The following is a 273,907-nucleotide window of genomic DNA, read 5'->3' on the forward strand; positions in this document are numbered from 1 at the left end:
CGAGGTGTCTCCCCCCACACACACACATTACTGATGAAGTGCTGATGAAGTTGCATGTAATTACCACTTTCCCCTGTGCTGACTCAGCTATTCAAGTACATCTTCAGACTCAGATATATCGCTGCACTCCTACAAGGGAACCTACATAAATGGCTTTCTTTAAATATGCATTTGCTACCAACAGAACACAGTTTTCCTGTTACCATTTGTATGCCACCCTTGTCCTGATTTCTACCTCACACTACTAAGCTCACCCTCCTAGGCTCCTAACATGATATTATTTGTATCAGTAAAAATTGAACCTAGAATCTGGCTGAGATAAGGTCTCAAAGCTCTTATGAGCAACTTCTAACCCTGAAGTGGATTTCAGCCACAAATAAAAAGAGCTGTGTTCCATCTATTGTAAAAAATATGTTTATTTCAGTCACTATTGTCACAGCCTTAAGCAGAAAAGCACTAGATGAAGACCATGGTCATTTTTAACTGCGCTGTTAGCATGCAAGGTTCAACTCTGATTCCTCTCACCTTCCTCTTGCACCAACAAGTGCTTCCCAGTTCTTTTTCTGTTTAAAAGGCAGATTGTTTTGATCTTGAGTAATACCACTAATAATTTAAAGCTACAAAAGAAGTAGAAAAACTAGGAGATGAAAGCAGGGAGAGTGAGAAAGAGGCAAGACTCTACAAATAGACTTCTCATAGATCATACATAAAAAGGCATTAAGGTTTCAGAAAGGTCAGCAGCTGTATAAATGCCCTAACATAAATAGAGGCTATATTTATTTCCAAACAAAGCACATAATCAAAAATGCCTCATACCCAGCAACATCATTACAATAGCAGAAAACTCAGCAGCCTCTAAATAATAAGCCCAGAATTTTATTGCATTCAAGAGCACCAGAGCAGCCTGTACTGTCATTACACACAGGTAGCGTCTCTCATAGCTCTCAATTTCAGACCACTTTAAACACAATATTTTGTTTAGAACACATCAGAGTTGAGTGACACTTCAAGACCAAGTTTCCTTTCTGTAGTTTTTAATCATTTCAGAATACCTTAGCTCATCTTCACTAGGCACCATTCAGACCCTTTTTTTCTGCAGATGAGGAAGAACAAAGCCACCACAGCTGCGCATCATGAGGCCTCTTCTTCCTGGCAAGAACTTTCACCAGGATACTGAGGACCACTTCTGCAAGGAGCAAGTTCATAGCTCCATCCACTGCTGTCACCAGCTCACTAAGCCATACTTAAAAAGCCAAACTTAAAACCTTTACTCCAATTCCTCACTGCAAACAAGTTCAAACAGCTTTCCTATCTCTGAAATGACCAAGTAGGCTCTTTCTAATAATTAACTCTCTCCCTGACCATCACTAGAGCCTCTAGACACCTGAAAGACCAATGAGCAGAGAAAAGAGGAAAGGGGCCAGCTCACAAGATCTGTGTTGGTAGCTACATAGGCCCTGCAGAAATGCTCTAACCACACAAAGCTTTCCCCCCCAATCTAGATTCAGTTCCTTGAAACCACATGGGATGAGATTTAATACCATTCAAACTGAGCCATGTACCATGGGACGGGGTCATTGGGAAGTTCAGGCAACAGTTGTGCTTTACTCTGTTGTTCTCATCAGATATTTCTGTAAAACACTACAGAAATAACCCAGGCACCCCTCCTCAGGGGTCTCACTCACCAGCACCAGCCTTCTCTGTGCCAGGCCAGGGGCCACGCTGGGGACACTCAGGGGAAGAGCTCGCTCCATTTGAACAGGACTTCTTCCAAAAAATTCAAAATAAGCCTTGAGAAAACTGCTTTCTACTCCAGGAAAACAGAAGAGCTTGACCTTAACTGCTGCTTAATTTTTGTATTATGCTCCCATCATTCATTGCTATTGACAAGTCAGCTGCAATTAATATACATGATTGCATAAACCAAGACACTCCACAAAATAATAATTAGTAGATTAGCATACAGCTATAGCTTTGTACTCTCAGAAACCCTTTACAAGTGTTAACTAATTAGTGTTTCTTAAACTTCTTTCACCTGGCTCTCACCTGGCTCCTTTCCACTTTCCTTCCTCTTCTCCTGAGCTTTTGCTTGCTTTCAGGGAAACTTCTTTGCCTCTCCCAGCTGTAAAATGTGTATTCTGCCCTTTCATACCACACCTTCCTGCCCTGCTTGCTCCCTCACCTTCTCTTTTCTTCTTTTCACCCTCAGCCATTCTTGTTCCAATTAAAAAATAATAAATTAAAAAAAAAAAAAAAAAAAAAAAAAAAAAAGCAGCTGGAAGAGGCCTAAATACCTCAATGAACAGTGAGATATGGCAAAAGAGATATTTGCACCCTTATGACAAGGTGAGCAACAGAGAGGGAAGGAAATACAAATGGCAGAAAATAGGATAAGGCACGTTAGCCTTAAAGTGAGGACAGCAGAGAGCTATGGGAATTAAAGAATTAGGAGAAGAGAAGAAAAGAGCTGTGCCCTTAATGTTTGCCTTTTCTTATCACAGAGGTGTCAGGTGTGGTGAGCTCTCTTGTTGCACAGTGCCCACAGAGACTACAGAACTTGTAGCAAAGTCCAAAAACTGACAAACATTTAAAATGCAATCAAATTTAATAGTTCATGTTTCATTCCCTATCAATTTCCAGATATTTACAGAATTGAGAGACGTGGTTAAAAATCACCTTTTGTTCAAGAAAGAAAGAAAAAATCTAAAACAAGTACCAACAATTAAAAAAATAATAATAAAATAAAATGCTACATTTATTTCGCATTCAGTATGAGTTAAAAAAAAAAAAAAAAAAAAAGAAAAAGAAAAAAGAAATTTCAAGGAAACATAAGAACCAATTAATCTGAAAGTAACACATACACAAAATCAGAGAAAATCAGAGGTTTATAAATTGCTTATGAATAAGTTTTAAAACAACCATTTGAAAATTTATAAGAACTAGAAAAGTGAAGTTCTCAAAAAGCCTTTCAAGTAAAATGACAAGGAACCTCTGCTGCACCAGCTCAAGTTCAGTAACCTGACGGAAGTGACTGTATAACAGACTAGAGGAATCCACAGAGAAATAAAGCTCTGCTGGTGATACCAGACCCCCAGTGTCTCTGAGGAGGTCCAGAAGGAAGTGGGTCACTCCTAGCTTCCCCCTTAATTATGCTGCAGCAGCTCCATGCATCCAGGTGTGCTGTGGTCACATACGAGGGCCAGCATGGATTGTATTTCTTCCCTTGATACATAACTTGGCTTTTTCAAGAAAAGATTCAGGGCTCCTGTGAGGTGTTGAAGGCAGAGCAGAAATCTAAGTGGGAATTTCCTTGTGCTCTTACTACACGCTCTTGCTACTCAGGGCCTGATTGTCGGGTTTGAGGTAAGGCATCTTCCCCAACAATGAGACTGACAGGACCCATTTTGTTTTTAACTTTCGTCCATGAGATGCAGAAGGATTTGGTTTCCTGTGATCATCTGGGAATCTGGCATTGGAAACCTTGTATTTTCCCAGGGACCTACGACATCAGCTGATGGCATCCCCCTCCTCTGCTCTCATCCTGTGGCAAACAGCAGCTGTAACTATTGGCCCTTCCTATGAGGCTGTGTATGTGTTATGTCTGGGAGAACACCTCGGAGTTTGTGGAGAAGATGTTCTGCAGATGCAGACAGAATAGGAAAAACAAACGCTGGCTGCCCAGAGAAAATCAGCAGCTTTCTGGTATTGGAGAAGCCCTTCTGAGGCACTCCTGCTCTTCTGCGCAGGTCTTCTGCTGGAATACATCTCTGTAGGAGCCCAAGGTACAGGTGAGGGCCACACCACAGGGCAGCATCTGCCTTGTTCACATGGGGTGAGGCTGACTGGAAACCAGTGCATAGGATGGTCAGGCTAGGAATGACTTCTGTTGGGAAACAAAAAAAGTATTGTGGTGAAGCTGGCTCAATAAATTATGTGCAGTGGAGTTAATGCAGGTGTGCTTTCTTGGCCAGGGCTTTACGTGGAGCAGGCAGGGGACTCAAGTAGCGACTCTGAGGCAGGGAAATTTGAGATTAGTGGTTCTGCCTTCAGCAGAAAACTGATTATTTGGAATTAATGTTAATAAATCTAGCTTTCTTTTCCTATACTTACTCCCCCTCTGCCACCCCTTCCACAAAGACTCCCTGCATGCCGCTGGCCGATTACGGTAGCCAACACAAAACGAAACCTCTCTCCTTTTCTGTGTGTCACGTACATCCAACGATACAAAACCCCTGTGTCTTTTGCCACGGCTGACATGCCAGTCAGTGCTAGCAATCTTCACTTGGCAAGAATTTCCATGTGAAAGGAATATTCTGAAGAAAGCCTGTGGGCCAGAGCCAAGGTAAAAGCTCCTCACTCCTCCCGCAAATGCTGCTTTTCCAGTGTGAAAGCGCGAGGCTCTGCCCCACAGCCGCTGTTCCCATGGATTTGCCCCAGGTTGAAGCTTGTCATCTTCACAGCAGGGACAGGACCAGGGTTTTGCAGTGGGATGCGGAGCGCCAACAGCACAAACATTGTTTCTTTGAGACAAAAGAAAAAAAAAAGGGCTGAAACTTCAGGCAATCATTCCTCTCCAGTGCCAACAGTCCTCAAACATGTCACTGTGGTGTGTAAGGATCCTTCAAGGGGGCAGAAATGCCAGGTAGCCAAGGGCGGCTCAGTCTAGCAGGGAAAGTTGTAATTGCAGGCAGTGGCTGGGAGCTAAATCCAGGTGATTTAAAATAAGAAGCAAGGTACATGCTTTAAACAGTTACCCACTGCAATGAACCACCAAAGGATGAAGCTGGGCTCCTTGCTTGCTTTGTTTTGCTTTAACTCCTCAGACCAAGGGTAGACGCCCCTCTCTGTGTCAGTCATTGAGCCTGAAAGGAAAGCAGGCCTGAGGGGACTGAGTGAGTTGCCAACATCCTCACACCACAAAAGAACACATAAAGCCAGGGTTTCAGCAAAAATATTGGAAATGACTGGTATTGGTGCCGCTACACTTGTGCCATCAGCAGGATTTGGGACCTTGCCACCTCGTCCTGACCCATGCCACGGACAGCGGGGAGGCTGGGGTGTGCTGGGCCAAGGGCTCTGTGGCAGGGACAGGTGGAGGAGATGCTTCACGGAAGATCCGGTCTGAAGAACATTACTGTGATTTTTCCCACAGCCCCACACTTGCTTTGTGCCACGGCTGGGCCAGGCAACGCAGCCGGCGGCAGCTTTAGGAGCGCTTGTCCTTACACGGGGATTTAAAACGCCCATTTCCATTCCCTGCCCTTATTTAGGGAACACAATTCGGTTTCATCCGTAACTACCGGCGGCAGAGGCCGTAATTGCATTGCGGCCCAGGTTTATCGGTCCGTGTGTTAATTGCAATTAATCCCCCACACGCACCGAGGATCCGGGGCCTGCTCCCCGGCCCGGCCGCGGGCCAACACCGCCGCTCGGCGCCCGAAGCCGGCACTGCTCCGCCTCGCCTCGCTTCGCCGCCGGCGGGGGAGGGGGGGGGGCAGGCGTTTTGGGGGAAAAGCTGGGGGGTGAGGGCTCTCTGAGGGCCACTGCCTGGCCTGGTGTGGAAGAGAGCTGCTGCTGGGCGGTGGGACGGGGCGCTGGGGTAGGGGGAGCCGCTGACTGAACGTGGGAGAGACCATGGATGGCATCTAGGGAGAGGAAGAGGGACTGCCATGCTGCGTGTGCTGAGGGATCCCTGCTCCGTGGGCTTGTTCTGACTTCCAAACTAGGCTCACGTAGGGTCGTGGCCTCTGTCCTCAGGGACTCTGACAGACACAAGGCAGCCACAGAGTAATACACACACCCCACATGGGTGCAAGGCACCCGCACATGAGGGCAAGCATCACCGCTGCCTTCCCCAGTCCATGCCATGGACCTCTCCTGTCAGCAACCAGCCCAGCGTGCTGCCACCTTCCCTCCCTTGCTCTGTGGGTGACCCCAGATGCTCCTCACCCTTTCGGTTCCCCTGCACCCTTAAAGCAGCCAGGGGAAGCCCACAGGGGCTCCTCATCTCCTACCCTGTCCCCACAGTGCTGAGCTCAGCTGCTTTCAGATTTGGGGGAAAAAAAAAAAAAAAAAAAAAAAAAGAACTCTGGTAATAATAAAGAATTCAGAAAGCCTTCAAATTCAAAAATAAATAAGTAAAGGGAAGGAGGGAGGGAGAAGTGTGTGCTCCTTTTGATTAATTCCCTTTCTTCCCACCCCAAAGGCCGTGCGGTAAATAACGTGAAGCATGGCCCCGACAGACACAAACCTTGACTGTCTGTTTACAGACGGCATGAGTGCCAATATTCCAGTGGGACCGTGCAAAACGAATCTGTCAGTGAATCAGAGCACATGTTACGGGGTGTGAAGGTACATGCTTCACATTAAAAACAAATCCTTCAGAATGTGCAGACTACCCTAAATCTACATCTGCCACACTAGTTATTTCTACTACATTCTTAGAATTCATCCTGAATTTTATTTTCCACATCTTGGAAGTGTTAGATCTGCAAAACCATATTACAACTGCAGCTGTTGTGAAGTTTGGGTCCAAGTAAGTCTGTAGCTGAAGGCAGGCCAGGATTCTGCTATTTACCTCTGAATATTTTTCCAACCATCTTTTGGAAGCTGCCCTCTTTGAGAAAACCATCACTTCTGCCCACCGTACCACAACCGCTGACACCTGCCTCAGGCTGATCGCAAAGTGCGACTTCTTTGTGCCTGACTCTTTCCAGCTCCGCCATCTTTTCCTACTCTTCTCCTTCCAGCCCCTCAATATCAACCCGCTGCACTGCTGCTGCTCCTGCTTCCCTTACTTTGGCCACAGGAGCCACATTTAATGCCACTGAAACCACAGCCATAAGAGTGAGCTTCAAGGAGCAGAAAGCAGCCTAATACTGCCAGGCAAATGGCTAAATTATTTTTTTTTATATCATTTTGTGACCCATCACCAACTACAGACAAAGGAAGCAGGCTGGAGGAGTGTTTACACTGCACAGCAATTTACAGTGTAAATTCTGAGTCAGGTCTTTGATGACACCAGAATTCATTCATATGCATTACAAAGCAAATGCAACGTAAGAGAAACATGTCCAATTATATGAGATGTTTTAGTATCAGCTAATAACCCTATGTACTAATTTTTCTTCATAACGAGTTACAGCTACATTATACACAGCCACTCACACTGGTTTGAGGTTTCATTTTCAAACCTCATTTTTCAAGCATGAGGTTTTTATGAGAGTTTTCCTCACAACAACCACGCACCTTCTATCACCATAATAGGACTGCTACAATTTTGCATCTATAATCCAAAACCAAATTCAAACCTTTTTTTCCTCTAATCTGCACAAATACGAAAGCAGGTTGGACCACAGCAAAAGTACTGTGCTGTTGATAGCTACAGAAGAAGCCAGTTTTGTCCCCATCTGATCCCACTTTTGCTTGCAGGTGGAGAAGAAGGAACATTTCTTCTCTGCTGCTACATGCCAGTGGAGAGAAGAACTACCACCTTCCTCTGGCTAGACTCTGCTGACTGAACGGGGATAAAACATCATAGATCAGAGCTCCTGCTGTAGTTCAGCAATCGTAAATCACAGCCCTTCCTACAGTGCTTGGTCTGAAAAAATCTGTTTCCTCAGAAAACAGCTCAGCACTTCCCCAACAAGGACCAAGAGAGGCAGCCAAAACTGCCAGCACTCACCAGTTTTCAGCTGCATGAGGCAGAGTGCTCCACATCCTGGCCTGAAACAATACCTAAAAGACGACAAGAAATAAAAATAATAATAATAATAAAAAGACATCTCCCCCAACATAAACACACTACTGAAAGGATTCACTGCTTGTATGTCAAAGCCCACTGACACTTTTGGGACAGCTGTGGCAGCTCAGGAAAGCCCCCTGGATTACAGCTCTGTCCACACACACAGCCAAAGACACTCCAGTGCCCTTGAGGATTTAGGATGTGGTCATACAGGAAAGATGCACTGTACGCTCACAAACTTCTCTCTACTCAATATTCAAAGCGGTGGTTTGGGGGTTGACAGACTCCTCCTCAAAGCAGCTTCACTGCAGCAAAAGATCTTGCAGGATCCTGGCAAGCATTACGAGAGTGCACCCAGCTGCCCAGCGTGCATCCAGAAAACATTTGTAGCTCCCGTCCTGCTGGAGGAAAGGAGCAGAGAGCTCAGTTGCCACCAAGCCCACCCGACCTGACATGCAGAGGCAGCAGTGCTGTCAGAGATGCATCAGCAGCCCTGAGAAAAAGGTCGGGCAAAGAGCAGTGTGACTGACTGCTCAGGGGTAGGAGCGAAATTGGAAGAGGAAAGTGACTAGATCAATGCCTCTTCTCTTAGTTGAGAAGAAAAAGGGTCACTTCTCATCGTACATTAACTATCAGAACAAATGCTTTCAGGCACAACATTTGAAGTAGCAAACAAGGCAGCAGTCACCAGTGTTACTGTGAAAGCCATCTCATTTCCTCTTCTACTCACCTACCCACCTCAGGTTTTGTGATACACCTCCAGATTTACAAGCAAACAAACAAACAACAACAACAAAAATGAGCTTGCAGTATCCAGTTCTACCCTCTTTGCTGAGGACATTGCCTGGTGTGTATTCAGCAGCTGAGATACTGCACAGAGCATAGAAGCTAGAGAATAGGAAAGTGGACAATATGCAAGTCAGTAAGAAAACCAAAGACAAATATAGCAGCAAGCAGCGTATACAGAAGTAAAAGAAATCAAGAAAACAAGAATTCAAAATTAAAATATATTAAATACCATATATTAGGGAGCACACAGTTCACATGGTAACTTGTACCAGTAGAGATCAAACTACACCGTGTAAAAAACAGTTACAAATAGAAGTCCAACCTAGCAGCCCTTCACATTTTGGGATCTGAAACTCTACCTTTCTGGCCCAATTTTACTTTTGTTCAAAAACAGAAGCACTGAAAAAAGCATCTCTCTACAGACAGTAGTACATGCAGTGCTCACCTTTGTACCTGGCAAGTCCACCTAACCTAGTTAGGATTTGCAAGATTAAAAATAGACATCGAAGACTGAAGCACAGCAGGTGACTTCAGCAACCACTGCCTCTCGCACAAAAGAATACTCCTTATAGGTGAGGGGATTTTTTTTTTTTTTTCCCAGACACATCCATGATGGACATCCAAGCCATTTTCTTGCTGGGTTGAACTATGGCCCATGGTGCAACAGAGATCCTTCCACGCTACCGATGATGACCCAAGCACCCAGTGCTCATCAGCAGGAGGGGGAGAGTCATGTTCCCTTTGTAAGGAATGCAAATTTAGCTCACAGAAGCAGATTTTTTTCTTCTTCTTCAGACAAGCTACCTTACTGGGCATGGGAAAAGGCGAACAGCCTCTCAGGACTACTGTTTCCCTCTGACATACTAAAAGTGTTAGGGTTTTGTCAACAAGGGAACATGTTACTAGCTTGTGGTGACACTGGGAGCAGAAGCGACCTGTAAGTGAAGCAGAGAACTCAGGATTTCAAGATGAAAGGGTTAATGCATCCTTCTTTTGTAGCTAAAGCTTTCTCTTGTATTGAGGAGAAAATATATATAGTATGGGGAGAAAACTTGGAAATGTATCCAGCATGAAAGTTAAAGGAAGGAGAATTAGAGAACTATGGAAGTAAAACTAAATTTCTAAGCCATGTATTTTTAGGCTAAAAAGGGAAAACCCTAGCTTTGAATGCTTTAGTTACTGTAAGCAGACAGGAGAATATAAGCAGTCTAATCCTCTGGCCTTCCATAAGGTGCATGAGACCAAGGGACATGACAAGCGCTTTCAGAAACAGTGCTGATTTAGGGTGCTCTGTGCCTTAGACACATGTTGCTGTCCCAAAACACTACCTATAGGTAACTGCACCATCTCCATGCGCCTGCAACATGGCACTTGCTAATTAAACCTTCAGGTGTGCAGCTTGTTCCTGCTGTTCGGGAGGCAGGAAATCACTATGTATTTCTTCGTGCATCTCCACAGTCATGCAGGAATAGGCACGTAACAAAAAGGCTGAGGACACTTCTGCTTAGCAAACTTTCTACTTGTGGAATCACACCCAAAAAGCATTCCAGGATAACCAGACACACTCACCTCTGCCTAGGGCTGGTGGGGTATGGGTCAGTGGGCTTTTCAAAGGAGCTACAATGCCGTCTCTTCTGTCACAGGAGCACCAAAAGGAGTCTTTTCCAAACCAGTTTCTCCCTTTGGAGCCTTTGTTTACTGCCAGTGTTTCCCATCACAGGGTTTAAAAAATTACATAGTTGATGCAGCTAAGAACAATGTGACTGCCAACATTTGTCAGCTAGAACTGAGCACATCCAACTTTCTCTCCCTTTGAATCAAAGCCCTGTTACATATGTAAAAGCACAAACACGTCCGCGTTCCCAGTGCAAAACCGCTTGTGCTTGCTTTTCCCTAGTGCAAAAACCTCCATCTGTGCTTCAATTCAAGTGTTTTAATGGAATATTTTTATGAACTGCTTTGTTGTAACTGCTCAGTGCACTAGTGACAGACACCGCTTGTGTGCACAAGTCCCCGTTTACCATCCGGCTGCAAACTGGTGGCAGGCTGGGCTGAAGCGAGCGGTGAGCACGGCGTGCTGGCTTCCAGCTGCAAAACCTGACAGAAAACCCTGGTTTGGGCCAAGAGCATGGAAGCCCAACTAGTACTAAATCCCTGGCAGAATACTTTGCCTTTAGGTCCAGGGAAAGCAGTAGCTGAAGGCAGCTGTAAACAGCCTTTTCTGGTTATTACGTTATTCTGGTTATCACGTTACCTGTGAAGTCAAGTGCCCCACAGCCACAGTGGGTACCTACCAGGTTGTGTCACGGGCTCAGCAGCACCCCCAGTATTCATGGCGTGGAGTCAGGGCTGCGGGAGGTGAGGGCAACCCAGCATGAGGAGCCAGCCCAGGCATATTTAAGGCAGAGGCAGCTGCCGGGGCTGGAGGTGGCCCAGGGGGTGCCACAGGAAAGGTGGAAGGAGACCTTGTAGGTGCTCCGTGAGGAAGGGGGGCACAGCTGAGGGACCATGGCGCATGGGTGAACCACACCAGGGCAGGGACACCCTGAGGGACTGAGGGTGACATACGGCCAAAGCAAGGGATGTGGAGACGAGGAAGAGGGCAGACAAGGTGTTTGACTGCACTGACCCTGGGGAAGACAGAGCAGGAAAGGGGCTTCCTTACCTATTTTTTTAATTTCTTTCTTCTCAACACCCAAGTCAGTGATTAGAACTCTGTGTTAACTGGCAGTAAATTCAGTTCCGTAAAAACTTCCTCAAGTTGAGACATTTTTGCCCACAACCCCAAACTACACTTGCCCTTACCTTAAAAGATTCCCAGCTTATTTTCTCCTATTTCACGTGCATCTTTTACAGAGGTGCAAAACTAACAGATGCATCACTGTACAATGTCAGGTGCTGAGCGGGCAGGTTTGCACCGTGTTCCCATTTCAGGTTCCTTTACATTACCTTTGTAGTCAGTGCATGAGGTGAAACAGGCAAAATCAGTCTTCACAGACCCTACAGCTGCAACAAAGGGTGCACACACAGCACAGCCCTTGATGAAACCGGAGCTGACGAGGATCCATGCAACTACCAGTAAGGGGGACTGGGAGACCTCATAGTTCGGTCACCATCAACCTGTCCCAGCCGTGACAACATGTGCCACAGACAAGCATTTAAAGTGTTTGCATGTCATGATCTGAAGTTTCTAATTAAGAAAAAAAAAAAAAAGGGCTATTCAGCTGAGCTTTTCAGATGCATGTCACCTAGCAAGTAATTGAAGACAAAGTGTTTTCAAAGTGTTTTCTCATAATAAGCCTCCATAAGGAAAACACCAGAGTAAAATCCTAAAGTTCAACTCAATGCATCACACTAATCTGCAGAATGGGATTTTCTCACCACTAATCTTGTTAGAGCTATGGCACTGTGCAAATACATCTAAACCCCTAATTACTGAAAAGATATTAAAAGGATCAATTTATTTCAATAAAAAACGCAAAATTTGAAAAGAATTCATTAACACTCAGAATCTGGCCATGCAATAAGTAATACTAATGAACTGAGAAAAGGGAATAGATGAACAAGAACTGACATGATGTCTTATGCTTATTGCTGTTAGAGAAGAACTGACAATTACTGCATTTGAAATCTAATTCTGGTGAGGGAAATGCTAGAAAGTGAAAGAAAGATGTGTTAAAAGTACATACGCACACACATGCACATTTTAAAAATGAAATACGATGAAAACTAATTTAATTTAGCCCTAAGAAGGCTGTAATACCATTTTCAACACGATAAGCTGTGTTTATATTCGCAAACAGTGCTGTGCAACAGGAGCATGAAACAGCTGTTGCTGAGGTGCCGCCAGCACACAAATTACATGTATATTTGGGGGGCTTGCTGCCAGCTAGCTCCAGGCTGGTCCTGTGGACTGAATGCCTTGCAGTGAGCAGCACAGCTTAGGGGCAGTGCTGGAGCATGTCTCTACACTAGTTTCATCCAAAAGGGATCCGAATACATGCTCCAGGAGTGCTCTGTAACATGAATGAAAACACAGTGATTGTCTGTGTGGCTGCAGTCATGAGATTTGCTTCCAAAGCAGCCACATGACTTGAACTAAAACACTTCCTCCATTGGAGGCAATCAGAGCACCACAGACAGTTTGCTCTAGGACAAGAACTGTGAGGGGCAGCAGAAATTTAAACACACCACTCACCCACATTAGTCAGACGAGAGCGGGACAACAAGGGGTAGCTGAAATAGCCTTCTAGGTACCAACGGGCTGCAATAGCTGTCAAGACAGTTTGTAAGAACATGTTTTTCCATACCCATTCAGCAGTTTGCAAAGAGAAAGATCAAACATTTGGCCTGTTATTTTGGAATTACTTCTATGGCTATATTAATGGCTCTTGCAGTTAGCCAGGCTGCTTAAATTAAGCTTGTGATATTTTTTTATAGACTTCCAGTGCAAACTGAATCAAATTCCACCAATATCCATATGTTCACCATTCCTTAATTACAACCGGCATTTCACAGAAGGAATTCGTGGTGCCTCGGTTGCGATACAAAGAGCAGATTCACAACCTGATGGGATCTGCACTTAGCCACAGGACACGCTTCTCCACAGGAGATTAAAGCTTTCTGTACAACAGGATAAGACCTGGTCACATCCTATTATCTTTGAGGAATAACTTGAGAAAGAGGAAGGAGCTAGAAATGCCAACATGCAAAAGATGGCTGTCATAAATAGGCCAATGATCTATTATTATTTTTACCCCAGAAGCACCTCCCTCCCCCTTTTTCTGTAGCTGAACGGATGTACAGCATCTACAGCAACTCCTCAAACAAGTCACAACACTTCTGAAGACCAAAACTGCCTGTCCCGAGGGCTGAGACACTGCGATCTGACCAGATACGAGAGGTAAAGAAAACAAGTGGGAAAAGTGTAGAAGACATATTAAAAGAGAAAATACACACATTGATCACTCTTCTCCAATACTTAACTACATGGGAAGAAGCATCTCCTCATTGTTCTCTATCTGCTGCATGCGAGGTTTTCTCAGTTCCTCAGGTCTTACATCAGAGGAGGGGAGAGTTATTATTCCCTGCCGCCCATGGGTTTATCACCTTCCCCTTTCTGCCATCACCTCTCCCAGCTGAGGAGCCCCCTCTACTCACTCATTCCTCGCATGAAAGCTGCTCCTGCCCAGTTTTAAAGATGTAACTGCACTTTTTTTTTTTTCCTTTTTGAGTTTCTCAGACAATCCACTAGGCTTGCAGCAGACGGAGAAAGCTCTGAGATAAAAGATGAGCTTTTCTTTTGTTTTGTTAAATCACGGTTAAGTTATTCAAAATCACCATTTCCTTTCTCTTGCTAGTCTCATGTGGGAAAACACTGGCAGGGCACCAAACCCTCGTTTAGATGAGAAGCTTGGGTTTTTACTGGTTTTAAAGTGAGTGATTTACTGCTGCACATACACCACGATGTTATTCCCTCACAAGCACACTCTCGCAGTGCAGAGAGCAGGCGGCTATGCACGAATTACATGTCCCTTGCTCTTTCCACCAGATGCCTGCCTCTCCCGGAGCAGAGGCCAACCAGACCAAAGTGCAGGATCGCGGGATCCGTCTTCAGGCTGTACTCCAGCCTCCCTTCTCTTTTGAAACAACATAAACCTGCCTGGCAAGCTCAGCAACTGCCTACATGAAAAACAACTACAGCTGCTTTAACTGATGACACTGGACTTCTGGATGCTTCTCACTGTAATTGTACAACTGAAGCCAATGCAGCTTGAACCATCACCTCTCCACACAAATAAGAGTTTTCCACACCAAAAACTCCACTTTGCTCAAATCCATGTCTCTAAAGAGACATTCACAGGACAATTATTGTTGGCAACAATCCCAATAAATTTTGTATTTTCATTCTCTCCCTAAATTTATCACAGGAGGTTGGAAGTTTCTTCTCATTCTGCTCTGCAAAATGCGGTGGGCTGGGCTTGTCTAACTTGTCTGCTCAAATATAATTTCCAGCATATTGGATCTGTTTTCTTAGCATGTTCAGTAAGGACTGAGAAATCTGAAAAAACAAAACAAAATAAAAAAAAACAAAAACAAAAACAAAAACAAAAACAGAAGGAGCACTGAACACAGCACAGCACAGAGGGCTACAGACTATCGCTGACTGTGGGCCATCTTCTTCCCCTTGAATCTGAGAGGTGATTAAGATTTGCAGTCACAGGCAATATTACGAAACTGCAGCTGTGCTGCCTTTGGGATCACAGGCACTTGAGGAAGGCAGTCTGAAAAATAACAATAAAAACAAAATAAAACCAGCGGAGCAGATACCAGACAAGGCAACCGAAATCTTGCAGGGAATCCTTCTATTGGCCATAATGCTTCCCTCTGTAACCCTAGAACAACAGGTTTCCTGAGTATCACAGCTTGGCATCGCTGATGGCCTGCTAACTTCAAAACATCCTTAAGATCCTTATCAAGGGCTAAAGAATTGCCTTCAAGCCTTCCCTTTGATCAAGGCAAGGGAGCCACAGGAAATGTTGGGCAACTAAATCACCCCCAAAGGGAAGGGATAAAATAGGCATTGCGTTCAGGGAAGAAGCCCCTCTGCTTTCGCCACAGCGAGCCGTAGGTGGCTGTGCCTGCATCGCTGCACGGATTTAAGTATAGTAACTCCGGGCAAACAAGGAATCTGCCACCAGATGTCACCAAAATGCTATTATGCCTGCTGAGAGGAGCTCGACTAAATCACACCTCTGGATTTGCCGGAGCTGGGTCAGGGATGATCACAGCACTGTTTAACCCTACACTTGGTTACAAGAGGTCATTCCTCCCTAGTACTAACAGCTGAGAACGAGTAAGAAAAAGAGGATTCTTTGCAATTGACTGGCAACACTGCCCAAAACAGGTTTACTTAGGTAACACATGCTAATTAACCTTTGCAGAGAGAGCCTTTAACTTATGTCCGTCCGTAGGATATCCATATGTTCTGGGTTGCAGAGTTCATCAGACTCAATGCTAGAGCCTGGCACTTCAGAATTAAATTTGTTTTGAGAAAATACTTGTTTACAGCAGCTCCTGTTGATTTCAAGCTGTGTGAGAAACAATACATTTAACTTGGGATTTCTGCTTGGTTTTCTGAAAAAGAAACTTCCAAGCTGCAGTAAGTCACTAAAAAAATCTTTTCAATACTGAAGTATATAGCATGAGCTGAAGTCCTGTGACATTTGTTCCCTCTTTACTGAAGGCTTATGTTTCTCTTTTTAGAGAGCTTGACTGCCTTGCAGAATTCACCCTTCTCAAACACGGGATAAGGCACCAACTATCAAGATAGATAAGGGACTGCAAGAAACAGCAAGCGATGCAAAAAAGCATCAGAAGGGTCTCGTGACACAGAAACATGGAAAATTTGTATCCAGAATGAAGACAATTAGAATAGAATAAAATAAAGTAAAAGCAGAATAAAGAAATACTAAAGCTCCTCACCTGGAATGCTTTATTTAGCTACTCAGGCCACTCGTACTCCTGCAGTACTCAAAACTGAATTTCAAATATGAGCATGCATTAGAGGAAATAACTAACAAGAACATGGCATTACTTCCCCATCTGTAGATTCCACTCTAATAAATATAGCTGACTTTTTAAACCCGATTTGTCAAAAGTGTGTGCAATTTGTCCAAAATAATTGGGAAGCAGAGAAAAATACGTATTTCAAGCAAGCATTCTTCTCCTCTCGTTCTTCATACATAACAGTCAAACCTGTCTGCCTCAGTTCAGTTTGACAAGATCAAGAAATCAGTCACAAGCTAAAAAAAGTTGCAGCAGGTGATGCCTGAAGACTGGTACAAGTAAATACTGCAGTTCCCAGCGATGTCATGCTGGCAAGGCAACTGCATTTGCCCATCATATGTAATGTTAGACCTCCGCATCTAATAAAATATACAGACAGGGTAAGCCTATAGCACCCTGCAATCATATCATTTTGCTGCTGCAATCTTCTTTCACTTTTTCTTCAAATTAAAATTTAAATTTACATTAAAATTTCTTCTGCCACCAGTTAGAGCAGCACATCACTTGGTAGGATACACATTTTACCTACTACTCCATCACCATCTTTAGATCTGTTGGTCTCGCTAAACAATTATATAATTTGTACGAAATCAGTTATCAACTATAGACCACAAAACTCAGCACTTGATTTTATTAAGTGTTCCAACTGCCGAAAAAGTCACTGAAAAGGTTACTAATAAAGTCAAATTCATATTATTTGAAAAGCATTAAATCCATGCCTACGAGGTGTACTAAATCAAGATAGGTTCCTACAGCCTGTTCTGAAAAAAACACAACAGATAATCTGGTCAAACAACTCAGCAGCTGATTCTCCTTGAAACATCTGCTTCCCCTCACTGCCTATAGCAGGGCTGTACTTGAACTTCTGGTCTTTTTATGGCCAGGTTGTATGGGGCTTTGGGCAACCTGGTTTAGTGGGAAGTGTCCCTGCCCATGGTATTTAGATGACCGACAGAAGTCAAAACTTGTTTGATACTCTGTGTAAGGTCTCCTTGTGTTTTACCTTTCTTCTTTCTGTATAAGGAGAGTAAACACAGCCAAACCTATACAGCATAACCTGCAGTCAGGTCTGCATAATCACAGAGGTTCTGCTCATACACAGGTTTAATAAGCAAGCTTCCTACTTTAGAGACAAAAATATTAGATCAGTCAGGTGTGGCTGATTACAACAGACAGCTATGATTTCCACTGTTGAACAATTATATAATCTAGCAAGTTTTGCATGCTTTGTTGCAAGTCAGTGTTTTGCCTACTATCACATCACTGTTCAGAGACAGATCTAGAAAATGTAAATTCAGCAGCATTTCAGCTTAAGTCATAGTGATAGACGTAAGAAAATGTTACAAAAATATTTCTTAAGCCTTGACTAAATAGTGATACACGGGAAAACTGATTAATACAATTTTCAAAAAGCTTCATTTATGTTTTTCTGATTCTTCTAAATGCAATTAAAATGGTCACTGGCTCCCAAAGGCAGCCCAGCTGTAAAAGTTACTTCTTCACTGAACAACAGCATCTAGAGCATGAGACAAAATCACCTAGATAAATATTTCAAGTACGTTTTTTCAGCTGCACTTCATTTACACAAGTCCTAACTTTTTCCTTTAAGTCCAGGTTAAAGTAAAAGTAGCTGCTCAAATCTACCCTGCAGTTAGTGGTATTCTATGCTTAAAAAGAATTCAGAACTCTCACTAAGGACACGAATGTAAATAATAATCAGAACAGAAAAGTACCTGAGACATCCTGCTGTGCAGCAGCACAACCATGACCTGAGAAGCCTCCTGGGGCATGAAACAAGCATGCTTCTACGCACACAAAACCTGAAAGAGCAAATGCAGCATCTGCCCTATGACCTGAGGTGGTGAGGCTGAGAAGGGCAGACACTGAACTGGTCTAAGCATTTTAGGGCAGCAACCTGGCATAACCGCTGCTGTCTAGTTGTCACTTATGTGGGTTCTTAGCAGCCTGATCAACACCAGAAGAGCAGCAACAGCACCAAGAGGTCTCACCAGTGAATTACACAGCACCTACTCCACTCCATAACACAACACGAATTTCTAGACAGTGGTCACATTACAGTGACAGCATAACAAAAATTTTTTGCATCCTTTGGGTAGGAGAACTGAAAGAGTAAGAAAAATTTCATTAGCAACCTTTAGTAAAAAGCTGATTGAGCACAATTCTCCTCACATTCATTACTTCAAAGTAACCAAGAATGAACATTTTGAATGTAAGAATCAACTAAGGCTGGTGTTTGATCACTTGTTCAATTCCAGAGAAGTTCAGGGTGGCACCACAAAAGGAAATTCTCATCTCTGTTCCTTGTGCTGCCACTAGCACTCATGTGGCCAGCCTTGTTACGGAGCTGATCAGCTGGAAGAGTTTCTGAGGATGTTAGTGTTCCCTGGGATCAGTCCCCACTCCCTCTTGTTCAGTTAGCACTGTCATTAATGCTGATACAAGGATCCGAGGACACAGCTGAACAGAGGAAGGGGACAGCTCACACCACATCAACTTGCAGGAATAATGAATACTACACCCTTAATTATGATCGTATTTAACACAACTACATTAAGTAGTGGTTACAGTGCCAGTTACAAATGGTACTTCTGCAAAAGGCAAAACGTTGTTGAATCACGGATCTGCATGCTAAATGTTGAAAAAGTGCCCAGTTAAGCCCTTAGGCAGGCTTCTGTCCTCATCTTAAAAGGAATGTAATTCTTAATACACGAGGCAACTGCTTCTTCTGATATTTTAAATGTAGGTTGTTGTTTATTTATTATTAATTAGTAGCTAAAGAAGTCATACCACAACCGTGTATAGAGAATGCACATTCCAACAGAGTATTTGAACCTTTACTTAGAAATCATTTTAGTTTTTGTTTGTTTGTTTGCTGAAGAGAGTTTTAGATTCAGACTGTTTGTAAAAATCAGTTTGGGGTACTTCTTGGTATATCATGTACCTGAACCTTCTTGTTTCCCTCCTCATCCACAAAGAATTTTACCATTTGTCTTGATGTGTTTGTCAGAAAAACAAAGAACTCTTCCCATGTTACGGGGAACATTTCCCTTTTCACTACTTGTACTGGTGAAGCTACAAAATTAAAACACAATTCCCAAACAATCCAAGCAAAATGTTAGAGAAAGATGTTTTATCTGGTATCAACATTAATAACTTATAATAATAATAATTAAAAAAAAAAAAAGAATGTAAAAAGCAGTCAAGTTCCACAATGCTAATTATTAATGCTAGGAAGTGGTATTTGGATTATTTATTTATTTTATATCACCTCTTGTTGTAAATTCCCACTGTTAACAGGTTGACTTCTAGTCAAGGTAATAAAGCATCCAGGAGTAGACAAAGCTCCTATTTTGAGAAAATATACAAAAATCACTATTATTATATTAGAATCTCTGTTGTATGTATATACAAAATAATTACCTCAGCATTTGGTTCAGACAGTGCTGTTTTAAGTCACGGAATCAACTATTTGATCCAAGAGAGTCAGTGCTAGAAATGGATTCCTAGAAAACCATCTCCAAGTTGGAATTGTAAAGTACGAGAAAGGAAAGCTATTAACCTAAACAGAACAGAATTAAACAATGCTAACTTCCCTGCATCGTCCTATTAAATTACTACTACTGGTTAGTGAAGAAACCACATTCAGAACATAAAAGGCAGCAATGTTCATTCACATTATTTTCCCTGTTCCCTTCAAAAACTTCCAAAAGAGCAGATGGTTTTCTCAGGACTTTCAGAAGTCCATTTAGACATTCACCAGGTCCAATTTCAAAAAGCCAGCAGCAATGATTTTCTGTTACAACTCAGGAGGAGTTTAAACTTGTTTCCTGAGAAGAAGCAACCTACAACTTGTGAGCTCCAGGTCATCCAGTTCATTATACACCGTAGCCTTCCCATATTCAAATGTAACCCATGTTCTGTAAGCAAGAATAACCTAAGTAATTTCATTCCTAACTTTAGTGAGTAGTAATCTAAAGTAATCTCAAGTAATATTTTGAAAAGTTTGTTGGCTGTTGGAAAGGTGCCCGAAAGCAGCACCTGTATAAGTACTTCAGACTCTTTATCTCTGTTTGTCATCTGGCAAATCTGACTCAAGAAAGAGACAACATCGCATGGCTGCAATCATTTCAATATTCAACCATGCACAACAAGTGCTGTACGCTTCCCCCCCTTCCCACCAGTCCCTCAGTTGTGGAAGAGCTGCTCAGAATCTATGAGGTTCAAACACAGCCAGTTCTTTCCCATCATACAGCTCCTGCAGTTGGTTTGACTCATATTTTATGGAGGGTTTTTCAATCTGCACTCCAGGCTCCAGAGCATTCTGTCCAATGATTTTAAGATTTACAATTTTTATTTTCCAGGTATTTCCCCGGATCGGACAGCTAATGAGTCCAAAAATTTGTTCAAAGATGCCCAAACAAACGTTGCCTCTATGTACCGTACCAGCCACCGCTACTAGTACTAAGCCATGCCGAGACATGACACATTTCAGTCCATCAGAATTCAGATTGGGGTTGAACAGAAGATATTCTTCTTTCACTAATGAGAGCAGACGAAGGCTCACCATTTCTGCACCAACATATTCTTCCATGTTTTTTTCTAACGTGTTGTAACAGAACTTCAGTTTGGCATCCTCCCAGAAATGCTGTGGTCCCCATTTTTCTTCAGATTTAACTCCCAAAGGATGTTGAGAATTCAGGAGTTCAAAGAACCACTGGCAGAATTCTTCTCCTAGATAATGAACATCATCTTGTGGTGACTTCGACCTCTTTTCATGACTCTGCAATCAAGAACATTTTTTCTTAGAATATTTAGTCTTAACATGTGAGTTCATCAGTTAGAATAGCCTAAAATTCATTTAATTCTTCTTTTAAACATTCTTTGTCTCCTTCAAATGTTCTGAGATGGAAAGGAAGAAAAAAAATGCAGTAAAATCTCATTGTATTTTAAAGATCATAATTACCTAACAACTAGAGAATCGGGGTAGGTTCTCTGAAATTCAGTTAGAACAGTCCTTCAGTTTTGTCTTGGTCTGCAATTTATAATCTAAGAAGGAAATCCTGGTTCTCCCCCTTTGGCAGGGGAAGTATTTTTAAAAAATTTCTGTGAGACCCGAGTTCTCACACCACGAGGAAAATCTTCTGCGTAAAAAGTACACTGGCCTTCATGTTTCCAAAAGAAGTTACAGAAAAAGAAGGATACAGAGCCATGCTTAAAAGTTAATCTCATATTAAAGGATACCAATTCAATATAAAGTGCCTATAAATTAGGAAATACACCTTTTTTTTTTTTTCCCTCTTTTATCTTGCCTTCGGTCTCTTCTTTTTTCCTACCTTTTAAGCTTGCAAATTGTGGTGTTCTCTGCACCTTCCTACAGCTGATAAGAACAAAAAGTACTTACATGGAAATCACCTTTTGAATCAGCCACCTAACACCTGAAACTGACAGAATACTTCTGATTCGTGGGGTATTTCAACCATGACGGCACAATACGCTAAGAAAATATGCAATCGATACATTCCAGAACTTTCTCACCAGATCATGTGCCTGAATTTAGCATTTACTGTATGGCAGTAAAATTACCGAAATCATCCAAAAGATGACATTTGTAGCCTTCAGCATATACAAGAAGACCGGAACTCAACCAAGAGTGATAGGTAAAAAAATTTTAAAGCCAAATGCATGGCAAGTATCATAAACAAGTATCAGTTAGCAACCAATGATCATGTTAATCATCAATGATCATGTCAATGATCATCCATATAAAAGAGGGTTGCAAATCAATCCAAGAGTTATATCAATAAATATGCACTGCATTATGTATTTTTTAAACACTATTATGGATCAAGCTAAAAAAAGTCTACTCCTTGCAGTCCTTCCTGGTATTTCTACAGCCCCATGTAGAGGAACAGCAAAAATTAGGCATAAACTGTCAGGAAACTAATCGCTTTGCAATTAAATATTTAAGAAAGGTTTTTAAGTCAGTTATAAAAACATATTTGGTTGAGAAGACACTTCTCTCCAAAGGAAGCGTCACTGTAACAAAGGCAGGAATCAGGTGCTCAAGTACAGTCTTGTTGGTCCATTTAATTCCTACATATAAGTAGTTCACCTATCCTCTGTTTTTTGCTTCTTTGTTTGTTTACAATAGCAATCATTTTTTACTTAAGAAAAATCACTCGAACTTTCCAGTGTAAAGACACATGCCCTCCAATTGTAAGGTGAAAAGATTTTTGAACAAAAACTAAATGTACAGTTGTTCTGATCAAAACCTGTTCCTAGAATTAAGTATGAAAAGTTTGGAGACTTCTCTACAGAAATTCTGTAGTTGTTAAAAAGCAAACTTTAATTCCTAATTCTGTTATGTAGCTTCCTGCTACCTGTGTCTTCAAAATGGTGAAGACCACATGAATTAAGAGAAAACAAAGACAAAGTAAGATGTATATGATAGGTAAAGCAGCTGAATTTAAACAATTATTTAATTTAATTTTAATTTAGTAAATTAAAAAGAATTTAAAACAGTTGTCTTTAAGTACTTACTTAGGAGAATTTAATTTGCTTATCTTCAATCACAAAACTTCACCATTGGTGAGTAATTGGAAAGTGCTCTTGCAAGAGCATTTTTTTTCCAAACATGCCCACAAAATATTGTTTTAAAAGCAATTCTCAGCTAAAACATAATTTTAATCAGTTAATCCCTGAGAGAGAGAGAGAGCTGCATTAAATTATCAGCAGCTACAGAGCTCCAGCAGTCCAGCTGGTGGGGCTGTTGCCCATTATGTCTCTGGTATACAATAGCTGAAAGAGCAAGGCTATTTAGAACTTCATGGTAAAGATCCAGGAATAATAGAACGCTCAGAGTTCATTACACCACAGCAATCTTGCTGCATGTCATTATTTTGAGCCTCAAAATAACCTGTAATAGCCCAAACATACTTAGTTTCACAACATTAAGTGTTACTAAGATCAAGTAAAAAATGACATGGAACTGGCGCTCCTACGGGCTTCACATTTCAATGACATGAAAATCCTCAAAAATTTATTCTGCGCCCTATTAACTGCAAGACATCAGGAGCAGAGCTTACAGACAGAGCTGTTTTGATTGCACTGTCTCTAGAAACAGACCAAGGGCCCTTCCAAAAAAGGCGTTTTCTCTCTGTTCCGTCCCCCACAGCATTTTAGACCCCACTGACAGACCTTTCACCCAACAATCTACTCTAGTGTCTCTTTGCTCCGCACTGGGATGTGCCCCGCTGATAGTACTGCCAATACCTGGTGTGACTGGGTGAAGACTGAAAACCCTACGCCCATCGTCAAATTTCTGACAACATCCACCACACTGAAAACTAGTAAGGGACTATGTAGGGCTTCCGTACCATTTCCATTGTTCTCAGTTGTCCTCAAATCCACAGAATTACCTGTCAATACTCCCTATTCCAGTACAATTTAAAAATTAGAAGTGTGAAGACTTTACATCGAGTTCAAATTTACGCTTTGCAAGATGGAGCAGAGGACTCTGCTCTGCAAGCTATGCACTTGCACAGACACCATTAAATAGTGTAATTAAACAAAAATAAACAAGAAAAAAGATTCAGCATCTTCATAAAACACATGTGAAGAGCCTCCTTCTGGACACAGGTTAGAACATTTACACTAGTTATTCTGCAAAAGCCAAGCTGAGCATCCACAGGTCTTTCAGAAAGTAGCACTCACCTCTGCATGTGTTTGTCTCTCCCCTGACTCTGAGCCGTTTGATGGGAGCTTCCCATCCCAGTACTGCTTTACATAAGCAATGAGTTGATGTTTCTCAGAGGAAGGAGGCACTGCAATTCCCTGTACTGCCAAATACTTAAAAATTGTTTCTCGATAGACTTTTCTTCGTTTCAAAAGTTCTTCTACACTTTGGCTGTAAACCAAAATGGCACTAATGGCTTCTGCAAGTGAAGAAAACAAAGTTAACAGTTACTTTTCTCACCAATAAACTACAAACCTCTGCTATTTCTTATGCTCCTGACCAGCACTCCTAACAAAACACAACCCTAAGTGAAATGCAATTGGTTATAAATTCATTTGCAAACTGAAATGTGAAATAACTAGATATAAATCACATTAGACACAGTAAATAAACACCTGAAGCCTTGCAAACATGTTTAAGAACAAGTGGTGTTTTTACTGAAGAGCTAGCTACCTTATAATCTCTATTACCAGAATCAAGGATTGTTTGGAACCCCATGTTATCTGAGTTTGATGAAAAGGATGCAGTTTTTTCTTCCAAATGAAATTATGAATATTCCTCAAGTATGTTGAGATTTTCAAGCTCTGTAGAAACTCCAAGTGCCTCCAGAAGTATAAGGATTCTTGCACACAATGCATTTCACCCATAATTCCACAGACACAACTAGTCCTCCTTCCAAATTTAGTTGATCTGATTGTAACATGAAATTATTTCGGCCTTCCAGCTGCCATGCAGCAACTTCACTAGTGGAAGCTAAGTTTAATTTCATTCTCCATTTGAAGAGCTCTGGAATATTTTACATTAAGCCATCTACCTGTCTTCGTGAAGGCAGGACTACACAAAGAAAGAAGAAACAGACAAATCTTTTGTTGCTCTGCTGCATATGGAATTTGAATCTTAATTTCTGCATCAAATGGGTAGTTCGGTGATCCGGCCAGAAAACATTGCTATTTTGAAGAATGTGCCAGTACTCAAATGTTCCCTGAGAACAGAAATTTGTCAGAAATGCAGAAAGGTAACCTCTGATTACTCACACACTAAACAACAATTCCAGTACCATAAGTTCACAGTTTTTTAGATAAGGCAGCATTGTTTGTGAAAAGGAGGTTCCCTCTGGGCTCCAGAGGATTGATGGAAATGAAATCCAATCTCTTCTACCTCTATACTAGTCATATTTCTAATCCCAGGTTCATAAGAAACATCATACTCAGTAACACAATGACAGAGCACTGCAATGGGACTTTCAGAAATATCCAGCTGTGATATTCCATAGCAAAGTTAGGAAGACAAGCTGAAATTCAATTTTAAGGCAGTTGTGGCAACCAGTTCTCACCAAAACTGAGGTGAGACAATTATCATCACATATATTAAAACTGCATAAATGTGAAAAGGCCATGAGCTTAAGTACGAAATTATTTCGACTTTTATTTTACCCTATAACCACTACAAAAGTAGATAAAACGTGAGAAAAAAAAAAAAAAATGCAGGCATATGAACTTTTGAAAAAAACATGCCCGACAAATCGTACTGGTTTGAGTTATACTGAGAAATAAACACACGCAAGGTTTTTGGGCGAGCTCGTTACAGGGCAACGCACTGCGCAGCCCTCAGCCGAGCACACAGAGGTTTCACTTTCACGAATGAGACCTGAACACCAGGCTCCGAGGCGCACCCAGACCAGGCGGGGCCGGGCCCGAAGCGGCCGGCCGGAGAGGGGCTGGGGGCTGAGGGCCGCCACCCGCCGGCGCCCAGCTGCCCCCACACACACCGCCCCCGGCCCGGGGAGGGGCTGCGGCACCTTGGCGGCTCTCCGGGTGGACCAGGCGGTTGGTGATGGTGTCCGTCAGCGCCAGCAGCTCCTCGGTGCCGAGCAGCTCGAGCAGCTGGCGGCACCCGGCCTGCTCCCGCTCGCTCAGCCCCGCCGCGGCCATGGCTCGGCCCGGCCCGTACCAGGCCTAGCCGCCGCCGCCGCCCGGCTCGGGCCCTTAGCGACGGCGGGCCATAGCGACGGCCGCTTCCGGTACAGCGCCCCACGCGGTCCCCCGGCCTCAAGGCGCCGGGGGGAAACGACGGCTGGCACTTGAGTTCCGCCCGGCGGCACCCGTTAACTCTTTCCTGCCCAAATAGCACCGTGTCGACGGCAATGAAACAAAATCTAGTAACAGCCGGTACGCTAACAGACGCAGCAAGGAATTTATATACATGGTATATACGTTCCCATTTCGATAAACATTTCGCCTGCAATGTGCATACGCCACTGGATTTGAGAACCCTTGCCCTTATGCCAAACTTTGCGCTTTTTTTTTTTTTTTTTTTTTTTTTTGGCAAGGACCTTGTCAAGATTAGACAACATAGAGAATTAAAGGAAGCTTGCAGTCAAGGTTACAAAGAAGTCACCATTTTGCGGAGGGCAGTCATAATCTGAGATCAAAACCCACAAGGAATTTACGGGACAGTGAATAATAAACAAGCCAGCGTTTGCAGAGGACAGTTCTGAACTTTTCTGAAGATGAAGAAAAAGTGATTAGGCTGCCTTTATCTTTGGACTACAGCATTCAATGAAGGAGACAACAGAGCAACAGAAAGGCGTGCATCACACCAGAAGTTACCATCCCCATTAGCAGCAGCGTTACCAGACGCAAACAAGCTCACGAACAGCAGCAGCTGAGGCTCAGCTCTCCACACTCACAGCGAGCAGCCTTCCCAAGAGGCACTTGGTGCACGTAGCACAGAGTTGCTGAAGGATTTTAAGCATTTGATGATGGAGAAAAACAGACAACTAGAAGCAGAGATCTTTGCACTGGCACAACAGCTGACGGGGAAACCCTCCCCAGCAGCATTCTGAAGCCGCTGTCCACCAAGAGAGAATGTTCTCCCCTCAACACCATAAAAAAATAAAATAATAATAAAATAAAATGAACACTGGTCCACAGCTTTCTTTGACCACCACCAATTTCCCTTGCAAGCTTTAATATATTCCTTCCATGCTTTACTACTTCTATCTGTCATGCCAACCTTACACTATTCTCTACATGCACATGAACACACGCTAAGTGGGTGACCCCTCTCCCACCAGGTCTGAAACTTCAAAAACCACCCCTCCTTCCCTGAGCTCATAGGCCAATTACTCAACAGGCTACCATTTGCCTATGCATTCTGATTGATTCCCTCTGTCAGAGTACATCATGCAGACAATGCACAATGCCAGTAAATTACTTATATGCATTAGTTAAATCCTGTTCCTAATGAACTTGGTGACTAAATAAACAAACCTTTTTGAAGGTAATCAGGCCCAGTCAATTACAAGAAGTGGGTTACCTACTGTCTTATAAGGTTCAACCACTGATTGAAGCTTTTTCTGCAGCAACATGCATTTCAGACTGATGACCAAAACCACCTCATCCTCTCCCTCACACAGACACGCTTCTCTCTTCAGCAACTACCGGTTCTAAAGAACTTGTAATACTGTGACTTCTTGAAGACTTTTAAATAAATAGTGACTTAGAGGTTCCAATCTTCCTAGAACCAATAGTCTATTTTAATTTCCTTGGTCATCTTTGATATTGCTGGATATTCTTGAATAGACTTAAGTCTATTAAAATCTCAATACCTGCACACTTGGAACATTGAGACTTGGCAGCTTCAAAGAAGTGATAAGCAATTACACACACATTACACAACAACTTCAAAACATTGCAGCAGTATTTCCAGAGTGATTCCCCAAAGGACAAGATCAATTTCTATCAACAACAAAGACAATGTTTTATTGAACAAACCTATGTACAGTACAAAAAAGTTTTTAAAATGAAACACTACTGTTGATTTATTGCAGTTTGATGGCTCAGTTTTAATTTGTACTCTTATATAAAATGCAAAGTAAAATAATTTAACATTCAACAAGGAAGCACAAATTTCCTTTCTTGCTGAACCTGTAACAGCTTTTACAAATTAACAGAGTCCCAAAATGCATATGCTGCATTTAATCAGAAAGGTGTTATACAGTACCAAATAAATTAAGAAAATAGTAACACTACCACCCTCTTTGAGTCTTTTGTCCATACCACTGGTGTTAAACAACAGAAGAAATGAGTACAGCTGAACCTTCAATGTGATATTAAAAATCACAAAGTTTAATGTTATAAATTATCCAAACTATACAATTTATATAGTTTCAATGAATATGGCTAAATAACCAAAGTACCAGTGACCTTTCCCCCACAGATATGACCACTTTCAATTTTTATTTTTTCCATGAAAGGTGCCTACAAAGCGGCAACTCTTTGAAAATTTGAACTGGCATGATCTCTGCAGTGAACTAATCATGTTAGAATAGACAATCTTAAAAGGAAAGTTTAAATCCAAGTTAAAGCCACCTGAAGGCACATTATTAAAACATAATTATCAGCAATGAAATGCACAAACTTTGATCCAGCAAAGCTCCCATGTTCATGTGTAACTTCAGGTGACTTTACGGAATTTGCATGCTTACATTACACACGTACTTCAGTGTTCATTGAATCAAAGTGACATAACCTGATGAATTATTTCCCATTATATCACAATGCTTAATGCCTGGGGCAAAACCTTTCAATTCTGGACTTGGAACCTTTTTTCAGCCCTAAAAGTTGCAGGCTTAGTAATAGGATACTCAACATCCTAAAGAATGCTAAGAAAGCATGTAGAATTATCCCACACACATTTAAAATATCTTTCTGCTCCTAATTAAAGTTGCTTTATATCAAAAGTATCTGAGAATACCAACAGGTATTCAAGAACAGTTTAAAGAAAATACAGTGTTTTTTGAAGTGAAATCATTACTGAAAATAAAAGTGTTACAACCCATTTCCTACTTCAAATCAATTTAACATATTTCTTTTGATAGGTGTTAGGTGACCTAATACTCACCTATGTTAGAACTCAGTTTTCAGATCTCTCAAGTGTGTATTCTGAACACGTGCTATAAACAAATGGTGGTGTCCAAGAAAAGCATTTTTGAACAAAAATGAGTTTAATACAGGTACAAAAAATTATGGTCACAGTTTATGCATGTACATAGATGCATTTATCTATACACTTTAAACCAAAAGAAAAAAACACAAGTCTTAATCATGTTTTTAAAGCATCTTCAAATACATGGAGCTCCAGGAAAAGGTAAAAAGCACCAAAGATTAAAAGGTACACTTAAAAGACTTTACACAAACATTTGTCATACCTTATTCAATGAGTTCTCAGATTTTTAAAGCCATAATACTTTATAATTGTCTTATTTTTTTTCCAAATATACCTAAGCAAATTTAACTGATTAGCAATGTTAAGCAAAGAAAGGGGAACCTAGGAACATTCAAGATGGTAATTGGGTCCTTAAAAACTTATTGGTAATTTGAAGCAAGAAAAATGTGAAAGTGCATTTGGTTGAGACGGTCCCCCTTACATTGAAAAATTTTTAATGTATTTATATATGTAAATATTTATATATAGTGTGTATGTAATACATATGAATGATGCATTTAAATCACTTTTCTGCAACTGCGAAAAAAATTCTTTGGTGCCTCAAATGTCATAAAGATCTCCCAAAGTGGGCCAGCCATTGGTATTAATGTAATGTACACATACCTGTGATCATAATTTTATAACCTTTTATGTTAATCCAACTCAAAATTAAGGCAAAAAATTTCTAGAATTTAGAAAAAGTGTGATTTTGAATTTGCATTTTTATGTCTCAGGAGAGGAAAGGGAAGCAGAATTAATGCAAATATCTGCAATTTCACAGAGAATTATTAGCAGAGGCATTACTGAACTATTAAGTTCCAGAACTATTTAACAGCCTATTTTACGACGAAACCCTTAGGTTTACAAATATGAGCCATTGCTACAATGAACAGATCCTGTTTACGCCTTGATTTTTTTTTAGTTTTATTTTGAATTTTTGTGTATCTGTTGATTTAATCAAGTTGATCATCCTACTACGCCATCCATACATTGAGACGAACTAGTCAGTAAGCATACCAGCTGAGCAGGAACAGTTGGTCTTCGCTGTCCTACATTTCTGTGATGACTCCATCTGTACATACCATTTTTCATCATCGGACTTTGTGGCTATAATCACATGAAAATTTTCTCCTAATGACACATAACAGGATCTCAAACTTTTTATGGTGGCAAGGCAGAATAAGACAGTTATTAGAGGATAAATTACTACAGTAATTAAACAATGTGCATGTTTGCCACAACTCTTGGGCATGAAAATCAAAAACTACAACAGCATCTTTTTGGTTTCCAACCATCCTGTCTGTCTCTTCTATAGATCTCATTGAAAGACTCAAATTTGTTATCTTCACAACATCTTTCTGATCGTTTTTATGAACAGTCAGTTGTTGGATAAAGTGCTTAACATTGAAGTAAGTCCTTCACTAACTTCTGGGAAAGCTTATCTTTTCAAGAGATGCTGCCAGATAGGGTTGTACTATGTCTTAAGGCTCAGTTGATAGGTTTTCTCCCTCCCTTTAGACATTAAATAATGTGTTACAGCACTGAGCTGTGACCAGCCAACATTATGTAATACCACGCATGTGGAAACAGGCTCTTCCAGGTCTATGCTAACTTGACATGCATGCTCTGATTTTGTCTGTCTTCATTACCTCCCCTTTATTATAAAATAAGCCTTCTGAAGTTCCTTTCAATCATACCAACAGCTGAAAGGACCTCTGCATTTGTATAAAATCAATTTAACTCTGTCCCGTAGTGCACATCTACCCCCCTGCACATTATGCATTTTTGTCTGCTTCTGGTAATATCCACACAACTTTTGCAGGTACTGCTTGTATTAGTCTTCCTGCACCTAAAACCAATGTTTTACAGGACATTCAATGTGTACTGTAACCATAGCCCTGGAAAGGGGCTTCTCTGGCATGCATCTGATTTCCACTGTGCAGGACTCACTAAGTAACACATCAATGCACTTTCTCCTTGCATGCTCTGTACTTCAAGATTTTTTTGTTTTGTTATTTATTGTTGTTGGTTTTGATATGAGAGCTTTCCATCCATCTTAGATTTCTTTCTACATTCCTCCTTTGGATTCTGAGTACAAGTTTATTTAATAAAGTTCCACTGATTTTAGCATATGATGGAATCACATACTCATACTCTGAAAAAAAACAGCGTTTGGTTTCCATATAAATTTCTTATAGGTTTCATCATAAAGTGACACCATCTTGAAAGATTTCTTCCAAGCTGTGTGGATGGACTGCCTTTAATCACACTTTTTTTTTTTTTTTTTTTTTTTTAACTACAGCAGCTTAAAGAACCAGCTGTTTTGGTTTCCATAAGGCAATTAATACCTCTGCTTTCTCTGCCTGCTCAGCTGTATGCATTGTTTTCTTTACACCTTTGTGCTAGAAAGACTGTGCCGCGAAGCTCCAATTATGCATTTGAAATTGATGTGGCTTTTTGGATAACTGGTACTTTGGGGATTCCGTAGCAACCTTTCTGGACTCAAAAACTGCAGAGCTCCTATTATTCCTCTGTGAGTTCTGTCTAGAAAATGTGCTTTGTCTTTATCAAGGTCAGGTTTTTCTTTAGTAATTTGAGACTGCTTTATGATTTAAGGCCAACTGGGAAACAAACTGCTGCTTCTCTATGTAGTGTTCTTACACCACTCCTTGTTTGATACATTTTCCCACAATGTGAATCAGGCACCTGTGAAATAAAATGCATAGGTTAGTCTTCATTTGATTCCCCATATAAATCCTTCTTCCTTATGGAACATGGCTCACATGTTCCAACATGTAGTTTCTAACACACAAAGACAGACATGCTGAAATACTCCTGTTTTATAAGATTTTTTTCCCCTTAGAGCCGCCCACCAATTTTCACCACCTCTTGCTTATTCTCAACAGCATGTCTACTTTGAACTTACAAGTTGGTGTAATATTGTGTTCCAATTCTTAGGTACCTATTGATTTCAGTGATGTTCCCCTCTTTAAACTGTAGCATACTGCAATTGCTCAGAAGTTTTGTCAGAAGTCCTATCAGTTTGTCTGTTTTCAAGGACCACTACCTGGTCAGTATTTGCCTCCAAACAAACCAACCAACCCACCCATCCACCCAGAAGGACTGTAAGACTTACTTTCATCATCTGAATCGAATCCAAAGAGCGTCTGACACTTCTTTTGTGCAAGGTGAGCCTCAAGTGCTTCTGAATTACAGTAGATGGTCAAGCAGTTGCCACATCTAAATCTTTCTGTTGATTTGCTACAAAATTTGTCTTGTTCAGAGTGAGCATCTACTTTATCAGTCAAAATTTTTCTACGTTTTGGCATACTAATGTATCGTTCATCAAGGTAACTTGGAGGCAAGGGTCTAACATATGGTTTTGTTAAGATGACACCATATGAAGTATTCTCTGTCGTCTGATTTGGTTTAGAAGGTAATTGTGAGGCAGCAGCATTATTCTGTGGTATATCGTGACAGTTCTGTAAAACAGGTAACACCAACCCATTCTCTGTCCTTGTTTCATCCGACACTCTGTCCAAAGGTGTTTCTGATGACTTCGATGATGTCTGATCTGGGTCGCTATGCCCATTGACTAGTTGGTCACTGACAGCATTACAGTTCTCCGGATTTGGCTGTAACACAGGTGTCTTTTGGTCTATCGAAACTGTAGCACTCCCCTCAGATGAACTTTCATTTCCATTCTGAATTACATTGTTTGCTTTTTTCTCTACACTTTGAATGTACGTCTTTGGTTCTGTCGAATCCTTCCTTGACTTCCAAGTTGGAATTGGTAAATCTACAGTTTCTTTTTCATTAGTGGATTCGTCATCATCTTGGTAACTACAAAGTTCTGAAGGGTCATCTGAAGAATCTTTTTCACTTGCATCTTCTGAGCATTCTGGACTTTTATTTAAATAATGCTGAGCCTCATGTTCATACAGCAAAGGGAGCTCCTCAAACAGCTCACAGCACTCTGCGAAGTTACACTGAGCTTTAAAAACATTATGACTTTTTGTATGCTCTGCAAGCTCAGTTGACAGCTTAAATCTCTGATTACAATTAAAGTGTAAACAAAAGTAAACATTTGGATACACATGTCTCTTCAGGTGGTCTATAAAATGTTGGGAATCTGCAAATTTTCTCTGACAGAACCGACATTTTCCTTTATTCCATTTCATTATATGTTGCTGCACCTTCAAATCAGTTGGATGAGCTTTTCTTGCGTGTTTATTGAGGAATCTTATCTTTTTAAACACTCTAGCACAACCATTAGCAGGGCACTTAAAGCTTCCTTCTTGATCCATAGCATCAATGTCTTTTTGAGGACAGAAAGCTCCATTCACTTTATGTAGAATAGGTGACTCTTTACTGGAGCTCTCATCATCTTCAGGCAAACTTTCTGTACTTAAAGCATCAGGAATATTATTAAAGCAGCTGTCACAACTACTGTTTTCAGTAACATCATCCTGGTCACTTAGATGGTTTTCTACTGCATCAAATACTTGTTCAGCATTCTCCTCTTCTGCAACTGCACTTGGAGCTACTGCCATCTCCGGTTCCTCTTCTTTAGAACCACCAGAACTCCCATTTTCAAGAGAGAGAGAAACATCAGAACATTCTAGTTCGTTTAAAACAGGGGCCTGCTGATCAGCCTCAAGAACTGCAGCAAGATGTTGCCTTTCTATCTTTCTGACATGATTCTTTAAGTGCTTCAGCATGAGTCCCTTTTGCCTGAACTTTCTGGTGCAAAGTACACAGGAAAAACTGCCCTTTTTTTGGTGAGCTTGTGCATGTCTCACAATGTGATCGCCAAGGAACTCCTTGTTGCATATCACACAGCGGTGGCTTGGTACAGTATTATCCAACATTTTAGATGCCTCAAGAGCTTCATGGTTCTTTTTGGCATTACCTTTGGAGTGGGCTTCAGAGAGGTCTTCAGAGTCAAGCTCCCCATTGCTTACATCTGCTGGACAAACCTGCTCCTCACTCAGAGCCCTGTACTCCGTTAGCTTCTCTACATTTGCAGTAGAGTTTTCCAGTGTACTTTCACTTAAGCCAACAAAGGCTTTATCCCCCAATAATGCTAAACAATTCTGCTTGATCATCAAGAAATTCCAAAACTCAGGATCAAAAAACAAACCTTTTTTCAAAATTGGAAGCAATTCAAAACGTACACGGTTTTGAACAGAACTAGTGCATTCATTGTATTCTTCATCTGCACATTTATATAAATGTTCAACAGTGTAGTAAGATTCCAAGGTGCGTTCAAGAAAAAAGATCGAAAGCGCACAGATCCTGAGGATCTCCAAGTCATTTGGCAAAAAGTGAGCAATTGCTTTGTAAATAAGACTTTTCATACTGGGATCTTCACGGAGGTCCAACTGCAGGGCGCATCCACATATCTCAACGCAAATCTGAAGCCCATCCTCACCAACCTGCAGAAAGGAAATCATAGTATGCAGTACTGTATATAGTTCCTTTCCTTACAGGATTACAGAAGTCTACAGCTTGAAAGTCAAAAAAAATCTAAGGGTGGGAGGGGGGGCTGACAAGCTAGTATAAACAGTGCCCCAACATCAATATCCCATGTATTTATATTTGTCTACTTACAAAATACTTAGGAGTTCAGAAAGCATGATACTTGTAAACATTATTTGAAGTCACGTGCATTTTAAAACAATGCTTAAACAATGAAGGACAGTATCTTCTTATCTGCACATTAACTAGGTTGTTTCACACTACAATTCTACAGTTACTCTCCATTCTGTCCCTGCTTTAATTTACTTAACTTGCATTGGAGAAAAATAAAAGCCACAAAATATTGCTCTTGATATTCAACAATTACCACCAAGAAAACCATAACAACCCATGGCCAAGCATTTTAACAAGCCTCAATTTTCAGAATTGACGAGCTCCATTTCCCTCTCTTGAAATTACATTTTTAAGTTCTTGAACTTACATTTGGGAGGGATGTTCAGAAACATGCTGCCCAACATATGGCAGATTAAAGAACGAAGAGTTTCAGGGAAGCGTACGAATAATTAGAATCTACCTACATTTAAATGTGTGTTATAGTGGGTTATTAAATAGAATTTTATCACTGAGATGCAAATACAAATAAGATGCAACTCTTCCTAAAGCTACTATATCAAGTTATTCATGTTACCAGGAACATTTTAGAATACATATACTGAGATTAAAACCTTGAACAACAGCAGATCAGAACTGCAGAACAGCACCCTTAACAAAATAATTTCTGATTAGTTTACCCAAATATTTAGGGTGCAGAATAGGGAAAAGCTCTGTTCAACCAGGCCAATAATAAAAAGCAACATTTGCTTGCAATCAGCCAGCACTCCTGAACGCAACGGATCACATGTTACATTATCCACAGTTGCTCATGAAGTAAGACTAACACGTTACATTGAAATATAGCACATTGGTTTGGAGCAAACTGTCATCTTAGACTAGCTCTTCCTTTAGGTTACATTAAGCACTTTTTCACATCTGGTTACAACTGGTGGAAAGATTCAGAACTTTTAACAAGAGTGAGAAGCAGATGGAAAACACAGATATTAAAAAATTCCTAGTTCCATAAGGAGCCTGGCTTAAAACAAACAGACAAGAAATCTTTCGCATTTACTCATTTCTTAGCCGTTTCCCCACTTGTTTCCCTGCAGAATGACATTGCTCAAATTTTCTGCAGCTAGAAGAAAAAACTTACTCAACAAGAATTCAGTCAAATAAGTCATAGAAATGCACTACAGTTCAAGGACAACCATAATATCAACACATATTCTAGAACCTGAAAAAGCTTTTTAATTTTATGTCTTTCCCTGCTCCCTTGACTTTCTACAAGAAGTGGCCATTACACAATAAAAACATCATTTCTCTTCACTTTTATTAGTAACAAAAAGATGGAAGGGAAGAGGTAAAAAAAAAAAAAAAAAAAAAAAAAAGAAAACAGAACAAAACTTACTTCATCCTTAATGACTTTCATGAAAGGAAAAATTACTCTGACATTTGTAGCAATTCTTAAAAGCTGGTAGCACTGGTCGACAAATACTTGTTTTGAGGGGTTAGATTTAAGCTGTAGTTTACTCCAAATGAAGATCAGGTCCCTATAAGTACAGAACAAAATATTTTGATTAAGCTGAGTTTTAAAGAACTCGATCACTAAGCATGTACAAAGAACAATGCATATTCTGCAACTAAACTCATATTTGAGGGCTTGTAAGCGATCTAATTAACAAAATAATTGTACACAACGTGCACAATGGAAAATGCAACTTAATCACTTCGTTAAAGCATTCAGGGTATCTTCTATCACTGAGCCTATTAAATATGCAACAACATATTAATGTACTCTGTTTAGTATCAGAGAACTGCATAATAAAATCAGACACTACACCACACAGCTCTTCACACCACCGGCAGCAAACATGAGGCTGAAGAGCAAGCTCTAGACATACTCCAAATCTGTTTTGGGATTAAGTAACTTTAACAGTGAGGAATCCTTCTGGAAAAGACGTGCTAGATGTGGAATACAGGAGCATTGTAAAAACCTAGTCTCCAGTATGGTCTGCTGACAGAAAGTATTTTTATCCAGTTATACATACTACAACATAATTTTATTTTCTGACTACTGTCATCATCGAACTTTCTAGCCCACAGCAGTTATATCAAAGTATCAGGCTCTACTGCTTTTCATACATCTGTATCACTCAAGTTTTCAAACTGACATAAGGGAATGTAAGAATAGATTGCTAGACTCCTGCAGCAGAGCTTGTACACAGACAATGTGTTTAGTCTATAAAATACTGCTGATTGAAATCTACTGTCTGTAGAAAGCTTTACGCTCTTGAATTCAGAGACCTTAGCAGGCAACAGATCTAATCTTTAGTTATTTTCCACCCCATCAAAGATTTTACACAGGAGTCAATGAGGTTAAGACCAGGCAAAAATCCCATTATAACATGACAATGAAAACCAGAGACTAACTAACTTTCATCTTCTGAAGGAAGACAATTGTTTTCCTTCCACCAACCTCCTCCCTCAGGAAAAGCAAATAGATACTGACAAAATACTTGGCTGATATTCAAGAGCCCCTAGTCTGTGCCAGATATAAATCTTACACACTTTGTGAAATTAAGCTTGTCCTAGTGCGGTCAACGCCTGCACGAAGAGAAGTGACAGAACTGACTATGACAGAACACCAACCTCACTTTTATATTTAGGACAGCTCCATATTCTGCTTGAAATTTTAAGTGCTAATTGAGCCAGACATGAAATCTCAATGGTTTTCTTCCATTCAGAACCCAAGAAAACTGAATTTGGAAGAAAGATCATGCTTAAACAGCATAAACACTGCAAAACAAGTTCTACCGACAAAAATAGTCCTACAGGCTTGCTAAGGATACAAACTGCTCACCTCTTCCTTTACCAGGCTGATAATCTATCTTCTTGATATCTCTTTGCAAGTTTTCCACATAAGTTTTAAAAGAGTTAGAGGCTTTGTGGACCAAACCTTTCATAAAAATTCAGTTAAAGTCACAACTTACAGAACAAAAAGAAAGAAAAGAACACTTTTGTTAAGGATGCTCTTTAGTAATGCAACTCAAACTCACTGCTTATTAACATTAAACTGAATAGCAGATGCTGCTCATCTTTCCTCTGCTTTGTCTCATACCATTTTAGACAAGCCATCTCAACACTAATCCTGGGGAAAACTCAAAGTTACTTTTATGATAGATTAGTGGTTTAAGTGTCATGCAATTTGCTCAGACAATGTGAGGGCTGGCACAAAAAAAGAGCTGAAAAAGGAATGGAGCAAACCGAAAGAAGGAGCAGCTCCATGGGTGAACATTTGTCATTACATCAGTTCAACTAGACCCTGATGTCAAATATTTTAGGTCTATTCCTCCACATAGACATGAAGTCGCCTTCTCAGGCACATTTCTGACTTTCATATTTATTGTTATGTAAAGCATTCCTAAACTGCTGATTGGACTCCATTTCTATGTCTGACCACACTACAAATGATATTCAAGATTGACTCAGATAGTTTGATAGCCATTTCCTTGAGCATTGAGTATATACTTTACTGAAACGTACATGCTGAATGCTGTTACCCAAATCACTAAAACTACCTAAAGGCCAAAGACCGATTGAACGTGTCCAAAGGAATTCCTTGACTTAATGAACAGTAATCGCTTGAAAACAGCCAAAACATCATTTAAAGACTGCCTGACAGAGAAGGCAAGCCTTTCTGCTACGGCTATTCCATTACAATTCTGTCTTCCTGGGGAGAGATCATTTCTTGATACTACATAGTCTTCAATCATGTCATTATGGACTTATTTCTGACCAGTAACTTTGTACACAAATATTTCTAACAAGACCAAGTACAACTTTTTTTTTTGTTAGCAGTTTATCTATCAGCAGGCTTTCACTTCAGAAAAATAATTCAGATCATCTGAATCTGGAAAACTGTAGCGTTTTATGACAGATCTGCTTGAAGTCCATCTTCCTCAGAAATCGTAAAATGGTTTCAGCTTTAAGACCTAATTCATACAGGCTTCTTCACAGAAATACCTGCCATTTACAGCTTTCTAATCTATTTTGGTTATCTTATCTTTGCTAGTAGTGGCTGCTGCTGGAACTCTAAGATCATCAGTTCCAAACAAGGCAACGTGACTTATGCTGTGCTGAAGACATAAAAATCTTCTCTGGGGAAAACACGTTATGGGTTAACTTCACTCCTACTTTTTACAAAACTTGAACAATGGTACAGTCATATTTAATTGCTACACAAGCTTTGTCCTGGCTTACATTACCTATTAAAGATCATCCATACTTCTCTTGTAGGCTATATAATCAATACGGCTCAACATATGTATAGAACTCAAGTGCTATACTAGCTACTTAGACATAACTGCTCTAAACTCTTTTAAAGATCAACAAGTTTTTACTTTGAAGATTAAAATAGTATAAGATATGGAAATTCTTTTCTCGATAAACAGGTACCAAACAGTACTTCAGTCTCTTCTGGTTAGCAATTTCACTGTTGACACCTGCTTTACCGGAACATAAGGGCAGACATCTTGTTTCAAAATGGCTGGAAATCAACTGGGCACGAACAAGGTTAACATGTATCTTATTACAACAGACGGTGAAAAGCAAGTCTAATACCAATATTTACAGTGCATTTCTTAAAAGACTGTACCCCTGAAACTGAAAACATTAACTGTAACTAACTAACACTAAATATAACTAATAGGTTACATTCACAAATTTCCTAACAAGCATCAACTCCAGAGATGTAGCATTTGGGAAGGAATCAGCAACATTGGATTACATTATAACACTTGTCAGTTGGCTCAGAAAAGCTACGTATCTGTTTTGGTTCAACTTGGTCTCATGGGGATAGTAATGGCCACCTTTTCTTTTTTGGAACAACTCAGTGAAAAATGCCACAGAATAACTAGGTTTTGCAAATAAATCATGTTAAAATTTAGATTGCTATAATTGAGATTTCTGAAGGTTGATTCAATGCAATCAACTACTTGTCCAATAGTTAACGTAAATGTTATTTCATTAATAAAACTTTGTTTCAGCATGTCTGATCTTCATTACTTTCTCTAGAAAAAGAGAGATGTCTCACTACAGTTTCCTTAAATCTGTAAACAGTGAAATACTTGAATAGATTCTAGACTCCATGTTAAAGCTAGCTATACAGATCAATCATTTGATCTCAGTTGATTGAAAAACTTCAGATCTTTGCTAAGCCTTTCTGCTTCAACTACATAATCAGAGAAATTAATCATACTTTAATCAAGATATGCAGACGTTACTTCAGGTTAAGAAATTATACAGGCTAAATGTAAGCATTACCTTCCACAGACATTTTTCAGTTCTGGCAATGATGAAATTTGTTTTGACACCTCTTCAGAACATGCTTAGTAGCCACAAAAGTGTCCAACTATCAAGCTGATTCAGTGTATACAAAGACATTGTTAAACCTTTTTATTCTTAATCCTTTCCCAGAAGACTCTGAATTACTTCATAAACAGAGTCACAGTATTAAAGTTTGCATAATTTTGGAAATATATGTTCTTTTTAGACACATTTGTGACATAATAAAGTTTGGTTATTATAAGCAGCGTGATCTAACTAGGTGGACAAGGAAATAACTGCATTGCAAGAGCCTACACATTACATACTGTTACACTTTGCTAATAATAAATGCCATATTTACAGGTATTTATTCACAGCCTAGTGTATCTAAAGGCTCACTCTTCCGTTACTTGGAAGCAGTTAACTAGGGTTAGGTACTATGTAGAACACCACTGTACAGGACTGTGCGAAAAGGCAACAGGCAAAACAGATGTACTAGGAACGTTTACAAGTCATGTATAATCTGTTTTTTAAACTTAAACTACATCTCAAAGTCAGATGAATTTCATTTTGGCATTAAGCATTTCTTATCTGCTAAGCTGCTTCACCATAAATAAAGTATTTACCATATACAATACATGTCCCCATTTTGGAGCTGTGGGACTAGGAACGATTCACATAGTTGTAAGGCTAAGGTAGTCTTCCCTTCTTTTTCAGTGTTGCAGATGATCTCAATTCCACTCTTGCAATCAGTCCTCAACAAGTGCTATACAATTAAAATAAAATCAATTTAGATAAATTTGCTAATACAAATAAAAAACCTATCAGACCTCACTATATTAAAGAAACCACTGCAAACTTCAGAAACTTATTATTTCTTTAGAACAGCTTTTGTGTAGGTCTGCAAATAGAGACTTAGGAAAGATTTAAAGCTCTTTTAGATCCTGAGAATAATTAGTCAGAATAATTGCCTGAGTAATTAAAAGACTACACAAAAGCCTTTTTTTGAATTACAATACTTCATTCTTATAACAAAGTTAGGAAAAGTATTTTTTCCAGTAAGTGCTATCAGTGGTAAAAGTAGGACCACATTTAGACAGAGGGTGTCATTTTACATACTGTGGCAACATTAAAGATATTTTAAAACTGACAAAACTATCATCTATAAAACACTGGACCAACATCAAGTAGGCTCAAGTGGTTTTGATCCAATAGTAGTCAACTGCAAAGTAACAGTCAGTAAACTCAAGTTACAAAATTTTAATGACTTAAGTTACTTTGGGAATATATCTGTAAGTAAACCTGACCAAAATAATTTCATTCAGGTCAACAAGATTTGTAGGCACTTACATTTATCTTTTCAGAGCTTAAGCCCGCACTAAATTAAGCAATACCAATGTAGTTGCCTGATTTTATGACGACGTTTGCTTCTACAAAAATAAAGAGTTCAATATGCTCCTCTCAACAATTTGTACACAACAAGTACCACTTCATTAAAAAAATGTATACTGACAATACCTCCTGGAATAGCTGATCTTCTAATGGTGACATATAAAGACAGGTGAAAAGAGCTTGATGGAAATACAGATCTTTACTGATATCTGGATGATTTATGCAAGATTTGATAAGAGCCATTGCCTCAGGGATGCGTTCACAGGCAATAAGGTATCTGGCACGTAGTTCAAAGAACAGTGGATTTTCAGAGCTTAAATATTTGTTAACTGTACAGAAAAGAAAGATTTAAAGGCAATTAGAATATGAAGTCCAAACACCAAATATATTTAAATTTAATGTTGTTTTAAACAGTGCTATGTCAACAAATAATATAAAAAGGCTCTGCTAAAGAAGCTATCAAATATTTAAGTAAATGCCATCATCAAGAATCCGTCCTTTTACTCTGAAATCATTTTTCTTATAACAGTAGTTTATGTCAGTAATTTGTTTGTTTGTTGATCAACACAAGGTGCTGCAAAGGATTAGTGAAAATACATACAACTCAGAAGCAAATACGAACATTTCCAAGAAAAAAAAAATCCTTCCTTTCTCAGCACTGGAATCTAGATGATTGTCTGAACTACAGGACCTACATCACTTCCAATACTGTAACTATAAATATTTAAAACAACTCAGGATATTCTTACACATTAAAATGGAAGAGCTTGGAGTGGGGAAAAAGTTACCTGCAATTCACAAGCTGTTGCTTTAAATATCTTTGAACACTTCTGTTTTTGCTTGGAGAAGTGGAATATATATACTGTTCCTTCCTCTAAAAATAATGCTGGGCATTTCCCCCCCACACACACACACCTAAATGCCTAGATACCCTTAAATATTAGCCTAGCTTGCTGGAAGTTCATTTTTTCCTATCTAAAAGCTAAGTATTTAAATGAAATAATTTCAGCTGAAAGAAACAGTCAATACTACACATATTAGCCATTCAAAAATAATGAAATATGTCACCTTCTAGATGACATATATTACAGATGACAAATACAGATTTTCAAAGATTACACAGATTCTAGCATCTTTTATCATTACAAGCTGAAGTGTCACTTGAATCTACAAAATTCTATAATGCTGCTTTTATTTTGAGAACTGTTTGTATCTTTTCAAGTAAACGCACTTTGAGGTCTTAATAGTGCATTAATGTTTACGTAATATCTTGGACACTATGGCCCAACATGCCTCTTGTATTCTCCACAACTCCTGTGAGATAGAGGAGTATTCCAAAAAGACAATTTTAGTGCATAGCTTGTAGTACTACAAGCTATGTAATACTACTGTTTTCCTGAAATCAAGCATTACTTGTGTGACAAGCTTTCATTTAAACTTTAAGTTCCCATTTGAAAGTCATTCTTTATGTTCAGAAACAGCATTTTCTCTGCCATCTGTATTTCATGAAAGCAAGTGAACATTTCAAGTGCGTTACTGAAAGTGATACAAGGTTTTAGATGAGATTCATTAGTAGATGTATCTTAAGTTCTAACTTAATTGAAGATTTAATTCCCACTACCCATTAGCACTTTGGGGTACAAGCATAGTAAAGGTGAAGATGGAAAAGAAAAGACTGTGTCTAACAATGGTCACTGAACTGCAGCAAACAGTAATCATATAGAATAATCCTTAAGGCCATGTAAACGCCTCTCCTTACATTTGAGTTAATATACTTCAGGTAATAAATCCCATCGTCAGTTCGTTAAGCAAATAGTACACAACAGATTATTGAACAACAATGTCAAAAATCTCAGGCCAAAAAGAGTTACCTGTTATTCTCTCCTAATTTCAAGAAAATGTTGTATGCGTGTATACTGACTATAGCATTGTCTTCCTTCCAACAAGGAAAGATTGTAGTCCACAATACTGCTTCTGGTACGTTCCCACTTGGTGCTGTAAATTCTTAGCTCAGTATGCCCCTGTTTTTAAACAGGCTGTGAGTTCCAGCTTAACAACATGCAGGGCTCTGCTCCCTCCCTGTCATGGAATGCCCTCTTTTTCCAAGAAGGCATTTACAAGGCTTCTCAGTCTCCAAAGCAGAAGACAACCACTAACTATAGTAGCATTTACACAAGTCTGCAATATATTAGAAACAGCCCGGGGACAATGTCTATTCTTGTTCAGGCAGCATATGCAGTGCTTTGCTTTGGAGAGATAGATGCCAACCATCAGTTTCAAAAATAATTAACCATTTTCAACTGAATGTTCCCCTGTCTACAATATTCTTTTGGACATTCACATTAGGCTGCCCTACTCTTCATCACCTGCTTATTGCATCTATGCTGCAAAAAATTCCAATCCATATATAAAACCCTGCTATTTTTCCTTAAAACCCCAGACTACCTTCCTTTCCAACCATCTCAATAAGCACTGCAACATCCCAAAGTACTCTACAATTCAAGTAAGGACAGGCACAACAAAGTTTGTCTTGGCCTAACCTTTTGTGTAACTGATGAATCCAGGACAAGATTATGTTGTTCACATAGTACATATTTATTCATCTATCTGACTTCCATGAGTAATGGTTGATGACTCAGCAATAATAACCAGTTTTCCCTCATTTGAAAGAGTGATCCCTGAGGGATCTCTATGGCCAAATTTCAAAAACATACACCAAATATTGCCAGCCTATAAAGCAGCACAGAATGTTTGCTTTAAGATTTCATAAGAATCAGATTTTAGATGAAGTGAAGCAAAAAAAGAAAACACTTCCAAAAGGTGTTATCTAAAATACAGTGTTTGTGATCACAGATGAGATGTGTGGAGGGGAGTTAATCAGCAGATTTGAAGCGTAAGAAAACACAGGCAGAGGGGAAGGAGATGTAGCCTGCCATTAAAGGAAACAAACTGATCAGCTAATGACAACAGGCAGTCTCATTCTCCTCTGCCAGGTAATACTGAAGAAGAGTTCTTGAACTGTTACTCATCATAATCAAATGGCTTCATGCTGACCAAGGAAATCAATAAGGAAAAGGATTAACTAAATCTTTGCTGGAAAGATCGAGACTGAACAAAACATTTCAAATTCCTCCTGAGTCATACATGCTTCCATTCTTTCCTTACATGTTCAACTATATATTATTCATCTTACTGGATTACAACTCTCTCTTCCATTTGACACCTAGCTCCAGATGATAACTACCAAAACTCCCAGTTAAGTCATGCAATGCAGAATAAAACGAGGATAATGTTTGTTTTCATTTTGTTTCTGTATGTATGTGCCTAGAAGTTTATCAGATACGTAATAAAAATCAAAGGTAAACTGATGTTTAACTTCTTCACATGAGAGACAAGCAACAATCAAAGACTGCCCACTGCATCAGATTAATTTGCTATCAAACCACTTCTCGTGGTTCTTCCTCTTCCGTTTATAACAATGTGCTCATTCCATAAAGTCATCAATCTGAATCATTCACTGCACCATAGTAACTGGAGAAGAACTAGTATTTTTATCACTAGCAAATGGAAACAATTCTCAAGAGGTCCTCCATTAACATTGCTAGCAAATACAGAAGAGGCTAGAGGCGACTTCACTGTAGATTGGATATGCCATTTTTACCCTTGCAAACATTCATTAACTGCCAAGTTACATTTGTCTGCATGCATGGTTTGAAAAAAATAATCCTTCTTTAAAACCCAACTCGAGTATATATACTAACATAAACACAAAGTAGCTAAACAGATGTAGCTGCTTAATTAGGCTTAGTTCTAAACAGAGCCAAGAAAAGCCCCAAACCCAAGTATATAAATTTAAAAGAAAAAATTGAATTAGTCATAGTACCATGAGAAAAAAACTATGTATCAGGACCTCTCTGATCACGATACGTTAGTAGCCTAACTGAAGTCAACTTTCTCTATGTGCTCTTCCTGGGTTAGAACACATGGATGTTGTAAACACATTTTAGAAGTGAATGCTCAGTAGCTTCTTTTATCTGAGTAACTTGATCCCTGTATTATAAAAGTAGACTGAAGCTAGCACAGAGATCTAGTTTTCTTTCAAAAGAAGGACTGAAAAAAAATGTGTTCAATACCAGCTGACAACACTTGATCCCAATATCAAAAAGGCCTAACAGCACATTTTCCAGCACTCTAAAAATAACAATTACAAGGTAAATTAAGTACCTAATTCCTGTGATACAGGCTTTGCTTTCAGAATTGCTTGTAATACTGGATCCTCCCAAGGTCCACCATCTCGAATGATTCGAGTCACTAGTTCCAAGTTCATATTTCTGTATCTATTTAGAAGGTTCTGACATTCCTACAAGTAAAAAAGAAAAAACACAGTTAGAAAGATGAAAATAAGTGTTGCGTAAAAATATATTTAGACCACCCAAGATGATATTAAACTAGAAAACCCATTCATGTTCAAGTATTTCCTTAGTCAACAATTGAACCTATGAAGTCTTGACTGCCTACATAAAGTCCTAAAGCAACAACTCTTTCTGTAACACAGAACTGTGGAAGCCAGAATATTTTCAACTGGCACTCAGCAAGGCTCTTCCATTTGCATAACAATGGCAGCACAACTCTGTGGGAAAAGTCTTCACCTGATGCTAGTCTGCACAGATTCAGGCATGTTGACACTAGAATTGTGATGCAGCGATGAAGTCTAAACTCTTCCAAGCTTAAGGGAAAAATTGAACTAAGCCATATGAATCACCATCCCTCAAGCAATCATTTCAATCCGAATTTCTATCTAACAGAAATCACGGTTGCCTACAACAATATGTAATGTTTTTAGCCACCCAGGATTTTCATACATGCTGAGTTCCATACCTCCCTTCCCCAATTTTTACTTGCTGGTCAAAGTATCAACATAAGAATTCTACTGTCGATTAACAGTCACAAGAAAAAAGTATCTAATTTTGAAATTGAACTAAAATGATATCTTAGCTTTCTTGTGGGTTGTTTATAAAGTGAGCTGAGATGACTAACAACACAATTGAAAAATAGCTTCTATCCATACACAATTAACTTCTTCACATGTTCTTTTTCTGTAAAATCTTTTGTTTTCAATTCCTCAATGTCTCCTTTCATATTCAGATGAATATGTTCAATGGTAGAGAACAGTTAAATAAATGAAACAATAGTTTTCACTACCAGTTTGATTATACAACAGATTCAGATGTTCTTTATCAAGAAAATTATGTAAAGATGCATTTTAATATATTCATCGTTTAAAAGTCAAGGCAATTGGGAATTGTAATACAAAAGCACACAGAATAAATTGCTATGCATCACACTTGGTAAAATTCTTTCTTGTTCATAGACTTTTTTTGAAAAGCACTTACCAAAGGACTACTGAAACACCCCACTACTCTTCTGCAAGAGACCATACCCATTCATGGGGCTGCTAAGCCACTCCTTGACCCTATTCTTCCACTAATTCTCAGTAAGAATATAATTGCTGCTGTTTAGATAATTAAGGTAAGCGGTGCTGACTTTGCAGCAGGGATAACAGAGGTGTCAATGTAAAAATCACAGGATAGCTATTCTTCAAACTGCGGTTTCATGGTCAGTCTAAACAGAAGAAGCAGCCTTGTTTTTCACCCTTTGTTTCCACATCAAGTTTATTCTCTCATGGTTGGCAGAAGTGCGTTTTTTCACATACACTGAACTCAATTCTCAAAACTGGCCCTGGTCCAAAAAAAAAAAAAAAGACAAAAAACATGAAAACTCTAGCCTTATCTGGTGGAAAAAAAGGATCTATGTTAAATCTGGTAACATTTCTCTTATACGGTACTATACGGACATACCAAAAAATTGTCCCAGCCTAGCCAAGAGTATAATAGTTTTAAACAATGCCAGTTCATGCTGACCTGAAGAGTTCAATGAAATATTCAATTCCAAATTTACTGTTTAAAACCACAGAGGTAAACTTGACCTTTCATGTCATGAGGCGGTAAAAAAAAAAAAAAAAAAAAAAAAAAACCACCACACACCACACTGGATGGCAGATGACCTTAAGCTCCAATTAGGCACAAACAAGCGAAGCTTCTTTCTTCTATATAGGAAAACCATATATTATGTCTTAAATCAAAAAATGGTTTTAAAAAGAAAAAGATTTACGTTTTACCTAGTCCAGAAAAATTCCAATAGAAATACTGATGATTAATATAAGAATAAATGGCTTTCCCTTAAAAATATCCTTTTTATAAATTTGTTGGTATAATTGCAAGTAAAGCAACTAATCTCTTATTATAATGGCATATTTCCTCTAGGTTACACATCCACAAAAAAGCTTGTCTTCACATGTACTAAAATAGTATTATCAAAGGTTTATATGAAAGTAGGCAACACTACCTGGATTGAACCTAATATATCTTTCAAAGGATCTTCATAGAACTCATCCTTTCCAAAGAACAGCAGCAATTCAAAAAAACTCCTAAAAAACAGAAGTAGTGACAAGTCAACCACACTAAAACGTTCATTCAAGAAATGAAACTACTGTAAATCTACTGCTCTAAAACAAAATAGCATTTTCATAAGTTTTGGGTCCTTGCCAGCACTGAACAGTTAATGTAAAAGGCTAATGTAAAGGCTAATACCTAGACACTCTAAACACTTCTACTCAGTTCTATAATTTAACATTGGTCTTATACTCTGTGCTGGACTTTAGCAGTTAGACTTCCCCCACGCCCTGAAACACATTTTTCACCAATCATTGGGTCACAAGTAACTCATCTATAGCTGTTAATATGGTATCTAACAAATCCAAATTAGCAATAAAACAGAGAGTACTTCAGAACAAGTTAAAATCCCCACGGCTACACCGTTTTCATAAGTTCAGGTCATAGAGACTTACATACAGTACCTGCCTGTACTTCTCTCTCAAGGACTGTAACATCCGCCATGCTGCTGGACCCCACTCACCATTAAAAAAAAAAACAGTTATCTTCCACCAAAACATTTATCAGACATGTAGCAATTTTGAGGAAGGAAGAAAATAGCTATACAATTACTGAAGACTGCACATTACACAACGCATACTGACTTTATGTAAGTGCGGATTCCCAGCAATTCATATTTTCAAGTATGATGAGCAACTTGTACTAACGCATTTTATTCGTTTTCAACCTGCCTTATTTTAACACCCACTGAAATCTCTCTAAAGAGATGCAGGTTTAGCGGTGCTATTAATTTCATATTTCCAAACAAAAGCCTTTAAAGATTACTTCCAGAAGTAGCTTTTGTGCAAATGTGTAAACGGAACTACATTCACCTCCTGCTTGGCATTCAAATGAGTTGATTAAACTTTGATTTTACCACAAAGTTTCAGGCAAAACAGATCCCAGTGTAGTAATGCAAATTGTCAAGTGTTACCTCAAAAGAGGTGGCAGATAAAAGAGAAGGCAGGACTGGCCCTTGGAAAAGCAGACTAGATTCCAACTGACTCAGATGTTAACATTGCCTTTCATGTTTTCCATCGTATTAAAATAATGTTCTAGCTTTTTTTTTTTTTTTCCATTTATTTTTTTCATTGCAGTGACTGAGAAAAACAATCCCCTGATAGCAGAATCGGAGAGGTTGGTAAAAATTAACCTTTCAGAGCTCAAGACAATTTTAAGTTTTCACTTACAGAAGCGTACTTCTAGATGCCACTTGCAATTCAGTCAGTGGCTAGGCGGTTGCATCTTACTAATCAGCAGACAGCTCCAGCACACCTGCTACTGCTCTGCCTTAAGATTCTGAGAGATTATTTATATTAGGAAAAATAACTATTAAGTATTGTATTAACATAATCTGCAACTGCTGGCTGCATAAGTCATGAAGTATGACTTATTTGGCAGTATCTGAGTGACTCTGACAGGTTAAGATGAAAATTCAAAGTTGAATGGAAACAGTGTGGAAAGCACAATGGTGTGCATCCAGTATGTTTTAAAGGACAGAATAGCAAAGGCTTTTGGTCTCATAACATAAGAACACATGGATCATTTTCTTTAGGAAAAAAGATGAAGTAGAAGACAATAACTGTGGGAAGTTCCAGCACTCTTCCACTTGCTGTTCTTTGACTCAAGATCTTACTGACAGCAATTTCTTTCCTGACTATCACGTTTAGTCCTTTGTTGCAACATCTCTTAAAATAAAAGGCAGGTTTTCACAAACTTCTGGACAAGGTACTATTCTGCATAACAATTAAATTCATTGTAATTATCTCCAAATTTAAAGTCACTCTCATATCCTCATTACATTTAAAATTAAACCGAAGTATCCCTACAAAACAAAGTATTTCATTTTCAATAAAGCAGATACAGAATAATGTAAAGAGCAGTTACAAAACATTTTTCCTCTAATTTTCAGAAATATTGTTGATTAAAAAACTAAAATATTCACATAAACAATTTTCTAAAATTTTCTTTAGAAGTCCAAAAATTTCAAAACTTTACTATGGGAATTGTTACGGAACTAATGCAAGAGTATCATAAAATTAAGTTTCCTTTAGATTATGCTGCAGTAAGCTTTCTCTTAGACAATTCCTAGCTAGAAAATTTAAGATATACATTCATCAAGTTCCATGACAGGATCTTTCTACAGATTAGGTCTTTGAATCTTAACTGAAATATGTAATAAAAAAATCAGTACCAAATAAGTACTTCATCCAGAAACACACTATCTCATCTTCATGTCAGTAACAAAAAATTGCAGCCTATTGACTCTCAGTAAAGGTTATGCTTGAGTCATGTCATAATCTGGAGAGCAGCCACACTGGAACTTAATAACTGGCTAAGACAAAGCCGTTTATAGCAACTTATATAATCATCAGTTTTTATTTGTTTTCATTTACTTAAAGACAGTAAGATCCTGACTAAAAAAAATGTAACTAACCGTGATCAAGCATGAACCACAGTTTTCTTCTGGATAAACACACCTGCTTCACAATCTTTTGAGACTAATCAACGAAGCTATTGAAGCATTTTCATTTCCTAGTCACCAATGTACGTTCCATTAAAATTACTATAGCCAATTCCAGCTTGGCCTTGCTATCTTAAAACTGTCTGCAATATTGCACACCCACATTTATATCCATCTGTCCACAGTAACGGTGCTTCTGACTTTCCCTGACATCGCTTCTTCAGTGTTACCAGCACTGTCTAAGAACACTGACAGCATTGATAGAAAACGCTATTAACGTGGTACAGATGCTGTCTCAATTGTGATGATGAGCATGGCTAGTACATACAGGAAACGCAACAGTCACTGCTGTAAATACTTCATCACCTAATTACCCAGGAAGCCTTACTCAAGTGTGACAACATGAGCAGATTTTTGTTGTCTAAGAACTAGGACTTAATACACATGAAATTTTCGAAAGATTTGAGGAAGGTTTCCTAGGTAACTTGGACTGCTAAGTCCTAGAATGCCTTTATGATATCGCCAATCAAGCTGATTCAAAAGAAAAAAAAATCTCATTCAGTAATTCTAGAACAGGAAGAAATGTCAGCAAATAAACTCAGCTTCAAAAACCAAGACAGACAAGGCCATTAAGAAGTCAGCAATCAGTTCAGTTCTAAGTTAGCAGGAATGGTGACCATCCTAAATACAAGAAACATCTGAATTTCTAATTCCCACCCCACATCCGCACTACTCTGATAATTGGAAGTGTTTACAGGTGCTGTTTGACCTTCGTGAAATGATTTTTTTCTGAAAACTAGTGAAATAGAGAGGTCACCATCTTTTCATTTATTTGCTAGTTGTTAGCAAAAGATACATAAGCATTCCAGTTTTAAAAATCATTATCTTCTGATTCCATAATAGTCTCGTGTCAAATAGCATCCCTCTCCCTTTCCCCAGTAAGTCTCATTGGTAAAGTTTCACCAACATTTAAAGATAGCAGATATTTGGACAAGCATACCCTATAAAACTTTAATTATTACTAATAGCTCTAGAAGAATAGAAAGAGTTCCTCCAGACAAAGTAAAGCCTATGAGAACATTAACCTCCAAAGACTTGATGAAGCATGATGAGAAATGTCCAAATGAACTCTGAACTGGGACACTAGGCTGTATTTGAAAACAGTACTCAACAAGAAAGCTGGACAGATACATCTGCTTTACTCTAACTGAACTAGCAATAAAGCTAAGCTTTTGGGTTTTTATCTCCATCTGTTGATGACAAAGATCAAGTACGCTGTGACTTGGCTAACTAACTCAAAGATTTTGTTGTCTTCTTCTGTTGAACACTAAAGTTTCTGAAATATTAAAAGTAGGTTCTTACAGCAGAAAAAATTGGACTTCACTATGTATTGATCATCACCCTGACACTTTCAGCCTTCATGTGGGAAAACCACCACAAGAAAATCAGGACTATACACTCTGCAGTTCTCCGTCAAATTGAATATACAGTTAACTAACCAAAAGTCATAACAAGTCATTTCCATATGCATTTTCATGACTTGAGAGTAAAAAAAATCAATTTTAAAATGCATTAATTTCTTAACCCATGTAAGAAATTTATCTCAGCAAACACTTAGCTTATTACATCACTGGAGTAGAACAATAAATACTTTTGGTAACATATTTACAGTTGTGTGCTGCCAAAGGTTGGTCTTCAAACACTCCAAAAATTGTTTTTCCTATGATAGCCATCTGTAAGGTGATCACTTAACTTCTTTCTTCAGATAATTAATTTCATCAGAAAACCCTTATGACACAATACTGGAATATGCAGCTTCAATACTTAATTACATAAAATGACTAAACTAAATTAGTTTTCATATCCACAGTTAGCTGTTCTTTTCTGACCAAATGTGACTTGGTTCCACACAGCTAAGTAAACTGGCAAAACTGCTCTTAAAAAAGCTCTGAGGACCTCTGAAAACCTATCGCTATTATAGAAGTGCAACACTGACATTCCACATTTTATGGGAAATAATAATAAAAAAATAAGATGTACTTACAAAGCTAGGCTACTCAATACATATTGTACGTGCTCACATTCAGCTGGAAATGATACACAGGCAGACGTGAAACAACAGAGCGCCGTTTGAAGCACCTGAAGCTGAGGCAAAGGAACCTGCCATCTTCCAGCATAGTCTTCAACAACCTAATGACAAAGCATTGAAACCTATATTACAAACCAAAAACATCCTCTTAAATTAGAAAAAAAGTTAATACTGTACCTCCTTTGTTTCCCCTCCTTCCTCAGAAACAGGGTTTCATCACCCCAAAAAGTCTCATTCCACAAAAACGGAACACCAACCATTTTCTGTGCCAGATTTTAAAAAATAGAAACTTTATGACTTACATTATAAAAGATGTACCATAAAGAATCTTCAACTGAGTCCTTTCAGAGGGTAAGTCCAGGAAATACTTTATTCTAATATAGTATCACAGTAGTTATTACATTCTGCATTTAAACTTAAGTTTTTATTTTGCAACAGAATACCAATTAGAGTGTCTGTAACAATACCCAGACAGCCTTTTCTAAACAAACTTTCAGAGAGGAAAATGACTAGCCTGCACTCTTCTAGTCTTCATGTCAGCAGAAAAGGGTACAGTCACTCCTTCCTATTTGAAAAAATAACTAAGTTTGGCCTTTTTTATGTACATGACAGAACTTAAAGCAAATTGTGCCCTGATCAACAGTTATGGAACTGTACCGCTATTTATAAAGCAACACGAAGGTGAAAAATAAGTGTTTTAATAAAGACGCTGATTAAATCCTTGCCTGGTCATCTAGTCAATTTTACTTGTATTATTAAGTGCAAGAATACCCATGTTTCTGGGCTGCTCCATGAGTACAGCACTGAGTCGAGCTCAGCACCAAAACATCCATGGGTAAAAGCACGCACCAACTCTGCAGCAGACTGGTCATTACACTGCTGTCCCACAGCAATAAGGAGGCCAAGGGCTTTGGGTCTTGTCCACTCTTTTAACCAACAGCCAAGATGCAGGTCACAGGCAGCACCCGGCAAAGACTGACAGGGCCAGTTTCCTTCATGCTTTGGCATGTTGCTCATTTATTGTTCTCTCGTTTTTCTCCATCGCAATGGCACAGCTTCAGTAGAAGCAGAAGAGAGAGACCGAGCTGGGCGCTAGGGCTTGGGGCACTCCACTCCTGCTGAGGAAACTTCACTGAGATCTCCTACACCCTTAGGATGTGAGAAGCTGAGGGAACACAACGCCATCAATCATGTTACAAAGAAAAAGCTAAAGCACACACAAGGAACCAGTGAGTGATTCAAGGAATAAATTGAAACAAAAATTAGATATATTTTCCTTCAGGATTTCTTTTCGACTTCAAGTCTGTGAATCCCTCTCAGATTTGTCCTGTTGCCTATCAGCTAAATAAAGGATTTAAAAGTCAATTTGAACAGCCAATATTTTTAGCTCCAAAGCTAAAAAGCTAAAAGCTTTAGCTAAGTTAAGTTCGGGCTCTGCAACACAAACAGGCCAGTGTCCCATTCCTGACAGATTGGTTAGAGCTGTTCTAACGCAAAGCAGCTATTTGTAATGGGACCGGTAATCTTTTATCATCACAAAAAACAACCAAGGCTGATTACTGTTTTGAAAATGTATTCTTTCTGCCAAATTTATTGCAATAATTTCTGTTTGAAAATCAGTTAGTTTAATGCAGCAAATATCTAGGTCAATTGGATGAGAATTAGCAGACTCATGAATAAATCCTCTTCCTCTTCAAGGAAGAACAAGCACTTAATAAAATTACACTGACACCGTCTATTGTGAGCTCTCTAATATTTCTAACAAGGTGCCTTGAACAGGGAACTACAGAAGTCTTCGGAAAAACAAAGCAGCACAGAACAGCTTTGGGTGGCTTTAGCAAGTAGAGGAAGTTTCCATTCCCACTGTGGTATTCTACAACAGTTAGGCTTGACAGCTACAGTACTGATATGGTCGTAAATAATTTCAACCAGTGAGACAACAACATTTTCTTATGATACTAATTTTTTCTTGGTAGCATAAGGTGCTAACTGTAAATAACTGTAGAAAGGATTTATGACAGCAGGTTATGAAATTCCACACAGACAAGCACGCAATGATACTTGAGGAAAAAAAAAAAAAACAAACAGCCAAAACATTTAATATGATGGCCTTCAAATTAGCAATTACTACCCTGGAGCAAGACTGTTATTATACTAGATGTTTTCATGAAAACGTCAACTCAATGTGCATCGCAGTGCTCAAGAATGCAAACTAAACATGAGGAGAGGAGTTAAGGCAGCAAAGCAGAGCGCTACCTACTCAAAACCACAGCACATCCCCACACGTTTCAAGTCACACACTATTCTGGTACCTACCCATTCGGATTTTAAAAGACAACACAGTAGGACTAGAACAGATGTGAAGGGAGGCAACAAATGCTATGTAGCAAAATAAATTTCACTTAAGGAGCAATGAGGTTGGTAAACAGGAACAAAAAGAATTACAAGAGGTAGTTTTTCACACTGAAATCGAGCTATGGATCTCTTCAGTGAAGGGATACTGCGGATGATAGACCCCATGAGCTGAAAAAGATATCCTCTGAAAGGTACTAACTACATAAATAGAAGGCTCTATCTGATGCTTATGAAAGCATATAGAGAGATCAAAGTTACTGTATTTGCTCATTTCATTCCTTAATTAGACATATATGAACTTCTGGTAAGATTCTGGTACTAATGTCAGGGTTACTGCTTCTGCAGATAATCAGAGCTCAGAACAAATGCAACAGAAAGTCATGCTGAGAACCATGTTTGACACAGCAGTCTCCGACAGGCATGGTCCTACCTTACAAAAGCCTGTGCAGTCTTATTAGTTGCCTGTGCTGCACCAACAGACTCCCCTGATCCCAAAGCAAGCTAGCTCAGGGGCTAGCTCACCAGCAAACAGCCTGCTCTCCCCAAAGCCATCGGTCACTGGCATTGGCTTTGTTAACTGGCTGACCACCCGACCATGAAGTACCACAGGTAGCATAGAGAAGGACCTAGTCAAGAGCAACACTGCATTGGAGTAGGCAATTAGCCTGCAACTCAAATATATCCACAGAAATTCACAGACACACACCCCCCCCCAGACACACCTGAAACTGGTGAGGAGTAACATAGACCTGTTGGAATGGGCCCAGAGGATGGCCACAAGGATGCTCAGAGAGCTGGAGCACCTCTCCCGTGGGACAGGCTGCGGGAGTTGGGGTTGTTCATGCTGGAGAAAAGAAGGCTCTGGGGGAGACGTTATGGGGGCCTTCCATTACCTAATGATGGCTACAGGAAAGCTGGGAAAGGACTCTTTGTCAAGGAGTGTAGGGACAAGGAGGAATGGCTTTATACTGAAAGAGGGTAGGTTCAGATTAGACACTAGGAAGAAATTCTTCACTCAGAGGGCAGTGAGACACTGGCACAGGCTGCCCAGAGAAGTCATGGATGCTCCATTCCCTGGAGGTGTTCAAGGCCAGGTTGGATGGAGCTTTGGGCAACCTGGTGTAGTGGGAGGTGTCCCTGCCCATGGCAGGGGGTTGGAACTGGGTGGTCTTCATGGTCCCTTCCAACCCAAACCATTCTGTGGTTCTGTGAATATGAATGGCACACTTATTTTCGGAGTATGGATACCTGAAAACATGCAATCTGTCAGTCCCAGGAAAAAAAGTTACATACATCTAAAATTAGTCAAATTCTTAAGACTTAAAACTATCATCAATAAAACAGTGAAAGGAAGTGCTAAACTATGCATGAAATAAATTCCAAGCCACCCTGCATACGCATTCTATTTGTAAGGGAAAAAAAAGTTTGTTTAGCAATTCCATACATATGTCAATGTCTGCTTTTAAGCACCCTCATGCAATAGCTTTTTCTTTAACAGGAACACCTTTTTTTTGGTGCCATGCTTTGAAATGAGACTGTAACCCAAATAAGTCAAGGTTTAAAACAAACAACCAAGAGAATTCCCCAAATGAAAACAAAATCCTTAACTTTATCACTTCTGATATTCTTAAAGGAAAACAAAACTCTAAGGGACATGCATATGGTCACCCTTATCTTGAGAAGCTGTATCATTAACACCTCAGAAAAATCCAATAACTACACTGAATGCTAAATGCCTAAGTATTTCAAGTTCATGCTCATGAGCACATTTTTAACAAGAAAAATAATTCTGATTTAATGAAGCCAGCCAAGCAAGAAGCACATAACACTGCCAGAAGAGTGGCATGTTCTTTGTCCAATATACAGTGCAGGAAGACAGAAGAAGGTAGTTGGTTTGTTTTTCATGAATTTCTGCAGCAATTCCCTTCCTGAGCTCTGTTTGGGTGCAATTTTTCTTATACCCTTGTGTATAAGCGACTAAGCGCATAGCGATTGGAATATGCCCCAAACACGTAAAGAAATTAAAATGTTATGAGTAACTGTGTTATTTGAAAATCTGTAAGACATGTGAAGCAAAGGTTTTTTGCAACTCTAGGCCTGAGGTTGCTACAACTTTTCCTGTCCCTCTCCGCAACAACAAAAAGAAATGGCGAAGTTTTGTCATGATTATCATTTTAAATGAAGTTACTTGTTTTTTTCTTTCCTGTGAGATGTAACAGTGAAGGATGTCACCGTGGGACTAAAGCCACAACAGTTCTGTGAGTACTGCTGTTTACAGTTATCAAGAAAGCTAGCTGGCACAAAAAATGAAGTAACAAATATGGTGCTTGGTACAGAAAAAAGATAAAATCAACCAAAAAGGATTTAAAGTGTCAAAGAAAAAATAATATTAAAAAAAAAGCTTGTTTAAATATGACTTTCCTGAAAATTAAAGACCATCATTAAAAGCAATAGCTAACACTGGCTGACTACCCCAGAAGTACCAGCGCAGCTCAGATATAAAAGTTCAGTTCTAGAAGAGTACAAGTAAATTGCGAGTAATGCCAGATGTATTCTACATGGAGTATACTACCTGGAATCATCAGAAAAAAAAATAAACAAACCTTTTACTTTTTTTAATCTTATTGAGTCAATGGCCATAATTTTGGTACATTTTGACATACAGTCAAGCTAACTGTATCCTTACAGAAAGGGATTTATCGGCCAAATAGGAGTAGGAAAGATCTTAAAAACTTTCAGGCTGCATAAAACATTATTTAATCGATACATCACACAAAACCATTCTGAATCACTAACTAAAAGATGGATTTAAGTAATGGCTTTACTGCAATTCACATGTGAGTATTACATAAGGAGTAACCAAACATAACCATACTTCTGGCAAAAGAAAAAAGATCACCCAGCAACAGTATGACACATTCTATAAAGGCAAGTTTCTGCCAAGGCTCTACCCTCAAAGCTAAATGCACCCGCAGCCACTGAAAGCTCATGGATTTGGCGCAGCTTGCTTTAAGTATGAACACTACCTAAGGCAGCGTTCCACATATCCCTTACATTTAGCTAACCAAAGAGCAAGCTTCCATCCATATTTACAATCTGTCATTTGAACAGCAGTGAAATTATACGTTAATCCTAGAAAACTAGATTTGACTCCCTGTAGCACAGAGTTAATGTACATGTTTAAGATTTCAATATAAATACTTCTTTCAGTCATGAAACAAGAAGGTGTAATATTTCTCCTCACCTTTCAATTAGTCCCTCCTAGAGTGAAAATCAACCAGTTTGTGGAATTGTTTTGATTACACACATAGACAGTTGACATGCAAACTGACGCATCAACACACAAGTTCAGATCACAAGTGATATTAGCAGGACACAACTTAAGGTGAGTTTCAAGTTAAAAACACAACGATTTATTCTCATCTGAACAACTGCCATCTAAAACAGGCCTTTCCTAATTTCTGTGCTACCTTTTGTTTATCTCTATGCTACCTAATTAAAATAAATCTGCCTTTTATTACTTGAAGAAATTTGAGCAAGAAACCATCTGTAATCTGCCAGATTATGCTGCAGCAGCATCATTCAAAAGACATGCTTCTTTTTAGGTGTACAAACCTGCAACTTCTACATTACAAGAATCTTGGTATATTTTTCATACAAAACTGGCAAGCTTATTTTTCATACAAAAGCTAACCTTTGAGAGAAGGTGTTATAAACTGGAAAAGAAGCAGTACAAAGAAGCTGCTGACTGAGTTATAACAAGTTCCAGAGAACTGGAGGAGAAAAACATTACCATGATGCTGAAAAGTATACAGGCACAAAGGAATGAAAACAAAATAATGCTAAAATCCCAGAAACCTATCCTTTTTCTAAAAACTGAAAGAAGGGGTTAATATTTACAGCACTGGAGGTGATTTCTCAAGATAAAGCAGACAGGAGGTTGAGGAGACTACGAAGAGGGAATCAGTATGTGAATAAGAAAAGACTTCATGATGTTAGTGGGAAGGCCACTAAGCAGCACTAAGGACTGCCTCCTTCAGCGTACAAATAAATCAATCTGCAAATAAAGAGGCTCTAAGTCAACTGCTCCTGTCCTGAATTCTCCCTAAAAGTTGACTGATGACAACCAGGTATGCTACAAGTGGCTTATCAGGTTTCTTATCAAGTGAGAAAGGAAACAGTGCCATCACCACCATTCTTTGCAGACATGTCATCATTAACAGAACTGAAGCTTACATCTGGCATTCAACTTCTGGGTAGATGGTGCTTACCACTTGTAGTTTGTAAGGATTTCTTTTTCATCCTGCATCTCAAGCAGCACAATACTAAGCAGCTACCTGGAAGCCTACATGTGTTCAACAAATTGAACACATTTATTTTTTTCCCCAGCCAAAAGGAGAAAGACAGTAAAAAAAAAGAACACACAAACTTTCAAATTTGTGTTTCAAATCAATATGGTATTCTTGGATGCTTTTTAAATTTAGTTATTACAGACTGCATAATTTGCTCTTTAATTTAATTAGCAATATCACACATTATGAAAACTAAAAATGTCTGTCAAATAAGACAAATGTGACTTGAAATGGTGCTCTCAAAACTTGACCCACTAACTATAAAGGTTTTTTTTAATTCAAAAAGCTACAGAAAAAAAAAACTAGAACACCACACCTCATTGCAAGAGGAAACAACTGGCTCAAATTTTTCCTTTTCAAAGAAAAAAAAGGTTCAAACAAATTTAAGAGATCACTTGCCATTACTAGCACTCCGCTCGGCAAGACTTCTTCGAAACAGTGTATTGATATCAAATGTATCCCAAAAACCAACAGTCCAAAATTAATGATGGTTGAAGTCTGGCAAAACCTGAAGCCTTTTCTGTATAAAATACAAGAGCAATTTAACAACTATTGTCTTGAAGATCAAAGTAAGTATCAAGCACAAATACCATCAAATTTAAGCACATGGCAACAAGTGTGGAAGTGTATTACTCCCAAAGTTGGAAGTACATTCAAAGATGTGTCTGTTTTACTACCTTTGTCCACACAACGTAATGAAGACACCAAAACAGACATAGACTGTGGTATCGATATAGATGGTGGTTAAGCCATATACCACTTATTTCGTTTCTTTCTGTGTGTGTGTGTGTACTAAAATAAATCCAGGAACCACCATCTTCTCTACTGTCTACTTATTACGTTTTACTTCTTAGCTTCTGAACTTAAAAACCCAAGAATTTCTATTCTAGCTGTGACTCAAGATAGCACCAATTCACGTAAGCAAACCAGGCAACCTTTATTTCAGGAGGTCAGCGCGTACTGGAAAGCAGTAAGCTGATTCCCCAGTTAAAGAAGATCAAGTAGCATTTAGCCCTCGCAGCATTACTTTACACCAGAATCACCTTGTGTTTGAGTCGGTACTGAACAACACGAAATCAACACCTGGTACAGTTATGCAGCCATGTGGACAACTACAGAAATGCTGGGTGTAAGTTGTAACATTTTGATACATCTTGATGTTATGAGAAAAGTCTCTGTAGAGAATAATCTAGTTGAAGAAGCTACAGCCACCTTAAGTGCAACAAAACAAGCTATGTTCCCTTCCCATCTGGCTCTTAAGGTTTGTTCTCAAGTCAAATTCATCCTTCTAACTATAGAAGCACTCCCTCCACCCTCACAGCAAATGAAACTGCCTACACTACTTCATCTGCCCCTCTTTATTTCTTTTCCCTCATGCAGGAAGCTCCCAGGGGCTCGGGTCACAGAGGCAGGGCAGGAGTCCCTAAAAAATCTGAACAGAATTACAAATTCTGCATGTGACAGAACCAGTTGAGCTCAGGAAACTCTTGCAAATGTCTGGACTAAGGGGCTTCTCCTTAAGGTGCCACCTGTCAAATTTCTATCGAACTAGTCACAGAGGCCTCATTCCTTTGCTTCCCAAAGCCGGGAACACTAACCTTGTTTTTCCAAACCACTGTTTCAATACACAGTGAACTTTACAAACATGAAGAAATGCCAAATCACCAATTTTTAGAAGGAAACACAGATGCATCAACTGGGCACTTATCTTCCAATTATCTCTCTTCATTCCCAGCCACAGGAATCTTGATTTTGTCTCCCCCATGTTATCAACCTCAAGTAACCGAAGAAAACATTTTGTTCCATTTGCCTTGGAAGGGTCAGGGTGTAATGGCACTGTGCAGCCATGCCCACCTACAACACAGAAACAGACCCCCAGAAAACAGACATGGCTCTAGAGTCACCACATTCTGACTTGTTCTTGTATCGCTGAACTGCGATGAGGAGCACATTTTGGAAAATGCCTTGATAATCCAGAGTCACCTTTGGCAACTCTTACTTCATCAACTATCTGAAAGCGAAGTTCAGCTGCAATACTCCAGGCCTCCAGAGCACTCAACTGGCTGTTCACAGACTTTTTTCACCTTTTTAACAGACTCCTGAAACAAAAGGCATGCACATTAACGCTTATCAAGGTCTAGGTCCATCTCTCACTCTAAGATCACTCAAAAGGTCTTTGCTTCCACCTTCATTAAATGACACCTTGTTTCGCTTTTGCTGCAGCTCCAAGAAGCGTGGATGCAGGCATGTTTAAGACAGCAATGTAACTACAGGTAATGGAACTATATACATGTAACTACTGGCTACTAACACCAACAGTTAACATGAACAATAAAAATGTTTCTTTCAGGTAGTGTGAGCACATGTATTATTGCGAAGTAACTCTCTATAACTGTTGCTCAACTTTTGACACAAAACAAAAGGAACACACTACCCAAACTGGGACGTGTATTAGCGCCAAAGAAACATTAAGACAAGCAAAATTGTGTTATCAGTGTGGAGTGGAATGAGGTGGAGAGGCTTGATCTGTACAATAGTCAGAATATCTGATTTCAGAAGACCCATATAGGAAAGTACAAAGTAACATGCTCCAACATACTATAGAGGCAGAGAGAAAAAACTAAGAGACATACCTGGAAAAATGAAAGCCACACCTAATCAAATAACATGATTTAAATGAGAAATCATCCTTTATAAGAAATGTTAAAAGGGAGAGGTGACCTAAACTTGACACACATTTCCAATACTTTCTCAAAAAGTAAACACAAACACATTCCATCACTTCCTGAGTACACTGAGGGCCTAAAGCCCTCTGTACATCCAGGTGTGGATAGACACAAATATCCCACTGCCAACCTCAGAGTAAATGAGCTCACATAGAGGACTCAGAACTTCACTGGGTATAAAACCATGAGAAGTTACAAGCAGATAGAGGCTTCTTATGCTAGCACACTAGTTGAGACCCTGCATTTACATAGTTAATTCACTAGAGGAATATATTCTTACAAAACATGCTTGAACAAAACATGGAAGACCGTATTTTGAGTGAGCACATGACTGCTGATCACCAGGCCAAATTCCAACACGAAAACACCCTGACGACAAAGTATTAGTGTATTATCTCACTTCCAACAGGATTATTTCAACTACGTGTTGTTTAGAATAAATTTAAAACAAAAGAAAGAGATGCCTTTATAAACTCTGAGCATTGGCTGCCTGAAGCAAAACAAAGTAGGGGAGAGGGCCTGGCGCTCTTGCTATACAGAAGAAACTGCAGAAGTCAAGGTCAAGTGACTTGGATACTCTACCATCAATAACTGTGCTACAACCATTTCATAGAGAAATTTAACCCCGGGTCTTGTCCTCTTCCCCACTAATTCCTAGTTTTGTCCATGACATGGGATTGGCATTATATATGAAACTACCACCCTGCCTCCACTTCCTTGTCAGCATGAGTTCAACATGCAGCAAGTATGGCTTGAAAAATCTAAGATAGAATTTGTAATCTTGACAGAAGCCTGTGTACCCTTCCGACCTGCCAACTTCATGAAATGCAGTTGTGACTTACAGAACCACCGCGTGATTCTGTGATTTACCCCATACTTCCAAAAACCTCTGCTGCTCTTTTTACTGGCCTTACAGATGTCAAAATGGATGTGTTGAGCCCGTACAGAATGGATATTATTGTCTGTTCAAAAATTTGTTTAAGAGGACTGAGATGAAACCAAAAAGCAACCTGGAGACTCACTGAGCAGCACACTGAGAGTTCCAGATGCCAACCGCAATAAGCAAATTGTTAATTAAGTGTTCCACTGCGGGTTAAGAACAGAAAACAGTAACGGAGAAGCCCCTTTATTGAAATGGAAGAGCACAGGCGCAGCGCTAAGCGGCCGAGGAGTTGAGGCAACGAGGCGCTTCCATCCGACATCGCCCAGGCCGTGTGCTTCGGCGAAGGGCAGGCACCGCGGCCGGGACACCCCGGGTGCCACCCCGTGTGCAGCCAGCACCCTGCCGGCGGCACCGGCCGGGAGCACAACCTGTTGGCGCCCCCCCCCCTCAGGCCCCTCCCGCACCCCAGGGCCCAGCACCCCCTCCCCCCCCCCACCCCCCTCACCCCGGGGCTGGGCCGTGCGGGCTCCCCCCCGGCCCCGGGAGCCCCCCAAAGCGAGCGCTGCCGCCCACCTGGCAGAAGCGGCGGCAGTAGGCCTGGCTGCCCAGCGGCGGCGGCGGGCCGGGCGGCGCCAGGGCCTCCAGCTCCTCGCTGAGGCGCTCCGCCTCCTGGTCGCTCTCGTCTTCCGCCATGCTGCCCCCGCCGCCCTGCGCGTACCCAGCGGCCCCCTCCCTGCCCCGCCGGAAGGGCCGCCCTCCCCGCCGCGCAGCTCACGTCCGGCCGCGCCCGCCTCCTCGCCCCGCCTCCTCGCTCCCGGCTCGCTATTGGGCCGGCCGGCCGCCCGTCTCCCCACCGCCCCGCCGCCGCCAGCCAATCGGCGCCGGCCTCCCTGCTCGCCCCGCCCTCCCCGGCGGCGGTTGCTAGGCGGGTTGCTAGGGCCCGCCTACCGCGGCCGCCAGCCTGGGTAGGGCCGGCTGCCTGCGCGGCGGCGGGCAGGCCGCGGCGGTAACGGCCGCTAACGGCGGGTAACGGACGGGCCGGGGGCGGGCGGCGGGGGGCGGGCGAGGTCCCCGCTCAGGGGGAGCGGGGAGGCAGGGGCCGGGCGCGGGGCGGGGCGGGGGCGCTGGGTGTGCGGTTACGGGGTGTATACACAGAGACCCGTGTGTGTGCGGTGTGGGCGCGGCGCTGAGGAGGCGCCCCCGTTCCCCAGGGGGTGCCCGGGGTGCAGCCCCCGCAGCCGCAGCAGCGCCTCGCCGCCCGCGCGAGTGGGGCCGGGGGAGCGGGGTCCGCGGCTCCCCGCGGGGCTCCTGCTGCTGCCGGGAGCCTCGGTGCGGTTCCCAGTGCACCGGGGAGTAGGTGGGGAATAGGCCGGCTGGGTGCACGCCTTCCCCCCCGCGCAGGAACCCAGTCATACCTGAGAATCCACGCCAAGCCTTGAGATCTGGAAAAAAATATCCCGCTTTTTACTATTTGAGCTATTCGTAGAACTGCCGTTCTTAATTTGGATGTAGCGTAACTGCAGGCACCCGGTTTCGGAGATCATTCGTTCTGACATGTCAAACTCCTGAGTGGCAGCGTTATTTTGGGGTAAGGCTTGTTGAAACTTTGATTTCAGGAAACTAGGTTGTCTGTGAAAGTTGCGTGGATAGATCCAAAAGAATGTAAAAACTTATCTTAAACATTCACATTCATTATGCAGTGTCATTGAAGGCTGATGGTCCTGGAAAGTTGCAAATTACTTTAAAAAAAATGATTAAGAAAATACCGAAGAGCAAGGTCTTTGGCTCCCATTTACTAAAGGTTGTCATCTCTTAGTGGAGCGATGCGTGTCCTTGTTGTCTTGAGGACTGAATTCTCTGTTTGTTTACCCTTTTCCCAGAGCAAGCGAATGGCCTTCTGAACAGCAAAAACTATTCAATCCTTAAAGATGGACAAGCTCAACTTGTTAGTCAACAAGTTAGTCGGCAAATTCGGTCTTTTAAAGGTGGATTTTTAAAATGTTGCAACAGCAGCATGTGTGTAACAAAGTAAATGCAGAGAGTAGCACATCTAGAGGTATTCAGATGCTCATTCCTTCTTGTAATCAACACAGATAATACTAAGTTCCTTGAAGTCATTCATACCCATAAATAAATGTTGGCCATCGTGTTATGTTTCCTCAGAATATTTGCCATGGAATTCTTAAGAAACCCTTTTTTTTTTTTTAGTAGAAAGTAGGTAGAAAATTAAGTCAATTATTATTTTGCTTAAAAAAAAATCAAACCTGAACAGAGCTTTACTTTGAAAAAAGATTTAAATTATCCTGGATGAGATTTATACCAGCTCCTACGTTTTCCAACAACAAAGAAAAGAAATAGGTCCTGGTTGATTTTAGTACATTAGTCTAGGTTACTGCTTGCTTAGATAATAACATAATTTAAAGTGATGTTCAAAACAGTCCAGCTGTCTCGTCTATGCATCAGTTACCTTTCATAGAGAAGTTGTTGTCTTCTTTGGAAAAAAATGGTTTTCCTTTGGAATTGAAATGTGCATATTCAAGTTTCTGTTCACAGTAGGCTGCTTTTGTTGCAGTTTCTTTGCAATCTCTGGTTGCAGTGACAAGAAGATTCACTTTTGACTCTTAAGTTAGGCCTCTAAGTTAGTCTTTGAGTCTTAGTTAGGGGTTGAGGCAGAGGCAAAATTGAAGGGTACTCCCAAGTGAGTGCCATCAAAGCTTAGGTCTTTTTACTGGTCTTTGTAAGGGACAGAGTGGACTTCTTGCCTGATACTTGGACACCTGAGTTTTTTTTAACAGAAGTAACATAGATTTTCAGGAAGTCAATGGAAAAATAGTGAGTCAGCATAACTAGTAAACTGTTAAATTTGTTTAAACATTGAGAAAGCACCATTTTTCTCAAAAAATAACGGATAAAACCACCTTGATGAAAAAAACATTAAATTTGTGTGACTTTTATTGAGGAACAAATTAAGTTTAAGGATTCCATTGAGCTCTGTCCCTGTAGAAACTAAAAAATATTTTACACTGACCCCTGACAAACTTCCCTTTCCAAAGTTATTTGGAGACCTGTAGAACTGTTCAATGATAGTTTCACAAATGGTTTACATGTAATTGGCTTTTAGATGGCAACGAGCACTATGCTGGATATTGACTAGACTGCACTTAATACTATTTGATTGAAATCATCAGCATGCTTTAACAGCGTTTTATGTTATTCTTTTCAGCTTTTTGGGTAGAGCTCACTGCAGGCAGCAATGGAACGGTTTGGAGTGAAGTCCGCTCCATCACGTAACCGCTCGAAGACTGCTCTCTATGTAACTCCTCAGGATCGCGTAACCGAATTTGGCAGCGAGCTTCATGAGGATGGAGGAAAACTCTTCTGTACTTCCTGCAATGTGGTTCTGAATCACGTTCGCAAGTCTGCAATCAACGACCACCTCAAGTCAAAAACGCATACAAAGCGGAAGGCAGAGTTTGAGGAACAGAACATCAGGAAGAAGCAAAGGACTCTGACGGCATCCCTTCAGTGCAACAGTACTGCCCAAACAGAGAAAACCAGCGTCATCCAGGACTTTGTGAAAATGTGCCTGGAAGCAAATATTCCGCTCGAGAAGGCCGATCATCCTTCTGTGCGAGCCTTCCTGTCTCGCTACGTCAAGAATGGTAGCTCGATACCTAAGTCAGACCAGCTAAGGAAAGCATACCTGCCTGACGGGTATGACAATGAGAACCAACTCATCAACACCGAAGATCGTTGAGAAGAAGACTGTTTTCATCATCGTTGTGAAGTTTTACATATTGATGGTGTGGTTTATTTTTATATTCATGCATATATACAGTGTTACATATTGATTTTACAAGCTATTTTGTATTATTGTAGAAATGACAATCTATTTGTGAACTGAGCGGTATGCCGCAGGCTGTTGCTAACCCTGCAGTAGGCTTCAGAGCTACGCTGACGTAGAACTCGTGTTGAACGTGGGGAAGGTGCCTGGCATACGTCCTGTCTACGCTCAGCCCAGCTGTAACTGACGCTGAGAAAAAGGCACTTGGATGGAGGACCTCACTTACCTAAACCATGCATCTTAGCATGCAAGGAGGAAGACGCAGTAGGAATTGTTAATCATGTCAGTGGATTGCTTTGTCCAGTATCCTGTCCGTGAGTGACCAAGAAGTGCTGCGCATTTGAAATGCAAGAAGCTCTAAGAATGTTTAGTTAAATATAACTGGTCTTTCAGGGGAGGATTACTGCAAATTCCTAATCAAGTTGGCTTATAATCTAAACCAGGAAATGTTTTTCTTCTAGAATATTCTTACCCTATTTGATGGAACTGTGGATGCGTTCATTATCTAGCTTACATAGCTGTTCTTGTGTACTGACCTTTGAACTCCACTATTCTCATAAAGCCAGGAGTTTTGAAGGTTTACCATGCCTGCTCTTTTAAATCAGTGTTTCCTTTTCTCTGTTCAACACGTTCCCTTCGGTTCCAGTGCCAATCTTTGGAAGTTGAATGGACAAACCAGTAACAGAGTGGTTTACAGTGCAGCTGCTGTCAAATGAATCTTACACTGGACCAAGATCTTAGTAGAGGGGAAAAATGCCTTTTTCTTACCAGCAGGACAAAAGATGCCGAATCTAAATTGGGTGTGGGAGAGGCACTAAATAGAGGAGTTGAGTGAGCTTTTTAGGGTGCACAGGAGAAGAGGCTCCTCCAGCTCTCCGTGAAGGTACTCTACTTCTTTGGCCTTGACCTCAAAAAAAGGAGGTAAAAATTATTAAAATAGTTTTCAGAATAGTTACCACAAAGGAAGGCTATCCAATAGCTGTACAAGCAAATAGGAATGCATATATACTTTGAAGCTATACTGGAATTGTACACCTGGACTATATTTCTTACTCTGTGCCAAGATCACAGCTATTGAACTGGCAAAAAGTACAGTTGTAAATTGAAAATTTTCAATAATACTCTTTCCCAAATCTAGTAAGCTATTACTAAGCTATTCCAAGTGATTATGCCAAATAGTCCACTCCACATAAGTATGCTATGAAGTTTTTGAATGGAAGGAGGGAGCATTGTGCAAAGTGTTGGATTATGACCAACTTCTGCCTGTCCTAGATTTTCTTTAAATGCTCTGGATTCAGGGAGGTGCCAAGCATCTTCTAAGTAGCATAGAAATCCTCCACTCAGTGGGTATAGCGGTGTAAGCATGCTTCTAACTCCCTCAAGCGGAGCCAGTAGTACTGGTCAGCTTCCTTTCCCTGGTAGAGTTTCACAGCATCTGTTTTTCATTATTTCTTTTATTCAGGATATTTACAGCAACACTAAGTATTTGCTAAAAGAGACAAAATGACCTGCTCATTTTGTTTCCGTGCTGTTTCTAGAGGAGAGTCTCCTTTGCTGGATTAAAAGAAACTTATAATACTTAGTAACAGCTGGGTTTTATGCAATTAGCTCCTGAAGGAATGCAGATGGTGTTAGGTTATAGCCAGGTCTCCTGCTTTGTGAAGAGTTTGAACAAATGGACAAAAGTAAAAAGCAGAAGGCTGCCTATCCACATGTACCACCACGCAGGTATTCAGTACCCCAGTGCACCTTTTGTCCCTGTTGAAAGTAGTGGGACTTGATGTGGTCACAGAAATCCTGTCAGTGATACTGGTTGCTGGTTTAGAACTTCCGGCAAATAACAGTAGTGATTTTTTTTTTTTTCTCTAATCCTAGGTATTAAAATATGCCTTCCCAAATATCATTTGCTATTGCACAAGCTTGAGTTTTGCTTAAGATCATGAACTGCCTTGGGCTAGAACTGTTATAAATTTTCTTAAGCCAAGTGAAAGGTACACTGCCAATAGCCTTTTCTGTCCTGACAATAATTTAACGTGTTCTTTTACAGCTGCTGTCTCATTACAGTGAAACAATATCCTTGCTTTAATTTTTTTTTCACCTTACGAATGCCATCTTAGAATTGAAGCAAACAAGAAACAAAGAAGTGTAGAGAAAACAGGCTTCCACTAAACAAAAGTGTTGAGAGAATGGTGTGATTAAAAGATACAGATTTGAGCTAGTTAGCTCAGTCTTTGTGAACATGGGACTTTCCAGGCTACACCCCATAACCATGTCAGGCAGAATTGAACGTATGTTTTTCCTTGGACCCGCAAACTGACAGATATTTTGAAAAACCTAATGATAACATTACCTATACTCCTCCCATTACATTAAAAATAAAGAAATAAATTGAAAATAAAAGGTAGTGGTATCGACAGCTTTTGATAAAAAAAAATAGTCAGTCATCCTCAATAAGGCAAAGTAGTATTTGACCACCTAGTTTATCAAAAGCTTATTCCCAACTTACAAAGTAGTCTGTAAATTTAGGTTCTGCATACAGAATACAATTGTGTAAGTATTTTGAGAAATTACTCTAGCTTCAATGTATTTTTAATGCAGAATTACTGGAGAGGATATGAGCCTGGTAAGGAACCTTATCAGTGTAGCCATAGGCTACCAACTTATAAGAGCTTGGAAATAAATCAGCAGGATTTTGAATGGAACTAAATGAATTGCAATGCACAGCAGTTTGTAGGACAGTGCTGTCTTACTAGTGGAATATTTACGTTAAAAAAAATTGTGAAGCCTCGTGAAAGTCAAGATTACCAGATTATATGCAATATATAACGAGGTAAAACAATTGAAAATAATTTAGTTCTAGGTAAGCTAGAAAGAATAATAAGTGAGTTTATATTCATGGACATAGCCCGAATCGTGAACAAGACAGTTACAGTTGTTTTCTTTTAAAGTAAAAATGGTTCCACTCAGTCTTGGAACTGAGTCCTGCAAATAGTCAAGTTCATACCATAATTTTGCTGCTGTGGCCGTGGTTGGATAAAGCATAACCTTGATTTAATTAGTATTGATCTTAGGGAAGACTTACAGCCGAGGTTTTCTGGTATGTCTAAAACTAAGTAATAACAAATTCCTACCACAGAGGCTGTGGTTACGTTGATTAACAATCTCTATGGGGTTTTGCTTTTTTCTGCAAGAACATTGTGTTATTTTTCCATTTATTTCATATAAAGAATACTCTCAAAAGTAAAGGGAGGATGTTAGCAGCTTCTACTTTTTGTCATATGCGCATTTGAAAGGGACAGGCTATAAGGGATACTTTTTTTTTTCCAGGTGATTTTATTAATATATTTGAAACTAAGCGTAATTTAAAAAACAACAACAAAAAAACCCTACTCTGATCATGTACTTCCATTATTTTAGCCAACTCACAGCTAAAATGTCTCTGAAGTGCTTTTCTCAGAACAATACTTTCAAAGAGTAAAATACCAGACAAAAGGAACATTCTCTGTTTTGTGACTACTTATGTGTATGCACCATGTTAGTTTCAGCATGCATGTTCTTGAAAAAAACAAAAACAAACGTGAGTTCTAGTATTTTGAAACACTTGAAGCCTGTAATTTGGCAGGTCCTTAGAGGAGGTGACACATTGGACATAATGAAAGGGAAAGCTGTTGTTCAATTGAGAGAGAAACTTGGTTCTACAAAGTATGGGATATTCTCATGATAGAAGGACTATTTTTAGTCAGAGCCCCTTTTAACAATTCTGTTGAACTGTTGAACTGAACAGTGAAATGCTCCCTGCTAGGTTTTGCAGCATAATGAGCTGGTTTTCAGGAGGGGAAAAAAAAAAAAAAAAAAAAAAAAAAAAAAAGCTGGAAGTTTGACAAGGATTAACTCTATTTATATTTGCATATAAAGAGAGGCAAGACTCACTGTTACTGTGTTCGCATTGTACTCACTGCTAATTTTTTGTGTAATTTGAGTGCTTGTTGTCTTTGTACAATTTTAAGGTTGTGTCTAACTTTCAAAATAAATTTTTTTTAACAAAGCTTCTCATTGTAATAATGCTATTAGAGTTTAGTCTCTTCTGGGCTAGTGAAGATGCTGTATTTTTGTTTTGATGTTAAAGGATGTTTTGCTTCTGGTAAGTGGCCGCAGAACTGGTTTTACTGAAACAAGTGATGAACCTGTGATCAGGTACTAGAGTGGGGCTGAAACTATCTGGGTTCAGTCTCCTGCAGTGCCACCGGGCTTCCTGTTAGAGCAGAAAGACCAGAGAAAGTGATTTAAGTTTTTATATTAAAATACTATTGGAGGAGAAATACTTTACTTTGTAAAGTTTTCATTTGGTAATGGAAAAATGGTCCTTTTTTAAAAATAAAGGAATTCCTTTTTCATAGAATTTATGCATGATCTCTTATTTCAACAAGAAAGCAGATAAAGAAACTGTGGCAGTTCAAATATAACAGTAATGCAAGGCAGTGGAAATGGTTGGTGACATTGCAAGGGAAAGATGCGCCCATGCCATTGTTCTAGCTTTTACTCTGTTTTGATTCAGGTTGACTGTTGATGCATCTATACAATCACACTGAAGTATGTTTCAGGACTGAATGTACAGAATCCCTGTTGCCAGTCATGTATGTGACTTTTTCTTGTGACAGAAATTCCCTAATCACACCTCCGGTGGCAAGTGAATGCTGAGTGCAATAATTGCTATGCATTTTGAAATTACAGTAAGCGATCTGTAGGTATAGCATCCTGAAGCTGCCTAATGCTTCAGATCTTTTCAGTAAGGGCTTCTGCAACATGGAAGAATCAGGTCCTTCCAAACTATCTGCAAAAACGTCAGCATTTGATCTCTGACTCCCTTACAGACTTAAAAAAAGCAAAAACTTCAGCCTGTCAAACTAATCAAGTGGGGGGTTGATTATTTTCAAGTTTCTTTTCCTGAATTCTTGATTGGCATGAAATCTCATGATAGATCAGTGAGAAACTTTTGCAGCCTCTTGGTTCATGAGTTTATTAATCATTAATTTCCCACTCTCAATCATGTTCAGATGTCAGCCCCTTTAGATCAGGCTACTTTTTCTTGCCCTTATACCACATGGAAAAGCACAAGAGAAGTAAACATACCCTTTCGTAAAGTTTTCTTGCATGGGTAATTCCTCTCTGAAAGAAGGTTACATACAGTTGCTGAATCAATGCATCAGTAACAATGTGTGTGGAAGCTGCTGCAGAATCAGCTGAGATTAGCAAACTCATTAGAGGTTAGCAAACTCATTTAGAGTTTGCTAACGCAGCCTTGCTAAATTCTTACAATGACAGTTTACTTTCCTAAGTGAATCACATGGTTTAACCCATATCCAAGATGCAGTAGGACTACATAAACGATAATTAACAGTAGAAATGTGGCCTGAAAGTAATTAGGTTGGGCATTTGTCATTTACATAGGCTGGACAGCAGAGACTAGAGGATAGACCGTCTATGGAAGTTCTGCTTAAGTCAGGTAAGGATTTTCTTCTGCCCATCCTGCAACTTCTCACTGACTACAAGGGGTTTGGAATTTATGGGTCTTCCAGTGGTAAGGACACTACTTTCGTATTCAAAAGCAGGGGGTAGCACATCTCACAAGCACAAGGTGCAGACTCAGATGGGATAGAGAGCTTCTGCAGCTGTCACTCAGGCTTGTGAGAGGGCAGCCTCAAGACCAATCCTAAGTGTTACAGATCAAGTACAATATAGAATTGTATTAAGTACAAAATAGAAAATTTAGTATAAAATAGAAGTTATAAACGATTACCAAATACCCATTGTGGTCTCTTCTACCTTTGAGATGAGCTTTTGAGTGTCCCAACTCCATGCTCACTTTCAGTTTCAGAGAACAGAAAAAAAAATAAAGATTTAGTCTTGCAAAATAACATCCATCTTGTTAGAAGATCTCAGCTAGAGCTGGAGGAGGCCATAAGGAAGACTACTGGTTTCAGCTGGTCTATAAAGCCTGTCATCAGCTGAGCCAAATGACCCAAGCAATTTAAATTCCTTATTTAGATGTATATCGGTACTTGCTCTGTGTCTTCTCCAGCTCAGTACTGCACAGGTAGGGACAGGATGTAAGATCAGAGGGCTAATTAAGTGCAGTGAAGCAACCAGTACTTTTGTATTATCATGTGCTCCATGCACTAAAATAACAGCACACATTCATTAGGCAGTTCCTACCATCACTCAGTGGATACTTGATCTGATCTTTCCCTTCCATAAGAACCACTATATTCCTGAGGAAAATAAGGAATTTTTTTTTTCAGTTAACCAATAAATATCTTACAGCAATGCAGGGGAGAAAGTATCATTCAGCATTTCTGTTCAAAGCTGGAGAAAAAAAATAATTGGGACCTTTAGAGGCTGTTAGGGTTTCTTTATATACTGCTTGCCTCAAGAGTTTTTTTTTTTTTTTTTTTTTTTTTTAATCTGTCCTTCAGTGTACAAAATAGCTCCCATATTCAGTATTAGATTTCACTACAGTAAATATTTCAGTAAATGATACCTCCTTACATTAATTCTTTTATAATTAGCCTTAAATTGCTTCCTCTCTCCCCTTATTTCTGAAACCTGTCATTACCATAAAATGCATCCAATAGCTGGAATATCCGCGCTTACCCTTATTGAGGCATTTTACATACAACAAAACCTTAAGCAGTTTCTTAACCTTCACTTTATTGAACAAAGAGCTGACACCCCTTGCCAAAAGCCAACAGGCCCTTGCTCAGCCTGCACTGTAGAACCTGACCCAAGATACAGACATGCCAATTTATTGAAACCTAGCTCATCTGCTTAAACTGAAATTGCTCAGGAAGAGCAGGGAGATGCAGAAAGCCTCACTGTGATAAAGGGAGAAGCTGGTAAAGAAAAGAAGTAACCGATCCCTCATTTAGCAGTGAGTTGCAGTAATACGAGATTGGAACAGGCTGCAGAGACATGTACTGCGAGCTGCATATCATTAGCAACAAACAAGTAGCTGGATGGAAAAAGTTTGCTGAGAGACTAAATTATTTCATTTCTTGAAGATACTAAAGCTTCTTCATATAGTGTTATGAAGGTAATTTTCAGCAGACTTACTGGAGACCACTATCTAAATGCCATGTAGGTGATCAGAGGCCAATGCCTTACTACCTGGAAAAAGGGAAAAACAAACCAAGAACACAAACTGTCTTGTCAGAAGGAAAACTGAGGTATTTTCCCCCGTTTATGTACAGTAAAGAAGAAACAGACACGACCAAGTGGACTGAATCAGGTGAAGAAAGTTTCTATTAACAGCAATCCTCAGACGTTAAGACTGTCCAAACTTGACTCTGTATTCTTGGAAACCCTTCTGACAAAAGTGTTCAGCACACACACACAACTGTGCCAATTGTTGCATTTGTATTGCACTGAAATATCTTCCTTCTTGAAAGATGTGTTATCTGCTAGGATTCAGCTGAGGTCTGATTTGCATATAGCAAAGTTACCACACAGTGGAAGTCAGTGCCATCTAGTGACATTTTTTTCATCCATCTTCAAACAATCACATCTTGAATTAAACACATAAGCTCCTCCCTCTCCTTGTTACAGCGTCAGATTAGGACTGTCCTTCCTTTCTTTTGTAAATAGTTACCTTATATTTTTATATCTATGGTATAGTTTTTTATATTTTTATGTTTAAGTTATATTTGCTTAGTGAAGTGTTTTATATACAGCAAAATCTCTGAAATGTGCTTAAAGCAGAACTTGGTACTGTAGTGCCTCAAATTAAGGGACTATTTTAAAAATTAGAATATAAATTACTTTTTAAATATATGTTTTAAAAATATTATTTCTAACTTATTGCCATTTAAAAAAAAAAAAAAAAAAAAGCTTCCAGGAATGTCTCAAGGAGGTAAGAAAGTCTTAACAAGAAATATGATAAAAATCAAGTTCTTTGACATCTTTAGGCAGAATCTCAATAACAACACCAACCAAACAAAAAATAAAAACTACTCTTCAACAGAAAGGAAATAAAAAATAATGCAATGTAAGCAGTGATAATAGAAGTCACGTTTGCCAAAATATTTTCAAGAAAAGGGCTCCAAAAATACAGATGAGTGCCTAAGATATTTACTATTAATAATACAAAGTGACAAATTCTCATAAATCACCTACATATGGTACAGGAAACACGTGCTCCTTCCTGCAGTTGAGACCATCTTCACCTCTCCTGCAAGGTTTGGGCAATTCTCCCAGACACATGGTCTGATTTTTGGGTGGTCCCCCAGACCATGTGTCTTTGGAGACCAAGGAGTAGGACTCAAAGGTCCTTCTGGGTGTCCCTTCCAACATGGGATATTCTACAGGAGCGCGCATCTTACATTTCTAAACACTGACATTACAAAGAAGCAATTATGCATATCGAGATCTAATCTCAAAACACCCTAGAGAACAGACAAAGCCTTGCCTTTTTGAAAAACGAGTCAGTAGCAAAAGTCTCAGCCCAAGCCGGTTACCAATTTTCCCTTCACATTACCCTCCCACTTTCTGCAGGCAGTTGAGGAAGCCCCTCAAACGTTTAATAGCATAAATAGGGATCAAACCACAAGCATGAGTTACCTAAAGCTAGGGTTAAAACTCCAAAAAGATTACAAGGGTCAAAAAAACCCAAAACATTAGAAATGCCCTAGGGCTATTTATCAAGATAAGTATCTGAACCATAGTAATGAATCCCCTTCCCTGTCCCTCAAGGTCTTTCCTGGTTCTCATCAAAACAGAAGAAACAAACTTGAAATTTAAGCATTATTTGCCTATTTTTGAGTGATTATTTTACATGATTGTTTTGCTCCCTGATTAAACTTTAATCTTTCTAATGAGAAAGCAAAAATTAGATATCAACTACTGATATGAAATTCCTGGCAAAAATTTGCCCTAACTCAGCATTAAGACAACCAGAAATTACACTGACAGAAACACATCCCTTAATGACCAGTTCTGCTGTCCAAGCTGGCTATGGATTCAGCCACTAGATGTCTTTGCTATTCAGAACTGTGATCTGCGTTACTAGTATTTTTCTCTTCAGTGGACTCCTGCTGTGTGGGTGGAGTTACACTCCATTTTTTTTTTCGTAAAGATTTTTCAGTTACACCTGCTTGCAATATTTGTAAGGCTATTTCCTCACAGCCATCAGTATGATTCTCATGAACATCATGGACCGGACCAGGCACTTATAAACACTATGTTCTAACAAACATCTATGTTAACATGGGATTTTAAAACTGCAGTATTTTCTTCCCTGGTTTCTATTTGTGGTTGTATTTGCATTATAAGCAGAAGTGGTTCTCGCTTTGGCAGCACATACACTAAAACTGGAATGATACAGAGAAGATTGGCATGGCCCCTGCACAAGGATGACATACAAATTCATGAAGCATTCCAATTGCTGTATGTGACATTCCTGTTCAACCTTTGTTTGCTTCTAACTTTATGAAGAACCTCCGCATTAGGTAATTTTAGAAGTTTTGAGAAGTTTCAGGTGTTTTATAAATATTTAGAGAGAAAAGTGTGGAGTGCTGAAAAAGAGCACACAAAATCCAAACCCTCATTACTTGGCTTTAACATCATGAGCATGCTAAGGCTTGGAAATAGTTGACTCAATCTCTCATAGTGTAGGCTATCATAAATTTATATAAATTAAAACCATTCAGACATCTGGTTCTGACATCTAACAGCTCGGCTTCCTCATTTGATAATCTTTTATCAAACTAAGACTGAATTAGAGTAATACACAAAGACTGAACTAGTTTAATATACTACCATGCATACTCTACTTCTGGTATATTGTTGCTTGCAAAATCGAAGTCTCAAGTGCAGAGCATCTTTTAAAACTAAAAATCACTGGCTCTATTTGTTTCGCCCTTCTCTGGCTCTGCATACAGTCTAAGATGCTTTGCCTTGAATTGCAGATTGCTTCTGATATGTTGTTAAATGATCAAGCAGTTCACATTTCAGCCACAAAAAAAAAACCCTACCGCCTAACCCATCAGATTTTTGCATACTATATTGCTTCCCCACCCCTTTCTTCTGCACTGTCTTGACAGAAGAGCTAGAAAAGGGAATCAGCTCAAACCTAACAGGATGCAAGGGGGCCATCTGAACTGCATTTTTTAAACCTACAGGAACCTCTCATCTACCATGCCCAGAGAATGAAGTCTCCAGTCACGCTGATAAAAAGTATCTTACCCTATATCCTTCTAGTAATGCTGGCTCAAAGCAACTATCAAGTTTACGGTAAGATGAGGTCTTATAATTTAACGTATTTGTAGTTACTAAACATTGAGGGGAAAAAAACAGAAACCAAAGCAATGCTTAACGTACCTTGGAGATGATCTCTGTCTTATTTTTTTTGCTATGTCTGAGACGTCTAATGTAATTAGAGATGATTATGACAGCAATTGAAATATTATGTACCTGGATAGACCAGAACTCTTGTATTTGAGGACTGAATGCATCTTGTTTCATGACCAGAGGCTCTGCTTGCAAGAGGGGCCACGGCATTCAAGCATTTACTTGAAATCCAGGATTTCAACTAGCTCCAAACCAGATGCAGTTCGCAGTCAAATTGTCCTTACCAGATAAGTAAGAATACCTTTGGTTGTTTAGCTTAGCTCAGTCTTAATTTTGATCCTGTTTTCAAATTCAAACCTTCATAGTTTTTAAATGGAAAGGTTCTCCTAATTCAGACTGATGTGAGGACTACACTGGGCCCAATTTATTCCCAGTTTTATTTTTATTGCAGAGGTTATATTGGTTCAAGTTCTTCCATGCTATTCTCATACAGGAGACATAAATGATACTATTGAAAGAAAGGGAGCCATATACATATGATAATAGCTACTGGCATGGACGCACTCAGATGCTCTTGGTACATTTCAGGTGTATCAAACAATACAGTTATCAAAATAACATCTGTTATAAGGCACCATTAAAATTGCATAAACAAATTGAACAAGCTATGTGAAGCTTAGTTGACATGCATGACTGACTGTGCAAACCTATAGCATCAAATAGCATTTTTATGAATAAAATACATCATAAATACTTGCAGGAAAGGTTAAATGAACATCTGGAGCATCTGCCTAGGAAGGAAAACCCAAATATTTGGCTTTAAAGACACAAATTACTAGGTCAGTTAGACGCAGCTGTTTCTTAAATCAGAGTGTGGTCTGAGCTCAGGGACACTACTGAATTGCTTTACAGTTCATTTCCAAGTGGCTAAACTAACATCCTTCTGAAGGTGGTGCATCCAGTGCTTAACATCTCCTTTCTACTTCAATCGAAGCCTTCTCGCCTTGTAAAAGTTAACTACTGTTTCTATTCACTTCAATATGCCCGCCTGTGCTATCAGCTCCTCACAGTCACCTCTCTGCATTGTCCAGTTCAGTTTATTAACATAATGGGTGAACTCCCATATTCATCTGCCAGGATCCTAGGTAGAGTTTTTAAAACAGAATACTATTTGTATTATGCTGCTTACTGCATGAATCTTGTTTACATACGATCTACTCCACAAGGTTTTACTCTCTGATCTACATCAAAATGATTTGAGGTCCTCTGAGAGCAATACTAATTCCTTCTGCAGTTTTACATTACTACAAATATCAGAATTGTATTTATAGGAGAATTACAGAAGAAAAACAAAACCAAACCGAAACAAAAAAAACTTTGCAAGCCAATTTCTCTCTATAAATACATATATACACATTTAAATCAATGTTCTGTATTTACATTTTAGCCACAGGTTTCCATTTTTTTTTTTTTTTTTTTTTTTACTTTTATTGCTTTTAAAAAGTAAACTGAAAGTTAAAGACAAGTTATTTAAGCTTCGCTTGTTGCAAATCTACCTAAAGTTTCCTGAACTCCTTACAGAAACCAAGTTGACAGTGGCAGATTTCATATACCAAGTTAATGCCAAGCCAATCTTTGTTATATTAGGGAAGGAGAACTAAACAAATTTTGATAATTTACAAACAGATGGACCTTCCCTTCCTCCCACACCCAATAATTTTAGTTCAGATAAACACTGTCTCTTTTGAAAGACGACAACATAGGTTGTTCCCACCCAGTTTCACTGAAAGTGGTGGTTGTAGCCTAGACAGCATACATGAAGTCAACGCAGCATTTTATAATGACAGAAACAAAACCCAGAAAGTCCCCTGTCATCCCAAGCAGCCCCAGCCAATAACTATGTATGTGCACGTGTCCACTACTGGTAGACAGTTCCGCAAACACCACCTTCGCTATTGGCCTGCTGTGCAGCACAGTCTGCACATCCTAACATTCAGCTAAGTCAAAGTTCTACATCCCCAAGTTCCAGTCATTAAAATATAACAGTGTGTTTTCTGCACTTACATAGCTTTCATCAAGGAATTGTTATTTAAAGAAATAAAATAAAATATTACATAGCTGTATTTTTAAGTCATGGGGCAAAATAACTGAAAAGGATCAAAATGAAATTTCTGTTAGCTAAATAACATTCTTAGTCATTTTACATATGTCACAATTTATTTTTATTTTTTTTTAAATATTTTTAAATCATTCTTTGGAAAGCTTTCTCTGAAACTGGGGGAAATCTGACAAAGACCTATAGCCAGGAGTCACTTACAAAGTCTTCTGTATTGTTTCTCTCCCTTAGTACATCTTTTCTCAATTCAAGGAGGGAGTATATTTTTCCATGATTCCTCCTCACACCCTATTTCCTATTTGGTTAAATTCTAAAGGAATTTTGCTAGAAGTAATGAAGAACTTCATATTAAACCTGAAAAACCCTACAAATCAATGCACTTTCTGCTATAATTTTTTGCTATAATCTGATCGGAATTAGAATCTTCCCAGAGAGTTAGACTTGAGCTATAACTGTTGCTAGTGCTTCACTGTGGTCACAGATAGACCCAAAAGTCGGATTTGAGCCTAAATATAGCCATTTATTTCTCATGAATGATTGACATTTTATACTTCAGCCACTATCTGCCTTCGGAAATCATGCGTATGACATTTTATCTCACCCCTTAGTCCTCTTCAAAACAGCAGAGAAAAACAAAACAAAACAAAAAAAAAAAAAAAAAAAACAAACAAAAAAGATAAATCCTTTAAAACTAAATGTCTCTGAAATTCCAATCAGTAAGTCTTAGTTTACTGGAGTTCTTAGATGACAAGCTGAGAATGACACCTTTTAGAATACAAAGATTAGAAAGCTCAATTTTTAGCTATATTTTTCTTCTAATGGGCTGACTTAGATAAGTAGAAAGCTGTCTCCCATAATCTTTGCTCAATAGATCATGTCATGACTATGCTATTCTCTAGAGCATAAGGATAATGAGGAAAAAAATAAAAATGATTTTAATAAAAAAAAAATAATGCCACAAGTATTTCATTATTATACATGCTTTCTCCTGAAATTCTTATCCTAGCAGTACACTGTACAGATTTTCCTTACCTGTAAAATTAATCCTAGGTTCAGTAGAGCTTGGCTTGCCACAGCCTATCCAGGAACATGCTCAAGTGACCTAAAATAAAATTTGCTTTTGGTTAAATTGAATCTCACCACGTACTGTAAATTTGAAGGTGATATATAAATCTTTCATGTTACAGGTTCTTTTATCCTCTTGAAAACTGCCCATTCAAATATTTACTATGAACACCCATATACATACATACATATATTTATAAAACACTGAAACCTTCAGGCTTGATAAAAAGCCTTGTAGTTGGTTTCAGGTCTCTACTCATAACAGCATTCTATGAAAGCATAATTCAATACATTTTGCAATGTGCTTGCACATGTACAATATAATTAGCAGATAATGTCTCTAACATTGACTACTCAGCAACCACAGCAGGACAGAAAAACACTGTAAGGGGAAAAGTATTCCTAGCCATGTTTGTGCTTATTCACTAAATAAGATTTATTGAGTGTTTCCGTCAAATGACAATCAATAAACAGAATGCAAAAGGTTCTTTCTACTTATCAGCTATTGATTTTTTTTTATTCCATTTTAAGAAATATACATCTCTTCTTGCCTCAGAGATTACGGTTTATATTATTATTTAAATCCCAAATCTTCACTGAGACCTAACGCTGCTGAATGTTCCTTCCAGCAATCTGTGGAAGATAATTTAAAATTTGTCTTAAATATTTTACTCAGCAAAAAGGTCCAAAATATTTCGGTTTTACAAGTATTTTTTTTTTCCACTGTTTGTTATTCACACGAAGTTTATTTGCTACATGGGATTTGTTTTGGGAGATGAGAAAGTTTAACAAGAGATTATGGGGTGTGTTCTTTCTGAATTCCCACACTTGGTTGTTAAAGACACTATATTATAAAATAATAATTCTAGCTGACAATTTCCTAAAGCCTAAATAAATACTTCTTAATTCTTATTCATTAAAAAGTCACAGAACATAAAAAAAGAAAAAAGAAAAAAGAAAAAAGCAATTACAATTGGTTTTCGTGTTCCTATCATTGTTTTGTCATTGGAAGAAAAGAAAAAAATTACTTGAAGGCAACCTAAAGCCCAATCATTTTACACCTCTAAAAGAAAGGTCTTTTTGTAGGTCCTGAGGATGCTGTACAAATATGTACTGAAAAGCAATCAGTAGCTTGTATAGCTCCTATTTAGCAAGTTCAAAAAGATCCTACTTAACTGACAGAAGAAAAAAAAAAAAAAAAAAAAAGCAAAACCGTTACCAAAAAAAAACCACAACAAAACAACAACAAAAAAAACCCACTAAATCAAATAACTGTGTTTACCTACCATCCACAGGCTGCTTGTAAGGGATTCACAAACAATAACTAAAAAATTAAATAAATTTTGAGTAAATTAAATCTCTTCTCCAAAGCGTACAGCTATACTGAGAAGGGGATAAAAAGTACAAACTAGAGGAAATGCAAGACCAAGTATGGTCTTGCATGGGGGAATGGGCTTAAGTTGAGCCAGGGGAGTTTTAGGTTAGATGTTAGGAAGAGCTTCTTCACTGAAAGGGTTGTGAGGCATTGGAACAGGCTGCCCAGGGAAGTGGTGGAGTCACCATCCCTGGAAGTCTTCAAAAGACGTTTAGATGTAGAGCTTAGGGAAATGGTTTAGTGGGGACTGTTAGTGTAAGGTCAGAGGTTGGACTCGATGATCTTGAGGTCTCTTCCAACCTAAACATTCTGTGATTCTGTGATTCTGTGAAGTAAAACCCTGAAAGAATAGGAGGCTTTATTTACTGGGGTTAATTGACAGAAGGCTGCCAAACTCTTTCACCTGCATCAGCAGATGGAAATGAAGGCTAAAAATCTACAGGTGTGTACAGAGCAATATCATGTAATGAGCCTCTTCTGGTCAGTAAGATGGGAGGACTCTTGCCTAGAAATCATGGGCAGGCAGAAATACTACCTCAGTCAGTGACAAGTACAATTGAAGATCTCCCGCATTGTTTTCCCCAAGCTCAGTGACATGCTACTCAAGTGGCCTTGCGAAGAAAGCAAGAGAATTGGACTCAGATCCACTAGGTGGCAGGAAATTTTGCTTCAGAAACATAATTTTAGCAAACGTAGTTATGTTGTAGTTACACTAGCATGGTGAATAATCACGACCAGCTGATGAAGGAATAAAATTGTGGCAAATGTTGGTACAGATATTTGGGAAAACTGGAATGCTTTAGAGCAATAGGTAACATCCATAAGACATATTGCTTTCCAGTTACCCACAAAACTAATGTTCATCTGAGTTCATGGGATAAAGTACCCTGTTGTAAGTGAATGCAAAGAATTTGCTAAATGCTGACCAACAGCAGCAAAGTGCTAGCTATCCTACTGTGAACGCTATTAATACATTTCTGCTCAAAACTCGCTATTATTGAATGCTCTAAAATTTATTTCTGGTGTGGAATAGTCTGAGATTTTTAGCAAAAGGGCTCGCAAAGTAGAGGTCATCTGATCAAAGATTTTTAATATGACCTTCCCAAGTTCTTAAATATACCACCCAGGTATTCACAAGAATTGCTGCACCACTTGTATAAAAATCCTTTCTGGCATTGCAGATGAGAGTCTTCCTGAGCCATTTGACATCACAGTTAGATGCCACCTTGGGGCCCAGAGGCTCCGTCCCTTGAAACAGCACTGGCTGCTGACAGACAGATCCTTCCCTTCTCCACACTGCTGTTTCCTCCCATACGCCTTTCTCCTACCTACGAAACTTTTCTTAAAAATCTTTACTGTTTTTTCCACTCCCCTCTACCAATTAGAAGATACAGACACACCTACTATTTCTTGCTCTAGAGTTGCTAGCAACCACTCTCTTCAGTGCACAAGCACTCTGATGATACGGAGCTGTTGGATATCACATAGTTTTTATTACTTCTACTTATCCAAAGAAATCAAGCACTACAAGAAACATAAATCTTTAATAAAAGCTCCAGACTTTCAATACTAAGACCCAGAGTAAAGGTGACATACCAGAGTTTGAACACCGAGTTTAACAAACCTTTACAAAAGTGAAGAAACAGAGAGAGGATATATTTATAATTATTTTCATTATTTCAATTATGACATATCACTACCAAAAAAACAAACAAACAAACAAACAAAAGCTTTACTTTTGCAAATTATCAAGAACTGTGAAGTAAACAATAACCTGAAATAAATCTAAAATAACAGAAAAGATCTTTGAGAAGGATGACAGGAAAACCTTCTCGGTATATGTTACATTTTTTCTCTCCAAACTTAGATTTCAGAGTTGGCTGAGATATAGACTGATATTTATATTGGACGAAGAAAGTGGATTTTAACAATCTTCCTAAAAATGAAGGAACCAAGAAGTCTTGATTTATCTGCAATGAGCATCCCATACAGAGATAAGATCTGAAAGTGGACAAGAGAAGTCTTGCATACTGAGAGAGAAAAGAAACTGATCAGTGTCATGGAGAGCATATAACAGACCCCACCACCACTGTGATTTTTCTCATATTTTTCTTCTTTTATAGGATTTGATGCCAGTGACTGTCCAGTAGAAATTCAAGTTCAAAGAAACTCTGAATACGTAACTAATATTGGTAACTCCTTGATCATATACTGTCCAGTCCATTACTGCAAGGAAAGACCCTTCATCCAGTGGTGCAAGATAGAGGCGCATAAATGCGTGCCACTGGATAACAGCAAAGCAGAATGGAATTCCACTGTGTTTATTCTGAAGTTTTTCGCCATTCACCAGAATGATAGCGGGATGTATCGCTGTCAAGCAGTAACAGGCAACTTCTTCAGCGAGAGCAACGAAATAAAGGTTATTGTTGAAGGTGAGGCCCCTGCGTTACTAAAGAGCCCTTTTAAACAAATGGATTCCATGTACAGGAAAGTTCACTCATGCTGCACAATGGCTTCTCCGAACAAGTTTGTCTGGTGTCGTAGGAATAGCACAAGATCAGTTGTGCTGGTACTTACCACATTCTTCATGCTTCTATCCTGCTTCTCTGTGCTGGGGAAAGAACAAAATAAAGAAATAAAAGGAGGATCTGGAAGAGAAAAGCAAAGCTGCTGACACCTAATGGCCATTAGTGAACTACTTGATTATTTAAAAATATTAATTGGAGCAAAGAAGACTGGTTATGTTTTATAAGGACTAGACAGTATACAAATGGTCATGTATTCATAGTTGGCAATGCCACACAACAGCAAAGAGGACATAGAAAGTCAAGCCTCTTGCTTAGAATAATCTTGCAACAGAGTAATAAAGTATAGTTTTGTACCCAAGAAGTTCAAGAGCAGGAAAGATCACAATACCTTTAAATGCTCTTAAGGATTTAAGTGCAAGCCAGACATTCCTATGAATTTAAACAGTTGGGATGCCAAGTCTAGATTATGGCGAGCCACGTATGCCCTCCTCAACATTGCTTTGCAGCTATAAAGTGGTCTGTGCAGCTACGGTGTCCTATTGACCCCAGGTAGCTGAGTTATGAAATTGTTCTGTTGCTAGTTCCTCTCCTGGTAAGTTAATGGACTTTAATACCTTGTTTATTGACACAGGAAATGCTGTAGCAAAGGGAGCAATGTCAAAATTTATGGTTGTAATGTGATAGCAGACACAGTATTTCCCCAAATAACATGATACAGGCTTTCCTTGGATGTGAGAAGAGCAGAAGACATCCTTGAGTGACTACAGAATGCTATATTCACAAATACCATTCCATGAATAAGTGATGTAATCAAGCATTTGCAAAATATTTCTTCTCTTGTTCTATTTATTTGAATGCCAGAGGTCTGAAACACAGAACTGCTCTGTCAGCTGTGGGAGACCAGCACTTCATTCTTCTTCTCCCAAAATACTGCGCCCTTTGCTGGATTTTGTTCCCTCTTCCACCATCAAGCTAAAGGAGAGGTTTGTTGAGACTTCAGTGTGTGGTGCAGAGTACACAACTGCAGAGCAAAATATCAAGTTGCTGATTCATTTCCCTGTCTTTTTTTTTATTTTTTTTTTCAGAAAAGTCTGAGAACATTATCACAACTTCATCAGAAAGTAAGTTCTGATTCTTATTTCCTTTTTAAGAGGAGGGAAAAAATTTGTGTTGCTATAAATTTCCTAAGTAGGTTGTTTTACATAGGACAAATCAAAACTCATTGCTGAAGAACCATTGCTTTCTTCCTGCTTGAACAAAATACAGTCTCTCAAGTGTCACAGTTTTCAAGCCCACAACTGTCCAGCAGATAGCAGTGACAAAGACAATTAAATTACCTCCTGCTGTGGTAATCTATACTTCCAACATGCTCTTTAAATACCCCAGTGACACATGTGGTTTACACTTACAGAACATTAGGAATCACAGTACACCACCACTTTAACATACCCTGAAGTATGTTTTTTTACTCACAGTTGGTTATTGTTACCAGTACAACTACTGTGAACAGCAACTCAAGCCCATATAGGGTTCATTTGCTCTGTCTGTTCTGTGATGCTCTTTCTGCATTTCCTGCATCAGAAGGCAGCAAACCTCAAAACTGTGCATCAAGAATCCTTATTTGTAAGAAAGTTCAGTAACATAAATTAGGCATATGACTATCAATACCTTTCTCACACAGTTTTCATTCCCTTGAATAGGATACAAGGACAGTTCCTACATTCTAATGCATTTCCCCTGATAAAGTGATTTATTTGCTGAATGATGCCATGGGTGTATACTATAACAGCATTAATTTCCAGGCTTGATCATCACATATTTTCATCACAGCTGATACAAACTTGTCAAAAAGCTTCTTATTTTTGTTCTTGCTGTTGTTTACAGTGCAAAGACTACAGAAAAGAAGACAGACCATAACGTTAAAATATATTGGAAGTTTAGAGCAGTGCTTTAATTCTGATCCTTTGTTTCTGCCAGCCTTGTGCCATGCATCATTTTTCAATGACACTTTCCATGCACTTTTCCTTCCAGTACCTTCATGCTTGGTAATATACCAACGAAGATGGTTATCCTGTGAACTGATTGCTGTTCCAAACTACAGAATGCTTTAGTTATATTAAGAAGCCAGTTGCATCAGAAAGAAGCAATGCTGAAAAAAAAAAAAAAGTTAAATATTATTCTATTATTTTATGCTAATACATGTTAATGCAATTTTAGATACCACTAGTATATCAGAAGAGTCCCAAGAACCTGGAAAAAACAAGATATTGCACATTATTTATTCTTCAGTATCCGTGGGTCTATGTTGTCCATTCATCTTCATATGCATGTTTTCATGTCTCAGAAGGCATCATGGTGAGGAATTTTACCATATAATTTTTTTTAGTGTGTATTTTATCACACTTTTTTTCACAGTTTAAAGTTCCATTCAAAGCTCTACTGTAATCCCCTAGTAATTACCCCATTTAATTTCTGAGATGTCTTTGTCAAGTGCACCAGTTAGGGTACTGAATTTTTTTAAAAATAATTTGTCCTAAGTATTGTTCCCTTCCAGAGAGACCAGGACTGGAAATAAAGTGAGAACAAATCAAATACTCAGACTTCATAATAATTGGAATTCTTTTTACTATTTTTTGAACACCAACTTAGAAATAAATAGGACTGTTAGCCATATAAATGCAATCAAGTTCTACCCAGTTACTTTTCTATATTTCTACTTTTCTTTCTGAAGTATGAACTTGTTACAGTATTAATCTCTCCTGTTTTATGGGAACTCTTACACAGCTTCCATGCTCTAAATCAAGAGTAGATTTTGGAGTTCCCCATGTCTTAAATTAAGTAATTATTTGCCTATTATAATCCGATGGATTATTTTATTTTAGGAAAATGAAATTATTTCCTCTTCCAAAAAATTTAGCATGTTTTCTTATAAGGTGGCTTGGTGATTTTTCCATGCTTTTTCACTGAATAGAGAGAAAACTAGCCGGAAGTACACTGGAAATTTCACTATTCCTCTTCAGAGAAGCTCTGAGGAGCACAGAAATGCATTCTAAAAACATATTGTTTTATTTTGATTTGTTTTTATCAGAACAGCAATTCCTAAATCCAGTTTGGAAATAGATTTTTATTCTTTGAGGTGCACTCAATAAGGGAAGGACTGCTTTACTAGTTAATACTCTTTCCATGAGCAGAAAGGCATCATCTCAATGCTTATTTATTGAAACATCCTTTTTTTTTTTTCTTCTTCTTAGCAAAGCAAAAGAGAACTCCATTGACACCGCAGAGACTAGAGAGCCTGGTATGTTTAAATTTTGCCATTACTGAAACCTGAAACTGCATAATCATATACTGAGAACAAATTTTTGTGTACTATAAAATGTGGAGTAGGATGAGGGACAGATTTAGTGACCCTCTTGGTGCCTGTACAGAATGACTTCCCTGGTGTGAGATATCCCCTTGGTTGAGCTGAAGAAAGGAATTGAGAGTTGTATCCACAAAAGTACTTTAAGCATCTAAACTCCTGTTAAAATGTATTAATTTGTAGGCCTGTTCCAGTAAGAATTTAGGTACATCTGTTGATGTACCTCTGTTGACCTGGTTTTGAATGTCTGCATAAGACAAATGATGCACAGAGTAAGGAAAATGATTGAAAAGAATTTCCTGTGTTGCTAACATCAACTCACTCAGCTCTTGTAATCAGTTCTAGAGAAATTAAATGGGCAGAAGGCAGAACATGAAAGATGCCACAGGAGCTGACAGCTATCAGTCACAAGGGAAGTATTGGCAGGGATTGAAGGCCACCAAACAGATTGCAGAGCTCCCAAAGGGAGAGATGGGAGAAAGGAAATTAAAAGCAGTAGATTCTAAGTGGTTAGAAAAATCGATGTCAAAGAGGATTTCTTTAGAGAGAGATGAATTTATGGAGGAATTTGCAGATTTTGGGAGAAGAAGAAAGATTTATTTGGAGAGTAACAAGACAAAGAGGATAAGAGGCAAGAGATCAGGAAATGGGAGAATGGGTGTAATCAGGATAAGATAGTTTGGGATTTGGAGGTGAAAGTAAATAAGATTTAATAGGACTGTAAGGAAAAGCCTGAATGAGTGGTACAGAAGTGCTCTCACAAGGATAAGCCAGTTTTTCCTTAAGTTGAAATCAGGCAAGGAAAGACATGACTGAATTTGGGAAGGGAAATGGAGAAAGGCTAGAGATACATGTGGTTTATAACTTATTTCAAAGATCAGCAGAAAATCCAATGATCAGATGAGTCCAATGCACCTGAGTTCAAAAGCAGTTTTAAAGGGACACAAAAAAAGAGAGTAAAATTTATATGCCCCCTTTTTAGCAGGAGCACAAGCAATAACCAGATACGCACAGAGCTATACCCTGTTCTGCTTTTCACAGGTCAGAAGTCCAGCAGCTGTTCCATCCCACACTGCTGGGACAACTCAAGCTTCAGATGAAAGCTCTTTGCTTTACTGCTCTATGGCTAGCCCACAGCAGCTCTTGTATGCCAACACAATTTATGACAATGATGTTCCTCGCTGGAATGCTAAGAGGACAGCACCTAATGCACCTAATGATCCTTCCATCCCAGCTTCACCTGAAAGCCCAGATGTCCTCATATATGCTACACTAAATCATTCTGCTTCTGCAGAAAAATGCCAGAGAAGGGAACTGCCTGTAGAAAATGAATTTACAGAATATGCCTCCATTAATGTAAATAAATAAATATAACAAGGACTTCTCCAGACTACCATTTTGCATGCTGTCTTAGATCTAGCTTCCCTCCAGGATGCTGTTCCTTTATCTCCCAGGAAAACTTCCTTTTTGTTTAGAAGAACCCGTTACATACCGGAATTCAAAATACAGTCCATGCTGTGTGAATGGGTGGGTATTTCCATTGTGAATTTGTCTCTTAAAGGGGAGAATAAAAAGAAACAGTCAGCTTTTTCATTCTTCCTTTGTTCAGGACTCTGCTTCTAGTTTGACCTTGATTTGGTTGTGGTTTGAATATAGACAAAGGAGAAGAGGAGGTTTTTCCTAGGATATAAACATGTAAAATGAATCCATGAGGAGGACAATACTGAGACAGATTAATTCCTCCCAGGTAAATGCTAAGCATGTGTGTGGGACATTTTTTTTTTTCCTGAGTTTCTAAGATAATCATCCCAAGGCTTCTGTTTTTCATTCCAGTTTGGCTCCTTGAAAAATTCTCTGAATACCATGAATGTCTAATCTTCATATTAACCAAAATCTTGTTAACACTCATTTGCTTGTTTCTCATGGGGAACAGGAGGAGGAAAAGGTTGTTTTCCTTTTACAAAGAAGTCAGAAGATGTGTGACAAAATGTCAAAATACAGTGTTCTCTTTTTTTTGCTATTGGTGCGATGATTGGTTAGTTAAGTTAATGCATATTGCTTTTGTCCATGATGAATCAAAGGAAATAAATGATGAGCAGCAACCGACCACAGCCAAAATCAAAAACTTCTGTTCACTAGTAGCTGTGTGCAACTGTGTCACACTTAGCTTGCTACCCAGCACTGGCAGAAGAATATCATTATATTTCATACTCAGGTTCATGGGAAAGAAGATAAATGCCAAAGCACCATTTGCAGTTTGAGAAGAATGCTCACACCCTTCTTTTGCAGCACTGTGCAGCTAGAGCTTGGATACCACACATCTGCTCCTGCAAAATAATGCTCTGAAAAATTACTCTTAGCAATGTTTGCACCAAGAGGTTTACAGAAGCAAATGGGCAGTCTTCAAACTGGTTAAAAATTTAGACCACAGTTGAAAAGGAAGGATATACCAGTCCTCAGGGTGCACATAACACACCAGATAATTTATGCTAAACTTAGTAGGAAAAAGTCAGGCTCCTCTGTCTTCATAATTTACCTTGGTACAGTTCCAGCTAACACCAAAGCTGTTATCAGATACATATTAACCCTGGTATATGGATAATTTAGATGGTTTATTATGCTTATGGCTCACTTGTACTTCATCCCCCTTCATCTCCTCCAAACCCAATCATCCATCTGTGTGGAGAAAAATCAATGGATTTCTGCACTGGTAATTAGTTCAGGCCACAAGGTATGTTGACCTTTTTTTTTTTTTTTTTTTTTTTTAATATGTAACTTATCAATCCAATAAATCACTGATAAACCTCATTAAAAAAAAAAAAAAAAAAAAGAGTGTGGAAAAATATCTCCTAGAAAAATTCATTAGCTTACATATGAAAGAGACAGTTAATTGCATTTATTGCACAGCTGATAGAGGCAACAATATTTTTTATAGATTTCAGAATACAAAGAAACTGTCTCTCTGAAAGAGCTTCTACCTCAGTGGTCTTAAACTGAAAAACAAGGACAGTCATTCAGTGAAGAGAAAGCCTCAGCAAAAGGCATCAAACTTCTCTAATTTCTTTCTATGACCTGGACACTGGCCTTGCAGGCAGAAAGGGAAAAGGCCATCCTTTCAGGAACAAGTACAAGTGAAACCATATGTTTCTCACGGATGTTTTGCAGTATAAATACTCCGCTCATACCATAGTACATAGAGAGAAGAGTCCAAAGTCCCTCTGAGAGATGAAGGGGTGCTGGGTTACAGGCAGGTTATCTGTGTGACTTCCCAGCCAGCTCTGAGGTGCATTCACCCACGCACACACAGCTTTCCCTCTGTCACCCCAGCCAGCCAAAAGCATCAGCAGCTCTGCTCAGAGCAGCCCTAGGATGATGCCCTGGTGACCAAGAGCTACAATGAGACTGAGTGCATGCATGAGAAGTACTGCACAACCCCCAGCTGCAATGCTAGTGAGATCTGAATGTGACACGTTTTACCTTTAGAGCAAGGCATGGCTTAAGAAGAGGTCCCCAGAGAGTCAGGTTTGATTTGGGAGATGAGATTTTTGTAGATAAACAGGAAGCACCTTACCACCTTACCATAAAATGTGCTAGCGTAGAAAAGCAAAGCACAGGAGTCTGTGGTAGGTTCTTTTTTTTTTTTTTTTTAAGCAAATACATCGAGAGTCTGTCTTTTGAAGGAGGGAAGCAAGAGGTGTTGACTGAAACCATCTAACATTTCAGTCACGAATTTCTGTGTATACTTTCAGTCAAGAATTTTCATGTTCATCTTAATAATCTAGTGTACCTCTCAGAAACACAATGGTTACATTTGAGACATGACACCTAACAACAGTTGTGCTAAGGGTCAGTGGATGGCCTTCGAATTTTCTGGAGTAGCATCCTACTGACAGGGCAGGACGCCAGCGGAAGCAGTGCCGTCTCACAACTTGTTGCATGTGCTCAGTGTGTGACTGAAAGAAGCCAATACCAGTGTTAAATCATCCACATGACCACTATAACCCATTGAAGAAAGCAAACAGGCATGGGATGCATTCTGTGGGGGACGTACAGCACCTGTGCAGCCTCACGAAGATGTAGCCCAAGGGCATCCAGCCTACACCACATAATTTTCTACTTCTTGACTTCCTTTTTCTATTTTTGCACCAAATACACGGTGCAGGTATAGTCACACAGGAAGCCCAAAGAACACAAAGCTGTGCTGCTCTGTTACACCCACACACAAACATGGAAGGAAAATAGCAAAGTCTGCGGAGCTGAAGGACTGTAAGTGCATGTTACTGCTCTTCATCATGATCCAGTGCCCTTTTCCTGCAGGGGAGGAACATGCAGCTGCACTGCCTGGTTACTCTCTCCCGAGCAAGGCTGCACAGTACATAAGTCTCTTACAAGCATACATGGAACAAATGGGTTCTTAGACTGTAAAACACACCAACCCTTCTAGTTTCATTTTCTCCAGTTATTCCCTCAAAGACTCTTGCTTCTAAGAAAAACAAAACAAAACATATATATATATATAACAGTGTCAGGTTTATTCATTTCCCTACTCTTGGGCCCCAAAGATCTATGGATCTATGAGATGGGACTGCTTCTGGCAAACAACAAACTTTGCCATACTGCTAGATCAAGCGACAGTTTGCCAAGCCTTGCTTCTCCAATTACCTGTTTTGAAATATTTCTCCCCCACACCTCCACAATATTCTGCCCCCCATTTTGTATAATAAGGTGCACAAGCAGTGAGGAGTGTGCAGAAGGAAGTGGTACAGCTAAAACTACTTGAAAGATGAAGTTTGCATCTCTGCATAAAAGGCATAATCTTGCATCTGGGATCTTCCCAAAATCCACCGCTAACATTCCCTGGGTCTCCCTATAATCTGTGTCTTAAGGGGAAACAGGGCACACAAACACAGGGCTGAGCCCTGGCACCAGGCCACACCACCAGGCTGGGTGCACAACCAGGCTGAGGGGAGAGGCAAACCTCCATTTCCACGCCTGGCCTGTTCCCCAGCCTGCTCCCTGCAGTGGGTTCCCCATTCCGCAGCCTCCACAGATCTGTTTCCCTACTCTGTTTCAGATCAACAAACACCAGCCCAGGCAAATGGGAACCACAGACAGTGGCCAGGGATGAGAGACAGGAGCAGATCTCGGTGGAAAACAGAGCAGGAAAAGCATACCTGAAGGGGTGCACAGAAAAGGATCGCTAAGGAGAACCACCAGCACCTAGTGGACAGCAGAGTTTTCTGCTGAGCTTGAGATGTAAACAACTGCATGTCCCTCAGTAGAGGCAAGGACTTGTGAGGTTAAGAACCCTCATTTTTGAGTGAGTTTTAAGTGGTGACTAGTATTCTTCAAAAACAAACAAACAAAACAAAACAAACAAACAAACAAAACCCTACACCGGAGGCAGGCCTGCTCATGTGATCAGTTCCTGATCACCTAATGAAAAGGAAATGCCTAGGAATCAAGTAAGCCCAAAGGCTGGATGGTTTCCATCCACACAGGCCAGTGGTAAGTCATCTGTGTGAATCAACTGCACTCATACCCTTTCAGTTTCACACAAGTGATCTTACTATGCCCTTGAAGTTCCAAACCACTGTAATTTACTACCTACCCCGAAACCCAACTTCAAAGTCCTATTCTGCTTTCTCCCTTCCTAATGTGCACACACATCTGCAGGGATCCACAAATAGAATACTGCTGCCATAGTTACTGTAACATAGAAAAAGAAATGGAAAATCAATATTGGAAACATCATTAAGAGACTGACCTTTTAACTGTTATGAATCTTGGCCTGTGAGACAGAGGACTTCATGTTATAATGAACCTGTATAGTTAATTATACACGTTTTGTGTCATTAATTTTAGTCTTTGTGTTGAGAGGAGACTTGCTTGGTCAACTGTCCAAGTTCGGAGTATACATGTAGAATATGCTTGGCATGAGATGTCAGCCAGCTGAGAACCTGAGACTGATCATTTTGCATCAACTCAAGAGTAGCACTTTGCTGCCTCAAGCTAGTGCTGTGGCAGCTAGGTTTTCATCAAGTGACCTTTATTCACAGACTCTCTTTTAAGATGAGATTTCCTAGATGAGCCAATTCATATGCATTACTTACTACATGTCTCTGTGCGTAGTGTTTCTGGGACTCCACTCAACACCAGTGCTGTGCCATTTTCTGCAGCTCAGACACCACCACCGCTGAGACAAAAGCCTTCCCTCTGATAGTGAATCACATGCTCAGCTTTCACTCTGCACCTTTGGAAGTGGGAAAAGTAGTCAGAGGCAGGCATGTTCAACAAATACATTACAAAAAGGAACTTCATAATACTGTGGTTAGAAACTGACAGTAACTAACAAATAAACTCTCCCGTATATCCCAGCAAGAAACTGTGGTTGAATGCCCTAAGACCCAACACTTCCTAAAAATCAAGCTGCCTTGGCTAATACAGCCCTCTTAAACAACCTATCTATCTATCTTTCCATCTGAAACTGTGGCTAATGACATCTTCTGTAGACTACTTGACCCCCCCAGGTTGGGGCAGTATAGGTAGGAAGGCACGCGTACTGCCTATGTAGCATTTCTACACATAACCAGATGCACCAACATATATCTGGTGACTGAGACCTGCAACCGTGACCACATTTCTTCAGGTCTCAGCACCGTTCACTTTCTGTTCATGGAGAACCAGACCTCTACCTAACACAAAAGGACTCACCATGACCAGAAGCTATGGAGCTACTTCGCCTGGCACTAGATGGTGAATAGATGTTTAAGTTTTACAGACAACTATTCTTCAAATAGGGCCCAAGATAATCCATAAAGTCACTACTCAGATTTCTGGATGCAGCCTCAGAGGTTTAATGGATTACGTTAGCTTTTTCTCAGGTAACCTATTCTACAACAATTTCTACCTTGGTAAGAGAGATCTGCCTGTCAACTTCATGTGTACTGAGAAATTCACCTACTTTCTACTATTTCTGGATTATGGGAAGGATGGTGAAGCAGAGGTGGCTTCTGCTATTTTTTTTTCTCCTTTTTCAAGCTGCTAATACCCAGAAATATATTACTTAAAGTTCATATTAGGGATTTAGCCTCACTTTGCTGTATTTTCACAAATTCTGCAGAGGCCCAGAATCTTTTGGAAATGTCATCTCATCTAGATTTAATAAAATAAAAATAAAAAATAAATTACTCTCTTTGTCTATGCCCTAATCACTGACAGCTGTGGTTTTCTGGAAGCAGTAACTTCAGTAGACCCCTATTTTCTCAAGAAATTTGCATTTAAAAGATAACTACAGCAGCAGCCTCTAACACAGTACGAGAGTAAGAGGCAAAAGCACACCTTACATAATTTGTGGTTACAGAATCACGATGAGCTCCCCAGCCAGGGACCTCACGGTTGCACACAGTGGTTGGTTATCTCTCTCAGGGGCTGAAAAACCCAGTGATCTACTGGCTTCCTCTTCTCTGCCTGTCTGGCAACAGGCTTTAAGTGGTCTCACATGTAAGCATGTGATGGGAAGCAACATGTACTTTGATTTTATACACCTACTTTTCTTGACGAAACAAAGGTTGAGTAAAAACAGCTCTCAGTGCCCACACAAGGCTCTCATGTTCCAGGGTGGTGTTTCTTCTTTCTTGTAAGAGCTTCAGAGCTCTAATCCCATGAAAGAGAAACAAAAGACAAGACAGAGACAAGACAAAACTGTGAAAGTAATTGGCTGATCTTAAATTAAGGGATAGGGTGCCAAAAAGCAAATTCAGAATGGAAGCGAACAAAAGCAGAGCAAAAACTCAACCCTGAAATCCTGGGGACATCACATTCCTTTGCAAAAATCTTGAAGTGGTGCAGCCCTTGCTGAAGTGCAGATTTCCATGCTGAAGTGCAGATTTCCACTGTGCTGTACAAGCTGAGAAATTCACAGGGAGAGATTTTAACTGGTTCAGGCGGCTTCATTTTTTCTTCTTTTGAAGAGTTTTGCAGCATTGGTCTGTTGGCAAGAGGATACCCGGTATCAGAATTAGCACTTCAGCATCTTTCACTAGCAGAGAAGGCCCTGGGAACTTTTTTCCTAGTAAGAAAGAGAAGAAACATAGGTCAACCCTGAAGTAGCCTTTGGAACACACTTCCCAACATGCTGTACAAAAAATGCACCCATTTCTTATAAAGGAAATGTGTTAACTGCTTGGAAGTCAGACAGTTTCTGGCTCAGTTCCAATAATGAAACAGAACTGCCTTCTTGAGAGCCATACGCTCCCATGTTTGGCTCTAATACGGTACGTGTACTCTTGACAAAGCCACGTAGAGCTATACTTAAGATCACAGATCTCACTTGGATAGGGCCCTCTGGCCACCCCACGGGTCCAGCCTGCAGTTCATTGGGAGTGAACTTTATAAGTACACGCTGGGTACTTATCAGCCCTCTGCCTTTCCTGTCTAGAAAATTAAAGAAATGACTTTTGCAGAGTGAAAGAAAAGAGAAAGCTGGTTGGGAAGGACAACATAACCTGACGCAAGATCACAATACTGAAAGCCGTTACCTGCGAGAAGAGGTCAACCCCTAGCTCCCCACACCTTCCTTTCAGGTAGTTGTAGAGAGCAATGAGGTCTCCCCTGAGCCTCCTCTTCTCCAGACTAAACAACCCCAGTTCCCTCAGCCGCTCCTCATAGGACTTATGGTCCAGGCCCTTCACCAGCTGGAAGGGCCTCAATTTCCAGCGCCTTAATTTCTATTCCAGCATTTTATAATGACTACAAGTAGAAGCTTTTCCTATCATTTAGCCTAGACATCCTTCCATGAACCTAGAACCATTACTTCCTACTCTGTCTCAAGTGGAAATGGAGAATATTTTCTCCCACCCTTTTTACAGGTGTGCATTTGTATATTTGAAGACATCACATCTCACACTAGACTGAATGACCTCAAATCTTTCAACAGACCCACCAACAGTCTCGCTTTTGTTCTCTCTGCTCTCTCTAATTGGTTGACATCTTTCTTGAGGCACAATGATTGAAAAAGCAGAGTCAACACCCTGGAGGATTCTATTTTTCTAAATCAGCAACACCGTTTTCAAATAATTCCTTATTTGAGAAAATAATAATAGTAATAATAATAATAATAATAGCAAGAACAACAACAACAATAAAGTTGTGCCCTGTGCTAGATAAAAGATTGTGAGTTCATTGATTTGGAAACAGCATTCTTGCTCCAGAAAACAGACAGGTTAGCAAGCTTTGACCATAGCATTAAAAAGTCAGTTATAAGGTCATAGTATTAAGGGAAGTATGGGCTCTTTACACATATAAAAATTAATTTTCAAATTATACACATTGATTTTGGCAGAAGTCGTGACAATCCTGAGCCTCGACATGCCTGCTAATACCTACTGCAGAGACTGGAAAGAGGAGCCAGCACCATACTTTCTTCCTTCCCCTGCAGATGTGACATAATATCTTTTTACCTTGGAAAACAGATAAACGCATTCTGATTAGGCCAAATATTTAACTGAGCTCTTTCAGTGGTGAGTCTGCATGCAAATATAGCAGCGATAAGAAAAGGAGTAACAGCTTTAAACTAAAAGAGGGTAGATTTAGATTAGACATTAGGAAGCAATTCTTTACTCTGAGAGCGGTGAGGCCCTAGAACAGGTTGTGCAATCCACATTTTCCCCACCTCCTGGAGGATTCACTAACCACCTCTGGCTTGAGCACCTAGGTGCTGACCCCACTCAGGGGCTGATGCCCTGGCCCCAGGAAGGCACCTGATGCCCGGGGCAGCCAGGACCTGCCCTACCAGCCAGGGAGCCCCCTGCCCCCTACCCCTGAGTCAGGCAGGGGAAATCATCTGCTTTTCCGCACCTCTGCTGCGAGGTATGTGGTGATTTTCCTGGGGAAGAGGGCAGGTGGGAGAGGAAGAGGATATAAGTAATAAAGACACATCAATCTCCTGTTTTTACTTTATCTCATTACCACAAAGGGTAAGGTGGAAAGTACCAGACTTTTAAAACACAATATTGTTTTTCATTTTCTATATGGATGGAAATTTTGGATGAATGAGTCAAAGCACTCTACTTCCTCTAGGAACTGTTCTTACAGTGCAGTAACAAAAATCCTGATAACCTGACAAGGCTTGCAACCTTCCCTGAAGACTGGAGTTGGTCTGGATTTCTTTCTGTATATAAAGCATCTGGAGAGTAGGCAGCACTCAGTGGCACAGTGCCACTGCTTGGGCACCAGACTAACCTAATAGTTGTTTCCAATCAGTTAAGTGAGGGTAAAGACTCACCAAAAATAAAATAATAATAATAATGATAAAAATAAAAAATTGGAAGCTTAGTTGTTTGGCAACTTCCAAAAGTGAGATGTTGAAGTACTTTTCAGTCTAGATGAGGCTGGAATCAGCAAAATCAGCAAGAAAAACCTGTGCTACCCAGCCATGTTCTGGAAAAGAGAGCTCAGACCCGAGGATGCAGGAGCGTTGTGTCCACTTGGCTAAGAGAGGGCAGAATGCTTGTCGTGCCTCGCTTCTCTTTCCCCCAGAGCATACTGCATCCTGCCTCTCTCTCTCTCTTTTTTTTTTTTTTTAATGTTAGTTGCTCGGCAGAAGACAGGTTTTGCTAACCACTAGATGGCAGAAAGCAGCAGGGATTGAGCACGGGCACAGCTGTGTCCAGCAGGACCCCCAGCTACGTCAGGCCACTGTGTCCCTGCTGCCAGCCAAAGCTGGCTCCTAAATTTAGGAGCTCTGTGCTCCTAAATTCAACAGGTGCTGCGCTACACCCAGCAAACCTCAAATTAATTTCCTCTTTTTTTTTTTTTTTTCTTCTTTTTTTTTTTTTGGGGTGTGGGGTGGGGAGAGAGATTTTGGGGGTTCTTTGGTTTTCCCTTGTATTCTCACAGTGCTCAAAGAAGATGTGCCACCTATTTTGAGATGGCAATGAAGTGTGGCATGGTGGCTGTGTGTGAGCAGTCTGATCTTTTTAGGAGAGAGCAGGTGCTTTTCTGCAGTTCTTTGGAAAACAGGACAGTGTGCCACCAGACAAAAGTGGCTTTCATTGATTAAGAACGAGACAAAACTTATGTTCCTTAAATTATATCCTCAATTTCTCACCCTCTTGTGCCTCATTCTCCTAAAATGCTATATGTCTAAAGAGAAAATCCCACAAAAATGTTAAAATTTCAGAGTTAGGCACGTTTACTCCACACATTTTTTAACAGTATTTGAATTTTGGCTGAGGATAACACTAATTTTCTCAACCAAAGAACACCAAGTGCAGCGAGTGATGACAAATCCATTTTAAAATACGGATTCAATTTCAAGTCTTTTCTCAAAGTCTATGCTTTTTAAACACCCTGGTGTTATTGAAAAACCTTGACATCTAAAAATTTATGTTCCAAACAGAAAAAGAGCAAGACTTTTATCAATACCCCCACCATCTCCTTCCTGTCTTTACCCAGAGGAGCCCGCTACAAAGATGAAAGTTGTTCCATCTCTGCCCTGAGCCCTGCCTGTGCCTGGCTACATGAAGCCAAGGAAAGAAGTTGCACATCTTTCATTTTGGTGACTGAACGCCAGAGCTCCCAGTCCCTACCCTGTTAACAGGCTGCCTTAACTGCAGGGCTTTCTTCTTCTTCTACAAATTAACTGCTAAAGTAATGGTCTTTCTTTGGATTTTCTTACAAGAATGCGTAAGGAATACTGACTACACTTCTGTCCAGGGCATTCTCTGCTCCCTTCTAGCTTCATATCTGACAAACGCAAGGTTTCAAAACATGTTCATTTTTCCTCTGTTTCTTTTTCCTTAAGAAAGTAACTAACTAAAACAAAATAAAACCTTATCTGTCACACAGGACAAAATCAAACATCTCCAAACAGACCTTATCATCTTCCCACTGGACCCAGACTCTCATGTGCGATTCATCCCACCTGTTGCAGACACCTGAAGTAGAATAGTGCATCTGTGTTAACTATCAACAGGCCCCCTTAAGACTCATGGAAGGAAAATGAATCATATAACAATTCATACATGTTACCGTTAAGTGGGCACTGAATCACACCATAAATGTCTGATTCATGCCCCAACTATGAAGAAAGCCTTCTCACCCACAGTGGGACCCAGCGACTTGGCTATGTTCACCAAGGAGAACACAACCTCCTTCATCCTGCTGTTCTATGCCTATTTTCCATCAACCACAAGCCTCCTTTCCAACTGTAGTGAAGTGCTCCACCTGGATAATCTCAGGCAAGATTAAGAAGGATATCTGCTCACCTGATCTATATGTTGGGTCTGAGTTTGATGCACTGAGTCTAGATCCAGAACTGAAGATCTTCAATTAATGTTAATTTATGGACGTCCTGTTACAACAACAGATAAAAAACTGAGCAGGAAGCAAAGGTACCATGAGCTGCTGCATAAAGTACTTGTCTCAGCCTGTCAGAAACAAAGGAGTGAAAGAAACTGCTCTATAGCACTGTTCCAAAGAGTTCAGAGGCAGCAGCAAGTGCGACAGACAACACGAGGAAGGTGCCAATATGAGAGCTGGAGCACATCCCTCCATAACATAGAACAGAGTCACCTTCTCCCCCCTGAACATGAAGGTGGCAGCAAAGAGAAGTCAAAGATTTGTATGAGACAAAAGCTCCAGTCCAGCCCTTAGGCTTCTGTTTCTCTGATCCTTGTAGCATCTACATCAAGATCACAGGCTTTTAGGTAAACAGGGAAAAGTAGGATGTATCTGACATAATAGTTTTCATACCAGGTAATAACAAATACAAAGGTTAGTGGTGGTGAGAGTTTTGATCCCAGCTTTCTGTCACACAGAAAAATAGTTTGGTTACAGCTGTTCCCCAAGATACTCTGGCATAAACAATTCCTAAGAACTCATAGAAGAAGAATTCACAAAGACGAATGGGAAGGAAGAAAATTAATAATAAAAGAAAATAATATTTTTTATAGTTTTGTGTTAGCCTAAACACAGAACATGCCAGAGTAGCTGGAGCTAGTGGAACAGACATACCATATTAGCTGTAGCAACTGCAGTTAACCCCTTCCCATCATGGAAAAGGACAATTCCTATATAATATGTGGAGGCAGGGAAAATTCCCTGGCATGATTTACTGCTAGAGGAGCTCTATTAAAATCACTGAAAGATAACCACTAGAAACACACAGCAAGTATCAATGTAGAGAGTGAAAGAAAACCATGGACTAAATCCTGATCTATGACTTCTCCCCGACTTCCTTACCCATAAACAGAGCTCCTGGAAAAGCCATCAGAGCAATGTCCTTGAAGTCAGGGGATCAGTAGGCCAGTCACTTAACCCTCTTTTACAAATTACAGAAGTGGAGGTGAAAGATGCAATAAAGGAGGCAAAAAGTAAAAGATTTACTCAAGGTCCACCAAGTAGATCAGCACGAGCACATGTAAGAGGAGCAGAGCCTATGGTTTGTAGTGGGCCCTTGGGATCAGCAGCAGGACTGCAAAGTGAGAGAAGCCTCCCTGCAATTACTAGTCGGATCCTGTAAAATGCCTTACCCAAAGGACTGTCCCAGCGAGGCATGCAACGTACATCTTTCTATAATCAGAAAACACACTTATTGCATTTAACTATCACTTATCTCCCAAAGAATAAAAAAATAAACATACCCTATGAAAGGGCCCCAGAAAACTGTAATTTGCCCATATACAAAGGAGGAAGATTATAAATTTAAGCCTGAAAATTTTAACATGATGTCTAAAATTAATCTCCCTAGCATTCTCTTAGTTCTTTTTCCATACATAAACGTCCTTTAGATAGCTAGCTCTTCGTCCAGAATGACGGCTCTATTACCAGCTTATATATCTTTTATTAATAGTTGCACAGGATTGGATTATCTTTAAATTTCTGATCTTACTTTCTTTGTTTTTTCATTCTTAAATGCTAGACATACTTTCTAGCAGGTTAGTCTGTAACTTCAATGCAGTTAAACTCTGTTGAAAAACTGTATATTATGACAGGCTATGTTTTGACAAAGCTCCTATTTTTGAAGTAGGACACAAATTCCTACTGGTAATCCCACCGCTGCTTGCACACTGCTACTAGAACAACACTTCCATGTTGTTGAAACCATTTGATGCCTTAGAGCAAACTGCACATGGAGAGAGGACACCATGCCCCTCAACCATTTTTCTTTCCTATAGAGCTTCAGCCACTGGTGATGGCAACCAAGACATCTGCATTCCTGAAGGAAAATGACTGTGGCCAGTGAGAAAGCTTCATTTAGAGGTGAGTTTTGCAATGAGCCATGATAAACATACTCAGCCCCCACTTACACATACAAGACTGGGACTGCAGAGGCTGAGGCCTGCTGCCCATCAGGCCAAGGCAGCAGGGCTCTGTGTGGCCTCCTCCAGCCAACGCGGCCAACAGTGGGCAGGGCTCACAGGAAGACTCGAGACCTCTCATTAGGTTATCTGATCCAGCATACACCTCTGGTGCAACTTTAGATTTCCTACAGGGTTACTCAGGAGCCACAAACCTACGGCAACAGCTACAGCTGCCTAAATTAACAACGCGGAGTAGACAGGGAGTCAGACCCATGTCATGTGTCATAGGAGCACTACGGTGTTTGTAGGTCTTCCAAGACAAACAGATCTGAATAATGAAGTCCTGGTTTTCCTTCTAGGAGTGGTCACTGCACTGTGGCCCTTCCCAGAGAGGAAAAGTTAGGATGAGAAATAAACATTTTTTTTTTTTCTGGGACTGTCCAGAACTCGTAAAGGTCTTTGGGAAAACAAGCAGACACTATGCAGATGTTCAGGTACAAAAATAGAGGCTTTAATGTACCTCCTCTCAAAACCAAAATATTTTTCTCTTGTCAGCCCATCTTTGTTTTCCCTAAATCTGCCACAGATGTGTATTTACTGTTTTATCAGCCATGTGGCTGATAAAAGAGCTATATTCAGGGCATCACGCACACAGAGCAATGCCCTACAATTCTTACACATGCAATGTGTCACCTCAAAGTAATTGCTTTACTACTTTGAAATGACAGGCTTGGACTCTGTCAACAGCCATGGGCAGAGGAGAGGGGTGCAGAAGAGCAGCTGGCACTGTCACCTGCATGGGACAACTGAGTGCCACTGATATCTCCACTGCTGGGCCACAGCGAGGTGTCACCCTGTGCCTGTGATTGAATGCCGGGGCTTGGTCTGATAACAGTCTGACAAAGCCAACCCAGCCTCTTGGGGCGGGAGAAGAGTCTGGAAAACCTCTAGAAGTATGAAAACTATTTTTGTCTGAACAAGCGGAAAAAGTGTTTCACAGTGTTGTCCCAAAGGCTGTGTGCTCTGGAGTAGCCCAGAGGTGAAGGGGTGCTCAGGAGCAGCAGCAGGGGATAAGAAGACACAGGCCTTTGAAGCACTCATAGCACTGAAGATCACTGAAACGACATCTCGAACAACCAGAAAGTATGAGTGTTATCTATTTTTGTCACTGAACAAGGGAGAGTCCCTTGGGTAAAACATAGACTAAGACTTTCGCTCACACGCCCAAGGAGGCCAGAGACGGATGATGTGTTACCATCTGGTCTGGTTCTAACATTTCTTAACTTCCATCCACATAATGGCATAATGCTGTTTTTCCTATTATTCATCCTGTTATCTGGCCAGCCTCCTTCTTTTGGGATCTCCTTTCCGCTTTTTAATTTCAAGAGCAAATAGTGCTCTCACTGGCAATCTCTCAGCTCTTTCCTTTCTCCATGCAATTATCTTCAAACCCTCAGCACACAGTGGGAATTCACACACCCTTTTCCTATGCAGTGCTCACTGCCCTTCCACCAGGGTGGTCCTCAGTGCCCATTCCTGTTAGTTTCCACAGTCCTCTCTAATCTGTTCAGAACAGACACTGTCTTCAATGGACAAACACCCTCTGTCATGTTGCCGACTGAGAAAAACTTCCCATCAGCACTCTGAGGGCAGTGTGCCTTCCCTTCAGCTCCCCAAAATGTATTTTCAGCCTCACTCAGTATTTTGTGGTGCCACCAAATTCTGGCCTAAGCAAATCCCAGGAAACTCAACAAGTAGCAGCCAAATGCAAATGCAATTACTCAGTAACCAACACCTGGGTTTGGACATTTCAAGCACAGCTTTCAGGAAGTCCCCCTTCCATTTAATATGTCAAAGTAAATCGAAACAAACTGTTTTTTTTCTGGACTAATAATTCATCAAATAAAAGTTCATAGAGGCTTGCAGGACAGTTCAGAAAATGCTAATGCATTGGTTTAATTTGGCTTTAATGAGGCTTTTCTATCTCAATGAGGAGAACTGCAGCTCAGTTCTCGAACACAGTTGGTCACTGTTACCACGGACGTGACCTCTATGGGACAGATTGCCTCTTATCCGGTCAACATGGAGTTCTGTGCAGGGCAGCCCAAGTACACATTCCCTTCCCAAAAAAAGACATTCTTTGTGGTCCTTTAAGGCTGAGCATATTAACAGTTTTATCTGAGCATCCCATGAATAGTATTTTAACACCATAACACTTCAACACCAAGTATTTTTGCATAACTAAAAACTGGACTGAAGACATAACCAAGAATTGACACTCATCTTGTTTGAGCTTCCTACGTTTGAACTTCAGCCTCTGGATGGAAGACTTTCTACTACAGTGTTTGCTGCAATAAACATCCAGGATGTTTATCATCTGTGTGTTCCTCCAAGGGGTTATAGCAAAAGTCATCCAAAACCATTTATCTCAGACAAATTCAAGAATCCGGTCTCATAGGGCTAGTTCAGTACCTCTGAAGCCCAGCCTAAAGCATACTGGACACCCATTCAGCAACACTACAATATAGTATCAATCAATGCCTGCCACCCCTCTTTGTATGAGCTGAACAATAAATCCAGGTAACTGAAGACCACAACATGGAAAATATGTGACTGTTTTATGCCAGTAATTACTGTTTGCTTTACAGAGAAAAAAAAAAAATCTTGCCCCACCTTAAAATAACTAACTAAATAAATTAAAGAAACAAAACTAAAACAACAGAAATCTCACTGAAATGAAATAGGAAAAAAAAAAAAAAAAAGGCGGTTTAATACCTTACAACCACAAGCTCTACACAATATGAACCATCAGAAAGACTAAAGAATGAATCCTCACATCCTCACTGTAGGCCTTTATTTCCTGAACTAAGATGTTGTGTGTGATGTACATGTTCTCACTTGCACGGGAGCTAGAGATGCCTCCGCAGCTTGAATTACAGAGTAAGACAGCACCTTTCAGCAAGAGAAGAAACAGTCTGTGCTTCTTTCTCTGTGTTGTGGCTGATTAGACAGGGAATATAGCAAATACTGAGCTAAACTGAGGACCCTGGAACTCTCTTGCCAGAGCAAAGATACTGGGGTTTGCTTTGCCACAGGTAGATCTCTCTCCAACAAATATCCTGTTTTACCTGCTTGCAGGCAGACCCTATGGAGGGTACCACATACTCCAAACATGGGCCAGTCCCACTGTTCAGTGGTCTGTACTCCTGGAAGCTGCTGGTTTGCCAGCTCAGTAAAAAGAAGTAAAGCTACTTCTTGTCTAAATAAATATCTGATGACAATGCACAGTGCCAGTAAAAGAGCTACCACCTATATCTACAGGGTTGTACCTGTCTCCAACTTTGGCAAAACACTGGGATTCATGTATCTGTCATCTTCTTAGGATCTATTTCAATGCAGGCTCTCTCTGGGGTTTCCTGTAATCCATCCGTTTGACAGACTTTCCTGGAATATCAGTTTGATAGGCTGTTATTTTTACTGGAGGAGAACTGAATGCCACTGTCCAGATTAGATGCTGAGCAACTCTGAGAATACCGATGTTGAATAACTTCCTGGACAAAACAATAATAATTATTTTAAAATGTGGTTTGGTTTGCAGAAGCATAAAACCTGGGAACTGACTATATCATCAACTATTGTGAAGTAAGAACTTCCTGCAGACTGGCAAGGAAGGACTTGAAGCTTGCAATGTGACCTTGAAGAAGCCAGTAATAGTGTTTCATTTAAACAGTTAACATAAAACTAACATGAGGTGTTATTATTAACAGTTAATATTATTGACTATTTTACTATTATTAACCATTATTATTACCCCATATTCTATACCAACACGTAATAAAGAACAGCATGCTTCATTCCATGCTAGCTCTCTTAAAAAAAAAAAGCCAGGATGGCACCCACTGAGGTGAATGACCATCTAGCCTCTTCTGCCAGCAGAAGGTTGCTACCACATACCCAACCCTCCCTTTTCTGTTTCTCTCACTCCTCATGGGCCGTAATGATGTTAAAAGACTTCTGGAAAGTCTAATACGTCAGCCTGCCTCTGTGCAAGAGCTTTGTGTGAGGACAGGTAAGGGATTAATGATCATCAGGGCTCCCCAGCATCCCAGGGTGCATTTACAGTGGCAGAAGTTGCAGTGCACGCACTGCATCCCCGCTGCTCCAGGGCTTTGGAATAGCTGCACTTATGTAATCAAAGTAAGAACGTCACACTATACTCGATCTCTGATAACATTTCAGTCTTTCCAATAATCATTTGTTTTTCTATAATTTCTTATTTTCCAGAATTAACCTCAGTGATTACTGGCGCAAAATGTTTCCTTATCTTCACAGCCTTTGAATTACTCTTAGTTCAAAAATAAAATGACAAAACATACTTGTATATCAGACGCACACAAAAACACTGGAAAAAATAACATGGAAAGTTACAGCTTATCAAATTAATCATAGCTTCTCAGATCTGAAGGTGGAATACTTTAAGATATTGACAGTGGAAAGAATAAATGGTGGCATGTTTGTTTTTTTTTTTCTGTCATGGGAGTGAGTCACTCAGATAAAACTCAACTATTAAATATCAGGATGTACAGTCTGTAGTAGTTTCCTTTATAATTATCTTTTCATCAAGTTCACAGTAGCAAGTTCTAGAAAAATAGGACTCTCAGACTTTTGAACCTTTTAATTGTAAAACTATTTTTCACCCAATCCCCTGCCCCCCTCCCAGTCTACATCTGGGTGAGCTGATAACAAAATCAATGATGCTTATTAGACTAATCCCACACCCTCACAGCATCTGTCCACTGATGAAAATAGACATCATGAGGCCTTCCTCTGACCCACATCTCTATACTTTTCAAAGCACTTCAAAACATACCTTTCTATTCACAATCACAGCTGTATGAAATCTGCCCATAAAGATCCCTGAGCCTCCCAGCAGTACTGGCAAAATACTGCCAAAATGCATTTCACTGGGAGCCAGAAAGTGCTGGTGTTTCAACTGCACCATATCTAATCTTTGAGTATGGCAGGGTACAGGGGCAATGGCAAATTCACAGCCAAAAGGGCAAACAAATATGAGATGGAAAAGAAAAAGACATACACACAAAATTAAAAAGAATTAGCCTGTGGGTAGTAAGCAAAGTTATGACACAAGAACAGAGGAGGTACAAGATAAGCAGGGGAAGACAGAGAAAACCTTTGACAATTTTTGAACCTGCACCATTAAAGTCACTACATACTCCCATCCACACCAACAGCTGTGGCCCTCCTTCCTCTTCTCTCCTAACTTTTTCTTGTGAGCTAAAACTCACAGCTGCACATTTTGTTCCTCCCTGGCAATTTTCAGACACTCAGGCAGTGAAGGTTACAATATAAAAAAAAGCAATTCATTGACCAACTTGCCCCCATCTATTCCACCTCTCACACTCCCTTCCGCAATGTCCTGCTTGTAGTAATTAAGTGGTAGCCACCAGAACCACTTAGGGAAAACAACGGATGGGAGTCAACCAGACAGTTTAGGAAAAGTTTTGGTACAAGAAAAGAACAGTTCATTCCTAACCCTTCCTTCCTAAGCCTGGTCATTATGTCAACAGCATTTCTCACAGGGAGCAAGGCAAGCTGTGGTCTGATGGGTCTTCACCTCTTCCTGCTTGGGAAGGAAAAAAGACATGCAGTGAAGAAAGTAATCTGAACTTTCTCAGGATGTGGAGCTAAAGCTCAAAGGTTGCTGGCGGCTTGCTCTCTGGATGTTATGAAATGTAAAGAAAACATGTACTCAAAATTAGGATTCAGTGAGTAGTTTGAATTCCTACTCCCATAGGACAAACCAGAATTTTTTTCAAGTTAGGGCTTGGAGACTTCATTCGTAGTGCTTTTTCTCTTCTGCGCTACACTGCTTCAGTCATACATAACACAAGATGAAAAAGAAGAGACTGCTCTGCACACTAATACCTAAAGATTTTTCCCAACCTAAATCCACCAGGTTTACACACCTGGGTCATGCCACCTCCTCTTCCTTTATAGGGAGACTAACAGTACTTTTGGTATGGCATCTTTTACATCCAAATCCTCTCCTACCAGGGGAAACAGAGGACTGAGGATTTCCCTAATGGTGGTGGGGAAAAATGAAAATCTCTGGTAATTAGAAAAATCACATGTTCCCCACAGAAGACAAGATAGCCTGGGCAATCTTGACCTGCACACACAGAGACCTGCTGTACAGCACAGCAGTAGTTGCACCCCAGTAGCTACTTATTGCGGGTCCTTTAAGATGGTCTCTTGCTAGATAGATGTCTTCCACTAGGTGTAAATATTTTGCTTCTGAGAGAAGAAGTGAAAATTCTCCTGATGTGACTTTTGGTGGTTTGGGTTTTCCATTTTTACCATTTGAGCAGCCTGTGTCTTTAGTAAGGGGGCGATTGGTTCAAGTTAGCAGTTGGGAAGGAGGAGACAAGTCTTCTTTTTCTTGAAAGTAACTAGATCTGTTCTGGAAATGAAAGCTCCAGCCTGGAAACTATTATGTAGAAAGAGTCCCAGCCAAGAGCCTGGGACCTGCCACCCCAGAAGAAAGCACCAAAAGGAACCGAGAGCAGATGAGGAGCAGAAGGATGAACTCTCATGTGCTAGAGGGTACTGTGCCATCTTTGCTGAAATGCAGAAAAACACCAAGTTGTCTGAAGTCAATCATGGAAGCAAGGACCTACCTACAAGGACACTGTGAGGTGGCAGCAGATAATTCTGTTCTGTCATGTCAGTTTTCTCTGAAAGTCTATCAACAAAATATCAGAATTAATTATCATTAAATCAGCATTTAATTATCATTAAATCATCTAGGTTGGAAAACACCTTCAAGATCACCATGTCCAACTGTCAGCCTGATCTGCTGAGTGCCATCACTAAACCATGTACCTTGCCACATCCACACGTCTCTTAAACACTTCCAGAGATGAGAACTCCACTGCTTCCCTGGGCAGCCTGTTCCAGTTCTTCACAAACCCCTCCATGAAGAAATTCTGCCTAATGTCCAATCTAAGCCACCCTGGTACAACTTGAGACTGTTTCAGCTCTCCTGCAAATAGGTGAGTTCATACATGCAACAAAATCAGAGGAGGCCCTGTGCCTCCATAGGGAGAGGCTCTCCTACAGCACCTGGAAGCACAGCAGGCCTCAGACCTGCCCTCTCGTCAAATCCCACAAAGAAGCAACCCTGTAGTCTTCTCTTCACAAAGCTAAACTCTTCCCTGTAATCCTCATAAATCCTGTAATCAAGCCTGCTACTCCCCGTGGTTTCTCTTTGCCCAGTGCTTTCAGCACCCCCATCAAGCAGGTCAGGCTCCATACCTCTTCTCTGCCTGAGGCAACTGGCTCCACCATTGCCTGTCTCTCAGCGCCTTGAAGAGGTTCTCAGCTCATCCTTTGAGACCATGCCACTTCCTACAAGCAAAGACAAACTGTGGCAACTCCATTTCCAAATAGTTACAGGTTTGGAAATGCCACTGAAAAGGAAGATTAATAGAAAATCCACCCCCTTACCTGAAGTCTCAGCACAGTTTATTTGGTTTGTTGTATGTCCTAATCACTGTCATCACTTACCTCCAGCCAGAGCAGCAAATTAGAGCCTGCAGATGGAGAATTTTACATTACTTAGTGTTGTTTGCAAGCTGTCTGTTCCTTACCATGAAACATTTTCATCATAATTTATGTAAGTAGAATAAAACATTATGGAACACCTACCAAACCTTGAAATACCTCCCAAAAAATATTCATTAATATCACTGGAGGCTCCCCCCATCATTTCAGTGGGAAAGGAAAAAACACAATTGTTTATATTTACACTATTTTTGGAAGCAAGCTTTTGACAGCAAAGATGGTGAAACACTATTTTATTTCTTGACTTATTTATAGTATGACAAGATGAATATAAATTCCTTGTTTTGAAAATAAATACTTTGATACATACCATATATGTGCATGCCAGCAGGCAAGAATGATTTGTAACCATCTAAATCATGTGTCAACTTCAGACAGACAGACTAAGATAGAGCTGTATTTTGGGACATGGCTGTATCAACAACCCCACTTCTCCTGAAGGCCTGTTCAGGGGCATTTCCTCCATGGGAAACAACCCCACACTAAGTGTTTTCTCAGAAGGGCATAAATTCCACTCAATTCTAAATACAGCCCAAAACTCTCTCCCAAAGGTTTCAGCAGGAATGACTAACAACTGCATATTGGTACCACCAGGAGCACATATGAATAATAACCACATGAAAGCTGTATCTGCCAAAATCCATTCTGTAATGGAGTAGATTTTACACATGGTTAAAACAGCCTCACTATACATAGTACAAACAAATGAAGCAAGGGCATTAAACTAAGTCTACTTTCACTGTCCCAAGAGTGGTGTAAATCCATTCAGCAGAGGTTTTATAGTTTGTTGAATAATTTGTCATAACATCCGCATAATACAAGGTAGGACAATAGCAATTAAATTCATGCTTACTGTTTACCGCTTAAAAAAATAAATAAATAAAAAAGAGGGAGAGAGAAAAAAAAAAGAAAGAAAAAAAGACGCAGTTTCTAGGAATATCTCCTTTCTTATACTAAAATACCAAGCTTTCAGGTAATACAGAAAAGACCGAGGAAGAGAGACCTTTTACAGCAGAAACTTCACTTTTTGAAAACAACAGGAAAATATCCCAAGGAGAGTGCTTCCAGGACACCAGAAGTCTGCTCTAATCAGTGGGGTCAGCTGCCTGTACCATATGAAATTTCCACTTCTAATCTTCTGCAGTGATCCTGCATTCAGCATGACAATTTTTCTGGATGCTGGGGTGCCCATGTTGTTTTCTGTGTTTAGTTGTACCCCTTGACTCTTTAGATTACATAGATTAACATGGAACACTACGTCAGAAGGGAGAAAGAAAATAACTATTTTAGCTAGCCAAGGCACAGTTCCCATTCCTGTGGGAATAGTGGGATTTTTTTCCATAGATGGGAGGACTTTCTGCACAGTGTTGTTTACATGCCAAAAAAAAAAAAAAAAAAAAAAAAAAAAAAAAAAAAAAGCTTAACAATGCTTTTGTACTGACTTTTAGACACCATGCTTAGCAAAGAGTTTTATCTTGCCCAAATTCAGCATTAGATTCAATTTTTTTACCCAAATTTGGCCTGCACAGCACTAGCAGAAATGCGTATGAAAACTCTGAGAGCCCAGACCTCACGTGAAGCAGAACAGCTAAGGCCAGTGGTGCACTCAAGAAAATAAACTCTTCACAGCTCGAAAAATGCTTCATAGTAAACAACACTGGGAGGCTATGGCAAAAAGCTCACCCTCGGGTTTTCAGCAAGGCTGTGCTGAGTAACTCCTAGGGTTTCATAATGCCTTTGCTCCCTGTCTGGTTCAAGGGGACAGGAGGAGAGGGTCTGCCCCTCTGCATCCCTCACTCTTGATAGACTGCCAACCAGCTCCCACAAGCATTCAATGAACTCGGGTCACTACTCCTCCCAGCACTGGGATTTCTGCCTGTCCAGTGAAAAAAACTGTTCAGGAGGAAGCCAGCCCATGCAAGAACATTTCCCAGCTTCTTGGGAGTGATTTTCAATTTCTTCTCTTAAAAACTGCAGCTAGGCAGCCCAGCTACAACACGGCTGGTCAGCATGGGAGAAGGGAGGGAAGGAGAAGCTCACCGTGGAAGAGCTCTGGCCAACAGCATGCATGCTCTATCTGTGATAACATTCCAGCAAATTCAATCTCAGATTCCAATAAATACTGCACAGTTCAGGGAGAAAATATTTCCGAATGGTTCATCTGAGATCCTACCATCACTCCAGATCAAAAAAGATTAATTCACCTTCATTTAGCTTTAAATTCAGTTCTGCCAGAAAACACTTAATGTATCTCTCCTCACATCTCCCTGTACATAGAGAAATACTGGTCTGAGGAAGCATTAAGAACACATGTTCAGGGGCACATCAGAGACTCCAAGATTAATGCTCAAATACTCTTTGGAGAGCAAAGGAAATTTTTCTGTTAAATTTGAAAACTTAAAAAAATATATTTATACAGAAAACTTTCAGAAAAGTAAGTTTCCCTTTACACTCCTTTCCTTTCTTTTAAAGTTTGGTGCGGGAGGAGTCAGGTTCTGCTACCTGAGCCCTGTGCTAAACTGAGTTTTTGTGTAAAAATAAACAGGAATCACTTCACCTCCTATTCAACTATAGTGAGCTACAGCCATGGGGTAAGAGCAAGTAGGAACAATGTTGCTAGGCAAGACTGACATGTGTTTCCCACTGATCTGAAGCAAATCAGACGGGTAGAGCATTGTGTTTACCTGGAGGTGAAAGGGCAGCACCTGCTGCAGCAGACACACCTGTGCATTTGCACCCAGAGAAGTCAGTGGGACAACGGGAAAGCACATGCAAGCACATGCAAGCACCTCCTTGACTCCAGACATGTGATTTGGAGGCTGAGCAAGACCTGTGAGCTCCCTCTAATCTCCTCCAGTGCAACCACTCTCACTCAGATTCCTTCTGAGCTCATGGCTGCCAAGGAAACACGTCACATTTCTCTAACCCCCAGGCAATTCCCATGGCTATGCCCTCGGAGATGTCCAAAAAGATATTTTCTATGTATCCATCAAAGCCTTGCACATTTTCCTAGCATTGCTCTCAGGGTCACGAGGAATGCTGGCTGGTGGGTTCATCAAGGAAACAAGCTGTACGAAAACAATTTTGTACTTACCTTTTATCTTCTTATCCCAGGTTGTTCTGCCAACAAGGAAGGCAGAACTGTGCCAGTGACTGCCACCTCTATGTAAACAATCAGCAGAAATCCCCAGCTGCTTAATGTAAATCGAGCTTAACACTAGCAGAACAGAGAGTTCATACTTCCCTTTTTCTCCACCATGAAATGCAGAGCACGCTGCTCTGCAGGGCCCACAGTTGCACGTTTTCTCTTTCTACGTGTCTCAAAGCCCAAATTCAGGCAGCTAAGGAGGATAGGATATGCGAACGGGTGACCTAAGCGCTGGACAATGCATGCCCAGAGTGCCAGGAAGGATCTGGTCTCTGTGGAGCTCTGGCTGCTGGCTGACAGACAGACAGACAGTCACTTCCATTTTCCCCTGGTCTATGTGATGGTGTCCAGGCTTTTTTCCTCTCCTAGGGAGGCTGACTTCGTGTTTGGAAAGATGGACAAGAATTGGCGCAGCTTTCACCACATGGCTACTGAGACCCCAGGAGAGGGCAACAGCTTCACACAGGACTGCTGCAAATAGTTGGCTATCAGAGAGAGAATGGGATGAGTTGAATGGAGAGATAAACAGAAGATAACATTCATTGGGCAAAATCACTTAAAAAGAACAAAAGAGAGATAAGTAAGGAACAGCTGGGAGCAAGGAAGCCTGAACAAAGGGAAGCACACAATCAGAATGAAAGGAAGTGAAATCAGAAATGCTTTAGGTGAAAAAGCATTTTAGTGGGTGAAATCAAACAGTAATCCTTCACTCTCTCATGGCATGTTTAGCTACTGAAATATGACACTAACTACTTCACTAGAGGTTTGTTAACCTGTCACTGTCAGAACAGGCAACCTGCCTGAGAAATGTCTACCTACCAAGTGATCAGCTTAACACCCCCTTCTAGGTCAGCTGTGGGAAATATCTGACTTCCTTCTTTTGTTAGCCTATGGCACTCAGCTATGTTGTTTTCTGGAAATTAATTACCAAGCTGAAATTAGTAAGGACGTCCAACTCCTTAGTTTATTTAAGGAAACCCTGATTAGCAAAGCCACAGCTCTAACCCTATTCTTTATTGCCCCATTCTGCCCCTCCAGGGGACCACGTTTCCTCCCACAGGCAGGGCATGTTACTGGTCTCCAACCATAGCGCTGAAAGCCTGTAATTCCTCTCTCTTTCGAGCCACCTTTACATTCACATGGCACAAGGAGCCTCATCTGCGGAAAAGATACCGATTCATTATGCACGTGGAAGCTGCAGATCATCTCTCTTGCTTCAGCATGAGGACCTCAGCATTTGGGGGTGCTGACTAAAAACCTCACAGCCTGCTTGTTTTCCTACGGAGGCACAACAGACAGCCTAGGGCTCCGTCCAGTCCGATTGTGTGAAAACAAAGCTGCTGGACGTCAGGAAGGACGCTCACCACTGAAGCACTAGTGCTGATGAGCTTCCCAGCATGCTAGAAAACCAGCGAAGTGAGTTTCCTCTGGCACACCTGACAATCTGTGCACCATTAGCTGGTTGCCTATACAGAAAGACATTTTGGAGACTGTTGGTTTTCATCTGGATGTCATGAGATTAGGGCCTGGGAAATAGACATGTCCTATTCAGAATGAAAAACAGCACAAGGTCCCTGAGAGAGGACAGCATGTGACACCCATGTGCAGAAAGTGAATGCTGCTCACTACACACGATCTCAGAAAAATCACATTTATGTTCTTTCAGCTTAAAAGCTCTTTAACCCTTTCTGAGTGATAAACATCAACATGCACATTCTCGCCCAGTGTCAACTCTGCTGCTAACTTCAGCCCATCTTAAGAAAAAAAATACAGTCAAAAAAAAAAAAAAAAAAGGTACAGCCTTGTAACTTCTATAATTATCCCACACTTCCTTCCCTGACATCTTGTTATGCAGCAGACTAAGAACAGTTTCTGCCACACTCACAAAGGAAAAGGCATTTTAGTTACCACATGGGATGACAGAACAGGGAAAAAGTTCCCTGGAAGTATCCAGGAATATTTCTTCAGATTGGGAAACTGGAACTATGTTGTACAGAAGCAAAATTCCTGTATCAGTGAAAGATGACATAAGGATACAGGTAAAAGCCCAAGCATGCATTCACCAGTTCAGAAGCAGCTGGAGCAGCTGGCTTGATGTCAAGGTGAGTGGTCAGTGCCGCAAGACGAGGAGAAAACAGCTGAGGCAAGAATGAAAGACATCCTGATATTGCCATCAAAAGTGGTAATTCCATTTTGCAAACTCCATCTCTGCTAGAAGCCTAGCCCTGCCTGCTGGCTTTTCACTCTTTCCATCATTACAGCTGTGCACAGAAATTGTTCTGTCTAGCAGAGAACTCACCTTCCTGCCCCGTCTGTCAGCACAATCCAAGACTTAGAATAATAGCATCCTTGGGCATGCCCAGGACAAAAGAACACAAAGAGAGGACACATCTGTAGGAACTAAATTCATTATGACCTCAGAAGAAAAGCAAACATCTTGATAGGTTCTGAGGAGCAGGCAGCCAGACAAAAAAAGCAATTGTCAGACAACCTTGGCATTTCCTGAGGAAAGTTGTTATTCTGCGTTTGTTAACCTTCTATAAAGTTACAGATGACCGGTCCAGTTTCCTGAAGGTGATTTAACCCTGCTAATGAATATCAGCCCCCTCCTGAACTCCCCCAGCCCTGGCTTCTTGATTCCTACCCCACTCTGCTAGCACAACGCACCTCAAGCGGTGGGGCCAAGCAACACCCGGCCAGCTCTGCCAGCAACTCCCAGGCCATAACGAGCAGCCCTTCTGCTGGTCTGCATAGGAAAAACAGCTCTTCTCCCTGGGAAACACAGTTTGCCCTGCACTGTGCTCCAGGAAGTGGTGCTGCCAGCTGTCTCCCTTCCCTTTGCTGTCCAGCCTTGGAGAGCCAAGAGGAGAAACTACCAACTCCCACCTCTCCAGATGAGATATGTCAGCAGTGAGACTCATACTTCTGGCCAGCCTCTACTAGGAAGTTCTTCAGAACTCATCTGTAGCAAAAGAAAAATCTAAGTGGCAGTTCATGTTGTGCTCTCAAAATCTCTGGAAATCACCCATTCCACCATCTGCTGGAGCTCAGGCAGACTGTAAGTTGCTGTCTTTCACTGGTATTGCAAGACCCACGACCTAGTCCAATGAACTCATTTAGGGAAACAGGAGTGTTGCTACACGCTTTTAACTATAACCAAGTTTCTCACTACATTTTTTTTTTTAAAGCAAACAAAAACCACTGCTTCACAATTCACTCCCAAAAGGTTGTATGTCTTTAAGAACGCAGAAGGCCACTGCTGCCTTTTCCAGAGAAATTATTCACGTACTTAGAGCTTGTGCATGATGCTTCTGTCATTCTACACTGCTTGATTTACAAAAGCCCACACATGCTGTGAGTGCTACTTACAAATAAAAGGAATCATGTGGTCTTACTTTACAAGTCACTTTATTTGGCTTCTTTTCAGCAAAGGCACATACACAAAGCAGGACAGTCAATACATAAGTAAAGGGTACAACGTCACATATAGAACAAATAAGCAACAAACATGAGACACCACTAAAAATACACATTTGATTAACCAAAGAAATTTTCAAATCTGAAGCAAACTGCAGGTGCTGTGGTTAAAAATACTTATGTAAATTCATCTCAAAACTTATTTCACTTGAATTTTTTTTCTGGAAAAAAAAAAAAAACCACCTTAAAACTCCCCTGCTTTCTGTACAGAAAAGAAGGAAAGTGCAAATTGAGACTACAAAAAAGCCCAACTTGGAAGGGTTTCTGGTATCTCAAATCTACAAGCAGACAAATACAAACCAGTTGGTGTTTGGAGTGGATCAGATATTTTTTGCTAGGAAAAAAAAATGAAATAAATAAATAACCCATATTGCACCTGCACAGAAAATATCACCCCTCACACTCTCAATAATACACGTGGACATGAGCATGCACAAAGTTTTGCCTCTCGAAAGGCAGCCACTCTGGATGGCAGTACTCTGACTGGACTAGTTCAGAACAAAAATTCTGTTCTGAATGAATTGGCCACAAGTCTCACAGCTGTCAAACCTTCTCTGCTGATTTTTTAAATAGGCCGTTTATGCAGTTGGCTAAGACTACCGCCACGTGCCTCCAGAGCTTCCTTCCAACCTCAGGTATTTCACGCATCTGGGAGAAGGCAGAAACCAAAACACCACATGCTTCATGAGATAGAGTACGTCAGGTGCACAAGCAAAGGGTTATCAAACCCAAAAGACTGGCAGTGATACAAATATATTGGCAAATATTAAGACGGAACAAAGACCGAGCAACACCTTAAACATCAGCATTTGGAGTATAACAGAATTTACTGAAGGAACCCTGCAGTCCCCCTGTCTATCTGTTCTGTCAGTAAAATGGGCCACAAAGTTGGCATGCCCGGAGGTAGGCTTGTTTTTAGCAAGGTTCACGCCGTGACATAGGCACAGGGGTCCAGTGAGGACTCAGGAGGGAGTGGGCATGCTTAGGCATTGGCCTCCTACAAAAAAGATGAGCTGAAATGCAGTGCCCGGGAGCCTGCCCTCACACAACCATGTGCTGCAGCAGAGTGAGCAGGTGGGACAGGCAACCAGTTAAGTAAACCTGGAAATGATCATACCAGCAGACATGGGTAGGCATTTAAGTGGAAAGAAAGACCAAAAAGTAAATAGAAAAAAATGGAGAGAAGGGTTCTAGTCTTACCTGGGGCAGCTTGTATAAGTAACACAAAGTCTTTATCTTCTACCAAAATCATGGCAAAGTAGTAAATTCAGCTTCTGTAAAACTTCCCACTGATACCATTACATTCTCAGTAATGATGCAGGGGAGTTATCTCAGGGTGTAACATCCCAAATGACAAAGTCAAAGTATGGGAAAAATTATTTAGACCAGCAGAATAATTTGTTTGTGCTTAAAAGAAAAGTCAAAAAAAGTCAAATAAAAATAAATTACTTAAAACACTTTCTCAGCTGTATTTGCTACTGCTTCTAATCTGTCACTGGCCCTGGACCCTATTGACCTTTTACCAACAATCTTTGGCAGATTTGACACAGGTTGAGCCATCTCTAGAGACAACTCAGAAACACAGTTGTTGCACATTAACTGAGGAAAAGGAGTTGCATCAGCTGGATAAGAAAGAAGAAAAGGTGATGTCAGGAAGGAAATGAATGAGGATCTGCACCAAGTGAAACTGCAGACAGCTATTAGCAAAAATACCCCCCAACCCACCCCCATCTCTCTACTGAGATCAGTTAAGTGCTGGAAGAGGATCCCCGGAGAGCTCACAGAGCCTCCATCCCTGGACATCTTCAAACTTCCATGGGAAGAAGGCAAATATGTTTGGAGACTGGAGGTACCAAGATTGGTACAAGCATAGCAGATGTAGCCTGGCTGCAGATGGGTGGACTACGCGTTCCCTCTAGTCCTGCTTCTTGTGATTAACGGATAACAAGCATTGTGCTAGTCTTTCAGTGATAAACATGCCATCTAGACAGTGCAGTGCTCTGGTCCTGATGTATTTTCCTTTTATCACTGCTACTTTCTAGCCACGGAAGTCACTGCTTTTAATGTTGACTTCAGGCTGCCAGGCCACAATGGTCAGGTAAGATGAATGGAAATCCTCTAGTATCCTAGAAAACAAAGGAAAAAAGGAAAACGGATGAATTGTGACCATAGTGTTGCTGACCCAAGTCTTGATGAGCAGTGTGGCTGCTGATGAGTACACTCTGGGAAAAGGCAGAGAGGAACAGTCCAAACTGCCCTCCAGAGAACTCCCATAGGACCTTCCCTGCTACATTGTGAGTTACCCATCTTCTTAAAACATCATGAGAAAGGCTTCAATCTCTGCTCCCCTTTGCTTCTTCTGTTTTCTACAAGTGGTACCTTACCCTCAGAGAGGAGGGTCACATGCCTGTCACACACAGGGTCATTACATCAAGCAATCCATGACCAAATTTCTTAAGGAAGAAATTCTTCACTCAGAGGGTGGTGAGGCCCTGGCACAGGCTGCCCAGGGAAGCTGTGGATGCCCCATCCATGTGGATGCTGGTGCGACCCCAGGTGCAGCCAGAGCCATCACTGGCACAGCTCTTTGCCAGCTTGCCCTGCACTAATAGCATCTGTGCTCCTGTCCTCCCCAGCGTGCCCCAGATGGGTGCTCTCAGGCACCCATCTTAGGTCCCCTCCTTGTTATGCCCCAGGGAGGAATACTCTTAAAATTCACAACCAGGTTCACCTGGGGAGCAGTCAGGCACCCCACCTCAGCAGCAGCTGCCAAGAGACTTTACTGGCACAGAGTGAAGCTCAGCAGTGGAAAAAGGGTTTATAAACCAGTCTAGATTATTTATATTACACAAGGTATCAATGTGCAGGTGCATTTTAGTTAATGACTGATGGAGGAAATCATGCAGTTACTATGGTCCAACGATGACAGCAATCTTTTCATATTTAAAAAAGTAATGAAAAAGAGAGGAGCAGAAAACATAATGCCAGTGGAAAATTTGCATCAAAGCCTGGTGATTTTGATCACCAAAGTTTTAAAACCAGTCAGAGAACAACAGAACGATTTGGGTCAAGAGGGACCTTAAGGATTATCTAAGCCTAGCTTAGAGTACCCTATTATTCTTATTCTGAAGCAGAATAAGCAGAAGGCTTCAGAACAAGTATGCCGTGACGTTCATCTGCTTGCCTCATCTGGAAATTTAATAACATACCTTGAAAGTAAGTGGACAACAGTCATGTCCCTTTTTGAATGGACAAAATTGGCAGCTGAGTGAAAGGCTTATTGCATGTTTAAAGAGAAGAACAGAAATAAAAAGGTATTTCCAAACAAGTCATGGGGAATACAGAATGAGAAATTTCCAGGATTAGTGTTAATCTATTTGCATATAATACGAATAATTTACTGAAAATAAGAAAGAAAAAAAGTAAAACATCCTCCATTTCCTACAAATAAAATTCCAAAGAAATAGGCTGCATTATTACAGTGTTCTTTGTTTCCATTAAACCATGACTACCAACACCCATTCAAATGATATTTCAAATTTTGCAAACTGTTGATCTGAAGACAAGATTATGTGAATTTTAAACAAACTACATACCTACGTAACCACAGAATTTTAATTATGGCTAATGCACAATGCAAAATTCAGGATATTACAGTGTGATCAGGAACATATCAAACACTAGCTTTGTTTATAAACGGTGAAAAGCAAGCCAACTTTCCTAGTTTTGGAAACTACTACATCCACAAATAGGAATGTTTGTTGAATATATAGTTTGGTATTTCAGAATTTAATGGTGATGTTTGAAATCCAATTTATAATGTTATTTTCTGTGTCTTTGAAAAAAATCCTTCTTGCATAGCATGACCAGGAATTAGGAGACAACTATTAAATCTATGCAGTATGACAAATGCTTCGAAAAAAATATCAGTGGAAGAGACTTCCAAAATTAGTTAGTGTTTCTTGTACTGGATTTATGTCTGCCTATGTACCATTTGCACTCATTTCAGTGACAAGTAATTTATCCAGAAGGGGTCCATATACAGGACAACATAGCAACCTGCTTAAAATTTGACAGCTAACAAGTTTAGTTCAAGTATGAAAAATATAACCCCTGGCATCCTTGCTCTTTGTGTAGAAGAGTAATAAAAGCTTCCATCTCCTTGTCTAACAACACTGTCTACAACTAAGGTATTTTTTCATAACTGAGCAGATAAATAATATCTACGAAGGAATGAACAAGAAATAGAAGCAGCCAGACAACTTCATACCCGCAATAGGAATGCAATTTACCATCCTTTCAGCTATTGGTCTTTTTTTCCGGTTATACACAAAGTACTATTGTTCAAATAAAAGAGGGCAGACTGGGAAAGTCTTTTATTGTGTTAGTCACAAACAGTCAAGGCCTCCCTGTCTGCTGAGGAAGGGCTTTGTTTTTAGTAGCACATACTTAAGCTGCTAAACAGAATAACACCTGAGAGGTTTCCTATGCCAGTACGTTCATCTTGTCGGTGGTGAGCAGGATTAGTTTAATCCTTCTGGACAAAAAAAGCCACACCGCAGTGCAAACAGCCCTAATGAGGCAGGGCCACCTCTCACGGTGGTGCAGGACCTCAAACCCAAAATGCTGCCAAGAGGGTTGGCAGCACCTCTGAGCAAAGCAATGCAACCCCAGATGCTCATGCAGGAGCCACTGAAGGCCCTGCTGGCACATCTGCAACTACATCAGGAGCTGCTCTGCCTGTCATGCCAATGCTTCGCAAGGGTGTTTGCACCTTCCTGACACAGAGAGGTACCCCTGTGCCTGCCCCAGCCAGTGCTGCCTTCTCCCTGCCTGTTTATCTCCAAAATGGAAAGCAGGATGGTGAGTATAGCTCTCCAGCAAAGGGGACATGCACAGAGCACAAGCTCTGCCCACCGTTAGCCATGAAAACAGGTAATATTAACATATGGAAAGCTCTCAAAGAGCGCCCATACCCTACTCTGTGTGTGATGAAGACTGGAAGGTACTGCTACCAGGCACGGCTTTGTAAACAGAGCAAACTTAAGCGACTTACTAAGGAACAGAAGTTGTCTGCAAGCAGAAGCAGTCTGCAAGTGTGTCATGAAACCCAGAAAGAATCTTTTGCTTCCCTCGTGTTGTGAAATATTTGTATCTGTGGGATGCCAGATGGGCAGTCAAACCCTGATGGCATCAAAATTCCCCCACTGCTAAAGTGTTCGCATAGGTCCTTTTTGTTTTTCTTTTTACACTGTTTAGGTCTTCTGGGCTACAATATTTTCTTATGCTGCTTTTTTTTTTTAGGGTGGGAGTTGTTTGTTTTAGTGTCAAGTAGGGTAAAGGAATGAGGTTATTGTAAGCAAAACAACTTTCAATTACACCATGGCATGTTTTTGCTATTTTGGGGGATTTCAAAATAGAACGACTAGAATCTCTCGCTCACAATAAAGCCACATTGCAGCAGGAACCAAGGTGGTTCTGGGAGGAGCCTCCCCCACAGGAACACTGTGCCTGACAGAGACCCATTCCCCTGGGAGCAGCATGATGTGCCCCACTGGCTCCGGACACAGGGGGCCTCTGAAAGGCTGACATTTAGCTGTCACTTCAGGAAAACTATTTTGAAAAGTCTCATAATACTGACCCATTATGGTGTTGTTCTCAACTCTTCCCCTACTATTAAGAAAAACAGATGCTTGCTGTGTGTCAAAGCACGCCCACTGAAGAAACAAGCACTTATACAGACCAAATAAGAACTTGTGTAATTTATAAGTCAAAAGTGATAAACACAGCCTTCCTCAAAATGAATAACCACTAGAGGATTCTTCTGAAATAGTACTTACTTTCACTGTAAACAAGAACAAGGCAATGGAAAGCTTGTTCAGGTGCTTGTTCCTGTAAAGTTTCCTGAATAACTGGAATCTACCACATGTGACTTCCATATTTTCTAGCCTTTCAGGACATCTTGTGCCCCCCAAATTTATTTTTTTTCTGTTTCCTATATATTCCAGCTGATCAGCAGAAGTGTTATCTGCAGCTTAAGAGAGCTGGATCTCTATTATTTGCAGCAACTTCAGGAATTAAAAAAAAATAATAATCAAGGAGCCTTAAATTCCTGTTCAGAGTAGTAAGTGATATCTAGCTGGAAATGCAGAGATTTTTATTGTTTTATAGCACTCTTGTTACAATCCAGGTATACCAAGGTTCAGCTCCTTGTCAGCTCCAAAGCTCGTTGTCTGTATTCTGACAAACATTTTAAAACAAGGATTTTAATGCTTAATAAAATAAGTAATTTAATGGAAAAGTTCCACATGAAGGAAAACTTGAATGTTCTGATTTTCCAACTGGACAAACATATTGCCATGTTGGAGTTTTCTAGAGAACAGATTTTTTTATCAGTCTTTTCTTCTCTGACTTTTCAAGATTTTGTCTTCCAGATTCACTTAATCTGATTGTCCTCCTTAGGTCACATCATATCTATTCAATAACAAGCTCCAAGAAATTGTCATGGGAATCATAGGATCATTTAGGTTGGAAAAGACGTTGAAGATCATCAAGTCCAACCAAGAAGAAACAGTCCCTTTTTTTTTTTGTCATGCTATTGTAAGTTTTAAACACAAATATACTATTTGACCGTTTTTAAAGCTTTGCACATAGCAAAACATGCATAAGCCACCCAAGGTAGATAATTTTTTTCTTACTTGGATACCGATGAAAAAAAAAAAAAAAAGAAAAAGAAAAAAAAAAAGAAAAATAAAAAGAAAAAAAAAAAAGATGCTGGCCTCTATATCCATTTGTGAAATGGACTTTCCTTCCAGAAAACCACAAGCCTTCAGAGAACACTTTGCATGGAATTTAATCCCCCTGCAGGCTGTAAAGCTCTTCAAATGGCCAGATTGAAACATGAGCGTCCTTCAAGTCTTAGAAAAATGAGCGGATGCTGAGGAAACCATATAGGTTGAGACATGTATGTGGTAGGTGAGCCACAGAAATCTGTTGCGACTAAGAGCCTTTATTTTGCTTGGGTATAAGCAGCTGGCTTGTTAACTGGACTGCTTGACGTTGGCATGCTTTACAGTGAAGCACTATTAGCTGAACCAATTAGGAAAAGGTGCAACTTTTTCCAGAAAGTATCACCGACAAACTCCTAGCATAGCTGTAGTTACATCTGCAGAAAGGTGATTCACCGCAGCCTGCTCATCACTCTTAATCAAGTGACAACACAGCCAGGTTTGCCTCTGTGCTTGGCAGAGGGTGAAGATGCAAGCTTTCCAATGTTTTTGCATCCCATTTTGCTCCCAAATAAATGACTTTTTGCCAAACTTGAAAGGCTTTGTCAAGAGCCAACCCAATACTCAGGCTGTTTTTGTAGAGAACTAAAACATGTATATGATCTGTAACTGTTACTTATGGCAAATGCCCAAGGAAGGAGCCTCAGCTCTTCATCCTATTCTCAAGTGTCTGCCACAGGGAGAAGGGAGAAAACAAAAATGAAAGCAAAGCAGAAAACAACAACCCTATTCTTAGCAGCAGAGGAGGAGAAACTTTGACAGAGAAGGCTCCCCAGCCACACAGATTTAAAAAAAATAAAATAAAATTGTATTTTAATTAAAAAAAAAAAAATGGACAAAACTGGAAATGCTTTGTTTTCTGTCTAGTGCAGAATGAAATAAGTATTGAAACCCCAGACAATGGCCTCAGAGAGACATCGGCATCCTCCAGTGAGTGCTATCAGCTCTCTGCTAGGCTGCTTTTAAAAGTGCGTGCAGAAGTATGTGCATGTAGGCACTGCTTCTTGTTCTAACAGAATCTGAGCACAGCAGAGGATAAAACAAGACACGAGCTTTCTCCAAGATGTTACTCTCTTCTGGGGGAATCTTTACGCTTTAGAGAACATGAACAGATTTCACGGATGATCAAGGAAAAAAAAACAAGTCACTGCAAAAACAGACTAGGATCAAAAGTTTACTGTTGACAGCGGAGTTAAGGATATGGAAGGGACTTCCTCATTACTGTGTGGCAGCTAGGAGTGGTAACACTGAATACAGTGCAGTACATTAAAAGAACAGACACCCAAAGACTACAAAGCCTACTATATAAGTCACATCTCAGCATTACCAAAACCCATGGTAAATGGGAAGGAACACTAACAACTGAAGTTCCTAAAATCTTGCTGTTGTTCATAAACACTAGTACAACAAACTTACATCCATTGCTAAGTTCTGTTCACCTAATTTTCCCCTTCTGCCCCAGGTATTAACAATCTCATTAATGCTGACTTGTTGGCTACAGGGGCTGTAGGCTGAGAGAATCCACTTCTCTAATGGCTCAGAGCTTGGAGCCAGCAGTGTGTTGGGTCTGTCTGAGCTGGAGTCACCTTTTCCCTGCAGCAGCCCGCACAGTGCTGTACTCTGCACTCGTAACTGGAACAGCACTGATATCACTCCAGTGTTGTGTCTATTGCTGCATAGTGCTGGCATAGCATCAGGACTCCTTCCAAACCCCCAAGAGCCAGCAGGTTGGGGGTAGGCAAGTGATGGGGAGGGGACATTGCCAGGGCAGCTGACCTAAACCAACCAAAGGGATATTCCGTAACACCTGATGTCACACTCAGCAATAAAAGGGGGGGCTCTCTTGGGGGAGGGGGCTGTTCCTCCTGAACAACCACTACGTGTTTTGAGGCCCTGCTTCCCAGGACGCGGCCGAACACCGCTCATTGATGGGAAGTAGAGAATATTTTTTTTTTCCTCTCTCTCTGTGAGAGACTGTATAGCAGTCTCCATGTCCGGTCACTCTCTGATCCACTCCAGAGGGTGATCATGGACCTCTCCTAGGCCACCCCTGCCTCAGGGTCTCTCCTGCTTTGTATAAGCTCAATGGTGTTTGGAAGAGGGTTTCCTAAGAACAGAACCAAATTACAGAACCAACTCCTTGTTCTTTAACTTCCAGTTCGGTCTGAAAATTCAAATGGAATTTCCTCTTCTGAATTCTTTATAAGACTGATGCAGAGCTCAAACACCTTCTACTATGAAGTAGTAGTATTTGGTTACATTTAGGGTCTAAAAAGCATTAATTTCTCTTTCTTCTCAATGAAGAGTTTTGTGTCCCTGGCAGAAGCAGCTCTACTGGGTTCCCCTCTCTTAATAGTAAGTGCCATAGGTCTAGACATGTCTGATGTTCTGGAAATACCTCTTTAAATTATCACATCATCATGAAGTGTCTGAAGATTCAGAAATGAACTGAGTCAATGTGGCTGGCTTCTGACAGTGTTTCTAAACATCATGGTAGAATTTAAAGCCAGGTACATAATTCTTATCCTGTCATGAAAAAACAAAATTAGCAATGACCATCAAATCTGGAACTTAAGTCTTCTCCTCCTTTCTGTTATTTTTCCCTTTCCGTTTTGTTCATAGCAAAACAAAGAGAGCTGAGCTGGTCCATTATCGGGTCACCACACATACAAGGACATTGCACTGCCTGCAGTTTCTCCTTCATTCAGCATTAGGAACCAGGCTCACATGACAAGTTTGAGCTAACTTCTCCATCGCATCACATTGTGTCTTAAAATGCATACACATGCTGTGACCAGAAGAAAGCCCTTCCTTGAATTTTCTCACCAGTGTACCAGTTCTCATACGAAAAACTCTATGAGCAGACCTACACTTAATCCTTTGTTGTCCTTCCATGAAAATAAGAAAGACCAGCAAATTACTTCTGCTGAGACTTCCACAAGACGGCACAGCAAGGCAGTGTATCCTGCTCTGCTTGCATCCTGCCCTCCTGACTTGTAGTCTTGCATTGTCCCTTAGCAGTAGCAGTGGGAAAACAGCTCTTGAAATTGCATGCAACTGAGGCAACTTCTAATAACCATTAAAACATGAATTTTGGCAATATGACAGCCCAGACTCCTTAATGGTATCTCAGCAGTTTCCATCTTCTCTGTTGACAAGACCTTATTATGGTTCTATGGCTCAAAACATAGGCTGCGACTCACCGCCATACGTCCTCTTGCATATCCTCTTCCTCCAGCTCAGAGTGATCAGAATCAGGACCAAGATGACTAGTAAAATACCCAGAGCAATCATCAGACCCAGGAATGAGAATCCCTCCTCTATTAAGGACAAAAAAAAAAAAAAAAAAAAAAAAAAAAGCAAACAAAGATAAATTTATCTATGAAAAATAGCAAAGAGAGCCAAGAGAAGTATCTGTTTAATGACAACTGTTCCTAATCAAGAGTTTGTGAAAGTTATTGCTAAGCTACATAAAAGCAGGAATTGCTTAGGAGACAGTGTGTATATCTTCAAAAATAAACATACTTGCCCACTGCTTTCTGGAAAATGCTTTGTAAAGAAAAGATGTTCATCCCCAGCACATAGAATTGTTATTCCCACCCTCATACGATAATTGTGATACATACACAAGCAGAATTTTATACGCCCTAACACTTTCTGAAGAGCTTTTTGTTCACCCAGAATCTGCGTTTTAGGTTATAAAATAAAAGCTATTCCTATTATTGTTAAGCACATAAAACTGTTGCAAAGACTAAATGAACTTTCAAAAAAGAAGATAGTGTGTGTTTTGATTCATGCAAATAGCTATAAACAACATTTGATTGTAAATGTCCCTCTCTAGTTGGGCATTAGCCGCTTGATATGACTGCCATTAATCAAAATAATAACGTGAATGTTCTGTTCAATGCTCACTGATATTAGTGAGAAAGCTTACCAAACTGAAATCTAATCGAATTGAGCCAAAGCTATTAAGTCTTTTAACACAGCTAGGTTGAACTAGAAATGCAATTAATTTGAATTTCTCCCTCTCTAAAATATAAAAAGATTGCTAAAAGAACAAGCTGTTCCTGGACTCTTCATTCTCCTAGTAAAGAATAACAGGAATCTCAATTTTCTGCTTTTAGAGATACACACTTACCTTTTTAAAAGGCCAAACCAAAACAATATTGCATTTGAGACAGGATGGAAAGATTTATTACAATTCTGCAATTAGCGTCACTCAGAATTAAGGACTAATTTGCTGTTGAAGTTCGAGAGGGATTTTACAAGTCAGATTTCATTCTTTTTCATATAACAATAATTTCACAAGCATGTAATATGGGAAATAACCCTCAAACCCAATCTGCTTTTCTTGTTTTTCTAATTTATGAAGTAGCAAAGTGATCTTCCTTTTAAGGTTCTGATTTGTTTAAGTGGATTTTAAACCACCTGTGCCAACACTCCTGTGTGAACTGAGGTTGGTACTTCAGCTTTTCATATTTCTATTTCTCATCCATAGGACTGGGGCTGAAAGCTTTTCAGCAGAACAGAACACTGGAATAAGAAATAAAGTAGCGCTACCAGATATTCAGAAGTTAAATAACCTGTATTTAAGATTTCCCCATAATACCAATTTAAGTGTCTTCAGCTGATCACCTTCCTATCTCCCCTAAAATATCGTTCCTCCCTGACCATTAGTTCAATACACGTGTCTCTTGTCAAAAATGTCAGAGAAACTAAAGCATATTGCACAGGTTAAATGAATACAATACCAAAGCATGAAATAAGTTTATCTGAAACATTTGCTTAACTGTTTTTAACAGAGAGCTTATTATTCATTTCAAAACTTCCACTTCAGTAATTATTAAGCCACCCACAGCATTTTTACTTCATAAAAATGTTTTTCACCTCATACATACATCTATACCTATCTAGATATCTTTGGACTGTCAAAGAGACCAGGAAGGCTTGCCTGAAAAGTGACATTCAGCTTGCTACAGAGTCCATGGTGCCTCTAAACCCTGTACCTCCCTGGCTGACTAGTGTTTATTATTATTATTTTATTTTTTTTTGTGTGTGGGGGGTTTTTTTTGTGTTTTTTTTTTTTTTTTTTCCCCTGTTGGAGGAGGTGACAGTATATCCTCATCTCAAAGACAACAATAAACGCAGAGCAGGGTTTCTTTCCTCCTTACTTGGCACACATACATCTCACTCCCTCTCTTTCCCAGCAGATTCCTATCCAAACATGTTATTGCAAAACATAGAGGCCAAGGGAATGCTTACAAGGACTTGATATCATTCACCTACCATTTTTGATTTTTATGGGCAATTCCATTTCTTCATTCTTGTTGCTTACTCTGCAGGTCAAGTCCTGCTTACTGATGCTCTGAGAGTCAGAGATCTCCAGTTTACTGGTGATGGACATTAACCCGTTGGTGTGCCTGACCTTCTCCTGTGTAGGGGTGTAATTGAACAGGTTGTTCCAGCTGATGGTGGGCTCTGGGAATCCAACAGCATTACAGATGGCTATCAAATGACCTTTGGAAATGTTATAGTGGACAGACACACTGAGACCTTCCAAGACACAAAAGAGACAATCCATCACCACAAAAAGCATTGGTCAGAAGCAGTAACAGCAGGTTAAACATCATCAGTCAGAGAGAAGCTCACTGGATTCTTACACAGCCCCATGGCACAGGAATGCAGAGAAAGCTCATTGGGCCAAGTCCCCCTTGAGATTTAATGTTTCTTCCCTTATACTGAAGTGATATACCCCAAAGGTTTCCCTCTATCCAAAATCCCAGGTTTTACAGTGGTTTTCTAAATTAAAACTATTATTTTGTCCATTCTTTTCTCCTATCTGCTAATCCCTGGTCAATGTTAGGGATTGGCAGGGTAGCTCACAGTGCTGGGGTGGTACCTGACACCAAAAGGACACTGCAGTGGGCAACATCGGCCCTACCATGTTCCATCTGGGACTTGGCTTCCAGTTTGGCTTACAAAGATCTCACTCCTCCCTTTTTAGCTGCTACTAACAAATACGGACAGCCCAGAGCAGGCACCACAACAGGCTTGAATATGACCCCAAGAAATCTTGCTAACGGCAATAAAGCTCTATTTCTATAGCATGTCCTACTGAGGGTTGCTCCTACCACTGCAGTTTGAGTCCACTTGAAGAAACCCCTCCCTTTCCACTAGAGACATACCGCTGCAGAGAACCTCACCAAAGACACTCAGGCAGGTCCGTCCCGATATGGAGCCATAAGGAAAGACGTTGAAGAGGCAAATGTAACACCCAGTATCATCCAGGCTCGCAGCCCAGAAAGTGATGCTTGTGTCATTGAGTACCAGACTTGTGAAATTCATCCGGTCTTGGTAGGGATCATGGATCTTTAATCCTAGCATGGTGCTGTACGTAGCTATATTAGTGTATTTTTTTTCAGAGTCCTTCTGCCAGGTCACTTGCAGAACATCACTGGGCTCTGTCAGGGTACACCTGAGAGTCGCAGCGTCGCCCTCATTCACCTTCATGTGTTCAGTCTGAGTAATCACTGCAGCAACATGAAACAGTTTGCAAAATGGGCAAATATCACACTTATTTAGAAGCCTGACAGTATTCTGAGCCCTGGCATACCCACGGACTTAACAATTCAACCAACTAAGCACTATTTCTATGTTCTTCTCCCACCAAGGATTATCCTGAATCGTCCTAGAAATCAATGGCATTCTGCTGATTCGTATCGGTTGAGGATCTGGCTTCTTCTAAACTATTTACAAGAAAAAGACATCCTATGTCTGTACCCAACCCTGCAGACTTCCACCTCAGTTTTATTATATCAGCTCGTGGTTTCCCATTCTAAGCAGAGATGTAGACAATTTTGCTTCCTAAAAGATAGAGGAAGATTGAACACAGGGGAAGTGCATGCAAATCCATTCTTAAGAGTACTGAAAGGCAAAATAGGCTAAAGAAAATGTCTGGACTATATAGCTTCAGAGTTTGTGGTGCATTTGAGAGGGATGGAGAGAAAAAGATAGATTTGTTCCAGATAAGAAGTTGTGAACTCCAGCAAACAAAAGTGTCCAGCGTCATAGATACAGGATGTTGCATGTCCTCCCCATCTCCAAATGCTGCTCCAGGAGATCTGGTGTCACATCTGCCTGCTGCTCCAGGAGATCTGGTGTCACATCTGCCAGCCCCAGCTATCTAATATATGTCAAATGGCACCAGCAATCTGAATTTTACCAATTTTTGCCCCTTAGTCTAACTGGTGAAGGCTTGGGAATCAGAAATCATCTCACCAACCATTTGTAAGCAGATTTAAGGAAATTGAACTTACCATTTGGCTCTCCAAGCACAACACAAAATAGACTCAGAAACAGGGCTTGGAAAGTCATTTTGGAAGGGAGCATCTGCTTCACCTGAAGGAAGATGAGAAGAGATGCATGGTTTAATAACAGATCATCTTCTGGTTATATCGTGACTCCGAAGTGTGAACGCTAATGATTGTTTTGCCATTTAAGTAAAACAAACTGATCTGGGTAGGTGACAAGTAGTACAATTAGACAACAGAGATACAGCTGAGGTCAAGGTGTGAACGTTGCATGATGAAAGCTAGAAAGGCATTAACTTTCTGGATTGTTCTTCAAATAATAATGTTCATTAAACATTTACATACAGAATTGCAAACTGCAGTTTATTATTTCATAGAGCTTGTGTATCTGGTTTTGCTGAATGGATGAACTGGTGCACGTGAAACAAAGGGTTATTACACTCTTTATTAGACATGCTTTTGAAAGCCTGGCGCTTTCAGCTCAGAGACCCACAGACATGAGCAGATATAAGCTTTTACAAAATTGCACTGTGATTGCAGAAAGATCTACACAAACACTAGTGGAAGAAGGTGAACAGAAAAAAAGAGCCAGCATCTGCCTTCAGACATTCCCGGCAATGATTTTCCTCCACATTCACACACAGCCTGCATTGTGTGCCCAGTGGCTTCCACCAGGAGCATAACATTGGTGTACAGCACAGCTCATGAGATCAAGGGATAAATTGGAAACATCTCGACACAAAAAAAACATGAATTGGGGAACCTTTGGGGCATACATACCTAATACATACAAACATTTCCAGGGAGGCAAAGGGGGCAAAACTGAGATTGAATTGCTGCTTTCAACTTACTTCATCACTTAATATTATCACAATGCCACCAAATTGTTGAGCTGCCTGGAATTGTAGCTGCTGTCATATTTAAGTGGAAGCATTATTTCATCAAATAATAGTAACAACAATATTTGTAACACGTATCATGTACACCTTCTTGCCTATGACTATAAAACTAGCTGATGCTTTCTGGGAGCATCTTCTACCAAGAACACAAGCAAACCCCTACTTCTGTAAAATTTTCACAACGTGGAAAAAGCCAGAAAACAGAAACTGTAAAGCATTTTCTGTTATCATCTGCCTTAAAAAAAAAAAAAAAAAAAGGAAAAAAAAAAAAAGAAGCTAATGAATTAATAAGTGAATGAGGAGAGAAAATTCTGTTTAAAAAACAACTTCCCAACAAACTCACACATACAACATGTACGCTCTCTAGCCTGCCTTTACATGTCAGGCTCACCGTGCTAAAGTAACTAACTCCTGGTAAAACTCCACAGACACCAAGTGTGAATACAGACCAAAATCTCGTGCATAAAATCAAGATCTCAGCAACAAGCTCAATGCATCAGCAATAAGCTCAATGAATAACAAATTGATCGTGGCTCTGCCATGTTCAGACAGCATTCCTAAAAACATGCAAAAAGTAGGAGCAAGCACAGCAAGCCAGAGGAAAGTTTCACGTTACAAAAGTGCTTATAGACCACAGAAAGAAGTGCTACACCCGCTTGAAAGCACACCTTTCATAGCAATCACGTCTCGTTGCTTTTATTTCCCATGGTAAGACCATAACCTGGTAGGACAGTAATATCATTGCTCCCATCCAGTGTAGCTACAAGATCTCCTTGTCACGAGCAAACAGTAGGTCGTGGAGCTACTCTGATCACCCAAAAAAGTCCCATGGGGTCCCAGGCCCACCCTAGTCTCCTGGTGGGAAGGGTGTAAGGTGATAGGGCAACCCTTTGCCGCACCCTGCTCTCCACCGCCGCACCCCAGAGGTCTCCCGAGCCCCAGCGCCGCGCTGCCCCCCGCCGTCCTGCCTCCAACCCGGGCCTCGGCAGAGGCTGAGCCCCCAACCCTCAGCCAGCAGGACCTGGGCAGGACCCGACCGCCGCCCCCCGCCAACGAAAGCCCAGGGTACTCACGCTCCGCGCCCTCGGGCCCCGACTGTGTCCGCGACAAAGAGTCAGCGGTCGCGACACTCACAGAGCCCCGCTGTAGAACGGGGAAGAGCAGGGCGGGGCGGCGCCCCCACCAAAAGACTCATAACGAGGGCGGGCAGCGCGCTCCGGACCCAGCGGGGGCTTCCCCCTCATCTGGGGCCGCTGCTGGCTGTGACGGGAGCAAGCTGGACGAACAGCAGAACAGCGCCAAACAATGAGCATTAGGTAATAACACATCCGTTAACATTAATATAAATAGCATTATTTATTAATTTAATATTTATTGTTATTATGATTGCATTAAAGGCTTTCATTTTGCAACGAAATGCTAAAAGTAGAATCCAGCAGCAGGGACACAACGGATCAATAATAATTTGTAAGAACGGCCAAGAGCAGTGATGTTCTCCATCCAGATATTAGGAAATTAGCAAAAAAAATAAATCCATGCCCACCAAAATATCTTGACGGAGATGCCCATGGAGTGGTCAGGAGCCCACATAAAATGGAAACCACTTCTTTAAGACAGATATGTATGGTCAGGCACTGGCTCTTCCAGCTGGACACAACTGTTCTTGGAGACAGCAACTCCACCACCATGCTTGGTCCAGAGTAGCCCTTCCTCTGACAACTAACAAACCAAAGCCCAAACTCTGTGACTGTCTTTTTTGATTATCTTCTTCCATCTCCTAAGACCAATGAGTAGGTCTTGAGTTCGTCAGATTGCCGTCCACCAGTCTTCCCTTTTTTGTTTTGGGTCAAGAATGGGTGCCCTCCAAAGTAAGTCTGGTCTCCAGCAGCTGTTCTACTGTCCTACTGCTTGTTGCTTGAGACTGATGTACCTATAATCCTCAGACATGTTTTCCTTTTTTTTTTTTTTTTTTTGAGGAAAACAAATATCTCCTGTATTTACCTGCCTTCATAGATGTTGAGGGGATTTTGGAGGGAACTTTAGAGACCTGCAGACTATACAGCTTAAAATAAGTTTATCCAGAAGTGCACTGTGCCATCAAAGCAACAAAAGCAGGGAAGTCCCAGGGACATCTTCCTGCACTTAGTTCATGATAATAAAGGGGACATTCAAGGGACTTGAATAGTATTTTTTTTATTAGCTTACCCAGTAACCCTTGTCTTTTGAGGTGGAAAGGTTCTATATTTATCTAAATTTTCCATCAATAGGCTGGGGGAACTGAGAGAAGAAAGAAGGAAACAATGAAAGGGTCTTATTCTTTGGAAAAGAGGGAGGAAGCCAGAGCTGAGCAAAGAGAGGATAGTTCTGAAGCAATAAGTGAAGACTGGAGGTAACCTCAGGACAGAGGCAAACAGAAAGTACTCCAGGCAGACCAGAATTTTCAGAAAATAAAACCTTTTTATATTCTTTATAGAAGTAAAAGGCACAAAAGTCCCTTTTAGCCCCATTCTCCACCCCCATTTCAATTGCTTCTTTTATCAAGCTCCCAGCTCAGCTCAACAATTTCTGCCCAATTCCACAGAGTTCTTTGTACATGGTGGTGGCTGGGCTGACACTGACTGTCTGGTATGCCAAAGCCTTTGAATTCAGTGTGAACAAAAGTGAGTAGAAAGCTCTTGTCTCACATTCTGGAGAGTTCTTTGTGCCCCTCCTTTTATTTTTTTTCACCTGCAATGCTACCTGTGTGCTAGTGAAAGAGGAAATCTGAAATCCCTTCTATCAAATATGTTCTATTCTTTAGTCTTCCCTTTGCCTTCTGGGTAGGTGTTCTCTGCTGTGAATGCATTTAATGGTTCTTCTTGTGATTTCTGGACTAATGATCTCTTCTAAGCAGAACCATTTGAGCCAGTAATCAGTGAAACTTTTACAGGCTGGAAGAAAAGGATGGGGTACAGCTGATGCACATTGCTGGTATTTAACAGGAGGGGAAATTAGTGAGTTAGAGTAAGACTAGAGGCAGTGCCAAAGACATCAGTAAATGACAAGAGCACTAATTTTTGCTGGACATATCAGCTGCTGGGGACCTGCATCAAGACCATGAGACTGCTGACTGAATGCCCCTCTTGGTCTACTCACATCCATTAATATAACCCCCTTCATCATCAGATCCAAATAACACTATTAAAAGTCACAAATGCTCAGACACTTAGACATGGAGGTCCTGCCTGGTTTGGAGCACCTGCTGCCTACCATCATGTCCCCAGTTGCTATGTCCCCCACAAGACCCTCTCTGTTCTCCAGCAACAGAGCTAGGAGGGCACCTTTCCTAAGTGGCTCCCTGAGCACCTGCACCAAGAAGTTATCATCTAGGTGCTTTATGAACCTCCTGGACTTGTTTGTGTCAGTCATGTGGTAATCCCAGTTGATGTCTAGCAAATTCAAGTCCCCCATAAGGACAAGGGCAGTTGATCTCGAGGCATCTCTTAGATCCGCAAAGAATAATTCATTGGTGTTGTCATCCTGGCCAGGTGGTGTGTAATAGACTCCCATAACAACATCCCCTTTATTTGTTTGTCCCTTAAGATGGGCTTTCATCTACATTGTTGTTTTGACTGTCATGTTCTAGAGCTTCATACCAGTTATATAAGGGTAGCTGGAAAGGTGAGGTGGGCTGGGAGACGGCTCACCTACCATCCCGAGCAGAAACCTGTTTCCATTCCCCCCTTGGCGTATGTCCCCTCCTACTGCCTGGTGGGATGGGGGAACCTTTGTCTTTTGTGCAGGGGCTGCTTGATGGGATAGGGGAACCTTTGTTTCTTGTGTGTTGGCTCATGAGTCTGTCTCAGGGTGGGTAGAGTATGCTTCCACCAGTCAGTTTTCCTCTCTGACTCCCTGATGCTCCTCAGCCTACTCACGTCCACCCAAAACTCTGCCACCAGGCTGAGCACAACCTGGGCACACCTCCCACAGACATACCCACCACTGCTGCTGTTGGACACCGACAGAAGACTCGGGCACATCCTGCAGCCCAAGGCCTGGATGGCTGCGTGTTTCCCTGAGACCTCTGTCTGGGTAGCAACATCACTAGCTCTGGCTGGAGAGGCTGCAAGCGATGTGGTGGCCATGGCTTTCTGAGCAGGTTACAAGCACCATAGGGAAAGACCATTGGAAAGGAGCAGTGAGGCGCCCTGACCTATGCGCTGTGCCTTGTTTGCCCCTCCGAGTTGCTCACACTCCCTAGGGGAGGACAAGTGACTTAAAATTTTAAAAGAGGACTTAATGTCAGAGTACTCTTCTTCAGGAAAAGCAAAGCTGAAGCTACCCATTGTAACTTATGTGCATGTGGCACAACAGATTCCAAGGCAAGCTGAAGCAGCACATGTCTTTCACCACACAGGGAATTTTCTGCCCTTTAAACACCGAACTAGACTTGGCTAAAACATCACTCAAGATTCTACTAAAGCTCCCCTGACTGAGAAGGCTACAGAAAAATCCAGCTCCCTCATGAAACAGTTGATGCCTGACAACCTCTTGGCAGAATTTGGCAGAGGGATTTTGGCACCCTAGATGCCTTTACAGTCCCTACCAAAATGCCTGCTGTTACCACTTCTGCTTGTGGCTCTACACTTGCCTTAGCAAACCTTTTAACCATCACAGCCCAACCCGATGGTTGTAGGAACATTTCCCCCATTCCTTCCCTGGGTAAACACTTGTCTTGCCTGGTCCTTTGCAAGATCTCCAGGAGCACAAGGCAGGACTGAAAACAAGTTCCTGCTCCACTGCCTTCCATACCTCTCCTTCCAGTGACCACGGTCAGAGTGTCTGCAGGACAACTCCCGTAAAGCCATTTCGTGGTGTGATTCCTGCATCCTTTTGGAAGCAGTAGCTGCACTTGCTTAATATTACACTTTCTTAATATCTGTGATTTTGATAGATAACAAGAAGGCTATTCGACATTCCAAACAGAAAAGAAAATCAGCACCCACGAGTTACTGGTTGACTGCCAGAGCCAAAGGCCTTTTCAGGTCTCTCCCACTAGAGGGTACTCTGCCATTACAGAAGAACCCGCTCTGCTTTGAGGCTGTGCAAGCTGTTTGCAGAGTCTGCAAATCCATGGGAGAGTCGCTTCTAACACCCCGCATGACGGTACAGAGAGCTATGGGGGAAGCTTTCCTGCTCGAGTCCTTAACCATACTACTTTTTCCCAAATACCTACTATCTTGGTATGCTCCCACAGGTCTTGCTGTACCCACAGCACAGATCCTTCTGCCTGATCACTCATGGAACGGCAGAGGTAAAGATGCAGCAACATGTTGCTCAGGATGGTAACTTCATAGGCTTCCACACCTGTACCTTCTACACCTGTAACTTCTTTCACTTAAAAAGTGAGAACAAAGTAAAGAGTTCAGATACAGAGAAAAAAAAAAAAACAGTGTCAGGAGGGGCATCACAGGGTAGCTCAGACTGGAGGGGACCTGAGAGGTCACCTCCTGCAAGACCCTGCACAAAACAGAGTCAGGTAGATCAGGCTGCTCCAGGTCTTGTCTGGGTGAGTTTGGGCTGTCTCCAGGGATGGGGCCTCCTCAGCCTTTCTGGGCACCCACTCCAGCATCTGTCCTTCTGCTTGGTAAGGAAAAAGACATTTATTATACCTTATACATTTATACATTTATTATAAATTATATATTTATTATGTGGAACTTCTTGTTCCTGTTGCTTCTAGCCTGCCACCAAGCACCTCTGAGAGGAGGTCAGTGCCATCTTGTCCACAGCCCCTGGGTTCAGCCAGCACGCCCCTGGCTTCCAGACCATGCCCCTGCTCACCAGCTCTTCCAGCTCCATGCTTGCTGGCACTCACCTACTTTTACACCTGTACTCGCTCTACAGGCTGCGCCATGGACACACGGGTGCTGACCCTACTCCCTCCTGGTGGCTGGTTTTTCTTCCTTGGTATCTCCAGTCCCTGGCACCATGGTCCTTGTACAACTGCTGGCACCAGACCCACTTACACACAAGCACACCAAATAAAGAGCCCCTCACCCAGGAAAAGAACTAGAAAAGCATTTAATAAGAAAAAAGGACAGACAGTGCTGTTCAGGCACAGAACGTGGCCAGGTAAGTGTCCTGATCAGCTGCCTGTTTACACATTTTACCTCCATTTTCCCATGTTTTTCCTCCCCAAATCCCTCTATCCCTCTCTTTTCGACTCTCAGCTCCTCCCACCTAATTATCTCATATACAACCTGTACAGACCCCAAATGCTTTTCCCCTGCACCCTATTGCATGTCCCATACCCCTGAAGGCAGTGACCCCTTGGTCCCAAAGGTGCTCCAGTGGTGGCTCATCTTGATGGGTTTCACTCCTGGACGCTGGGGCTGAGGGTCCCCTGGGGGACAGACCTGGAAGGGGCCATGCAGATTGTCTTTTCCCCTGCATACTCAGCTTGGGTTCCACAATTGCCCATAGGCCTCATTGCACTTCTGGGCTTGTGGAGATGGGGCTTTGGTGGGCTGATGGCTCTCCGGTGCTGGGCTGGGAAGCAGCAGTGTCAGGGCCTGATTCGGGCTCCCCACCTGCCATTGCTTCTCTGTGCTCAGCCATGGGCATGCAGCCCAGCTCCTTATCGTACACTTCAGCAAGTTCCATATGACGCATGTCCGGGCTCTCTGCTTCCTCTGTAAATGAGAGGCTGGACCTTGGGGTCTCTTCCAGGTTTCTCTTTTCATGTGGTAGCCTTCTGCGAAGCGAAGATCCTGGTGTCAGTTCCTATAAAAGAGCCAGCACAGCTGTGTGGCCATGATAAAGCAGACCAGAAAACAGGAGGGCTCCTGTTCACAGCACAGGACTAGCAAGAGCTTGGATGGAGGACACCTGTAGGAGGTCAAAGGAGAGCAGCTGGCGGGAGTGACTAGCAGCTGTGGTAAGCTGCTGGTTGTGTCTGTGTATGCCACCAGCACACCTTCACGCCTGTGCAACCAGCAGGGCAGGACAAACATTTATAGGAAAAAGTCTACGTGAGGCTGTCAGCTACAGAGCCCAAACTCTGCAGTGCTGTGTCACCTTTCTCCAGAAGGGACATCCCACCCACCCTTCAGGGCATTTCCAGTACTTCTTCTCTGCCTTTCCACTTAACTGTAGCTTAACTTTCCTCCTTCAAGCTCCAGGCGTTCCCCAGCATTGCTAGGGCTTAGCTGGGGCACATGTGCTGTCACCTAGCCAGTGCAAGAGTTTTGGCACATTTGTGGTGAGTATTGTCCAAGATTTCAGAAGGACTTGAGGGATTACTGGAAGTCTTGGGCTTTGGCATTACCTCATTTTGGTAAGCAGTGCGCTGGTCCTTTGGTGTGCACAGGTTTGCAGCTTCCTCACTTACATCCTGCTCTAAACCTTTCTCCCTTGCAGGTGTGCTGGGTGCTCTGGGTCTCTTCAGACTGGTAAAACAAACAAACAAAAACATTAACTCATCATATAGTGCTCAGGAACCTCCTGATATTTAGAGTGAATTTTGCTATTTTAAAACTAGTGCTACTGTCCTGATAAGTTTCCAGTGCAGGCATATGTAAACACCAACAGGAAACAGAAAGGAAAATTGCCATGTGAACACAGGCAAGCCATGTCATTTACAAGAAAGCAAAAATCACTCTTACTTTTTCCTCTTTCTGTAGATTAGCCTTGTGATGAGAAGTATCAATACTGTGGAGATCACACCTATGAAAGCCACCACAATGGCTATGCTCTTCCGTTTACCTATAAAGAGACACAGAACATGGAAGGGTATCAATATGTTCCTCAGTTCCTTTTCCAGTGGTTGGGACTGAACTGAAACATTAACCTTTTTATTTTTAAATAAATACCAGAAATATCACATTTCCCTGGTAGCAGGGGAACCAAACCCCAGCATTCCTACTCCTGACTTGTTTGTGTGTTTCTGCTTCTGTACAAAGAAGTTTTATCATGAGGGAAGTCTCCCACCTTTCTTGAGGGATGTAAGACCTTTTATCTAAGAGATTGCTCTCCGGCATTCGACAGCCAGGGCCCAGCTCTGCTAGTACTCTCCAGCTGCGGTTGCTGCTGGAGATCATCAGCTCTGAACTGGTGATAATGTACAAATAGAAACATTCAGAGATATATGTATATACATGCAACATACCTACATAAACATTATATATATACACACGTGTACACACACACACCACGCAACCACTTAAGTATTGTAGGAAGAAGCCTTCTGGATGTTTTCAAATCAAGAAGTCTTCATCCCACGTAAGTCTGCACTCCCAGGAAAGATCTCTACTGAGACCTACGCAAGACAAACTGCACTCCCACAACTGCACATACCAATGACTGTCTGGATGCCAGCCAGACAATTTGCAATTGCACAGACCACGATTGTGCTTTCTTTGCCATGAGGCTGGCTACTGATACTGCTTTCCAAAGTACCCCTTACTACAAGCTTCACTCCTCCATGCAAACACAGACTATTTTTACCTGTTTTTCCTGTTAATGTCTTCACTTTCCTTCCCTGTGGGTGGTCAAGGAGGCAAGCCAAATTGTGGAGGTGGTTAGCAGAGAAGGTGCATCTGTTTGCCACTGTTACTGTTCCATTTGGATTTTGGATGTAGTGTATCTTGGGGGGCTCATAGACGTCTTCGTCAATCAGCCAGGTGATATTGGGAGCAGGCTTTCCTGTTGCTGAGCAGACTGCAGTGAGAAGATCCTTGGTGGCCAGGTGGGACTCAAATTCCACTGTTAGCTCAGAAATTGCTGAGAGCAAAGAGAGGAGATAGTTACTATACCCCGTGGTCAAAGCTGGGTAAGTGAGCTCTCTGAACTTGGGTTCTCATCCAAATGCACCCCCAGCTTATTTACCTTCACCACCTCTAAGGAAAGACATGGTGATTCTGGACAATATCCACTGAGCAGATGCTGCTGCATGGAAAGGCTCCATATGATGGAAAGGATAACACATCAGGCCTGCAGCACAGGTCTGATGAAGTCAGGAGAAATGTAAGTGAAAATAATTGGAAAACTTACTCTGAATGTTGAGGCATGTATCTTTACTGTAAGAGCCATCAGGGAATGCATTGAAGATGCATCTGTAGCAGGACTCATCCTCAAAAGTGAGATTTTGGAGTGTGATGGCTGAGGCTTTCAGGGCTGCTCTAGTGAAACGTATCTTCTTCTGAAATGACCCTATCAGCCACAGCCCATAGGTTTTACTGTAGGTGGCTATGTTCTGGAAAGAAGACCCATTTCTCTTCTGCCAAGTGACTTGTAAGACATCCAGGGAGAGTGAGAAGTTGCAATAGATGTTAGCCTCTCCACCGAGGGCTGCTGCAATAAAGCTTTCAGACTTCACTGCTTCCTTCACACCTAGGAACAAAGCAGGCCTCAATATCAGAGGGAGAGAGAAAAAAAACAATTCACTTGGGAAAACATGTAATCCCCTGAAGTCCCCATCCAGTCTCAGCCTTCCCATCTCACAGAGCACTGGAACAGGAAACTACACCATGAATCCGCGGGGGATGTTTGGATACCTGTGGACTCCCTGATTTTGCATGTGGTTGTCAATTTTTCAGCCTGCATAATGCATTTCCCAGCCATGAGGCAGTGCTGTGGTGGGGAGAAAGGAGGCAAAGGATCATACTGATGGTGCGATACACCAGTGAAGGACTGCAGCACAGGTGCTGCCATGCATTTGGATTTCCTCATTCACGCAGAGGCAAGGTGTCTTAGCACAGCAAATCAAGACTTCGGTCATTTGCCTGCTCCACATGCGGCCCTGGAAATGCAGTGCTAGCACCCTTACTGAGGTTGGGACCTGGGACAGGATCAGAGGGGCTCTCTAGCAGCCCCACAGGTGCCTTTCTGCCCCACTGATTGGCAAAGCGCCTCCTCCCTTAGCCACCTGCCTGCCCGCACCCCACCACTGCCAAAATGATCCCTCTTTGACCTGGATAGCTCTAGGCTGTCCTGTAAAGTCCCAGAAAAACTGTTCCCACTCTAGAGAGCATCCCCCTGCTCCTCACACTGGCATCTACACAGACATGGGGGGCAGACCAGGGCACCCCACCACCAGAAGACCTGCCTGTACAACAGAAGAGTTGTTCTGCCTGTCCCAACAGAAACATGAGAGAGACACAGAGACACAAATGGGAAATACAAGCCTCCTCCTGCTAAGGAGCTCAGTCTGAACAGTGTCTGAGACTCTGCATGTGCCCAGAGAGGCTGGTCATGCTCCAGAAAGCCTCCATGGGGAAAGAGCATTCCTACTCACCACTGGCAGCCTCCTCTAGCCGGCAGCCCCTGCAAAGCAGCAGCAGGCAGATCCCAGCCCAGTAGCCCCAGGGCAAAAGCATGGTGGGGCTGCGCATGGGCTGAGAACTTGCCACTTCTCCCACCTCTGTCGGCAAGAGGCTGGCACACACACAGGGAAGAAAGTGAAAGATTTCGTGCTTTTTTTCAAAGCTCCGCTGGGGGAACCAATCCACAAACAGTGCAGCCAACATCTTCCATCATTTCCTCTTCCTGCTGCCGGTCAATCAGTAACGCCTGTGAACAATGTTCACAATGTGTTGGCATTGTGATGCAGCTGCACGGCTTTTTTCCCCAGACTGCAAGGGTTATCAGGCTTGGAAATAATCAACACCCCCTAAAAGAAAAAAGAGCAGGAACACTTACTCTTCCTCACAGACCCGTTAGAGCCACCCTGGTGAGCTCAGATATGGGTGCACCATAGGACTTGCAGCTTGCCAGGTGTTCTGCAAGCTGTTCCCAATACATACGGGTGGCTGATGGCCAGCGGGAAGGGCAGCTCTGGGTGCCAATCCTAGGCAAACCAGGACACATCACCCTGCTCCCCCTCACCCAGTGCGAGGGACTCACCAGCAAGCACAAGACATGCTCCTCCACCGAGAGGAGCAAAGAGACACCCACAGGTCCCATTGCTTCACTCCAGCCTGCAACAAGCCAAGACCACAAGCTGGATCATGAAAGGAGTCTGCAGAGGACAAGTATACCTGAAGACCCACACCCTCCCCAAGTGTGTCTGTGTCTAAAGCAGCTCCAGAAACCAAAAGCCAGCAGTGTGACAGGGATCCTGCACTGAGGGGTCTGGTGCTCAGGGGTTACACTGCAGAACCACACAGCACAGCTCTTAGCAACGTGGTAATCCAGTGGTGAGATGAAGCATGGCGTGAAGTTTCTGGTTGTATCTACAGAAGGAAAGCCTCTGCACTCTATACAACTCTTCTAGGGTTTTCTGTGTGAAAAGGAGATGGATATTTCACAAGAAAAAATGTTTATATTTTGTACAGGTCTTAGACTGTGTACTCCCTCAAGCTTCACAGAAATTTCAGATGTTCCCTCCCTCAAAGCTAAGAAGATTACAACAGCATCTGTCTACAAACATCTTGGACAAGAGTTCAGTACTTCTTTCACACACATCTTTATATAAGCAAAGATGAAAGCTATGAAGACATGAGAAAGCCTTTTGTATGGCTTCCAAAGTATGCATGATTTCTGGTATACTATGAGTGGAAACAAAAATATGCCTGACTTATCTGTCTGGTTTGATAGTCTCATTATGAAAGAGAAAACCTACTCAATTACTGCAACTCTCTAATTTCAGCTGATTTGCAATGGTCAGTGCCGAAAACTGAGCAAACAACAATAGGCTATATTTTCTCCCAAGTATGAGTTCATCACAAAACTCACTGATGTGGCATTTAGTAGCTGAACCATTCCTCAGCACCATACAATAGAGAAATTATGAATGATGCTTTCAATCTTCTATTGCCATAACAAAGTTCCTTTTCACTGCAGGGATTTAGTCCTGTGCATCTGCCAGTAGTGGTTTTTGAAAAAAGTATATTCTTCCAATTTCAACTGTGTTTTGCCAAATGTCTAGAGGGCAGCACTTCAGTGACAGGAAACCACATCCTCAGCCAGAGCTGCTGGGGCAAATCCTTCACGTTACTGCTCTGGTGAACCAGGAACCTGGCACCCAGAGAGAGAGAAGTAACCACTTCTCTCCAGAGAGAGGCCACCTAGTCCCTGAAGCAGCCTGGAGTGCCAAAACATGAGTCTAGACATGTTGCACAGTCTTAGAATAATGTTTCAGTGTATTCTGATGTGGATAAATTAAAAAACACTGTTTGGCCTCTGATTCATTTACCGTATCTAAATCTAAATATAAAAGAAATATTACACTATGGAGATATGCAGAGTGGAATATTCCATACTCTTTCTCCTAATGCTTTGCACTATATGATCCATTTGCCTTGATTTAGAGCTTTTTAAAATGAAAGATAATGCAGTTCAAGAAAGTTGTCCCCTGTATTCACCCTTAACACAGGGGCAGGGCTGTTTCCTCTCACAGCTCTTGCTTGCTCCTATTGTTCTAGCCAGATATAAGAAAATCCTGAAAACGAAAGAGAACCCTGACTGAATTTTAAAGGACACTTTCTCAGTGTCCTATAACCAGATGGCTACTGACAAGATCAAAAGTCAAAGCCAAGAGGTGCAGACTACATGAAGCTTCCTCCTCAGGAGAAGTAGCCACAGCCACCTTGCTGCAAAGGTACCAGTATGCACCATGAGCAGCCTTGAGCATGTCCCTGGCCAGAGGTCTGGCCACATACAAGGTCATCAACCTCTTGTCAGGGCTCTTGTAGCTATTGCTCAACTTTTAAACTATTTTTCTATTTTTTTTTATTCTCATTTTTTTTTTTTTGCATTCCAATGAACTGCCACTATGCCACAGAGTTTTCCTTTTCCTCGGTTAGACCTGACTCAGGTTTGCCAGGTGAATAAAGACAACCCATCATACACCTCCTGGAAAATCAAAGTCCCAGAGAAAAAAGTTAACCCCATTCCCATGGCTCAACAAAGCAAGCAAGAAAAAGAAAAACAAAAAACACTTAGCACAGGGAGAAATGCAAGACGAAGTGCAACAGGGAGCACCCACTTCAGCCTACAGTGCCAGCAAAACTCCCTGTTAGAGTTGTCCTTGACTTTCTTTCCCCACTCAGTCATTTCCTCTGTACCCAGGCTTCACACAAGGCTGCTGGGAGCCTCGGGCTGTAGCACATCACCTCCATTGCCTACTATTACCTAGGCTTTTGGTGTTTGTTTTTTGGTGATGGTGACACTAGTTTAGAACAGTCCTGTAGTGTAAACTTTGAAGATAACACTCCTCTTCCACATACTTACAAAGTTAACCTGCTTTGCATTGCTTGCATTGACAGCAGGAGAATAGAGCCATCCATTGTGCTTCAAGTTCTTTTTTCTTTTTTGTTTGTTTTTTCCAGACCTATTCAAAACTGGCAACATTCTATAACCTCTGATACTATTTGTTAAATACTAAACCTATGAGTAAGCCCATGTTAAATTTTATCTTTAAAGAGTTACTGTCAAACTATTCACAGAGATAAGCTGACAGACAAGCACAACATAATAATAAAGAAACCTCAGAACAACAGTTAGGATGTTATTCACCCACGGTATAAACTTCTGATCCCCTCAGTCACATGCTTGGTTGTTCTTTGAAACGTGTCTGTACCTGTTTTGTACTCTTCTCCCCCACCTAACAGACCTTTGCTACGTGAAGACAAACTCAACAGCAGTAACATGTAGCATTTTTAGCATTTTATGGCACTGTATTTCACTGGCTGGTTTTGTACGTTATGAAGACAAATACACATATCAGTTTTACATGTTCTGCATTTGGATGTCATTTGCAGTTCTCATACCTATACTGAGAAAGACAAATAGGTCAATCATGTGCTCCTTACTGTATAACATTTTGCTTGTGCGCTGCCAGATCCCCCCTTTCATTTGGTCACTAGTTCTGTTGTGCTGGTAAGCACAAACCTACAAAAGCCTTTCACAATCCAACATTCAACTAAAAAGTAGAAGGAATTACAAAAACACCCGTAAGTATTTTATTGACTCCAAACCCAGCTTGTGTTCCAGATGAACAACTTGTAAAAAAAATAAAAACACGTCATCTCTACAATCTTCCCATGCTTCATAAGGGTTTCTTGCCAGCTTTGTGCCTTTTTATCTCCCCTCTGAAAATCTTTTTCCTTCCCATGTCAAGTCTATTTCAGAACCAGACTGATTTCTTTTTTATTTTTTAAACAAAACAAAACATTAATTTAAACATTAGAAGCAAACAATTTAAAAAACTCTCCAGAAACAAACCAAACAAACTAACAAATAAAACATCAAACAAAAACAAACAAACAAACAAACAAACAAAAACTTAAGAGCAAGTGTGAACCCCACTGACCAGAGAAGCCTGATGTACCACTGCCTGGAGCAGCAGTCACTTTGCCTGCATCCCATGGGGCACAAAATACCCCCGGGGAAGGTCTGCCTCCCTCCATGGCCCTTTCCCATGCAGGCCAAGAGGAAACCTAAACTGCAGTTCTGGGGAAGTCTGGAAAAAAAGAAAAAAAAAAAAAAAGAAAAAAAAAAAAAAAAGAAGTTTCTTCCTTTGACAATTAAGGAGAAAAATTCCCCAATTGTGAAGGCTTCTGGGCTGCAGCTAGTTCCCTTTTCCCCGCACTCACCAGATCAGCTATTACTAAGCATTATGAGGTTTAAAAAAACTTTTTTTTCTATGACAAGAATTGGGTTTATTCATTCTCAGCTCACCCACTCTCTTTCATTTCAGATGACTTGGCTTGTTGGCCACAGGGAGTGTAGGGGAAGGAAAGGAAGACACAAAGCCCTTTGCTTTTACATACCTTTCTAGGAAAGGCTGGTGGAGGTGAGAGCTGGCAATTTGCTGATGCCTGATGGCTCAGAAATTACAGCCCCTGGCACCAGGGTTACAAATTTGGACCAGCTGCAGACGTGCTTTCCTGAGCCCTTTGGGGAGATGGTTCAGATCCCAAAATACCACAACAGCAGCAGCCTCACCCCATGTCCCCTGTGCTTCCCTTCACCCACAGGCAGCATGCCCCAAGTCAGTTGCCCCACAAAACATCACGCCGCCTCAGGCAGCCCCCACCCAGCTTTGAACCTCTGATATTAATGTATGAGAAAGGAGTAAACGCAGCATAGAAAATGCAAACTACAAGGTTTCGTTATGCAGTTCCACATAGCCAAATGTCTTAGCTTCTCAAATAAATATTTCACAGCTTTTTTCTAAAAAAACGGAATATGTTTGTATAACAAAATAAATAAATATATATTATTAAAAGTCTTTTTCTTTTTTTTTTTTTTTTTTTCTGTATTTCCTTTGTTGTGATCTCACAGCAGGTTTACTTGACAGTCCAAGGCGTCCATGTGTTGGGTGTGCAGGATCTCAGCTGTTGGGCAGCGTGGCGGCACCCTGCTTGCCAACAAGCACGGACTGTCCACATGCCTTCTCCTTGGAACATACAGGAAGGACCTAGCAGAAGAGATTTTTTAATTTTACTTTTTGAAAAATATATGAATGTCTTAAGTGCAGGGGAGCAGATTTGGTCTGCCTGCATTACCAAATGGAATTTTGCACCTGTTGGTGCTAGAGAATGGTAGATTAAGTTTTGCTTTTCACAACCTCCCCAGCAGACTTCAGCTTGGATTTAGGGATAGCATGTGTGGAAGAAATGCATTGTAGTTCTTGCCAGTGCCTTTTTTTTTTTTCTCCCCAAAACATGCATTTAAAAGCAAGGGTGCACACCTCAGGTGCATCCTGCAAGGAGGCTGAGATGCCTTCAGCACAAAACAGGACTGGGACTTGGTCAAGCTGCAGCGTCCTGCTGGATTTGCTCCTGCCTTGAACTTGCATCCTTCACAGCACCCCACAGGCTCATGTGTGGCCGTTTCCCATCCTGAGCACCACACGGTGGCACACTCTTCCTCAAGAGCTCCTCTTCTGTTCAAGACACTTCCTTGAAGGCATGGCTTGGCCATGCTATACATAGGTGGGTCATTTTAAGAGATGCAGAAGAGTGGTGTAAGGTTATGGTTGCCATCTGAACTCTGCTGTTCCTCAGCAAGGGAACAGAGACCTACCCAGCCAGGCCGGGCCAGATTTCTCTCTGGGTCATGTAGGTGTCTCAGGCAGCAGCAAAGGAAGCAGGCGAGGAGAAGGAGGGAAATCAGAGGGACCATCACTCCCATGACAATGGCCACAGATGGTGCCATGGCGCTGTCCTGACCTGTGGGGAAAGCAGCAGGTGCTCAGGCAGGCTTCTCCATGAAGAAAACCAAACCAAATCAACCCATTTTGGACACCCCTTAGCTAATCCCCAGGCTCAGAAAGATCTAATGAGGTACCATGTGAGCATGTGCAAGCATACATACAAATAATACCACATGTGTCTCGGGTCTGATGCCCCAGGGGAACACCACAGCACCTCTCTCTGATGGGCACCAAGTGCTGCATCACTGCTGGGGAGCAGGACTTCTGGATGCTCCCCCTCTGCCTGTCCCTCCCCATCCCAGCTGCTCTTCACAGGCCTTCCCCACCTGCTCCCCAGCCCTCGGAGGAGCAGCTGATCTACCCCAGGAGATGTTTCCATGTCTCCTACTCCAGAGCAGGAGCGGGGCTGTGTACTGACCCTGTGCCAGGCTGTCCATGGGCAGGTCCAGGGTCACATTCAGAGATGGGTGCTGGATCACACAGGCGATGGGGTACTCCTGGAGGATTTTAGAGTGAGTGTGGGTGAAGTTGCTGATGACAGTGACGGTCTGGTTGCCAAGCCTGACGTGGTATTCCCTTGGTTTCTGCAGCAGGATGCTGGGAAGGCGCCAGGAGATTTTTGGAGCTGGCTTCCCTGTTGCTGAGCAGCTCATCCCCACCACTTTCTCGGAGTCTTCAGCTATGTCTGGACTGGGAATAAACTTGGCTTCCACTTTGGGGTCTGAGATGGCTGTAAAACACAAAGCAGCAAGGTCTGTTAATTTCTGCTTACATTTAAGCCGAGAACACTTGTATTTATTGTTATTTTAGCATCACTGAGAATGCTGAGCTGCGAAGGACCCACAAAGATCACCAAGCCCAACTCTTGGCTCCACACAGACCACCCAAAAATCAGACCCTATGTCTGAGAGCATTGTCTTGGAGGGCAACCTTGATACTTGACCTTTCATCCCACTCACTAAAGCTGTGGCAGAGACACATTAACATGACAGTGATCAGAAAACAATGCTGAAAATGAAGAACTTGGCAAAAACAGGGCTAGAGGGTAGAACCATACAGGTTTCAAATCCCCTATTAAAAGCAGCACAGCAGCATCCCAGCCAAGGAGCACTGATGAAAACAACAGGTAGTGAAACCACACATCCTCCTCTCTGAAAGGTTTGAAAAGCTTCAGTGAGTCAAGGTGCTTGTTCTTATCCCTTGAACTCATCTGTGAGATTAGATTTACTGCTCTTTAAGATGTGCAGGCTTGAGCACCAAAGGACTAAATGCATCTTCTAATGCCAGACAGTAACAGTGAATTTGTGTGTGGTGACACCTCAGGATTTCAGTTGTGGAGGTTTTATACTTACACATCTTTTCTTCCCTCTGGGTTGTCATGGTATCCCTCAAAACTTTTGTTAAAGATATTTTTTCCAAGCTCCTTCTCACCCTAGAAGATTTGCAGATGCTGTCATATTTAGTCAGCAGATGGGATGTACCATGGGCACCATTCATACCTACTTATTTGCTTGAAGCCAACTTGTGGGTTCCTATTTGTTTGAACTGTTTTTGCAGGGAATAAAGAAGGGGGAAGAGCACAGGCAGCTATCTTCAGCCTGGGTAAAATGCCAGGGAAGATCTGAACACCTGAGGACACATCTGTCCCCAGATCAGGGCAATCTGTTCCCAAGAAAGCAGAAAGAAATGCAGGGAGGCTGAGCTCTTCCGCCATGGAAAGTAGTGAAAACAAGGTGTTTGGAGTTGGAGTGAAATCTGTGGGAATCTGACAGTACAAACTCCTTAGTAGGCAACAGGACAATGGAAAAGGTGCCCAAACCTCCAAACCTTACTTTTTTTTTTTCTTTTTTTGAAATATCAAAGTAAAATTTGTGTGTTGAACTTCAAGCAAAATCAACTATTTATTCCTCAGCCATAAAGTCGTAGCATAACTGAGGTTGGAAAGGACATCTGGAGGCCACCTAGTCCAAGCTCCTGCTCAAAGCCAGTCTAGCTAGCTCAGGCTGCTCACGCCAAGACTCATAAAGGCACATAACTCCATTTGGGAGTGCCGTTTCCCAAATACAAGGGTTCCAGGTGGCAGTTCACCAGCCTGCCCTCTACTTCAGAGCACAAGCTGATGGCATAGGGGTCCAAATCATATTCTACTTCTGCCTGCCTGTTTCTGATAACACTACTTTTTAAAATCATTTAAGTGCAGTGGTATCTTTAGTTTTATTCAAGTTTGAGTTAATATGGATGCCCTGTGATTTAACACTTGTCTGTTAGTATATTTAGTAGTACCGTATGCATACATTATTTACATAGCAAAAATAACAAATCAGCAAAATATTAATGCTGAAATTGACTTTTGCCATAACACTAGAAAACATGTCACTGTTATTCAGCAATTCTGACTTAAACCAAAAGATTATGTTTACTCTTACAATGAAAAATACTTTTTTTCCCATTTGAGCACTAAATGAAGGTTTGCATATGAATAAGATCAAATGATCCTGTTAAAGGGGGAAAAGGTACATGGTAGCTGCATAATGGCACCCATAGCCCCCTGGCAAAATCTCATATGCACCTCATGAGGCTGTCTGGATTGTCCAAGTCAAAACTGCCAGCAAGACACTTTATACCATCAGCTTTGCTTTTTTTTTTTTTTTTTTTTTTTTTTTTGTGTATGTGTGTGTGGCTATGCCTCATTATTTACTATGTCTGTGACTGCTTAGAAGAATGATGTGGATATATTTTTTTTTTTGCATCACCCACAGACAGAAACTCAAACCCTACTGAACTGATGAAACCCCACTTGCAGTGCTGTGAGAGAAACAAGCAGAGCATTTAGGGGGATTTCAGCTGGAACTTCTCAAAATCTCCCGTGTTTGAAACGACACAAATAGTCACAAACAGTTTATGTTTTGATTAATAAATGATCTCTGAACTTCTTCTTTCACTCACGGGATCCATAAAAATAACATATCCACCCACAGAGTTAACTTTAAATATTAGGTTGTGACATCCAAAAGCAGTAAAGGAAAACTGTCACAGATATTTCCCTTGAGAGGGTTTTACTGGAGCAAGGGTGTTAAAAAGCAGGGAAGGCAGACTGGCACCATTGCTGCCATCTGGCAACCTCAAATCTTAACTGAGTCCTAAAGATTAAGGTGAACCTTGGCTTATAAAGGCACACAGATGGGGTGAGAAAAATTGCTCAGCATCATATCTTGACAGGCATACATGCATCCCACTCTTCTCACTAGGCAGTCTTCTGCCTTCCCATGTTGAACCCTAGGGAATGTTTATTACGTGGGAAAATCTTGCATGGTTGCTCTTCCCCTTATGTCTGTAACAGATGCACAATCAAAGCCTATAATGACCTTGTTTTGCAGTAAAGTCCTGCTGTGCTGCTTGTTAGTGTGTGCACACTGTTGAGGTTTGATGAACGTGCTTAAATTAACTTCTGCTTTTCTCTTTTAACAAAATATTTGTTTCCAGTGAAAAACTACCCACAGGACATATTGTGCTCAGGTACATGATGGACATTTTCAGGAATTAGAGTATGCCTCGTGAGTACATTAAGACTTCATGGGTAATCAGCAGCAATTTCCGTGCCTCAGTTTCCCTGTCTAAGAAATGGCGATGGCACTTCTCCACTGTGCTGGAGCCCTCCAGGTGGATGGGGCTATCTACCAGCAGACAGGTGTCTGACCCAAGCAAGGTGTCTTGCCCAGCCTCAAGCGACACATCACCTCTCTCCATACCTAGTAACTCTAGCCCCTTTTTGGGTTTAGATCCTTTATGTCAACAAAGGTCAGCAAAGCATTTCTAATGCAAAACGCAGAGGGAAGAGAAGCCAGCAGTTCAAAGGAAACCTACCGAGCACACTTGAAAATACTCTGTGCCAAAATGGCTTTTGGTACGGGATAGAAAACTGCTGCTGGTTCTTCACCTTGCCCCTTTCAGCCAGGCAGATCTGAGATTCCTGCTGCCTGTACCTGTGCAGCTTTTCTCAGCACCGTTTCTGGTTCTGACTGTGGTTTCAATTCCCTGTGCTACGCTGCACAGGTCCTGGAAGAACCCTCTGGCAAAGGCTGTTGTAATCAGGCAATAACCAGCCTGTAAACTCCCTGGCCATCCCCGCTGGATGGCATACGCATGCCAGTGGCTCATCTGTGGCTGACGGCATTGTCAGCTGGCTTGCTCACCTTGCCCAGCTTCCCTGTGCCCTGGCACATCCCTGCCTGCTTCACCTTCCCAGCCTGCGTGCTCAGGGAGGTTAATCCCCTTGTTATCAGCTGGGGAACAGGGGAATACACCTGCAGCTTTTAAACAGCATTTTCTAAATTAGCTATAATGAGAGCTTTTGCTTACATGCTCAGATCTCTGTAAGGGGTGAATCATAGCCACAGGGCTGGTGATTTGGGGAAAATTTCCCACACTTGGATCAAAAACAGACAAGATAAACCAAAGCCAATTTAACCCCGTGTTTAGATTCACATGGTAAACAGAAAGGGATTTCTGTACTAGTCACTTGTATATTTTCCTGTAATGCCTAACTCAGCATTTACTGTCCAAATGACTCAGGGTTGAGCGACTGCACTTTCCCCCTCATATCTGAAACATCAAGAGGATTTCTCCCACTAATTTCTTCTTTCCACTCCAGAATCTTTCCCAGGAGAGAGGAAAAAGGACTTCTACGTCAGGCCTGGTTTTCCCCCATTTCCTTCTCTCTTTCCCCTTTTGCTTAAGTCGTTATTCCCCTATAAACCAGGGTCGCCTGTCTTTTTTTCCCAGGACTCCTGGCATGAGATTTGACTCTCTCCTTGAAGCTAGCTGATGTCGATATCTGTACAAGAAACAGAAGGGGAAGAGCCCCTGAGTGGCCCTGACAGAGCAGTGGGGCTGGTGGTCACTGGGCTTTGGGGGCTGTGGTGAGAGCAGCTGCCAGCCTGGCATTGAGCCTGGGGAACTCTGAGGAAGCCGTAGGGCACACACCAGCTGCTTTGTTGGCTTAAAGGGGAAGAAAATAGAAGAAATGTTCAACGGCACCTCCCCATCAGAAGTAAAACCATCGAGGGATGCAGAGCCAGGGAGGAAACCAAGCCACCTTTCCCTCATAAATTTAGCAACTAACAGTGATAAGGAAAGGCTTTTCCCCGTGGGGAACAGCCTGGTCCTCAAAGACACAACAGCCCACCTGCGATTACAGTGCCTTACCGTAAACCTTGAGGCACATCCTGCCTGTGATGGCCCCCGAGGGAAAGGTGTTGAAGATGCACCTGTAGCATCCTTCGTCTTGCAAGGTGACCCTGTGAAGGGAGATGGCCGAAGTCTGCAGCCCGCTATCTGCAAAGCTCACGTGGCCGTCATAGTCCTTTGCTATCTTCTGGCCATTGATGGTACTGTAAGTTGCTATGTTGCCTTCGGCCCCATCTATTTCCTTCTGCCAGGTCACTTGTATCACGTCCTCATTTGTGGCCAGCTTGCACGAGAAAGTCACGTTCCCGCCTGTCTGGACCGACTGCACCTTCCTGTGCGTCACCTGCACGGAGCCTGGGGAGAAGCAGGACTGTACTCAGCACATCTCACCACCCCAGCAGACACCCCATGCCTCAGCCCTCACCCTGTTGCCAAGGAAAAGCCAGGAACATGATTCAGAGGAGTTGCCCTGGGAGTCTGTCTGGAGGCGACACCTGTCAGCCCGATACCTGCTCTGTGGTTAGAGATCTCCAGGGAGAAGGAAAAACTAATCACTTGCCTCTTCCAGTTCACTGACACAGGTGGGAAAACTATTAAGGGACCAGCAAGTGAAGCGGATGCTCGCAGGTTTGATAGCTCAACCCCACAGTGCTCTGGCTCTTAGGATAATAGCTTGTAGAGTTTACCTGGGTAGATGCTGCACGGGAAGGGAGATAGCAGCAGGGACAGATACAGCACTGAAAATGTATCATTCAGTTTGCAAGAAAGCGAATTATTGTTTTTAAAGAGGAGTGGGGTTATCTGTAGTGCCCAGAGGTGCACTTGTCTACCCAGGGAATGTCTAAACTGCCTGGCATGGCTTGCCCAGGCAGAGCTGTTCAGGACACCCAGAAGCCAGCCAGGCATTTTGCTGTTCAGTCCTCAGGAGCACCACAGGCAGAATTCAAGCTATTGCCATAGAAGTTATTTTGGAACAAACTCAGGCTTTTCTACATGATTGTTAATTATGAAAACAAATGCAACATGCTCACGCTTCCAGTGGTCAGAACCTAGAAGCACCCTGTCCATCATTACAAATAATTCCATCATAACGACAGAAAATCAGTGCCATGCTCTGGCACAAATCTCAGCCAAGTCGGGAAATGAAATTCAATTTCAGCCCTGTGAGTCACGATGATTTATGATGTGCAGAATGTAAACAGAGCCAAACACTGGTCTGCAGCTTACAAATTCACCAACTTTAAATAAAGGAGTGGATGCTGTCTTTGTCCCCTGAGGTATGCCAATCCATCACAGCGCTGAAGGAGAAGGAAATAGAGACCAAGAGGTTACCTGAGGCGAGGCTCCAGAGGCTGCAGAGGAGCAGGCAGATGGCCATCGTTTCAGCTGTGCGTCCCCGAGACCAGCGAGCGACTGACTGATCCATCACAATGAGGCTTCCTCTTTTTTATACGCCTCGCTCTTACTCTACGGACATTCCCTATGTGCGCCTACGGTAAGAGGTGGCTCGTAAACTCGCCTCACGTGCACCCAGCTGAACAACAAAAATTTGGGGGGACAAGTGTCACAGACAGAAACTGAACATTTCCCAGTTGTGCCACTGGGTGGGTAGGCTTTACAAGGCTGGGGTTTTCTGAAGCACTTTTCTTGTGAGGTGTTTGTACTAAAACACCTGAAATAAAAGTGCCTGGGTGAGGGCCGGGTGGTGCCAGGGCCAGGCGCAGGGCAGGAGGATCAGGGCTGCAGGTGCTGCTGAGGGCCAGGAACTACCATTGCCATCAGCCCAGCACCTCTACCAGGCAGGGAGCATGGGGGCAGCTGGACCCAGATCCCCCGAGTCACTGTGTTTGTGCCTTTTTTGCTTCATCATCTCTGCCTCTGCATTTCTCTTTTTCTGCCAGCTGGGATCAGGCTGTCGAAACCACCACAAGTCTCTGTCCCTGGGTCTCTCACGTACCTTTCAGTGGGGCAAGCAGCCAGCGGGACCTCATTTACTAATCAAACTTTTACTGTCATGCTGAGCCTCCTGTTTCTGTTTCCTAGCTGGGTGTCTTGTGTTTTTGTAAATGATGATGACACCAAGCTGAGAGTGCATTAAAAATGTTTTCGTTTCTTTGAATCACTGTATGGACTAGCCTTGGATCATGTAAATACTTGAGGGAAGCTCAAGCCATAACGTGACAAAAAATCATCTGGCATGCTCATACACAGTTCCTACTATCAGCTTTCAAGTGGTAATTAATTACCTGGAAAATAAATAAATAAATACAAAAACAGGCAAAAAGCAAGAATGCAAAATCTACAAAAAATACTTCCTGTGAGGTTTTCCAGACCATTTTGCAGCTATTATACAATCAAGAGCTCTACCAGGTAAGGCAGAGCAGAAAACTGCCAGCTTTGAAATGGAGACCTCAGATTCCCAAGCAAACGTTTAACTTCTGGTGCTCACCCTCAGAACTGAAAAGCTCTGAGGATCTTCTGGAACTATGTCCAAAGCCTCCTGTCAGGGCGAGAGTGATCTGAGTAGTGATGTGAAGATCCCTCCAGGCTTTGGTGGCACACTCACGTATAGCTCTATTATGATTTTGAAACAAAGCATCCACAGAACTTCCAGAAGCCTGCAGACACTTTTGGTGCCTTCCTAAGCTCGACACTTAGCGATCACAAAAGGAATTGCACTTTACATAAGAAAAATACGAGCCCGGTTTACACATCTTTCTCTTCATAGGAACAGAACCTGACTCACAACTTTAAACACACAGCAACAGGAACGTCAGGTCCCACTCCTTAACCCCACCACTGATATCAGTTTATAATTTTAAGTGCACTTATTCAGACATTTCCCAAACTTAGCTGTTTGCCAGTCAAATCCCATGTTCTCCTGCTTCAGCTGCACAGCAGCTTCATTTCTCAGAACAGCACCCAATTCCTGGGCTTAAAGTGTTCTCCAAAACACAATGAGAATTTGGAAATGATCAGGCAGAAGATGGTTCTGCAATCACATCTTGAAAAACACTGATTCATGTTCTTCCCTTCCTTCCTGCTGCACTAGGATGGTTTCTCCAGTTCCAAGTAAATCAAAAAAGGGTATACAGGAATTAATTGCAGTCACTAAGTGACAGCATTTCCACACAGCCCCAGTGACTAATACCATTGATAAATCACAAGTCTGAACTTCTGGAAAACGCTGCTGGCCAGGCATTCACACATGATTGGAGATTAGCTCTCACAATCAGACCAAACCATGGCTGTTTTATTTATAACCAGTAAAAAACAGGTTAATAACCAGGTCACCTACCACGTCAGCAGGTTCAGTGCAGCTTCTCAAGATGCTGCCTATAAATAGAGCAAAACAGAGAGAGATGGCTTCACTCACTGATGAATGTTAGTGACTATGGAGGTCAGTACACCGCAAGTAGCACAACTGTATGAGCAGCAGCACCTGCTGCTACTAATGGGAAACAGCTTGCCAAATCGAATGTGCCTGGTGCTTCTTACCACCACCATGAATAATGCAGATGTGAGACAGTGTGGGACCATGCAGTACTGAAACACCAGAGAGGCGCTGCTTAGCTGAGATCTGACCCATGGCAAAGTATGCCTGTCTGCAAAATGGCACCTTGCCAGGGGACAGCACACGTGAAAATGTCTGGCTAACCACCCACCGTTGTGTACCTCTGTGCTTTGGGCAACATTGCTGCAGACACCTGATGCCTTTTTAGAGATACTTTTTTTTTTTTTTTTTTGGGGGGGGGGGAGGAGGGGCAGTCAAGTGTTGTGAATTATAAGATTACTGAACCATCAGCCCTCCAAACTGCATTTTTGGTTCTTTAATTATACTTCTCCTTGTAGCTCTGGAGGAAAAAAAATAGATTAAAAAAAAAAAAAAAAAAAAAAAAAGAAACACAGGAGAAAGTAAAGCTAGCTTACACTGGAAAAATCTAGCAGCAAATGTTATGGTTTTGGGGGGTCTGAAGGGCTTGTTTTTTACCTTTTGTTTCATCGTGACTTTTCTCAGTGGCCAAGCACTCTGATTTCTTCTTGACAGCACTCCACATCCCCACATTGCTCTTTCAGTCCAGCGATCGTAGAGGGAGTCCATGCTGCAGCCCATCAGCCTCCTCGTGGGGGCCACCAGCAGCAGCATGCTCTAGCTGGCCTTGGCTTCTCAGGAAACCACGTCAATCATTCATCCTCCCCTTCTCCTTTCCCCACCTCCACACGTCAAGTGGTTGTTTGTGGTGGAGGCTTTTTTTTTTTTTTTTCATGTACAGTATCTGGGTTGGAGAGATAAGGAGCCTGTACAGCCATTGAGTCTCCTTTGGTAACATATCCAGTACAGAAAATTCAGACAGCAGAGAAACCACGCCAAAAGCTGGTTACCAAGGGTGCAGAGATCCAGTGGGAGGATGGGAAACTGCCAGCCAAAAACAAGGTAGGTTCAATGACATTTTGTGTTTAATTACTAAAGAATAAGGCTAAGAGAGTGGTTTCAAAATGAGAGAAATTAGGAGATACCTGTGATGAAACAACCTTAAGGAACCAGGGAAGGTACCACAAAGAGTCCCTTAATTAAATAAAAGTAATTTAGCAAGCAAGTTAAAAAGAATGACATAATTCTTAGTATGTCAAAGAGCATTGCCTTGGGCTCTTCTTTACAGAGGTAATCCCATCCATAGGTCTCAGCACGGAGTCTGCTGAGGCAGGGAAGGACATTACAAGCGGGGAGCACAAGGAGCAGAGTCCTTGTCATCTTCTCTGGCCTTCCTGGCTGGAAAATCCTATTTAGAAACTCACCTTAGTTTCATCCATTGCACTGCATCTCATAAAGACAGCCTTTTACATACACTGCATATAAATAAATTATTTGTATAATGTACATAAATACACAGAATTTACGTGCAGCAGTGCGTATGACCAGATTGTCTCCTAATGAGCTGTGAAGACAGAGGAGGACCCACCCCCGTAAAACCAGCTGCTTCAAACCCCTCAGGAAGCAGCTGATAGCCTTTGTCAGGCTAACACGAGCAGCAGATTTGCTCTGGGAAAGCGGTGGCTCATGTGCTGTCTTAGAGCAATGTGGGATTTCCAAGGATGCCCATCCCCACATGCACAGGCAAAGATGCCTGAAAAGGCAACCTTGCTTGGAGGACTCTTCAACCCAGATGTCCAGCCCCTCTCACCACTGCCTTGCCGGGTATTCGTGTGTCAGCCTTGCTGCTGCTAAAAACTCCCTCAGTTCTCAGCCTGTGCATTTGCACTTCCAAGGAACAGTAACCAGGGCTCTCCGGTAACATGGCTCTCAGGAAGAACAACTGAAAAACCACTGCGTGGACAGACGATTTCCTTGAAGGCTCATGGAGAGGAAAATCCCCTCTTGGTCCCACTGTGGTCTGAATGGGTTAAAGAAGAAATCGTGCAGCCTTTAAGTACTGTACCCTGAGAGCTTGCTCAGTCTTAAGGGGTTTGAAACTAGATGATCTTTAAGGTCCTTTTCAACCCAGGCCATTCTATGATTCTTAAGGAGCTCAAATGAGGCACTCAGGTTGCCATAATTAAACTTTCTGCTCTTTTCCAATGCAAGGGCATCCCTCACTTCCCTGTGGCCAGAGGCCAATGAATGAATGCGTTAACTGGTCTTGAGGGGAAACAAATAAAGTCCCCAAACCTTGAAGTCCTGCTGTCAGCGGCAGTTTGAGTCGAGAATGACTAAGCTCGCATGAAGCTGGTGGGTCCTAACCTGTGCCTGCAGAGTCTCGGCCCCGTGATCCTGGCTCCCAGACTTGCTGAATCCCTGGGTTTTAAGTGCCTGTATCACTTAGGTGGATAGGACTCCTGCTGCTTTTGAAAACATTCCCAACTCTTTTCAGAAGCAGGAACCAGGGCACATTGAACAAGGTGTTCCTAAGGCAGATCTTTCCTACTAGGTGGTGGTGGGGCCCCGAAGTCCATTTCCCCCACCGAAGAAGACAAGAGGATGGTCCCCACAGCAAAGGGTGGCACCTCACCTTCAGAAACTCCTCTGTGGCAAACTGCTGCCAGAAGAGGTAGGTGGCAAAGTGTTAACAGGCTGCCCTCCTGGAACAGGGAGCATCAGGCAAGGTTGGTTAGTGGCACCCGCTTCCCCTCAGCTTCTCCTAACAGTTCACCCCTCAGTCACAGCTGCGTGGTTGCTGATAAATCTATCTCTTTCTGAAAAATCACAGAAGTTCAGAGGGGTAGTTATTTTTGCGCATTGTTCAGAAAACTCTCCTTCCCGTGCAGTGACTCAGCATCCTGGTACAGCTCTGCTGCACTGTGCAGGTCCAGCCCTAGCTGCCCCCCGACCCCGACCCTATCAGAGCTGGTGCACACCTTCTGGCAGTCTGCCCATCCACGCCACCCCAATCCTGCCTCCCTGGCAGCGTGTGGCACTGCTGAAGGGCTTAACCCATAGCACAGCACTAAGTTCTCTCCTGTGGTGGCAGATAGGCCTCAAAAAGTCCTCCCCAAAGCCTTTTGTTCCACATTCACAGCTTATATTGTCACGAACCTGAACTCCTAAGGAGCCAGGAGCAAGCAGTCACGCCACCCAGCTGTCCGCACCTCTGCTGAGTAGCTTCAAACAAGTCTGGAAAGAAAAAAAAAATAAAGCAGAGGGGTATCAGCAGATAGTGTTTAGCTTTTGGGGGTCTGGCAGTTTTATGTCAGATGTGGCTTAAGGAACCAGGTAGGAAGAAAACTATTTCTGGACCATTACCTCTTGTTGAGGGAGAGCAAGCTGGATGGAGAGAAGGGCTGCAGTGGCACTCCACTGAAGTTCTCTCTCCTGAAGGCTCATGCTGTAATGCCCCACCACATCATAGGACCAGAGGAACATCATATTTCTGAAAGCAAAAGAGGCTGGCATCACCCCTTTCAAATGCGTGTGCAACCTTAGCAGCAGCATATGTATACCGAAGCTTGACACTTCATCCCATCTATTCAGAAAGCTTACTTGTTAGTGGCACTTCTATATTTGTCTTGACCACTTCCCCTGTGTGACAGACCCTGGAGCCTGTACAAGAGCTCATACAGCTTCTCTGCATGGTGCAAAGCAAAACTACAAAACCAAAATTAATTCTGTTTTTATTTCAATAACTGAATCACATTCCTTCTGTTTTGAGACTGCTGGCCAGGACTATTTCCCAGCATTTTCACTGATAAAGTAATATTTATAATTGCCTACAAAACCAAATAAATTATTATTATTATTATTATTATTATTATTATTATTATTATTATTATTAATAATAATAATAATAATAATAATAATAATAATAATAATAATAATAATAATAATAATAATAAAATAAGCAATGCCCCAAGCCCCTCCAACCACAGACAAGTCAGGGTCTCATTCTCTAACTCAGCACTTGCCTCTAAGGAGACAGCACGTCTATATTATGAGCATGGCTGATGAAAAACATTTTAAATTCTCAGACTACGCAACTGACTTATTTTCCCACAGTATTCTGCATTATTGACTAAATAAGATCACTTTATGTAAGGGTTGTGCAGCAGTTCACAGGTCTAACTGTCTAAAGAAACATGGTATTTATTGACCATCCAGGACAAGAGCTATCCAAGCCTGGTGGCCAGTATCACTTCTTCTTAGCAAGAAACTGAAGAATCAGAAGCAAATTGAAAATAAACAAGAAACAGATGAGTAAATTGATGAGAAAACAAAAATACTTCTATCAAATTTATATCAAATCCAGTTACAATATATTCCTGCTACGAATTTTGTGTACTGTAAACATACCTAACACATACACACACATTTTTATTTAAAATGTGCCTCGTAGGACTTCTAGGACCAAACTGCACGAAGCCTTCATGCTGGTGTCTCCTGCTAAATTAGAGAAGTTCATGCTCAGCGCAGGCTGTATGAAATTCAAAGAAAACGTGTAGGCCATCAGAAATGAAATAAGATCAGCTTTATCTTTATTCCCAGCTGCATTATGAGAACTAAATTTCCCCCTGAATGGGAAGGTGGGAAGTTATGCTCACTAATATTTGTGAAACTTCCTGCTGCCCTGATAAGAACACCACTTCCATGTGCAGGAAGAAATTATGTCACGCTAGCTGCTGAGCTTAGGAAGCATAGTTAATAAGTTAGACCTAGGACCTATGTTTATTAAGGAAAACTATTAGCAGCAGCAGAGAATGGTGGCATTGCCTTTTTACCTCAGGTCCTGGGAAAGAAAAATACAGTGCAAATGTTCAATTAGGGAGTGACTTACAATTCAAATGAATGACCACACTTATGCAAGTTCAACCTTCTGATCAAAACAGCAAAGCTTACTTCAGCTGCCACAGATCAGTCTCTCACAGACTGGCCTGCTGCTGCCCTTGCTGTGCCTGCAGCCTGTGTTGCACAATCGCCTTCTTCTTGTTCCTTTCGGTTTGTACCGGGACATGCATCTCCTAGTTTGTCAGTGCTGCTGCTCAGCCACAGGTCTGTGACTCATGCCACTCCTCCTGTGAGCCACCCCTGCTCCCCTAGCAGGTCCCTGCACATTTGAGATGCCATACAAAGGGCACTTGGGGAGTTGCAGTGGAGAGTGAGGTCCAACCAGCACCAGGCCTAACCCCCTGTCCTCGTGTCCCCATTCCAGGTGGGAGGTGAGCATCCCTGGGAGGAGGAAGAGGTACTCCAACAAGGAAAGTAAGTAAAGATGCTCCTCCAGCACCCCGAAGGTGGCAGGGAGAGGGAGGGGATGTGAGGTACCCTCAGCCACACAGCAGCACTGCAGCCCCAGCCATGGGGTGCTACCACGAATGTACTGCCCCTCTTAGGACTGCTCCCAGAAACACAGGGCAGAGATATGTGCTTCAGTTTGGGCAGCAAGTTTCTCCAGGTTTTATATCTAAGACATCTACCTAGAATTGCACCTCCTTGCACTTCACTATTGCATGGCTGAAAGATTAAAAACAAACAAGAAAGCTGGGGACTGCGGAAACCAGGTGTTCTGCTAATAAAATAGCTTTGGCCTATTAAACGTGAATAGGGAAGACTCATGTAGTGGCTGGAATCACACGCATTCACATGAACCACAGCATCTTGATTTTGTCTTGGACTGTTACCCTTTCTGTCAGGGGTAATGCGACCATGTAGTGATCAGTAATAATTTGACCAGTGTAGTTTAACATGCTCAGCTGCTTTCAGGAGCGGAGTGCTTGCTCACTTGTTAATCATACACATTAATGATCTTGTGGCTGCATCAAGGCAGCACGATGCTATTTGGCACCACTGCCAGATCTGCACTTGGTAGGTTTAACGTGGCATTCAGAGGCTGATGCCTTCCCTCCAGCCAGACTGCAAAGCAAGAACACTTTAAGTCCTGCTACCTTAGGCAGAATTGAAAGCTCAGCTCTGAAACTTTGTAGGAGCAAACAATAGCTCAACCAATTTCCTTACAAGAACCTGATAAGCAGCTAAAAATAAAGCTGTGAAAAAGGGTGATGCAAATAACCCCTTGCCACTTAGATGCCCACGGGACAGAGAGACCAATTTCCCGACAAACCCTGGCTGCTGAATGAATGAGGTTATTCACCTTGGTTTCATTATGGTCAATGAGCAGTACAGCACTGTAAGCATGTGTGAAACCAGAGGAAAGATAAATCTTTACCAGCCATCAGATGTCTCTAGCCCTTGGAGGTTGATCCCTTTCCACAACCCGTGCTCCACAAGCTTATGATGTTGCACAGCCTGCAGCCAAGCCTGAGCAAGCCCCGTGCCGCAGAAAACCGCGCTCCATCCCCCCACAGGGCATGTTGGCCACCCACACCTCACTGCTCGCCTTGCCTGGCATCCTGCAGCTGTGCCGAGGACCCACAGTCACCTGTTTGCTTCCTCTCTCCCCAGCTCAGACCGACAGCTGCCCGCCGAGCCCTACCCAGGTAATGACTCAAAGCGGATGCTTTCGCTGCTCTGCCCGGGGGCTGGGCTCGAGACATGCCCCTGTCTGAAAAACAAGGTGTCCACCACCTTCCCTCGTTAGAGACGTAACCCCACCATTGGGACATTCCCCTGGGAGGCAGAAAAACAGCTCAAGCCTCTGCTCCAAGTAAACCAATACATGTATGCTGAAAGGGCGGGATGCAGCCCCACTCTAGGGCCCATTTTGGAGAGCATAATGCTGCCTGGCCCCAGTCCCACAGCTCGGGGGCTTGTGCCTCCTCATTCTGCCCTCGGTGAGTGGCCCCAGCCACCAGGCAATGCATGGCTGTGGGGTATTCCTCCCACCTCACCCTCATGACCTTCTCCCCTCGGCTGCCTGCTAGCCAGAGTGACCTCTCTTGTCTGCAGCTGCACCAAAATTGGCATGTTTTCCAGAAGAAAAAAAAAAAATATTTTCAGTTTCAGCATGACATCTTTTAATAAAAAGCTGTTTATCTGGACTATTGCCAACGCAATTTAGTAACAAAAGAAGTCTTTGGTTGAAAGACTAAAGGAGATTTAATACTTAGAAAAGTTAAAAGGCTTTGGTTAATCTTTCCACCGTAAAAAATAGTGATGAATGGCTAAATCACTGCTGGAACAGAATAAGGTTCCTCTTGCCAACATCTCCCTGCCTCTAGGAAAAAAGCCTCAAAGCACGCACTGTTAAGCTGACCGTTCAGTTTCGGTTTCTTATAAACCAGAAGGGATTAAATGGCTGCACTGCAGGAGGACTGGCGTGATGCCACATGGCTCAGTCCATCCTGTCTCTCCATTCTGGGGTCAGATTCAGGAGTTGTTGTAAGGCACCCTGAGGTACTTTGAGAGGCAACCATCCCTTGGTGCATGCCTACTCATCTCTCCAAATTCATCTTTCTGGAGGCGAAAGGCAGAAGAGCAGCCTCCTGTCAGCTGAGGCACTTGACTGTCTCATGCACTCATGGTTTGGGGTTCACATGCCAGGCTCTGAGCACAGCACTTGAGTACCTGTGGTCTGCTACCTCTGCTAAGAAAACAATCTTAGCAGTGGGTAACTGATGTTGTGCCTTAAATCACCAGTCATGACCAATCACCAAAAGCCCTGTGTACTGCAGAGCAAAGCGCTGCCATTTAGCAGCCCACCCTATTTTCATACATTAAAAAAAAATAAAAAATAAAAAAATAAAAAATAAAAATGACAGCAGTAAAGCAAAAGTTGTTGCCCTGAAGATACGTGGGTGTTTAACAGAAAATTTTAAGAAGGTGGTTGGGAATGATGACAGAAAAGAGTGTGATTAAATGAGCTCATCATTTGTGCGAGTGTGGGATGAGCTGTGGGGGCAGAGATGAGGAGGGGTGGAACTTCAATGGGGAACCTGCCAAGGAGCTGTCTCGTTTTGAGACTCCAGCCCCAAGTGAAAGCCACAGAGCAAGGTTCGGAGACAGTCTTGGTAGGGTCTTCAGAACAATATGAAAGTCATTTCTTCCCTGTTTTAAACTCGGTGTGCGGATAGTGAAAGACTCAAACAAAATCCTAGGAGTCTTCATGCTCACTCCTCCTGCACCGTCAGTGTGTGGGACAAATCACCCCACCTCTGCACTTCGGTCCCCACTGAGAAGAGGTAAATGACAACAGCCTGTCAAAAGGTGTAGGCTGGAAGCACTCTGGAAAGTGTAGCTACAAGTAAGGCGTAGGTAGCCCAGTGTGTTGGAAAGTACAAGTGGCACCCCAGCCTTCACTTAGTGGATTTGGAGCCAGTTAGTCATGAAAATAGAGAGCCTACCTGTTCTCATTTTGCAGGCACGTGAAGAGAAATGCCTGCTGCCCTCCCAGTTCTTTGTAATAGTGGCTAGGGGAAGGGAGAGCCTGGCTTCTGCAGGTAGATAGGGAAGACAGGGCCTTTTCTTAAGCAAGTCTTTCCTGATTCCTCCACTCTTTAAAACATCTGTAATTTCTGAATTTCAAGAATTCTATAAAGCCTCAACAATAAACTCAGGAATTATTTTCAAAATGCTGTTTCCTGAAGGTCCTGAAGGAAATCTTTCACACCAAACTGAATACAAATAGGCAACATGATTCATACAAGCTGGGAAGATCTGAAATTCCACAGAAATTATGTCCTAATGACAATTTCTCACTTCTAGGTTTGAAAAACAAAAGATAACCCCTTGGGTTTATTAGCCCATGGAGCGGAGACCTCTGTTCCACTTAGAGAACATGAAAGGTGGCTGCAAATGTCAACATGAACTCAGCAACCCCCACTTAAAATTACTGCTATTACTCCAGACTATAGTGGGTGCCACTAAAAAGGCAGTGTTTACTCACTGTCTTTATTAGCAAGTTCAAATCAAGAGCATCAGAGCGAGAAACATTTTAACTTCTGAGCCCAAATACATACCCCAGTTCACATCATCCCTTTAGACTTAATGAGCCATCCTACTACCTATTTAAGTGCACAGTCACACAAAACACATTAGTGAACAAAATCAGGAGGCAAAAGGAGGGACAAGTCTAAACAGAGCTGGGAAGGCATTTACTCATGCAATCTTACCTTCTTCTTTGTTAATGAACAGTTCTTTCTTCTCCTCCTTCTGTTTTCAAGGAGCTTGTTTGATGAGGGCCACCAGGGCTTGGGCAGCCATCTCTGCATCTCTGATGTCGCTGGGCCCCCTTCCAGGAGCCCTGCCTCCTGCTCGGCAGGTTCCTGGCTGTATGAGCCATGGTCTCCATCCCCTCCAGGGCAGGCTGACAGGGGGATGGATGAAGGCCTCACAAGTGTTAGGTTTCAGTAAGTCAATCTGCGTATGTATGACAAGGTGTCTAGAAGCGTGAGATGATGGAGAGGGCAAGTTCCCAAGGGGAAGCTCGCTGTCTCTGTCCGTATCCCTCTCAGCCCACAGCACTGCTTGAATAGCCTTCAAATGCAGCCAGCTCCGACGCACAGCTTGCCTCCTCTTCTGCGCATGGTGACACAGCACGGTGGCTCAAGGGGAGGTAAAACAGATACTTTGATGTCTACTTAAATTCAGAAGTCAAGAACAGAAATGCTGGAGCTAGAAACTATCCAGGCTAAAGGAGTTAAAAGTCTCTTTTAAGTGGTAGGGAGCTGCCAAATCCTGCAGCTAAATGGAGGTGAGGCCGTTGTGTGTACACAGAATAGTGAGCCCCTCACCCAAGAAAGAGGGTTAGAGATTGAATTTAAGGAGAAGGCAGGGCAGAACATGTTATTCAGATGCCGTGTAAGGCCAGACAAGGGTACTGACCTGTTTACACGTGAGTGGCCCCATTTATCCCCCTATCCACCCATATTCCCATGCTTTTTCCTCCACAAATCCCCCTGCTCTCCCCATCTGGTTCCTCCCCTGAACACACCATGACAAGCCTAGTACAGGTCACCAGAAGCTCTCCCCCTCATGCACCAATTCCTTCAGGCAGTAGCTCCCCCTGCAACTCGACCAGCCAGGAAAGCTGGAGACACTCCCTTTGACACACAGTGTGGGTGCCATCCCTCGCCCACAGGGCTGGCAGCTTTCCTGGGACAGCCCTGGAAACAGATGGGGACAGGGCTGATTGGGGATCCCCCCACCTGTGTGGGGTGATGAACTTTTTGTCACATAACCTATCAGCAACAGTACCAGCCTCAGGAAAAGAGTCAGGCCTTGGCTCTCCAGCCACACAGCACAGGTGTAAGCATGCAGCTACAGCCAACACAACCAGGGAAATGGCAGGATTTACCAACGCTTCACATACTATGTGGGTTAACACCACTGCCTGAGCACACAGGCTGTGTGGACTGCCAGGTTTGTTCACGCTGCAAGCTTCTTCAGCAAGAGAGTATAACAGTGTTGGAGCTGATCGATCTCTTTTTCTCTATCTCCCCCCACTAGGAACATTGTGCCAGAAGAGACTCGATGAATGCCAGTGGGCTTTGGTATTCCACTGTCACCCACAACGTCAAACATGAGTCCTTTGCGACTGACACCAAGAATCAGACAGACTATGATCAGACAGAATATGCAATTGTCAGTGTGCCTACAAATAAGCGAAATACCACCTACTCCGAAGAGCACAGTGCATATGATTATGTCCTCATGAACTAGAGAGTGACTCTTTCTGCTCCCAAGAGGGCCTACTCAAATATTCACTTGAATATTTAAGCCAGCCTTCCTAGCCACTTCACCTGTCAACTCTTCAAACAAACCGGAGAGCATCTCTCAAGTTACAAAGCTTTAGGACGTGTCTACCAGTCAGTTCCAATGAGACAAATCTGTCCATGAAAAGGTGATCACAGGAACAGGGTACAGGGCTCAACAAGTAAAACAAGAGGAATCAGCAGTAACTACCATTGTAAAGCAGGGCTCCTCTACAGAAAACCAGGTGCTTCCTTACTAGAAGAAACTGAGACTGCACAATCTTTCTGGATAATTACAGTATTTTTAAGGGGTTATAGCAGAACTAATGATAGAAATCTCAAAAATGCAATAATAATTACCCCCCTCCTTTTTTTTTTTTTTTTTTTTTTTTCCCCAATAAATAAAAAGCATAAACTTTGTGTTAGGTGTATTTAGTTTTTTTTTTTTTTTTCCAAAGTTTTTCTGGCCAGCTTGATATAGAACAGTATATATACCACGATGCAGCATACAATCTGGACAAAGAACTCATTTCTCAAATTTTTCCCCCTGCCACTCCTTAACATAACACTCCTTGTCTCAGAGTGAAGTCTTAACAAAGTTGGATGCAATTAAAAAAAAAAAAAAGGCAAGAAACTGTATACAAAACAACAACAAAGTCCACTCACTGCAAATTACTGCCACTTAGAAGACCATGAAACCTACAAAGACCCCTGTGCTGCACAGGTGGTAATTACACAGCTCTCAGTGGAGGTTTTGCCTTCGCCACTCAATGTTTCCAGCTCATTTCTGCTGGAGTTTGGCTCTCCACAATGCCAGAATATAACTTCACCACAGCCTGTCAACCTGCTGCAAACAGAATTTTTGGAGTTGCACGTAGGAAGCTGGTTATTGAACGATTCAGCAGAGCTCATGAAATGATTATGTGCCCATGTGCTTCCTTAATCATTATTTTTTTTTCTGTATTTTTGTATTAAAACAGTTTGAAAGAAAACATTGAGTGGTTTTCCTGATTTTAAATATTCCCTTGTATTCGATCTCTGGCTGCAGTCCTAGCTTTATAGCATGGTTCCTTTGCACATCCCACCTGCAGTTTCTGTGCCAGAGGGTCCCACAAAGCAAGTGGCTGCACACAGCTGAGGACAGATGTTGCAAGCATGGTGTAGGCACTGCTGCAGAGACAGGCAGCTGAATCTGCCCAGAATTCATGCTTTGCTACACAGGCTGCCTACCATGGGATTTGTAAAGGGCTGGCTGTACAATCCACAAGCTGAATTACCAGAAAAATCTTTATTTTCCTTTTTGAACCATAGCTCAGTTTCCTCAGTCATCTCCATGTCATCCACACTCCTATTAAAGTGAACATTATGCATTCTCAAATTAGCTAAACAGATAAAATATGTTCTCAAACTGCTCTGACCCTAATGGATGAAGTCATAATTATTTTATCTGGCTATCTTCTTTTCCATTATCAATTTACCTCAAAGATATAAAAACAGATGTGACTGTCTTTTTTGTACATTTCCTTCAATTAGATTTCAAAGCATGGGTGGAGATGGACTGTAAAGTCAAATGTTTTCTGCTTAAAATAAATATATAGAAACTATTGAGTTAACTATATAATCATAGTGTTTCATCAAATGAGAACTGAGGCATGAAAAGAGAAATTACGTTTTTTATAGTCACTGCTACATCTTACAAATTAAGATGTGGTCAGAATTAGTCACAAGTGACAGCCATGTGATACTGTAATTTGGTTTAGACTGTTTCAAAAGCTCTTTTAAAATTCAGGCAAAAACAAACGTGGTTTTGAGTGTATGTCTTTGCCAGACAGGCAATTCATACTACTCTCAGCATTTAGAATTCCCATTGTTATTTTTCAAGTCAAACTGCTGAAAGACAGGAGCTGCTGAAGAATGAAAACAATCACTCTAAGAATAAAAATAAATAATTTAATGTACAATATAGTCATCAGATTCTTTAAATAAACATTAGGAAAAAAAAAAAAACAACAAACAATTCATCATAGTTCTCACAGTACAAAAAGTTTCTAAAAATATTTTTTCCTATACAACATTATGAACATTTATACAGGCTACAAACATTTCTAAGTGAGAAGAAGTTACACTTCACTAACATGGTAGTGAAGCTTTCATATTCCTCAAAAAATTAATGCTTAATTTTTAGTTTTGATCTTATAACCAGTTACTGGCTATAACATTCATGCTACAGTGGCCTACATGATCTGCTTCAGCACCTTTTTCTTGGCATCAGTCTGTCCCACATGATTTATTGTCAACAATTGTTTGCTGCCTTATTAAGGCAAGAATTCTGCTTTTCTTTTTTTCCCCCCACTGCCAGGGAAGGGCAGAAGGGTGTAGACCCATTTTCCTTTGAATTTAGAGATGTGGGTCTAATACATGTATGTGTCTTTTCACAAGCACCAGTAGCTAATTAATAAAGTACACAGCTAATTTGACCCTTGAAAGATTCCTGCAGCATTCAGATGCATTAGTGAACAAGTCACATTTCTTCACAATGTTTCTTCCTTCTTCATTTTTATTTCACATTACAGAAGAGGAAAAACAGTGCTGATGACAACTTCTCTAGGAAGAAGTACAGGATGAACAAGGGGATGATGAGAGATCCGTCTTACTTCAGAAGGAAGTGTAAAGGTTTTGCATATAATTAAAGAAAACAGAAAGGATATTTAACTTATAAGGTTGTTTTGAGAGAAAAGAACGTTGGGGTGGATATGGCAGATGAAGTTGGTGGGGAAAAAAAAGTATAAGACATGAGCATGGGTGAACATGAAAATTAAGGATGAAGCTGTACAGATAATTTTGCATAAGCCAAGAGCAAAAGAGAGGAGACACGTAGGACTGTTTTTAAAGCTCGAGCAGGGAATCTAGATTTCATCATAAGACAAATTAGAGTTTTCCAAGTCAGTAGAGCACTTTATCAAGCAAGATATATGATTTTCACAAGACTGACATGGGTAACTCATAAATCAGGACAGAAATGAAGAAGGAGGTAGCAATGTTCTAGGAGTACAATACTGTTAGCAATACACCACATTTTCATTTGAAGAAAACCATCTTTAGAAGTGTTTCAACCTAACAAATAGCTCCCTAACCTGGGATTACTAACAGACAGTAGAAGCCCATCTCTTCTAGGAGGTGAGAAACATGAGGAGTCCATTATTTCTCTGAAAGTAAAAACAGTACATTATTAACAATAACATGAAATCTTAATGTTTCTGAATACTTTTTCCCCACCTTTTTGTATTTTTCTATGAATGCTGCCAATATATAAGGAACAAAACAATACTGAGATTTAGAACTTTTGACTCGTTAATCTCTTGTCCCTTGTTAAGGGTACCAAGGAATTAAAACACAAATTAAGCACAAATCTTACTTATATACATTGTACTGTGAAGTGTTAGCCTAGGATCATAGGATATGATAGGATAGGATTCAAGTGTGAACATTTGGTTCATTTAAAAGGTATCTTGGTGCATAACAAATTTTCTCAAAAAAATCCGAAAAGATACAAATTAGGAGGCTTTTTCATCCTTGACCGTGAAAACATCAGAAACTCACTTCCTAATTACACAGCCTTTTCACTTGGATTTAAATTGGTGAGGAAAAATAATTTTAGTTATTTTGCTCCCTGTTATGGTACACATACATGAGGAGATTTTCTTTTTAACTGTATGCATTAAATCTGGAGATCTGGAAAGTCTGGTTGGACCCTGTAGCTCAGCATTATCATCACTACTCAATCACTCATCACAGTATCAAATAAAGAATTCCAGGTTATAAATTAAGTGTAACCAGACTTTCTTGAAATCTAAATATTTAACTTTTTTTTTTTTAATAGAGTTGTGCAAAACATGAACTAATAAATCTCAACATCTTCCCAGAAAGATTTTCCTTTTTTCCTCCCTCCTTTTCCTAAAGAAACAGTTCCTGTAACTTATACCACTTACATGTTGATGTGAGAGAATCTGGGTCAAGCTTTAACGTGTTACATTCAGATGTCCCAGGATAAAAAGTATCTTCTTCATCATAAATATTCTGACGTAGAATGTTTCTTATAAAATCTGGATCCATTAAATTTTCCATAAACCCCTCTGCTGATGGCAGTACAGAGAACTCTAGCTGGTAAAATACAGTGGAGCTTTCATTGCTGAAAAACAAAGTCACCACTGAATCTTTCCTTTTTTTTTAAGACTGACTTTTCACAAAGTTGGCATGGATTATTTATTTTTTAATTTGTTCTAAGGAGAAGAAGGGAGAGGAAGAGGCTGCCATCAATAATTCTAGTTTCATTTTTCCTCTCTCTTCTCAAATCAACTCTTGACATTAACAAAAAGTAGGCACATTACCAGAGACATGTTTTCAAATGCACAAAGGGCAATTAGGCATGTGAGGGTGAGGTTTTCAGCACTCATGCCTAACAAGTACATAAGGGTAGAGGTGCTGCAACATCTTGCACATAGCTTAGCTGAGAATGTGCAGAAAGATTTGCTCTCCTGATAGCAGTACCTGGCACAACCCAGCTGTGCTCCTAAGCCAAGCTGTGGAGTGGATTAACCAAACCACTGAACCGGAGTCCATCTCTGGAGATTTCAATATTTGTGATCTATGAAACCCACAATGTACAATGAGACAGATACATTTTATACAAACAGAATTCAAGGCATCAAAAAATAAGTTGGATGGGGAAAAAGACAGAGAGACACAGATCAGCTAGTCAGTACATACACAATGCAACAGATTTGTACTTGTTCTAAATCATGATTTATACCTGAAAAACTAAGGAGTTGCAACTCACTCCTTGAGCGCAGCCAGTGTGCCCAAGGCTGATGGTGTTCCTTCCCCAGAGTGCCCTCAGGTCTGTCTCTTGCCCCAGCTCCAGAAGGGTTTTCCTCCACCCTTTCTCTCTAGGATCTTAGGCTTTTGCTTATCTACTTCCCATGTTTTTCTCATGTTGTCTTAATCCACTTGAAACATTGCTTTTTCAGAAATGCTTCATAAACCCTTTCAGATTTTCACTCTGCTATGTCTCCATGACAGGACCACACTATAGCTGATCTTTCCAGCCCACTTTTCCTGCTGATTCTCAATCTCACCCCTGTTTCAGGACTGTGGTATTCCTGTAGCTTAAAATATTTGTGTCTCAAACACAGTGAACTCCTTAGCCCTCCTTCAGTGCCGGTTTCTGCTGACAGTAAGATCTCCCCTCTATTCCAGCTTGAAGCTTTCTTCTGCCTCTGCAAGACAGGTCTGGATGCTTTTCTCCTCCTTCCCCCCACACTACTCCCCAGGGTCCATCAGCCTTTGGTGGCTGAGTTTCTCCTTTGTGTGTACCCAGCCATTGCAGGGACTAGCCTAACCTCCATTATGCTGGCTGCTCTGCCTCTTGCTCCTGCTCCACCAGCCTGTCTAACACGCTGCTGCCTTGAGATTTGCTCCCATTGCCCAAAATAAAATGTGAGGGGAAAATGGTCCAAACAAAGCAGGAATGTAATATTATTGTTTTGGCTCTCACCGATGCTCTTGTTGCCTTTAGCTTTTAGGAGCCCTATTGTATTTATTTAATAGGGCCTTTCCATAGGCCCTATTGTATTTATTTAAGGTTATTTAACCCACATTGTTCTCAGGTAGTCCCAGTAGCTCATTTTCTTCTTAAAACATTTTATTGAATAAGCATATTAAGGCCATAACTTGGGACCAAAGATAACAGAGGAGATACTAAACAGCAACAAAATGCTATTGTCATTGTATATTACCAGCACTTGTCCTTTACATCAGAGAATCCTTCAACCAGTTTTCACTACCTATATTTTTTACTCTCCCCTAAGCATTTTATTTTTCACAGTGCATATTTTTCATTGTGCGTATTTACTCAGGCACATGTATGCCTTATCAAAAATTTGCAAATTTCTGACAATTTTGGTGATAGAAATTGCTTACCTGAAATGAACCACTTGAGCTGACCTAAAGTAGCGTCCTAGAGCAGGAGATGAACTGTAGACATCCGTTAACTTGGAGAGAAAAAAGAGGAAAAAAAAGAAAGAAAGATATATTTCTTCCATTCACTCTCTGTCTTCCCCATAAAAGAAAGGACAATGAATCATTCTTAAAAAGGTGTTTTAAGGGGCATAAACACGGGTGCTGAAAGTCACTTATCAGCACAGGAAAAAAATACGCATTCCCTTTAAGCTTGACAGACAAGTTAATCTGTGTGTTTGAGCGATTACTATATTACCTTAACACACTGGAAGGCATTCAGGGTGAACTAAAAGTATGTGCTCAGGTTGCCCTGTGCAATTTATGTTGTTTGGCTTGGGTTTTTATTAGTGGCAAAAAGCCATTCTATTCTTACTTGGTAGAGGAAAAGATGTCTCTACTGAGACTTCCTTTACACAGTAAGTCTAAATCAGTACTGCCATGCCTGCTGAGCTTACTTCATCTGTAACAAGAAGCAATGATTTTTCAATGGAAATGGCAGCTATAAACCAGGACTGACATCGTGTACTTACAGGGGAACACAAAGCAAAAGCCTTTTAATTGGCATTGGGCTAGAAGTCCTCCACAGATCCCTCCTAAACTAAATTGTTCAATGGCTCAGTGATAAAGGCGAAGGTTATGTCCCAGTTATTACTCAAATGTAGAGTTTTTTGTTTTTTTAATTAAACTGTTGTTGATCCTTCCCTGGATCAATGCAACTGCCCATGTGCTTAAAATCATCTATTTCTTTGCTTGGATCAGGACTTAAAATTGTACTACAAAAAATACATCTCAGAATTTAGTGAATTACGTGGACTTGCAAAGACTGAGTTGCTACACAGAGCAACAGAAACTTCTTTAAAGGAAAACACTGAATCTATGTAACAAGATGAATCAACTCCGCCAAGAACAGTGTCAATATGTACCTTCTTAGTAATGTCATCAATAAAAAGGTGTGGAAGACTACACATCAGTTTGAACTTTCCAGAAAAATTGTGATAATTTCCACTCTGTAGTAGTGCATCAGCATCCCAATAGTCATCCTCATCTGTGTAAACATCTAATATTCAAAAGAAAATGGAAAGAGTAGGAAAAGTTCCAGTTAGCAGAAGCATTGGGAAAGCAAAACAAAATAACCTTTTGACTTTCTCCAGGATGGCTTTTTCACAGACTTCCTAGGTAAGGATTGTCTGGGAGCAACAGAAAAGTGGGAGTCACCTGAAGAAAAGCAATAGCGCACAGAGGTCAGTGACCCACCCTCTCAGTGAGGGTCTGCTGCTCTGGGAGCCTGGCAGACAGTAACACCACGCAGGGAGAGGTGAGTGATCCAATGCACTTGCTGCAGTGTTACAAGCATAATTTATTTGCACAGTCATTCTTTTCTAGAAACATTTTCTCATTCAGCTACAAGAATTGTCATCTGATCATGATACAGGTTACTGGTTGCCCACAAAAATAAAAGCCTTCATATCCACTACTCAACACACCACCTTCTGCAGTCAGCATCCCAGTCTTCTCAGCAGTTTACAAAAAGAGTTTAAAGGATGCTACTGTTCAATATGTGTTCTTGTTAGATTGCACATATTGTACATTCTTGTTAGAAGATGAACCAAGAGTAAGATACTTACTAGAATATAGAACTAGGCTGATAAGAATGACCAGGAACAATACTACAAAAATTGTAGTTAAAACCATCCATAGTTCACACTTCCAAAAAATGACTTTTCTGCATGATTTCCACTGATCTCTCTCCTAGATACAAAAGGAAAGGGAATGTTGATTAATAAAATAAGGTGGGAAAAATATTTAAGAATACCTCTACTGTCACATTTAGAAACACACACACACACAAAAAAAAAAAAAAAAACCAACAAAACAACACATAAATGACAGAATGTCTCATTGACAAGCAATGCTCTATTCCAAAGGTTCTCACCCTTAAGTACTGCCACAAGTGGGAAGGTAAACAGGCAGAAGGCAAAGGACATCCAAAGGCAGTCTATTATTCGAGAGATGTAGCATTTCCCATTTGCACTGTCTACAATTCTTGAATTGCCTAGAAAGCTGAGGTGCTACAAAGGTGCTATCTTTGTTTTTTTTTTTTTTTTTTTTTTCCTGATAAATTTGATTTGCATGTACCACGAGCTATCTGATTAAAGTCTGCCATCTCTCCCAGACAGAAATGTGTCTGGAACAACTTCCAGAATCATTCACCTCTGTGATGTTAATGATATCAGCCTGTATAGCTCCTGGATGCCAGCAACCAAAGCTAATGGGCCACTATTTATTAGATATTGTTGCATTGAAGACCACTGGAGTAATTAAGTCTTTTTCAGCTAACTACATTTTTCTTCAGAAGACTGAATACTGGAAGGCTATTGAGTAAATTTAACAAAGCTTACTACAAATCTCACCTGTTCTAGATGACAAGGAAATAATCTTCAAAAAATATGTGTATGCATGCATGTTGACGTAGGAGGGAAAAAATACCCACCTTTCATTTCACTTTTAATATGATTTAAGATTTGAGGTTGTTAGTTAGCCCAGTATTACTATTATTTAAAAAAAATACTTAGGTGACATAATAAAACAAGTGAACAACTCCAAGTAATTTCTTCCACAGACAGAAGCGTGAATGAAGTACAAGAATGCATAAGGAAGTAGACCATATTGCTTTTTAAATTCATCCTCCTCCCCACCTACTGTAAACCCAGGTGTAAACTCCATGTCCTTTTTGACTTTGGTACTTCCAGGTAAGGAAAATCACATTCTGTGGGTAGTCTGGGACATGCACGTGCAGGTAGGCAGGAACCAGCTGCTAGATGGAGGCAATAATCCACTTTACTTTCCTTTACCTTTTGAACTTTCCAAGAACCTAGCATAATAGAGAACTTTTCACTGAGTTTAACTGACATCCATCAGCTGGCTTAAAGCTTCCTGGGGAGTAGCAGTTGCACAGGGAATGAGAAAAAACACCCACAGAAAGAGTTTACGTGAGTCATTTCTCCAGGAGCAGGGGGCAAACTAAAAGAAAGTATCCTCTACTGATATCCCTGCATGGAGAACTTCCTTTGTGGAGAATGAAGGGCAGCAAGGTTAACATATTTGCCCTCACACCATGCATTCATGTCATCACTTGTGTGACATGACATCACATCAACCAGGGGCGTTATTTCATATACATATATATATATACACACACACATATATATAATGCATCAGAAGAATGAATCTTCAGTTTAATACCTGACACTAGCATATCATTTTGTACCTGAAAAAAATAAACAAACAACAACAAAGAAACAGTAACTACTGTCTAGAGTACAATTATGAAATTTGCTTTGTTGTATCTGTTATAAATATTAATTATAGACAGTTATAAATAGTCCAACGTTTTCAGACTATCACGAAAGTGTAATGGCTAATCAAGCATAGTAAACTGGGTTGATCTTGAGCAAACATTCAGCTCTGCAACTATTCATCACCGGTTGGGCCAACACCTTCTGGACATTGCCCATATAACGTCATGAGAGCACCAGGAAGGAGCGACAGAGAAAATCTCTCCCCGATGGGGACAGCAGCTGTGATTAATTTGCTGGCCAAGCAGGAAGCAGAGCATAATAATTTTTCAGCAGTCCCCGTAGGGTAAGAAGCCAAATGTCAGAATCAGCAGAAACAGAGCCTAGATGATAATTCACAGTTATGGGAAGGGGAAGGCTGAACTGAAACTCAAGGGTAAAGTTTCTAAAAGCAGCTCAGCTGATCTAGCTCCCCTCTATCTCTCCTCCACCCTTTCTCCTGTTCCTGTTTGAACCACCCTAGAATTTGTCTGACCGTGCAGCATGCTGATTCAACTCTCCACAGATGAGAAGTAACTGGCCCCCAGTATAGTATAGGAGATAGGGCTTTTGCCTGTTTAATGGGATAGATCATCTCACTGAGATAATGAGTGGGGCTCACACAAGGAAGCAGGCACTGTTGTTTGACCCGGAGGAGGAAGGCAGAGATGGCATGACTAATGTTGCTGGGCTCCCAGGTGGGCTTGGCCATCCTGGAAGATCTGCCCCCACATAAAATCGGGAATATTCCTTTTTCTACCACAGATTCTCCCTCTGCTCTTGAGTGAGTAATGAAAATCTTTGTACCACAGCCACCCATGAGTAAATACTTCTCTTCTGCCAGCTTTATGCTATCCCATAGCTTTAAGCTAAATGCTAGGTACTGACTACCTCAGGATTTACATGCTGGTCTTAACCGAGGCTTTGGGGCACTTTAGTCATACACATTCCTAGGTGTTAGCAACTGCAAATTTCTCAAAGATAAAAAGAGGGACAATCCAGCACACTTTAAAAAATTTGCTGCCTATTCTTGATTTGGCAGTGCCATTTTCTGATTAATTTGTTCTTAAAGAAAGACTGATTTTAATATGCATTTCAACATTTCTCCTTTCTAGTTTTGAGCCTAATCCCACTGGCAGCACATGAAAAGAGAAAGCAAAACTTAGAATACCAAGTACAACTTTTGTTTGTTAACTTAAAGTTCACAAACATACAGCACCAAAAAATAACAGTGCTCAAAATCTGACTCCCGCATTAGAACTCTTCATTAAATAAGGTAAAATAAATATACTTCACATGCTTTCAGCCTTTACTTTTAAGTGAGCACTCTTTCCCCCTCCCTCAAACAAATCAATCCCTACAAGATGTTCCTGCAAAGTGTCACTTCTCTTACTGTGTGGTATTTCCCCAAGAGCTCCACAGGCATCAAATGAGCAACTGAAATTCCTACCTTGCTCATCGCAGCTGCTGAAGAATTTAGAGGCTTCTTGTGATCAACTTCGCTTTCTTCCCCATTAACTTCTTGTAATTCAATAACTTCATGTTCCTGATTAGAGCTTTGCCTTTTCATAGCTTCTGTCTCAGTGCAAGGACCTCTGTCTGTGAAGCAAGCACGGAGCCAACTCATTTCCTTCTGGTTTCAGCTGCAGTTACAGCCAGCGGCAGTTCTGGTATGAAGCTGGAGATGGTAACAGTGAGACAGCTGGAACAGCTTTCACAGGAATGATGTCAAAACATCGATAAGTAAGGGGAAATCCTTGGAAAGGCAAATATCATCTGAACAAGCCACATAGGAAAGGGAGGGTGAGGAAGGATTGATTCGCCTGTCTCCTGAACTACAGCCTTTAGCTGTGCAATACCAGGCTTTCCAGTTCATCTGGTTTACCTGCCAGCCTTTGACAAGCACAAGCAGGTGACTAAACCTTCAGCAATGCTGCCACTTGCTGAGGTGGTTTTGAGAGTAACTGGAATGCTATTCCTGCTGCTTTCAGCTGAAACAGTAAAATGCTTTTGCTGCTATCGGCACAGATAAACAAACAGATGTGTTTCACGACAGTATAAACCAAGTAAAGGATCACATCGCTTGTGGTTCAGTTGGGATCTGAAGGGAACTTATAATTTCCATCAGTGCTTCTAATTTTAGTCTCCCAGTATAGCCTATTGAGAACTGAATGCTGCTGACCTTTGTGCTGGCAATTTGCTCTCTCTAGCTACTCTGTTGTCTGAAATCATGCCTAGTGCTAAAGAAGCATTTATGTCTATTCACACACTATCAAGCAAAAATCTGAACAGTCACTTCCATGTAAAAAAGAACAAATCTGAAGAGAGAGGTGGGTGACCTTCAATTTTATCCCGTGTTCTCCAGGGTATACTTTTATAAAGCGAACAATCCTGTGAATTGAGACCTGATCTGCACTAGATTGCCACATGAACTCTCCCATGCTACATCAGTCACACAACAGCCGGGGGCTGACTGATCCCCTCCCTCCCAGTATCCTTCATCCTACCTCTCATTTCTCTTGTTCTAACTCCATCCTTGGGTTTCTCCTTCCTTCCCACATAGCACTTCTTTTGCTCCTCTGGATCAAAAGGGTTGGGCCAGTAACTGCACTCCTGCTCATTCTCTTGCCTCAGAAGAGAGGACAGGGAAAAAGAAGCATTAAGAAGGGAACAAAGCCTCTTTCTCCAACTCTCTCCTCTGCTGTATGAACACCCACTCACAGGACTGCTCCTTCTTTTCCCTGCCAAATGCTATGAATGCTTTCCCCCAGATTTCCTCATTGTGCAATTCTTCTGGCTACAGATGACTAGAGCATTCCCGGGGGGGTCGACTGCTGATGTCCTGTGGTAGTCATCCAGGCAAAGGCAATCAATCAGGCCGAGTGCAGAGCTTGTTTTCATTCAGCAAATAAAGAAACAAATTCCATGCCCCACCTTTTGGTGAATCCTTATAAGACTGGAGGACTGAGGATGAAGCTGAGCAGTCATCAAGATCAAAACTGGTGTCCGGATCCACAAGGATTTTCTTGGGAAAACTTTTCAACTAGAAAAGTCTTGACCTGCTTGTTCTCACTAGTCCTGCTGGAGATTAAGTTATTTAATTTCCACTCATATAAAAGACCTTACCTTCCTACCTTCCTAGTGTATTGTCTGAAACCAAAACTTTTTTTTATATGTATAAGTCAAACAAGTTAATGATTATGGATCTCACTCCATAAACGCCAAAGTCCACTTGTTCACCTTTCTTAATGATCTCTGTACAAACTCTTGAATTTCTGTCGTCTGGGTGATCTAACTTCCATACTTGGTGCTTTTCTTGCCTGTGAAGCAACTGACCCTTCTGATTCATGGAGCTGCAGAACTCTTAAAAAGGGAAATTGAGAACTGATCTGAACTTTGTGGCCTAGGCTCTTATCTAAAACTGAACAGCAGGATAACTGCTTTCTTCTGTTGTGAAGACATCTTTGGTTTCAATATCAGGAAAAAAAAAAACATGACCTTAAGCATGTGCTTTAGTACAACAGGCAGGTCTGGCTCAGTTTTATAAGAAGTGTGAACTCCGAGGTACCATTGCAGTTCTGATCACATCACAGGGTTGAAGTTTCAGAGGCACTGAAAATGAAATGAAACATAGCCACTTACATTTTTATCATGTGTTTATTTGAAAGGAAGAAGCGAATGGCTGAGTAGTGTTTAAAGACACTAAAACCCCTATAGAATACCATTTGAGCATAGTTTAGGTAGGAAGCATTGCCAGGCACGTAGCAGGCGGGAATGCCCAACACTAGTGCAAGAAAGGAGATGGAAGCCTGTCAGACACCAGAAACCTACTATTTAAAAATTACAGTACTAAATCATTGCCATGTTTTCCCCAAAGTTCTAAAGCTAAACAAGAATCAAATACTTATGTGCAATAGAAAAAAGCATGCTGTGAACAGCAAGGACTGGTACTCAAGTTGCCTGCTTCATCTTTTTCTTTTTTTTTTACCTTAAAGATGAAAGCTAAACACTTTCAAGTAGTCAGCACAATTTTAAGACAATCTAGAAAGTACAGGCAGACCTTTTATTCAACTGAATACCAGAATTCCTAAGTCTCATGAAGAGCTTTGAAAACTTTAAATCAGCTATACTTGGACTCATCAACAGACTATAATTTTCTAAGCTAGGTTTACTTCTAGGGATAAAGGATTGACCTTATGACAGGAGTGTAGCTGTAATTTCCTCCTCTGCTTTCTTTGAGACCAAAGATGCATCCAACCACCTAAGACCATTTTCCTTTTAAGTCTCTTTCAGTGCAGTGTGCCCATATGGGCACAACCCTTTCTTCTGGCTAGAAAGAGAGACAAAACAGAGAACCTGACCTCGAAACTCTGATCACTGCAGACCAAGGACATCAAGGAAAGCAGTGTGAACCCACAATAAGCATGCCAAAGTTGAGAGAGCACTCTGCAGCCAGACTATGTAAAACTATGTGTAAAGAGATTGTAAGAAAGCGCTAAATGCTGGGCGAGATGTCCAGGTACATCAGAAAAGTCTCAGAGCTGCAAAATTTTGCTTGTGTTTACAAAAAGACTGGTTTCAACATGAAGGCCTTCCTGACAGAGCAATAATCCTGATGCAGACTGCTTGCAGGTGCCCCAGGAGAAATGCCACTGTGCTGTGTTTCACCCAGTCCTGCATATGTGGTACCTTCTCTCCTCAGACAGCAGCAGCAATGTACCCCCTTATTTTAGCCAGGTGTATGTGCAGTTTATGGTACCAGAATCTCAGTGAAGCCACTGACATTAGCTTTCTATCACCCAGACACTATGCTCATGCTGGTTTGAAGACCAATATACCATAACACAATGCCACTACAATTGCTACGCACTACTTACAACATGAGAGACAGCTGAGTCTTCAGCTGTTTGGAGGGGGAGAAGAAAAAGAACAAAAAAAAAAAGTCATCTTGAAGTCTGGATACATACAAACTCACGTTCTAGGGTACAGATCTGAGTCCTGTTGAGATCGGATTCCCACCTCCTTTTATAAAGGAAATCATTCTGGTTTTGGTGATTTCACCATAATCTAATATCAAAGAAGGCGATTAACTCAAACATACAATATTCTCTTGATCAGCTACATGCACAAATACATCTAATAAAGCCTATAAAAGTGATAAGAATGGACAGTATTCTAAATCCCTGGCATTTTGCTAAGGAACTGGTAGTTTGTGAGGTCTTGTAGAATTTTTTCTTGGGAACTTAATTGAAACATATTTCTCAATGCATTTTGACATGCAGTTTCCTATTGTTTCATTAGAATTCAGTATTCCTTTCCTCTTCTTTAAATGTTATGCCAATAAAATAAATTATGCTCTTACTGCCTTTTTTTTTATCTTAATGTTTGTGAGCTAAACTTTTGGTGGTTTTAGTAGAAGCACAGGAGACAGCCTAAAAGTTACAGTCCAGAAAACAACAGTAATGCAGCATAACTACAGAATGAATTAATCTCAGATTTGTCTACTATTCTTACTATACTAATTGTATTTTGAAGAAACATGAAATAATTATTCATGTTTAGAATCCTGTAACATCACTAAGTGAATGTTAGTATTCATGGCCACATCCCAAATATATCCACATAGGTCTATGCAGCGACATATACAGATAGGAGGAGAGATACATGTGCATCTCAGAGATGGAAGGAGGGGAGAAATTTTTTTTCTCCTCCAGTTTCTAACCCCCCCAACCCATTTTTTATTTTTATTTTATTATATATTTTTTTTAAGGCTTTGCTGCTGGGGATAAGGAAGATGAATCCATAAGGAATGTGCAGTTGCTCTGAATCCAAACAATTCCTGCTGGATGAATAACAAATGATAGTTACTGTGTTAAGAAAGTGCATTCTTTCACAATGAAACAACCAACAGCATTTTCATGTCCATGACAGACTACTGTAGGAATCAGCTTTCATAATGGAGATCATCTGCATTTTCTCCTTTCGCACATCAGTTTGTATTCTGACGAATCCAGTCATAAAGTGCTGTCACCTTAGTGTATACACCAGGACGATTGCGCCGAGCACATCCTTCACCCCAGCTCACAATGCCGGCAAGGTACCATCTATTTCCCTTTCCTGTGCAGGCCAAGGGACCTCCAGAGTCTCCCTAAAATGAAGGGTGTTGAGCCATTAGCACCAAACACAGACCACTATAGCAAAAGTTAGTTACATAGGGACAGTAAATACCTGTCTCTCTTCTTTCTCAAATTACAGTTCAATATTGGCATCTACTATATACTCTATATATACTATATATAGAGTATATTATATAGAGCGCACCCAGATAAAATAGCAAATTTACTCATTTTGTTTTAAGTTACATAAGTAACACACCAATTAATACAACAGAAAGGCAAGAAGGTAAAAAATTGCTCATTGCTAATGTCCCATTACAGAATTCATAAAGCAAGTGATCACAAATTGAATGGGCAGAGGTAAAGACAGGGATGAAAAAGGGGAATGCTGCTACCATTTGACCATAAACTGTTCAGACTGAAGGCAGAATTCTCTGTGAGGTTAAATGGCAGCAAAAAGATGCCATGGAAAGGCACGTTTAGGTATTAGCAGCTTCAAATTCGAGACTGCAGCTACATTCATAGAAGAAGGAGAAGAAAAAAGACCTGAAGGGACATGCAAATAAGAACTGGCTTCTCAAAGGGAACATACAGGTCTGTACAGCAATGTAGAAAAGTAAAAAAAATCCTATTTAGATCAGTTCACAGGATCAAAATGCATTTGGGCTCAAAAGTGATTTGTGCCCTATGTTTTAACTGTCCATGCCTTCAGTGAACAGATCAGTTCACTTTTAAAAGCTTATAAATGCAGCTCATCTCTGCAGATTCTCTTCATGCATACAAGGCAAACCCATACACAAGTCTGCGGTTTGTCTGGTGCCCCCAGTTGGAGCTAAAACATGGAAGAGGGCAGAAGAAAGCCATGTGTTCAGAAGAGTAACAACAGAAAGCCATCAGCAGTATCCAACATAACTGGTGTTTTTATCACCGAAACTGATAAAAAAAAAAGCCAGAACAGTTATTCTCTCTCTCAGGCTGCTGTCATACTGGCATTTTTGATCATCCCAAGAGGCTGATCCTGAGGTGATTTGAGAAAGGAGGCTGGCCAACATTCTGTCCAATTACACAGATGGTTCCGAAAGACTGAGGGACTGTATGCAGTGGAAAGAGGAAGGATTCTGAAAAGAGGAACCATGAAAACCCAGCCTAGAGTGATAAGATGACTAAGTCTAAAAGAACACACACTATTTCTCACTGAAGTATCACATCATCTAAAGATGAAAGCTGTTTGGAAAATTCACATAAACTGGGAATGTACTGTACAAGTTACATGTCTATAAAGAAATAAGGATGCCTACAAGGCTTGATCTGTAGTAAAAGGGTTTCCTAAACTGCCAACATCATTATTCTCCAGCATTGCACAGGAAATATACTGGAGGCAGAAAGAAAAATATCAAACATGCTACCCAGACTAAGGAGTTAAAGGTCCAGAGGGCCAGCATACTTGTGCACAAACATGTTCTGATGAAAACTGGATTGACCAGTATGGCATATAGCAAAACTGGTTAAAATGACCATTTAAAAAAATGAACAGTACTTTTTAAGCAACATTTATTTTGGAGGAACAAGAAGTATTAGGTATATTGCAACATGTTTTAAGCAGAACAATTCCAAGGCCTAAGGTTATAAACAAACCACACATAAAACTAGCAAAAATAATACTCCATTGAATTAGAATTTACAGACTACAGGAGGATCCTACAAACAGCCCATTGTGTATAAAGAAGTTTGATCCATTAAGAGCTATGATCTTGCAAAAATTTTCCCATTACGGTAAAGCACTAAACTTTATATGTTACACAAAATTTCTACCAAATTACCACAGTCTATAATCAGTAACATTTTTCTCCCTTTACATAGTATCTGGTAAAATGACCATGATTGTAATTTGGAATGATTGTAATTTGGAAAGGGGATATTCATCTTAGAACATTTAAATCATGACAAAGTGCATAACTAGTTTAACAAATGGGAAGAAAAAAGAAGGCAGAGCCAAGACAGTTCAAGTGTGTCCAAAGAGCAGTTTCTGAGTGCACGCGCAAATAAACTACGTCATGTAACTCATGATCATGATGTAATCAAAACTCATCATTATACACATGAATGAGCATATGAAACTAAGAGGCAGCATTGCAATTGCATTTACCAAATTTATCTTACCTATGTGTTTTGTATTTCTTGCAAAGAAATCTCTTTCTTAAGAGATTCAGATATTATCTGTACCAAATTTCCTTTCTAATTTTCTAGAGCCTTTAATTACTGTATTAAATTATCTGTACATCCAAGACATTTCACTCTACTAGTAAGGGGAAAAAAAAAAAAAAAAAAAAAAAAAAGCAACAAAATGCTATCCCTAAATTCTGAACAGTTTTCCAATGAAAGCAAACCTTTCTTTGCAGTTGCTTGCCAAGCCCCATGTTACCTGGCATGCATCAATGCCACCATTAAGATTCCCAGCACACAGCATACGTGACGTAATGAGATCATCATACAATTTGTTGCAAATGCTTTGATTAATTATTCTCACTCTAGCTTCCTGCAGTGTTCTGGCAAGATGACCTAGAAAAATAGAAATGTTGCAGAAGTTATGGCAGCTCTACCACAGAGATCACTTATCTAAACAAAGGAGAATTGATCTAAAATCAAAATCTACCCAACTGGAAGCAGAAAACTAATTCCTCTCCCTTCAAATGTGGTCTGCATTCAGATTTTGAACACTGCTTTCTACGTAGACAACTCTAGACATAGACAACCCTATGTACCACCACTGTACCTTTTCCATTTCCTCAGCCTTTTTTATGAACTTTTTCTGCTGGAAAGTAATAAAAAAGAAAAAGCCATGTACATTATAATACAAGATTCCACACAATGTATCTTTTGAATGCCATCTCAAATTATGCTCAAAGCTTTGTTATTTGCATTATGGGTGTGCTCCAAACATGGTTTAAGTCCTAGTAAATGAAATTTACGTTTTCTATCTTTTCACTTCTAGGTAAGGAGCTGAGGAATGAAGCTGAGGGGTTGGGGTGAGGAAATCGAGCCTGTAAGCCACAATTTATACTAAAAGTTTGATTCTGTACTGTAGCATTGTCATAGGGTGTCATTGTTAACTACATATGCTCAGTCGTGTTTTGGCCCAACACTGAAAATAACCTATTTAATACCTGGATGATCAAAAGTACTGGCTTTTGGTTCGTTTGTTCATTTGTGAGTGGGATAGAAATCAAATAAGCAAATCAGAAAAATTTTGTTCCCCCCCCCCCCAATACTTTTAGGTTGAATTTAAATGTTACCTGCATTATGTTGTTACAGTACAAGAAGGCATCATTTGAAAAAATCTTTGCACTTTATTAGGCTGTTATGTGGTTATCTTAGATTTAATTTTTTTTAATTCACATTATGAAAGTATTAGCAGCTTCCAGTATTACCATATAGATGGCTTCTAATCAAACATGGAGGATTAATGAAGGATTAGGTCTCCATGCAACACTAGGGACTACTGCAATGCTGAGGAGCTGTCTAGGAGGTGCTGCCCAGGTCTCAGAGCTGGCTCCAGTTTGATGCTGAGATAGGGCCAAGATCTTGCATGCTCCCCCACTACCCCTCCTCCAACTCTGCTTGCTTTTTTTCTGCCTCCCTGCTTCAGCATGCTGCTCTGAGCTGTGCAGGCAGAACTCTTCATGTGGCATATGTGAAATTACCTTTAGTTAAGACAAAAACAAACAAACAAACAAACTATTTTTGCAGTTATTTCTGTTCATGGCCCCATATTGTCAACCGCAGTCTTAGAAACAAGGTCTTGCTCCTCTGCAGTTTCAAGTTCCTGTTTTCCTGACCTGAAGGTTGCTTATAACCTATTCACCAGATAAATTGAACCATGAGAATGAAAGGGGGCTTGTGTTTGTTAATCTATGATCATGTGCTTTTCAACAATGTGTGACACCATCTTTGACCGCCTCCTACAGAGTATGGGTTATTACCTAATATACAAATATTCAGAATTTACAGACTAGCTACAGGAACAATTTAAAGCTTTTTATTAACCTAAGTTAACCACAGGCATTTTTCTCTTAGGACAATAAATATTTCATTGTTAGAGTATAAAATTAAGCCAAGCTTGCAAGAAGTATATCCAGGAAATGAACATACTATTTTCTTTTATGGCTCCCCAGCCAGTTATATAGCAGACAGTTCCATAAAGAAATACTCTAGAGGTGCTTGGTAAACAAATAGGCTGTACCAGCTCGCTGAAGAATACAGGCATCTCCATCTCCAACAGGGCTATATCATAGTCTGAGATAGATTGGTCATACTGTGGGTGAACAATAATCCTTTTGATTGATCTCATAGCTACATGATTGCTTTTTTCATTAATAGTGTGTAAGCCCATATATGCTCTCCACCCTGAAGGAGCCGAGTATCTGTAAAGAGAGTGTTTTTAGAACAGCCCATTGCAAAGTAATGCAGCATCAGTTCACTCTGCTTTATATACAGTTTGGTATTTGTTGAGATTCATCAAAACAGTGACTGGAGTAGAATACCACTTAGGAGGATAGACATACTATATATAGTCTGTGTCTCCTGAAACATTAACTGACAGTATAAAATTCTATTTTGAAAATAACAACCTCCTGGAGCTATAAGATCAGTTCCATGCAATGCAGATTTTTCACCCATCTTTACCATAAGCAAAGTATTCCATATACTCTGCAATACTTACAAAGCTGGCTTTCATTCAGGGATAATGAAAACAGAGTGGTACATGTTATGTTGTTGTAAACCATGCAGTTTCACTCTGTAACACAACTGTATAGTTTTCTGTTGGCACAGAAACCAACCCCGTTGGAGTACAAAGGTCAAATCTTAGTCAGGTTAAAAAAAATACAGAGGTACAGATGCATGGGTAGATCACCTGTCTTGACCTTGGCCCACATGTGCTAGCCAAAGCAGAACCAGATCGAGCTATTAGCAATAAGTTTCTTGATACTCTGTCATTACTGCATTTAAACTTTCAACTAGAGTTGATGTATTACTTATTTCAAGTAAGAACCAGTAGTGGTCGTAAGTCAAACCTTGGTCTTAGTAGACCAAAGTAAACTGTTCTGACATACAAGCCTCAAACGCGCATGGCCATTTCACATTAGCAATGGTTCTTCAGGGTCTTGGTCATACTTGTGCTAAGTAACATGCCTGTTTCAATCATTAAATTACTTTGTGCAGATTGGATAATTAAACTTGAAAGTGGCTATTCAAACATAACTATATTCTATTTCAGCATGTCACTGCAGTCTTCAAATATTTATGGTCCAAAGCACAAGCATCAAAACCCTACTCAAAGTACAAATGGTCAGTTATTCTGAGAATTCTCTAACAGTCATGCTGACACTTTGCAACAGAGCAAAGCTGTTAGGCCTCAGATACCAGAGTTCAAGTTAAATCATGTTACACCAGGGCATACAGAACTGGAAAAAAATAGCTTTTTTGTCCTTGTACACATACATGTTTCTGTCCTCTGGAGAAAAGAGAGACCATCTAGTCATTTAAGGATAACTGGGATGCATTTACAGCTCAGGAAAATTTTGTGTACAACCACCTTTATGCTGAATAAAAGCTAGACTATTTCATGGAAACACGCTCTGAATTGCTATGTCTCCAATGTATCAACAACCTTTATTCAGCGTAGTTCCTCTCCCATTAATGCACTAATGCACATTCCCCTACTGTATGCAACACTTGTGCTAGCGGATTAGTAACAAGTATTATCGTGAGGGCATTTGTTTTATCTTGAATGTAAAGCACAGGCATATGATGCTTTCTTCATCAACTGAAAAACTTATGTGCAATCATATCACATGTACACATTGCAACAAAAGAACCGTGATGTGCTTGACAAGCAAAAATATGATCTCGATCTTGTTTGAGTATGTGTAAACATATTGTATAATTTAGAGTATAAGATTGTCTTAGACAAAGGCTACAAAATCTTTATGGTAAATGATGTCCAGCATACTGCCATGAATCCAATCTTAGTCTCAGCAATTGCCTTTTATGTCCAGAACACATTCAATCACTGAAATTGAAATGCATGATTTTCTATGCATTTTGAAACGTAAATGACTTAGAAGCCTTCTCAATTTACACTACCTCAACTGAACACTGGTGAGCTTTACTTGCTCCTTATCAAGAAATAGTTCTTTTCTTGTGAGAGAAAGGCCGTAGACTCAAAAGGGGAGGAAAAAACAAACAAAACTAAAGAAAAACCAACAACATTTACCCTAAATCAAAAACAAAAGTGTGTTTTGTCATGCAGGATTCACTGTCAATGGAAGCAAAATAACTGCTTCCAATATTTGAGACTTTCAAAGCCAGCATAATATGTCAAGGGTTCGTGTACCGATACGTCACAGAGTTATATGCTGACTCAATTTATATACACCTGGAATACCTACTGCAAACTTTTGAATGCAACATTTTGAGGTTATCCAACTTCTCATTGCAAAACTCTATGACAGCATAACCACTCCATACCTTACAGAATCAGAATCCAAGAAGCAATGGGCAGCAGACACAAGCCACCTCTTGGAAATAACAGATGCACCACAAACATGTCCATGTGCTCCCATTTGTAAACTTGCTTGCCAGGGCCACTTTCCAGGTTTTGCATCTTCACCTCCAACAATCCTATTTTTCTTAAGCAGGTGTCTTCCACAAGCTAATAGAAATAAGAGAATAAATTAGTAAAGGAAAATGCAAGATCATTTTACTTTGTCATGCTTAATACATAAGCACTTACCTACATACCCCAAAGCCACTGAAAAAGAAAATAAATAAAAAACAACCAACCAATCAAAAACAAAAACATATTTTCTTAGTGTGCAATTGGAACAAAGGTAAGGGTACTTGCCCATTTTTCACTCAATGGGTACATTAGGAATACACCAAACATTGCCTATCCACCCTTACAGATCCCTTAGGAGGTTAGTAACCCAGAAAGAAAATCCTAAACTGGGTTATTACCAAAACATTACTTGAATAAGATCTTCTATTCCTTCTCTCCTTACACAGATCCTTAACTATTTAATTCAGCTCAAATGAACACTAAGACCTACTAATTTAATAAATTGTAAATGTGTATTCACTTGTATTAAGTCATCACAGACGGATCAGTGAGTTTAAAACAGGAAGTACAAAATTCAAGACAGACATTTTCATACAGATGTTACCAGCATTTTTTTTTAAATTCAAGTCTGATGTTATCAACTTTTACTTGACCATAGCATCAATTCCTTACTTAGTTTCCCATGTCATTAACTAATCTTCAAACAAATGTTACCACACCACAGTTCATTTCATCAGATCCATCTGCACAGTCTCTTTTCCCATCACACTCAGGATTTGGTTTCAACAAGCATTTACCATTAAGGCATTTGTATGTATAAGGGAAGCAACTTTTGTAGGCTGAAATGAGAGAGAAGACAATGTCACATGTTTAAAGCCATGATTTCAAGTGATTATAAAAACATGCACATTCAACCTACTCATCTGTTGTGAAGGTTGTTCAAAGCCACACATTCCAACATGCCTGAAGCCATAGTCTGTGCAGGTGTAAACTGGTCCCTGTATCAACTAGGACAGTGGGAATCTTCTACTCAGATTAACGACTGCACTAATTTAAATCTCCACCATCTGTGAGGAAAGACAGCAGAGCCTTCAACTGCCCTCACTCCCATTTTATTTAACTCTAAACTGAGTGAACTAGGCTCATCAGATCTGCTGTTTTATCTTCACCAACAGTACTGGCATTGCAAATTATACATCTATGTAGCAGATGTCATCTAGAAGTCAGCTCTGTTTTTAAGAGAAAGTTGAGCACATATCATAGAAGAGCTTTATATCTTCCTCCAAGAAAATTTAGGTTAAGAGTTATCATAGTTTACTATGCAGGAATCCTGACAGATCTCAGCAGTGGGCATCCATTGCTATCATTCTTATTATCAGTTGTTTATAGTGACCTCTACACAGTGGCAGGGATTTTTCCAGCAAACAAGGACATACTGCTGACTACTTCATGGACCTTAGATTCAAAGCAAGGCAAATATTAGAGGCAAAATGCAGCAAGTCCTTAGGGAGGCATTAGTAGTACCAGCAATGTCATTAACAGTGGCATAAAGAACACGCACATGGCAAAAAAAGGGCAGAATTCCCCAAATTTATGTTTCTCTCCCTTACATTATTTTTTACTGATCCGGCAGTAGTTGGGGGAAAAATTGCTATTTTAACAGGATCACCATCAAGCTGTGGTTATGTCATCCAAATAAATCTTTGTTATCCTGGATTTAGCTTCATGAATTTGTCTAAACTATCCCAAAATCTAGTTATACTCTGCATGTTACATTTTCGTTATTATGAAACTTGCACTTAGTGCTATGACAAAATACACAGAACTACTAAATTCAGTAATAATGCAGAATCATTTCCATTCACACTCTATGAAAAGGCACTGTGAAGTAGGATGACTGTAACACTAAGATCACATCAGAAGAGAATTGAAGTTGTTTTGCAAATTAGATAGTATTGAGCAGGATTCTTAGATAACAATACTGTTATTACATTTAGTCATTGAGTTTGTAAGTCAGAGGACATCTCTAAGGATTCATTTATAACCCCAGTGGATCTGTGTGGTTACACCTTATGTTTCATTTGCACAGGGATCAGTATTTGAAGAAATATCAAAATAGAACAGGTTTTTACTTCAGTCATAGGTCCTTATCAGGAGGCTGAGCATATCATTTGTATTAAACAGCGACAACCACTTGTGACAGCAGCATGAATCAGTCCTGCTGCAAAAACAGAGCAGGGAATACTTAGTAGTTAAACCACAGCAGAGAGTAGTTAAAGGTAAATTATTTCATTAAGTTAGAAAAATAGCTTCTCAATTTTGTGTATTTAATTCTATTATTGATAGGCATTTGGAGATGCTGTTTGCTTTCCTTGCACTTCTCCAAACTTTTCTTAACTATGGACAGAAAAATCTGAAGAATTCACGTAAACTTGTACTGTATACTTATTCAGACAAGTAGAACCCACAAAAAGGAAGGGGGAGCCCTTTAAAAAAAATGTATTTTCTGTTGTAGGAGGAAGAAGATGGTATAGGCTGGCCATCAAAATTAGCAATAGCTGCTTAAAGTCTTTTCCAGCAAGTTAATGGACATTTACTACAAAAGTACTTCTTAGAAGGAAAAAAAAAAGCTTGGCTTTGTTTCTTACACACAGAGAATTCAACTCTATTTCTAATCAGCATGTCTACTGGAAGATTCACAGACTTAAAGATACAGTTTATCTGTGAAAAAAAAAAAGAAAATGAGCATATCCCTGCTTCTGCCTTGCACCATCTCTCAAACAATAACTAAAAATATATACTTACAGCAGTTCTCATCACTGTCCTCCCCACAGCTATCATCACCTTCACAGATCTTGTACTGATGCTTACAGTTCTCATCACCACAGTTCAACTGTTCTGGCTCACAACCTGAAGAAGAAAGGTCTGTAAATTCTTTCTATCTCTCATATCTGGCTAGTGCTACCTTCCCTGCTACAGGTCAGCTTGATGTTACTGTGCCATCTCTGTCAGACATAAATCTACCTTCTTGATAGCTTCAAGGGATGGGAAGATTCACTGCATTATTTAACTTGTGCTGTGCTCTGCTCTCTAACACTGGATTACCTTCTAGTAACTCTTTCTGGAACCTCTTCATTGTTTCCCATCTTCTTTGATGTGCAATTTGGATATAGTACTCTAGCTAAGGCCTTCCCACAGGCAGCTGGGAAGATCTCTTAAAACTTCTGTCTTACATCCTAGTGTGATGCTTTTTGGTTTTTGTTTGTTTTAAAGAAAAAAAAGAAAAAAGAAAAACAGCTGTATGATTTTGAGTCTCAAGACAGATTTTGAGCCACCTAAATATTTAATTACCTATTTTCAAACCTATACTTTTTTGAATTTAATATAATTTTCTCTACATATTCTCCAGTTCATCAGATACATTTAAAAATCTGTCCCTCTTCCCACTGTGTGGCATTTTTTTAATTTTGTAATCATCTGCCCATCATATAGATCACTATCAGAGATTATGAGCTGTCCAGTAACAGATACTGTCAAAATAACAATATAAGAAAATATCCATTTTGGCAATGAACCACTGGCAATCACACTCTGAAAACAGTTTTCTGTAGTTTGCTTTCACCTTGGTTCCCCTAAGTTTCTGACATAATACATTGTTAAAGTACAACTTCTTCTATATTTCTCATGGCATAGATCAAAAACAAAATCAAAAACTCCATCATGATTGCTCTTAACAATTTGATACATTTTTTCAATACTTACAAGTAGTTTATTTCAACTACTTGTTGCTTTGTTTCCTTTTTTTTTTTTTTTTTTTTTTTTTAAAGCTTAACTTGTGAAGACTGTGAAAAAATCCACATTTTTTCCTGTTCTCCCACTCTTTATAGGGATGCATGACATGGCCTCTCCTCCAGACCTTTCAATTTTCACCTGTATCCTTCATGTCACCTTAAAGATAGCCGCCAGTATTTTATAGACTTCAGTCTTTCCAAATATCCTACAACAAACTGATTACAGGACACAAATGAGAAATAATTGCCCTGCCAATAATTAATCACTACCATCTGAACAGCCTTTCCAACCATCAGACTGATTGCCTGAAGAAGTGCACATTCCATCTGTACATCTAAATTGTCAAAGACAAGCTAAAAAACAAGAAATTAATGGCACTAACATGTTGTCACAGACTAAATTCATTAAGGCAGGACTGTGTCATGAAGAAATGTTAAAATGGCTATTAAATAACAAGGCTAATTCATTTACAAACTCAACTGAAAGTTAAAAAACTAAGTGCTATGTCACTTGGCATAATCTGTCAAAGATTTTTATTAAGCTGTCTGAATTAAATGGATCAATATTTATTAAATGGATGTAGAAAATTAAATTCACATTTACTTCCATAAATTAAGATCAACTTTGAGGGTTGAAAGTGATGCAGCAGAGGTACATATTACAGTTGATAGCAAGCATCTGTGTTTTTTCACTTTTTTTTTTTTTTTTTTTTAAGATAATACATTTGACACACAAGGATATAACGAAAAAAGACACAAGTAGGCTTAGCATCACAAGTTTCCTAATGTAAAAATGTTTTACCAATTCATCTCTGTCCCGCTACACTCCGAATTTTTTGATGTAAATGTTTTATGAAACACTTTTCAGGCCTAGAAATTTCATTATGAAACAGCCTTTCAACTAGAAATTCTTTCACTTTCACTTAAGCTAACTATTAATATCTAGGCAAAGGTGTTTCTCAGCAATATATCAGAAATGTTTGTTCTCTTCCACTTCTTCAGACTTAACACACACACACACAAAAAAAAAGTCTTAGGATTTGGCTTCTACACGCAGATACACAAATATCTGTAGAAGAATAAGCATACAAAAAGTTCCTGCTTCTCTCCAGGTCAAGGAGACTTAAATGTTTTCCCCTCTAGCACTGAACGCAAATTAACAGCTAAATCAGTTTGAAGGACAAAATACATTTGTCCCACATTTATCTATTTATCTAATCAATTCCAACCTGAAGTCATTTAATCCTGTTCACTGCCTAGCACATGATGCTGGCAGGAGGAAAATGCACACTATTGAGCCAGCACTAGCTCAAAGCAGGAGTCACTCTGCCCTTATTTCTGATGAGATGCAAGAAAAAAATGTATTTCAGACATAAATACTTCTAAGACAACAACAAACAGAAGTGCACTTGGTAAAAGCAACCCGAGGATCCAAGGTTTCACAATCAGATCTTTTGAAGTCACAGTGAATTTAGCTCCCTAGAGGTTAACTGGGAAAAGGAAGTTGGTCTGTTTAGATACAAAGAGAAAGCATGTATCTAGAAATTATTAAAAAATAAGCATTTACAAAGAATATACTGCATATATGTCTTGTCTAATTAAAAACACAAGTAAATGTTTCCATCTTCTTAAAATCCCTGTTTCACCCTCTGGATGTCTCAAAAAAGAAAAAAAACACTCACGTTGGCAAAATAGTTGTGCTTAGAGTCTCTCTGCCATACTATTTGCAGCTTGGCTATTTTAAGGTGTTGGTAAAATACCAAATAACTAGTTCTACAGAAAGTAAAAAAATTGCATTTCCACTTTCCATTTTACAGAAATTTTGTGAATAGTTAGAAACTAAAAGCATAATGTACCCAACTTTCTACATCTAGTTGTTCAATAAAATGCACAATAACACTTCAAGCATTCCTCTTGGAAAATAAATTAAGGAAAAAAAGGCACATGGAGTTCTTGTGTGTTGTTTGTCTGTCAAAGCTCCTTAAGAATCCAAGTGCATGCTTATTCACTTACGGTCTGTGTGACTGAAGGCTTTGTATTCAATATAAAACCCTTTATGGGTGACCAGCTCATCAGAATGGAAGTTGATTGCAACAGAATAGCCATATTCTTTGTTTCTGATGTCTTCTGAATTATCTTTACAGTATCTGACAGGCAAAAGAGAGAACAATGAATTTCTAAGCAAAATGACCATTACCACCCAGTTACTTCTACTGCTGAAGGGTACAAATGCCAAAAAAGTAGTAAAGATAAGTTTTTGTTGTCATTGTTTTTTTGTTTGTTTGTTGGTTTGTTTTTGGGGGTGGTGGTTTAAGTGTTAAAAACTTTTCAGTGCAACAGAAATATTATAAAGCCTATTTGCAAATGCTGTCCACTCCATTCCAACCCACCATACCCACAGCTTTCCTGGGACAGCAAGATAATCAGCATCAGAATCTACCTTATAAATACCAACCATTTCTTAGCATGCTTGCCTTCAGTTTTCCCATTTAGGTTAGCAAATTCCAGAGGTTACAAATCCAGCAATGATATCATACAACCAAACCCAAAAGCTGTTGCTATTTCAGTACATTCCTTCCAAGAGACAAATCACTCTGAATATTCCCCCTTCTCCCTCCTCAACACCCCCAATCCCCCTCCTAATTTGCTTTATTTACTGAAAACAGTTACAATCTGTAAAGAGTAACTTGCAAAGAAAATGAAATTTCAGATAACAAAAGCTCTTCACCCACATCAGTATCATATCCAGGAAATTCACAGTTTCACTGCAGCTGTATAAAATCCCACAGTTTTCTATGTGGTTGCTCTCAAGCAGCACAGCAAAGTAAATATTTACCATTGCAGGAAAAGCAGGATGCTTAAATTAACTTAAAGACAAATGCTTAGTACTAAGGCAGGTTTAAGAATATTATTCTACTGTAATTCAATGAAAGTATGCCTTTATTTCTTGAAATGTATCGTTCTACACTGATGTTTTTTCCTTAAGGTGTTTCATGTTGCATAGAACATTAAAGAACACATTAATATGTCAGAAAATAGTGTATTTACTCACCTAACTCCTTCAATTTCTAACCAGTCTTTGTCACATTTACTGGACCCTGGCGACTTCTCTTGAATTTGTATTACAAGGATTTTTAAGGAGAGCTTGTAGGCTGGCAATGGTGCCTAAAAATCAAAGGACATGTATCCCAACATACACAACCACAAACCATAAAAGGCCTAAGCTTCTGAGATAGTAAATCTTGTTTACTTATTATCAAATAGAAAATATTGCCTTTTTTTCTTCTTTATGATGCACTTCAGCACCTTTGAGGAACCAAAAACTTTCTAATTTAAACATATATATAGAAAGATTTTTAGGCCAACCTTTGGCCAGAACATGCCAGATAAAACCTTCCTGCAGCCAAAATGAAGTACTATATCTTGAGGTTCACGCTATGTTTGCATTATCATGTGGTTCCAGTAGGTCAAATAAAATAATTAAGAAGGTCCTGATTCTACACAATTCAGGGAAATAGTGTATTGTGTATTATAAGGTCATGTAAATCATGTCTCATAATTTCTTTTCCTAATATAGAAGCAAAGCACAGACTATTAGCCATTTACTCTGGCTGTTAGGAATTGTCATCCTATCCACAATTTTGCATCTGTCACTAGTAACACAACCTTTTGGAAGCTGGAAATTTCTCTCTCCCATAGATGGTACATGTACATTAAGAAAGAAAAAACAGGGTGTACTAGAATAAGTCAGGTGCAGTGGTCTTAGCATGCTCTCCCTTCATTTCACCCACGTCAAAGAACATTTCAGCCAGTTTTATGTCTATATCACATGAGGTAAGTCACCACAACTCAGAAAATCTCCCATCACTTACTCGTATGATCCAGCTGCAGTCAATATTTGGAGGGTAGTAACTCGGGAAATAAGGAGAGCTCAAAGTTCCATTCCAGGATATGTAATGACCACCACACACTGGGAGAGAAATACATCAACAACAAACACAGTTAGCTCAAATGGGCTAAACTTGTGAGCCCACTTCACTTGCTAGGATCCTTCTCTATGCAGAGTTGGAATAATGACTTGTAACATGATTAAACTCCGTTCTTGCCTCTATTAACTGAGAATCACAGAATCACAGAATCACAGAATTTCCTAGGTTGGAAGAGACCTCAAGGTCATCGAGTCCAACCTCCAACCTAACGCTAACAGCCCTCCACTAAACTATATCCCTAAGCTCTACATCTAAACATCTTTTGAAGACTTCCAGGGATGGTGACTCCACCACTTCCCTGGGCAGCCTGTTCCAGTGCCTCACAACCCTTTCAGTGAAGAAGTTCTTCCTAACATCTAACCTAAAACTCCCCTGGCTCAACTTAAGCCCATTCCCCCTCGTCCTGTCACCAGGCACGTGGGAGAACAGGCCAACCCCCACCTCGCTACAGCCTCCCTTGAGGTACCTAAAAAGAGCGATAAGGTCACCCCTGAGCCTCCTCTTCTCCAGGCTGAACAAGCCCAGCTCCCTCAGCCGCTCCTCGTAGGACTTGTTCTCCAGGCCCCTCACCAGCTTCGTCGCCCTTCTCTGCACCCGCTCAAGCACCTCGATGTCCTTCTTGTAGCGAGGGGCCCAAAACTGAACACAGTACTCGAGGTGCGGCCTCACCAGAGCTGAGTACAGGGGGACGATCACCTCCCTAGCCCTGCTGGTCACACTGTTCCTAATACAAGCCAGGATGCCATTGGCCTTCTTGGCCACCTGAGCACACTGCTGCCTCATATTCAGCTGACTATCAACCATCACTCCCAGGTCCTTCTCTGCCTAGCAGCTTTCCAACCATTCCTCTCCCAGTCTGTAGCTCTGCTTGGGGTTATTGCGCCCCAGGTGCAGGACCCGGCACTTGGCCTTGTTAAACTTCATGCAGTTGACCTCAGCCCATCGGTGCAGCCTATCCAGATCCTCCTGCAGAGCTTTCCTACCCTCGAGCAGATCGACACACGCACCTAACTTGGTGTCATCTGCGAACTTACTGAGGGTGCACTCGATGCCCTCGTCCAGATCATCGATGAAGATATTAAAGAGGACCGGCCCCAGCACCAAGCCCTGGGGGACGCCACTAGTGACTGGCCTCCAACTGGACTTGGCTCCATTCACCACGACTCTTTGGGCCCGGCTATCCAGCCAGTTTCTAACCCAACGAAGCGTGCGCCAGTCCAAGCCAAGAGCAGCCAGTTTCTTGAGGAGAATGCTGTGGGAAACAGTGTCAAAAGCCTTGCTGAAGTCAAGGTAGACCACATCCACAGCCTTTCCCTCATCCACCCAGCGCGTCACTCTGTCATAGAAGGAGATCAGGTTCGTCAGGCATGACCTGCCTTTCATAAAGCCATGCTGACTGGGCCTGATCGCCTGCTTCCCCTTCAAGTGCTGCATGATGACTCTCAGGAGGATCTGCTCCATGAGCTTTCCTGGCACTGAGGTCAAACTGACAGGCCTGTAGTTTCGCGGGTCTGCCCTCCGGCCCTTCTTGTAGATGGGCGTCACGTTTGCTAGCTGCCAGTCGATTGGGACCTCCCCCGATAGCCAGGACTGTTGATAAATGATGGACAGTGGCTTGGCCAGCTCCTCTGCCAGTTCCCTCAGTACCCTTGGGTGGATCCCATCCGGCCCCATCGACTTGTGCACATCTAAGTGCCGTAGCAGGTCACCAACCAGTTCTTCATGGATAATGAGTGCCACATCCTGTTCGCCATCCCCTTCCACCAGCTCAGGGTACTGGGTATCCAGAGAACATCCGGTATTGCCGCTAAAGACTGAGGCAAAGAAGGCATTGAGCACCTCCGCCTTTTCCTCATCTCTTGTAACTAAGTTTCCCCCCGCATCCAGTAAAGGATGGAGATTCTCCTTAGTCCTCCTTTTTGTGTTGATGTATTTATAAAAACGTTTTTTGTCATCTTTAACGGCAGTAGCCAGATTGAGCTCCAGATGAGCTTTGGCCTTACTAATTTTGTCCCTGCACAGCCTCGCTACTTCTTTAAAGTCCTCCTTAGTGGCCTGCCCACTTTTCCAAAGCTTATAAACCCTCTTTTTCCTCCTAAGATCAAGCCACAATTCTCTGTTGAGCCAGGCCGGTCTTCTTCCCCGCCAGCTCGTCTTTGGGCACGTGGGTACAGACCGTTCCTGCGCCATGAAGACTTCCCTCTTGAAGATCACCCAGCCTTCCTGGACCCCTCTGCCCTTCAGAACCGCCTCCCAAGGGACTCCACCAACCAGTGTCCTGAGCAGTTCAAAGTCAGCCCTCCGAAAGTCCAATACAGCGGTTTTACTGGTCCCCTTCCTGGCCTCGCCAAGAATAGTGAACTCCACCATTGCGTGGTCACTCTGCCCGAGACAGCTCCCGACGATCACGTCCTCCACCAGTCCTTCTCTGTTTGTGAAGAGAAGGTCTAGCGGGGCACCTCCCCTGGTAGGCTCACTAACCAGCTGCGTCAGGAAGCTATCTTCCACGCTCTCCAGAAACCTCCTAGACTGCTTTCTCAGGGCTGTGTTGTGCTTCCAGGATATGTCAGGGAAGTTGAAGTCCCCCACGAGTACAAGAGCTGATGATTTTGCAACCTCTGTCAGCTGCCTGTAGAATTCCTCATCCGTCTCCTCATCCTGGTTCGGCGGTCTATAGCAGACCCCGACCAGGACACTAGCCTTGTTGTCCCTGCCGATCCTAACCCAAAGGGACTCGACCTTGTCATTCCCAACCTCGAGTTCTACAACCTCGAAAGACTCTCAGTTCTTGCCTCTATTAACTGAGAATCATGTAATTAAGCTCAGTTCTTGCCTCTATTAACTGAGAATCATGTAATTTCCAGCTTCCTCATCTGACTTTTTTTTTTTTTTTAAATCAAATTTCAATTGAGAACATGTACAGAACACCTCTGACTGGAGTTTTAAGAAAATATTCTTTGACATGAAATGGAAGAATGAATCAAATGCGTACACAATAGAACATCCCTCCCCCTGCTTCTAGTTTCCTTCTGACCTTTCCGTGGACATTTTTAGAAATTAAAAAGCATTCAATGAGTGAAAACTCTGATTATCTTCATGTAAACCAGGAAGTTTGAATGTGTCATTTCTCTGTCTGAAAATGCATACCACTTCTGAGCAATATCTCTGAGGTTTCAGTTTCTACCAAAAATTCTCCTAGATATCCATTCCCTACTGTTTTTGCTTTTCCTTTAGCTAACAAAGGAATGCAAACATGTATGTTAGTGAAACTGAAGAAATTTTTTAAAGTACCATAATTTTGATGCACAGACTGGGTGTTACATAATTCTGAGCACACATCTTCAGAACAAAGTATTTCTAATTTTCAATGCCCATAGGAAGAGTGTTTGATTAAACAACACCCACAGAAGCATAAGTTCAAATGGATAACCTCCTCAGAAGCTTACAGATATGGTATCCTCTATGATTTGTTCCACATTAAAAAAAATAAATAAACGACTTCTTAAATGTCAAAAACTTTCATTTGGACTGTACCAAATAACCATGGGTTAACTTTCTCTTGTGAATCTTTTCTATCTCCCATAAAGCATTAGGGCTTATCCAAAATATTTTACTAATCACCCAAAACATCTGAAAAATTCATAGTACTCCATAGGTTTGGAATGTATTTCTTGGGACTTGGATCCACTTTTATTATACAGTCAACTACATTGAAAAGTGCTTTCAGAAAAGGATCAAAGATTAATATTAGAAGTCTTTGCTCTCATTTTCAATTTTTCATCAACACACTTCCCCTGAGCTGGGGAGCAGTTAACAAAACTGGTAGTAGTGCTACTCTGCCACTGGGGCGTTTGTCTAGACAAAGTGCCTGTAGTGTTATCTGGTTGCCTACTCTGATTCTGTTACTCATGGACAACAGCATTATCTATGTAGTGTGAGTAATCTCTGGGAAAGATGACTTGGGTAGCAATCAGGAAGAAGAAAAATCTTCGATACCAAAGAATATGCATACTAAGTCAGTTTGCAGATGATACTAAATTAGGAAGAGTTGTCAACTCCCTCAAGGGTAGAGAGGCCTTGCAGAGAGGTCTTGACAGATTAGAGGGACAGGCAATCATCAACTGTATGAAGTTTAACGAGCAAGTGCTGGATTCTGCCCCTGGGATAAGGCAACCTTGGATACACATACAGACTGGGGGACTAGAGGCTGGAGAGCAGTCCAGTGCAAAGAGATCTGGGCACTCTGGTTGTCAGCAAGTTGAATGTAAGTTAACAGTATGCCTTGGCAGCCAAAAGGGCCAACCATATCCTGGGGTTCACCAGGCACAGCATCGCTAGCTGATCAAGAAAAGTGATTAAGTGATTGCCCAACTCTGCTCTTTACTGGTTTGGGTACTCATCTCAAGTACCATGTGCAGTATGGGGCACGACAGTATAAGAAGCACAGAAAACTATGAGACAGTGTCCAAAGGAGGGCTACAAAGATGGTCAAAGATTAGAGGACAAGATGTATGAGGAGCAGCTGAGGTCACTGGGTTTGTTCAGCCCAGAGCAGAGCAGGCTGAAGGGAGGCCTCATGGCAGTCTGCAGCTCCCTCACGAGGGGAGCGGAGGGGCAGGCGCTGAGCTCTGCTCTCTGGGGACAGCGACAGGACCCGAGGGAAGGGTCAGTCTGGGAGTCAGAAAAAGGTTCTGCACCCAGAGGGTGGTCAGGCACTGGGACAGAATCCCCAGGGCTGTGGTCAGGGCACCGAGCCTGCCGGAGCTCAACAAGTGTTTGCACAATGCTCTCAGATAAAGGGTCTGATTTTTGGGTGGTCCAGTGTGGCCTGGGGCTTGATGATCCATGTGGGTCCCTTCCAGCTTCGGATATTCAGTGATTCTATGATATTCTCTATTCCTTGTTCAGTTCTCAGACATTTATTTTAAGTGGGTCAGAATCACAATTGCCTGATTTATACACCAACACTCACTCCCCCAGATATAAGACACATTCGGGCAATATCAGCTTTTTTTTTTTTTTTTTTTTTGAGGTAATGAGGAATAAATCTGCTTACGTAAGACATTTGTTTATACTTAGTCACTTACTGACTTTAGGGATTGCCTGAAAGTGAGCTTTTAGTATGTTCCTTTCTTCTCTTTTGTCCAGTGAGAAGGTAAGCAACATTACATTTCTTGATGAAGTTAAATGTATAACAGGAGGCGACCAGGCCCCAGATCCACACCACCTGGATTACAAAGATTGCATTTAAAAAAAAAAAAAAAAAAAAAAAAGAAATGAAATGAAAGAAAGAAAACAAACAAAAAAACAACTCACATTCCTGTCATCTTTGCTGAGAAGCTGGGCAAAAACAACACTGATTTGGTCATCTGTGCTTCAGAAGTGTTCCCCTGTCTACCACTTTGCTTTCATTCTTCCACTTCATTGATACTACATGAAATGCTAGAGTTTCATCACATAAAGGCTGAGTCACTCAGGCTAAGCATCACAGATATTCTTGCCTAACAGGGACCCTATGTTTTTCAGACCTAAAGAAGAATCAGAAAATCAGTGCTGGATTAGGTTACTTCAGTAGCAGCAATAGTACTGAGAAGTGGGTAGTGCTGAAAAGGCCACAAGTGCTCAGGGTAGAAGTGTTGTGCAGCACCTATGCAACAGATAACAAGCTCCAAAACTTTTCAACCTATTCACATTTAGTCCCAAGAGCTGTTTCAAGATCATCTGATATCATTTATGCAAGTGGACTACAAAGGGACTTTGGGGAGGAAGTCCTCTCTAGATAAAAGCCTGTTTTCAACAGAGGTTTGCCTGTGACTGGACATATTTTCTAAGTAACAGAATACAGTACTATAAAAAATTAAAGCCTTTATCTCTGTATCAATAATTGTATGAAATCAAACACTGAAAAAATAGAATGCAAAAAAAAAAATGGAGTTATAAATCAGTGGGGGTGGATAATATGGAAGATCTTTTCATTACCTTATTCAAGATTTTTAATTAAGATCTAATTGGAGGGTTTTACATTTTGGCAGCCTGTTTAATATCAATTTAAAACTCTGCAGTTTCAGAGATTTTCTGTACAACTCCAAAAACATCTTTGTCCTGTACTACCATACCTTGCAATGATCTTGTTCTGCAGAGGAAGAAGGAAATCATATGCAGATAAGTGGTGTGATGCACAGTTCTCTGGAGCGACACCATGCAAAGTGGTAACTACCAGTCTCACCACATAGTTAGAAGGAACACGCAACCTCCATTGATAAAAAGACTTCTTGGGATTCATCAGAGTTAGAGTTCTGTTGTTACCTGGCTTGGCATACAGGTCAAAGGATACCACTACACAAAAGAATCTAGATTAGTGTCTGAAAAACTGTTAAGTTGAAAGATAAGTTATTGGCAAAAGTTTCAGAAGAGGTGGCAACAATCACCTACCTGCACTTCTTGACTATTCTAATCTCTTCGTCACTTACTTCCACAAATCTACCCCTTTCCCTTCCAGGCTGCTTCCCTGCTCCCAGCAAGGAAGCACAATGCTTCACAACCACCACTGGTTCATCACACATGCAACAAGGAGAAGGGGACCTGGCTGCAACTGCTATTATCTCTGATGGAAATCTACTGCTTCCTTTGACATTTCTTCGTCCATCTTCATGCAATGCAAACACTAAGTATAGGAAGCTAATCTTGAGGCTTGTTTGGTATAGAAAATTCAGGCAAAGCTAACTAAAGTTCTCCAGTATTTGACTGAACACTAAATATGATTAAAAAAAAATATCTAGTCATAAGGTAAATAAATTTTGTATAATTTTATGCAGTAGCTTTTTTGAAAATGCCAAGGAGCCACAGCTCACTGCAATTCAGTGAGGACTACTCAACGTCAACCACTCTAGTTAGCACATCAGATTAAAAGCTGTGAGACATTTTCAAACCAGCCCTTATTTAGTGCAAAAATAGGCCAGGGAGATCCTTACTCTGGTTTGTTTCATAGGCCCTACACCCATATAAGAATAATTGGGAAAATGTCTTTTTCCTTTTACTGGATATATGTTTTCCCCCAAAGCAATTCTGCTTTGAACTGAAAAATAATTACCTGATTTTAGCATCACATCATATTCTGTGGAATCTGAAACTGAAATTTAACAACTGTCAGCTACACAAGCCAAAGACACAAACTGAAGAAAGCAAAATAGGCAGAATAGATATTAAATGACAAGTACATTGTTACCAAAAAGCTCCATTGTAACAAGATCAAAATCTTTCTCCACAGAAGTACTGAACATGTGAGGGATTTGTTTACTACTGATTTCTTTTTGTTCCAATGGGATTAACTTTTTAAGAGAATCAACAATATCTTGTGGTGCCCAGAATGTATTCCAGTAGTAAGCTCGAAGTCCATACTCTCCTTCACTGTGTGTGGGGAAAAAAAAATAAATAATCATAAATACACTGTAATTAGTATTTTGGACATGCTTTCCACTAGTCTGCATTTTTGGCTTGCATAGTTTTATAGTCAGTTGTAACTGCCAAGGGCTGCAGCTTCACATGGTGGCAAAAAGCTCTCTCATTCAACATTTTTTAATTTTTTTTTTAAATACATTAGAAATTCTTGGAAAATATACTGCTTAAACAGTAACACAGAGACTGACAACTACACCTAACAGAAAATCCTTGAAATAATTATATGGAATTGGATGTTTTCATCCCTGCTGTATAATTAAAAGGTCATATTGTTCTAGATGCATTTTTCTTGATATATTTTAACTGAGGCTACACACTATACAACAATATAATTTTATGCCCATACTTTGATACAACACTGCACACAATTCATGTTAAAATAAATTATCTGCATAAGTACAAACGCAAAGTAATGTTCCAGTGATTCCAAGAGACTGTTCATCACAAACCTCCTTCCAAAATGGCTTACGGACTGACCTTTCAGAAGTTTTTAGTGATTTTTTCAGAGACTTGGGACAGCAATACATCTGCTCAATGTATTTGCATTTCTCAGCAGGAGCTTAAATAGAGTGCCCTGCCCACAATTGCACATTTAAATTTTGTTTGGAGGGGTTAAAAAGGAACTTCATTTAAATAGACAAAACCAAAATAAGTAGCAGAGGAAAAAAAAAAAATACAACATGCCGAACTATGATTTCAAAAAACAGTAGGTTAATTGTTTATGGGTGGCTCCATTTCACTCACCATTTCTACAGAGACCATGAATCACACTGTTAGCTTAGTTCACATCTTTATTATGTGTCTTTCATTCCCTGATATAAAGATCTGCATATTATCCCAAAATAACTCATTTAAAATCAACCAAAAAGACTAGAGTAACATAATTAAGTATCTCATATGTAAACCTACCTACCTGAATGTAGCCACTACAGATTTCAAGTAGTACTTTCCCAAGGTGGAATACTCATAGGATTCTGCAAACTGACAATTCAAAATATATATATTAAAAAAAATGTGAAGTGTTATGTTTTACCGTTAATATAATCTGTTATGTTAAAAAGTATTTATCTTATTTCTTCCCTTAACAAACATCCTACATATGACAGACACCATTAGTAATTTTCACAAAATGTGTCAAATAATGATCATAAATGTGCATTCATTTTCCATTAAAAAATAAGCCATCGCATTTACAAGAACATTGAGAAAACCCTTGATAATTACCCATGGAAAAGAAGCATTTATAAATACAGCTTTTTTTTTTTTTTTTTTTTTTTTTTTTTTTTAAGAGTTTACATAGTTATCTAAAATTTGTGGCAAATTTCTGTCATGCAATCTGGACATGAAAACTTGTATTGGCTATGCACAAAGCAGCTCTGAGACACTCAATTAGCCCTTTTGGAAAATACAGGCTAACAGAGAACTGCTTTGTGTTTAAGCCTTCTGTTTGCAAGTACCATAGAAACAATATTGATCTAAAAAATACAAACCTGCATGAGAACTTTTAGAAAGCAAGCATTGTTGTGGGAATAAAGGAAAACAAAATAAAAGGTCATGAATCAAATTCAAGCTATAATAAATAAATAACAGATCAAAGAGAAAGTAAGTAGCAAGGAAAAGCGTTCAACTATACCAAAACAAAACAGACTCCTAGGCTTGTTTAAGAATAGTTCATCCATAACCTTAAACCTCTCAGACACTTTTTTTTTTTTTTTTTTTTTTTTTTACCACGAGGGACAGATATCTCTGTCTATCTGCATTCCTAACATGGTACGCCTCCAAGCCACTTGTTTATTTTAAATTTATATACTTTGAAAGGAAAAAAAATGTGTCTCAAACTGGAATCTTCTCCTCAATCTCAATTTGATTCTGTAACAAATATTTTTAAATAATTACTATACTTATATAGGAACTTACGTAATTTTGGATTGCTTCTGCTTGCAGGAGGAATTTCTGTGATTTTGGATCACTGAGATCATTTGTGTAAGTCAGATTAGGAATTTCTACACTTCCACCAATATATATAAAAGAGAAAGCTGGAGCTGAGAAAAAAGCATCAAAAATTACCACATCTAATAACGTTATGGAAAAGACTCCAGAACAAGAAGCTTGCAGAAAAATGTATTTGTCCTAGCATCAACAGGCATTAGTTCTTAAGAGAAACAAATACTAACAACAAGAGTGCTGAGACAGTTCCACCGGTAGAATAACAGAGAGAAGAAGAATGAGGTATAGGTTCAGATAAAAGCATCTCCTGCAAAGCTTTCAGATAAGCATTTACTAATAAAACTCTAATTGTTAAACTTCCATATTTTACAGTGCAATCCTCCTGGAGAGAGACGATTTTAATGTCTATAAGTTGAGATTTGGGAAGAACCGTATAAAAATCAGTTATCCATTCTGTTTTGAAAAAGTGAAGTTAGACGGTTAATTCCTATAGGTTCTTAGAAGAAATGATAGCAATTATCATGATGGTATTCAGAAACAGAGACAAACAATTAGGAATAAAACATATACCATCATTAATCTTGTGCAACTATCAACCACTAATTATTGTGCATTTTGTTCCGTTTGTGAAGATGTTAAGGAGAAAGGAAAGTCAGTAATTACACGCACATTAAATGTCTAGCTATTTAGAGCAGAGCTTTTTACGCTAACTATTCACACAGTGCAAAACACCCATCCCATTCACACTATGCTAGGCAGTAACACTTACAGAATGAGTAGTGCAGGACTAGCACAATTACTGTAACCATTAAAGAAACCAAAGGCAGTATTCCCAGAAACCATCTTCTCCAGAAACACAGCCTCTTCCATTTGAAAAAATGGTATTTCTGACACAAGCCCTCTTGGTAGGACAGGTAGTAGGGAATATATGGATTTTCCTAAAGATAGACACACATCAATTAGAAGAGCTCTACAAGAAGAGCCACTGTATCTCTCCTTTTTTTTTTTTTTTTTTTTTTTTTTTTTTGGTGTGTTTGCTCTTTTAGTTTTTAAGAGACATTTAAATTAAGATCATGCCTTTCACATTATCAGTTATGTCACACATGAAACCCACATATTTCTGGGTCACCTTGCAATTGTCATTTCAAATTATAAATGGGGAGGGAAATTACTATTACTTCAGTTATGAGCAATTACATATATGAAGAACATAGAACTAACAGAACATGTTTCTGTTTTAAAGCATAGCTGATAACTCTTACCTGCCCAGCAGTCTGCTCAGAGTGGTATGGAGTTGGTATGCTGTACACAGAAACCCGCCCAGAGCTGATAGCCCGTATCATGATGCCTTGACAAACACCTTTCAACAAACCTAATAACAAAATCATAGATGAACCTCATTTATTAAATATAACCCAAAACTTAAATGTAACCCAGAAGAGCATACTGCTCTCCCCTCAACACAGACCAGGCTTCTCTCATTTCACCTTTGCCATCCTGCTCAAAGCTGGAGCCAGGCAATCTGCAATCAAAGAAGGTGGGGAGGAAAAGTCACAATCACTGTAACTCTTTGTTTTCCTAACTGGCTAGGGTACGACACGGATCCCATAATTTGGGAACAAACTGGTTGCACCCTTCTTTTAGATACGCAATGGAGTAAGGTAATTTATGTCACAATGCAAAAGACATACAAGCAATTTACATGTAAAAAATCACAGATCAAAGCAAATGGTGTGATTTCTAGACAACATATGATATAATCTACAGGAAGATTTATAAGAAAAAAAAACACACAATTTTAAAGACCACATGAATTTTTCAGTTGCAAATGTGATAGCCTCAAGCCTGTACCACAGAACAAACATTAACTGCAGAGCGATTAATGATCATATTACCTGTCTGGAATTAATAACATTATCAAGTCAGCAAGCCAATGACTTCAGGGAATTTATGTATGTGTATATATATATATATATATACACACACACACACATATATATATATACACACACACACACGTGTGTGTGTGTCTATAGAGCAAAGAACGAAACCAGAAGCGTGGGGGGGGGGGGGGGGGGGGGGGAGTACCACAGAACTGGCCCAAGAAATCTGTGCTCCAGAAAACAAATGGAAACAAAGGAAACACAGGTCAGTACAGAAAGGATTTACTGGAAGGCAATCCTCACAGATAAGGAATGCAAAATACAGCTGTAGACAGACAGCTTTGTTCAAGTCCTCCTCTTTCTTCAATAGCCCGTCTCCACTACACACACAACCTGCTGAATGACTTTGCCTTCTCCTTCAGGGAAAAGAGACCTACAGGAAAAGCCTAGAGTAAATAAAACCTCTTTCACATCATCTCCAAAAATGAAATAAGGATTTATTCTTTTTTAAAATGACATATATTCACGGAACCCAATTTTATAGATGTTTAAGATAGTTAAGATATCTCTCAGAGGGTAGAAGCATTGGTTTTATTTTGTTAAGGGCAAGATCATTGCAATAACATCACCACATTTATTCATCTTGTCAAGGTTGACTCAGATGAAGAATTCAAATTCTGAGAAGGATGAAGTATGAATGATCTTCAATAAGAAGAAATTAAGGTAGGGAATAATGAGTTAGCAGCTCTAAACCATACAGTCAATTACAAACAGAAACTGGAGAAGATATACTGGTAATGCTTTGTGTTCCACACTTATCTGCAGAACTTCTGATCTCCGAAAACCACTGCCCTGCAGATTTGAGAGGATTGGGCTCACTTGCTGCAAATCCTTCTCTTCCTCTGTCAGCTGTCACCCTAGGAGGCAGGAAACGTAGGATTAGCAGGAGTACTGATGGTCATTTGCTATTTCACTGTTACTACTGTATTGAACCATGCACACCTCAGAGGAGATACGTGAATGAGGCTTAAGCTGTCTCGAGCTGGAAAGTTGACTCTTCGATTTTCTGACAGACAATTGCACATGTGTATAATTTGTGCTAACAGTAAGAGTGAAAATTGCCATACATTCATTATCACTTCTCCTGTGTCAACAGACACCTGTACAGAACAACCACCACAAGATCAGACTTCTTCTGATACTCATTTCACCAAGGTTTGAACAAAGGGTGCTTGTTACTGCTATATGTGTACTCCAAAATTAAATATTGTGTCAGCAGTATTGTGTCTTGTGACATGGAAAGAAATTCCAACACTGAATAGTTTTTAACCAACCATGTTTTAATGAAGATATTCAGTACATATTTTATTTCATAAAAACAGTTTTCAAGTTACATGACTGAAGGCACATATTTGTGAATCCATGGTGCAAAATTTGACACTCTTGTGTAGACACCAGGGAAATTTGGTCTTCCACATCCGTAACCCCAGCTAACAATGCCAGTCAAAAACCATTTTCCATCTCCATTGCTTTGACATGACAATGGTCCACCAGAATCACCCTAAAAAGAAAATATTAAGTTGTATGAATTTAAAATCTAGAAAATAAAAACCAGGACAAAATTCAATGGGAGTCATTTTGCACAAATAATTGAAGAAATGCTTACATTTTCCCCACTCACAGACTTCAAACCAGAGTCAATAGTTTTATGTTTTTTTGTTTGTTTAATTGAAGCAGATGGGATCACACAGTTGTACCAAAGTTTACTCTTTCACATGAGAGAGGACTAGCTGTCATTCTTTAAATGTATTAATATACTACTTTTTGTGAGCTGTATTTCAAATTGACAAATAACTTCCTAGCCCCAAACTAACAGTTAAACCCCAAATCTGCTACTTAATACGTATGTTCATTTAGAGGCTACACACCTGACAACTCCAAAAAACAAGCTTTTATAAAAAATTCAAAACTGTTCTAATATTTTTTAAAATTAGAATATTCAATAGTCAACGCAACTTCCTTCAAATTAAAAGCAAACGGAAATGGAGTGTGATCCATCAACATTTAAAAAAAAGAAAACAAAACACTACGTATTGTCCTATAATAGACACTAGCTAGCAGATAATGCTTAGGGGTACCACAATGCTTTTGGAATTAAGGCAGTTGAAACAAAGTTCGTAATAGACTTCCAAGTTTTATATAGAATAATAATGCTACAGAACAATGCAAGCAGTACCCTTCCTTTACAGGGTAATTCTTCTGGACAATATTGGCAGAAATTCAAGCAAAAAAAAATTGGCACCATTTGTGGAAAGTCTCTTGAATCAATCTTTTACTTCCTTGTAAGACTCTGTTGCAGACACAATTCCTCTGAAACAGCTGTTAGTAAACTGAGCTTTACCAAAGCATTAAATGTAAAAAGTATTTACAAAAGCGAAGTCTGAACTGGTAGGATTTTGATGTTTGCAAAGGAAGTGCTTTCCTTCTACACATATTTTCTGTTACAGCCAGTAACAGAAAATCTTTAACTTTTATAGGATTGTAGGACATTCCATGATCATCCTGAATTCTCATAAAATTATTAAAGGTTTCATATAGAAGATCTTTTTCCATGCTTGACAATTAAGATTTTTCATTTAGAGAGTTAAGCATTCAATTGATTCTTTAATTACTGGGACAAAAAGAAACAGGAACAGCAGCATTTTTCACAAAACAGAAATCCCACAAATCTATCAGCTCTAATAACTGCCAGACATAGTCAGACAATATTTTTCCTTACAGAAATGCAGCCAAACAACCTCCAAATTATGCCTTTCGTTGACTGTCTCGAGTGCCCAAAAAGACAACTGAAGAAACAAGGTTCCCTGGTTAATGGAAATGATGCTTGCTGTCAGTCTCATGAGCTGCTAATAAACAGCCATTGCATTATACTTTTCGAAAACACTAAGATATTACTTGCCATGAGAATTCAGAATTGCACATATATTATTTCACAGCATTGCCGGATCAGAAGAAATATTATACATTTGAAATTTTATGTCTAGTTGTCTGCATCTCATCAGACAGCCCTCTGTTTCAACACTAGGGGGAAGGGATCCTGAAAAGAAACAAGCTAGCTTCTCAATTTCTTTTTTCAGTTTAGAGACCCTCTTGCCAGATACAGCCTACCTTCATCATGCTTTTAGGACTTGCAAATCCATTGGACCTCAGCCTGCAACTGAACCTTCATGAAGCTATTCATTCACACAAACCAGCAAATCTCTGAGAATACCCAAATGACAGACTATCTATTAAACGGCTCTTTTACATAGCTGTGTTTCAGAACCAAACCATATGTACCACATGGTGGTTTGCCACCAAGTTCTAACATCTCATCATGCAACAATGAAAGGCAAAATAAACTCTATGTGAGTTGTGATAAGATACATACTTTGCACCCATCTCTTTTTCCAGACATTAGTCCTGCACAAAACATCCTAGCTGTGATAATCCCATATGTGGAATGACATAATGATTGGTCAATAATTTCTACTTCTGCTTTCTGAAGAATCGCAGCACCTTCCTCACCTGGGAAACAAATTGAAAGGGATGGTTCAACAGAGCTTAACATATTACTTGTCTAGTAAAGGCACAACCAAGAAGTCTTCAGAAAATATCCCCACATACTTTTGAACTCTAAACTGTTCCAGATTGCAAACAACTAAATCCCAAAGGTGCAGAAAGCCTCTTCTACCAGGCATTTGTATAACATGATCATGGGCCCTTGGCCACAGCAAAGACAATGGCCTAATCATCAGGGTTGGCCAAAAAGCCTTCTGTAATGTCTTTTGCAAAATGTCTCAAGATTTACTAATTTGGGAAGATTCTACTTTGGGAAAAAATTGAATCTTATAAAGGTATTTGGATTTTAACAAGACAGATCTGCAGTTAGGGTGGTGTCTTTCAAGAAGCTACATCCAGAACTAAAATCACAGATCAGCGTTACATATCAAAAAATTCTCTTTTGGCAGCTTAAAAGTTCAGACTTACCTTAAATTCTGCCCTCTCTATCCAAATGTTTTGTTAAAAGACATCTTTTCTGCAAAATATACATTTTCAGTAAAGCAGAATTAAACTGAACTGTTCTGTCCTTTCAGCACAAAAGCTGTAATAATATCATGAGGTCCTCCCAAAAAAGGGTATAGACAAAGAAATTTCACCAACATATTCAAATGTGCAAGTTGCAGGTTTGTTTTGGGTTTAGGTAAAGGTAGTGTATACTAAAAAATAAACTTATAACATATTTAAAAGACTAATTTTACAAATTATGTAAACTGATGAAGAAAGAGGGAAAGAGAGGAAATTGAAGAAGGAAATGAAGAGAGGAGCAAAGGGAAAAGAACACTTCTCCCTCTCTTTTTTGAGGTATCGTGTTTATCTTTCAAATCACCATGTTTTAAAATTTCCTAAATGACTAATCAATAGGTCAAGGAGACATCATGCTACACATTTTTATCAAAATCTTGACCTGATAGGATGGCTGTACTTCATTCACAACCATACATTTCTCACAGCTACTTGCAGAGCCTGAATGTAATTTGGAAGAAACGTAATTTGGAAGATGGTGATTCTGGCTGAGAGCATCAAGTCAAAATACTGGAGGCTGCCTACATGCTGCTACACCTCACCACGTTTGCTTCTCCCACTCTCATCTGAGTGTGGAGGGGCAGCATGGAGACAGCCACCCTGAGATGGCAGGTGAAGCTGGGGCAGGGCAGCTCTGGAGGTGTAGACAAACCACCTAAGTCAGGTGCATCCCAGCAGAGTGGAGGTTTGGCATGGTGGTGGTTACATGACTGATGCTGTGGGCAGCGTTCACACCTGTGTTTCCTCATTCGGGAAAGCCCATCCAACAGCACACAGGTGCTAGCAGCCACCGTACCATTACCCAGTCCTTTCCTAAGCCCTGCTTTCTGTTACTGGATGGCTACAACAAGGACAAAGGTACTAGCATTTGTGCAAAATAAGAGGCAGCACGTGACAAGGTGTGGGAGGGAGCCAGCCCACCATTGTAATAGCAGCCATTTTGTCAATGTGGTGTCCATTTTCTCAGCTACACCCTGAGGATACAGGTGGTGGTGCCTTGCAGGCAGCTCCATGCCTCAGAGCTCATCATGAAGAGGTTGAATATAGGAGTAGGGAAAATTAGGTTCGTTCCCCTGCAGCAGGCAAGGAAGAGTCCATTTAGGCAGTTTAATGAAACTCTAAGAGTAACAAAGAGGAGAAACAATACTGTATGACTGAAGAAAAAATGCAGCTCCTTGCCAATCTTACCCAACACAAGCACAGAGTACTTCCAGATCCACAGGACTGGCTGCTATTTTTCCTAAGTGCATAAAGTTACATACATGCAAGAACCTACTTCCAGAGGAGACTAAATTAAAAACATTACAGTTTTCTGCATGCTTCACGCATGCAAGAACAGCAGGTGTCCTGCACACAAACCTGCAGCTAATCACCTGGGGAAGAAATGTTAACTCAACTGATGGCATTAAACTCACCCACTTCCTGCTTTTGGCCCCAACCTGTTATCCAACATTTGTCACCACTGCGGACTCTGTGTGAAAATGGAGGTACGCAGATTGGCTGAATGACGTGGCTCATTGTTTCTGGCCATGGTTTGCTCAGCTGTAGCAATGCAATGTCATAGTCGTAGTTCCTGCTATTATAGTATTCATGGACAATGATCCGTCTCACAGCAGATACAAACTTTGCACGGCCTTGTGTTTGCATCCCCAAGTGAGCACGCCATGCTCTGGGGTCAGCCAGCCTGGTTGGGAGCAAAAACACACACCATCTCTTCAAAAAGTGCTCCACAATGCATCACCTTCCCCAACACTGGGCCAAAGAAAGAAGGGCACATCACACCTTAGTACAGTTCAAACTCTGGAAGCTAAAAGTGTTCCAGAACACTAGTGATATTTGGGATAGGGTTTGGGGGGAAAAGACTGCTTACTTGCTCCCTTGAAAGCAGTGAGCTGCAGATACAAGCCATTCTTTTGATATCACTGATGCCCCACAGTAAGCAGCTCCCACAAAATGGAGGCTGACCTGCCATGGCCATTCACCTTCCTTTGTGTTTGTACCACCTACAATCCGAGAGATGAGGTTGCTGCTCTTGCTGCTGCCACAACCTGAAAGGGATATTTCAGGTTACTATCTCTGTCCTGCGTTCTTTCCTTTAATGAGAGTGTTTCCCACATGTTGTATGAAATAATTTTGCTCTTTAAAATGTTTTGAAGTTCATTTCCTTGCCCCGATTGGAAAACTTGTCTATCCACCTAGTCTGTTCCTGAAACAAGAGATGACACCATAAAAAAGGGCACTGGCCTTAGAAAGAAAACTTTCTATTCTAGTTCTGCCACAGAAATTGGTCTCTAAATCTTTCTTGTGTCAGATATTTCAGAGGATCCATTGATTTCACAAGCATCACAATGAACATGTAAAAACAGACAATCCTTCAACACTTTTTACTACCCAGTTCAGTTAGTCCTGAACTAAAAGGAGTGCTTCTGGAGGGAAGGAAGTTCAGGAGCATCTGCATACTTATTTCCAGCCAAAACATGAGTATGAGAAAGATACTTACAGTATCAGCTATGTATACACAGTTTGGTCATTTATTACTTCAGAAACCAGGTAATCCTATCACTAATTTACAATGGAAGAAACTGGAAGTCTGAAAACATTGTATATTGCTAACTCAGAAGTGAATAAGTCATGCCTCAACACAAAAACCTTCACACTATTTTGAAGAAGGGAGAAGGACTGTGCTACAGGACCTTGTATCCTTCTTTTAGTCCCATGCTCCCATAGACAGGTGCTAACACTTCCCAGCACCCATACAAAGAGTCAAAAGCAGCATTAGCATTTCCAAACAGAAGTAGGCATATAATTCATCTTTTAAAATGTCATAGTTGATCCAAGGCAGATGGTGACAGGTTTGACATATACGTAACATTGCAGGAACAGCTGAAGGCCAGACAAAATACCCTAGGATATTCAGTTTAAGCAAGTGAATCCTAACGCATTTTTTAAATTCCTACTGCAGTAACAATTGTATTTATATATGTATACGTATACACACTTTATAATATATATTATTTTACATATTATATACAATGCATTATATAATATCTGAATGTGTTATTTTATTAATTACATTATATATAGATATAAATAAGCCAAAAGAACTTGTACAGAGGTTACTTTCAGAAGGTTTAAGATTATAACCTAGACTGATACTATGAGATATTGAGATCTTCACCATCAGGAGACAGAAATGAAACGCGTTTCTCACTGCAAATACAGAACTCCAGAAGTATAAATACTGTCTGACTCCAATAAAAGTACTCAGCTCTGCTGGAAGCTCTAAGAACACTGCCTTTCCAGTTGGCCAAGTTAATTCTGCAGTTACCCCAGGTTCTCTGTTCCTTAACATAGCTGCAATAAACATCATAACTAAGACTCCTCATAGCGGTAAGCCCAATCTCCCGCAAACACTGCAACCAGACCTGACATAAACTGGTATCAGACTGTTATCCTACTATGACTAAGCAGACACAATAAAAACCTCATTATGTTCTGCTACATGAGTTATACAAACTCCTAAAGAGAAAGAAATAAAAAGGCTTTCAGGTGTGAAAGGTTTGAAGTTCAGACAAGTGGGAGGGACTTACTGCAGCTGCTTTCATCACTTCCATCAGTACAGTCCACAGTCCCATCGCATTTTGCATTTTGTTTCTTAATGCATATATTATTCCTGCACTTAAATGTGTGATTGGTACAAGGAATACCTGAAATAGTTGTGTGGGAAAAAAAAAAAAAAAAAAAAAAGGGAAGAATATTGGACCAGATTTACATGTTTATACATCTGCATAGATGAAATTCATACATGTATCAACAGGCAGTAGGGAACGTAGCAAGAAAGCACTTGGTCTGAGATGGCTTAAGCCAGCCTTTAAGTTGAACAAGCTATTCCAGTAGAGCTGCATCTAAACTAGTGCCTGTATCAAGCTGACAGTATTTTTGAACATGGATTTCCTCTCATCTGTTCTCAAAGCACTAGTAAGCATAGGTATACTATCAAAAACTTGCCAATAGAGTAAGTGCTAGGCAAGAAAGAGAAGAACATCCAGTACTCTGGAAAGAAACCCTCTTTATGTCTCAGCATTACCTATGAAACAAAAGATGGCAGTGAAAGCCATCTTAGTAATTACAGCCAGTTAAACTGCATTCCCAACCCTGGTGCTTTCCTATTTCTCTGTGGCTTGCAATAAAGGATTCCACTGAAAAGGAGTCTGTTTTTCTTCTTAACATAAAGAAGTATCCTGTAACCATTTACACAGCCTATCAAAGTTAAAAAGGTCATACGTATTAACATTTTTTTAAAAATGTTTCTTTAAAAACATGCAGCACTTCTTGGTTGGACTCCCTCTCACATGTCATGGTGTCCATTGGTTCTAAGTTAAAGAAACGGCAGATTGAAAACTTTCCTGTGCCTACCGCCAGGCTTACACTTACACTGCATTTTAAAACACATTAGCCTTATAAGTCTGAAAACTGTTCCAAAGAAACAGTCCTCTTTATAGTTATTTTACAGATGGTAAAACAGATCCAGGAAATCATTTGCAGAGATTTTGCTTTAGGGAGATAAAATTTCGGAATCAAACTTCAAGTTTCTAGATCCCCATTTGTGCCAGTATTTCAACAGAAATAGATGTTCATGATCTCATTAAAAATAAATAGTTTAAATCAATAACTGTTTGTTTACAAGCATATCAGAAAACTGAACAGAATTATACATCCTGTGTTAGATTTGACAGCGCCTCTTAACTCTTTGAATCCTGCATCAAGTATTTAAATCAAGATTGAATAAATGATAGAAGGGGAGGAAGAAACAACAACAACAACAACAAGAGTAGCCTTACTGTTGGTACAGTTCTGCTCATCATTTCCATTCTCACAATCACTTACTCCATTGCAGGCAAGCAAGTTATCCTGTATCGCAAAGCTGGAGTTACAGTTCCACTCAGGGACAACTTGAAAACATGAGTCAAATCAGTTTCAGAAGCATACTTGTAATGCTAACACTATCCTTCTGACCATGTCCAGGTATCACTTTCATAGCTCATTGCACTTTACAAGCATGAGGGTGAGGGCTGCATTATGCATAGAGAAAATGAAGTGCAAAAAGACTTCAGTAACCCATCCCAGTTCACACATTGCCCCAAGTGGGTGGCTCATGCTCTTTCAACCACTGACATTTATCATCACTCTCATCTACTCTATCTGCAGTTTGTCATTTCCTCATGAAAATAATTCATCTCAAAAATAGCATTTATCACAGAAGGAAAACCTGAATTCCAACCTCTTACAATTATTCTTGCACATTAATTCTCTTCCTCTTGCTTTTCCATGTCATACCTTCTTCATTCTTAGTTCTTTCCTGTGCTGATTAATTATGAATTAAACATGCAAGATACCAACTGATAGCCTGAATGTGGAAATTCAAAGAATCCTAGAAACATCTTCTCTTCCTCCTCTCCCCCCGCAAAGTTTCACGTCTTTTAGCTACCTTTTAAGACTTCAGACTAAAGAATACATTTAGGGGGGTTTGCATCAAGATCTCTAGTAAATAAATACAAACCACAAAAGAGTTCATCACTTTCATCAAAGCAATTGTTTATCCCATCACAGCGCTGTATCTGCTGGATGCATAAGCCAGTGGAGCACTTGAAATATCCAGGTGGACATGCTGGAGGTTTATCAAAACAAACAAACAAACAAATAAACACAGCTTAGAATGCCTTCTTCTAAAGGATACTCTCACTTTCAATAGCCACTAAGTTAGTATACTGTATTAAGGTGATTTGTGAATTACAGAAATATTAGCCTTTTAACATAAAGTCATGAAGATAGCGTCTTTTTACATACTCCACAGATATTCAATGCATAAAAGAGCTCTGGTGTGGTACATAGCTGTGACTAAAAAACATTGTTACTCTACTACTTTAACATCAATGTTTATAAGACTAACATAAGAAATTGTTTCAGTAAATAGTTGTCTGTTTTTGGATTTGAAAAACCTGGTGGTTGGAAAAGTTTTGGAATAAGCAGTTGGTTGTTCAGTACAGCTCATTACTGTGTTCATTACCTGGAGCTTTTCATGGTAATAGGAAGATTGTTTTCATTGCCAAAGTTTTGTTTGTAAATAAGAATAACTGACTTGAGTTGACTGACACTCATCATCTGACAGATTCCAGTGTTTGACATCTTTTTTATTTTCAGGTTTTACTAAATAGGAAGTAAATAGCTAGCAAAGCTATTGGTACAGGTAGAAGCTAATGTGAGGCTTGAGGAGTTCACCAGGCCCATGCATGTTCTGGCCACACAGGAAGCTTTAAGAGCTGTGCAGAAGAGAAAAGACCGTGTATGCACAGGAAAACCAGAGCATGCTGCACATGCCCGCAAACCTTTGCCACATAGCCTTGATGTGCTATAAAAGGCTCTTTGCTAGTCACCTAAAAAAGTAAAATCAACAAATAAACAATGCAACATGACAGTTTCCTGCATAAAGATAGTCAAGTCCCACTGAACCTGAGATGTTCAGTTTTACAGGGCTGAAATACAAAGATGGGTTGAAAAAAAATAAAAGTCCATCTTACGTTGACTGATGTTATAGCTGCCGTACTCCACCAGAAGTGGCTTCTCTGACACCTTTGAACTGCACTGAAGCTCAACATTAACAGCAGAGCTTGCAATATGAAAGACTGTTTGGTGATCAACATAGTAACCACAGTACCTAAAAGAAATCAAAAGTTCTAGAGCAGCCTTTACATCAGGATTGCCTTACATGCAATTTTAACATCAACATCACAATACAGTCAGCTAGCATGCTTTAATTAAGAACCAACATCTAAAATAGTACCCAAGTTCTGAAAAACATTACGTGTGATCCACCATTCCTCAGTACAATATCCCACACACTTTCAAGCAGAATGTTTCACCAGAAAGTTAAGAAGATTGTCAAACATGATACTTTTGTCAACACTGATGATAATTACCTTCAAAGATTTGCATTTTGGCAAAGGCATAAGCAGTTTGGTGGGAAGGGAAACATCATCATAGTTTAGCTGCTCTCATTTTGAGGAATACTCCTAAAAAAGAGCGCACAGGGCACTGATCTGACTGCTTTGGAGGCAGAGGGAAAAAGATTTGGGGAAACTAGAAATATTTCTAGGTAGCCACCCAGCTTAATACCATTAAGATCGCAAAGTTTAACCTTTGAAAGACATGTCTTCAAGTAACTAGTCTAGATGAAAAGATTCTTTCAATGTGCATCTATGTTAAACAGCCATTTTGGCAAAGAGCTTCTTTGAACTTCTGCCTGGTTACCACTTAACTTGGAGAAACCTAAGATAACCTTCATCAGAGATACCAAAGACATTGCAACTGGCATTTATATGCTACTCTAGCTAAGGAAAAACAACAAACTAACTCCAACCCCTTTAAAAGGGTAAGGTTGCTGTACGATGGTTTGAAAAGTAGAGAATATTTTAAGTGTGGGAAAACTTTGAAGACTGACAGTTTAGGTTGCACAAGAAATAGAAATAAAAGCCTGTCTCCTCTGTCCCACCAAACCAACACAAAAACTCAACACTTGTAAGAGAGACATGTGGCCTCAAGACTCCTGTCAAGAGAAGTACTTACTAGACTAAATAGATATAAGAACAGAAGCAGCTGTATTGATTCTTGGCACATTTAGCATATACATTTCCTTGACAGCAACACAAAGGAACACAGCGCAGTTCAAGTGATCTTGAGCAATAAATGAGTTATTTTATTGTTAAGTGTATTACTACAGTATTAACCTGAGGTAAAGATTTTTCTCATTTATTTTGGCAACACCAAAAGGATAGCTGATAATGAAGGGAAGCCATTGCATTGCTTCAGTGCTGCTCTTCATATCAATGAATGCAAGTAAATTGGGCAGTGATTTCCATGAGGACGGATGTTGTCTGATGTCCTGTGCACCCTACTGAAGCATGCCATCAGGAGCAGCCACCCTTGCTCATACATTTTCCCGATGTGCTTTGTTTCACTCTGAAAATGAAACATCCTTTTAACAGGTCTAGGAGGTAACTCCAACAATGTCAAATATAAATGAACATAACAAGAGACCGTTCTCACACATCCTGGAAACAGTGTCAATAAATGTTTTACAGCTTTCTAATATAGTACATTTAACTGTCGAAGGAACAACAACAAAATCTATCAAAGCTAAGAGTGAAGACCTTCCTGCTATAGGAAGTCGTCTTCTCGCTCATTTTAGTGTGTCATGTCATCACTGTCCCCAGCCTAAAACAGCCCACCTAAGCACAAAAGAGAAAGTTCACAAGCCATCTGATTCTCCTTAACTAACCCACAGATGTTCTCTGTTTCTCCTTCTGTCAGTTACTAGGACACAACTTCCCTCCAACAAACCTTGACACCATCTCAAAAAAATACATTAAAAAAAAAATCACAGACTGCTTTATGTGGGTGAGAAGTGGTCAATTCAATCTCATCTCACCAGCAATCGAGGAAGCTCCTGACCATCTGTGGAAGAGCTGAGACAGCTAGACAAAGGAAGCTGCGTCCTGTACACAGTAAGAAACGTCATATGATTTGGGGGTTTGTAGGAGAGCTGCATATCCTTGTGAGCCTTCTACTAGTGCTTTGAGTCCTTTTTCCAGGGCCAACAGAGTTTGCCAAGCACCATCTGTAACTCTGCAGCAGTGCTAAAGAAACTAATGAAGGTGATCCTATCGCATACACTGAAGCAGGGAGTGGGTTGCCTTTTCAGGGGATGAATAGATGTGCGCATCCTGTTGCAGGTTCAGTGGGACATTGCACCAAAGCATTTAAAAACAAAACATTTCTTAGCTCCTGTACATCTCTAATGTTCTGCTCACAGGGACTAGCTGATCTCTCTGCCAATGAGAATTTTAGCTAAAGCAGTTATTCAACTGCAACTCTTCCAACTGGGCAGATCAACAAACACACATCCTCTGCAATAACGACAAGAACAAACTGAATGGTCATGTTCAGTGCCTCTGGTTAGATAAAGCTGACCCTAGAGGGTCAAAAAAAACCTTATCTGCAGAATATTCATGGTCACAGTCTTAGTTTACAAAGATCAACTTCCTGAATCTTCCTAAACAGTTTGACACAAGGTAGCAGAATGTGCATGCTCTAAGTTGCAATTGCAGGGACCTGAAAAACTGGTGTGTTTTGCCGTTTGCTTCCCTCCACATTCCAATTTCATTAACCATTAAATTTTGGAGAGAAAAATGTAAATATCAAAATGTTTCATACTATGTCATTATTTTCCATGGAAAGTAAGCACAGAAATGAAGATCACTGAGTTCAAAATCCTTATTTTTCATGAAAAAGACATTTTCTAAAGAAAATTCATATTGGCCTACTTACATCAGCAGCAACTAGCAACAGAAATTAGAAGCATGCATTCTTTTGCAGTACTTCAAAAACTAGCCCCAAATGCATTTCATAAGATCATACTGCAACATTTGATTCTGTGAAATGTTTAATCAGTAGTTTTATTTAAAAGCCAGTCTTTCACAGAGAGAATCTTTGTAGTACGAACCCATCATCATTTTTTTCTTCAGATTTTGCCTTTATTTGATGCATCTCTCAGCAATCCCTAACATCTCAAATCCTTCCAACTATGCCACAAAAAGAAGACCAAAAGAAACACACAAACACTCCGTGTTGCCTGTTTTGACTGGCTTTTTTCATGCACATGTTGTCCAGCCACCAATTTCTATCAAGACATAATGTTGGTAACATCACGAAAACTGACTTTTCTCTCTATGTAAGCACAGTATAGTTTAGTTTCAGTAGTGAATTCAGAAATTCAGTTTCAAGTCTGATCTTATTGATGTTTCCATTTGAAAAAAAATATATATATAAAAATAGAGTCCAACTTCCCAAACCTAGCCTTGCCTCATCATCCAGTGACTGAAAGACTATTTTTTAAATTGCAGAAAAAAATGGGTAGAAGAAGTATATGAAAAAGCAGCAGTAGCAGCAGTATTTAAATACAAACCACTTAAATATAGTGTGTCTTGGCAATCAATCTGTGGTGTCCCTTTCAAGAGCCCATGACTGAAACACAGAAGCAGTTTCTTTCCTACTCCCAATAATCTCACTGTAATACTGTTTCACTGAAAAGTTAATTAGGTTCAGTGTCATCATGAGCAATCATAGAATTAAGTTACACTTAAGTGTTTTTTTGTTTGTTTTTAAACAGACCTTATTCAGTCATCACAGAAAGCCCCAAATTACGTTGGGTTTACTGGACATCCATTTTCACCCACTCTTCTAATTTCTTTCCCTTAATAGAGCACCAAGGGCCCTTATTTTCAGCTTTTTGGTACTTTTCATTAGAATTTTTTTTTATTGTATTTATGAAGATTCAGTTACATTATCAGCCAAAGTGAAACATGAATTATAAGAGGCACCAATGAAGTATCTCTGTCTTTGTGTAAACTTTCCGAGTGAACTGCAGTAGTGATGGGAAAGTCTGTTTTGGTTATGTTAGTTTAATAACTCATGCAGAAGTACTTACATGTGTTCGTTAATTTTCCACCATCCTCGTTCACAGCCTTTAATATTCTTCTCACTGATGGTATAGTTATGAAACTTCAGAGCTATACCAAGGTTCTTCTGTGGAGTCTGTTGTAAGAAAGACAGTGCATGCAGGCTTCCTTTTCTTTTTGTGGATATAGCACATTAAAGTCTTTAGCAATTATAGTGCTTGGCAGTGCCAAGCTCTGGGATCTGTGCTGACTTCCCCAGCTCAACAGCCAGCACTTGAGACACCTGCCAGCTATTCAGTCCTCAGCAAAATGAAATGTTGGCAAAGGGCCACCACAGGTACAGGCTCTCTTCCCCTCTGGCCAATAGCCCTTTCATCTTCAAAAAGCAACTGGCTGTATACAGAAGTCAGCTTTTGTGTCAAGATCAAAGCATTCAGACATATCCAAATTTATTTGTGCAAGGACAGAGAGCCCCAGCAGATTGTTAGCTAAAATACTGTACCGAATACCTGTACTGCCTTGGGAATGCAGGGAGTTATTTCTACCAGAATATTGTAGTCTTTGCTAGCATCTATTCAGCCAAGTACTTGCTAGTGTTTTATAGAATGTGTTAACTGGCAGTATCATGAAGATTCATGATTAATTATAGCTTCCTTTTTTAAAAGGAACAAAAACATTAAAAACAAAACAAAACAAAACATGGCCACATCTTGCAAAAGCAAGGGCTGATTTGGGGCAAGAATCCAGAAGTGAAGATTCTTCTTCTTTCTCACAGGAAATATATAATACAGGAAATGAGGGAAATTTCAACATCAAACTATGGGGAAATTAAATGGTTTTAGAAAATAGCATGGGCAACTCCCAAGACTAAACTGGGCAACCTTTCCCTCAGAAGTCCAGGCTGAATTGAGGACAAAGTTTAGCAAAAAGGTCGTTGACTTAGTTTTCTAGAGGGAGAAAAGGATGTAGGTCCTAGTCAACTAGACTTCATTCATATTGTTGTAATTCTACCTGGGCAACCAGTAGCTTAAAAAGAAAGACAGGCAAAGAGTAGGCTGTATTGTATCCATTTTCTTGTTCTTTAGAGATTAAAAACCCTTGGATACCAAACAGGTACCAGAGAAGTTCCCCAAAATATCCATCTTGCAGTTTGTTTTATTTGCTGTTTTGGAGACTGATCATGCTATAAAAGAGGATGTACTAATAAATTTTGTTCATAACTTGAAACACCACACAGGGAAAAAGGGCAACACTTAACAGAAAGAACAAGCTCTTGAGGCCATCCAGAAAACAAAAGAGAGCTAAGGCAGTGCATAAGGTTATGAATTTGAAAGCTGACTAGTAAGAGCTACTACAATAAATTGTGAGCTTGGGAATTTGAACCAGTAAAGAACAATAGAGATTTTGCATAGTCAATCACAGTATGACTGTAATGCACTAACATAACTTCACTGTGATGGGGAAACCATAAATCAAAGATCATCAGGTACTACATTTCTGATAGCAGAAAACCTACTATCAGATTTTCTGGAATAACTGGAAGAGTCTAATACCATCAAGACAAGGTGTGATAAAATTATCTTAAATTTAAACTTCTGGTTATTTGTTTTCAGAAAATACCTGAAAAGACAAAGAAAAAATGATACTTGAGAAAAAAAAGAGACCAAGAAAAAAGTCTGTGGGGTTGTGCTGATTGGACAGACCATCTTTGAATACAAAAATTTGATTTATTATGTTTATTATGCGTAACATAGGAGTTATCAGAGAAGCAATAGTACTAACTAGGTTAGAGGACAAAAGTTTTCTTTTGGTCTCCCCCCCAAATTTTGGGGGTTGGAAAGAGGGGAAGAAAAAACATTTAAGTCTTGAATTCTCTTCAGTGAAGCGATTCTGTAAGCCAAACATCAAAATGTATTTCGTCTCAGCTCGTTACCTTTGTAATAAATAGGACAGCTTAGGAATTATGTTCTCTTTGTTAAGAATAAGGACAAAGAAATCAAAATAACTGGGCACAACAGTAATTCAGCCGTGCCATTTCTATAAACTACCACATCTATGAGGATGCAGATTACTCCCTATTCAATCATTCCTTCTACGCACACAGGCACTGTATGCCCCCCAAAAAAGTAACAGTGCTTAGAGAGAAAGAAATCTGTATTACCTGGAAGTTCCATGCACAAAGACATTTTGGAGGGTAATAGCTTGGGTAATAGGGACTTGTGATTCTCCCTTCATAGCCAATCTTTTCTTTTGTTGCTATTGCTTTTCCACACCCTAGGGGAAGAAAAAAAAAAAAAAAAAAAAAAAAAAGAGAGAGAGAGAGAGAAGGCAAGAGTTGGTAAATCTTAATCTATTTCCAACAAAGCTATTCAGTGGGATAGGTATTCAATTTTATCACAAGTGTTTCACTGTAAAACAGGACAGCTATGGAGTTATGTTTATCTAGGTTCAGGTTGTAATAAATTCACTGTAAATCCAATGTTACAGACAGATAAGGCTCATAAAAGTCTAGGAATGCTTGCTGTGATACTCTGTTGAGTGTGCCTCTCACAAAACAGATAGTTCATATTGTCTGTTAGATGCTCTAAGACTGTCAGAAATTACCCTAACCTCTCATTTCAGCTCAAAGATTTGGGAACGATAAAGTGATTTTTTGTTTTTTAAATAAATCCCTTTACAGGACTATTGACTATTATTTTGTCTCTGCAGGACCAGGAGAAAACATTGTCAACCTTTCTGTCAGGTATTTCACTAAAGGCAGGTCTGTGAACAAGTCTTAGTGGGCAGTGTTGCACATCAAGGCATCCACATCGCAGTAGTACATGAGTACACGAGTAGTAGATGAGTACATCTTAAAATACAACCAGTTAGAACAAGAATGGACAACGTGCTAATCTAATCAGCCTCACAGAAGCCAAAGTGTCTTTTTGTGACTGATTAAGGGATTAAGACAACTCATTAAAGCAAACAAAACACAAACAGTAAAAACATAGTCCTGAATTTAAAATTACTTATGATGCAGAATTCATCACATACTTTCATATTTCTGTGCTTATTTACTCTCACCATTGGAAATATGCAGCACGTTTCTGAGCAGCTTAATTAAAGCCTAATTTCCTCGTATTGGAATGTGTTATACTTTTGTCTTTGTGCTGCTTGGGTGACATTCCTTGTGCTATTTGTGATTATGACCAAACCACTTCTTAAAGCAGTAAGAAGCAGGAAAGACTTGATGACCAAACATCACTGAATCCTTTGTGTTAATGAGGCAGAGACCAATAGCAAAAGGCAGACAGAGCTACTGACACTTTGTACTCTGAAAGTAGTTTTCAGTGATGAGCAATTTCTACCTTTAACATCATCACAAAGTCCCAATGTAGGAAAAAGTCCACAGCCACACCTGGAATAACAACTCCATCTACTGGCACATTGCAGTTCTGACCAATTGAATTCAGTCAGGGTTGGTTTCAGCCTTCTATATGTTTTTATTTCATATAGACAGCTAAAGAGCTGAAATTACTCAAGAGGAAGGCAGCCACTTAATAATGCAGAGGACATGAAGAAGAGAGACAGGGATGTGGGAGAAAAAAAGAAAAAAAAAAAGATACAGATTTGCAAGGAGTCATTTATCCATAACATCGCCACATGGGGCTCTGAGATAGAAACAATACAACAAATACATCTCCAAATACATTACAAACCTACTTTCTTGTGTAATGATCTCAAAATAGCCATGGAACGCCTTCCGTTCACTTATCTGTGCTGCCTTAAACATTACCAGCATGAGGTTATTTGTGGACACAAGTGACACCAATGAATCAGCTGGCTCGCACGCTCTGAGGAGGAATAATGGAGAGTACATATCTAAGCCATTTGTATCAACAATACATTGCTCTCATTCTTTGCTTTCCACTGCTACAGTACTCACATACTTCAAAGCCTAGTGGGGGGAAAATAAAAAAGCATGCTCTTATGCACGGAAGTGTACTTCTTAAAAGGCCAGTTAGAAACACCTGCAATCTCTACAGGTACTAGTAAATGAACATCATCTGCTGCTTTACAGAGAAGTCAGTGAATGTTCCAGGTCACTGGAGAACAGATCTCTAAGATAACTGGAAGGCTCTCTTTTGAGGCTTATATATACACCGACAGGCCAGAGAAAGGGCTTTCAGTGGTCAGAACACTGAGCTCTTTATCCACTTGATGGAGATGCTCCCCTCACTTTTCAGTCTGACAGAGTCCTACGGAATTAATAACCAGGAATTTCATTCAAAAAATTCCAGACAAAAATTCTAGATCATAAAAGATGAAAGTAGTAATTCACATGCCTTGACACATCAGTTTCAACTCTAGATTTTAAAAAGTCTGAACAACTCAAATAAAGCAGCTTAAAAAGGCACTAAAGAAAAAAGTGAAGTATACAAAGAATCAGGATACTTAGTTTTACAACTTCAGTCTTCCTAGGAACACTAGTCTTCATAGGGAAGAAAAGTTCACTTATAGGATGGAATTTTGACAATTTGTTTTAGTTAACATGTTTCCTGACAAGAAAAATTCCACCCAGTAACGTATGAACTTCTTATATTTTGATATGTAGGTGAGGATACAGTCTATCTGAAGAATAACAAAGCATCTGAAGAATATTAAGTTCTCTTTAATTACTTTTCTACTTTTTGGGGGGAAGTAATTTTGGTGTTCTGTATATAACATGAAGATCAAAGTACTTTAAACAAAGAAAAAAAACAGATGACAAATCTTCAGGAAAAAAAAGAATGCCAGTGACTTCTCAATTAAAATTTATACTCACCGGTACAGTATCTTATGTTTGATTGGCATCAGAGAGTCATAAATGGTTAGCGAGTCAGTGATGCAGTTATCTGCTCCAATCTGAAGGGATACTATTGAAAGACGAATAAGATGACCGACTAACGCAATCAGTTTAAGATAGCAGATCGTTCCCCCTGAGGTAGCATGGATATCCAAAGGAAAGTGCTCATGTAGACGATCAGCATGCAGATCATACATACAATTTGTTCCTGTGGAAACATATTTCCAACACTGAACATCTGCTCTGAAACTGGTAAATCCATGCATGGGAGTACAAAAAAAAAAAAAAAAAAAAAAAAAAAAAAAAAAAGATCCTATATATAATTATGAAGTAAAGCAACATACGAAAGCATATCCAAAGAGGAAAAACAAAGTAGCCTATGCTGTTCACTGTTTTCATCTCAGTTACAAGTCTCTGGTCAAGGAAATGTCTATTCATAAAGCTGCAGAGCTTGGCAAACAGCACTGTAAATAAAAACATGTAGGGGTACTAGTGCCAAAGCACTGCCATTTTGTACAACACATATTTGCTGTTAACAAATCTCTGTGGAAACTCCAGAGGATAAATGACTTAAGTGAAACAGTTGTTACCTGGGAAACGTTCATCTACTGCCAGGATAGATATCAGCTGCTCACCCCTACAAGTATTTGGATATTTATTTTAAAAAAAGACAAATATATATATATATATACACATATACACACATTTTCATACTACTCTAGGTTTTATAGATTACTGCTCAAAAATCAAGCTACTCAATGTTTTATGTGAAATGAGCTGGACATGCTACAACAGATTCACCTATTAATTCCATTTGTAAGGGATGCTAGGACCTTTGCTGTTCAACTTCCTGCTCAAAGCAAGGTCAAAAGGAATTTGAACCTGGATTTTCTCATGTCAGGTCCTGAAAGCTTTTAAAGCATTAGAAGTCACTGATAGAAATGGAAGTACTGTGAAATATACGCAGTACAGACTAGCCTACACAACCTAGTTTTACTAAAAAAAAAAAAAAAATCAAAATTCCATTCATGTCGTAACTTAGAAAAGAGTCACCAGAAAATTACCCTACTTCGATCCAATTTTCTAATTAAGCTAATACAATTGTGGCTTTCAAGTCAAATATATTAACATCTTTGTTTCAGTTTGATGTTCCAGTTCCCATCCAACAAAAAGCTTAGGGATTTTTTTGTTTGGTCATACTTAGAACTCTTAACATAGCTCTTTTGAAAGGTAAGAAGAAACAAAAGAGCAAATTAGGGAAAATAAGACCCAAAGTGAATATTTGCATGACTCTGCCTATTACAGAAACAAGTATCTTAAATAGTTACCGTGGTGGAACATCAGTTACAGCACTGTGGAATTTTGCCATCAATTGTTAACTAGCAGTTAAAAGGCCAACGTTTACTTTGAGTCAACCAAGACAGGAAATAGCAGGCTTTGACTTCCACTTCTAATTTATAGTCTTGAAACAGACGTTATAAATGCTTATGAACAATTTGTAAGAGTCACATGCTCTTCATGTTCAGTTACTGTTGTAACTATTTAAAGCTTTGGTTGACCCATTGTTCTTCCTTCTTCTTTTGTATCTTCCCAGCAACTTTTTTTTTTTTCTTTTAATAATAGTTTTTTTTTTTTTCCTCAGCCTTAACAAAGCCAGTTTTGATATGAAACTCTGTAGAATTATGTGACTGCCTTTATTGCTATTATGCAATTAACAGTGTGACTAGCTCGCTGCTGGTGAAGCATGGTGTATCTAAGTCAGAGCTAACACTAAATCTAGAAGCAATATAAGCATACCAGTTTGAAACTGAAGCTAGGTACAATCATTAAGAGACCCTGCTCAGCCATATAGTGTGGCAATGCAAGTCAGTTGCACCAGCTGAATCTGTACAAGTCCTTTATCCAACCCATCCTTTAAAAAACCTCCATCCCAGTGCTGGGTCTAAACCAATTACTAGGTACATCTTCATTAAAAAGTTACTCCATTGCCCTCAAAATACAACCCAGTTATCTGTTCCGTATAGTAGTGAACACAACTGGGATGTACTTTTAGAATGTACATGTTGTCTTGTAAAGTCTCTGCATACCACCAAAGAACCCCACCGGGAAACGTAGAACACAAAACCAAGGAGGTATATGAATAGTGTCTCCCATTACCCTGGAAAAGTTGAACTACTTAGACTAACTTCTGCTAGGGATCTCATTCAAAAGAAAAACACAACATTAATCTTGGAGAAAATGGAGTAAATGATGATAAAGGATGGATAAAAGCATTACTATTGTTCAGGGTGAAAGCCAAAAAATAGATTCAAATCCAGTGCTGCCCAAGTTAGAAAAAAGATGGAGTGAATAGAAAAAAGTGAGTGACAGAATTTATTTCCCATCCTGCCACCAGGCACAGCTGAATTTTACCACTCAAAATAAAGGCAGATAGTTTATGTATTTGCCATATGCAGGACTCTTGGACCCTCTTACAGCAAAGTCAGGACATAAATACCAAGACTGAATTTAACCCTTTTAAATTAACACTAAGTAATATCTTTGTGTCTGAAGACATGAATGAGGAGCTTTGTTCTCCACCACACTTCTGCCACAAAATTGCCAAGTAGTGAATTACCTGTTCCTGTTGTTGACCAATAATCTGACCGAAGACCTGCTGCATAGAAAAAAAGGTTTTGTGAGTCTTCTAATATGCAGAACATCCAGAATTCAGTGTTTGATTCAATCATGCTTCACTAAGCACACAGAATAAAACAGCTCTCGATGTGGGAGACTACTCAATCCCACACCATCTCCACAAATTCTGCTACCATCCTTGGAAGCAGCTGTCATGTCCCCAGGCATCCTCAGTGCCCGAGGGATGAGGGTATTGCTGGTCAATTGAGCAGTCCAATTTAATTGAAGGCCTGAGGCAGAAAAACCCAGGGAGTTATTTCCCCACCCTTGGCCACAAACTGTTTTTCAGCTTTCAGCTGGGCAGAGCTGTTCAAATGAAGCTTGTTCCATCCTTTATTTGTAGAGCTGAAAATCATACGCTACTTTGTAACTAGTTAGATTAAACAGGTTCTTGAACCTGTCTTGGTTATTTCCTCCACAGACAAAAACAGCACAGGATATAGAAACTGTTTAATGAATAAGCAGCTTTATGTTTGCATTTTTTTTAAATCTAACAGAAATGTAACAACAATCCCATTTTCCATGGTGATGCTAAAGTTTGATCCTTGTATAGAATAAGACACTTCATCTTTTAATACGTTTTAGGTTGCAGCCTAACCCAAATCTGAGCTGGCTACGAGTTGTCAGGCTTAGCTCCTGAGTTAGAACATAAACTTTGCATCAGTGACAAAACCATTTTGTACCTTAATATGACCTCCAGTCTGTTCTTTTTTTTTTTTCCCCCCCCCACCAGTCCCACCATAAGAGACACAGGATAAAGACTTTGGTATATTTCTAAAATCTGCTACTCTGAGATAAATACTTGTTGTTAATAAGTGCTTCTTCAACAGTAGGGACGCATGCTTTTACTAACCACTTAGCACAATGGAATCCATGTCAACCGCGAGACCCTGAAGACTTCCCACTGAGGTGCGGTTAAGGATGCTTGTCTGAATGGAGTCCTTTAAAATGGCAGCCACGCAGTCCTCACACAGCACTTGGCCTTTTGGCTGCGGTACCACAAATACAACCCAGAAGTGGATAAGAAGGCCTCCATTATTGTTGTTACTGAAATAATAACAATAAAAAATAATAATAAAAAAAAAAAAAACATGGATTACCATTATGCTGAAAACTTTCTGAAGACCACACACACACAAAAAAAAATAAAAAAAAGAGGCTTCTCCTGTGGGCTCATTACGCTATCCAGCAAAAACACAGACACATTAACCACAGTTTTTTACCTGACTTCTGAAACAGTGGCCTGCTTATAAAACTTGGAGAAAGAGGAGGTTCTGTAAACCAAGTTCATCTGAAAGAGAAAGTATAAAGCCGGTGAAGATTAAGCATTGTTGAAAAACAGGCATACCTTGAGATATCCTGTGTCTGGGATGTCCCAGGAACATGCTCTCTTGCACCAAAAGGAAGCCATGAACCCACCTGTCCTGATACACAGCAGACATGCTGGGCAGAGCAGCAAACATGATTGGGCCAGCTCTGCCACGCATCCCTACCAGCTCCAGCACCCCCAGCAAACACCAAACCTTCTGCACGGGGCCAGCTGACACATACAGTGAACACTGGTCCAAAATAAATGAGTTTTGGAAAGGGTGCGTGTTCTTCTTCCAGAAGAATCTCAAGTGCAGGGGCCCACCCTCTCCCAGTGCCAAACATTCTGAGCCAGTCACTGGGAAAAGAAAACAAGCCTCTGACGTGCCATGCAGCGACTGCCACTAAGGTTCAGGTAAGGGTGCGTCCAAGCTCTTCAGCAAAGCCATGGTATGGCTGGGGCCGGAAGGGGCCTCTGGAAATGCAAAACACTGACCCCTCCTCTCAGAGCAACAAGGGACAGCTACAGCCCCCAGAGGGGGCCAAATCCAGGTGGTCACATGGGGTTGGGCTTGCTGTGCCTTTTTTTTTTTTTTTTTTTTTTTTTACACTTTTTTTTACTTCTGTTGCTAATTTTGTTCTTGTTTTGGTTTTGTTTTTATTTCTGTTTTATGTGTATTTCTGTACTTTTTTGTGTGTGTTTGTGTTGTTTTTTAACTTTTTGAGGGTGTTACTTTTGGGGATGCTTTTTTATTTATTGGGGAGTTGTTTTTTATCCTCTTTTTTTTTTTTCCCTCCCCTTCACTGCTTTTCTTTGTTTTTCTTTTCTCTGTTTCTTTCTTATATTCCCTTTTCTTTGATTCTTTCATTAATCGTCAGTATTTTTCTGTTTGTTTTGTTGTTGTTGTTTTGTTTTTTTCCTCTTTAGGAGGGATTCTTTTTTGTTTGTTTTAGTATTTTCTTATTTCTTGGGGAGGCTATGAGGGGTTCTTTTGTCTTTTTTTTTTTTTTTGTAATTTTATTAACGTATTATTACTATTCTTTGTTAGCTTGGGGAATTGATCATTTTTTCTTGTTCTATTTTTATGGGGTTTTGTATTTTGTCTTTTTTTCCATTTTCTGTATTTTTATTTTATTTTAAGTTGGAGTATCGTTTTTTGTTGTTGCTTTTTTGCTTTCTCTGATTTAGTTATTTTCTTTTTATAGGGTAGAGATTTTTAGGGAGTTGTCCTTTTTTTCTGAGGGAGTTTTAAAAGTTTTTAAGATTAAATATTTTATTTTTACTTGTTCTGGTTGTTGCCTTCTCTTGGTTTTGGAGAACAGGGGATTTTGCTTGCTTTTTGTCGTTTGTTTTTTTTTTTTTTTTTTTTTTTTTACATTTTATGTATTGTCATTTTGTATTGTTTTATGGGTATTTTAGTTAGTTTTTTTTTTTTTTGTCACTATAGTTTGGGATTTGTTTTCATTTTTTTTTTCTTTTGAGGGGTGTTTTGACTTTTTTTCTTTCTTCTGTGTTCTTTGGATATTTTTTCCTCGGTTCTTCACCCCCTTTTTCTGTTTTTGTTTTTACTTTTTCTTTTTGTTATTATTTCTTTACTTTTTTGTAGTTGGATTTTTGGTGGTGGTTTTATGATTTTTTTTTTATTTTTTATTTTTTTTTTTGCTTTTAAGGCAGTTGCTTTTATTGCTTCTGTTTTGGGGGGGAATTTTTTGTTCTTTTTGTCTGTCTTTCTTTTTATTTATTTTTTGTCATTTTGCTTTCTTGGTTTCGGGTTATTTTACTGTTGTTTTTATGAGGTGTTTCTTTTGTGATATCTTTACTTTGTTTTTCATTTTGTTTTTTTTTTGTTTGTTTGTTTGTTTTATTTCTTGTTTCTGTTGTGTTCTTGGGCTGAGGATTTTTGTTTGTTTGCTTTTTGCTTTTGTGTGTTTTTTTTTTTTTTTTTTTTGATGGTGTCTTTGGTTTTGGAGGGTGTTTTTGTACACTCGTTTTTAAGGAGACAGTTCAGGATTGCTTTAAGGGGTGTGGGTTGTTTTTTTGTTTGTTTGGCTTGTTTTGGGCGAGCTGTTTTTTTTTTTTTCAGGGGATTAGTTATCTTTTAGGTATTTTTTTCCCCCCCCCCTCCATTGTTTATGGGCAACTTCCTGCCTTTTCATTCCATTTGTGTCTATTTTTTTTCCCCAAGTAGCAGCTTAGCATTAATATATTTCTTTCCAATATAGTGTAAAATATGTGAAGAGTGGAAAATTCTGCCCCTTTCTTGATGCAGGACAGCTTTTGGGAAAGCATACTCCCGCTTTCACCAGTTCTTTAGATAAGCACGCGACGGTAACCTTCCTTATCCTTGTTGAAGGAGGCACACCACTAGCACCACCAGGTGGCACGTACCTCAAGCTGTTCAGCCTCGCTTCCTGCTGCTTAATTAATGCCCACGGGACTGTAACTAGGATTCTTTTGAAGCCAAGGCTCTCAAAGTCATATGGATGTTAGTCCATAATCTTCATCATTTGACACCAAGTTGGAGCAATCAGTTTAAGGGCCTAAGTAAAATGAGCAGAGCTAAATCTGTCTCCAGATTAAGCTATGAGGGATTCTATCTATGTATTGCTTTTACTGTCAAAGGGGGAATGAGTCTAACTTGAGAGGTTCTTCAGCTATTGTTCTAGAGGCCTCTGACACAGAAGTCATAAACAAAAGTTTTTCAATTAGAACAAAAAAAGACAAAAACCTTACAAACTCAGATTCCCAACATTCCTGCTAGCCTTTTTAGCCAATAGTCATGTAACTGAAATGCACATTATTAGCAGTGCAGAATCTATTGGTGAGTATTGGTTGAGATTAGAGAAAAAAATCATTTCCAAGTTATGTCCAAGTAGAAGACGGTGGCACTGGCAGTTCACATGTTCTTGTCTGTCACCTCTCTCTGCTGTGTGAGAAGATGGCAGGATGCTCTGGGACAAGAACAAGACAAATGGCCCACAGCAGGTTGAAACTGCTCCCTGGTAAATTTGGAGGGACAATACCTGCACTGCTCCCACACCCCTGGCCTGTAAGCACTTTGGGTCATCAAGAAATCTTCCCTCTGATCAAAGAGCTCGCAAATAGGAGCATGAGTTCATGCTATAAGATGACCAAAACTTGGTAATTGTTCAATAATCTCTGGTTGCATTGAGACAGCCACCTCTGCCTGCTGTAGAGCAGCTGTAACTGCCTACGACTGAGTGCTGTTTCTGCTGTGACTGGTGCAAGGTGTTTGGGAGGAATAGTGTTCTTTGGAATAACTGGCATCAGAAGGAAACTAAGTGTAAAAGCATATGAGAGCTGTAGTGTAATTATAGATGTTCTAAGACAGAAGACTGGCAGCAGATACCACTTTGAATGCAAAAGATTTCATCAGTGTCTCAAAAGTGGCAATTTTGAAGGTTTTTTGTAGAGCTCTGTTCATAGACTGGTTTGTGGGGAATAATGTGTAAAATTTTAGTCAATGTGTATGTCAAACAGACCTTTCCAAAATTTAGTTTGTGGTTAACAAGCTAAAAGCACCCAGTTCCTTCCTGCCTTCAGCTAGCCACATCTGCAGTCTTCTGAAAGGGCATAAGGAGGAAAATAAAAACTACACAATGCTACAGCAGACTCGATGGCACCTGAGATTTGCAATTATTGATCACAGCTCTGGTCTTTTTGCTACTTTTTGTTAACCAAGCAGCCCACTCATCTTACCACATGCTGCACGTTCTGCGCCACAGAGAGAAATTCTTTCGATTCCTTCTGCCTATATTCTGGGAGAAATTCTATGTTGGCAACACGAAACAGCCCAACAAAGTACAACACATCTTTGTTTTCTGCCTGAACTGCAAGAAACAAAGACAGACCCCAATTATTTTCAAGTAACAACAAAACATTTTTTTCTGATCAAATTTTAAACCAAGTTAATCTATTCAACCTTAAAGTGGAGAAGACTACCAAATCAACCTTATGTATTCAAAGACATTTTTTTCTAGATGAGTACCAAAATATGGAGACTAATCAAGCACCTGCTTCCTACACACAACCTAAGACACCACAGTACAAACCAACTGTAACAGAAGTCATGTCAGCATCCAAGTTCAAGAATATGCCTAAGGAATCTTAGGCAGCACTTCTTTAAAACAAAAGAAAACAAAACAAAAAACAAAACAATTACAGATCAAGTATTTGCTTTCCATATTTTACTGTCTTTTTAGCCTTTTAAAATCTATTCTGCCTAAGGCACAGATATCTTACCCAGTCTCTAGCAGGCCAAGAAATGCAGTGGAGGTCAGAATCTTTGTGGAATCAAGTTAGGGGAGTTGTCTACACAATTAACTAGCGCACATACACAAAACTTTTGTGTAAGTCTTGGGTTGGAAGGGGTGTGTGGGGGCTGGAAATCACACTTCCTAAAACAGCAGTTGTGCCTACTGCTATAATTCCTTGTTCATTGAACCCTGTGAAGCGTAACAAAGGTATTCCAGGTTTTATGCTTATTTTAGGAAGAGCCTTCAGAACAAGTGAGATCCTACAAGCAACTGGTATATAAAATAAAAGTGCTACTAGGAGTAGTGATATTTGAAGTCAGTGTGAGCTTTCAGCAACTCACCAATGAAGAGCCAAAGTAAAGTCCAGGTTACAACTCCTAAAATAAATAGAATGAGGGTAAAAATAATTATTTTGTTTTGAAAATTCCACAGCAACTTCTCTTTTTTCTTCAATTTGTCATGTTTTTTCCTTGCCAGAATCCTCTTTGCCAACTTATCTTCTGCAGATACCATTTGGACTGAAATGCTGGCTACCTAAAACAAGGTGGAAGACAACAAGCGAATGTGGAACATTGCAAACAGCAGCTGACCGACCAACAGCTAGAACAGAATCCCACACACATTTTTCTGTTACTCACATACAAAACTATTGTTAATACAGTAGCAGTTTAAAACTGCAGAGAAGTAAGGTCCAGACGCTTGCAGATACAAAACAGTCCAACCCCATGGCATACAGAAGTAAAAACACAGCATACCCTAGGATAACAGCTCACCATGCAACAGCCATCTAACATTAACCATATGAACAAATACATATATCCTTGGGCATCTTTCATTAACATAAATTAGCCCTATTTTGTCTAAAGGACAGGTAGCCTTGAAATACCTTGCACTGGCTGCAGCTGAGATGTATATACATACACAAGTACTGCAGAACAGCAGCTTTTCACTGGTGGCTTGCTAACGTGACCTAGCAAGCCTTCTCACTACCCAAACATTTGCTGTTTTGATGCAAGTTCTGCGTACAGGCAGACATATGTCCAGTCAGTCATTCCTCCATTTGTGTGAAGCTGGAAGAAGGTGGTATTATGATATTCAAGTAATCAATCCTTTTCCATATACACTAACTTGTCCTTTACATGCTAAGTAACTAGGAAACACGTGTACGCACACTATTCATGCGTCTTCCCAGCCCATGGTCAAAACATGACTGCTGTTCCAGAAACAAAACCACTTCCTTCTCAGGCCAGCTTAATTAATTTCAATGACATTTTCAAGATGGATCTCACCTGTGGCTGGGACCTACTCAGAGCTACATGATCTCCCAGGAACACAAACCAGAAGTCTTTGACACAGCCTGGTGCATCATTTGTTCAAGGTGCAGGTGGACTCACTCTACTGAGGGACAGACTCCTGCCCCATCATCCCTCCACTTCAGTGCTCAAACACATGGAAGAGCTCACAACCACGCAAGAACAGATGCACATATAACAGCACATGCCTCATCTAGGGCAGATCTGGCTGTTCTTTGAGCTGAGTAGTCCTCCTTAGCATCTACAGAGCTACAAGATGTAGACATTGAGGAGAGTGACTGCAACAAGTTCTCAGGCTGTTTGACAGCATCTTGTCTTCAAAGCCTCTCAGAAGGTACATAGCAAGAATCTGTGGCCTACTGTAGAATGAAAGATGTGAGCACAAAACTCATTGTTCATCCCTATTTTTCACTGGAGGAGGAAGAACACTATCAAAGTCAGGAAGCACCTAGCTAAGAATTGCACTCCAAATTACTAATGTGGGATGATACATTCATTCAGTGACTATAAAAAAATAAACACATGCCTTTGGAGCTTAACACCAAGGAAATGCCAAGCATAAATACTAGCCGTTTGCCAAAGCACTGCCATGAAATCAACTGAAATAAGTTGTTTCCTTCTTTCCAGCAGTGTTAGAGCCACTTGTGAATTATTATGTCTGGTTATGAGCCCATCAGTACAACAGATACATTGATAAACTGGAGCGATTCCAGGGAACAACTACTGAGAAGTGAGGGGCTAAGGCATGTATTGCACAGTGAGAAGCTGAGTGCTCCAGGGATATTTAGCTGTAGATGAGAAGGCAAAAATCAATGCAAGTAAAGCTAGTCATAGATTTCCCTGCTTACTGTGGCTTACAGAAAACACAAAACCACTATTTTCTCTGTGATATACAGTGAAGAGAGCCACAACAGTCACATGTGGCAGCAAGGGAAATTCCTTCTGGACACATGGAAAATAAAGTATTTCACCATGAGGGCCAGGCACCTGGGCTATACCAGCAAGGTCAGGGAATCCGCGTCCCTACATATACACACAACTCAGTGGGACAAGGCCCCAAGAGATCTGGCCTGACCTTATGCTAGCTCTGTTTGGAACAGAAGTGTTCAGTAGATCCCCTTCAGAAGCTTCCACGAGCCTAACTTTATCTATGATTCTCTAATATTATGCCTTAGTAATACTGTTGGTAAGAGAGCTCTGTACATCCTCACAGAGAGGAAGAACATAAGCTCTGTCATTACAAAGATTCTCCTGCAAGGCCCATAGTCAAAAATAACAGCAACCTTTCATTTCAGTGTTTAGAGTGTACAAAGGTGAGTTGAACAATGAATAAATTGAATATTAGAGTAATAAGACCCAGTAGAATGCTTCACAATTTCCTCAAGCTAAATGGGAAAATATCCTGACTCTCATCTTTTGTCTAGGTAACTAGACAAAGTAACTACCAGCACTTATTTTTCATAAGTGCTCTTAAAAAGGAGTAAGTTTGCCTGTCTTCCAAATGTATTTGTTTTTTTAACTTTAAGTACAATTATGTGTAAAGATCAAAACCAAACTGCTTGTTTGTTTAAAGCTATGATCTGTCCTGTTAAGTTCCTCTATAGTCTCAGGTGTTCATTAGGACAACTTGAGACAGCTTGATGAGCTCTCAGCTCTAACACCTGAACTTAGGGCTGCTTTATGGATCAGTGGGGACACTTGCTGCTTTTATCAAGACTGACACAAGAAAAACATATTTAAGTTGTTCTATGTCATTCTCATTGATGTCTGTAGAGCTAACCAGACAGATTCATTCTTAAAAATTAGGTACAGAGATCTCTGTCAAGGATCAATAAAGACTGCTCAGGATTGACACCATCAGAATATAAATGTATGCTGGGAACAATTAATGTCTTCATTCCATCTACTCCAACTGTAATCTTTTTTTAAAAAAATGCACTTCATGTATCAAAGCTTGCAAGGCAGACTTCTGTTACATGGGATTCAGAGCAATACTGAATATTGTGCTCCACGTTATAAATATTTCCGTAAGTTAAATAGCGTAACATAAACACTTTGTATTAAGGAAAATAGCAAAGTTATGCTGTTCCCTTCCCTGAATAAAAATCACAATTCTTAATTCATTTTTTTTTTATTATTATTATTTCCTATATTCTAGAAGCGGTTTCCAGCTAAAATTCCAGTTTGACTATCACTATATACTGAATTATTTAATCCCTTTGTTGTCGTGGGTTAACAGTCATGCAGTAATCATCTTCCGTATCTTTTCAGGAATAAACAAGCACTTCACCTACTCTACTGTTTACTTTCTTGCCTAGCAATCGATTTCTTTTTGGAAGAACATTACACCAACATTAGCCTTTCATATTGTCACTCTAGCAATCCCATTATTTCAGCCTGAAAATACATGTTGTTAAAAATCCGAAGATACACTAACAAGCATTGACATTTTCAGATTGAGCTGTAAAATACAAAAGGTATAACAAATCCAACCAGAATGTCAAAGTTAATACTTGATAATTAGATCATAGCGGATCTAATAGTCTGAAGAAGTGTATGAAATCAAGAATGCTTAAGCCAGCCTACTTACACTTAGTTCATCTTCAGGTTTAGCTGCTGGGTGATCATTTTTTTCATCCATTCTAGAAGAATTAATTTGATTGCTTGTCCCAGCTAAAAAAATAAAAGTTAAAAAAAATAAATAAATATTAAAAGCCTTGCACTTTTCCCCTAGGCACTGCTCTTGCTTCTGAAGCTGAAGACAGCTAACAGCAAAGACCAGGACCAAAAGAGGCATCAATTTACTTTAATGAGTTTCCAATTGTAATCTCATCTGCCCTGTTGCTCATTTGTGAATATTAGAAGATGCTATCAAGTAACTTTAGACATCAAAGTCAGTCTGAATAGAATAGGCTTTTCATAGTCTTTTCTTTTAAGCTGAAATAGACTCCAGCTTGTTAACACATCAAATCAGTGCTAAAATCTATGCATCATTAAAATCTAATCAAATTAGTTGCCATGAACAAGAAAAAAAGTAGCAAGTAAAAGAAATGAGAGCAAAATTATGCAGCTATAAAAAAGGAAAATAAATGTAAGCATCTTGAGCAAGAGTGCTGCATATAACAAATGACCATTTCAAAGAAAAATAGCATTTTGACTCTTACAGGATGTTGTGGGGTACCTTTTGAAAACTCAAATTTGCTTATTGCAACCTAGAAATAAACTTCTCCAGACAACATATTTTGAGTTGTTAAAATACAACAGGCTTCCAACTGAGACTCCTTTCTGCAACCAAAGGCAGGAAGTCACTTGTACCATAACAGTCCCATCCTACTTTCTTGGGTAATTAAATATTTACAGACTATGTAAAACAGTACTTTCCTGAATGGATGCTAACTATAGAGCTGTCTTTACTTTCAAGTGATTAACAGTTTCAGTTCCTTCCTTAGGACAAGTTCAGAAGTAGCACTGGCAACAGGCCAAGTTTTTATCATTAAAAATGTGCACATTCTGAGTTTATCTTCAAAGATATCAAACCTAGACTAAAAACCTTAACAAATTTAGCAACATAATAATGCAGATGTATAGAATGGAAAAGATGCTTGGAACTCACCTGTTACAGGTCTGGCTGCAAGACCTATGCTCCATAGGCATAACCAGCAATAGAATTATTATTATTATTATTATTATTTACTATAGGGCAAAGAAATCCCAGAGTTACATAATGTACTTGTAAACTAAGATACGTCTTGTCTGCATGTCCGTCTTTGGCTAATGCCCTGAAGCACAGTATTTATGCCCTCAGTCATTTTTTTATTATTTCTGCTAGAACTGCAAATTGTTTTATCCATATCATATGATACCATAAACTCTGGGCCTTTTTAACTCTTTAGTACTTTAAGAGAGGAAAAAATACCACAACTCACTTATCCTACATTACTATAATTCATCTCCCAGTTAAAAGTAAAACAACAACAACAACAAAAAAAAAAGCACACCATTTTGCCAGAAGTAAAATAGAAGAACAGAATGTAGTTACAGAGAGTAGTGGCATCACCTTGAAGGATTCTCTTCTCCAGGCTGGACAACCCAAGCACTTCTCAGCCTCTCTTGGCAGGACATGCCTTCCTCTTACCAGCTCTGTTGCCCTCTGGAGGCATCCAAGGACCTTAACATCCTTTTTATATTTTGGAGACCATAACAGCACACAGTATTCAAGGTGCAACTGCACCAACACTACATACAGTGGGAGAATCATCTCTTTTGGCCATCTGACTACGTTTCATGAATCCTTAAGTGAGGTTTGCCCTCTTGGCTGCCAGGGCACACTGCTGGCTCATGTTAAAACTTCTGCTGACCAGCACCCCCAGATGCCTTTCTGCTGAGCTGCTCCCCAGCCACTCACCTCCCAGTATATCCACGTGTCCAGCATTATTCTGTCCCAAATGCAGAATGAGTTATTTTCCTTCACTGAACTTCACCCTGCTAATGATTGTCCAATGCTCCAATCTATCTAGATCCCTCTGCAAGTCCTCTCCTCCCCCCCAAGGGAGTGAACAGCACCTCCCAGTTCAGTATCACGAGCAAACTTCCTGAGGATGCACTCCATTCATGCATCCAGACCACTGATAAAAAACATTGAACATAACCAGCCCTAAAACTGAGCCTTGAGGAACACTGCTAGTGACAACTGCATGCAGGCCCATTTACTACAACCCTTTGAGGTCCACCATCAAGCCAGTTCATCACCCAGCATAGTGTGAACCTGTTTATCTCACAGCTGAACAATTTATCCAGAAAGATGCTATGAAGGATGGTATTAACATCCCTACTGAAATCCAGAAATATTACATATACTGCCTTCTCTTCATCTATCTTATAATAGAAGGAGAACAAATTACTAAGGCAGGAGTTACCCTTCATGAGCCTGCGTTGACTATGCCTGATAATAGCTTTGTTCTTTAAGTACCTTTCAACATCTTCCAGGACAATCTTCTCCACAACTTTTCCAGGGACTGAGGTTAGACTAATAGGTCTGTTGTTTCCTGGGTCTCCTCTCACGCCTTGTTTGTGGGCAGATATAACATTGACTAGATTCTGGTCAGCAGGGACCTCCCCAGACTACCATGATCTTCAGTAAATTGCTGAGAGGGGTCCAGCTATAACATCTGATATAATTCCTTCAGCACTTGCTGGTGAACTCCATCAGGTCCCACGGACTTATGAATGTTGAGTTGATACAAGTGATCCCTTACAATTTCAGTAACCACACAGAGGAAGTCACTGCTCCCCAGCAGTCCTACAGTTCTGAAGTCCTGGTAGCCCAAGATCTGTCATTACTGTTAAATACAAAAACAAAAGAGGCATTAAATGCCTCTGCCTTTTCCTTCTCCCCTGATCAGCCCAATGTTTTCATTTGACATCTTGCTGTTGGCATACTTGAAAAAGCCTTTTTTATTGTCTGACACCCCAGCGGTCAGCGTCAATGCAAGTCAGGCTTTGGCTTTTCTCCAGGCAGATGCAGACTACAGCTCTGTATTCTCCCCATGAAGCAAGGCCTTGCTTCCAGAGGTCATATATACTCTTGTTCAGCCCTAGTTTCAGGCAGAGTTCCCGTTCAATCAGGCTGGTCTTCCACCCTGCTTGCCTAACTTGCAGCACAGTGGGGTTGTCTGCTCTTGGGCTTTTAACAGGTGGCTCTTAAGAATCAACTGTCTCTTATGGACCCTTAAACACACTAGAGCAGATCCCAGGGGATGCTGCTAACTAGCTCCCCAAGAAGCTTAAAATCTGTCTTAAAGGCTAGGGTGGCAATTCTGCTGACCTTTTTTCTCTCCTTACACCAAAAAATAGTGAACTCAGCTTATTCATGATCACTGTAGCTGAGACACTTGCTGTCACCTCTCTCACAAGGCTGTTCTCTAACAACAGATCCAGGAGGTCTCCTTCCCTTGTTGGTTCACTCCTGTACTTGTGACATGAAGTCATCTTCACATGCTTCGGGAATTTCCCAGCCACAGCAGTACGATAATCCCAGTTAATGTCTGGGAATTTGAAGTCTCCCATAATGAAGAGGGCAACCAATGCCAGGATTTTCCCCAGTTGCCTACAGAATAGGCATCTATGTAATTGTCTCTCCACATTACGGAGAGGATTGAGGAAAACATCATCTGGGCTCTTGAGTCTTTTTGTTCTCTCCCCAGGGCCCTGAAATCTCTGTCACGAGACCAACACAAGGCATCAGGACTCAGAAGACCCCCTCAGACACCTCACAAGCCTCATACTCCTCTCAGCATACAGCAAATGCTGCTGCCACCACTGCCACTATTACAGGGGGCTACTGTGATGTGTGAGTGTTCTCCTAATGCTGAAAGCCTTCCACTAAACTAAGCACAGGGAGTTACTACCATACAAACAATATTTCAGAAGCTGATCCACAGATTAATAGAGCATTGTACAGGGAAACCCTTTGCCTTTGTCAGCATCAGTGTCTTCTGCATGATTATGCTGTAAGTTTTTACACTCTGGAGAAGCACAAATATCCTCTCCAGATTTCACTTTGCCTCATGTGAAGTAACTTCAAATATTTTTCCCCCCAAAAATATAAGAATAACTGTGATGTTGTTATTAAGTTAGCAATAAAAATTGATCAAAAGTTATAGTGCTAGATGTATGCTTTAAATATGGTAAGAAAATTAGATGCTATTTTATCCAGATGACAAAGACAAACTGAGGTGAAAGTTATTCCCCTTCCTTCAGTGAGGTAAATAACATCATAATGCACCTTTCACATACCTCAGCTGTATCTGAGCCAGCTCTATGAAATAAATGAAGGAGAAAATAGAATTTATCCCTAACCCCATCTAACTGAATGTTTGTATTGGGTGTAAGAGGCAGGTTGTTGGCTGTAGGGAGCTGCCGAGGTGGTTTATAAAAAAAAAAAAAAAAAAAAAAAAAAAAAAAACAAGAAAAACACACAAGCACTGCAACCATGCTGAATAAAGCCAGTGCCAGCTGGCTCCAACACAACCACATGGGACACAGCTGAGCCCATCAGCTAGGCTGGTGGCACCAAGCCCATCAGCCAAGCCAGTGGCTTGGTGTGTAAACATGTTGGAAAACGTATTTAAGAAAGGGCAAAAACAACTAATGAAGAGAAGACAAAGAAACAAAAGGAACAAGAAACAATCGAGGGAAAAACAAGGTCAGAAGAGGATAAAGAGATACTCCAGGGGCTGGAGCATATATCCATGACAAAACCCACAGAGGTGACTATGCAGATGGATTTTCCTGAAGGACTGTGGCCTGTGCAGAGCCTACATTGGAAAAGGAAGGAGTGGCAGAGGTAAACTAACCCCCATCCCCACTAAACTGCTCAGGGCTGTGGGGGAAGTAACAAGTAGGTATGTCATGAATGAAGATGAACCTAGGAAGGGGGGTGAGGGGAAGGTGTTTCCAAGTTTGTTTTTGTTTCCCACTACCCAAATTCATAGCTGTGTTTTGAATTCTCAACAACATAAATCACTTTTCCTCAAGTAGAATCTGTTTTGCCTGAAAATGATTTAATTGTCTTCATCTCAACCCACAAAGTTTCTCCTCTTTCCTATTCTTCCTGTTTCTCTCCACTTCCAGATGAGGAGGGGAGTGAGCAAGTGGCTGGGTAGTAATCCACCTGCAAGCCAAGACTAACCCAAATCATTGTTGTGTTGCATGGTATTTTCTTTACCCTTCTCTCTTTTTAAAAAGCAAAAGCAGGGTTTGAGGGTTCCCTCCCCCAAGATAAGTGCATTCTATTTCCAAGTAACAGAGGTTAGCAAATACAAGACAGAGAACACATGAGAAATAAAATTGTTTTATGAAACAGTATTGCTGCTTTTTCAGTTTCATTAGCCATTAAATGCATGTTACCTATATAAGAAATTCATAAGGTTTAACAAGAAGAATACATCTTATCACAACACAAATGATAGCTCTACTTTCAGGTTTCCTTGAGGGGCACCCCAGATTCCAGGTCAGTGTGAAAGGTTAATGAGACAATTACTCCATTTCTGAGCTCTGTGGAGAAGTGTACTTTCACATAGTGAAAGTACAATTGGCTTTCACAATGGCTACCAGAAGTAGCCATTGGCTCTGAGCCGTCACTATGCGTGCATCAACTGGTTTTAAGCAGTTTTATTTCATCTCCTGCAAGTAATGTGTATCAAAACATGCATGTTAACTCTTTCTGACCTGAGTCAACATGATATGTACATCAATTAGTTTCAGAACAATCTATTTTCATGCCCTTGCCATGGCTCTCAGACCAGCTCCACCTTCTTCTTCCAGCTACTACAAAAACCACTGTCACAAATCACGGACTTCTCCATTTATTGACACACTGACTGTGACACTTGGTTTTACTCACATCACTGTCTCTCAGGGCTGTGGCTTTCTCCTGCACATTGGTTTGACAGCCTAACTTTGCTTCCCCTCTCTCCAAGACCCTCACAAAGCCAGGGGAAGCCAGATCACCTTATCTGTGACACCTCCCTCCTATCCCCCTACCCCACCCCACTGGGTCTCAGATTAATGGAAAGACTGCAGAAGATGTACTCAACAGCCTCAAGCCACAGCTGAGCTGCTTACCTCTGTTACAGAGATAACATGGAGAAAGACAAGATACCAGCAATTCAGCTTCCTGGAAAAAATAAAAAATCAAGTTGTACTGCACAAACCTAGTGATACGCTAGATGAGAGATAGAAACAGCTTACTTACTTCAGGCTGCCTAAAAGTTAGGCACATAAAACCAACCTTATTTTCCAGACGTAGACTATAATCAAAAATGAAAGAAAAGTATTCAAGACAGAAGATGAATCATAACATCACCTTTGACTACAGATAAAAAAAAAAAAAAGCCTCTTTTCTAAGATTTGAACAATTTTCTACAAAATCCTCTTTATAACAGAAATCTTTTCTTTCTGACCATGATCAGTTCAGAACCTATCTCTCTTCCTTCTTTAACTGATAGGATCCTAGATGCAACTTGCAAATATCAGCCCACTAACTTATTAGGTTGATCTAGAGAGCTACAAACCTCAGCATACCCACTCCCCCCACGCCAGGCATAAAAACTGGCACAATTTGCCCTTATTTCAGGATCTCCCCTGTTAACAAACACCACAAAAAACACAGAAGGAAGAAGAATCCATAGACAAAGCAAAGTTAGTTCTACTAAAACTTGGTTTTGGTACCTACAAGAATTCTCTTGCATATCACTTGTAACAAGTTTTGTTTAATCAAAACACATGCAAAACACAAGTCTTAATATATCTGCAAAGATTAAAGAACAGTTTAAATGATTTATGGTAACACTTGAGAAGGCAGTCATAAAGCTTCTTGAATCCATTTTCATCAGAGCTGACACGGACTAATACTGTAAAATTGCACATTTTGTCCTCTGAATAATTTCTTCAAATTACAGCCAAGATCACCTCCAAGAGAGAAAAAAAAAAAAAAAAAACACAGTTTGACTGTCCTTTTAAATAGCTGAAGTTGAATCACAAATTCAGCTAGGCTTGAACCTAAAGAATACCTATGCTTTCGATAAACATGTCCTGATAATAACTAGTATGGTATTTGTACTCTCCAAAGATCTGTACGCACACAGGTGAATCATTAACATTTTGGATACATCTCTTCCCTCAGAGGAGGGGGAAACATGCACAGAAGAACTCTCCCTCAAATATTCTGGGAAGTTTAAGTTGTGAGCAAATTAAGCTTTTACAGAAGTACAGAAGTGGATGACAATTGCTTACTAGATATTAAGCAATTAATAGTCATCTACTAACTTACATGTATGTTTTAGCATCATCTTTGAACCTCCTTCACTAAATGAAAACCATGCTGCTTACTTGTAACATTTTGGCCATCCAGACATGTACATTCAAATTATGATGCTCATAGATATTTTTGTTCTCCTTGAACTCTTCCTTAATTTCTAATTTTTACCAACACAAGACATAGCACTTATGCACTAGAGGCCTCTGATGTAACAAAAATAGTCTCCAACAGATAAAATCATCTTTGAAATCAGAAGCAATTGAACTCTCTTCAAAGATCCAGACACAATACATAACTGCCACTGACATAGCATATAATCTGAAAGGAAGCAGCTGACTGCCTTGCATATCGTCTTCCCTGAGCACTAATAGAGCTATTTTGCCTCGCCTGTGCAGACTGAGAACAGCTTAGTTATTTCTATCTCCATCAATTTCAATTAAAGCAAAAAGGCTAAGTGAGCATATCTTTCAGCCACAGCATCCATTTATCAGTCTGTGGCATTTTAAGAACTGACAAGCCATGCTATCCCGTCAGTTAATGGTCTTGCACCACTCGCCTCTTCCTGTGGCCACCAGCTAATTTTACTCTCAATTTCTCTTTCACTTGCGTGAGACTAAACAGCTAAGTGTGGCAGGGAGCAAGACAAGGAACGTTGATGCAGAATACATAAATCATTCTACTAGATATGTTGTCCCTCTAACAAAAAATAAAATAAAATAAATAAAATAAAGCCACGGGATTTCTACAATACTGAGGTTAACCTGGTTCACCTAGAACTGAAGCCAATGATAGCACCCTCTACAGAAGTCAAGCTGTGCCAGCACTTCAGCCAAGCACAAGCAACATCTGTAGCTTCAAGGTGATGGTATGTGCTGATGTGCAAGCTCCCATCCGTCCAAGTACTCAATCCCATGTTCTTGTATAGGCCAGGACTGAGGAGAATTTGACTGGTGAAGTCAAACTACCATCCTCAAAACCTATGTGCCACACGGAAGGTAAGTATCACTCTTTCCAGACTTTTATAGGTAGCAGTCAGTTGTCTTAATGCATGCCCAGCTGCAAACGGGTCACCATTTAGTGTAAGAGACTGAAAGATGCATCGCTTACATATCTAAGACTGCAGCATCTCCCCCAGTGAGCACTAGGCCCAGAGCCTCCACAATGCTTCTGCCAGCCTAGTTACCCATTAACCACAAATCAAGTTCACCATTAAATTGCAATATAACCTGCTGCTGTGCCTTTCCATGGTTGGGTTTTCCTTGCAATTAGGCAGGGAATATCTTCAATGACCCAGAAGAAAAACACAGCATGGGAAGTTTAACTCCTCATCTTCCTCTGTCTTTCAGAAATATGCCCAAGCCCCTTGCTTTCAGTCTTGGCCTTTTACCTCGTTACTATTTATCTGATTATATTACAAATAGAAGGAAGGAACAAGATGAGGGGGAGGACTTTTTCTGACCTCATTTTTTCCCACCTAAAAGACTTCAGCATGGCATTCAGGTTACCTACACCACCTTTTCTCCCCACTCTATCTGGTCCCAGTGTCTTGTGACACTTATTATCCAGACAATTACAGCCTACAGCAAGCACTTGCTATTTTAAGCTGTTTTGGTTTTAAAGCAACTAACGCAAATTAACCTGCTATTAAATAGATTTTCTCTTCCAAGTTTTAAACAAGCCATTTCACTCGGTTTCAACTCCCTCATTCTGGGATTATGGGGCAGCTCAACTTACAGCCCCCTAGGAGTGACATGGGGGTCACCAACACTGCTGATGTCATCTCATCCACCAGAGGTTTGGTAATTGTTGTTACTTATCAAAAAGACCTACTGAGGTTAAGTGTGTTTTTCAGTCCTTCAATTAACAGGGAGGGACACCAGGAAGTTGGTCATCAATTTGGCTAGGAAAAGTTTAAGCAAAGATGGTTTTAGTGTTTGATTTGTACCTAACCAAGAATTGCACTGACTCCAATTCACTAAATCACACATTCTAGGTTCAAACTTGTTTTATCCCCAGAGATGCTCCTGATGTTCTAGCTAAATCAGTCCCAACCTTGACATCTTTGGGTACTTGCAGACAACAGCTTTGAGCTGCAGGGGTAGTAATCTTCATTAAGGACTCTTAAACTCACCAGCTTGGCCGAGTGCAGCGTGATAACAGGCAGAAATTAAGAGGATCTGGGCTAATACAAACAAAAATGCAAGTCTAAATACCAAACTTGTTACTGTGATCCCTATAAGCTGTATTTGTTTCTACTCTGTCCACTTCTAGGTTCTAGATTACAGAAAAGGCCGTTGGTACGTTGCTTACGGCAGAAGAGATTCAAAACATCAGATTTGGTCATGACCTACCTGTGACAGTGTCCTTATGTACTCATGGCTGAATGACAAAGTTGCAAGAACTGAAGAGTTGTTTGCACAAGGGAGAGCTACAGCCCTGTGGACTCTGTTTGAGATGCCATCACATTCCTGACTAAAAACTGATACCATGTTTTGAATTACAGCTCTGGGCTTTTTGTTTTATTTTTATCTTTTGTGCCTGCTGTGTGGAAGTTACAAGCAAGAAAGCCTTGGGCCTCCATACAGCCTCAACTCAAGATAGCTGTGTGCCTTCCTCCAGCACTGTTGATTGATGGAGCTGTGTAACACAATATCTCAGCAACACTGCTTGAGACAGCTCTGTAGACAGAAGGTCTACCACAAGTTAAAACAGCATATTTCCTTTTCAGAAGCAATCCTTACTCCATATTCCACCTTTCTTCAGATGGACAGCCTGAGGTTCAGCCCTCTCAGTATTAGAGCTGATACATCACAAAAGGTAAAGTGAAGCTACTGAAGACCATTAGGGAAACAAGTCTAATCAGCAGTTTGCCAAACTGAGGGAGCCATCTGAGATTTAAGGATCAGTACTTCAGGATCAAAAGGTTAAACATGAAACAGACATAAATCATGTGTGTATGAGCACAGTGTCTAGCTGGTCACAAACTCCATTTGCCTTCTAGCAAAATTTCAGTGTTTTTTGCTGTCCAAAAAGAAAAGGTCCCCATGCTGAATCCTTTGTGTACTACAATACACAAACCCAAGAAGACTCTGATGTTTCTGACTTGCTACCAAACAGATTTGAGCTTCCATGATTTGGTCTCCAGACACAGGGAGCATCCTATACACACTTCCAGGTTGACTAGTCATCTTCCTACTTTTTGTCTGTCCAAATTTGTAGGGTATCTATTTTAACAGGCAAGATGGATTCCTCACGGTGTTTTATGAAGTCAAAAGAAAGGCAGAAAAAAATAGGATCATCTGAGACACTGAGAGCACCATCCTCCTAACAGCTTTTACTGCCATGGCCACATAACAACCCAAGTAAGGCAAGGAGTGCCTATGCTTTTACATGGACAGCCTGGACCCATCCTTGCATAACTTGGGACCTGGCACAGCCTAATGGCACCTTGTCTCTCAGTCTTGTCAGTAAGAAGTAACATGCAGGGCTGTCAGTGTCCCTCCTGCAGAACCATCACCAGGAGGCAGCTGTAAGGGCCCCACTACACTCATACGCTTATGTAGTAATTGTTTTGTTCGTTTTATGTTCAAGAGACCATATTTCTCAATTTGTCCCAGACTGATCACATCTCATGCTTCCCTTCATATCCATGTGTTTTAAGAAGAAAATATTTAGACTCCAGTTTCCCTGTGTTTCTTGGGTGAGGTTGGGGAAGCTATGTATAGCAATTCCTACATTTTAAGATGGTTGGAAAAAATGAAGTTTTTTTTTTTTCCTTCAAAAATTGTTGATAATACATTTATTTTCTCCTCCTGAAGATTTTAAATGATTGCCAGACACCACAGTGCATCTTAGAAGTGACTTGCATTTTTAAAGAATCCCAAAGGAGAAAACATTATTCATTCTGTAAAACACTAAGCAATAACCACAACCTTTATCTCAAAGGACAAAGTGTAGTTACAAGCACCCAGCTCATAAGTAATATTCTACAGAGAGCTATTTTTGGAGTTCATTTTCCTCACCTCAAAGAGCAAAACGGTTTCAGGGAAGATAAAAACACAACCCCACACTGTTCTTTTGGTGGTTCTGGTTTCCTTTTGATTGATAGATATTCATTCATGAGTAAATCTCAGAATGAAGAGGCTCTGATGGGCTTTTGCTGTCCGCTGTTTCTTCACATCAGTAGCTCCCACCAGACATGGGGACAGCTCATACAGTAGAGCAGCTTTTCCTGTGCAGAGGTGAGGCTCTGGAAAGAGCACATTAATTTTGCTGTGCATTCAGTCTTATTTTTAGACAGCCAAGTAAACAAATGAGTGCCAGTTCTCTTCAACCAAGGTACATTACCGGTCTCTGCTATGAGCAGCTTCCCACTAATGCACACCAAGATCCGCCCTCCCTCATTGCCAGCCAAGATGACAGAACCTTCACCCTCACTTGCTAAACATAGGTTTAAATCCACAATATTAACTGGAAATATACAAGTGTTGGCCAAAGGGACAAATCAAATTCAAGATCCTTGATGAGTTGCAATGACAGGAGTGGTATCGATGACGTTAAATCTGAATGTTTTATGTTTCCATCTGCAGAGGTCATTCATCTCCTCCTCACGAAGGTGGGGATCCTCCTTTTTCATAAAAGACATCTGGTTCTCCCTCCTAGCAATCCTCTCCACTCTAGTCTTATTTCCCCTGAAACATGTTTTCCTCTGCCCATCTTTCCCTGTGTTTCAAAGTCTCTTTCAAGCCTCCTCATTGGAAAGGTAAATTTAAATCCATCTGTTCTTCTAATTAATTTACTTTCTAACTTGATATTTTTGGGTGGTGTTTTTTTTTTTTTTTTTTTTTTTTTTTCCTTCCCAAAAAAGCCTCAATGCTTATAAAACAGGCATTTCAATAGCAGGTATGAAGTGTTTGCTTCTAGGTTTTTCTTTCCTGTCAGACCATTCTCCCCCTTGCCCTTTTCAAATCTAAAAGGAGTCTAGCAATCAAAATAACACCTTGGTTTTATTCACCCATTAAGGAGTGTTGCATGTGTCACCCCTCATACATGGGATTCACAACCACTGTGGTTCAATTCTGTCCATGCTCTGCTGTCCACAATGTTTCTCAGGGCTCACAGCTCACTTTGTCACTTCAAGCAAAGAAATCCAGCTGTTCCCATCCTCCATTTTCAGATTCTGAGACTCCAAAAATAGCACTGCAAGGAAAGGTTTTTAAGCTTAAAGCATGCTAATGGTTCTCAGATTGCTCTAACTGTGAATCTTAAAGTACAGATGAAGCTACCAATATCATTTTAAGGAAGTCATCCTAAAATACAAGAACAAATCACTGCTTTTATTTTAAAATTACTGTGAAGTAGTTAACATTTGCCAAGACTGTCCTCGAAACTAAAAACTGATTCTAGATGAACCCTAAGGTTTGTGATTCATCCCATCACAGCCAGTTAAAGAAAGCAGAAAACATTAAAAACTGAAAACTCCTTCCTCTGTACCTCCCAGTTTTCTAGAGGACAGTGTTTGCACTCTGTTGAAGGACACAAACATCATCATTCTTCCAATTAAGTGCTCCCTGGACCCATTTATCTCCTTGTAGTAATCCAATTTGGCTGGATGTACTTGACTCTGGTGGGAGTGCAATTCACAGAGCAACTGCAGAAGGCAGTTCTTGAGGGACTTATCGTGTTACACAGAGGCAGACATTTTAAATACAGAACATTTTCTGCTAACGTGAGGTTCACATATGCAGCCTGCTCCAGTGACACTGCAGTCCTACGGCTTGCTTTTATTTCACAATTCCCACTTCATAAAAACCAAACACAGAACTGGTTTAATCATTCACGGCTTCATTTTACAGTACACAGATGCTGCTAAATCTTATTGTCAACATTAGTGTTGTTGTTTTAGGAAAAAAGAGTAGTATAAAAAGAAAAATAGCTACTTACTACAAATGCATTACTTCCCCCCCCCCCCCCACTGACCTCTAATCAACCAGTAACATGTGGGGGTATCCAGAAAACACAGAACAATACCCCAACAATCACCTTCATATATTACTTCTCTTTGTTTGCAGAAAGGGCATAGCAATAAGTTGACTTATTAATATCAAAAAAAAAAAAAACAAAAAAAAAAACACAACTCTGTTTTCATTGTACTTGGAACCTCACAAGACAGCTCAAACTATGGTAACAGGTCTGGGGGAAAGATGAAAATAACTACGTATTTCACAGCCAGAAAATAATTTTTGTTTTACACAGAAAATAACTTCCGTTTTCAAGTAAGACCTCCAGAGCTACACAAATCACTTCCAAAATGCACACTAGGAATTCAGTTGCAAGCAAAAACACTGCTTAGTTGCATTAAAAAAAAAAAAAACAAATAGATCCCTTTGAAACAAATGATAGGGACCTAGACTGAACACATAAGAGCCTGAAAAATAATTCCTGTGACTTAGGAACCACAAATCTGTTCCTTAAAAATTACTCGACTGACCTTGGTGGTAGCAGTCAGCACACCCTGGTACGAGCCTTAGCCCAGAGACCAGCTGTCCTCTGCCACCAGCAGCTCCCCCAAGAACCAGACAAACTCAGGAGACAGATGCCTGCACACAGCCTCACTCCTACTTACTCCATTTTCAGCAGCAGCCATACTGCTGCTGGTTAATAGCTATTCCATCAACATCCAGCAATAAAATGCACTTAATAACAAACAGCCAAGGAGGATTAACAGTTGCTTTGCTGCATTCCCAGCAGCTCCTGCTCATGCTCTGCCACACAAGGAAAACTGTCTTTACACTATAGGAAAAAGAAATATACTTCAGGAGATACACAAGAGCCTAAATGTCCCTTACCTTACCTTATCTTTCTTAAGTTGAGTCCTAAACTTTTCACTGCATTTTCTTCTTATGATCTAGCAAGCAACTTTATCCAACTACAGATTTTTTTAAACTCTGACTTTTCACCAGCAAAACCTTCTCCAGCTGCTACCAATGTGGGGGCCCAGCTGTAGCCAATCTTCCCAAATACTCATCTGAGGCAGGTGGGAATACAAGACATGCTGCTTTGATTTAACACTACCACCACAATGGTAGCATACTGTTTGATTTATCTGTTCTGTTGTGGCAGTTCAGGGGAAAAGGTCTCTCCAGAGGTTATCAGGAAATGACACTCACTCCTAGCACACAGACATCCTTTGACATCCCTCTTATGCTTTCCAAGGCTCTACCTGAAATACTGATTTTCTATTTGTCTCAAAACAGAGGCTGAACTAGTATCCAAGCGCTTTAATGCCAGACCTGTGTGGATGTGACATTTCCCCAAAAGATGGAGAAGTGTTCTTGTCCCCTTACACCAAAGGCTGAACCCACAAAGACCGGTCAGATGCTCAGCAGCCCTTTGGTGTTAAGGCACATCCATGGGGTGAGGCTCGTGAGCGTCTTTAAGAACTGATCACATCTACGGGGATATGTGTCATAAGGAACTGGAAGTGGCAGAGCTACCTTTTATCTATGTTATGTGTGGGAGCTAATACAAAGATACTCGGCACGAAATGTTGACTCATAATAGTGCTAATGCAAAACCTGTTCCTATCAACACTTACTGCACACGTTTTTCCTTCTCTCTTTCTGTGCCTTCATAAAAAAAAAAAAAAAAAAAAAAAAAGAGAGAGAGAGAGAGAGAAACAAAATATTTAGATGATTGTGCAAACACAAAAGCTCTCATGCACCTGGCATCTTTATTGACAAGACAACAACACATACCCTTTATTAAAATTGGGTTTGGAGATGCCCAGTTTTCTGTCTCTGACAGGCTGCATCCAGGTACCTGGCCATGCCTGCACCCCTCGTCCAGTGTTGCCTCCTCGGGCCAGGGCAGAGAAGGGCCCTCACCTACGATGCTGAGCATCGCTCCTGAGCCTGGGCATGTGCTTCGGCCCCGCCACCTGGGCTGCAGGGCACCAACCCACTGGGGCACGGGATTTAGTCATGCCGAATAACCGAGTAACATTTCTAGCAAAGTGAGCCATTTCATACAAATTTCATTAGGGAGAAAGGTCACCACTCTAATTTCCTTTATAAATCCAACGGGACTGCAGATAAATTTATTTCTGTATCCGAGAAACAGCATTATATCTTCACTTGAATGTCACAGCATCATGCGCTCAGCTGTCACATGAGCACTGCAGGATGAGAGCAGAAGAATTACCTCCCATCCGAGGCTGTGATTTTCCCCCACTGTAATAGTTAATATTTTCCTCCAATTTTACCTCATGAATTTCTATTGCTCGGGCTTAGTCACAGAGCTGTGGTGTTTTTATTTGGGAAATTTGAGTGGGAGGAACAATCTCAGTGAAGTTTAAGTAGTTAAATGTACTTGTTTGAGCAGGGAGAGCTAGTTGCTGTCCTTTTTTTCCTTAGTAATATGCTGTGCTGTCCTTGTGCCCGTGTAACTGGCCTTTTCTGCAGAGCAGCAAAACCCACTGAGGCAAAGGACAGGTTTCCTGTCAAAAACATACAGATTTCCAGAGATAAGTGCCAACAGGATTGCCAGTTCCTCTCCCTGTGTGTTTGGGGATGGGGGTTTGGGGATTTCCATGCCCACCCAGAGACCCTCACTGCCTACCTCAGGAAACACCATGGCAGCCACAGGGTAGGCTCAGTGCAAGTGGCTGAACTGCTTTCATCACTCAGGTTGCTCACTGCCCTTCTCAGCACACATAACACTCATTTCTGTTAGGATATACTCACGTACCACCAATCCTGTTAGTGCCTGAGCTGCTCAGACTGTCACCATTAAGTGCTTTCATGTAAGAGTGGCCCAGGCAGCTAGTTCAGACAGTGCAGCTGGAGCCAAACACGATCAATTACAGCCATGGAAATGAAACTGATGCACTGAGCCCTCGCCTTTCCTTCCTGGTGCCTCTGTTTTGGCCTCAGCAGTCAGGAAGATAAGCAGCCTTCACCTGGACTGGTGGTGGCCAGAGTGTGAATCCCTGATGAGGACAGCAGCTGGTTCTCCTCACAGAGCACGGGGGTGCTGTTCAGGACAGGCATGCTGCAAAGCAATGCCACAGGCAGGTTTACTGAAGAGCAAAGTCTCTTCATGCCGTTCACCCTCATTGGTTTCTAATTTAAAATGTGCCACATTGTGTTAGCCTAATAGTCCTCAAGCTCTAGCTTAATTGAGCCTACTGAACTTAATATTGACTTTATTTGTTGTATTTTCTTTCTGCTCTCATTCTAAATGAGGATAAACTTGGATTCCACACTCAGTTGTGTGGCTCTTCCTCACTCACACGCCTGTGGAGCACTCTTTCAGGAGGCCATTAGATGCCACCTTAACATTACAAAGAAATTACTGAGCAATTGTCCTTAATGAGGTCACAGTCATGAAACCTTCATGAAGGTAGACAAATGCCTGAAGCAGCAATGCTTCAGGTGTTTCTGGTCCAGCCTGCTGTTGGGGGGGATGACATTTAAAGCACTTGCTCACAAAAATAGTTTGTGTTTCTTTTAACGTAGGTAGTTGTTCCAGCTACAGCCAGGCTTCACAAAGGGTTGTAGGCAGTATGTGAGAGGATGTACCTTTGCTCATACTTTCTATTAAATTGAGTCCGCAGCCTGAAGTGAGATGCTGCTCGGCTTATCTTAACAGAGCTAGAATCACACCCCCAGACACACCGTCACACTGCTCCCTTTAGTACATGCTCAAAGCTCTTGCTTTTCTTTTCCTCCCTTTGTGAAACCAAGTTCAGGTTTCACTCACATTTCAGCCCCCCACCCCATACCTTGCCGTCTCAGAGATTTCCATTCTCTGTGATTTATGAATTGCTGAACATGAGCATAATTACAACCAGTGCATGTGCAGTGTTTGACATTTCTTGAGTGCATCTCTACCACTGACAACATGAATGTATTGCTAATGCATATGCAGGCTTTTAGTGAGAATAATGCAGAAGGTTGTCATAGAGACTAATTAGGCTTGTGGGAGACCCGCCTAAGTGTTTTTGATGCGATAGAAGCAAGCTTACAGTGGTTTATTGTTAATATAAGAAAAGCCGTAATGTTTCCTGTCATCTTTGTTACTAAACTAGCCTTGAACTATGTTAATTTACCTCTTAGCTTAAGATGTTCATAAACTTGGGGGATATAAGTAAGCCAGCGCATGTTAATATTTAATTAATAATAATGTTAGTATTTCTGTATCATCATATGGGAACATGAAAGATAAGGTTAACCTTTGGAGCAACTCCTGCCAGATATTAACAGCTAGATAGCCAGATTAGTTTGACTGTTTTAGGTGTTGAAAGCAGTTGTTGAGAGCTGGGGGAAAGGCCAGATTCCAGATATCACTCGATAGTGTTGTTCCCACACTAAGCAGGTCCTGCGTGTGCAGCCACAGCTTGCAGATTTTCTTTCCTGGAGCCCTAGCTCTTGTTGCTTATATGGGGTATTAAAAGTGTAGTCGTTTCACTGTGCAAGCATACAATGTTTTCTATAACCTCAGTGAGGCCATAAGAATGCCAAACCTAATGAAAGCAGATTTGATTAGGGAACACAGCTTTGATGACAGGACATTTCATTGGTGCATGGTCTTTCTTTTGCTGGGCCATGCCTTATTGCAACAACTGCAGGAACTAGGACAGGAACTAGAGGGACTAGAAGGACAGGAACTAGAGAAAGCAGCCACGCTCCAGTGATCTCTTTAAATAGCCTCTGTTTTTGCCACTGGCAGAGGAAGAGCACTGGGATAAATGGTCTGCTGCTCTGCCAAGAGGTGTGCCTGCTGTGTTGAGGTGTTTGGGAGCTGCATTTGGCCCTGTCCCCTCTGCTGGCTGTGAGCTCAGGGAGAAAATCTTACAGAGAAGGGGCAACCAGGGATGCCATAGTGCAGCGTCAGGAAGGCACAAAGCCAGTGGCATTCCATTGTGAATGCAATTGGCATGGGACACTTAAAATGGTGTTTCCAGAGACAAGGACATACAGGATGACAATTCACTAGCCAAATGGAGGGGAGGGATCCAGGTTGGCAAGTTCAAAGATGGCCTCTGCAGGTTGTGTTCCCCGTAGGGATGGTGTGAAGCAGAGGTCAGGCTGTGAGCCTCTCTTACCCACACAGCACATCTTCTGGCTCCTTGCATCCATCTGATGACAATACAGCCGTTTTGTCTGTCACAGCTGTAACTTTCTAGTTTCTGTGAGGGGAAGATGGCTGCTTTTCATGTGTGTGCTCTCCAAGGTGAGGTTGTCTTGTCAGCCTAGAGAAGTTCAGTGAATTTTGTTTTTTCTTAATCACTTTATTTGCTTTCAGTAAGAAAATTGTAATTCTATTCACATTACACCTAAAGTAGTATACAGGGAGAACTTACATGTAATTCTTTGTGCTGAGCTAACCTCCCGCCACAGCTGCAGGGTGAGCTCCTAGCCCCAGATACATCATCTCAGGTGGCCATCTGCTCCTGTACTGAGCTAATTCACCTCAGTAACAGAAAAGTAGCCCTAAGCTGGTAGCAAATATACAAAAATGTGCTTGATAAGAGCACAGTAGAAAAGTCGAGATGCCCTAGCAAGTTTAAGAGGAGGTACAAGTGTGGGCAGGACCTTTTCATAAGCAGCTGCTACAGCTTAGGTCGGCCCCAAGCACATGATGTGACCTTTACATCACTTCTCACTTTCTATGCTCCATAGTGCATCAGCAAAGCTTGCATTAAGTGGGTAGGTATTAATCCCATGCTCCTGACAGGGAGACTGGAGCTTAATCTGAGATAGGAGAATGACGTCTTCAGTTTATGTGCTGGTAGAAACTTCTGAAGTCATGTCAATCTGTGTGTCATCAGCTCCAGGACTGCTTAGTGGACGACTAGATAACACTGTGTGCCACTAGGTTCAGACCTAAGGCAATGACAAATGGACGGAAGTCACCGCTATGTATGCACACAGGCAGGCAGATTGCAGTCAGAAAAAATATCCGTTCATTTGTTACCTTTCCAGATATCACGCCTTTAGGCCTTCTTGGAATTCTGTTATGAATAAAAAATCCCACAAAGTTTGATTATCACATTTCTTTTCCTACTTGCCTGGAGGGAAGAAGTGATAGGACTTTGCAAGGGCTTTGAAGCTGACAGAGATAGTTATCAATAGGAAAAGAAAACTACAGACAAAATATTGTGTCCCCCGAGTATATGTGTCAGGTATCTGCAAGACAACCTGCACTAGTGAGCAGGTGAACTGCTCTGGTGAGCTCCTGTGGCCAGATGACCATGCCAGCAAGCAGTCCTTACTGGTTCTCCAGCAAACTGTCCCAAAATGAACAACCAGCCAAATTTGCAACAGGTGTGCTTAAAAAATTCTTTGAATTTGAACTACAAATGACTTTAAAGTCTGAAGCCTTCTGGCACATCTCTTCTGTTTCTCCCTTTGTGTTTCAAACACTCCTTAGTTTGCAACATTTTGTTTGATACAACATCAATTATCACAAAGTAAAACCTGCTCTCACCTCCGACAGAGTTTCCTTTCATAGTGAAGAACTCACTGAGGATTGCGTTGCATTCATGAAGACTCATCTGTTGCTGGCTGAACCAGTTCTGGCTGGGATGGAGTTGACGATCTTCACAGCAGCCCTTATGGTGGTATGTTTGGGATTGGTGACTAAAACAGTGTTGATAACACACCTGTACTTTGGCTGTTGTTAAACAGTGCTTGTACAATGTCAAGTACAAGTGCCTCTTTCTCTTTTTCTTATCCTACTCCCACAACTGGGGATGGACAAGTAGTTGGGATGGGACACATGTGGGACAACAGACCCAACTTGGCCACGGGGATTTTCTGAATCATAAGGTGCTGTGCTCAGCAACAAAAGCTCAGTGAAAAAGAGGAGGAAGTGGGGATGTCTGTCTTTCCGAATAACCATCACATGTTCTGAGGGCCAACTTTCAAGGAAGTGGCTAAATAGCTGCCTGCTGATGGGAAGTAGTGAATAAAATTCTTATTTTGCTTTGCTTTCACACTTAGAATCAGTTTAATAGGGGAAGAAAAAGTTAGCTTGATCCACCAGTTTTCTTGCCTTTTATTTTCTCCCCATCTTGTGGGAAAGAGGTCTCAGTGCGTTTGGCTGCTGGCTGGAGTCAACCCATCACTCTAGGTGAAGGTAAATCCAAGCTGAATTGGGTAGGAGTATATGTTTCAGACTCAACAGGTGAAATATCTTTTTTTTGTGAGCATTTTTAGGAAAACCTAGTGGGTGTGCCTTTAGATAAACACCAAATTGAACAGATAACAGATTGTAAACCTATAGCATGGACTCATGCAGAGAAGGCATTTGATTAGAGGCAAGACACATTGAGCAATCAAAACAATTAACTTCTCAGCACCATACCACGTGCTGGTTGGTTTGCATTGCTTTTACATCCTTTAAAGAACGAGTCTGAGATGTGTTTTAATGTCTTTATTCTTAGGTCAAACAATATCATCACTGAATTGAAGAACGAGGTTACTGGTTGAGATACAAGAGTGGTGTGAGACAAACATGGAAGATAACACTTTGCAAATAAATTAATACAGAATAATTGTCTTTGCATAGTTCAGAAGTGAAAAGTAGGAGGCAGCAGTGCGCACGTGCTGTGAACTGACACACAACACCACGAAAACCCAGGTTCCTAGATGAACTCTTGCAGCTGCAAATAAAACAAACCAAACCAAAAATACCCCAAACCTTAGAGAGGGCTAACTATGAAAAACCAGGCAGAAAGAGAACTAATGAGCTTTTTTTTTTCTTTTTCTTTTTTTTTTTTTCTTTTTTGTTTTTCTGTTAAACAGACCATGCTGCAGAAGGAGTGTTTGCTCTACAGACACAGGTGCTTTTAGATAATCTGCCTTGGCATGCCATAGCCTGTCATACCCGACTGTGAGGCTCCTTTGTTGCTGCCCATCTGAAGGCCTATTACGTTCTGTCCCTGACGAAGCTGCTCTTCTGAAAATCCTCGTCGATTCTGCTGTGCTTTCCTGTCCAGATGCACACAAAAAAGCAACACACACACACATGCAGTCATTCTGCAGATGCCCAAATGATTGTGAAAAGCAATCTGAAATTGGCTTGTGTTAACAGATGTTCCCCTTGTAACGCAATACTTCATTTGTACCATCCCACAGGGTGGACAATACTGGCTGCGCTAATTGCTTTCTTGCAGTTAGAAGCAATACTCTAGTCAAACCCACACTACCTCAGAATTTCACTGTTCCTTTTACTCAAGACCCCCAGGGTTATAGCTTCCCCAGCAGCTGTGACAGGTAAAATATTTATGTAATGCTGTATAAAACACTCATAATAGGCTTAAGTTTGTGTTCCGCCCTCTTGCTCTTAAAAGCTGTTGTCTGTGGGATCTGATCACTGAGATACTTATCTGTGCAGTAATACAATTTGATATCCATCCAGAGCAACAGGATACATCATTGGCATAATTCACTTCAGTGAAATGAATGTGAGCTGGATGTACCCAGAGAAACAATGGGGCAGAAAAATGACTTGCTCATTTTCACAAGAGTGGATGATGGTTGCCTGCAGGACAGAAAAATTATCCTGTTGCCTTTTCCAGATCTCTCTTTTCCAAAGACTTTGGCCTTTGCACCTGTGTCTTAACTGTATGCAAGTCCTTTATCTTCCGTCAAAACGCACTGACCACTTTTGTTTGGTCCTAGTGGTCTCAAAAGCCTTTTAGATCAATGAACATTTGTTGGCCCTTAAAAGGAGACTCTTTTCCCTCAAAATAGCTCTGGGGACAGAAGTGGCTGTCAAGTCTCTGTTAAACACAAAAGTTTGTACGCTATTAATCTTTCTTTTAAGCAAGGTGGGGAAAACAAGCCACTTGGACAAGAGAAGGGTCGGTCTGTTGCTGCAGCAGAGGCCCAAAGGGAGGGAGGCTCTCAGTCAGCTCCCAGACAGGTACAATCTGACTGCTTGCTGTGACTGTTTGTCCTGGGATCACCTTACGCCGCAATACAGCATCGCATTGCAATTCTCCTCCTCTCCCCACCCCACCACTAGATGGGAATGCTAGATTAGGTGCCTGCTGTGATTGCAAGCCATCAACGCCATCCTCCGTGGGGGTCTGTCCAGTACTGTGCTGAGCGCCATGGCTTGAGTCCAGCAGAGCACTTAAGCTCTGTGCTGGGCTCAGGGTGTTCAGGACATCGCAGGAGAGGAACCCATGTTCATGAAAGCAAAGCAGAAAGTTAAGGAACAGCCTCAGACAACCGGCCAACTGGTTGTTGTTCTTCATTGCATCTCTGATGCTAATGCACAGACTAATATGAGGGTTTATAGAGGCCCACCGCAGGATCTCAGGCCCAGAGCTCTTCCCAGAAAGCATGCCACTCTGGAGGGAAGCATGCAGGACTTGAGGCGCCTCAGAAAGCCACCCTGTCTCCCTGCTGCTAAATGTCTTCTCCAAAATCCTTACATGGGCAGTGAACCACTGCCAGAACCTCTGAGAGAGGATGTTTTTGGAACTATTCCTATGACTTAACTCAATCTCAGGTTCACTGCGTCTGCCTTTATTTAATTAAAAACCCAGGAACACTTTTTTTTTTTTTTTTTTCCCCACAGACTTTTCAGCTGTGCCAAGGAATAATTTCACAGAAAGTTGATATGTAACTATATATGATCAGGAAATGAGAATTGCAAGGAAGACATCAGAGAGAGAAAGAGAACCAAAAGGAAGTCTGGATAGGCTAATAAAAGTTGACTATATGTACAGTTTGTATCATCTAGCGTTATTTTTATGATCATAAGCACCGCCCTTAGTCTACTATGACATTACAGATAACAATGTGTACTTAAGATTTGCTTTTAGGTTAATATAAATGGCCTTAAATGACACTGTAGAAATGCAGGTGAGGGCAAGCCTACTCCCCTCAAAGCCTCACACTACTACAAGCTGTGCTTGGTCTCTCTGCTGTCACCCTTACCACCATGTGAGCACACGATACCACCACACAGCCTTGTTAACTTTTTGTGCCAGCTTTGCATCAGCACTCGAGGCTGCCAACCCACTAAACAGCTCACCAGGACAGACAAGGAAAGGACAACCAGGCCCGACGGAAGCAGGCATGAGAGACACTGGCAATGGAAAGTTAAAAGCTTAGCCCAAGTGTGGGGGTATCTTGGTCACTGCAGATCCACATGTGGATACTCTTATTCCACTTCATCTCGACATCTTTCAATTCAATTTAAGGTGATTAAGGATCAGCCTGACAGCCCTGACTTACGACTAACACTGGGTGGCAGTGAGGGCCTTGGTCTGCCTGAAGGGGTGGTTAAGCTACTCAGAAAACAGCTCCTGACCTGCCATATGTTATTTCCTTATAGAAATAACACCAGTTTTCCTGAAGACAGTGGCTACAGAATAGTCTTTCAGGGACTGCAGTACATATGTGTTGGTTATCCATACAGCACAGGCAGGACAGACAGCTAGGGGAGGAGGGAGGTGATCGTGTCTCCAATTACGCCAATGAAAACTGTTCCCACCCACAATTAAGAGCCCAGATTAAAATTAATTTTTCCATGTAGGACTTTGTTGTAGTTACATAAAACAAATAAGCCTGTCTGGGTCATAGTGATTTCACGTCTGGTTTATATTAAAGCTTGTAACTGGATTTGAATTTTAAAACCAATTATATTGAGTAAATACAAATCTCTTTGTGGACTGTATTACGTAAATTTAAACTAATTTCATATGAAGAATGTATAGGAGTTTTCACTTGTTCACCTAAAATTCAAGTTTCCTTTAGCCTCAATTAAACCTGCTCAAGCTTCTAGACAAACAAAGCAAAGTTTGCTTTGTTTTTGCTGATCCTCACCTAGACATTAGAAAATTCAAAGAAAACAATGACCAGGAGGCAGCACTTTTTTTGCTAATATGCTTCAGTCATTTCAGTATTAGAAATACTCTTGGATGGAGGAATCTCATTTCAATACCATGCCCGTGGGGCAGGAGGACTAACTGTGGGAGGATTTCCTTTTCTTCCTGTCCTTCTTCTCAGCCTTCTCAGCCAAAATAAATGGCGCTTTAGAGCAAATAAACATCTTAGCCAAGACAGGGAATTCTTCCCAGATAAGCGCTACTCCACAAGATTAAAAGTAACCAGGGAAGGAAATCAATTTCAGTTTGAAAAAAAAAAAAAAAAAAAAAAAGAAAAAAATGGAAAGAGGCTCCTTGTCTTCTGTTTGCTAGGTAAAGGGTCATGTTCTCAGCATGTCTCTCCATGTGGGGGTTTGCTGACATATAAGACAGCCTTCTCTTCCTGAGGCTTTATGTTATCTGATGTGGGGCAAAATGTCACCTTTCCTGCCAGCTACTCTTAGGACACACACATCTGCACAGCTGCTGCCACTTTAATTCTCTTTTCTTCATAAATGGATATAGAGGATTAGCTGAAGCTGCTAAACAGATGAATGTCATCGAAACTGGTTGCTGAATTTCCCAAGTTTTATTGATCTCCTTCCAAGGACTAAGAGACAGGGATAATGTCAGGGGATAAGAAAATTTTGCCTCTTCAGCGATCAATGTTGGCACCTTGCACAGCAAGATGGATGTGCTGCAGATATCCCTAGGGTGGGATGCTGCACTTCTCCCTGTGTGCAGTTCCAGGAGGGTCCCCATGTGTGCACGCACACATCCATGCCAACACAGCCTCCTAGCAGCCTTGATATAAAAGGCTGCCTCCAGGAGGAACCCAGAGCTGGAGCCATAGGCAAGGAGCTCCATAGTCCTGGTACCAAAAGTGCCTTAACAGTCCCAGGGCAGGAGAGACATGTAAGGTGGGATGAAGAGGGCTATCTGAGAAAAGGCAGCAGCATGGATGCACTGCACTGCTCCCATGAAGTTCCTCCCCAGCAGCCCTAGCATAACTTCAGACTGAGGAGGTATAGTTAGGCATCGTCCTAATAGTGATGTCAATAAGCTGGGAACCAGTGAAAGGCAGAAAATGCTGCTGCCTGGTTGGGTATTTGTTTTCCTCATCTAGAGTCCAGAGAGAAAATCTCTGCATTATAAGGAAATGTTGGAAAGATTCTTCCTTTCCTTCCCCAGTAAATTTCTTCAAAGTCTAAAGATAGAGAGCATTACCATCTTCCCATGGAAGACAGCTCTGGGTGTTACCTGTGAAACCAGGATGGGTCCCCTTTGTAGCATCCGTCATCCTTGGTGACCGCCAAACTGCCTAGGGCCATTAAGGTTCTCTGCACTGCTGCCATATCCTTCCCTGGAAAGCCAAACAGTGAAAACAATATAAGAAATCTTTGCACAACAAATAGCTTGGCACACGGACAAACAATTTCCTCCAATGTATTAACTATTTCCCTTGGCTCCCTTGAACAACTACATTAACAGCATTATAAATGCTATTTTAGACTTGCTCAAATGGAGGTGCTGACATGCAAGAGCTTATTAAAAGTCAGAGGGACCATGCTAGAGCAAAACTTAACTATTCAGGCATTGCCAGACTTCCAGGCTATTTTAATGCCTTCCCCCATGCTGTTTTAAGTCCTTCTAGATAATTGCATTGGCAGAAATTTTGTCTTTAGAAGTGGTCATTTTGGCATACAGGGAATGAAAATACACTCAGTAAAATGTGGCTGAAGGAGAGCTATGTGGCAAGTAACTGTGCTGTGCCTCAGCTTCTCCACCTGTAAACCAATCCCACTATCTAGCCACCAGCAATTTCAGACTGTCCCTGTGCTGACAGAATTCCTGGCAGTCCTCGAGAGGTCCCGTGCAGATAACTAGGATCAGCCCTTCCCAAATTGCTCTTCAAATCAAATCCCAAATCCTCCCTACTGGCTTCCTTTCACAGGCTGCCAAAAGTTGATGCTCTGCACTTTCATACCTTCAGTTCCTGCCATCCAGTCCTGACTTTCACTGTCCTTCCACATTCTCCCACCTTGCCTTATCTCACTTCATTCCTCATTTTGACAAATCAGGGCTCATTCCATCTTTAGCCAAATAAAATTTCCGTATCTGGTCTCCACTAGTTGTTCGGGTTCCCCCAACAAACAGTGGAGAGAGAAAAGCTTCTTGGGGGATAATTTCCCATCTATAGTGGGCAGGGGTGACTTTGCATATCATTTGCTTAGATGAATGCTTTCCACATACCCTAAAATTCACCAGGTTTCCAAGATGGCTCCTTGAAATGTATTTTCAAAAGGGGTTGCTATTCCCACTGCCAACATTTTTTTTTTTTATTTAAAAAAAATTGTATCCACTCCTCCTGTCCCTCCTTCCAAAATAAAGATAATAAATTCTCATTTTGCATCAATATCTTCTGTTGATTCCTCCAAAAAGGAATCATTTTTTAAAAAAGTGATTTTTAAAAAAAAATTAAGATTTTTCCTATTTTCTTGTTTCTTCCCCTCCATTTTGCCACTTGTTGAGAAAAGGGCAGAGAATGTAAAACAGCAAATAAAAACAGGCAGACTCTAACTCATTACTCAGCCCAAACAAGGTAACTTTTGGAAAACTTTCTAGCAAAAATGAACAACTCAGCTTCACTAGGAGTTGACTTATGTCTATCCAGTGGTGAGGGTTGGTAAGTTATTGGAACTTGTCTCATACATCTTTCGCATCTCCCTTCTTCTGAAATGCCTCCCGAACTGTTTCCACGACTTCCCTCCCTTCCTTTCTTTTTCAGTTCTTCCTCTTTCCTGAAATCACTTTTCTAGTTAATGGATCTGATGTTGAGTGCAAGTTCTTCACATAAGGAAATGAGTTACTCACAAAAACACCCAAACCACGTGATACTCGAGACATGACTATGACAACAGACTTCGGGAATACCTCCAGTGGATGGATATTAATGAAAAACATCATAGACCAGCTGAAGCGCACAGGAAAGCGACTGTGTGTTTATGGTACACATAGCCCCAGTTGTGGGCAGATTAATCTCAGGGCTCTGTTTCACACCAACCTAAATGTGCATAGCACTGGCTCAGGTGACAGATGCACCCTAAAGCTGAAAATGTCTAGCAGCTTCCTACTGCGACTGCCATACAGCCTATTAAGTTTACAGGAATCCTCTCCACAGGGGACCATGTGTGCAGAAAACAAATTGTCAGCTGAGCAGAGTCCTTGCTTTGCTGTGCTTGTTAAGGCAGGCTGTGTCAGATGGGGTTCCTGCTTAAGGGAGGGCCACGGGAGAGCCCGACATCTCGCACGTACGCAGGCACACGTGGAGCAGCGCGAGGTGGGGACTCAGAGCTGCCCGAAGCAGGGAATGTATCATATGCTGTAACAGATGCCACACATAACGTCCTCGGGATGCCTCCCGTGTAATGAGGAGCATCGTAACTGACTGGGATGAAAAAGGATGTAGGAAAAGGATTTGAAAGTGAATGAGCTGAATAATGATGGCGAACACACACACAGACAGAAAAAAAAAAAAAAAAAAAAGAGAGAGAGAAACAAAAGATGGGTAGCAAAACATCATGATCAGCCCGGCAGAGCCATCTGGCAGCCTCCCCCATGCTCCATGCTCTGCTTTATCTGTCAGCGGCGAGGGGGAGACGCGGCAGGGGAAGAAGGGCCCAGGAAGGAGCCCGGCGCCACGTGATGAAACAAAGCAGCGGCTGAGGCCCCACTTCGTGGGGCCCCTGCGATGCGTGTGACAGATGCTGTGGGAGAGGAACGACCCCGCATCTCTGTCATCTTGTGACATTCACCATCCCGTCCTTCATGGTGTGCTCTGAATGGCACAGCCTCATACAGGAGAAGGAGGGGGCCTCTGGTCACTTCTTTCTTTGGGTGTCCTCTCTCTCTGGGGGAAACCTGGCCTGAAGGCCTTCCTCTCCAGGCCCACAAAGGGGAAGGCCTGGACCCACAGAGGGAGAACTGCTCTGTATCCCCAAAATGCTGCTTTGTGCATCCAGAGACACATCTGCCTCTTACCTATCTGGAAACATACCTGGGAAGTATCTGTAAAAAACAGTGAACATCCTTCTCTTGGGCATGGATTAGGGAAAGCTGCTCAGCCCAGTACATTTAAGAAAGGACCAAAAGAGGTGACAGCTCACTTGGACCAAGAAGCCACAGAAATAAAGGAAAATACAACAGATGGACCGAGTGAGTTTGAAAAAAACAACAGCAGACTGCATACTAAAACATTTTCATTAATCATTACTAAGAATCTCAAAGCAAAAGCTCTCAGAAAACAATCAGTGCCAGAGAGAAACTGTTTTGTCAGACACACGTAATTTGCTTTCCCTATAAACATACACTGATGTCCCCTCTCTTTCTAAACAGGTTGTGGTCTGGAAATATTTTATGAAATGTAGGGGTACTGTAATTATGAAACAGTGAAAAAGATACTGTCCTCTCTGTCTAGCTAATGCAGCCAGGTTCAGCTGCTCCAGCCCCAAGGCAGCACAGATGCTAGAGGTCAGAGCTATGGTTAGACACAAGAAGCTCACACAGACTCAATCCTGGAGAGACATGCTGTTTCATCTCAGCACAGGAATAAGCAGCAGGAGGAATAGAAAGAGAATGGGGAAGTGAGGAGACGCATATTAGTTTTGGGAAGTCCTAAAACAACATTGGAGAAAAGTCCTGTATGTCTCACTCCTGAGTCCTGAGTTGTGTTTTGATTTTCTGACATCTGGAAGTTACCGGTTTATTCCCTTACATCTGCTGAAGAAAGGTGATGAGTGAAAGCAAGAAAATGAAGAGAGAGCTACCACCTTGAGGAGCTTTTTCTCTTAAAAGGAAGTGCTTTTTATCATAAAGATCTGCATACTGTTCTTTCACTTTCATCGTGCAAAGCCATTACAAGATGCAGATGACAGCAAAGGAAAACACCTGAAATAAGCTGTTATCATCCCTCACAAGATAGATGGAGCTTCTCTTTCAACAGCCTGCCAGGCTGGGGAGGAGGATGTTACCCCAGGGAAGTAAAAATCCTTTAATTTAAAGGTGGATTGCAAGAAACACAAAACACTGACCTGGAAAAAACAATCCAGCCCTTGTGTCCAAGGTGGGACCTGTCAAGTAAATCCAGTACCCTGAGAACATCACAGATCCCAGCAATGCCAGCTGTCAGCACATCCTTCCTCCCCTGTAACTCATCTGCACAGAGCTCCCTCATCCTTTGTGCCTCAAGCTGTCCTTCAGAAGAGTGATCCTTTCCACATCAGCCTGTGGAAACATAACCCACTCTTCGCTCCACGTTCGTTCCTGCATTAACTATACTGACCAGCCTTCTCCACCTTTCTCCATAGATTGTTCTCCTCCTTTCACCATTTCAGTCTCTTGGAAGATTTCCCCATTTCACTTCTCCACACACCTGCCTTTCTCTGCCCTGCTGCTGTCTTTGCTTTGAGTCCTTACATGAAGCATTTTGCATCACCTCACCCAGAGAGATGCAGGATACAGCGCGTATTTTGATGAAGCACCAGGAAGGGGTGCATCACCACAGAAGTGACTCAGCTCTCCTGCAACTGGAATGCACAGTGTCCACTTCATGAATGGGATGGAGAGAGCCTTCACCTGGTTTACTGCAAAGCTACAGGGGCACTCTGGATTTTTTTGCTGTTGCCATAGTGACCTTTCTAGAAAGATTGTACTGTTGCAGAGAGATGCTCAGCTAACATGATGTTACCAGTGGTTTCTGCTTCTCACTAGTCATAGATGAGCCCTCATTAGCTCTATAGAGACATATCTGCTCCTGGCAATGCATTTTATAGCTCTAATTTGAGCTTTGCTTATAATTTGAAAACTGCAATAAAAGCTTGTCGTCACAAAATAAGGGTTTTCCATAGTTGCTATTAGAAGTTATTTACTTGGAAATAATTAGCACAGAGAGCATTTGTTTTATTAGGTCTGCAGATTTCTGTCAGAATGATGGGCTTTTGGATAACACATGAGCTTGGAAAAGCTCCATTATGCCCTCAGGGTAATATAAATCTCTCAGAGGAGATAATGCACCACCGGAAGAACACAGTAATGAGATAAGGCAAACAGAAACAAAAGATAATTACATTAGAGAATATGCCTTAGACAAAATGCACCATTACAACACATCAAAGCAAAGTAAAATGAAGATTGCAAACTGGCTTCCAGTTTATTATTTTTACCTTCCCACAAATCCACTGTCTGGAAAATATCTGTTGTTCTTACTCCGTAGATTTCAGCAGCTTTTAAGAACTGGGAAATTTGTTCCATCTGCTTGAAAGCCATTTTTGATTCAGAGATCTTTGCAATGGGCTCATTTCCCTTTGGATGTAAACTGTTTATTAACTTGCATAACAGCTGAGAGAGAAACACAGAAACAGAAGTAGAAAGAAGTCACCAAAGTAGAAGGTAATTTCTGCACATGAAACGATGCTGCAAAATGCTTTTGACCTGGCCGGTTTCTATCAGGGACATAATTTCTTTGATTAAAAAACAAAGAAGAGACTTGGTAATAATCAAAGTATATTAGAAACGCATTAGAGCTTTTGTTAACTGATGGCAATAGCCTGACCAAATAAATCCTAATCTGCTAGAGACAACAAAGCAATCACTGGTATATAACTGGTATAGGTTATATAATGGCTGAGAAGAAACCACATGCCTGAGCCAAAAAAATAAGCAATGTCAATTGAAATACTGTTACAGTCACTTTGGCAGAGGTTCAATGATTAGCGTATTCCTACAGCCCACTGCAAACAGCAGCATCTGCCTGTTGTTCAGTAAACCAACAGAATACGATGTTTTAGCTACAGAACGATTCCCAAACAAGAAAACAGTTATGACATAAACCAGTCCATCAGATTTTCTACATCTATTCAATTTTTTATGTTGACAATGATGATTTCTTGAAGACAAAATTGTACATCTAATTTTAAAAACAGATCTCATTTAACTGCATGAGAAAAGGCGCTGAAGGAATGAGTCATACTCATATATAATGTGCATGACTCACAGGAGTCATAAGCACTGTACTAATCCCAGTACACTGGTGGAATAATTATTTTCTTAGATTAAGATTCCCAGCCAAAAGGACATCACTCAGATGCTAAGGTACACATTTCTGCACTGTCCATGAGCACAAACCAATTTAGCCAAGATGAACACAGAAAATAAGGACACATGATAATAAATACAAATTTACTGTGCACATAAAGTCACAGAGATGCAGAATTAGACAGAACACTTACCGTCCCATCCATCAACCAGGTCTGAAAATGCTGCCTTCCAGGAGGAGGGTGCTCTATCTGTTCTCCACACTGTACAATAATCCAGTTCACCAGCCTGGACTCTAATTCCGGGTCATATTTCTGTTCAATCTTTTCTTGAACTTCTCGGCTTAAGCCATAGCTTGGTCCTCTGTTAGCCATCTCTGGAACCAAAGCAGAACTTAGTTAGTGGGCAAGATCCTGGTCTGCAGCTTTGGAGAAGGCACCGGAAAATTAAAGTATAAAAGAGTGAACAGCCTGCCCTATAGGCAGTCAAACAGTTGTTCATCAACACTGAAGGTAATTGTATGGCACCGCTTATAGCTGTTCTGCAGAACAGGGGAGGGACCAGGGGGGGAATATCCTTTTCCAAAAGCACACATCAGCCACAACATTAAAAAACAAATAAAAGAGAAAACAGAAATACACTCCCCTAACCCAACCACAAACACAGAGGATGAAAAGGAAAATTTAAAGCAGGGAAGGTTTTAGAGAGAGTTCTGTTCTGATTACAGAGAGAGTACAATAGTGTTCTCAGATCAATGTTAAAAGCTGCCTGCAAATCCAGAAGCACTTGAAAATTGCCTACCTAATGCTTGCCAATAAGGAGGAGGTTATACATGGGAGCCCGAGGAATCCTTTCAGAGATGCAGTCAGGTTCGTCTTCAGCAGCGATGCAGGGATGGATATCCAGAGATTGGCAAGCTGAAAGGCGACGACGAATTTAAGAGATGAAGGCTGCCACAATGCTCTGCTGCTGCTGCAGCATCGTGGTTTGAAGACGGGTGTATTGATTTGATTTCCCTCACATATGAGGAGGGTCAGAGCAGGGGCGTTGCTAAGAGCCATTAAAGAGGCCTGCCTACTCAGTCACAGCCAGGGGAGCCTGTTTATCTCGCCCATCTGCAGCCTGCTCTCAGGCGTGTTTTCTCAGCCCTGTGCCGTTCAGACTCTGTTTTACTCCACCTAGTCTATATCAACCCAAACTACATCGAGCATCCAAGTGCCTGATAGTTAGCAGTACAAACAAAGGGACTTCACCAGATGCTCTGTTAAACAAAGGCAACATAAATTTGTACGCATCTCATGGATTTTTAATCACAAAGCAAAAGCAAGCCCTTTTTCTCCCTGTTCTGCATCATGATGCTAACAAGCTTAGCATATGAAAAATAATTTCTCTTCTTCCCTGCTCAAGTACTCATAAAAAGTTTCAATAAGGGGCTAATAGGATTGAAAGTCAAGGAAGAGAAAGCTTGCAGCAGAATATTACCATCACTCTATCACTTTTTAGGCTATTAAATAGCATCCCAACAAAACAAGTTAAACCATTAAAACCAAAGGAGAATCACTAAAAAATAGCAAACGTTCTGCAAAGCACAAGGTTCATACTTTCTGCTGATATGAGTCAGCATACTTACAGTGATAGCGAGGGAGCTCTGCCCATGTAGGGATGTTTAAGTTTTGGTTGTACCACTGAAGTGCCGGGAGGGGAAGGAAGGAAAGGGTTAAGACAAGAGACTTCTTTTCAGGTCCCATTTATGCAGATTTATTCTTTATTAAACAAAATCACTTTGCTCCTCTCTGAGTTGCACCAGGCTGTCAAATGTCTTTCATCCACATCAGCCCAGCTACGAAATAGCTCCCATTTGGCAAATGAATCTTGTTCAGCTGGATATGAAAGGAGATCAATAAACCCAAGGTGGATTCACAGTCAGCTTTGCCAACAAAACGCCTGCTGTTGCCTTTAAAAAAGTAAGAAGAGGAAAGAGGTACAGCTCCTTGTATATCTACCTCATAATGGTCTCCTCGTCCATTACTTCTTCATTTTAAGACCATGAATTCTCAGATTTATACTGCTTGAGATGCTTCTGGGCTTGAGAACACTCAAGAGATGAAATATTTAATAGATGTCCTAATTCATTGTTGTCTTCCACGGGCATTTCATTTAGTGCTTTCTCCTCTCTGCACCGGTAGTTTTAAGCCCCTGTGAAGCACTTGATTACATAACTCAGAGCATGTTACGTGATGAGGCCATTACTTGAGCGCTTTCTGTCCCAGAGCACACGCTGCTGGAAGCTCAGCAAATGCACAGAGACCAAGAGGGCAAACCAGGCCTGAAGATGGGAGAAGGAACAAACCGCAGCTGCAACAGTAAACAAGAACACGTGAATTTGCTGGCCTTCCCCCTCAAGCAATGGTTAAGGGCCTAGTGTTCTTTGGCCATCCCACAAAGAACGAGAAACTACATTTTGTAATTTCAAATCTTTTTGCATTCTTCTATTTAAAAGGGAGCTACCAAGATGGCTCGTCTGTTTCTGGTCACATCAGGGTGCTCATTGCTCACTAGCAAAGAGATTTCTCGAAAGCCATGCCCCTTTGCATAAGCCTCAGCCCCCCTTTCTGATTTGGGGGCAGGGGTTGGTAATTTAACTCTCCTAAGCTGCAGAGCAAAGGTCTCCCCCTGCACAGATGTTGGCTATGCAACCTGTTCTCGAGGGATTGTTCCGTACCGTGGCAGCTGAAAAGCCATCTTGGCCATCAATATCAATTTTTAATAAGGCTTTGAAAACCAGGAAAGCTGCAGAGGGTTGGAGAAACGCCAGCCCCATACCAATATTTTCAAAGTATAAGTAATCAAATCATAAGCCCGTTATTGTGTCATCAACCCTGGGAAAAACAATGGACTGAGTTTGGTTTTCAAAGAGATGGGGTTGACACAATTTACTAAAAGCTCTTCAGTGTATCGCATTTGGTTACTGCCTGATATGTTGATTAGGGAACTCAACTGATTCTGAAGCAACGTGACACATTAAAGAGATTAAAAGCTGGCTAACTAGTAGGCCCTATAATACAACTGCAAATTAGAAATCAATGATCTTGTTTATTTTCATTCAGTTTGTACAGGGATGTGTTCCCACGCCTGAACTATTTAATGTTAATTAGCAGTCACCAAAAAAAAAAAAAGGCAAAAAAAAAAAAAAAAAAAGCACAAATTCTAAGTAATGTTCCAGCTCATACAGGCTTTGATGAGTAAACAACGAAAATAAAAATTCCTCCACAAATGACGATAAGGATCAATATGAACTCAGTGCAAAAGCAGGGCCTTTTCAGAGAGCTGCAAGGACAGAGAAGTGCTCTGGAGACTCCTGGTTTCATTCATGGCCTTGCTTTGGCAGAAGATACTTGGAGATGTTATACAGAAGAGTGAGACTGGAGGACAAAAAGAAGCTATTAGAATATCACTGTCTTTTTAACTGTGCAAACTGGGTGGCAGAAATATCAGAATTGTGGGGACACTATGACTTTCAAAAATTATAATAAAAAATAAAACAAATTGAACTTTCCCATTCATTTGAAATCCAAAATCTAGAGAGCCTCAAAGACAAAACATGTTGGCTAACTTCAGCAAGTATCTTTGCTTTCATCTGCAAAAGACCTTCTTTGACAGCTCTGAAGGCAAGTCCAAAGCACAGTTTGAAAAAGGACCTTCCTATTTGTGAGACAGACAGAATGCTTCGATGCCTCAATCTGCAATACAAGGCAGCTCCTCAGGCTGCCATGACCAGAAGTGGTTGCCACTCACCACTGGC

The 273,907-nt window shown here is 40.7% G+C and overlaps 12 protein-coding genes across 29 annotated transcripts; 3 read left to right on the top strand and 9 right to left on the bottom strand.

Moving 5' to 3' along the window:
* Positions 1 to 19,351: 19,351 nt before the first annotated feature.
* On the bottom strand, positions 19,352 to 25,980 carry LOC309874115 (uncharacterized protein C3orf38 homolog). The gene is made up of 3 exons (XM_082752046.1): positions 25,657 to 25,980; positions 23,837 to 24,057; positions 19,352 to 20,903 (listed from the first exon to the last, which is right to left on the bottom strand). The coding sequence occupies exons 1-3, from the start codon at positions 25,787 to 25,789 to the stop codon at positions 20,328 to 20,330; spliced, it is 930 nt and encodes a 309-aa protein (XP_082608172.1). The 5' UTR covers positions 25,790 to 25,980; the 3' UTR covers positions 19,352 to 20,327.
* Positions 25,981 to 27,601: 1,621 nt separating this feature from the next.
* Positions 27,602 to 63,209, bottom strand: ZNF654 (zinc finger protein 654). 4 transcript variants are annotated; one of them, XM_082780002.1, is made up of 9 exons: positions 63,072 to 63,209; positions 52,138 to 52,283; positions 47,544 to 47,625; positions 45,363 to 45,498; positions 41,265 to 41,467; positions 40,373 to 40,512; positions 35,830 to 35,971; positions 31,984 to 34,285; positions 27,602 to 31,553 (listed from the first exon to the last, which is right to left on the bottom strand). In XM_082780002.1, the coding sequence occupies exons 1-9, from the start codon at positions 63,189 to 63,191 to the stop codon at positions 31,546 to 31,548; spliced, it is 3,279 nt and encodes a 1,092-aa protein (XP_082636128.1). In that variant the 5' UTR covers positions 63,192 to 63,209; the 3' UTR covers positions 27,602 to 31,545. The 4 variants fall into 4 exon arrangements, with proteins under 4 accessions (XP_082636128.1, XP_082636126.1, XP_082636125.1 ...); XM_082780000.1 differs by lacking the exon at positions 52,138 to 52,283 and having other exon boundaries at positions 63,072 to 63,149; XM_082779999.1 differs by lacking the exons at positions 47,544 to 47,625; positions 52,138 to 52,283 and having other exon boundaries at positions 63,072 to 63,203.
* A 244-nt stretch (positions 63,210 to 63,453) lies between these two features.
* CGGBP1 (CGG triplet repeat binding protein 1) lies at positions 63,454 to 70,727 on the top strand. Of its 3 annotated transcripts, none has more exons than XM_082759303.1 (3): positions 63,476 to 63,524; positions 63,975 to 64,086; positions 65,722 to 70,727. In XM_082759303.1, exon 3 carries the CDS (start codon positions 65,752 to 65,754, stop codon positions 66,253 to 66,255), a length of 504 nt encoding a protein of 167 aa, XP_082615429.1. In that variant the 5' UTR covers positions 63,476 to 63,524; positions 63,975 to 64,086; positions 65,722 to 65,751; the 3' UTR covers positions 66,256 to 70,727. The 3 variants fall into 3 exon arrangements, with proteins under 3 accessions (XP_082615428.1, XP_082615429.1, XP_082615430.1); XM_082759304.1 differs by having other exon boundaries at positions 63,484 to 63,524; positions 64,011 to 64,086; XM_082759302.1 differs by lacking the exon at positions 63,975 to 64,086 and having other exon boundaries at positions 63,454 to 63,524.
* Positions 70,728 to 76,459: 5,732 nt separating this feature from the next.
* Positions 76,460 to 93,248, top strand: BTLA (B and T lymphocyte associated). The gene is made up of 6 exons (XM_082759202.1): positions 76,460 to 76,626; positions 83,363 to 83,671; positions 84,853 to 84,888; positions 85,985 to 86,122; positions 87,019 to 87,065; positions 88,170 to 93,248. The coding sequence occupies exons 1-6, from the start codon at positions 76,542 to 76,544 to the stop codon at positions 88,494 to 88,496; spliced, it is 942 nt and encodes a 313-aa protein (XP_082615328.1). The 5' UTR covers positions 76,460 to 76,541; the 3' UTR covers positions 88,497 to 93,248.
* On the bottom strand, positions 93,242 to 131,973 carry LOC309877643 (OX-2 membrane glycoprotein-like). Of its 9 annotated transcripts, XM_082759220.1 has the most exons (10): positions 131,774 to 131,972; positions 129,808 to 129,889; positions 128,695 to 129,021; positions 127,778 to 128,044; positions 125,695 to 125,811; positions 109,022 to 109,047; positions 108,770 to 108,862; positions 108,133 to 108,197; positions 94,680 to 95,118; positions 93,242 to 93,381 (listed from the first exon to the last, which is right to left on the bottom strand). In XM_082759220.1, exons 2-7 carry the CDS (start codon positions 129,878 to 129,880, stop codon positions 108,833 to 108,835), a joined length of 840 nt encoding a protein of 279 aa, XP_082615346.1. In that variant the 5' UTR covers positions 129,881 to 129,889; positions 131,774 to 131,972; the 3' UTR covers positions 93,242 to 93,381; positions 94,680 to 95,118; positions 108,133 to 108,197; positions 108,770 to 108,832. The 9 variants fall into 9 exon arrangements, with proteins under 9 accessions (XP_082615346.1, XP_082615345.1, XP_082615347.1 ...); XM_082759223.1 differs by lacking the exons at positions 93,242 to 93,381; positions 94,680 to 95,118 and adding an exon at positions 95,172 to 95,199; XM_082759219.1 differs by lacking the exons at positions 108,133 to 108,197; positions 108,770 to 108,862; positions 109,022 to 109,047 and having other exon boundaries at positions 94,680 to 94,784; positions 94,927 to 95,199; positions 131,774 to 131,973.
* A 4,773-nt stretch (positions 131,974 to 136,746) lies between these two features.
* On the bottom strand, positions 136,747 to 141,156 carry LOC309877197 (nectin-4-like). The gene is made up of 6 exons (XM_082758400.1): positions 140,977 to 141,156; positions 139,734 to 140,072; positions 139,188 to 139,463; positions 138,347 to 138,446; positions 138,010 to 138,130; positions 136,747 to 137,465 (listed from the first exon to the last, which is right to left on the bottom strand). The coding sequence occupies exons 1-6, from the start codon at positions 141,071 to 141,073 to the stop codon at positions 137,169 to 137,171; spliced, it is 1,230 nt and encodes a 409-aa protein (XP_082614526.1). The 5' UTR covers positions 141,074 to 141,156; the 3' UTR covers positions 136,747 to 137,168.
* A 3,225-nt stretch (positions 141,157 to 144,381) lies between these two features.
* On the bottom strand, positions 144,382 to 153,436 carry LOC309874137 (OX-2 membrane glycoprotein-like). Its single transcript, XM_082752068.1, has 5 exons — positions 153,361 to 153,436; positions 152,047 to 152,382; positions 147,260 to 147,571; positions 146,712 to 146,857; positions 144,382 to 146,103 (listed from the first exon to the last, which is right to left on the bottom strand). Exons 1-5 carry the CDS (start codon positions 153,404 to 153,406, stop codon positions 146,017 to 146,019), a joined length of 927 nt encoding a protein of 308 aa, XP_082608194.1. The 5' UTR covers positions 153,407 to 153,436; the 3' UTR covers positions 144,382 to 146,016.
* A 2,890-nt stretch (positions 153,437 to 156,326) lies between these two features.
* LOC309874081 (uncharacterized protein) lies at positions 156,327 to 167,179 on the top strand. The gene is made up of 5 exons (XM_082752003.1): positions 156,327 to 156,463; positions 157,956 to 158,075; positions 160,668 to 160,717; positions 161,918 to 161,952; positions 165,860 to 167,179. Exons 1-5 carry the CDS (start codon positions 156,438 to 156,440, stop codon positions 166,070 to 166,072), a joined length of 444 nt encoding a protein of 147 aa, XP_082608129.1. The 5' UTR covers positions 156,327 to 156,437; the 3' UTR covers positions 166,073 to 167,179.
* Positions 167,180 to 168,041: 862 nt separating this feature from the next.
* LOC309885850 (TPA-induced transmembrane protein) lies at positions 168,042 to 178,557 on the bottom strand. 4 transcript variants are annotated; one of them, XM_082776195.1, is made up of 8 exons: positions 178,392 to 178,557; positions 177,965 to 178,086; positions 176,908 to 177,135; positions 173,748 to 173,871; positions 173,046 to 173,179; positions 172,084 to 172,154; positions 170,094 to 170,293; positions 168,042 to 169,310 (listed from the first exon to the last, which is right to left on the bottom strand). In XM_082776195.1, coding segments are annotated over exons 3-8 (708 nt in total). In that variant the 5' UTR covers positions 177,085 to 177,135; positions 177,965 to 178,086; positions 178,392 to 178,557; the 3' UTR covers positions 168,042 to 169,308. The 4 variants fall into 4 exon arrangements, with proteins under 4 accessions (XP_082632321.1, XP_082632322.1, XP_082632320.1 ...); XM_082776196.1 differs by lacking the exon at positions 177,965 to 178,086; XM_082776194.1 differs by lacking the exon at positions 178,392 to 178,557 and having other exon boundaries at positions 177,965 to 178,128.
* A 2,831-nt stretch (positions 178,558 to 181,388) lies between these two features.
* LOC309877389 (suppressor of tumorigenicity 14 protein-like) lies at positions 181,389 to 206,720 on the bottom strand (the record flags this gene model as incomplete). The annotated part of the gene is made up of 17 exons (XM_082758675.1): positions 181,389 to 181,605; positions 183,996 to 184,132; positions 185,723 to 185,994; positions 188,102 to 188,285; positions 188,912 to 189,031; positions 190,998 to 191,102; positions 193,997 to 194,130; positions 195,036 to 195,148; positions 195,856 to 195,953; positions 201,060 to 201,199; positions 202,089 to 202,308; positions 203,063 to 203,101; positions 203,198 to 203,379; positions 204,344 to 204,411; positions 205,348 to 205,472; positions 206,147 to 206,315; positions 206,640 to 206,720. The coding sequence occupies 17 exons, from the start codon at positions 206,718 to 206,720 to the stop codon at positions 181,447 to 181,449; spliced, it is 2,346 nt and encodes a 781-aa protein (XP_082614801.1). The 3' UTR covers positions 181,389 to 181,446.
* Positions 206,721 to 208,650: 1,930 nt separating this feature from the next.
* TMPRSS7 (transmembrane serine protease 7) lies at positions 208,651 to 238,943 on the bottom strand (the record flags this gene model as incomplete). The annotated part of the gene is made up of 18 exons (XM_082751582.1): positions 208,651 to 208,821; positions 210,691 to 210,827; positions 212,801 to 213,069; positions 213,256 to 213,433; positions 214,976 to 215,092; positions 216,227 to 216,337; positions 216,946 to 217,053; positions 217,964 to 218,100; positions 221,929 to 222,035; positions 224,061 to 224,173; positions 225,605 to 225,735; positions 226,707 to 226,935; positions 229,345 to 229,383; positions 230,257 to 230,450; positions 230,627 to 230,694; positions 234,433 to 234,563; positions 235,331 to 235,523; positions 238,893 to 238,943. 18 exons carry the CDS (start codon positions 238,941 to 238,943, stop codon positions 208,651 to 208,653), a joined length of 2,484 nt encoding a protein of 827 aa, XP_082607708.1.
* Positions 238,944 to 259,458: 20,515 nt separating this feature from the next.
* On the bottom strand, positions 259,459 to 271,827 carry TAGLN3 (transgelin 3). Of its 2 annotated transcripts, XM_082752154.1 has the most exons (6): positions 271,736 to 271,827; positions 270,907 to 271,022; positions 270,300 to 270,481; positions 269,235 to 269,409; positions 264,274 to 264,376; positions 259,459 to 260,119 (listed from the first exon to the last, which is right to left on the bottom strand). In XM_082752154.1, the coding sequence occupies exons 3-6, from the start codon at positions 270,477 to 270,479 to the stop codon at positions 259,978 to 259,980; spliced, it is 600 nt and encodes a 199-aa protein (XP_082608280.1). In that variant the 5' UTR covers positions 270,480 to 270,481; positions 270,907 to 271,022; positions 271,736 to 271,827; the 3' UTR covers positions 259,459 to 259,977. The 2 variants fall into 2 exon arrangements, with proteins under 2 accessions (XP_082608280.1, XP_082608279.1); XM_082752153.1 differs by lacking the exon at positions 271,736 to 271,827 and having other exon boundaries at positions 270,907 to 271,091.
* Between the last annotated feature and the right edge of the window lie 2,080 nt (positions 271,828 to 273,907).

Source organism: Aythya marila, assembly GCF_965140915.1.
Source record: "Aythya marila genome assembly, chromosome: 1".
Taxonomy (NCBI): Eukaryota; Metazoa; Chordata; class Aves; order Anseriformes; family Anatidae; genus Aythya; species Aythya marila.

What these genes read in the sequence shown, in the direction of transcription:
- LOC309874115 (XM_082752046.1), bottom strand. Translation starts at nt 25,789, where the DNA reads ATGGCCGCGGCGGGGCTGAGCGAGCGGGAGCAGGCCGGGTGCCGCCAG. An exon ending in CCACCCGGAGAGCCGCCAAG is followed by an intron (nt 24,058 to 25,656) that starts GTGCCGCAGCCC and finishes CTTCACTTGCAG; the next exon opens with AAGCCATTAGTGCCATTTTG. An exon ending in AGAGACAAACACATGCAGAG is followed by an intron (nt 20,904 to 23,836) that starts GTGAGTGCTACT and finishes TCTTGATTGCAG; the next exon opens with AGTCATGAAAAGAGGTCGAA.
- ZNF654 (XM_082780002.1), bottom strand. Translation starts at nt 63,191, where the DNA reads ATGGCGGAAGACGAGAGCGACCAGGAGGCGGAGCGCCTCAGCGAGGAG. An exon ending in GCCTGTATCACAGGAATTAG is followed by an intron (nt 41,468 to 45,362) that starts GTACTTAATTTA and finishes TTTTCTGTACAG; the next exon opens with TTAACAAATATTTAAGCTCT. An exon ending in TGAAAGTCATTAAGGATGAA is followed by an intron (nt 34,286 to 35,829) that starts GTAAGTTTTGTT and finishes TCCTTTCTGCAG; the next exon opens with GTTGGTGAGGATGGGCTTCA.
- CGGBP1 (XM_082759302.1), top strand. Translation starts at nt 65,752, where the DNA reads ATGGAACGGTTTGGAGTGAAGTCCGCTCCATCACGTAACCGCTCGAAG.
- BTLA (XM_082759202.1), top strand. Translation starts at nt 76,542, where the DNA reads ATGAAGTCTCCAGTCACGCTGATAAAAAGTATCTTACCCTATATCCTT. An exon ending in AATAAAGGTTATTGTTGAAG is followed by an intron (nt 83,672 to 84,852) that starts GTGAGGCCCCTG and finishes TTTTTTTTTCAG; the next exon opens with AAAAGTCTGAGAACATTATC. An exon ending in TATCACAACTTCATCAGAAA is followed by an intron (nt 84,889 to 85,984) that starts GTAAGTTCTGAT and finishes ATGCAATTTTAG; the next exon opens with ATACCACTAGTATATCAGAA.
- LOC309877643 (XM_082759219.1), bottom strand. Translation starts at nt 129,880, where the DNA reads ATGCTCCCTTCCAAAATGACTTTCCAAGCCCTGTTTCTGAGTCTATTT. An exon ending in TGTGCTTGGAGAGCCAAATG is followed by an intron (nt 129,022 to 129,807) that starts GTAAGTTCAATT and finishes ATGTTGCTGCAG; the next exon opens with TGATTACTCAGACTGAACAC. An exon ending in GACCTGCCTGAGTGTCTTTG is followed by an intron (nt 128,045 to 128,694) that starts GTGAGGTTCTCT and finishes GTGTCTTGGAAG; the next exon opens with GTCTCAGTGTGTCTGTCCAC.
- LOC309877197 (XM_082758400.1), bottom strand. Translation starts at nt 141,073, where the DNA reads ATGCGCAGCCCCACCATGCTTTTGCCCTGGGGCTACTGGGCTGGGATC. An exon ending in GCTAGAGGAGGCTGCCAGTG is followed by an intron (nt 140,073 to 140,976) that starts GTGAGTAGGAAT and finishes CTTTGTTCCTAG; the next exon opens with GTGTGAAGGAAGCAGTGAAG. An exon ending in ATCTACAGAAAGAGGAAAAA is followed by an intron (nt 138,131 to 138,346) that starts GTAAGAGTGATT and finishes TTGTTTTACCAG; the next exon opens with TCTGAAGAGACCCAGAGCAC.
- LOC309874137 (XM_082752068.1), bottom strand. Translation starts at nt 153,406, where the DNA reads ATGGCCATCTGCCTGCTCCTCTGCAGCCTCTGGAGCCTCGCCTCAG. An exon ending in CCTCTGGAGCCTCGCCTCAG is followed by an intron (nt 152,383 to 153,360) that starts GTAACCTCTTGG and finishes GCTTCTCCCCAG; the next exon opens with GCTCCGTGCAGGTGACGCAC. An exon ending in ATCTGGCCCGGCCTGGCTGG is followed by an intron (nt 146,104 to 146,711) that starts GTAGGTCTCTGT and finishes CTCTTCTGCTAG; the next exon opens with GTCCTTCCTGTATGTTCCAA.
- LOC309874081 (XM_082752003.1), top strand. Translation starts at nt 156,438, where the DNA reads ATGGGAAACTGCCAGCCAAAAACAAG. An exon ending in GCAAACTGCTGCCAGAAGAG is followed by an intron (nt 158,076 to 160,667) that starts GTAGGTGGCAAA and finishes TCCCCATTCCAG; the next exon opens with GTGGGAGGTGAGCATCCCTG. An exon ending in GAGGTACTCCAACAAGGAAA is followed by an intron (nt 160,718 to 161,917) that starts GTAAGTAAAGAT and finishes CTCTCTCCCCAG; the next exon opens with CTCAGACCGACAGCTGCCCG.
- LOC309885850 (XM_082776196.1), bottom strand. Translation starts at nt 177,084, where the DNA reads ATGAGTTGGCTCCGTGCTTGCTTCACAGACAGAGGTCCTTGCACTGAG. An exon ending in CAGCCTAGTTCTATATTCTA is followed by an intron (nt 173,180 to 173,747) that starts GTAAGTATCTTA and finishes TTTGAATATTAG; the next exon opens with ATGTTTACACAGATGAGGAT. An exon ending in TTGATGACATTACTAAGAAG is followed by an intron (nt 172,155 to 173,045) that starts GTACATATTGAC and finishes TTTCTCTCCAAG; the next exon opens with TTAACGGATGTCTACAGTTC.
- TAGLN3 (XM_082752154.1), bottom strand. Translation starts at nt 270,479, where the DNA reads ATGGCTAACAGAGGACCAAGCTATGGCTTAAGCCGAGAAGTTCAAGAA. An exon ending in CCTGGTTGATGGATGGGACG is followed by an intron (nt 269,410 to 270,299) that starts GTAAGTGTTCTG and finishes TTTCTCTCTCAG; the next exon opens with CTGTTATGCAAGTTAATAAA. An exon ending in GACAGTGGATTTGTGGGAAG is followed by an intron (nt 264,377 to 269,234) that starts GTAAAAATAATA and finishes TTGGCTTTCCAG; the next exon opens with GGAAGGATATGGCAGCAGTG.